The following is a 288,358-nucleotide window of genomic DNA, read 5'->3' on the forward strand; positions in this document are numbered from 1 at the left end:
ACAAAGATCAAAATGGAAATACCTTATCATTGTTTTTCTTAAAATATTGTAAATATCTTAGTGAAGGAAGGTCAGAATTTTATAGGATTTTATTATTTGAGAGTAAAACAACTTGATTAACCACTTCCCTAAGAATGAATATACAAATATTTCATTTTTGTTGTTTTGTTTTGGTTTTGATATTTGTCCTTATAAACAGTACTGTGATTAACAGCCTGGTATGTATAATTTTGCATTTTCATCTGATTGTTTTAAATGGCAGTACTTGTTTCAATAAAACAAAATTGGTAGTTCCATTTCTTTGTTTACTTATTTATTCTTCATCCTGAACATTTAATTTTGGTGACTGGCTGTATCAGCATATTCAACTTACTGGGACATTGACAATCTGGAAGTAAATCAGAAAGTTGCTAAGCTGTATTTATTTTTCCAGGAGATTTTGAAGACTTAAGTGAGTTTTTATATGATAAAAAAGACTTAAGTGAGATTTTAAAGACTTTTATAAGATTTTGAAGACTTAAGTGAGTTTTTAAGTAAATCAAATATTCTGTTCAACATTCCTATCATTGAAAATTGTAGGAAAATATAATCTTATTATTGGATAATAACATATATAATTAACATTTATTGTGTACAAGGCCTTCTCTACATGCAAATGACTTAAAAAATAAGAGATTTTCTGGATGTCAAGGAGGACAGAAAGGAAACAATATGGTAAGAAAATAAAATTGTCTCTTCTACAAAAGACATTTTTAAAAAATTTTCTTTTACAATACAACTTAATTTGAAAGCTTAAAAATGCCATTTTAGTAGAAGTTCTTTTTTTTAGAGTTCTTATATAACTTACAGATAAGCTTGATTATTTTATTTTTTTCTCTCTGAAAAAAAAATCCAGAGTTTTAGAACTTTTTCTTATACAACTACCTCTCCTTGATATATCATAAAGGTAAGTTTCTTCATTTAGTTGTTAAATAGTTACATAATACATACACTGAGCATTCTCAAGGAACTTTCACTTATCTGGGACTTTAAAACTTGAAAGTTATTTTAGATATGAGAATTTTAGTTTGGACTTAGATCGGAGTCTTCCATGGAGACTCTGATTTTAACTTTTCCTGTTCATTCCATCATGAACTCAGTGTTTCCTTGTCTCTCATAATTCAGAGGGAGCAATCACTTATGAGTCCTCTATTAATTCACTGGTTTTGTTCACTGTATTTACCTTAAGACCTTGATGAGAAAGAATGTTCAACAAAGTAAATAAATATAGAGAACTTTTTCTTTAGATAGACTTTTATATTTAAGAAATATAAATTGGAAAATTTAATTTAATATTTGATGCAAACTTAATTTTCTGCTTAAAATTTTCAACAATATTGGCTCAAAGACAAATTCAGTACTATATTTTTAGCATCTTATACCATATATTAAAAAATGAAGTTTAACACAAAAAGATATTGAATACTTTCAACTCAAGGTTACTAGTAATTCACTACACTCAATAATACTTTATGAATATGTCTATGTGTCTGATTGAAAAGTCACTTTCTTAGAGGTCTTACCTATTAACAGATTACATCTATATCCTGGGCATCTCTCCTTGTACTTAAAAAATCTTATTTACTTCAGTTATTTTAAGCACATCAACTGTTATGGTTTAGTTTGGAGGTATTCCCCTAAAACCTCATGTGTGAAAAAATGCAAGGAAGTTTAGAGGCAAAATGATTGGGCTGTGAGAGCCTTGGCCTAATCACTTGAATGGATTAATTGGGTGGTAATTTTAGGCAGGTAGGGTGTAGCTGGAGAAGGTAGATCACTGTGGGATGCCTTTATGGTAAAAATTTTTAACCCAGGTGAGAACAGCTGTCTCTACTTCCTGATAGCCATGTCCACCAAGCACATCCCCCATGATGTTCTGACTCACCTGGGTGCCCAGAGCCATGGAGTCGGCCATGTATTGACACCTCTGAAACCATGAGCACCAAATAAACTTTTCCTCCCCTATGTTGTTTTTGTCTGTTTTTGTTTTTGTTGTTGTTGTTGTTGTTGTTCACAATGATGGAAAAAGTTGGATAAAACACCAACTTTAAAGGGATTTCATTTCCAGATAGATATATACATAATGAAAATGGATTTCTAATAGTGAGGAAAGAATTTCCTCTTGTGTGGTCAAAGGGCTCACTTTTTCACTTTGTCTAGTATCCAGTAATATAGATTACTTGTAAAAGGTCAGCTTCCTTGGCCCTACTTCTGCACTGTTTTCTGAATTATTGGTCACATCCTGGGTGAGTGTGATGTTCACTGCAATTGAAGAACCAGTACTTTGTGGGATGAGTTCATTTTTGCCTCCTACTTGCCAAGTAATATGATGCCTAATCAGAAGGGAAGATGTCATTTTCTTACTTCATACCTGCCTGTTGCTTGACTCTGCGGACACCTATTTGTCAGTGGTAGCCAAGTCTCAGCTACAATAGAATAACAATATCTCTATGTTATTATCTACAAGAGAATAACAATATCTCTAGGATATTATAAGGCTTTATTGGCATGCAGGGAGCTGTCAGAAGAAAATCACCTCCCAAAATGTTTGTTCCCACATTTTTCCTTATTTGGATTGTGCTTCCTCCTAGGACCCGGTGCTGAGGCAGTTCAGAGGGTCTAAGATACTTCACAGAGCTTTGGCTCTAAGTCAAAAGAATGAAAAGAGCTATTGTTGTCTGTATTTATACTTAAATATTCAGGGAGTCATGTAGTTAGTGTAAAACTTAACCATTTCTTGAAATGTGGGTGAGTCAAAAAAGAATATTAAGTCTAAGAGACTTGTGATGGAAAGAGAATTTTTAAAAATTTAGTTTACTCTCAATATATCCCTATACTTATTAGTATACAAATTTTCAAGGTAATATTTTAGTAAGCATTTGCTATGATCAGTTTTTCTACATGTTTTCTGAAATAAAGACTATTCTATTACTATTTCCTCTCTTTGAGCAATGTGAATGTATATTTTTTTCTAATTTATGTGTAGTTATCTGCTTTCTAAAGCAATCACCTCTAAGAATTCTTTGTATGACTCAACTCATTAATTTTTTCACTGTATCATTCTTAATATTGTAAATTGAGTAATTATTATCTTATACATTTGAATAATATGTTCTAAAATAGCCCAAATACTCAAATCGTTTCAATTAAAAAACAACATGAATTTGTAAAAATATCTTTGAGTATATTTTTTTATTCACCTCACATTTATATTAATTAAATTGGTAGTATTCCAAATTTTCTTGGATATGTTGCTATCAATATTTTATTATTCTTTAAAAGAAAGCAAATCACACTTCACCAGTAAATGCCAATTCATCTGCTTTTTAAATTTAAATGCAAATTTTTTCCACCCCTTACCTTTACTAAGAGAAAAGTCAAAGTAGAAATTGCTTGTGTTATGTATTACTTTGTACAGGCTTCAATATCAAAATTATTTTTTTCACTGTTCTCTGAAAACTTACTTTAGACCCACATCAAAGAATCCAATTTTATCCTATTTTTACATTAAATTTTAATATAACAATAGACCTTTCTTATTTAAAAAAATAAACAGCAATGGGATTTTATTATAATGCCTAGAAATTGTAATTTCCTTTTTTTATTTTTCTTTGGGGGAAAGATACTAGGGATTGTACCTAGAGGCACTTCACTACTGAATTACATGCCTGACTCTTTTTATTTTTTTGAGATAGGGTGCCACTAAATTGCTTAAAGCCTTGCTATTTTTTCTGAGGCTGGCCTTCAACTTGCAATTCTCCTATCTTAGCTTTTGAGCCGCTGGGCTTATAGGCATGTGCCACCACACCCAGCCACTATGTCATTTCCAATAGATTGCTATATGGGGGGAAAAAAAGTAAGGGCAGTTGTGACATACATACTTCAAATGGGACTTCTTGTGTTTCTCCTAAGAAAAAAATAATTTTTTTTCTTTATATTATTCAACCACTGGTATAATAACCAGTAATAACCAGGAGGATGTCCTTTCAAACTTACCCTGGATAATATCCTATACCTAGTATAATAAAGATTTAGGAATCAAAGTTTGGAAATTCCCTTCATTACACACAAAGTCTTTGGACCTTTGGTATCACCAATAAAGAAAGTCCAGTCAACATTTTCTGTAATCATGACTCAGGAGTCCTTGCTGAACAGAAATATAAGATGTCCATGCTGCTCTTTCTAATTGTTCACAGTTCCCCAGGCCCTCAACCAGTTACTGGTATTACCTGTACTGTAGTGGTCAGACCTGAGTTTCAGGAGGAATAAGGAGATGTGGAAGTGAACCCAAACAAGCCTTCTTGTATCCTAATGTGTGCTCCTTAAGTGTTTAGCAGTGGAGATTCTCTTGGTGATTATAATTTCTAACTATATCAGAAATGGGTAGGGCTTACTTGATTTATGACTCAGCATTTAATATACTTTGATTTAATTTGAATACTCAAATAACATCTCTCAAATGTAACTGTTTTTATAGCCACTATACCTGTGTCTAGTAGAACACTCTATACTTATCTTTTTTATTCTAACCTATGAAATGATAATTTGTTTTAGTATATAATCACACTGATGGATAACAACTTACAACAAGAATTTAAAAAAAAATTACTTTCAACGTGTTGTCCACAGACTCCTGAAATCCTGTAGTCACCATCAGAAGAGTCTCATAACACCAAGATGCTTTTTGATCTTTTTACTATGTTGACATTTGCATTGATGCAGAAAGCCCAAGATGGGTAGCACCAAACTATTGGCATGTGTTCATGTTAAGAGAAAGAGAAGGGAGGTCAGGAAGAGGCAGCTCTACTTAGGAACATCCTTGATGAAGCAGTAAAAATTACTAATTATATTAAATCTTATCCCTTGAGTGTGGTCTTTTTGATATGCTAAGTAATGAAATAGAAGCAGAAGTGACGCACACCCAGGTACAAAAGCGGTCTTGAGGAAAAAAAACTCTTGTGGATTGTTGAGTTGATAGCTGAACTAGACACTTTAGAGTACAATATGTTTACTAGAAAGAGTGACTTGGCTGACTATTGATATTCGTACTTGTGCATTTTACAGACATTATCTTTAAAATGAACAAAATGAACCTTCACATTAAGGGAAACAATTGATGATATTTGTTTCCAATGACAAAATTCAAGATTTCACGTAGTTTTGGAAAACTTGTATATACCACTGTTAGTGTGACAACTGACCAATATGTAAAAACTCTTCTGATGAGATAATTGGTGATATTTGTGAATAAACTTTTGGATAATGAAATGTATCAACATTTGGAAGGTCTTCAGTACTAAGTACAGTATCTTCCAAATGACCAGTGCATAATTAAAATTCATGCTTTGTAAAAGATTCATTCAAAAAATAAGCTGGGCAGGGTGGTGCATGCCTGTAATCCCATTGGCTCAGGAGGCTAAGGCAGGAGAATTGAGAGTTCAAAGCCAACCTTAGCAAAAGCGAGGTGCTAAGCAACTCAGTGAGACACTGTCTCTAATAAAATATAAAATAGGGCTGGGGATGTGGTTCAGTGGTTGGGTGCTCCTGAGTTCAATCCCTGGAACAACAAAAAAAAGAACCAAATTGAAATTCAATGTAATACTTTTTAATGCAATGTAATAAAGCACATTGATATGGTTTAATATTCATATCACAGCTAACCTTTAAGAAACTTTACTTGCCAAGTTTTGTTATAGTATTAAAAAAATGTCCATGATTATCTGGAAATCCTACTAATTTACTCTTTCTTTTCCTAACTACGAATCTGTATGTAGTCTGATTTTTTTAATAAGTGCCACCCTAAACAATATATTGCAACAGATTTGATAAAGAAACATTTAAGAGAACCCATCTGTACTGTATTAAGACAGACATTAAAGATATTTAAAAATATATATAGGTAGATATATTGCAGTTTTTTATTTTGAAAGCATAGTTATTTTTATAACAATGTTACATGTTAACATGTAATGAATGAGTTATCACTATTTTAAATAAGTCAATATATTTTTAAAATAATCTCACTTTAAATCTCTCATATGGTTAAGAGTAATAGATATTACCTGAGACTGAGGGTATAGCTCAGTGGTAGAAGTATATATTTAGTATTCATGAAGCCCTGTTTCAATTTCTAGCACCATCATCATCACCACCATCATTACCACCACCATCATGATCACCACCATCAACATCATCATCATCATCATAATATAATAGATATAGCCAATAGAAACAATTTTTGAGACAAAAAATTTGAGAATTTATGATATAAATCATTAGGTTGGGTGTGGGGAAAGCTATTCAAATCTAAAATAAAGCTACTTTAGCCACTAGAGGGAGCTTTTATTTTATATAATTATAATTTGAAAGTATTAAAATTTACATGAAAAATAAATGTAAGAATCCTAAAATCACAGTTCATAAGATATACAACACAAAGCCTTTTGAGAATCCTACTGCTTTATTTATTGAATATCCCTATAGACAAAAGGGAAAGACATTTCCTATAGTCATATTTTTGTCTAGGCATAATAGGGCTTAAGAAAATTATGTTTACATTAAAGTAGACAATTAGGAAAACAACAAAAATTCTTGATATATGGTGCTTTATATAAATAAGTTGTTATATTTTCCCTCTAACTGCTTCCTTTTAAATTACAGAGGTTCTTTCTTTTGCCTGACCTTTGAGTGATCACTAATTGCATGTAGGTCAGTCAAAAATACTTCTGACATCTTGCATTTCTCCTAGAGACATTTGTATCAGTAACAGGGAGATTACTCTGCATGTAGAAGCAATGGCTATGTCCTGTATGATTTATTTCTTCTCTTCTCTGAAGTGTACGTAGAAGCACATCACTGCTGAATCCAATCATTCCTGTGGTGTTATGAATTGTCCTCCAGTGATATCAATATTTTATAATAAAATTTGTCTTTCTTTTTTCTTCCTGAAGTCTTGATATGGAAAAACCACATAGTGATTCTTAAGAGATGGGCACAGTCTCCATAGTTAAAACTCGCAGTAAACTTCTGTAGACATTTTAGAAAAAAATATATATATGTGTGTGTCATTATGTACATTTCATAGACAATCTCAGGTAAAATTTAAGCTAAGCACATCCAAATTAGCAGCATACAGGTTATCCAAATCCTTTAGGATGCTTGTCTCCCTGATTAGATATATTATTCCCTGATAAGACCAAGGTAAGGAAATCTTCTGCAAATTAAAACATTTTTCTTGACTACCTTCTTCTCTTTGCAGACAGTCTTATATCCCATCAAGCCAGTGGTTCTTAGCACATTGAAGTTAAAAAATAGTTAAAATCAGATGGGAACCATAGTTACTCTGCTCAGAGAAAGGTATAAACACAATATACTAAACTTGACACACAATTTTAAAGGTTTGGGGTGCATCCTGAAGTCCTCAAAGATCTTAGGTTAAGAATCTAGGCTTTAAATCAATACAAAATCAGTGAAGAGAGGATATTTTGGGGAAAGGACAAGCAAAGGATTAGTAACTGCTACTAACATGTATCAATCATCTTATTTGTGTTAAAATCACTAACAATATCTTTAGAAATCCTAAAATACTTTTAGTAAGGCATTCAAAATCCATTCCTTTTAAAATATTTATAAAGCCTGGAGCTGAAAGCTTTGGTAGAATTGAGGCCAGACTCAGTAAACTTGGTAATTCCCCAATACAGAAAGTCCATTCAACCTGCCAACTTTTTTTCCCATGAATTTAAGAAAGTGATATATTTAGAAAAGCAGTATTGAGTCAGTCTTGTTTTACACAAATTAAACTTTTTGAATGATTTAGAGCATTGAATTTCCAGGAGCCAAATAATTAAAACTCCCCAGGAATCGCTACACAGTTGAAGTTATATAGAACAAGTCAAGAACATTTTAAATACTGGCAAACCCAACTCATAATTCCAACATTAAAGTCGTTTATTGATATTGAGTTTGTAGGATTTTCACTCTTACCTGAGAAAGAAGTGACATAATATTTAAACTGCAAATAATGAAGACAAATGATTTTACTGAGAGATGATTGATTAGAAGACCAAAGTCATGCCCTAAGGATCTTATAAGAAGGAAGAATATAATAAGGAGAGTGAAAAGATAATCGTTTGTTCACTAATTTTTGGCAGACCCTAATAGTTGAAGCTTACTCAGAAAATGGAAAAAAAATTCTTTTTTTTCCCAGGATGTTACACCCCAAAATATTTGGTCTCTGAAAATTTTGCCAGGAATTTTCATTATTCAACAGTGCTTTTCAGTATTTTAACTTCTTTAACCTCACTCTATGTATCTGAATTATGGTCCTAACTTTGACTTAAGTGGTAAGTGGTTGATGATTGATAGTTTAATTTTGCTTATGTACTTGCATATAGCCATGGTGAATAAATAAGACTAGGTAAACTCTATCATTAATAAACTTAAGCATGACCTTCCCTTGGCATTTCACATGTGCTGCCATATCCCACTGATCATGAAATTATTATCTGTAGTTTTCAGCAGGCCTAGGTTACTGTTACCTTGAATCTATTTTTGAGGATTATGCTGATTGAAAGGAGTGACTTTTCTGTCTCTCTCATGACCTGGTTAAGCCCCTCAAATACATTTAAGTGTATCCAGGGTCATAACAAATAAAATGAATGTGTGCCTGAAGTATAGCTTCCAGGCTGCCACTTTGGCAAGAATAATTCAGCACCTTTCTGGTAACTTCAAATATTTGCCAGTCTTGGAGAGAAGAACAGCATACAGTATGATCTGCAGCTTGGAGAGCAAACTTAGTGAGTCATCAATGTTGTTGAAAGCCAACAAAGAACTAATGAATATGTGCTGTGCTTTTAATACTGGAAATCAGCATTCAGTTTTCCATGAAGCTATTTTTTCCTCTTTCAAGTCCTTTAGGAGACTTTTCTAAGTCCTTGTTTGTCCTTCCATTCTTCTAAATCTGGCAGGCATACTTAAGTGGTGATGATGGGCAGCTAGTGGCACGTGGCAAGGCTGTGTCATGGTCCTGGGAGACCTATCCCATTGTGAAGAGAACCCCATGAAGCAGCTGAGGACCATATGTTCAGCTCCTTTGGGATAGGGCTGACAAAAAGAATGTCAGTGTCCCTGCCACTGAGTTCTGGTCAAGGTTTCAATCCTAGGTGCAGAAATAAAGGAACCTAAGGTTTCCCATATTTGAGATAGAGTGCTGGGTGGGAAGCTCTGATGCCTAGAATAAGGAAAATAGTATGGTTTATTTCAGATGTAGATGCCTTAAGTGTATAACAGTACCAGTACCTAGGATTCCAAGGCTATATGTAGACCTTACTTGCTGCTGGAAATGGAACTTTTTAAATTACATAATCCTTGTTCAATATTGAGTCAGGTGAGCTAAGATTGTAGGGTTTTTTTGGTTTCGGGTTTCTGGGTTCATTATTTTCTTTTGATACCAGGGATTGAACCAGAAGCTTAACCACTGAGTCTGCATCCCCAGCCCTATTTATTTTATATTTAGAGGGAGGGTCTCACTAAGTTGCTTAGGGCCTTGCTAAGTTGCTGAGACTGGCTTTGAACTTTCTGCCTCAGCCTACCAAGTTGCTGCGATTACAGGTGTTCATTACCTCACCTGGCCAGACTGCGAGGTTTTGACAGTGGGTCTGCAGCTGAGAAAATGAAAACTGAAGGCATCTCTTCCCCAGTACAACACATTTAGTGTTTTAGTGGGTTTTGTTGTTATTATTTTGTTGTTTTGTTTTGTTTTGTTTTGTTTTGTTTTGTTTCAGTACTGGGAATTGAGCCCAGAGGTGCTCTACCACTTAGCTATATCCTCAGCCTTCTTTAAAAATTTGTATTTTAAAACAGTCTCACTAAGTTGCCTAGTTTGGGCTCAAACACATGCTTCTGGTGTCATATCTAAGAGAACACAACCTGAAGTCTGCCTAAAGCACTATTGCAATATTAAGCCACTTTAAATTTTGACCCTTAGTTTTTTAGACTTTTATAATTTTTCCTTTTGCTGCATCATTGTACTGTCTTCACCAGCAGGTGAGAATGATTTATTTGGTGTCAGAGCACAGGAAGGAAGCGATGTTCAGGAAGTCTGTTTTCAATGATAGGTCATCAGCACTGAATCTGAGAAGGAGCAGGCAAGGGCACCACATTTCGCTGCCTTCTTTACCTCACGCAGAATATTCACTAAGCTGGAATATATTTCTAATTATTTTATATGTATTTAAACTAGTGTCCATACTTTAAATGCTCCCAAAGGCAATTATCACTAGAAAATTCAGGCTTCTCTTGCCCCAAATCAAAGTGGATGTTGTTATTAATAGAGGACAACAGTGCATGCTCGGAGATCAAAGGCCTGACTCTAAACCTTATTAGCTGTGTGAATATGGGCAGGTTTTATCATATGCTTTGTGTTTGAATTCTTATCTATAACACAGGAATTGATGGCAGCACCCACCTTGTAGAGTTGTGAGAACTAAATGAGATATGATAGGTAAGTTAATTAGAACATTGACCTATAACAAGCATCTGACCTATAACAAGTGTGAGATGACAATAGTGTAGTTAGTTCTAGAATTTGGTTCTGATAAACTGGTCAGTACAGATCCTGATGGATCTTTTTCAAGGCTGTTTATTTCAGACAATATGAAAAGGAACTTAGAATATGTGTAGCACCAGATATGCATATCTGAAACAGGAAACATCAAGATCACTCAGATATTTCTATCTTATGAAGATATTTTTTCTCTTAAAATATAAGTCATACCTTCTAAGAGTGAGAAAATTGTCTCTGTCAATCTTTTTTGTTTAATTTATTTGAATTCTAAGCATCAAAATAATACCTATTAATCAAAGTTTTCATGATTACTTTTGCCTGCTACAATTGACTTCTTTTTTTAAAATTTTATTTTTAGTTGTCAATGGACCTTTATTTTATTTATTGTTACATGGAGCTGAGAATCAAACCTGGTGCCTCACACATGCTAGGCAGGCGCTCTGCCACTGAGCCACAACCCAAGCCCTGCAACTGACTTTTTAAAACAATTATAGTACCTCTTTTTAAGACAGTAATTTATAGAAAAAAAATTAACGTTGAGATTCATAAAAACATGTTCCACTTACTGTTTCTAAAATAATGTGTGATGAATACTGTTCATCCTATTGTATTCACTCTGTGTTACTCATTCTGGCACTGTTTTGCGAGTCTTACATACAGGACTATCTTATTCCATCCACACATTAGTATAGATGCCTTATCCACCTGATAGACTGTCACTTCTTGAAGGAAGGAACTAGCCCATTCTGGAGTCCTCACATCTCGCATAGTGCTTCATCCATAGAAAGCACTCGGTGGGTTCCTATAGAACCATAACAAATTTTAGAACTATAAGAGAAAGGCCTTCATTAGAAATAAATGCGAATATAATGTCAGAAAATTGATCTGACACTTTTCTTATGAGCCCTGCTTCCTTTCTTCCTTCTGTGGTATTCAAACATGATGCCTTCTCCTCTCACTCATGTTATAGCCTGCAGATCCCAAGGACACCCCAGGTTGGGGTTGGGTGTTCCTGCAGTATGTCCCCACAGTACCTTGGACTTCCTCAATAGTACAGATTCTCTCACTTTTGTCACCGCTGCTGTAATTGCTTGTCTCTCCTCTAAGCTGGAACCTTGTGAGCATGGAAACTGTGTTTGTCATGTGTTGTTCTCCTTCTGCCCAGTGCACAGGTGCCTGATGTGCAGCCTTTACTCACTTATTACCTATAACAGCTGAAATAATGCCCAGCTCTGCTACTAATTAGTGCTGTTATCCTGGGGAAGTCATTAGCCTCTCGGGGCCTCTGTCTGTGAGATGATGATGATGGACTTGATCAGGGTTTGAAATTCCGTGTTCCAATTCCTGATTTTGACATAGCGTTTTTATTTGGGGGTTTTGACCTGTGTTTTTCAGAGAATCATGCACTCCCATTTTTCTGCAGACACCATTTCTACTGTCACTTTTTTGTTCATGTGATCTTATCAGCTCCTGGAACCAACTGAAGTTGCCACCATGCCCTAAGGATGACCTCATGTTCCTTTTCAGTTAGTTCTAAAGTTTTGAATCTCTGTGTTTGTTGTTTTTTTTTTAATACGTGAATTTGTGCCACAGCTTCCATTTACATATAACGAGGAGCCTTGGTTTTCATCCATCTATCTTCTTGAAGATGTTTGGTTTTGGTTCTTTCTATCTGGTAAAGCTTATGAATTCCCAAGCCTACAAATTCATGGTCTTGACTCTGCCCTATATTTTAACAGAGGTGATTGTATGTGTTTGTGTCTCCTCTCCAGATATTTTTATTAGCACCTTCAATAGTGCTAATTCTTAACACTATGATAAAGATAAAGTTAATCTTTTAAAAACGTTATCTTAAATATATCTTTAAGATGTATGTATGATTTTTAGAAATTCCTTGTGATTAATTTGAAATTATTTTCTTTCTGTGGATTATACTCATGTCGGTTTGTTATAGAGATGCCTGAACACATTTTAATTCTGAAATAATAAGAAATATTCATAAATATGTGCACATATGTACTCATGTATTATAGACACATTAATAACTACATGTCATTAGTTATATCCTAGGACTTTTTTCTTTGTGGCAAAAAGAAATACAGAAACTTAGTAGGATCCCCAATGAATCTTTTGCCTGAAGTCTGATTATCTGAAACCATGAGGTGTAATTCTGTAAATATTGCTGCTTAGTAGATGAAAATACAGTTGACGTGGGCCAATATTTACTTACAGTTGAGTGGAATAGAACATGCTGCCTGTGCTGGGTAAAAATGTTAATGCAGTAGTTTCTGAATGAGATGAATTACTGTTCATTTTGTATCAAAAAAATAAAAAATAAAACCTGTAAATTTTGTGAGCACGTTTATCTGTACTGACAGAGCAGCTGCCATTATATCTAGAAATGTGCCCGTTTGGCCCACTGTTGCTACCTATCTCATGGTACTCTGTATGCTTAGCTAATGGAAGCACAGACATACAATGAAAGCAACTTTCCAGTCTAATAGAATCTGTGGGACGAACACATGGAACTGTTCAAATAAGTGAGCTCCCTTCCACTTAAGACTGTCTTATTTGCCACTTGGTGCAGCAGGCCTGAAGATTGTGCAAGCTGTGAAGAAGCCACTTTGAAATGGTCTGGCAGTCCCTAAGCAATTGTTTTAGTTTCTGTCACAGTAGACCTGGTTTATAGAGCACTAAGGAACACTGTCCTTAAGAATATTAAGCAGTTATGACTCCTACATGGGTTCTGAGTAGTTCTTTCCCTTCCATATATTTTCCATGTTCTTAGACTGTTGTTATCTCAGGCATCAGAGTATTTGTGGTCACAGGCTAACAAGGACCTTATTATGTAGCAATTTGATAACTGAAGCAGCAGTAGCTAGATATGTCAGCTTCTTGGATATGGCCTTGAATGAGTGTTTCTCTTTGGGGGAAATTCTTTCTGCCCAATGTGTCTGTGGCAGAGTTAACGATTGTGATAGTCAGTATACTTATTCTCCATCTTTGGTTTTATTTCCCACTTAATTCTTTATTGAGAGAAGGGACTATAAATTTATGAAGGAATTATTTATGAGCCTGACACTATTTTTTATCAAAGTTTACCAATCATTTAAGAACCATTTATTATTATTTTATAGATATAACTTATTTATTGTGAAAATATTTGATCTGAATTAAAGGGCAGTAGAAAAGATAGTTATGATTCAAAATAGTTTTTTTCAACTCCTCTTTGATCTAATGTATTTCTCTTATTGTATTAATGTGTGTGTGTGTGTGTGTGTATTTTTCATGTGTGCATGCACATGAAAAGAAAGAAAAGGAAAGAATGAGAAAATTTGAGTAAGCACAATCTCTTTCAAAATTAAAAACCTTGCTTTTGGGTATAATTCAGTTCTGATGCAAGGCACTTGGTTTGAAGAAAGTTTTCTAATGCTTAATATTTTTCCATCATTAGTATATAAAAAATTATTTGAGGTTATGCATCTCCATCCAACAAGAAAACCGTATTCTGTGAGTACACAAACATTCTCATTTTCAGGTATGAATTCAAAATTGAGGGAAAAAGAAACAAATTAATAGAAGAATTAGGCATTTGATATTTGTAGGAATTTTCAAAGGTTTCTTCATCCATTTCAGACAACATTAGTGAAACATCCTCAGTTTAGACCACTTTAGAAAGATACATTTCAGGAATTCAAAGAACATACAAAAAGTCATCTAATTCAACTTTTTATCCAAAGCTAGAATCCTGCTAAGTATCCTTCTCAATTGGTTGTCCAGACTCTGCCTGATCATTTCAGGTAAGTCCATATTTCAAGTGAAGGAGAAGCATTGGGTTGCTGGTGAGGTTTAATTCTATAACTTTTTTTTTGTTTGTTTTCTATACTGAGCTGAGTTTGCTTTCATATATCAGCTCTCACTTCCTTAGTGCATATCCTGAAGATAAGCAAAATTTATCACATCCTGAATTATCTGAAATAGTACAAACTTTGTGATGTTGCTTCTTCTTTAGGTATTTCTCTATGGCATGTTATTGACAGCCATTGCAGACCAGGTCCTCTTTCTGAATGAATATTCACACCTAGCTTTTCCCAACTATTTAAAATCTCTCCCAGGTTTTGTGTCATGCTTCTAAGAGATGTCTTTCCTTTCTGGTCATGCTTTCTCATTTCTAATTCACTCAAGAAAGCCCCACAGTCTGCCATCTCCTTTGATCTAAATTCTACTAAAACACGCTTCTATGGGATTAGTAATGATCTGGGCATGGAGTCCTGAATATGCTTAGTCTTTCTGCATCATTTGACCTGTTGGCTTGTTGAGGCCCTTTTCTCTTTGAAGGTCATAAAAATTCTTCCTCTTTCTTTCCTCCTGACTCTGAGCTGCTTCCTTCAGGCTTCTTTGCATGTTGACCATTTTAAGGCTACAGTTCATGTTTTTCAAGATAACATCCATCAGCTTTTCAGATAATACACATACTTACTGAGTGGTCATATAGTTGTTATGTGTTACCATCCATATTCTTGAAGTTCACAGATACATATCACCATTTCAGGTCATTCTCCAAACTTTCAGAATTCAGTTGTCCCATAAACCACCTTAGCTTAGCTCCTCATCCTTTCCTGCCTGTTTTACTAAAATGATTCCCTGGATGGTCTTTATGGACAATACATGTCTTCTCTGTGGCTAGAGTAAGATTTCTCAAACAAAATTCAATTGTTCTCTGAGAAAGAGCGTTCAGTGACTCCCTTTGACCTACTGAATATTTTTCAAACTCTTTGGTTTGTAAGAATATGTGATTCTTCAGGACTTTTTCCAGGTTACATCTCTTATCTCATGGAAAACCACTTTCTATCTTAAATCTCTCATCTGTAGATAGAAAACTGGCTTCTATGTTAAAACTTGATAGTCTTTCTTGCCTTTGAATCCTATCCAGTGTCTTCTTCTAGAAATTCCTATTGTTCCCTCGCTCCATCAATCTACTTCCTATGTACATCAAAGATGACACTCTACCTCTCTTATGCAGAACTTAACTAAGTGCCTCTTCTGAGGGCTCTGAGAGTCTCCATACACTGTGTGCCTATCTTAGCTGTGTTGTGATTGTTCTCGTATGCGTCTCTTTCCCACAAAACCATGAACAACTTGAGGGAACTTCATTCTCAAATGAGCAATGGTGTTAGGAGATGGAGCCCTTTGGGAGATATTTGGATCATGTAGTCTCCTCCCTCTTAAATAGATTAATGCCTATATAAAAGGGTTTGCAAAAGTGGGTTCTCCCTCTTTTGCTTCCCTGCTATATGAGAATACAATACCACCTTCTGCCATGTGAGGAACAGAGCAAAGGCCCATGCCAGATGCTGGTGACTTGATCTTGAACTTCCCAGGCCCAAGAACTGTAAGAGTGAAAAAGGGACTAAGACAGCATTATCTGTCAAGGTCTTTAATAGATTTGCTGAAAAACAAGAAAAAACACACTGGTCCTCATGAAACTTAAAAAATAACTAAACAACCACTCTTTGTTTCAAATGCTGTTTACTACATTCCTCATTCCAATATGTATGATCATTTTAAACTCTCATCTTGCTACAGACCATGTTAGCTAACTTTACTGTCTATACCCCATGCAGAGTTGTTCTTTAGAACACACCATGGATGTACTTAGTGCTAGGCATGTCCTTAGTGCTAACGTTTATCTTCTTTCAACCTCAGAGTAGCTATAACAGTACTGGTATTCTCTCATCACATGTGAGAAGATAGAAACATAGAGAAGTTAAACCTTGGGCTTGTGTCAAGCAGAATTTCAGACTCAAAACAGAAGAGTTTTCAACTAGATCAAGAGGCTCTTTTCAAAGATTTCACTTAATGTGCTGATGACAAAGGTGGGATAAGAGCTGAACTCCAAGCCCCAAGGGCTGGCATAAAGGATACCCTTCCTGGTGACACTATCCATTTATCAGACACTCCAATCAATCTCCCTAGCTTACCTCTCTTCATCCTATCCAAAAGGACATTACAAGGAGCTCCCTAATGCCTTGAAGAAATCAGTTTCCACCATATCCATGGTGTTGCCTTTTTTTTCCTCTATAAATTGAGTACTCTATAAAATGGGGAAGTAGACTACACCTGAGGTTCAGTGCTTTCCCAATAGCAGGCCTTAAAATGTTTGTCAAATTATGATTGGCTAGACTTTCTTCCCTGTTCTTTCAATTAAATCCACTAATTACTTGCATAATGCATAAATGCTCAGTGTAGTTACTTTTCACATTCTGAAGCTTGATGCCTTAGTGCCAGATGAATACAAAACAAAAACTCTCTTCAGAGACTGGCTGGCTACCTTGCATAAAATGCACATGGTTATAAGGCTGTTTTCATCAGCCTGCTGCTTGCTCCAAAGCAGCTATCTCTGAAATCACACGTTCTTCAACTAGTAGTTGCACTGCGGTTCTGAGCGGCAGAACAGGTGGACTGAACCCAGCTATGTTGAACTTCTTTTATCTCCGAAGAAAACTTGTTAGCCTCAGTGAGGGCTTGAGGATGAGAGCCCCTGTGACAGAAGATATTTGGGAATTTTCCTAGAAAGAAACTGAGCAGGGTTAACACCCTAGGATTGGGCACCGTTAGATCCACAGCCCATTTCCAATATTTTTCCTTGATAGTGTAATCAGTAGAGTTTCTTTTTCTTATATAATAGATTACTTACAGCATGTATTTTCCAGTTTTCATCCATGAGGGTTGATGGTTTCTGGATTTAAAAAAAAAAAAAAGTCACACTGTTACACTTAAAACTATCTCCTTTTTTTTGTTTTTTTTTGAATTTTTAGGCAGATGTGACAGTACTAACACAAATGTTACCTAGTAATTGTTAGGTTATAATTTTAGAAATAAAAAGTGCATTCCCAATGAGCCTATGTTTCAAAAGAAAAATTTAGTAGCCACTGTGATAGACCATCTGGTATTCAAATCACTTTGAAAAAAAAAGCATTCGTAGTAGTGTGAATTCTCCTAGGACAAGGCTGGTGAGAAACAGGAGACTGAATTGAACAACCTTGAAGGAAATGAAATCCCTTTTGGCATTATCTCTTTCTGTGTGATCTCCTGTCAGTAGTCCAGTTTTAGTCTGATCTTGATCAGAAGGGCATAATTAATAGAAAAGATTTCAGAATGGGACTTCATCTTCTTAGGGTTTTTTTTTCCCCCATGATATATTTAAAGAAGGTCTGAATTCTCCACTTAAATCTGGCCAACTACTGATTATTCTGAAGATCCAAAAAAAAAAAAAACAAAAAAAACAAAAACCATAGATCGAATCCTTTGTCTTCTTTCTGCACTCCTGAGAGCAATAGCCAATGCATTTATTATTAAAGTGTACACTTGTAAAGAAGCTGATTCATGATGTATTTAATATCTTTCAAAACACGGCTTTTAGCTTGTTAACTAGATTCTTAAAATGTAATTACAATAATTATGATAGAAATTTTTAAAACCTCATAGCATAATATCTTTATATTTATTAATCATTTTGAAATAGTACACAAGTATGAAACTTACAAAAAATGTTATTCATAACTATGCTGTTTTTCAGTGACTATTGAGGAAAGAATTATTACATAATAACTTGAGATAGCCTTTTTGACTTCTCATAACTTATTATAATCATTATTATAAAATAAACATCACTTTTCATTTTCATGAGAGGTACATACTCACTGTTATGTTACACATTCCACATTTTGTTCTTAATTAAGAACTGTGGTCAAAGAGTATCAGGACCCAAAATGTTGAACTTGGATTACAAAGCTCCTAGAAAGATAGTTTGTAAAATTTACCTTGTTTAAATTTTCTGATTTCAATTCTGTCTATCACTTTAGTAATGACTACAAAGTATGAAATTTGTACGTGTAGAACATGTTTCAATGAAAAATTCAAAGTGTGAGTGGTTCTGGAAAGCACTGTTTTTCACAGTCTTCTGAGGAAGACACCTAAGAAGTATTATTACAGTCTTCAGCTGAAACAAACTGCAATGCAGTGTGATGGGATCAACCATTCACATCTTCAGGTTTATAAGACCACCGCCACTTGGAATGGTTTCTCTGCCACCTTCCCAGATGGGAACAAGGTGCTAAAAATAGGTAAAAATATTTGGTAAATTACCTCCAAAGTCAGGACATTTTAAAGTAATAATATGAGGAAGATAATTGTTAGAATGTCTTTAAATTTTGTATCTTCAAATTAAAAGCAAATATCCAGGCTGGGCACCGTTGTGCAAGCCTGTAATCCCAGCCATTTGGGAGACAGAGACAGGAGGATCAAGAGTTCAAAGCCAGCCTCAGCAAAAGCAAGGCACTAAGCAACTCAGTGAGACCCTACCTCTAAATAAAATACAAAATAGGGGTGTGGATGTGGCTCAGTGGTTGAGTGCCCCTGAGTTCAATCCTCAGTAACCCCCCCCCAAAAAAAGCCCAAATATCCAGAGTTATTTGCCTTCGTAGGCCATATAATATCTCATGTTTCTTGGATTATTGGCTGTACGTGTTGTTGATTTGGAAACAGCTGCAACATCTCTGTTCTTACCAAGGAAAAATTTATATATAGTACTGATCAGTATCCAATGTGCATTAATTTTTAAAGCAGTGACTGAATTGTCTTTGACAGGTGTATATTTGGTGTAAAAACTACAATGTGGTATCATATCTCTTGTGTCATAGATTTAAAAATTTATATATTCCAGATTGCAACATATAATATTGCTTAGAAACACAGTCACTGATTAAATGTATTTGTTAATTCTTTCAAATATTTCACCAGCCAGCATTTATTGACATCCTACTGTGTATCAGGCACTCTTCCAGAAAGAATGGCTTGGATGTCTTTCCTGTTGCAGTAATTGTGTGAGGCATTCAGAATGCAAAGTTCATAAAGCAGTCTGCTTTCTTAGGGACCTAGGGATCTTTGCTATGGGGCAATTAGAGACACTTAGTACCTGATTATATCAAGTAAAACAAAATTTAAAAATGCCGAGATTATGAAGCAATGGTCCCATCATTGTTGAACTGACTTACCTTTATTCAGTTCCTTGGGCTGACTACATCTTGCATCCTGGTCATTTGGGAGACAAAAAATGACAGGAGATTCTGGAAGGAGTCGGAACAGACATAGTATAAATGCTTTCTCCATGAAACTGTTAGTGATCTGCCCAGATAATCAATCACTCAAACTCACAAAGCTTATGGCTCTTGTAACTTATATTTTTGTATCTGTGTCAGTGTATCTGTCTGTCTGTCCTCTGTCTCTGCATGGCAGCTCTGGGCTCTAAGAGCAAGGGTAACAGAAAATAGGAAGTGAAAAGTATGAGTCATTTATGTTCCTTTGCCCTTTTTATTAATAAGGATAAGATTTCAGAGAATTTTTAGGAGCCCTCTAAAATGTTGGTGTCTGCCTGGCTACCATGCCAACGTACTAGTGATATTTTTAGACCCATACTCAATTCCAAATATAATACAATATACCAGTGATTGGTGGAACTTTCAGTATATATATGAAACAGAGTAAAATGTGTCATTGTATTGATTTTCTGATTTATACTGTATAGAAACACACCTAGTGAATTTGGCCATTCAATAATTGCCCTTTGGTTACTTCTCCTGAAGAGCACATTTAATAATACACTGTTAGGGGAAGAAAGGATTGCTTTATCAAATAGTGTTTACCTGTCTGTTTTATTGCTACTTAACATACTTGACAGAATTATTGCATAATTCTAATGGATTAATTATGTCTGTATATTCTATGTATTCTGTATTTATAGAGATATCTATAATAATTCCTGACTTTCTAAAGTTACTAGAACTTATTTCTTTACATTTATATAGTACATCATGTGAGTATGTGTTGTGTGTGTGTGTGTGTGTGTGTGTGTGTTAAGATAACATTTTCACACATTACTAGTTTCAGTATGATAAGATTTCAAGGACTGTTCCTTCTGAAGCTTTTAGGTGGGAGTCGATGAGACTTTGGGCAAAGGGGAAAATTTTCATCTTACTGCAGTGTAGCACACAATTAGGTGCTTTATGAGGGGTTTTATGTCTTCTGCTAAAATAGCCAACATTGAACATTTTCAGAAATAGGATACTGGATTGATCAGATCATTGGTCAGTTCTGCCATGGTAATTTCTGTTGTCTAAAGAGAGTGATGTTTGCTTGATTAGAATACATGTCTGGAAGTAGAGAGAATTTTTTGTGTAGGCTTCCTGAATCATGTTGTTAGCAACAGCCATCCTATAAGATTTCTGATTTATCAAAATTCTTCTTGAAATTTCAAGTGTGTGGCAGGAAATTACTTAATGACATGAGAAGGGGTTCCTAGGACCTTACATGGCTTTGCAAAGGTTATAAATGGTATATCAATTACTCCCAATTATACCCACAGAGGAAGCTCTTTTGGAATAGGTTTGTGGTTACATTACCAGCACAGTCTCTGACTTAGTTCAGAGGCCCAAATTCAAACCCCAGCCTCTCAACTTACTCACTATGTGAGGCCTGACCCTGAGCAAGTTACTAAACATCTCTGTGTGTTCATTTCTTCATTTTCAAAATGGAGACAGTATGAGGATTTGTACACTAATGATTAAGTATACACAAAGGATTAAGAGCAAAGACAGGTATAGAGTCAATGCTCAGTTATGTTAAAAATTTTATATTATATTTTTTATAATTTTCCATTAATACATAATGCTAATAATGTTTATCTCTGGATAATAAGCTTAAAATTGTTTTCTGTTTTCCTCTTTATTTTTTAAATTATCTAAAACACACATGAATAAAAGTTAAATGTTATTTAAATGAGAGAAGGAAGCTAATAACTCTAATTTATAACCAAAACCTTCAAGCACAGCTCCAGTCATCCAGAAGATGCACAGAAATTGCTGTGTTTCACTTCATTTTTCTTTCTTTCTTTCTTTCTTTTTTACTTTTCTTCTTAAAGCATTAATGTTGGAATGTTACTAAGTTACTGAGATCACAACAGTTCCACAAAAGTAAGCAACATCTAATTTTGCAAACAAAAATTAGAGTAGCTTTTATCCTTAAAAATTTATTATTTAGAATAAATATTAAGACAGACTTGGGGCTGGGGTTGTGGCTCATTGGTAGAATGCTTGCCTAGCATGTATGAAGCACTGGGTTCGATCCTCAGCACCACATAAATGTAAAAATAAAGATATTGTGTCTACATGAAATTTAAAAAAAATTTTAAAAAAGACAGACTTAAAATGTGTTGTATTTTTTTGGATTCTTTCATAAATTTAATTAGTGTTTATATAAATTAAAATAAATCAAAAGAAAATGTAAAAGGCAAAATTGTATACTAGAGGAAAAAAGAATTTAGGAAGTCATTCTTTGTTAATTCAAGGTTGGTCCATAAGAGGGAAGAATGGAAGTTGAAAAATATTTCATATATTTACTTGGGAAGAAAATTAAACTTCTTCATGGTAGAACATAAGCGTGCTATTTTAGTCAGCTTTTGTGTTGTTGTTAACAAAATACCTGACAAGAACAATGTAGAGGAGGATACGTTTATTTGGGGCTCCTTGTTTCAAAGGTCTCAGTCCATAGATGGCTGAGTCCATTGCTCTGGGTGTGGTGGAGAAAACCTGCTCATTTCATGGTGGGGTCAGAAAGTGGGGGTGGGGCACAGGGCAGATGCATCCTTCCAGGGCATGTTCCCAGTGACCCACCTTCTCCAGCCATACTCCACCTGCCTATAGTTACCACCCAATTCTTTCAACCCTCAGATGGACTAATTATGTCACAGCTCTAATAATCTAATCATTTACCTATGAATATATCTGCATCAATATTCCATAGGAGCTCTGGGGAATACCTCATATCCAAATCATAACACTTGCCTATTTTATTAAACCAAATTTATCAATATAATATGATATATTTGGCTAATAACAATTCGAATCTTTTAACATATTAACACATTAAATCTATTTTTTTTCAAAGAATTTTGTAGTGCATAGTACATATTGTAGATTAAAGTAAAATGTACATCAGATCTCTAAAGTGATTTATCTTATTTGAGTGAAACTATGCCTATCAATTAGTAACAATCTATTTCCTTCACTCCCTAGCTCCTGTTAACCATCTTTCCACTTTTATTCTAGAAATTTGACTATTTTAGATACATTAGTGAAATTGTGGTATTTATCTTTCTATGATTGATTTATTTCACTTAGCATAATGTCCTCAAGGTTCATGCATGTTGTCACACATCATAGAATGTCCTTCTTTTTAAAGGCTGAATAGTATTTCACTGTATAGATGATTATACTACATTATATTTACCCAATCACCTGTTAGGTGGTTTCTGCATATTGCCTATCATGAATAGTGCTGCAGTTAATAATGGAGTGCTAATATCTATTTGAGATTTTAATATCAATTCATTTGGGTAAATACTTAAAAGTGTGATCTAAAATTCAAATATTTCAAAGTCAATCTTTGAAAACTATTTGCGTGAAAACATTTTGTGTATGTAATAGTGCTTTAGAGAACTGATCATATTAAATAAGAATGATCTTAAGAACAATTTGGATTTTAGTTTGGGTATTTTCTCTTTTTCCTCCTAATTTAATTTTATTAAATTTAGTAATCTCCTTTTTTAAATTTGAAGCTATATACTCAGAGCATATAACTATACATACAGATATCTACTCTGAGCTATATACCTTGAACTGTATATACACATGTAAATACTATCATAGTGTCACTTGATGACAGATATACATTCTGAGAAGTGCATCGTGAGACTAATTTGTCAATGTGTAAACATTATGGAGTGTACTACACCTACCTGTATTAGGTCAGTCGCTCCTCATCACCCTCTTAATGCAGACAAGAAACACAGCAAGCACAAGACCTTTGAGGCTGCTGCTGGTATAACATGGCACATGGTTTTGTAGTAAAAGGAAGCCTACATTCTGAAATGATTAAAATTACAGTATGGTAAATACATACATCAACACTATAGTTGTTATCATTATCTAGTATTATGTACTGTATATAATTTTAGGTGCTATACTTTTATAGCACCTTATTGCAATGCCTAACTGCAATAAGCTTGTTTATACTGGCATCACTACAAAAATGTGAATGATATGTTGCACTCCACCATTATGATAGTCACAGTGTCACCAGGTGATAGTAATTTCCAGCTCCATTATAGTCTTAGGGGACCACCATCATACATGTAGCCATAATTAAGGGAAACAACATTATGTGGTGCATGACTATACATATGTGAATGTTGTTTACCTCAGAAAGAGAAGTTTGGAAATTTACTCTTTACCTCTATAAGTCTATTCTGGTTGAATACTCTTATGTTGCAATTTTATTTTCCATAAACTTTTGTGGAAAACATAAATATTTGCAATATTCATATTAAATGAGGGTTTTGCTCTTCTTTTCCATGTGTTCTGTAGTTATAGGCCCAAATTTTTAGGGTCTAGAAGATTCCACACCCTTTGGATTGTTCTGGAAGTGATGCACAGCAGAGAGCAAGTGCAGGGCTGTCTGGTGCCAAGTTGTGACTAAGACTAGTTCTCCCGGCTGGGACTTGCTTCTCAATTTTCAACACGATTATTTGAGAAAGAAAGCCCTCACAACTGGTTTCTTTAAAAAAAAAAAAAAAGAAGAAGAAGAAGGAAGAGGAGGAGGAAGAGGAAGAGAAGGAGGAAAGAAAGAAGGAAAAGAAAATACACTAAAAGGAAAAAAAAACATTTTAAAAAAGAGATAATTTTTAAATAAGCACTGAAAATAGACTCTATGTAAAACAATGGTTTAGTGTGGTTGAAAGTCTTCAGGTCCGTACATTATGAGTGGGTTTTTCAATGAAGAATGGATTGCTCAATTTGGAAAAATGAAGCCAATATAGGTTAATATTAAGCTTTGTAATACTTCAAAATGAGTTTTAAGTTTCTTCTGTAAAGTAGCTGAACATTTTCTAACTAATGGTGTATGACCACACATTTATTGTCACCTTTAAAGGAGAGTTTAGAAGTTTTCTCTTTTTTTTTTTTTTTCTGCTTTCTTTTTCCTTGATGCTTGATGTTTAAGACTAGATTCCTGGTCAATAACAAATCAGAGCTGTAATTAACATCCAGTGATTAGACCTGCAACCTACGTAGAGGCAGGCTTGGCTGAGTCCATCAATTTTTCACCCAGAGATATATGCAGTATTATTATAAATAAGTTCTTCCTGTCTGTATTTTTGGCCTGAATAACCCACCTACTTCTGGGAAAGTTTCACAGGGTTCTTTTTGCAGATATATCACTTTTTGATATCCAGAGACAGTTTCTTATAGCATTTCTCATCACAAACAATAACATTCACAAATGCTCTGGCTTGTTAACTAGGGAATTTATACATCTCTTTAGGAATTTTCCAGGAATATATTTTTCTTCTTTTTCTTTCTCTTAAAAGAACAAATTCAATTTGTAGGAAAGAAAAAGAATTCCATTCTCTGCATTATAAATTCACTATTTCCAAAACTTTTTATTCAACTGAGTAAATTCAAGTATTAACTAAAGATAGTGTTTATTTTATGACATGCAAAATGATAGCAAAATATTTTAATTTCTATTGATAATCTTGAAAAAATTATTAAATATACTCCTATTTGATTTTCACAATCTTTTGATACTGTTTGTACTGTTACTCCTATTTTATATGTAAGAATTAAGCCTCTGAAAGGCTTTGCAGATGATAAATGACAAACCAAGCCCAGAAACAATGGCGACTCTTACCCACTAATGCCATATTATCTTTTTTTTTTTTTATCTCTAGAATAAAATTATTTATTATAAAGTTATCATAATCAATGTCAAAAGATTGCTAATAGTGTTCAATATTTTTTAAAGTTTTTTTTTTCCATATTATCTTGACACTGATTTTCTTTACACAGAAATCACAATGACAGCTAAAAATGTAGACTAGAAATTGGAATAAAGGAGAACTAAAATTGATATATTAAACAAATGCCTAAGGAACTAACAAAGACTGAACTCTAGAATTTGCTATTTAAATGACATTCAATTTAGAAATGATAAAAGTCATTTTTAAAGCCAGTATTCAAACGTATATTTTTTAGCTCTTTGTAACTGAAGTAGGAAAGATCAAGTTTTCGCCTATCGATTTTATTTTAGAAAGAAAATCATATTTGTAGTTTAGATTTAGAGGAAACATATTTAAAAGTCCTAGACTGCTTACCAAAGTATTATAAATGATATCACCTCTTATGGAAAGAGTTGAGGGAAAAGAGGTTTATACTTGAAGAACTTTAGTTGAGAGATTACTTTGCATAGATTTTACATAATTTCTATCAGAAATGAGCTGTACTAAAATCCATGAATCTCTCTGTGTTAAATGTTCTTTGGTTCCTGTTTTTAATAGCAGAACAAAAGACAAATGGAAAGGATAAGGAAAAAAGGAGAGAGAGAGAGAGAGGGAAAAAAAATAAAATCTGTTGAAAGAAAATAGTTCCAAATGCACCTCAGTGGGCCAAACAGAGCGTTCAGTGTGGTATATTAACATGGGCTTGAATAATTCAGATTTTCAAACCACAGGAAGAGGCTTTCCAGTGGGAGAAAAAGTCACCATAATTAAAGCTTCCCTGGCACATGGAGGCAGCTGTATCCTCTGATAGACCCAGAAAATTGGACGTGGCCTAATAGCCTAGAGAACAAGGATGCTGTGGTATAGCATTGTTTGAGAAGTGTTAGGTTTATTTTGGTGTTCTCCAATTATAAAGTCAATTCTCTGGATACCAGCTTCTTTTACATATTAATGCCCTAACCCCTGGCATATGGCAGGAATGCAGGATTCAACTCAGAGATTGCTGAGAAAGGAACAGTGGGTTCGAAAATGCCAGTGGCTGCAGATCACAATTTTGAAAGTTAGCCTTCAAAATGAACAAGGAGATGAGATGTCTTAAAAAATATGTAACTGACTTTAGAAAGAATTATTTCTTCACATATCAAACTTATGGGTTTCAAAACATTGAGATATATTATATCTATATCTATAGATATAGATATAATATATCTCACATTTATACACATTTGCTAAATATGTTGCTTAAGTTTTTACAATAAAGATTATATCATACCAAATCTAAACTCCTATCTAAAATCACTCTTTTAAAGTGTTCAAAAATCCCATTTGGTATTAATTTCCCAACAGCCAAGACTCATCAGCACCTTGCTTTTTTTTTTTTTTTTTTTTTGGTGAAAGGTGTTCTAATTTCCTGCCATCTCCCAATGTCTTCAGCAAGGATGCTAATTGTCATGCTTATTTCCTGGGGGTTGGAAGCAGCAAAGGGCCTATATGAAATAAACAATTCAGTGTTTTCCCAGAGGCCTTGCCAGACTGAGAGAAACTAAAACATACTGTGGTGTTCCCTGGGGGACTTCACACTAGGCCATGGATAAGGAAAGTGGAAGAAAGAAGGTAGTGACAGTATTTTTTCCTTCTTCTTCTTTTTTTTTTTTTTTTTTTTTACTACAGAGTTGAAAGCTTACCTCCCATGACTTTGATTTTCCACTCCCCTTCCATTCCTAACAGCGGTGAGATTTTCTGGCAGCGGTGAGATTTTTCCAAGTGGCCACAGGAGATTAGAAAATAGAAATGGAAAACAAGGAATCTGATGTTTACTGCTCCAGGGAGAAAAGAATTTTATTGTTGTCAAGCTATTTAAAAGCTGACCAGAAAGCTTCTGGGGCCTTTCAAAGGAACTCTTCATTTCTTTTAGGGCAACTTTTCAAATTTTCTTGGTAGACCTCTGTTAGACAGGACTATTATTCCAAGAAATAGTTCTACCAATTTAGGACTACACTGATACACTTCACAAAGTATAACCTATTTTAAATTAGTTATTTTAATTAAGGGACTATAAGACATATCACTGCGCCAGTCGTGCAACTCACTAAAGGATGCAGTAAAATAAAATGAAACACTGAGATACTTTCAATGAGACCACTGGGACAAAGATGTAATAGGTTATTTGAGGAAACGATTGTCCATAAACAAAAATATTTTTCTGACTCTGAATTCAAAAATTAAATAATATCTCAACTCTGATTTTCATGCTGAAAATTTACTGTTACTAAGGACTTTGCCAAGCTTAGGAGGCTACTTTCTTACTTAACAAAACAAAAATGCATGGCCTCCTTGGGTCCCACCAGCCCATTGACCTGAAACCCATATTTACAGATTGCACTGTTAGTCTAATGATAATTCAAGGTTTTATGATTTTATTACTTCTCAGTTTTTATAGTTCCTAAAGGCTCTGTCTACCGCTAAAGGCGCCCTACTTTAGTTTTAATGCTGAATTGTGAATAAGCAGGTCAGATTATCTTCAAAGGCATACAAATTGAAATCAGATCTCTGAAGGCTCATTCAAAAGGGAAGAGAGAGAATGTAATATTTCCTGCCTTCAAAAATATCATACTTTAGAACTTTTTTGAAAATAATTGTACTGAATAAACTTTAAATATTCCATTTACCATATGGAAGGCAGGAGAATATCGTCAGAAATAATTGAATAGTTCAACTCTCAGAAGACTCAGTAACAATCAGCTGTGCAACCAGCACAAGTCTGATCCTGAGATATTTTATTAAGTGGATCTGGATGACCTCTTAAGGCCTGTATTCTTCTTCCCCGGAAGATGTCTGGGTCCTCTTACCTCTGGTTGGTGAAGGGAGTCTACCTCCTGAATCAGCCTTGATTCAAAGCCCTCTCTTATCTGTGAAAGGTTCTGTGATGCTGGCCCATTGCTGTCCAGGTTTTGCTGGCAACATCCCAGCTAAGCCTTTCTTAACATCCTTAGCTGCCAACAGCTGACCTGTATCAGCACCGGGGTCCTGCAGCGTAGTATTCCATCACCCTCAGGAACAAGTGAAGCAGGCTTCACCTGGCCAAGTATAGCCCTTCCTAAGCGGGCCTCTGTTTCTGTCGCCTCATCTCTCCACGTCCCACCACACATCACTCGCCTTGTATAACTCCCTCCTTCCCACACCTTTCTTTCCATGTTTTCTTTCCCTCTTTCTGAAATACTTTAACAACGCCCCCCCCCTTCCACCCGTAAACACACACACACACCTCTATCCTACCCAACTCCCACTCTTCTCAGGTCTCAGATCACACTTCTCTGGGCAGCCCTCCCAGGCTGGCTTGGCCTCCTTCCTATATTCTTGCCTAGTTCCAATACCATATACTTCTGCTTTGATCCTTTTTATTATTCTTCATTTAAATCTCTTGCCTTTCCTCTTTTGTGTAGGAACCCTTCCTAGCTGCTCCTAAGCTATCTGAGGCGAGGGATCAGGGCTCACTCTGATGTTATAAGTCCTGCCCTACTGTCTCTACATAATAATTTCTCAGTAAACACTCATTGAAGGAATCAGCAAACAGCTTGGAGCCAGCTCATCCAAACTCTCCCAACTCTCGAAAGACTGCCCTCTCCCTTCCATCAGGCCACTGCAAGAAACATGTCTACTATTCCCATTCTACCCCAACCCTTCAAGGTAAATCCTGTCATACTGAGTTATGTCCCAACCCTAATGAGGAGGTTTTCAGAAAGCAATAAAATGAGGACAGGCTTCAGGAACTAATAGGTGCAAGCTGTCCAGAATAGAGAACATCCTTATTTAGTGTTTTATCATTTAGATCTCACTGCAATTGCAACAAAAATCTGGGACAGCTTTGTAATACACCCTCACCACATAGTCTACATTTAGAAACTTGTATAACACATAAAGCACAGATTCCACCTATTTTCTCCTAAATAGAAAGAACAGGTTATACAGTTAATGTTGAAATTATGCTTCCATTGCAGAAACCCAGGGTACAATTTGCTGCTCTTTATTTCTCTTGTACCATGTTAAGAACAAGCATAAATTATAGGGTATTTTCTGAAGGTGTAGTTTCACATTTAAATATTATTACATTTACATTCTTGCTTTCCATTGTGCAAACAGAAATGCATTGTTCCTTTCAAGTCAATGCAGATAAATACAAACAGATACATTAAATATTGACTTAGGTGCTGATTTTTCTTTTAAAGAAATAGAATAAAACTTCGGAATAATCCTGAAGTTTTACCTTTCTTAAATAGCTCGAGATTTCTTTGTCTAATAGTCAATTAAAGAGAGAGATTATTTCTTGCCATCAAAGTTTGTCTGATATTGATTACCAATCCTATAGGAACTACCTGTTTTTCTATGTGGAATAGATGTAGTAGAGTAGAAACAGAATGGAAAAAAAATAGAAATTATTCTTCTTGGAGTGGTTAATAGGAATTTTCCTGAATGGGGACTTACTGATAAACTGAGCTAGTTAGCTACATTCAGTCTTGTGCTGTGGAGAACACATTTCCATCTGGTTTTCAAAATGAATCTTTTGAGAACTGCATGTGTGCATGAAATTTTATGCAAAGGGAAAAAAAAAGTATGCTCCCCTAGACATCGTCTTTTTAAATGTAAATAACTCAGACATTCTTATCATTGCCTGTCTGTTTAATCGCTACCTCAACTCTGTGCTTTCTCCCACCCCGCCTGTCATCAGCCCCCAGCTTGCCCCTTGAAATTGGTATGCAGTGATTTGAATATAGCTGACCAACAATTAAAACCTTGGAGATTTGTTATAAGAGTTTGTGTTCCCTCACTGATTTTTAAAAGAACATGAAAATATCCACATCTTAAGTGAATATTTTTTAAAAAGCCTTGTATTGATTGCTCCAAATTTTCTAAATTCCCCTTGACGTTTATTTTATTTTGCTGTATTTTACTGTTTATTTGAGGGGAATTGGGGGGTTTATTTTTTTTACTTGAATTTGTAAGACTTAAATTTGCAGGTAAAATTATACAGAAAATCTAACCCTTAATATAGATAAAGTAGTAATAGTAATAAGAAAAAGAATAATGCTTTAAATTGCTTACATTCAAATTCAAGAAGAAGAAAAATGGAACAGCAAGAATTTCTATTGATTTTGACATTTTTTTTATTACAGCATGGTGTTCATTTATGGAGCTATATAAATCTCATAAGAATACTAGAAGAGCCCATGTAAACCTGCTTCTTTGCCCCTTTTAGGTCTCCTTTCCTCATAATTTAACCCAAATGTCAAGAAGCAGCTGTCAGTCATGGGTGGCTGTGTTTAATCATCTATTGTTTTTCCCATTGACCTGTCCTCCTCAAATCCCATCCCAGGTGACTTCCCCAAAGGTAAGAAATACTCTCATCAATGATAATTAGGGTGACCTTTTCATGTTTGGAGAATTTTTAAATAAATTTTAAAAGAGCAGAGTAAAAAAAAATGGTCATCTTTTTGTTCCTTTGTAATTACAACTATAACCTAGCATAGGCAACCTTTAATGGGAGCATTTTTGCCCAAGAAGAGATATGAGAATAAACCTCTGGAACTAACCTTCTAAAACATCCTTGAATAATATCTGCATATGACTTTTCCTGAAGTCAATGAAATTTCCACAAGTGTACTCAAGCATGGGGCAGTTTAGAATGAATTCCCTTATCAGGAACTGTTCACCACCTTTCTTTGCCTAGGAAATGTTTTGTGTAACAAGATCATAACCCAGGAATGTATCTATTTATTCAGCAGATAGAAATGATAAAGTTGCAACACCTAAAAGAAAAAAAAAACTTGAGATTTGCATTTATATAAACTTTTTATTGTTATAATTACTATTGCTATTTGTATAACTGCTTTTAAAAGCAGCAGTGTATTTCATATTGCAAAGACGTAAAAGAAACAGGATTCATTTTATCCTTTTTCTAGTCCTGTTTATTTCTTATCCATCACTGACAGTCAATGCTCTATGGAAATATCTGTCTATTCTGGGCATTTCTTATAAATACAGTCATACAGTATGTGGTCTTTTTTATTTTTAATGTGTCTTCTTTCACTGGTCGTCACGTGAGTGTTAGTGACTTGGGAGTTTCTTTTTGAGGTGATGAAAATTTTCTTAAATTGGTATGGCATTGGTTGTACAACTGTATGAATATATAAAAAAAACATTTAATTGTACACTTTAAATGGTTGAATTGAAAGGTACATGAATTGTATCTCAATAAAGCTGTTTTAAAAATGCTCTATTAATACTATAAGCCAGAGGAGCCATCCATAAGTTACAGAATTTTGAAAAAGGGTTAAATCAAGAATTAAAAGAAAAAAAACTTAGATAATATATCATCTTTATTTTGGCTGGAAATTATTTTGCAAATAATTGAGACCTTCAGCTGTATAACTACAATTGTATTTCATTATATCTTTCAGCGTGGTTTTTAAAACAGCACAAATAACACCCCAAACACTCTGAATATAGGCTTCCCATTGATGTAAAGGAAAGTCAAACTGGGGAAAGGGCAAAACCAAAAAGTCACATTGACGTTCATTCTTTGCCAAATGCACCAATCGCCTCATATTGCGGCTCTGTAACTGGAGATTTGTCCTAATGCAGCCAGAAGATCATGATGCCCCCCAACAGTGTCTAGGCTCATCTTATGCTGAGCAGCATCCCGTTTCACTATTTCCTTACACAAGCAGAATACAGGGAAAAAGGAAGACTTCATCCAAAGGGAGTTATGTGGTTCAAGTAGGAACAAATGCATGTGCTTGGAAAAAAACGCTTATTTGTGTCCATTAGATCCAAGAGATAGTCTTATTTTATAAAGTGCAAGCTTGAAAAAAGAAACTTGAAAATGTTGTACTGAGGTAATCTAGTGTATTTCACCTGGGAACTTTTCACTGAAACCTGATTTTTTTTTCTGTCTATCCTCACAGCTTTTGGAGACTTAGCTGCCTATAGCAGAACATGGGTTAATTTACCTAAATGGAATATGTACTCATACAAAAAGAGGCTTTTGTCCCCTTTAATGGCTAGTCAGAAGGTTACCCTTATCTTAAAGTACAGCATGAGTTACCTGTAGATTATAATCATACAGAATACTTATTATCATGCCATGCCAATAAGCTAGTGTTAGTTAATTTGTTCTGACAAATCCCAAACAAGAAGCATAACAGCAAGAATGATTTTCATCTTGAGTTTTCATCGACATTGAAAACTGAGGCCACAGCCATGATCACAAAGACTTTTCCTGTCATAGAAGTCAGCCAACTACAACCTCTGGGCCAGCTCCCTGCCACTAGTTTTATCTGACCCATGACTGAAAATGATTTTTATTCTTTCAAATGGTTGAAAAATTTTAGAAAGGAACAGTATACTTTGACATGTAAAAACTATATGAAATCCAAATTAAATATCCTTAAAGTTTGATAACAGCCACACTAGTTTATGTATTGTATGTGGATAATTTCACACTATAATAAAAGAATGGAGAAATTGCAACATAGTCCAAATGGCAAAAAATCCTAAAATATTTGCTAAATGGCCTTTTACAGAAGTTTACTGGTCCTTACCCCATGCTATAACCTTAACTTGTTTCTGTTGGAAGACACACCCACCAACTAAATCCACCATGAATCACTTAAGCCATCCTCATTTCATGGTTTCTGTATATTTAGTTCAAGTATAAATAATCTACAAGATAGATGTTTTTAGTGACCTTGAAAGAGCCATCCCAGGAGAGTAGTGACTAATGCAAAAAATATTGATATTATATGAACTGATAGGGAGAATTCTTAGAACAAAGACAATGTTACTTACCACTGTTGTTATTATTATTTACATAATTATGTACATGTTTATTTAATAACATGAATAAAATATACATGTTCATTTAATAAACATATTGTTCTCTTATTTCGGAGAGTCACATAGTCAGAGTACTATTAGATACCAAAGAGCATGAAGGTAACTCTGACACCTTCACAGAGGTCAAGACACTTATTCTCCAAAACATACCTCAGCAATAATACATGCAAAGTAGAATATAGAGTCATAAAGAAGTGTGGAGAAAGTTATTTTAAAACTCAAAAAGCAAGAAGGGAGGAGAGATGAAATCAAGGAATGCCTTTACAGAAGGAATTTTTTTTCACCTTTCTACACTACTCTTAAGGTTGTCATATAAATCTTAACATTACCAATAGCTGTAGCCCCTTCAAACTCCCAGTTTCAAGTATTGCATCTTCAGCTGTCACTTGTCTTTCTATCCTGCACCAGTCCTAGAAATTCACGGGGACTGGCAATACATCCATCACTCCACCTTCTCACTGACCCTCTATTTTCTCATATCTTTGCTTCCCTCCTACCAGCTTAAGTGTGTGCTCCTTCATTGAAATTATTCCCTTGCTTACAGTCTCGCCTCCATCAATAACTCAGCCCAATTCTCAGTTGATGCTAGCCAAGCCTGCTTCTTTGTAGCCCCACGTTTCCAGAGAAAAACACAACCATGCTGATGGTTCTTTGAATTTGTGATTTCGAACCTCAAGTGGTCCTTAGTGCTGCTATTTCCCTAGTACATCACCACCCTCTCTTCTCAAACCTTCACTTATCTCCCTACTGCCTTCCTAAGCTTATCATCTTACTTCTTGTTTCATTAAAAATAAAGGAAAAGGTGTCCAGAGTACACCAACTGAGCCATGTGGCCCCAACCCTTTAGGCCACATTTTCTGCACCTCCCCCTTATTCCATATGAACCACCTGTGCTCTTATCAAAGGCCACCATGTGGTCACTAGACCCTTTTTCCCCCAGCTTTCTCCTGGAGGATTTAAACAGACATTAGGAGTCAAGCTCCAGTTCCTCTTTTCAGCTTTCTCTTTCAAGGTCACCAGTAGTCTCACTTGGTGCCTATATGGCCAATTCTCTTCCCTCATCCAATTTGACCTATTGGCATTTGACCCAATTACTTCATTTTTCCTGAAACTCTCTTGGTTTGCACTGGCTTTCAGGGGACCAACCCTGAAACTTTCCACCTTCCTCACTTCCTCACTAGTATTCCTCTCATATCCTTAGCCACTTGATTTAAGTACCATAAATCTCAGACCCTGGGTCTTTTCTCTTTTCTATTTTACTCCTTTTACAATTTAATCCAGTCTTCCAACTTTAAACACCATCAATGAGCCAATAATTCTTACCTGAACTTTACCCTGGAGATCCAGACTCAAATACAACATATCACATCACTTAGATTTAATAAGCATCATAGATGTAAAGACCCCCAACGAATTCCAATTTTCCACTTAATTCTTTTCCTGCACTTTGTCCCATGTCAGTAGATGACAAGGCTACCCTTCCAACTGCTCAGGATAGAAAGTTCCTCCTCTCATACTCCACATCTAATCCATAAAGATTACTTGTTGGCTCAATCTTAAAAAACCTCTGACCACTTCCCATCTTCCCTGACATTCATAACTGTTTCATTCAGCTTTTTCACTGTTGTGACTAAAAGACCTAACAAGAACAATTAGAGGAGGAAAAGCGTATTTGAGGGGCTCACGGTTTCAGAGATCTAAGTCCAGAGACAGCCGACCCATTCCTCGGGAGCAACATGAGGCAGAACCTCATGCCAGCAGGGTGTGATGAAAGGAAGTATCTCTGGACATCACATCACTGCTTTCAGGAAGCAGAAAGAGAAAGAGAGCTTGGCTCATGAAGAACAAAATGTATACCCCAAGAAATGCCTCCAGTCACCCACCTTCTTCAGCTACACCTTACCTGCCTTCAGTTACTACTCAGTCCCTATCAGGGGATTAATTCACTGATTGGGTTAAGGCTTTCATAGCCCAATCATTTCATCTCTAGATCTTATTTCATTGTCTCACACATGAGCTTTGAAGGACACCTAGTATTTAAACCCTAATAAAGCCCTGTTCATGCCACAGCAATCTGTCAACTGCTTTATTTTTTATATCTTTCTCATTGTCTCCTTTCCCCTGCTCTTGTTCCCCTAGAGTTAATTTTCAACACAGCAGTCAGAATGATCCTTTTAAATTTTGAATTTCATCATATCACTCCTCGCAATCCTCCAATGACTGGCCATTTTGTTCAGAGTAAAAGCCCAATCCTTGCCGTGATCTGCATAACGGTTCTTAGTCTCTACACCTGCACCAATATGTCCCTGAATGCATCTTCTGTTATGCTTAGTTCACTTCAATCTAGTTATACATTGGCTACATTGCAGCTTCTCAAATTCACCAGACATTTTTGTACTTTAAGGTCTTTGTACTTACGGTTTCCTGGAAACTTCATTCTGCTGATACTTACATAGCTTACTCCATTACCTCATTGGTCAGATGTTATCTCAGTAATTGTACTTCCTCAATGTACAGCAACATAGGAGAAAGTTTGCAGAGGGAGCCTCAGAGGTCTTGGTGAGAGTCCATCTGAAATTGTGGCTCAGGAATGGACTCAGGGAGAAGTCCCTAAGGCTTACCTATAAGCTATTCTTATGATGTTGAGAATTGAATGGAAGTGCTGGAAAATTTGATGTTCCATCCTAGCCAGTTAGCACCTTTTTCTCTCCTTCTTCTTACTCTCAATACTGATACAATTGTAAAAAGTTGGTGCCTTCCATTTAGGACCATGCCCTTCTCTACAAAAGTTTAAAAACAGGTGTGAAAATATTTACAGAGAGATAACATTTCAAAGTTAAGTTTTCTCCAGTTAAAGGGGTTTGAGAAACACCTATGAGTGTTTCACTCATCTTCCCTACACAAATGTTAAGGTGATCATTCAGCAATTACCTACGTACAAGAATAAAATCAACACTCCTCAGAGGGAGAAAACAAACTCCAATAATATATATCATCTACCAAATCTAGTGTTAATCCAAAATTATTATGCACTTAGAAGAATAGGAAGGTGTATCCCATAGTAACAACAACAAGAGAGAGAGAGAGAGAGAGAGAGAGAGAGAGAGAGAGAGAGAGAATAGAAAGGGATTGTTGGATGATTCAAATGTAGGATTTAACAGACTTCAAAGAACCTGTAATAAGCCAAGCATGGTGGCACACGCTTATAAATTCCAGCTACTCTGGAGGCTGAGAGAGGAAGATCACAAGTTTAAGGTCAGCCTGGTCTATTTAGCAAGACCCAGTCTAAATCAATCAATCTGTGATAAATACATTCAAAAAATTAAATAAAAAATTTTCAAAGACTAAAATACACTTGATTCAATGGTTCTCCAATGTCACCCATTATCCATCTAATACTCTGTCATTTTTCTGTTTTGTTAATATATTGAGAACATATTTATAGGCTGCCAGGAAAGATGGAAGATTTGAGAGAAAGAAGGAGGACTTAGTGGACCAATGTCCTGCAGGCAGGTGGGAGAGTAATTAAGTGTAGGATTCCTTTCCTTCAAAAGATGGGAAAGAATTCTTCCTCTCAGGTAGGAAAGATGGAGAAAATGAATCTAAGCTTATCTTAAGATAAATATTCAGCTTAAGGCAGAAAGATTAATTAGAACTCCATATTAGATGTATTCAATCATACAGCAAGCAAGATTACAGACAATTATGGAGTAAAATTTAATGAAACTGGAAAAAAATAGGATGCAACTATAGGGGAAGAGATTATGAGTCAGCAATAAGTAAACCAGAGTTTCACTTTAACTCAAGGTATATTTGGCTTGTTAAGTATAGAATACATATGTGCTAAAGTTAAACCTCTCCAAGCCTAGATTAATTAATTTATAATTTATATTATCTGTTCATGAATGGCTAGGAGATTACATTTCTTAAGATCTACTTTATTTCTCTTCAATAGCTTTTTACCAGTTTGTCAATTCATTTATTCTTGTTATACATGATTTTAATTATTTTGTCTCAGAAGCTCCAAAATTTTTAGATGGTAATTGAGAAATGGCAAGGACTAGTAAGAATAGGGAGAAGAACAAAGGGACTAGGCATCATGAGATGGAAAACTTTGGACTTCAGGGTCAATTCAGAATGCACAACAGAACTGAGTTGAATGGAAAACTAAAGGTAACTGGGAGCCAGATTTTAATTACTATAAAGAACTCTCTAACAATGAGACCTGTCCAAGTAGACTTTCTCATATCACTAGTTAATAGAAATATTCAAGCAACAGATAAATATCATGTCTTTGTAAACTTTAGAGGAAAATTGTATTGCAAATGGTATCCAGTGAGAGCCTCTAAGAATCCCTCTGATTCCAAGATTATAATATGTCTACTTGAAATATACCTCTAAATCTGTAGAATCACAACCAAAATACAAATACATTGTTTTAATTTTTTAATCTCTTTCTTTGTGACCATTGTTAATTCTTTACAATATTTCTTGGTCATCTAGCTTAAATGTCCCTGGTATAGTTAACTTTTATTTTTAGAAGCATAAGCTTCTTGATTTCAAAGTGAATATTATGCCAGTATCACACTTATAATTTTAGAGTTAGAGCAAGCCTTAAAAAGTCACATAGACAGATTTCAAGACTTTGCAGGAATCAAAACTAAGGCCCCAAAAGGACAAGGTCCCCACAGGCAACCTGCATAGAACTTTCTGGATACCCTTCCAGAGCAGCTTCTAGTATACATGTTGCCACATGCCCCTTTAAGTCATTTTAAATGAAACTTTCTGCAATGTTTTTATTTCAGATATGTAATTTATTTCAGTAATTTAGGACTGTGCCATATGACCAGGAGTATGAATCAAATTGTACCAAGATAAAATGCAGTCTAAAAATGCAATTTATTTTAGTACTTCCCTCTTATACAAAGTCTGAAGATTTAAAAATGAACTTTTTAAAAAATATTTCTTTTTATATTTTCACTGCAATGGAAATCAATAGAATCATAATGCTTTCAAATAGTGTGGATGGAATGTTTTCATTTGCAAGAGACTAATTAAATTACTGATTTTATCATTATGACTTGGCTGATATTAGTACAATTGGCAAATTCTGCCTCATTAAGCTGCATTTGAGAAGGGCATATTTTTTTCTGGTTTACTAATTCAGAATACAGGAATTCTCAGCATCATGTCAACATTTCCTAACATTGTCCACAGACCATTCTGGTGCCAGACAGCTGTGGTGCCACCATAGCTAATCTGATTAGAGCTCAAATGCTAAATAGTGTCTGGTTCTGCTGGATCAATACAAGAACTGGAAGGGTCGATCTGAGCATGAGTTCAATGTTTTCTCTCTCCAATGCCTGACCATGGAGGCACCGATGATGGCCCAAAGTGACTGACTGATGGGTAAATATAAAATCCATCATCAAGTCATGAAAGATTATGTGGCAGTATGTGAGTCACTTTGGCCCTCTGGGTCTTGGTTTTGTCATCTATAAACTGAGGGGATTGGACAATATGATCCCCAAGGATCTTCCAGTCTAAAATTATATTAATGTGCCTACAACAGCCCCTTGGGTATGCTGATAGCCAGAAATTATGTGGGCAGCCGCCAAACAGCACACATAGCTAAATGGACCTTTGTATATTTCATTATTATTTAATCTCCTTCTTCTTTCTAAGGTTTCCACTCTTCCTCCAATCATTGGAGAAAATTGAGCATGTTGGGAATAAGCTTAGGATACCATATGGTGGAACTGAAGAGGAAGATGGCTGTTATTTTCTTAATACACTGAGTGCAGTGTCTTCAAATTTTATATGTTAACCCTTTGAGAATATGATGAAAATTATAGACTGTTCCTTCACAGAAGAACATATAAACACCAAAAATTCTGTTTTAATTTCAGAGCGATCATGAGCCTGTCTAGAGCTGTATTTCCCTTCAACTATGTCTAATATGATGGGTGGTTTTATAATCTGGGCTTTTCATAATGGCACCATGAAGCAATAGAAGGAATGTCAGCTTTGAAATCAGACCTTCAAGCTTGTAATAGAGCTGTGAAATATTAGAAAAGATGGTGAATCACTGAATTAATTTTCTCACCCTTAAAATAGAACACTAACTCTTCATAGGACTGTGGGGTTGTGAGAGATGAAATACATACATTGCCTAACACCATATTTGATGCATACTAGTCATGCAACAAATCTGTTTTCTACTTCCTTTCTAATAATGAGACTACTTTACATTTCAGGCAAAGTTTTGAAAAGCAACTAATGAAATTTTAGAATCATATTGTGTTGAAAGTTACTAGCCCATAAAATTGGTAACCCTTATACCATAACCCCTGCAACTTGAGATATGAAGAGCTGGCAGGTCTTCAGAACCGTGGGCAAGTCTGTCCAGTCCGGGGCTCTGTCCTGATCAGGAACTGTCCCTGGAACCAGCCTCTTGTTCTTTCTCATCAAAACCCATCTATCTTGTGTTTTCATCTCTCAATGTCTTGCTCCTTTCTAAGTTCTCCTCAACTACTTTGAACTCAATTAACCATGAGGGATAAAATATTCCTTACTATATGCCTTTACTACAACTTTTTAACTGCTGTCTTCAGCACTTGTTACCCAAATAAGTGACTAATAGAAGGAAATGAAATTGAGTGATTCACTTCTGAATCATTGCTTGTCAAGCAAGTAGCTTTGAGTATTCGTTAGTTTTGCTTTGGGAAAAGGAGACTGCTAGTTGACCAGAGTAGGGCACAAATTGCATCAGATAAGCCACTTATTGTTTTGGTAAAATAAAAATTCAAAAGAAAACTTCCTATACAATATCTGGCACGTGCTTAAGGAATGTGTACTGTTTCTAGAAAAGCAGCAATGGCAGAGAGACAATGAAGTAGATCAGAGTGGCTTTCCTCTTTTTTTGTATTAGTACTTCTTTTTTTTTCTTTTTTTTTAGAGAGAGAGAGAGAGAGAGAGAGAGAGAGACAGAGAGAGACAGAGAGAGAGATAATTTTTTAATATTTACTTTTCAGTTTTCGGTGGACAGAACATCTTTATTTTGTTTTTATGTGGTGCTGAGGATCGAACCCAACGCCCCGCGCATGCCAGGCAAGCACTTTACTGCTTGAGCCACATCCCCAGCCCCATGTATTAGTACTTCTTACTCCAAAAGTAGCAAAAATCTCTTCTCAGAGATTTGAGTGAACCCACAGACCTGATGCATTTACTCTGGGTTGAGGAGTAATGCAAATGTGCACATTCAGTGACATTGAAAGCTGCACAAGTATTTGGAGTATGGTATGAGTGACTGAGCCACAGACAGAGCCATGAAACTGAGAAGCTAGAGAGGGAGATTTCTCACCCCAATCACAGTGGCTATGCTGAAGAAAGTAGATGTTCATGATTGATTATCTCACAGAAGTTGAAGACCTATAGACAGTATGGACACAAGGTTATATGTCTATACACAGCTAGGGATGGTAAAATTTGCAAGTAGGTAATTATTTCCTACTCATGAATCATGTCCATAGAACCTTGTATTATAAGACCTAAAAGATAGGTGGGTGGTAACCAAAGTTTTTCTAGGAAAAAATGTCCAAGAAATACACATTTTCTAAAACCAAAGACATAGAACTCATGAAAAAGTATACTGACATAGTTAATATACTATGAATGAATGAATGAATGAATGAATGCTTTTTCAGTCTGGCTTCTGTATCTCATTACTCTATCTCTCCCAGGCCCTCTAGAATTCTAAGGACCAATGGTAGCATGGCCTACCTGGTTTTCAGTTGGTCCTGCTTTCTAAATCCAACAGTTGTTTTTTGCTCCAACCTTTGACTTATAAAATTAGATACATCAGAAGATACGCCAGTTTCAGAAACTGAAATTACACCTGCTGCCATGATCATAGGGTTGCTGTGCTTTTTCCTCTCTTTATCTGAATCTCTGCTCAGTCCTCTGCAATCTGTTGTCACCCTCAAGACCCTCTAATTCCAGTGTACTGGGACATTCTATTTTCAGTATCCTGCATAATGGTGGGAAAGGGTAGGTGGTAGGTGAAAGATACAAGTTATTTATAGCTGTACATTAGTAATTTTTCTTTGTTGCTGCCTTTCATGGAAAGTATAACTAACCCTGATCAAAGATTTTAACCTTTCTATTAAAAAGTCCAGCTTAAATGCAAATTGATTTCCTAAAAATAATGCTTTTCTTATTGAAGTAGATAACTGTATTATTGCAAAAACAATTTCATCACACTTCCTCATTTTGATCACTTTCATTCTTATTATTAAATTATGCAACAATGAATCTTTAATTATTTGGTTTTTTTCATGGTTTTTGATTGACCAATTTATTCTGTGTCACATTTGCCATGTCTGAGCTTCCACATCAAAACACAAGTGACTGTGTTTTGGTTAATGGCCAATATTTTTGTACAGAGACAAGACAATGAAGATGCAATAAAATGTGAGAGCCATTATTCTCTGTGGACATGAGAACAATAGGTAACCAATAGTGCATTTAGCAGGCAACTAGAAGTACTCTTTGCAATTGAAACTGAATTTTCTTTCATGTATATTTGAATTCAAACTAATATTTATATATTGAGAATGGTCCAAAAGTTTAGCTTTGCCAGCCACTTTAATTTAAATCCAGATGTTTTGTATACTGTTTTAGTACCTTTTAATCAATAAAAGTTGGAATGAATATTTTTGTTTAAAAGAATTGGTGGTACATGTTACCTAACATATCTTGGTAATATGTCTATGATGTGGAAAAATACTGACATGAATACTAGTAAACTAATGTTCTCAAGCCTGCATGATAATTATTAATGTTATTTTTTTGTTCTTCATAAATTGATGCACTCTAGAATTTTGGGGAAAGAAATCTACAAATTACATTTTAAAATAAAAAAATGATAATTGGTAATTGGTTTTCTTGATTCTCTCATGAAAAGACTATACACACACACACACACACAGAGTTAGCTAATATCTCTTCATTTAGATTTAATATCTCTTCATTTGGTCCTGCTTTCTAAATCCAACAGTTGTTTTTTGCTCCAATATTTGACTTATAAAATTAGATACATCAGAAGATATGCCAGTTTCAATTAAAGGATAATATCAATTTCAAAGCAAAAAGAGAAATTTTTACTCTACTTGTATTTGAAAACTAACTTTTTAAAGCTTTTATAAGTTCAAATTTTTGCTAAATGTGCCCTAATTCTTAAATTCTATCTTTGAATTTAAACATTTCCCTTCAAACAAATTTAGGGGACCAACAATCCTGAGAAAAGGGATACTTCAGACTAGTAAACTCCCTAATACTTGAGAAATCAAACTTCTTGATTTTCCCACAAATACATTGACCTTGCCTCTGGGCAGGCTTTCTGCATTTGAGACTGACAACCTGAGCAACAAGGCAGAGCTCAGAGCTCCAGTATAATTGATCTCACCTATAATCCATTCTCAGAGTAAGTGCCAGAGAGTTTCCAGGGCATTTTAGAAGGTACTAGAGGATAACATTCATTTTTAATTTTGCTATGAATTAAAGGATAATATGAATAAAATTTCCTTCCACCACTGGTCCCAATATGATCTCAGCATTAACTATCCTACTATGCTTTCCTACACAACTTTCTTTTAATTCTCTGTAACAATTCTCAAACCTATACTCCTCTCTAGCCATCACGTTCCAATTCTATTCCTCAAATCCACCTAAATGATGAATGATGTTCATCTTTGGTTCTTCCTTTAAAAACACAATCAAATTTTCATTATTTTCACCTTTTTCTCTTTCATGATACCTTCAAGCCAGCAACAAAATATGGCTAAGCTTTGCGTGTGAATGGTGGAAGCAGATATTGTTAGGGTTTCTGAATATGGCATCTAGTAGTTGACAGTGTCATTAACTAAAATAACATAAAAATAACAACTGAATCTTGAGAGAAAGAGAGAAATTAATTCAGTTTTAGGTTCTTGTGGGAAATTCAAGTAAAAATATCTATTAAAGCATTGTATATAATATATATTTGCATACATTAGAACTAGAATTTAACCTGGGTGCCAATGACATATAAATGACAATTTATACATTGAGAAAAAAGGTCACCTAGGGAGAACCTATACTGAGAAGAAAAATGAAGAAAGAAAATGGAATCTTGAAATTCAAGAATGGATGGGCAGGGAAGAGATGTCCCCAAAACACTCAAAAAGAATGAAAGAAGAACAGAAAAGAGAGGTGTCATAGAAGACAAGAAGTAGAGAGTATAATGATCAGTTGTTTTAGCTGTATTTAGTAAAATGAGAATTGAAATGTTCATTAGATTTGGCATGAAGGCCCTTGGTGATGACCCTGACCACAGATTTTCATAGGGGTCAATTCTTTTACTAGAATGCATTGCCTCTTGGTTTTCTTAACTTACCTCCTTAGGGAAACCATCATACTCTTGCAACTTAGCCTATCCTCTATTGAATCATTTCCATCAAAGTGAACTGGAATTTTTAAACTTGACACAGAATCTTCCTCCAATAATGACTCAGTGTTTATGCTCTATTCTTGCATCTAAGTTACTTGAAAGAAATATTTGTTTATGTTATCTCTGCCATTTGGAATGCTGTTTACTCACTAACTCATTGCAGGTCAACTTTTGCACCATTGTCTTCTGCAGCTTTCTACCAATAACCTCCTGACAACTAAACCCAACAGACCTCTCAGGAGGATTGCATATCATCCGCCATCTTGATAACATTCTTTTCTATTTTCATGACACCATACATTTTTGGCAAAATTTCTATTTTATTAACAATTCTTGTTTTTAGTCTTTGCTGAGTTCTTTTCTTCTTCCCCACTATTGAATGTCATGGTTTTCCTGATTTTGTCCTATACTCTCTCCTCTTTATTTTCTAAGCTTTCTTCATGAGTCATCACATCCATTACTGGGCTTTCCATACCTCCCATATGTTCCAATTCTCAGTTTTCCATCTCCAGCCCAAGTTTTTCACTGGACATTTGATACACACATATGTATAGAATGGAATGAACTTGGAAAATGTTGACAAGTCTGTGTCAAAAGACGGGGAGAGAGAGAGAGAGAGAGAGAGAGAGAGAGAGAGAGAGAGAGCACTTGCTTTAGGAAACTGAGAGGATAGGAAAATAGTGAAGAAGTGGATGAAAATATTTTCAACTTTGCTAGTAATCAAAAATCAAGTTAAAACTAAATTCTACTAAGCAAGATGAGGATGAATTATAATATCATAATTAGTAATGTTGAAGAAATGGACATTTCTATATAACATTGGAAGAATTTCTTGACACATTTAGAACTACAGTTTGTAAATACATATTAAACAGCAGCTTATAAACATTCTTTGACACATTACCACTTCCAGAAATGCATTCTGAAATAATTCCACAAATGCTCGGTATTTAGGTGCTGTTTTCATCAGATTTTTCTTAATAGCAAAAGTCTGGAAACCATCTAAATATTCAATAAAGAATGAGAAAAATAAATTATGTATCATCTGCATATGAGTATATCATGTGTATAATAATGTGGCTCTGTATTTGTTTTTAGAAACAAGAGCAATATTATGCTAAAATTTTCAAAAAGAATGCATTATGGGGGCTGGGTATGTGGCTCAAGCGGTAGCACGCTTGCCTGGCATGCATGCGGCCCGGGTTCGATCCTCAGCACCACATACAAACAAAGATGTTGTGTCCACCAAATACTAAAAAAAAAATATTAAAATTCTCTCTCTCTCTCTCCCTCTCTCTCCCTCTCTCTCACTCTCTCTTTAAAAAAAAAAAGAATGCATTATGGTTCTTAAAAAAAAAAAGGTGTTTGTTAGGGCTGAAGGTATAACTAAATGGGATGACACTCATGCCTAGCATACCTGAGGCCCTGGGTTCAATCCGTAGCACATTAAAAGCAATTAAATAATAAACATTTGTCTAGGCTTGCCCAGAAAAAGTCTGAAAATCATCAAAACACAAAGTTGATATTGAATATTTTGTGAGGATGCTTTATGTACTTTATATATTTCAGATTCTTTCACCATGACCATGTTATTTGCTTTTACCCTATTGATTAGAGTGTCAAACAAAGTTTTGACACTGTGAACAAAATATCTGATAAGAATGATTTAAAGGAGGAAAAGGTAATTTAGATTCTTGGTTTCAATCCATGGTCAACAGATTCCATTGCACCAGGACCAAGGTGAGGCAGAATATCATGGTAGACAGGGATGGTGGAAGAAATCTCAGTTCACGGTAAACAGGAAGCAAAGAGAGAGAACATGAGAAACCAGGAACAAGATATAATTCCCAAGGGCATGGCCCCAGTGACTTACTTCCTCTAGCCTTACCCCATCTGCCTCTAGTTGCCACTCATTAGTTCATTCAAATTATTATTCCCTCAAGTGGTTTAATCCACTGATCATGTTACTTCTCTCATAATCTAATCCCTTCATCTCTCAACATTCCTGCATTGCCTAATACATGAGCTTTCCAGGGGACCCCTCATATCCAAACTTTAACATTATAAAAAGCTACATTCCTGCAAATGAATATGGGTGTCATGTTTTGGTTCTTAACTGACATTTATCCTTGACAACTTTGGGGTAGGGGGAGATTTGTCCCCATAATACATCTCCCCTAGGCACCAACACCAATTTGAAAGAAGATATGTAGATATGTAATGCTGTGTCAGCCATTCCTCAGTCTTTCCCAAGAGTGGTTAGGGTTCTACTGAGTATGTATTTTGTGGTCCACAAGGGAACACCTTCACACTACTTCATCTAGAAACTGATTACCAGCAAGCTTTCGATTTTGCTTTCAAGTCAGAAATCAGTAATAGAAACTTTAAAAGAAATGCACCTCCATCTAAAACTTGGTTGGCAGGGAACTACCTGAAAATAACTAATTTCAAGGCTTGGAAGATTAGGAGATACGTTAGAAGTTCAAATAGCTTTTTTCTTATCTAGAGAATTGAATGATTCGCTGCTAACTAGCTAACGAGATTGTTTTTTTTTTAATTTAACTAGACTCAAAGAGAAAAGATAATATATAAAATAATAGTGCAAAGCACAGAGAAGATCTTTGTTTTCCAAGCTTTTTTTCTGTTTTTGAATAATAAGATGAATGTCATAATTGCCTAAATGCAAGTGATTAATAAATTGATAAAGATCTTGAAGCATTTTACTAAAAAGTATGTATGATAGTCCCAAGTCCAGAAAGAAAATGACAATTTAGATAGTTACTAAATTCTTATCTGTGGAAAATAAAATAGTTTAATTATTTCAAGACTTATTTTTTTCAAATCTTAGTCTCTTAGAGTCCAATAGAGGTATTTATGCCCCTAACCTCTTATTTCCAGACTTACATTAAGAATAATTGAAAGGAAACAAACTTAAATAAAAAATTTACTGAAAACAATAGAAACTTGATACCACTATATGTTCATTTTAATTTCCTATACAGTCCATATTTTCAAGTATACTGCTAATAATACTCTGATTATTTTCATAAGGATAATAAAATCCTTAATTATCAGAGAGATTAATTTGAAGACAAGTGTTTTTGAAGTAACATTTCTCCAACACAAACTTATTAAACAAAAGATTTCTGGATCACTATCAGTTAATCAGGAATATAACAATTCAGTCTCTCATGCATGCATGCCAAATAATTGAGTTCTGAAGTTCCTTTGACTTTTATCTTTATTGTTAAATAATATTTCTGTTTTGCTATTTCATTAGTTTCTTTTTAAAGTATATATGTGTGTGTGTGTGTGTGTGTGTATGTGTACACAAATATATATGTATATATTTATATATTATATATATATAATGTAGAAAGTAACTGTAATATACTAAAACCTTTCCATTTCATTTTAAAGCAAGAGGAAGTATGTTGATACAACTTTATCAATAATATGGGTTTTTTAGATATTTTTAAAAGATGATAATAGTCTTATCCAGAGACAAGACAGTGTTGACAGGTCTTAGAATAGATTTGCACAGTTTGATTCATTGATCACATCTTATTAGTCTAATTATACAGAGAAATAGTCTGTGAAATAGGACAATGCAAAATAGAGAAATTCCAGTGTTTTGCCATATTATATGAGGCAATAATGCATGAAACCCACTTAATGGGGGTTCATGGAAAAGAATACTAATTTTCCATTAAGAGTAGAGAAACTGTGTGAGGAGAGGGCCTGCTGAATAGGAGGATCCAGTGGACAGTGAGTCTTATAAGGGCAGAAACTGTCTTTCTCATTTTAGCGTCATGTCTGTACCATGTGTTCAGTGAATTGGTGAGAAAGCAGATACCCTCTCTTACAGGCCTTTGACATGGAGGGGCATGCTGGGAATGGGGCTGGCAAGGGGGAGTTCTTTCTGTTTAAGTGTTCCCAAAAAGCAAAAATGTTGGAAGGCGTATGTAATGCAAGAACATTAATCAGTAACTAAGACTTTATATTAATGATTTAATAACAGAATATACTATAAATGAATTTGGGAAAAAATGTTAAGTAAGGCATATATTTATTTCCTCCATGCTGTGTTCATATTAAAAATAAAGAGAGAAATCAAATCTTGATTCTCCTGTCCCTTTGATAAACAATATGAAGGTTGACTTTTTTGTTCCTGTTTATAATGACTGATTATTGCCACACTCTCATTAATACTGAGACTTTACATTCAGAGAAAACAGAAACTGTCAGGTGTATACTCAGCCATCTGAAGTGACCTTCTTGCCTTCCCCTTAAAGGAGAATTGCTTGGTCTCCTGCCATGGTTAACTCCTCTAGTTGTGTGATTGTACCCAGCCCCTCAACTTCCCATGACAGCATCTCATTGGTTAATACTCCCCTCTTCTCCATTCGTTTTTGTGCTTTCACAAGGTTGTCCTTTCTCTTATCCCGCAGTGGAAATTTTCCCATCCTAAAGAATGACAAAATGACCTGTCTTGATATTTTTGACTATTGCCCTGCTTGCCTCAGTTCCTTTACCATCCTGCTGCACACTTCTCAGGCATCACTTAAGCTGCTGAGCCCTAGCTTCTGTCCCAGTACACAAGTGAGCTGCTGGGGTAGCTGCCTTCCTCTCTGTCTGGACCTTTTGCCATCCTGATCCCAGTCAAAGGAACCACTTTTGGTTTCTTGAACAGATCATGCTCTTTCAACTCTGGACTGTTACATGTGCTGGTCCTGTTTTTAGAACACCTATCTTCCCCAGGCCATTGGAGCCTTTAAAAGTTGAGATTGATGGAAAGGTAACAATATCATGGTTAAGAGCAGTTTTTTAGTCTTTTAGATTAAGAAAATGTAGAATCTGTTCACTTATATTATCCTAAATTCAGGAAATGACACCAGTGGCTATGGCTGTCAAAGGTCATAGATCCTATGACCTTTTCTCTACATTTCCCAAAGGAAACTATACACTCTAGTTATAATACACTGGTTTTTCGCCTAAAAATCTATTAATACCTTTTGATATCTGATTACAGATGTCACATCTTCAAGTTAGTATATTAATAATAAAGAGCAACTTGAATCGAGAAAAATTCTTGAAATTATAATTAAGCATATTTTTATAGATAAATATGACAAAAAAATTTAGTGATTTCATAATTTTAACAGTAAACATTGTATTTATCTCTGGAGAAAATGTGTGTTGAAGATTAGTTTCAACAGATTTAAAACATTTCTAAAGATTTTATTACTTTGATTATGTTTATTGAAGTTATATATGGTCTTATATATTATAATGGATGATATTTTAGAATAGATGATGGCAAAATAATGCTCAGTTTTGCTGTTTCCTATTTCTTTAGTGAGAAAAACATGATATTGAAATTATTAAGGTTCTTAGTATAAATACACAATTCAAGAAATGTTAACTTGTTTTGTGACACAAATTGTCATCACTAACCTAGATGTGACACCTTAAACTATTAATTAGCCTATGTCCTTTTTATAATGAACATATACACATAGTAAAGTGTAATAAACAACTGAACTTATTTTTGGAAATTTTATCATGAAATATTGCTAGCATAAGTGATATATCAAAATAAGAAGTCAAATTTTGAAAAAATTAAAACCATTTATTAAAAGAATTTTTATTGCCATTGGTGCTTTTCATTAAATTGATGATAGCTTTCTGTTTGAGATGTTTATAGAAGGCTATGCATTGTGGATTAATGTTCTAAATCCTTCATATATATATAAATGACTATAGCTACATCTGTTCAATATCTTTGCATTTAAGGATTCCATCAACAAGGTCTAGAAATCATAGTGATATCCTTTCTAATAAGTAAAACACATATCAAGGTATCACACTGGGTTTTTAACTTGAATGTTTAACAGCTTAACCACTTGAATATTATCTCTATTAAAAAAAAAAAACTATAGTGCCTAGTTTTAAAAACCGATAAATTTTATCCTGTGTATGGCACACATGTTCTCTAGTTACTTAAAAGAGATCCATCAATGGCTGTGGATGTAGCTTAGTAGTCGGGCACTTGCTACACTGTGTGAGGTTCTGGGCTCAATCCCTAGCACCACAAAGAAAAAGAAATAGGAAGACATTAACTTAGTTGCTACCATATGTAGAATATGGAGATGTGTGGAGACACAAAGCACCAAGAGAGACAGTCCTGTGTCCTTTATATAAGTGTAGGAAGAAAAGCAAGATGTATATTTATGAAAGTCCAACTTTCAATGATGCCACATAACTATGAAAAGAATTATATAAATGGTAACTAATATATGGAAGTTGAGATTGATGAAAAGACAACAATATCATTTTGTGAAAATAATGTCACAAAAATTCAGAAATCTTATGTGGAATTATTAATTGCTCATGTTCTTTTTTTTTTATTTTGCCATAGTATTTTATTCTTGCCATAAATGCACTAACAATACAGATGCATCTCTTTTCCATTCCACAGAGTTCGTTTCTTTTTTTTACTTTGATCTGTTATATATAACAGAATGCATTACAATTCATATTACACATATAGAGCACAGTTTTTCATATCTCTGGTTGTACACAAAGTAGAATCACATCCTTCATATCTTCTTACAAGGACTTAAGGGTAATGATGACCTTCACATTCCATCATCTTTCCTACCTCTGTGCCCCCTCCCTTCTCCTCCTTCCCCTTTTCCCCTTTGCCCTTTCTAGAGTTCATTTAATTCTCCTCTCACCACAAACACAGCATATTATGGATCAGCATCCTTAAATCAGAGAAATCATTCAGCATTTGTTTTTTTGGGGATTGGCTAATTTCACTTATATTATATTCTTCAGCTTCATCCATTTATCTGTAAATGCCATGATTTTATTCTCTTTTAATGCTGAATAATATTCCATTGTGTATATACAGGACATTTTATTTATCCATTCATCTACTGAAGGGTATCTAGGTTGGTTCCACAGTTTAAATTGCTCATGTTTTTACCGACTACCTAGAACTGATTTCTAATTAGTCAATAATATTTAATAGTTCACATTCTTTAAAGGGCATTGAGGAGACTGGAGAAAGGGAAGGTAATCTGAAGGTTCAAATCTATAACAATAACAGCAACAATACTAGTAGCTAGATTTAACCCCCTACTGAGGCCAGATACTGTGGTGTGACACATGTATGGATTATACAATGAGAAACTTTTTCCAGCTGAGAATCTGAGCCACAGTGATAAAGTTCTTTGCCCAAAGCCTTGCTTCAAATATTTTTCTGCGTCATCTGCACTTCAACCTCATCTTTATTTGCTTTATTGTTTCTATGATGTTAAATAACCTGGACTTGGTAATTCAGTTGGAAACAAAAATTCTTATTAAATAGAAAACAACATGAGAACAGAACAGAGCTGAGAAGATCAAAACCAGGGGCTCTGGGTCATTAGAACTCAGGAAGAGGTCAGAATGGACCACAGTTTTTAAGTTGGGAGAAAATTGCCTGCCAGCAAGGATCAAGAGACAGGGCAAAAAGAGATTCACTTACAAGCGCAGGGGCACTGCTGAGGCATGCCCTGCCCCAGCATGCCCACTGATGCAGAAGCCTGAGGACAAGCCCATGAAGCTTACCCCACACCATGGTCACAGCAGCAAACACCTTCCTCATCTGCCTTTCCTGCCTTTAGCTCCTCCTACCCACAATCTATTCAGAGACTTTGGGCTAGCCCTGCTGTGTTTGTCACCACCCAGCTGTTTGTCACTAATATGCTGCTGCTGCTGCTGCTGTGGGGTTGGTATTTTCAATGGAGACTTTTCTTTTTTTCAGAATTCAGATTTATGTGAGAACTGGTAGGGACACAGAATCCCAGCAGGGAAATCCTGAGGCTTCAAGAATCTGAAACAGGAGAGGAACCTTCATGCGCTCCCCTTAGGTCAGATCAGTGCTCCAAAGGAGGGCACATGTAGACGAAGGCAAACACTCACATGCCATCACCAGCTTTTATTTTGAATCAGGAAAGTCAGTTGGGAGCCTCTGCATTTAGTAATTCGGTTGCTAAATTTACAGGAAGACAGACTCAAGAACATTTATATTTGAAGTCCATAATCACTTATTTAAAAGAGATTCATCTATAATACATATACAAATAAAAGGATAAAGACAAACATGGAGTATGAACAAATGTTATTGAATACCCTTGACCTACATAACAAAAATTCAGGGTTGCATGAACCAGGGCATTCTTATAGGTTTCCTGTTAATGTTTTGTTATTGTGTTTCTTTTTTCTTTCTTTTTTCTAGTGCTGGAGATTAAACCCAGGGGGGCTTTGCCACAGAGCTACACCCAAGCCTTTTTCATTCTTAATTTTGATACATTGTCTTATTAACTTTGTAGGCTAACCTCAAACTTGTGATCTTCCTGCCTCAGGCTTCCAAGTAGCTGGGGTTACACATGTGCACCACCATCCTGGCTTCTGTGAGTTTGAATCAGTCTCTTAGATGGGTTTAGCTTATTATCTGACAGGAATAGAGATCTTTGAGCTAGATGAAGGACTCATCCAGTTTGGGTTCAAAATCATCCTAGCTCTGCTCTTCACAAGCAAGAGTTTGGATAAATTACCATGCCTCTCTGAACCTTGATGTTCTTTTATCTATAAAAATAGGGATGAAAATAATTGTACCCCTGTGTTGGGTTCTTGTATGGACTGAGTGAGTTATTTGTCAAGAGCTAAGAACAGTACCCAGTATTTGGTTAAGTGTCTTGTAATTTTTCTTCTCTTTCCTCAGCCCAATCCTATCTTTGAAAAATTCCTGCCAGTTCTACCCCCCTCAGCAGAACTTGACACCATCTCCTCTTTTGGGAAGGGCTGGCAAGACTTAACCACTCTTCCTTGACTTCCAGTATCCTCTTCAGTGGACTCTGTAACCTCATTCTATCACCCCTGCTGGAAGGAATCAAAATTCACAAACTTGGGTTTCTAAGCAGAGATCATACTTTTTCCAGAGCCTGAACAATTGATTATTTTGAATCCATGTTGAACCTGTTAGGATGGGCAGAAATTTGAAAATATTCATTTGGAAAATTCAGGGTCTCCCACAGTGTCAAATCATTAGGTGGGACAGAAAAAAAAAGGGGGGGCCAACTGATCTGTTATCCACACTGGCAGCCAGGAGGCATCCACCATTGCAATGCATGTGGTTCTGCCAGCTCCGCTTCATCCACCACAATTTGGCACTAAAGTCTATTTGGAACTGCATATGGTCTTATCTACCTTTTTGTAGCAGGAAATCCTTTTCTTCTTGGGATGTTCCCTCTCCTTCAGAGAACTGTTCAAAGGGGAACTCTTCTTCAGGAAGCAGAGCTCTGAGATCCTGTGCGCTGTAACTTCTTCATCTTCTCTCTGGCCTCTCCTCTCCCTGCCTGAAGGATTGCCTTTCTTGCTTTGCATTTCTGTCCAAAACATTTTCCCTACTCTTCCACATTCTCTTCCCATTCCTTATCTCACACAATTTCTAAAAGGCCCTAAGGCAATTTTGGATCAAAAGAGCTCAAAGGACATTTCTATTTTTCACCTTGCCATATTCCTTTCCTGAGGCATTGAGCAGAGGCTCTGTCCTCTGCTTAAATGCAGAAAGAATGACAGAACAAACAGATTAATATCTGAAAGAGCCTCTCACCACACATTCAGTGCACAAAAGCCAAGTTCCCTGCTATGAGATCTAAAACGCTAATTGAATCTCACCACTCCCATGTGTGAATATTTGTGGGCTCCTAATTGTGCTCAGTGACATATGAAAACGTCTGGACCTGGTTTACAAGCTTAGGCAAGTTCCTGTTAAGCTCACAGCCTCCTCCACTCTTGTTTCCTGTCATTCCCTCTGTCCTCCCCAGTGTCAGACCATATTAAATTTTATTCCTAGGGAGAAGAGATATTCTGGCTCTTCAGATATGAGCTATAGCCTTTGATAGTATCTACATTTAAAAGACTCCAAACAAAGTGAAACAAAAACCCCAGAGGATGCAACTATTCTCTGGATCTTTGTTGACCTGCAGAGTACATGTCGCTATTAAACATTTGGAATATACTTCAATTTCAGATTTTCAAGCTTAAAGCTGAAAAAGATATCAAATAGCTCATCAATATTTTTCTCTATTTATTTATTTACTTTAGTAGTGCTAGGGTTTGAACCCATGGCCTTGCACATGCTGAGCAAGTACTACACTACTGAGCTATAGCCCCAGTCCTCATTAATATTTTTATAATGTTTACATGATAATATTCTTATTACGATAGACTAAATAAAATAGAAGATTATTTTTAAATTTTCACCTATTTCTTGAAACCTTTAAAAATGAGCCATCAGAGTATAAAATTCTGTATGTGGCTCACATACATATATTTCTGTCAGACAGCCCTGCTCTAGATTCTGATGACAAAAGAAAACAACCTTGACCATTGAAATGTGTAAAAGAAAGGCAGAGTTTCTGCTCCCATCTTGTCCTCAAGGTCAAAGATGATGGTGCTTTGACAGCCTCAGACTGGGTCAGCCTTAAATTATATCAGTTCTATAGGTAGATCTTATTTTTTCCAAAAGCAGTATTTTCCTCTTTTTTTGTACTTTTTTTTCTTTCTTTTAAATTTTTATTTATTTATTTGTTTCTTTATTTATTTGTGTTTTCAGTACCGTGGTTGAACCCACGAACACTCTACCACTAAACTATAACCCATCCCTTTTTATTTTATTTTGAGGCAGGGCCTTGATAAGTTTCTGAGGTTTGCCTGCCTCATCCTTCAGGTCCCTGAGATTACAGGTGTGTTCTACCACAACCCTTATTCCTTTACATTTTAAAACACATTCTTCTCAGAGTTTCATTAACATCCTGAAATTTTGACTCAAGAGTTCTAGGTACTCCCTAGAAAACAATTTTCTCTTGCACCCATCTAGGTGTTCAGGAAACTGTTAAATAGTGACAAGCCCACTTTATCTTCCACGAATCATTCATTCCCAGTGCTTCTCGTTCTTCAGTCTCGTCTGTCACTGTAATTTTATACTCAGGCCATCAGCTAAGGGAGGAATGGTGCTGCCTTAACCCTGGGCCAATGGCAAATTCTCATTGTGTACAGAATTCCTGTGTGTCAATCAACTCTCAAATTTCTGCATGTGGGCTGAGATGCAAACACATGAACGATAATCTGCACAAAAGCATGGAGAGATTTACTGTGTTAGACTAGGGATGGAGTTTGGAAATGAATCTGAGAAACTTTTGTTTTACAAATAAAGAAAATAAGAGTTGCCTTTTGGGCCAAATTTAAAATTAGAACCAGTACTCCCTACCTCTTGGTCATTGGGTACTGAGCTACCCCTTATGTGCTGGGTACTCTTCCTCAATTCTAGTTCCATTCTTGTAAGCCTCTTCCCTTATTGTCACAATATAATAATCAGAAGCTCCTGGGGTTATGTGTTTTCAGAGACAAATCTAGCACAGAAGAGAGTTCGCAAACACCTTGGAATTGATTCTTGCAGCTCTGACCTGCAAGTTGAGTCCTGTGTTCAACCCTGAACCAATTAGAGTGAGCTGGAGATGAGATTTGCTCTCTGGCTTAAGCCAATCAGAGCTACTCCCAGGGATAAAAAGGGAGTCAATTCCACCAAAATCGTGTGCTAGGAATTTGGAGATACTGTTAGGAATGGAAGGGGGGAAATAAATGTGAAAGAAAAAAACAAAAAATACATATAACGCATGTCCTCAAGTGCTCACTGTTGAGAATTTTTAGTACTTCATTTGATTTTTAAACTTTTTACCACGGAGGCCCAGAAGTTCTTTAGGGATATCTCAAGGTCTGAGGGGCTAGAAAACATTAGTTACCCGCAATTCATATCTCCAACATTAAAGAGCTAGTCCTTTTGTCTGACTCATCATCAGGATTCGGTATAACGTTTCATCAGCAGGGAGTGCTTTGTTTCCAAAAACGCAGTTTTAAAACCACTCTCGTATGTAATGTGATTGCAAAGCCAAAATTATTTACATTAGTTTTTATATATCACTTTTTCTTTATTCAGTAATTTATCCCATTTTTCAAGGTGCCTCTTCCAGTACTAATTGGAATGTCAGAAAGTTGTGGAGATATTTCTCTGAATGTAGGTCTGAATGCTGAAAATTCCATTTCGTGGCCTCTTTTTTTCTTGTTTCTGATATTTTGCTGATGGTAGTCATTTGATAGACATTCCTCCAATTCCCTGCTCAATGTATTCACTCAAAATATTTAAGAACAGTTATTTTTCCTCTGTAAGACTTCTAAATACCTAACTTAGAGGCTATGACTTAGCAGTCAAAGTGCTGAACAAAGGAATAAATCTGCCAGTGGGTTTCCTTAGTGAGGATGCTAAGCAAGCTTCATGCATCTCTCCTTCCAATAATCTTGCAGCTTACCTCCAGTGGAGCTGTCATGGAATTTGAAAATTAACACTAAAATCAACAGAAAGCCAAACTGACCCAAAAGGAAGCCAAAACATCTCTTTCTTCATGTCAACTTTGGCCATGCTTATTATAGTCACATATTTGGTAATTCTCTTTCTTTATCCATGTTTTTAATCTCCTTTATATAATAATAAATGAAACCATAAAATTTTCAAGGTGCCTTTGTTAACTCAAAGAATTCAAGTCTGTATTTGTATTCCATTTACTTTTATCCCATTTCATTATAATGATATACTTGGTCAACAAAAAAATCTCCCTAAAAATATTTTAAAAGATATTTATTTGGGAAATTCAAAACATTTCTTAAAATTTAGTCTTGAGCAGTGAGTAATACTCATTTCATAACTTTATGTAGAGGATCTTTATTTTATAACTAATAGTATTTCTTTACTCAAAAATTATGTGATTAAAAAGAATGAAAATAGGATATACGAATGTGTCAGATTCATAATGATTTATTTTAACATTAACTATCTTTGTCTTTAACTCCTGGAATATTCAACAGTTCCCTGGAAAACAGATTCCTTGGAAATATGTGTGCATGGAATTTTGCTCAATGTTGGGAACAACAAATGTAAAGAAACCAGGGAAGCAAGATTGGATAGAGAGGGAGCTTACAAAAACATGGTGGCAATGGAACCTCCAGGTTATTACGGGAGCCTTCCATCTAGATGGCTCCTCAGAGGTGTCCCAAATTGAGGAAAGAGGCCTGGTCTTCATGTCTCACATTGACTAATCTACTGGATACAGAACACCACTGGAGAAGAGGTGGGACTGGGGATAGGCAGTTCCCTTCAGCCCAGGGCAATGCCGGGAGCCTGTGAAGCTCTGAGCTGCCTACAGCCAACATGGCTAGCAGTTGGGGAATATTTCAGATCTGAGCAAAATGTCCACTACAGCACAGTGTCCCAGCCTCATCCCCAGAGTAGAGGTGGTTTGACAGGTGTGTATTTGAAGAGTGACAAGGACTACTTAATGTTCTGTCTCACAACTCATTTGTCAGTCACGCAAATTATTTCTAGTAATTTGGTACATGGTTGAATAAAGTAAAGAACGTTTGTTGATACAATGAAAGTAAAAGTAATGAATGTTGAAAGAATAAGAAAAACATGTAAGAGGTTTCCCTAAACCAAAAAGAGTAATTATTAATCAGTATGTGTAAAGCTTAATAAAAGAAGCATAGATATAGGCAGTTAATTTTTAGATTTTTTACAATTTTAGGTATACAATACATTTCTTTATTTCATTTTTGATATCGGGGATTAAACCCAAGGGAAAGTAATTATTGAGCCACACCCTCAGCCCCTTTTTATTTTGCTGAGTTGCTGAGACTGGCTTTGAACTTGTGTTCCTCCTGCCTCAGCTTCCCAAACTGCCGGATTACAAGCACACCTGGCAATACATTTCTTAAGCAGGGAGAAAAAAGAGGAAGTCATAGGAAATTACTTTGTTTTTCTTTTCTTTTTTCTTTTTCTTTTTCTTTTTTTTTTTTTTTTTTTTTGAGAGAGAGAGAGTTTTATTTATTTTTTTATTTATTTTTCGGTTTCCGGTGGACACAACATCTTTATTTTTTTTATTTTATTTTATGTGGTGCTGAGGATCCAACCTAGCGCCCCGCACATGCCAGGTGAGCACGTTACCGCTTGAGCCACATCCCCAGCCCAAAATTACTTTGTTTTTCACTGTTGACCTACCAAAATTTTCAAAAGTTGGATAGCATCCTTTCTCATTAGCAAGAACCACCCAACTATAGAACATGCCTTCAAAAGCATACTCACAGAAGAAATATTAAAAAAAAAAGAAAGAAAGAAAAGAACAGACAAAAGATTTAAAAAAAAAAAAAAACCCAATATACAGAGCCTAAAGATTCTGCTATTGGACTTAAATGGCAAATGTTGTACCACAGACACTTCTTGCTTTGCACAATGCCATGTCAAACAAAACTAATACACATTGGAACCGTGGAAGATAAATAATGTCATATCCAATTTTTATTTCAAATATTGCAAATTTGATTTTCCCCCAAATTTTCCCCTATGTTGAAAATTATTGAACTGTTTTAATCATTAGACTTTAAGCTCCATGATTTTATGTGTTAATTTTAACCCTAGGGCCTAACACAGTGCCTGGCCCTATAGCAGACATTCAATAAATATTTGATTTGTGTATAGGTAAACCACCATCCAAATAAAGAAATGTACAACAATCTAGTGACCATGCACTTTTCTCCCAGACTACTGGATAAATGTCTTAATTATTTACAGGGTGAATCTCAAAAAGCTACAGAACTTTCTGTAGTAAATTGCTAGTGTGTGCTTCTTATATGGAGAAGCAAAATTTTTATAGAATCCTTTATAATCTTGTACTCTAAACAAAGATATTAGTTACTCTCCTATTTTTAACAATTCTCCATAGGTCCAGCTCCAAAAATGATTGTCATCTATGTGTATGTGCCAATAGTGAATTCAGTTTATTTATTAATAAAGCAAATGTAGGCTTTTAAATTCAGCCAGAGAAATAATTTGTCTGTAAACGTGAAAACAAAGAAGTTTCTAACTGTGCTCAGCATTATCCTTGCTTACCAAGTATTTGGAACTGGGGGAGAAAAAGATACTAAGAATGGGAATTCTGAGATGTAACGAGGTTCAAGGGCACCAGAAGACTGAACAATGACTGGAAAACAAAGTACTGAATGAACCCCAGGGAGTTTCTCAAGTTTGTTTTTAACTAGAAGCTTTTTAAAGGTGAGACAGTAACTCCTTTACATTTATGAAAACTATGCCCTACTACTTTGGAATTGCCACATCTGCAAATTGCATGCTGATTACAGAAGCTCTGGTGTTTTCTTCCAAGTCACATTTCTGCCAAAAAACTGTTTTTTGGACTAGACTCAATCCTCAAATCCACTCATTTTCTACTCTGTTGAAGTTTATCGATCCTTCTTTCTTTTTCTCCTTACATTTCTCATGAAGATACAGAGTTATGGGATTTTATCACAAAGGTACAAATAAAAAAAAACGGCCTAATATGTTGGTAGCCACATGGTTAACTCACTGCTTGAGTGGCTGGTATCCAGGATCCAATCTGACATCTCTGCAAAGTTCCAGAGCTCTCACCATGTGGTCCCTAGTGTTAAATTCATAAAAGCTGAAGAACTTCTTGCTGAATCAAGAGTAATGGCAGAAAGGGCTTAAGCTGAACATAGAAGGCTATTCCAAGAGATGAGAAACAAACATGCAGTCTGGTGAACCATCATTCCACTGTGATGACAAAAGAAGCAAAATTAAGGAACGTACAAAAAACAACTTCCTTAGGGGTAGGAACTTTGTTTAAAAAGAAAATAAAATTAGAAAAGAGGAAATTGTTTTAGTGTATCCTTACTACTCTTTTTTTTCCCCCATTATCAGAATAAATGAAACTAGACTGTGGTGGAAGAGTGAAGTTAATTTTGTCATTTAAAGTAGTGATGGAGTTACTTTTCTGTATTGTTTTATCTGTAAAAATAAAGTGACAATTTAACCACAAGGGAAATCTTTTTCTGAAGGAGCTCCTCTGATATGGTAGAGCACTCCCAAACAAAATTCTTTTCAGTGACTACAAGTTGTTAAACAATGCCAGTCATTAGTTCAGTAGTCGTGTAAGGTCTAAACAAACTAGCCAACATAAAACTCAATTTTGAGTGGGAAGATGGCTTTCCTAGGACTATTAGGAAGACAAGAAGAAGAGGAGAGATTTTGTCCCTTTGCTTTGGAAATGCTGCCTAACCTATTATTAAAGCTGCTTTTTTATTTGCCTTAGCTGAGAGACTGGCAAACTACATTATTATCTTTTAAAGCTGAAATGAATAGAAGATTCAGTTGTAACTCTACTTTGAACATGGCTGTCGAAGCCCTCTTGATTATACTTTCAGGCTTGCAGTGTGTGGATGGTGCTGTATGCTTTAAAAATTACATCTATGTCTTTTACCAATTTCAATCCTCACAAAAACAGTGTAACTTAAACAGAGATGATAGCTGACAAATCACAAAACTCATATATGGCTCAGCCGAGCCTGCCTGTTTTCAGTAATACCCCCTGGTAATTTCTTTCATGGAATATGGCTCTGTGACATGTTTCCCTGTGCTAGTAATCATGGAAATAATTAACGCTAGATAAGCACTCTTCTTACAAAGTTATAGCTAAATGTTTTATTAACAGAGAATATAATACAGCTCATAGATCAAACATTACATACATGTAGACTGCCAAACACCGGGTTATAGTTTTATATTGCTGAGAATTTGTAGGCTAGGTAAGTTTGTAAAAAGTCTTACTGAATTTGTCTGCATAAAACCTGAAGACCCATACTGCTCCATCATGTGAGCTTCAGTTTCTATGGGGTCAGGAGACGTGACTGAATTTTTTTTTTCTGGGCCCTTTCCATAAAAACTTGCATCTTTGTATCAATATAAAGCACAGTGTTTTCCTGGATATTTGGCTCTAGTGGAATTAATCTGCATGGACAACACAGATGCAGCTTTTCTTTCCCACCTATGTTTGTAACGATTGTTTTGCTTGTTGGAAGCATCTGCTGGTGTTGTCGGAGCCTGGCACTCTGGGAATCTGCTCTTCACATCAGGTTTGATTCATATTTTGCCTTGAAAATGAGGTCGCTCCTCCTGATCGCTACGTGTCAGATCCATCTATCAGGCTTTTTTGCTTCCCAGCAGTCTACTGCTCTCCACAGTGTCCGTCAAAATTGTGGTTCGGTGTCCTTGCAGGACTCTATCTGTCCTCACAGCTTGTGGCTGTCCCTACATTAGCTCACCAAACCACATCTGCTCAGTTGTCCTGTTGTCATCTATTCTTCTCACCTGTGGAACTCCAGTGTGACAATCTAGGCTGGCAGGCTGGCTGCATACCAAGACTTTATTGTTGATGATGATCCTGACTTGACATTTAATGTTAAGCATTATTCACAAACACACGGGAAGAATCAGGTAGGCTTTTCTAATGCATCTCTGTCTCATATCTATGGATGAGGATGCACATTATATATCTCTACACCTTATTTTATGTAGGAAGAAGGGTGCTGTCTTGGTGTTTCCAATTTTTTTTTTAAAGTATCCTGTTTGTCTTTTAATCTAATTTTCTCCTTGTATTCATTCTGGTCAACCTTAGACAAAGTGCTACTTATGTAACATTAGCTATAAATTTTGCATAGTGATTTCAAACCTCATATGAAATTACTAATGCTTTTTCTATCTAGCTCTTCTGTGCTGAATAGTATCTAAGACCTAACTGCCACCTTGTGATTCACTAGTTGTATTTCTATAATCCTGTCAGGCCATAGTCAATACCCATGCAAAAACACCATATGTTTTCACATTTCACTACTGAAAGAGATGTGTGAAAAGGAATTAAAATGATATTCCAATCATGGGGAGACCTGTGTTGTCTTCCCTTTGAAAGAAACACAGGATAATGATGGAACCACATATAAATTTTTGGAGTTTTAATTTAATTTAAAAGTCCCCATATGTGGTGACTGTCTTTGTTGAGTTTCCCAGCATTTGCATCCTCTTGACATTGAGAAGCTGCTTATCAATTATGACTGATAGAGTTTCTTTGGCCTTCTACAAACGTAACTGTACAAGAAAAAGCTCTCTCATTTGACTGCTGCTTAAGCAGTAAGCTGCAGTTACAAACTTGAGCACAACTTGAGGGCACAGGTCAACCTTTAAAGTGATTATAGGCTAAACCTTTATTTTTCATACAGAAAGTTCTGTGCTCTAATATTTCAATTAATATTTATGTCTAAGCAATGTGCTAAATATTTTTGTATTTACTGTCTTCTCTAATTCTGAGAATAATATATGAACTTTATTATTTTCTCCATTATATAAATCAAGAAATTGAGTCTTACAATGGTTTAGTTAACTGGGTGGTTATACATCTAGTAAGTATTATGGAAAATTAATAACTTTGGAAGGTCCATGTTCCCTCTATTCATGATGCTGTGTTTCCATATTAAACTTTTTGTTTAAAAAATCATTATAATTGCTCCCCTCACCTTCAGGAGATACAGTCAGGGCTCCCAGTGGATGTCTAAAACCACAGATAGTACTAAATGCTCAATAAACTGTATTTTTTTCCTATACGCTCTGCAGCCACATGGTACCACATTAATATGCCCTTCATGTTATATGTCCTGGTGCCTCCTACTCCTATAATTTGTGGCCACTACTTAGTGAAATAAGGGTTACCTGAACATTAAGTACTATATTTTTGTGACAGTCAATCTCATAACCAAAACAACTACTAAGTGACCTAAGGGTCACTGCATGGATGTGCCTAACTAAGGAATGGTTCACATCCTGGGTAGGACAGTATGAGAAGGTATGAGACTCTGATACTACGCAGAACAGCATGCATTTTAAAGCATGAGTTATTTATTTCTAGAATTATCCATTTAATATTTCTGCACCACAATTGACTCTGGGTAATTGAGACCTCAGAAAGCAAAACCAAGGATGGGGTGGGGGACTACTGAACTGCAAAACTGTGCTTGACAGAGACCAGACTCAGGTGGAATTGTTTAAAAAGTAATATAAATTGAAGTAACTCACTTTTCCATCTGAAGTTTTCAAATCTTATAAACACTTCTGGAGTGTTTGGTAAAATCCTCCTTTCCTCTTCTCACTATGGCTCCTACAAACTCACTTTCTCTGGGTCTCTCACTTAGAAACTCCATGAGGAATCCCTACTCCTTTCCAGACTAGAGCTTTGGGGTCTTATTCAAAAGGACACTATTCTACTACTCTTGTCCTTCTACTTCTCTAGCCATACTTCCAGTTTTTTCTCATTCTCGCTATTGTACAGCATCACAAAAGCCCATGGAATCAATAGACAGCAGAACACCTTCCCAGGAGGGTGTTGGGGACAAAGTAGGAGATAGCCCAAGTGAGTGAAAGCCAGTACCTTCTTCAAAATTCAGCATAAGAGGAAGCTGGAAGTAGGCAAGTCATATTAATTATTTTTATAATTAAATTAATAAATCACATTAATAATTGTCCCCCAAAACAAAAAAATTTCTAGAAATATTTCTATAAATAAGGAATTTTTAACAAATCAGCACTTGCCTGGAAAAATAATTATGTTATGCACTTCCATCCCACTTATATTTTACCATCCCCATTGATGGTTGTTTAACCCACCAATACTTGATGGGCTGGGGTGTAGCTCAGTGGTGGAGCACTCAGAGAGAATGTTTAAGCCCCTGGATTTAATCCTCAGCATCCCCAAAACTAAATAAAACATGGTATCTATGTGATGTACCTCTGGGATAAATTTGTCTAGCTCCTGGTAGAATATCTTTCCTATTTCTCATATTTTTCATCTTGGTCAAAAATAGTTTATCAGATAGGGAAATTTTTAAGTATGACTACAAAGTCCCCAATGTTAATTGTCACACTAAGGAATGAAAGCTCAGTTCTGAAGATTTCACTTCCACATCAGAGATGTATTTTGAATGAAGACCAAATAACAAACAACCACAAAATCTCTGCAGCATATAATAATGAGCATTTATCTAGCTCATGGGTCTGTGGGTCACTTGGGGTCGGCTGGTCTCAGCTGGTTTGCTTCTGTAGATGGGGATAAGCTGGAGATTAGGCAGCTGGCTCCACAGCAGTTTAATTTTATTCTATATGTCGCTCATCCTACTCCTTGGATAAGCCGGTAAACCTGGGCAAGTTGTCACAACCATAGTAAAAGTGATAGAGAGGAAATTCAGTGGTGTGAACACTGTTCAAACCTTTCATTGCATGATGTTCACGAATGTCTCATTGATCAAATAAGTCATGTGGTCAGACCATACAACCCTCATTAAAAAAAAAAAAAATAGAAGGATGGGGGGAAACTTTCTATCTCCTTATTGTGACAAACTACAAAGCCACATAGCAATGGGCATGGATAGTGGAGAATTAATGGATAGTGGAGAAGAATTGGGGACATCAATAAAGTCTACTACAATTGATGACCTATTTTTCTTGATTATCACCACACCAGAAGTTAGTCAGTGTTCCTTTTCGTTATGGTTTGAATATGAGGTGTCCGCCAAAAGCTCACGGGTGAGGCAATGCAAGAAGGTTCAGAGGAGAAATGATTGGGTGTAAGGGTCTTAACCTAATCAGTGAATTTACCCTCTGATAAGGATTAACTGAGTGGTAACTTAAGTGGTAGAGGGTGGCTGGACGAGGTGGGGCACTTGTGGCAGGGTTTGAGGTATATATTTGTATCTGTCAAGTGGAGACCTCTTGCTTTCTAATCATCATGTGAGCTACTTCCCTCTACCATATCTTCTACCATGTTGTTCTGCCTCACCTCAAGCCCCAGGGAATGGAGCCTGCTGTCTATGGATGGAGACCCCTGAAACCATGAACCCCTGAGTAAACCTTTCCTCCTATACAGTTGTTCTGGTCAGATCTTTCAGTCTCTGTAGAGAAAAAAAGCTGAATAAAACACATTTGATAGTGTCAGCTCTAAATGCTGGACCATCCATCCATCCATCCATCCAGCTATCCATTCATTTGTTAATCTTTTAACATAATACTTAGTTCCTAGACAAGTGCAATTTAGTAGAAATATATTGTGAATGACATGGAATTTTAAATTTTCTAGTAGCTGCATTTTGAAAAGGTAAAAGAGGTAAAATTAAATATAATAATATATTTTATTTAACCAAGTCTAAAATACTATCATTTCAAGGTGTAATCAATGTAAATGTCATTAAGACATTTTACTTTTTTTTATACTAATTCTTAAAAATCTAGTGAGATCGAGAATAACTCAGTTTGGACCATTTGTCTTTCAAGTACAAAAAACACACAGGTAACTAGAAGTTGTTATATTAGTGAAATTTTCGATTGTATACTGAAGTTGATGCTGAGGATACAAAACACCTGCCTTTATGGTTCTTATACTCTAGTGATAAAGATAGGAAAAGAAAACCCAAAGCAATAAATAATTGTAACTGATGCTATAACAGAACCAGGTAGAATGGTTAAAATGGAAAATGATAAGAGCATCAATTTAAATAGTACAGTCATTATAAATCTGAGTCCTCATTTTAAACTGACTCTTTTGGGGGGATATTTTGTGTCTATACATCTCAGATCTTGTCAGGGAACTGTGCAGCAGCTCCTCTCCTTATTCTAATAGCTCTCTCTTACATACCCAACATGAAACTCATCAGATTCCCCAATCTCTCATCATGATTTAGTTAGAAACATTTTAACATGCCTTTTCAAAATCTCTTATAGAAAGCCGTCAGGGTGCTCCTGTCGGCCAACAAAGATGCACTTGGTTGCAAAACCAATATAGTAAGGGGATATTACATGAGATCTTATTACCAGGTGGATGAATTTCCACATTATGACTTTACCTGATAAGAACCTAACTTTTCATGATAGGAAAGTTGAATGGTAAAGTTGTTTTTCTTGGTGCTTATCTGCTTTAAAAAAAATGTAGATGGTTATAGAAAGAATGCATAATGAAAGTAGATAAAAGGGAGAATATTGCTTCAGAGGTAGTAAAAGGAATAACAAAAACAGAGAATGGAGAAGGTAAGAAAAAAAGAAACATTAACAGTGTTTATCTATTCTTAACCTGATTAAGCTTGAAACCCTTCAAAAAAAAGTTCAACTTTTCCACACTAAACTCTCCAAGCAAGGTTGATCCAAGAGGGTAATTTTTAAAAAGCAATTATTGTCTATTGAAGTTGCAGATAAAGTACACTGGCAAGAATAGGGAGATAAGGTATTTTCTTTGTAGTCTAAAAAAAAAATTCTGATGTTTCTTTAAATATATAGACGTAGCTTAAAGAACCGAAAGCACTTTTCTTTAAAAGCTATGAATCACCTTGAGATTTCTTTTTCTTTTAAAATTCTGTTTTGCTTACTGCATGCCTTTTCAGTGGTGATTCATTGCTTTGATTGTTTAGCCCACTGATATCAAAACTACTTTGAGCAAATGCACTCAAGTGTCATTGTTCCTTGGGCGGCAGGGCGTACCCCAGGAAAGGCTCTTGGAATAACATTCTCAGTCAACCCAGAGCACCCCTGATTTTTCATCTCTGATATAATCAATATTTGCCTCTGAATAGTAAGCAATTGAAGTGGCTTGGGGGTCTACAGTATAGAGAGCGTACTAGATTTTAAAAATCTGAGATGCTGTTTTCCCAAGAAATTACTGAAAACTACAGTTGTAACTCTGTGTTTTCATACTAGACACTTTAGAAAATGACTATAATTATATGGAGAAGAGAGTCCAGATTACATGGTGGGCTTTTTTACACTTTAATTACAAAAATATATTTGTGCATCTACTCCAGTTTTTCGTGAAGGATTTAAATTAGAACAGCAACACTGGTCTTGTGTTTAGCAACAAAGGATAGTTCAGAGTCAACCATTGTCAATAACATTTTTTTGTTGTTGTTGTTACCAGAAAATGCAGAACAGATACCTCTCTCCCCCACCCCCAGCATTTGGCATTCTGGATTTTAACACTGAAATATTTGGGGTCATCTCATTTCATTGAGATGTTTCCAGAAGGGGATTAAAAAAATTGAGAAGGGTGAAGCCACAGTAAAACTAATGATAGATTAGTGCTTTCTAAATTGGTGTTTTTGAATGAAATAAAAACTGTGATAAGGCAAAAATATCAGGAGGTAGGGAGCCACCTCTTTCTCCTGGGATCAGGAAATATGCAGGGAACTTTGATTATGATATAATAGAAAGTTTGGCATTAGAAATATCATCATATACTCAAGGACAGGAATTGGCCCTGTGAACAGGGAGTGCCTCTGCTGATCAAGTTGCTTAGTGAAGAATGAGCAGAATAACTGGCAAAATAAATAGTAAGGGTGTGTGAAACCTTGGGTGTAAAACCTTGAGAAGTGACTTAAAGGAGTTTAAGCTGAAGTCATTAAATAAATCATTGCTAAAAAAAATAAGAATTTTATATCACCATCACTTAGGGAAAGGAAAGCATAATCCTAATAAGTTATACTCTGTATATGTATAAATATGTCAAAATACACTGTATTGTCATGTATATCTAAAAAAGAACAAATTAAAACACACACACAAAGAAAGGAAGGCACATCATAAATAATCACTGGTGAACAAATGAAGGGATGTTATTTAATTAAACAAATTTTACTATGAGTTCACCTACTTCTGGATATATATAAAAAAAAGGGATGTTCTAAGAATCAGTCCTTCAAATACAACTATCTGTGCCCTACCTGTATGAGGTTACTTCTGTTCCTGCTGCTGGGTCTCATAACTCAGATGCAGCTAAAGCCAATGGCAGGAAAGTGACAAGAGCTAAATATAGGCAGCCAAATAGGAGCACAGTTCTCACATTCTAGTTTTGAACTAGAACTCCAGCCTTTTAACTGTGGCCTGACAGAGAAGTACAAGAAAAAGAGAGTTTTAATTCTAATATGCTTACGTGAACAGACTGCAGAGCAGCAGGGCTATTTCAATACATCTTGTTAACTGAAAATTAATGACAACAGAATCTAAATCAAGGAGTTTTTTTTTCCACATGTTCATTGAGAGCATGAATACTTTGCAAAAGGAAATCACCCAAGAGAGGAAAAAAACTCAGATTTAAAGATTATCATTGAAAGCTCACCTATGACTTCTTTTTATAATCTTAATTCTGATTGCCTTTGACATTTCTGAATTTCCAGTATATATAAAGTATTACAAAAAGAAAGGCATGTTATATGTCTTTGAAGAACTCTCAAGCCTAATAATGGAACAAGTTAAACATATTTTCAAATAAATGCACATTTGAAACAGACATCCAACCTAGATTTTATTTATTTATTCAGCAAAGCAGTGATACAGAGGAGCACTAGCAGAAGTTAGAGTTGAAAAAAGATGTTACATAGAATAATCTATTTATAAATATGGAGAGAGAAAACTTGGACTTTGCCTTTTCTTGAGAATATAGATCATCTAGACAAAAAAAAAATACAAAAGTACAACAGCACTCTTCTCATGGTTTCTTTAAGCTCATTTATATTTTTTAAAATTCTTTTTAATTTATTGCATAGTGAAAGAGTGGTCATCCAGCTAAATGAGAAAACTATGCCAAGGCCAATCCTATATGCAGATGTTCTTTCCTTTGGTCAAATTATCAGAAGCTCTGCCAGCCTGAGTATGTGTGGTCCACAGAAACCCTGTTAAGCAAATTCTGGACCAAGCTCTAGTAAAGCAATAGCTACCAATATGTTTCTAGGAAACTTCTGTCCCAATAATCAGATCAATGTAAGATCTACATTCAGACATGGGAAAGTTTTACTCATTCAATAAATAACTAAGCAATTTCTTCATCAAAATATATTTTTGCCTCCTTTAATTAGACCAACCCTCAATATTTCTATAGTAGTTAACTTTATTTCCACTCATGATTATCATTTATTATCAGTAATGATTATCACTATTTCCACTAATGATTATCATCAAGTTTTTGTATTTTTACATTAAAAGTAGAGTTTTTATAAGCTTAGAATTCTAAAGTGTTTTATATAAGTAAACAGTCAACATTTTTATTAAAAACTGATAGGCTACTACAATATTGCTTTTAGAAAGTTTATATTCTCACAATGTCTTTATGTATTTCTTTGCTTCTCTGTATCTTGTCTGTTAATTAATACTTTATTTGATTGACAGCAGGGTGCCAGGGATTTTTTTTTAGTTGAAAACAGTTCTCACTTGTGTAGAAAACTGCTATCAGAGTAGAAATGAGAGTGCATATTAATAATAAACTTTGCCTTGGGTGTATGTGCATGCACACACAAATTGCACAAAGAGGGACTTTACCTAGAATTCCAGAATCATATACTCTTAGACATTAAAGGTTCTGGGAAAACATAGGGTCAGTGAATCTCAACCAGGATGAAGATTAAAACCACCTGTGCAACTTCTGGGGCTCGGTTTCTCTACCTCATATAAATTCAACTAGATCTTTGAGTATGGGACCCAAGTATTGGAGGGGTATTTGATTTGTTTTGTTTTGTTTTAAACCCAGATACATTCTCAAGTTAAAAGGTCTAAAAACTTCTGTTTCAGTCCAAGATATTTTCATATGGATGTATAATATAAGAATCCTTCACGAAAAGAATTTATTTCAGGCCAATAGGAGAGCCTGGATTGGTAGCCACATCACCTGGGCCCAGTCAGAGCTATTTTAATAACAATCTAATACTCATATACTTTTTTTTTTCATTTATAAGAACTTTCCATTGATGAAATAATTAACAGAGAGAACCATGCATTTTTATTATAAATTTGACTGTGAACTAGAGAATTGCTGTCATGCAGTAAGTATATAAAGTAATGTATGAATTTCCTGCACTTTCTAGGATGGTTTACCTCCTTGCCTTCCACTGTAAATAAACAAGTCTTTGATTATTGTGAAGGACTTTTGAGACATATTTATAACCTGGATTTTATATAAAACAAGTAGATATCTTAAGTCAGTTTACCATATGTAAACCCACTTTTTTTTTAAAGATAGAGTGAGAGAGGAGAGAGAGAGAGAATTTTTAATATTTATTTTTTAGTTCTCGGCGGACACAACATCTTTGTTTGTATGTGGTGCTGAGGATCGAACCTGGGCCGCACGCATGCCAGGTGAGCGCGCTACCGCTTGAGCCACATCCCCAGCCCCTGTAAACCCACTTTTAAAGACATCCTATAAACTATGTGTAACTCACTTTCTGAGAAACATTCTGAGAAGGCAGCACCAATAACGTGGGCCCTGAGCCAGCAGAACTGAAGATATAGTTAAACATTTTCCTGTTCTTTGACATCTATCTTTTATGTGTATGTGAATCTGTTGAGCCCATCAAAGTCTAAAATATTTCAATTCAGCATAAAATTGCTGTACCAATTGTTATATGGCATATGTTTTATCTTGTGGAGAGATGGAAAAGCGTATCTAAATGCATCGTGTCTAGGCTTAGAAGTAATGCAAATCTTCTGTCTTGCCTATGCCAGAAATAAATGAAAATGATAGCAGATAAAGGCTAGGAACATTTTTCTCTTTTGCACTCATGCAAAATGTTGTGTGAAGTGATCATCATCATGCATTCAGCATCCACTGTAAGCCAAACATTCTGTCATGGGCAGAGCATGCAGAAGGCATAGTCCTTGTACTCAGAAGACTCCCACAAAAATACAGAAAAATTCAACCATTATTCATCAAAATCAAATAAACAAATATACTTCAGAATAGTTAGGAGTAAAGAATAGACATTAATTTTTTAAAAAAACTCATAAGAATAGTCTATGAATTATTAATAGAGCTATGTACATTCACATTCAACCAATTATAAGAATTCAATAAAGAATAATTTATCTAATTGCACAGTGTCTTCTCCCCAGAGAGTCTCTTTCTGGCCTACCAGTCACTGTTGAGTAAACACGGATGTTGTGAGGGATACACCAACCAAAGAGAAATCTTTGGAATCATCTGAATAAGTGACTTCTGCAATCACTAGGAGGATGTAGTATCCTAATCAACACAAATGACTTCTGACTCCAAGATTTCCTCTTCGTTCTCAAAGCTCATATTGGTCAAACCATGTTCTGCAGGTCTCTAGGTTTTCTGTAAGAAATGGTTTGTGGGAGACGGATCCTCAGAGAAATGCACATAGGTGAGAAATCATACTACTACTCACATCTATCCATCCCCTCCCCTGCAAATTTAGTTTCTATAGTTATATTCCAGTCCTGTCTCCTTGTAATGACCTTATTTTTGGATCTTCTTAATGGAATATTGAGATTTTCCAAGCTCCTCAGTCTCTCACTGGTGGAGAAAATCACAGAAGGCTGATCATCTAAGGGTAATTATAGATGTGAATTTTTCACTTGTTCAGTTCTTATCCTATAATATTTCTTGTCTCCTTGGGGAATTTTCAAACTTCAAGGTAAAGTTTACTTTTTATCAATAAGAATCGTCATAGCTGTTCAACATCTGTTAATTAGACTTAGCCAAAGGGGAAAAAATTCTTTTCCATTGCTGAGGATGGAAGCCAGGGCCTTGAGCCTCTAGTCAAGCCCTCTGCCACTGACCTATATCCCCCAGCTGAGCCAAAAGGAAAAAACAAAGCTTAGATTTTTAATCAATATTGAGAGGTATACCTACACAAAATAGAACTAAATGAGCAATCTCATACTCTTAACAAAAGAAACCACTAAATAAAATACCACCAAAAGAAATACCAAAGATTTATACTATAACTATAGAATATATATCAATTTTTGTGCAAAAGGACAAACCCAATTCTGTCAATATATTCAGAAGTTAATAACTTTTTAAAAAGTGTTTACCAAGTGAAATACCCTACACATGAATATCAGTTATTCCCCTACATGAAAGATGCTTGCATAAAGAAGTGAGAATCTGTTCTTTCATTATCTAGTTAACTATCCCCCCCCCTCTCTCTCTCAGAATATGAGCAAATAAATAGTGCCTCTTCAGCCTACCTTTCAGAATTTAAGTTATGGGTAAAATGAACTTATGACTAACATCCTGGTGGATTTTCTTATTTTGCTTGAAAATCAATTGAGTATTAAATCATGATTCACTGGCTTCCTAAAATATCTGTTAGTACTCTGGGGGGAAAAGTGTAAAATAGCCTGCTCTCTGCTTTTTTAAGAGAAGTATTTTTAGTCACTTTCAAAATGTATTTCACAGAGGATGGTTCCTTTTTATCTTTTATTCCTTCTTTTTTTTTAATTTTACAAACTCCTCAACAGATTCAATACCCTGAGAAAACTGGAAAGTATTTATAACCGAACAGCAGTCTATGGAAACCCAAAGGCAATTATTTTATGTATAAATGTGTCTCAGGCAAATTTCAACTTGTTTTTAAGAACCAGAAGATGAAGCTTGCTCAAGAATTTTATACAAGTATAACATTTGCATTCTTTTATTTCCTGGTTTCTCAATTTCTGGATCTCTGCTATCCTAATCATGTTTACCTTTTTCCAGTTTGGAAGCCATTGTCTAGCCACAACTAACATGGAAGCCCTGGAGAACCATGTATGCCTGGTCTTCCTGTGTAGCATAGCACACTCCCACCCCTCTGTCAGCTTGTCTGTAGGCTCCCTTTGCTATTAGACTCCCTTAGGAAATATTCCTCCTATTTTGAAGGTCTAATATCTAGAAATTAATTTGTATTGGGTGTAACTATTTTCCAAAAATAATTGATCCCTACTCAGAAAGGCTTTAGCTGTTAGCTGTTACACCTACTGAATTTTTGCTTCTATTTTGAATATAAATCACTTTTAAAGAGAAATGTAAAATATTTGAAAATATGACAGTGACAATAACAAATGTCATGCATGAGTATTTTTTCATCTAACAGCCCTGTGTATGAGGGTTTTCCATATCATGCAGAACAGCTCCTTTATAATTAATCTGTGCAAATTATGTAGAATTGTGATCAGATACCTAGATCCTATTTCCCACCGTTTTGACATCAATAATATATCTCCTTTTTTTCATTTCTAATCTTATAGAAAAATTGTATCCTAGCCATTGTAAAAGAAAACGAACTTCAACTTTTTAAAAAGGAATAGGAAATGAATTATCAGTATCAGTAAAGTCAGATACCCCTGAACCTCAGTTACTTGCTATAGGATATATAAGACATTTCTTGCCTTCAATATGCTTATAAGTAATTCAAAAAACAAAATATGAAGGGAAAATTAATAACATGAGCCAGTTCTTGGGTTATTGAAAGACAATAGTTCATTCATTCAACAAATATTTATTGAGTGCCTAGTATGTATTAAGCATGTTGTTAAATGCTGTGTATATAAAAATGAGTTAAATAAAACTGTTTTTGTCATATAGATCAATAAGGCTGAAAAATAATGAAAGGTTTGGATGGTGTCAGACCACTGCATCCTGAGACCAGTGGGAAAGCATTGAAGTTTTTTTAAACAATTTAATTGACAGTGATTAAATTTGTGTTTTTAAAAGATCACTGTAGATGCCATGAGTAAAATATAATGTAGAGGAAAAATCTATAATAGGAGACTGAAAGAAATCCTACAGTATTCTGGAAATTAGACATAGTCTTAGAGGTCGTGGTATAAAAGGAAGAAGGAAGAGAGGATGGAGAGAAAAGGATCGAAGTAGAGATTTAAAAATTATTCAGGAAGTAAAATCAAAAGGATTTGAAACTAGATACTGAGCCTCAGGGAGAAAAGAAGGTCAGATCTATTCTGATTCATTATTAAAAGTTTGAAGCCAGCTTGGTTGTTGACTTTTCCAACTGACAGCTGATGGTTCTATTTACATGAACATGGAACATTGGAGGGAAGGTGTGTTTAAGGGGAAGGATTTATGGGCTCTATTATGGACAAACTCAGTTTAAAGAATCCTCAAAACATCCAACTTAAGATGTCATCTAGATGTCATCTAGTTAGAAATGACTGGAGACGAGGAAAAATATTAAGCTAAGAATAAAATTCAAGAGTCATCAAATGATAGTATTATAGACCTTGATGAGTTCTCTTATTAGCATATACAGTAGATAACATAGTGGTTTCCTTAGTATCATCTCATTATGAATTATAAGAATCTCAAAATGTTTCCTGAGAGGAGTGCTGAGTCATACTAAATAAATAAATGGAAAAAGATGAAATATGGATAAGAAAGCAGATGATTATTAAAGAATGAAATGTTATTACTGTTGTTTTGTTTGTTTGGAATTTTTGGTTGTTGTTTTTGTGCTGGGAATTGAACCCAGGGCCTTACCCATGCTCAGCTCTACCACTGAACTACGTACATCCCCAAACATTTTAAATTTTCTTTTAAAACTGGGTCTAAGTTGCCCAGGCTGGCCTAGAACTGCCAACCTCCAAGTAGCTGGGAATACATGTGTGTGTATACATAGCACCCAGCAGCTCTTGTGTTTTAAACAGAAGTAGGATCCAGTGAAATATGTATTAAGGAGTCATGAAGCAATTACAGGACATTTTGCAGTGTTTAGAAAAGTAGGAAATCTGTTAAGGAGTCTATAACAATAGACGAGGAAAAAGATAGTGAGAGCCTGGGGTACAACTGAAGAAGAAATGTTAATGAAAGGGAGATAGTGAAGCAACAAGTGAGAAAAGCATTTTATAGAAAAGAATCCAGGACACAGCAAGATAATAACAAAGAACTCTGGAGTGCTCCAATCTTTTCTACTGAGATTTCAAGTAATGTGAAAGTTTGGCACCAAGGTAAAGATGAGATCCTGCTTCTCTCCTTTCTTAACACTGGACCCTCTTTCTTCAAAACTACCCTGACCTTGGCTTTTCACTCCATTTTGTTCTAACTTAGTTACTAACACCTCGTGTCTCATTATTCTTCATTTGCACAACTTTTGGGGGAGTCAAAATAAGGCAGATTCCCACCTCTGTCACATAAAGGCTGTCCTTGACTCTACAGAATGAGAACTTTCCGTATTGCAGATTATATGCCAAGGAGTTAAAAGATGCCACAATAATCTTTGCAGTGACACTTGCTTTTTAGCAATTTTGGGGGGTGTTTTGTCAACCAGAAAAATCTTCTCTCAAAAAAAAAAAAAAAAAAAAAAGAAAACTAAGTGGTTTAATTCCAGTAGAGTTCCCAAGTAACTGGTGTTGGTTTAGCTGCTTATCAATAACCTAGGGCTGTAGCCTTATTTCTCTGGATATTTATTTACATCATGATGAAAAGACAATAGTTCTACCTATGGAAGAGAAGGGAGAAGGAAGCATCTTTCTGTTTATCTAAAAGCAATATTCTGTCAGGATTTCTTCCCAGCATATTTCACATAATTTATGGGCCAGAATATGACCACTTTGATGTCTGTTTGTGAAACACAGCGAGGAAGAAGGTTAGGAATGGTTTTATGATGGTCAGGAAATAGGTCTTACATGAGAACTACTGTCATACAATGTATTCTGTGCTTGTGTGTGTAGTACATTCTTGTCACTTTATATCTGACATTTTTATTTATTTCTATGTTTTGCTTTCTTCCTACTCTTCAGGAAAATAATTACATGATCGAATACCAATTTTTAAAATAGAAATGTTTTATTCTCTTTTTCTATTAACCACTAACAAATTTCAGCTCAACTCATTCAACAAAGATGCTAGAACTTCAATTTTCCTGAGTAGGCAACACATCTTGGGTAGAAAAAAAATATTATTCTTGTTTATGCCTAATTATCTTGGCAAGTGTTACCCATGTGAAAGACAATATAGCAAAACTACCAGATGATTCCACTGGGATTTAGTATAGTATCCTATTTTATCATTTACAGGGTATAATAGTTTCATATGAAGATGTATTTCCAAGAGACCTCATCAACCTTAACTTAGAGAGAAATTCAGCACCAAAATACAGCACCTGCACATCAAAAATAAGTAATCATATCACTTGATGCAATGTTTAGAAAAAAATCGTCAATTAAAGCAATAGGATTTCTACCAGTATTCTCTGCAGGCAGTATCATCATGAAATTCTGACTTCATAATGACATGAAATTTTAAATGACAACTGTGCTAAATCAGGGAGCAGCAAGCCCAGGCCAAGTTTAAATTTAGTAACAGTGCTAGTTTACTGAAAATAACCTTCTCCATGGATGATTCTCTGTGAATTACAGGTGACCTACTGTTGGTTTTTCTGTTCTGTTTAGAGATAATCAGTTATCTACTGGCTTAAGCATTGGTGGCTTCTCTTCTCATCGGCATTTCTGGTGTCCACCTGAGGAGTCTCCTTGGCCAATCTTAAAACCCTTGGAAATTGAAGAATCCACCACATATATTCTTCTTGATTGTCTCTATCGTATGTTCAAAACTTTCTGGATGAGCACAAGGATTTGAAGGTAAGTGAATTTTGGAGGTAACTCACATACCTATGTAACTTTACATCAAAAGTGAAAAACATTTTTTTAAAAAAAACATATGAAAGTTAAAAGCAGTTGTTAAAGGTCAGAAATAGAGCTGCCATTGTGCAGTTCTACAGAAAAAAAAAGAGAAAATAAATGAAATATAATGTTTAAATTGTTGAATGTCATGAATACATAAGAAAGGCACAGTGGAAATCATGGAAATCCAATAATCATTCACACAAAGAAGCATGACATACAGTGGTTCTTGGACTTTAATATGCCTAACAGTCACATAAAGGTAAGAGAAAGGTCTTTAAAATGCTGATTCCTGGATATAATTCATGGAAACTTTAATTCACTAGGGCTGAATAATGGTCCAGGAATCTGTATTTTTACAGTTACTTAGCCCGAAGTGATCTTGGTGCATTTGGGTCTAGGACCTTGAAGAAACAATGAAATTGGAATTCAGAGTAACATATTTTTCATTTTTAAACCTTTATGTTAAATTGGGCTTTTATAGTATTTGTTTCCTTTAGTCAAGAGAATGAATAAGGAAGGAATAATTTTAGCACAGAGGTACTAAATTAATGCTCCCTTTTAGCCCTCCAATTTGAAATATTAATTCTCTTTAATATTTCCTCTTTTCTTAGATTTTAGAACCAGTTTAACTTTTTTTATTTTAAAATTCATTTTTATTGGTGCCTTATAATTATACATAATACAGGAATTCATTATACCATATTCACGTATGCACATAGCATATTTTGATCTATCTCATTTCCTGTACCTTGCCTTTCCCTTTTCTCTTCCCTCCCTAATTTGCTTGGTCTACTCTGCTGATCTCTCTCCTATTATTATGATTATTTTAATTAGTGCAATATATCATATATTTAATAGGACTCATTGTGGTATATTTATACATGGACCTAGCTTAGTTTGGTAGATTTAATTCCCCAGTACTTCCTCATGCCCACCCTCATTCCTCCCTCTACTCTACTGATGTCCCTTATATTTTCATGAGATCCTTTCTTTAAAAAAAATTTAATATTCTCTTTTACAATTCAACATGATGAGCTCATTCCCAATTGCCCCTGTCTTTCTTTCATAGTGATAACCCTGATATTGTTCTCCTTAGATATCACTCTGTCCTGTGTAATGTTTTGATTTATTTAGATGCTTAGGGTTATTGAATGTAATTACACGAAATGTCTAGAAGATAAAATATAATGAGTTAGTGCTGGGTTGGCCAAATATTCTTATATTTTGAGGGTTGCATTTTTTTCTCTTCAATTTGAAAACTCAGGACTAGACTGAAAAAGAACAGATCTGCTTAACACATTTATCATTACTTTTAGTTGTTTGTAGACAAGAACTTAGAAATCATGTTACCACATGAAGGTAACATGACCAGTTACAAGTGCATTTAGTGAATATCACTTTCTTGTATTTCTACTTCCTATCTCAGTTAGCAAACTTTTCATCATTGGTGTTTTAAGTTTTTAAAAGTTTTAATTATAATCTACATTCAGATTTTAAACTGTGATTATTCCTTAAAGGTTCAATATGATATTATTTTAGAGTAAAAAATGAAATTTTTAATCCTTTTATTGAATTTCAGGCTTAATGACATTTTTCTCTAACAGTCTTTGAATGCAGTTCTTCACATTGTGTCAAATTGCTTGGCCATAAACTATGAAAGGCAAAAACAAATCCCTTCATCAGAAGGAAGTGTATCCTTATAGTGTTAATTAAGCTACACATGTTAGCTATTACTATTAAACATAAAAAATTGATTACAGTCATCTGCATAAAATAAAAGAGTTTTTGTCAAGTAATAAAAATTAAAGATTTACAAACTTGGATTAACAATAATAATAGTTTCACATGCATTTGTTATCAAAATTGTTCTGAATTACATGATAATTACATCTGAACATAAAATGCTAAAATTTATAGTACAAACATCATAAAAAATCCTACAGAGCATAAGTTATGATTGAATAAGTTCCTCAAAGCTTTTAGTGCAAATCTTCTGTAATACTTTAATTTCAGAAAAACAAAGAAACTATTTTTTCTATTTCCTGTCTCTCCATATTTCTCTCACACATGTTCTCTGTCTCTCTTTTTTTCTTTCTCTCTTTTTATTACCTTTTATTCTTTTTTTCTTTTTTCTTTGCAGAGGAGCAGGTGGACAGAGAGTAGAATTGTGTCCTCAAGCAAGTCATGTTCATTATCACTGGTGTACTTACCAGTGTGTTTTTAAATTGTGGTTCCCTAAAGACACTTTACAACACAGTTTCAGGAATCTTGAGTGAGGCAGTCTAAATATGCAGCACATAAAGTCTACAACATATTACAGAAACTTTATAGAATCATAGAAGCATAAAGTTTTAGATTCACTGAGGATAATTGAGTTCTTGTAGTCTGATCCCCTCATGTATGATAGCATTCTTTTCTCCTTCAAACTTGTCATAAAAAAGTCTCACACAAAGAACAGTAAACAATCTGGTCAGATATAACTGAGCAAGGATCCTAAGTGAGTATTTTTCAATAATGTTTTCTTGGGTAAGAATGGTAGGAGAAAATTTTCCTCCACGACGAAAGTTAAAGACATGAAGAAAATACATAAGTACTTATAAATGTAATTGAATTTAAAATTCTTAGTTATTTTCCTTGTCACTGTGTAATCTGTAATGTCATTAATCTAGAAATAGAAATAGCCAATTTAGCTTTAATTCAGGCTTGGTCAACTTTATCTGAAAATCTGATATTGAAAGTGAAAAAGGACCTAAAGTAAGACACTGCTTTAGAACAGAAGAATTATCTGGGACCATCAGCATAAGAGAAAGTAGACTTAAATATCTAAAAAGCTCTTGGGAGCATTGTGAAATTGAATAACAATAAAAATCTGTGGATTATACAAACAGATTAGAATTTGTTTATTATTTTCAATTTAAGTTGAAAAGCTATCAAAATTTATATAGTAAAAGTATAATTTATTACTAACACTGAAAAATAGTCATATTTTATATAAATAAATACAAGAAGCTACAAAAGCACATTATGGTATTGCCCCATTTTCATTTAAAATATTAGAAATGAAAAGAGAGAAAATCTAAAGGAATAAAATACTATTTAATCACAATATTGATAGTTATCCTCAATTGATAAAATTATGGGTGACTTTTTAATCTCCTCTTGGGATTTGTAAAACTTGTTTTCCTAAAGCATGATGGATCCTTTTTTTTTTTTTTTTTTTTTTTTTTTTGGTACCAGGAATTGAATCCAAGGTTGCTTAACCACTGAGCCACATCCCCCTTTTATTTTTTATTTTTTTATTTATTTTGAGACAGGATCTCACTAAGTTGCTGAGGCTGGCTTTGAATTTGAGATCTTTCAACCTCAGCTTCCTGAGCTACTGGGATTACAGGTATGCAGCACCGTGCCTGGCTTAAAACATGTATTCTTAAAATAACTTTAAAATGTTTCTGAACACGTGGAACAATTCTCATTTATCTGGAAATTTTACTTCTTAGCACTATAAGGAAATCCTACTAGTGGTTGTTTAAAATAACACAGCAAGGCTCTCCTGCATCTTATATTAATCTTATTTGAATATAAGAATAGTACTTCTAGTTAGAGCAAAATAATTTTTAGATATAATGTTTTATTTGTAGACTATTGCAGTAGAAAAAAAAGTTTTCTGTTTCCCTCTTCATTAAACACTGATAATATAGCAATTCATTCCTTGGAAATAATCTTTAGTTCGTGGATCTGATAATTCCAATGTGCTTCCGAGAATTTTCTAACCATGGTAGCTTGTTTCATTTGGAAGATAATTTTATGTGTTTGGTTATGTCAGTGTTAATATGTCTTTGTTCTTCAAATCTCTAGTGTAACATACGGTTAGTCTCACCATTATTACTACCAGCTGTGGTTGGCCTATGATTTCGTTCATTCTGTCTGATTCCAAAGTAATTAGCTCTTTAGTTTAATGACAATATTTGTTAATTGGCTTTTAGGGCCAAATTCTGCTGTTAGAGAGTGGGTGGTGTATTTCAAGATAGAATCTGGCTCTTATGTTTTAAGCATAAACTGTCTATTTTTATCTCAAAATAATGGTTGAAATTATTGAGGAAAGAAAGCTAAGTCTGCATTTTCTGAAGTTTCTCCTTTTCAAGAAATAGAAAATAAAAGTGACAATTTATGTATTTAACAGCAAACCTACTGAAAGTTCTTTGATTCAGCTATCCCAAGTGTGTCATTCCACAGTTGGAATATGGAATGAAATGATAATTATCAGACTCTAGGTACTTTTTTTTTTTTTGTACTGAAGATTGAACCTAGGGATGCTCAACCACTGAGCCACATCCCCCAGCCCTTTTTATATTTGTTTAGAGACAGGGTCTCACTGAGTTGCTAACTGCCTCACTAAATTGCTGAGGCTGGCTTTGAACTTGCATCCTCCTCTCTCAGCTTCCTGAGCCACAGGGATTACAGCCATGTGCCACTGCACCCGGCAAAGTACCTTTTTAAATGTGGGGCATAAACTGAGTCCTTTATGTGCAGAGAAACATTTTTGATCTTTGTGTTTTTGGAAGTCCTAGTGAAGTGGAAAGTCCTTGCCTGGAAGTCATTGGTGTTCTCAGTCTGACTCACCTTCCTGATGGTGGCCTGACCTTGAGGAAATCTCTTTAAGTTTCTCTCTGCACCTCAGTTTCTTCAAACTCATTTGAGGCCCTTGCATCAGGTGATCCCAGGGGTCCTCTCTAGCCATGATATGATCCCTCCAGGGTGCTATGTGGGATGTGCAGGGATGGTAAGGAGACCACAATGATTTGTATTAACTGAAAGAACCAAACTTTAACAAAACATTAAGTCTACTGGTAGGTACTTTGGAAATATTTTGTCTTTCTTCTTCAATGACTTGTTTAAACATTTTTTTCAATGACTTGTTATTTTATCCTGGAAAACAAAAATATTTGAAACATTTTATATAGGAAAGACCACAGGCTACTTGGAAGTTTTCAAGGAGGCACATTTTATCAACTTAAAAAGAAGAGACATCCAACAAAGAATTGGGTGCCATGGTAGATAATAAATTTGCCATCATTATGGAAAAAAAAGCATCAATGGCTGTGCTTCAGGTATAAAGGATAGAGGCAAATACTCTGCATGTACAAGAATTCAGAAAGTATTCTCCTGAGCTCCTTTCGGAAATGGCTATTAGCAGACAAACTTGGTCCAACCAAGAAATGACTGTAGAAACTACTACAAAAGAACTGTTCATGAGTGTTAAGTGCATTTAACTCTAGAACTAAACATAAAATAAATATGGAGATGAGGGTGACAGACCAGAATGTAAAAGCAGAATATCCTGACAATGAAGAACAAGAACAACTAACAAAAATCAGTAGGACACAATAGGAAGAAGTTTCTATAAGGAGAACATTAGCTGATTGCTTTTCAGTATCTGTGACTCACTAGATTTCACTTAAACTTGACAAATCAAATTACAGAAACGTTAAGTGTGCCTAAGAATATGAAAGAAGGTTCCTGGGAAGGTATAATTGCCCAATATTCGCTGGTAAAGAATGGGAGGGAGGGAGAGGAAAATGTGTTACTTTTCCTATTTACTAGTAGGAAAATAATAAATATTCTAAAGATATAAAAGATCAGAGTTATTATGTAAAGGTATAAATTTCCCACTTACTAAATGTTTCTAAAATCTACAAATGTTGAGAAATAAAACAGACCATATAATGAAGTACTTTTTCAAAACCTTTTACAGAAAGCCTAAAATTTTATGAGAGAATATCTTTGTCACCTTCCATATTGATAAATGTGAAGAAATACATTTATTTATTTAAATGTAAGTATTTTCAAACTAGATCACAGTATAAAACCCAATTTTAAATGTATACAAGAATACAACTAAGCCCAGTTATTTAAATTTTTTTAATGAAAAGATAGGTAAAGATGTACTCAAAAAAATGCAACCTCAAAATATTAGAAGTAAGAATCCTAATATCCAAAAAGGTGAAATTCAGAGCCAAAAAGTATTAACTAAGACTAAAGAGGGACTCTAAAATCAATGCCTGTACATAATGAGGACATATCATAATTTTGTTGGTTACCGTAACAATTTATTCAACAAATAAATGTTACTCCTTAAAACAACCCAAGAAATAGACCATTTTTAAGGTAGTGTACTAAATCAAAATGTTATCTTCTGTATTAAAGCAAAGTATACTGAAATTTTATCTTCAAGACAAAGTATTTCTATATCAAAAACAATTAAAACTGCTTACTAACAAAAATTTCTTGCCTAGTCACTTCTTTTTAAAATTATCTGCAAAAAGGGGTTACAAGTCCCTTCTCTTTTTGAAAAGAAAGATAGCAGTCTTGCACTACTGCTGGAAATGGATACATAAAATTTATTTGATTTGAAGGCAAGTGAAATGTTCAGAATCCCCCACACCCAAACAGGTATTCTTAACAGCAGGATATAATTTCAGAGTTTTTGCAGTCAAGAGGTTTCTGCTGAGCAAAAATTCTCATTCAATTTAGGAATGCAGATTATAATAATTTTCCTATCCTTCTCACAGCAGGTTTCCTGCCTTCATTTTGAAGACTCCTAAGTTCAGTAAGAAACAACTAGGGAACTTCAGGTCCAAGTAGCACATCCTTTACACACAGTCTATTAACTCAACTTACTTACAATGCAAAGCTGCTTGGCTTCACTAGTGAAATGGAATACAGTCAAATTGCTTTGCTAATGTAATACCTATTTGTAATAAATGCAAATTGGTTTATGATGGCAAACTTTGTAGAGCATGAAAAATTATGAAGGAAAAACCTTATTTTTTTCTGACCTAAAACTATGAAGAAATGTCATGTATGTTGGCATGTGACACTTCTATTAAAAGGAAAGGAAAATATATTCAAAAATGAAACCTTAATACATTGACCTTCACAATATATTACTTCAGAAAAAAAAATTTAATGAACCTATTATATTTTATCATAGCATTTTTCCTAGATAGCATATTTTTTCTAACTTATATAAATTTTCTCCAGTTTAATTTCTTTCTTTCTATTAGATCTCAATCATGTGGATCAAAATTTCCTTACAGTATTTGAGAAAGTAAAGATAGTTCAAATATCATCTTTTTTTGCTATTAGAATATTCATAGTTGTATAAATGCAATTGAATTTACATAAAATACACAGTACTCTGGCATAGGTCACTAAGACATTGGTCTTATCCTTTGGATAAGTAAATTCAAGATGGCTATTTATTCAAGTTGGCCAAAGTCAAATGGATAATATGATGTCAGAGCCAACATTTTACAACCATAAACTGTTCTCTCCATGACCTTGCTGAGGTCGTTCACTTTGCTCTTCCATCATTCTCTCTTCCTCATGAGTACATCCACATTGTGTCACGACAGCTATGTGTTCACTGTGTCTAACCAACATGGCCAAATGTAATAATTTATTTTTATAGCAGAAAAAAATGAATGTCTACCCAAGTTCAATAGGAACTTTATGAACTATACTGACCTGACTGTGTGTGTGTGTGTTCTTGTGCAAAGAGTTGTACATATGGTATGCATTGTACAGAGACTTCAGCTAAGAATCAAAGCCCACAGCTGGATACATTATAATTCAATACATACTTCATTTCTTCATTCATTCAGCAAATGGAACACAAATAGTTAATAACTGGTATGTGCCAGACTGTTCTATAACTTGAGATTCATCATTGAACAAAACAGCCAAAAACATATCTGTTTTCATGGCATTCTGTTGAGGTTTGGCAGATAGTAAAAGATCATCATAACAAGTAAGTGAGTTGTAGAATATCATAAGGTATAAAATATAAATAAGAGATAAATAGATAAGGAACAGCACGACAGGATGTGGGAAATGGGATTGACCCAACACGTTTGCACTAATTCTTCTAGCAAATGATTTTCTGTGTTCAGACTGGTTGTCTTAAAATAAGAATATGTGGATTCAATTTAGAGGGCAGAGTCATTACTAAATGACTATTGCACAAATTTTATTTTAGTGATAATCTTGATGTTTATATTTGAAATTGTTACTTTATAATTTCCCCAAGTTAAATCAGTTAACCACATGCATTTTCTAATGTTAATCTTTGTGTTTATTCATTTTTTAAATAAGTGGGCTATGAAGAATTATTCTCTAAGAAATTCTTTGGGACTTCCAAAGGGATCAGACAATGAAGAAATCATAAATTAATACTTCTTTCTTTTTTCTTATAGTCTATAACTCATGGAGTCATTTTAAATTACCATAGTGTCAGTAAAACTACAGTCCTTGTCAGTAATGTTAAGCTAAGCCCAATTAGTTCAAAATGACCCAAATGGCAGGTAAGAGTATGTTATCTTATAGGATTAACTTGGATCTGCAGAAGTGGAACTATTGAATAAAACTCTCAAAAGTGAGGACCAATCTTTAAATTCGAAAACATAGCTTTAAAAAATAATTCCTAAGTTATTTCATTTTATGGTGCCACTTTAGGAAATATTTTCATGCTTGAGCAGGAATTCTAGTTCGATTCTACCTTTATCTTCCAGATGTGAAAACTGAGTCCCAGGGAGGATTATTCTGTGAAGGTTCAGTGATGTATGCAGGTACAAGAAGCCAATTAATAGAACTGGGACAGAAACTTGTTTTTATAAATCTCATTCTCGTCTGTTTTTCATCAGACGAGTGCATCATCTGAACCTGAGATTTTCCATGTCCTGTTATCAAAATAACGACTTCCTGAGAAGTAGTAGGAATGGTTGACAATTTCTTTGAATTTCACAAAGTGATCTGCTTAGTGAATGTGCCTAAGCTCCAAGAAATGGCTTCATAGATTTAAAGACCTCTTTTGCACTACTGGAATGTTACTTTTTCTTTTTTAATAAGAATGATCTTTTGAGATTTTTTTTCTCTGAAAAATAAATGAAATTTTTAATAAGCCATGAAATGACTTACCCATTAATCAATATATATGGCACACAAATGAAATACAACTATATTATTTTTCAATGAATGATGGGAGGAGAAAATTGTTAGTAAACTGCTGAGTTTAGGAAACAACTAAAATACCATCTGTGCCCTGGATTCCTCAGAGTTCTTAGGAAATGATACAGAGTCATGTGAAAACTCTCTGAACCCTCATAAGGGAAAATTACATAACTCACTGGAAAATAATTTCGGTAGATTTAATAGACCAGAGGGGTAATATATTCAAAACACAAACACTGTCTGCTAAGCCTAGGGAATTTCATACACAACAAAATTAAACAATTAAAGCAATATCAATTTATTTTCAAAGATGAATTCTAGCTTAAGCATTAAAATACATCTTAAAACATTGTACACTTTCTTATAAATTCTTACAAACAGGTTCTAAATTCTCTTGTAATGAAGGATATAGACATCGCATTATCTAATGAAATGCTGGAGGTTTCTCCCTGCACAGAATATAATTTTCATATGTATTTCCAGCCCTACCATTTATTACACCAATAGAATTTAACTTTTAAGTAAATTTAAAAGTATGTATAACGTTAGACACAGGGCTCCGTATGATTGATGAGGATGATTATAGAAAGCGACAATGAACACCTAGGGTCCAGAAGACTTAATGAGCACTTTGTGAACTTTTCAAGGTTTTGATCGTTTTGTCCGATAGTGAGAAACAGAAAAATAATCCATCCAGCTTTTACTCCTGTTATTGTAAATCCTATAAGACAGTAAGACTAGAAGCTGAAAACCAGCTCTTCTATCTATTCCTATATCCACAATGCTCATTATTTAAAATTTTTTTATTGATGGGTAAAGTCAATTGAAATTTGTAATTTTAAGCTAGAGCTGGTTCTTATTAATGCTGTGGCTATTAGCATTTTAGCATTAGGAATGTTAGACAAAATATTTCTTATTTTCGATAACCAAAAATAAGCTAATATATTTCAGATTACAATGCAAGAAAAGCTATGAAAATAACTAATTTATGCTTATTTTTGATTGATTGAGTTCATTTTGTCTAAAGCCCTTAGTGATATCCTTGGAAATTTCTATTCTTCCTTTCTTTCTCCCTCTTCCCCTATGAATATAGATGTGATTTAGAAGGCAACAGCATTTTTTGCATATTTCTCCCCAAAGGAACATTGTTTTCCTATTTTTAGTCCCCTCATAGATGAATTGTCCTCTAATCAGCAAGGGGATTAGTGGGCCACTTGTCCTACTCTATCTAAACCTTTGGGGTCCAAGAGTGTTGTAATTTCCTCTTGGGAAGAGTAAAATTGAACACACCTTTGCATTTCACTGTCTTTTCACACATTATGTAAATTGCAAAGAATAAAAATAATGTGATTGGAAGTATGGTTTGACAGACAATATAATACAATATAACATCAAAATACTTATGAGGTAGAAATAGTGCCTTGGGGCACCACATTTATTGTGAATGACTGCTTGCATTTACACCTTTTTGTGTAGAGTTTATACTTGCATAATAAATCATGCACTATGGAGAATAGAATTGTTTTTAAAACTGTCTACTTATCACTTTATGGGTAACAAAGACATGTCAAATGCAGCTTCAATCTTTTTGGAGAAATAATACACAGAAGCGTTAGAAGTCAGATTGCACAGGAATTAATAATAACAGAAATTTCTATATAGTGTGACATACCATTATGAATTCTCTTACCTTTTATATGTAAATAAATTCAGTGCATTCAGAAGCTTAAGCAAAAAAGAAAAAAGAGAATGAAAAATAGTACCAAAAAAAAGTCTTATTCATGTTTTGACAACAAGAATATATTTCCTAATGATTTGACTTTGGACACTGGAAAGTGAGGTGTTTGATTCTCATCAGTGATCAAATAATACAACCCTTATAGACTTAATAAGGACATTGCATTTCCCATTTCTTCAGGCTGTTGAAATCTCAGCTTACCCTCAGCTTATCAGGAAACCGCATCTTTCCTCCAAAACTTCACCTACTGATGGGCTTAAGCATCCTTTCAACCAAGTTGTCCCCTTTTCCGAAAGAAAAACAATTTTCAATGTTGAGGTTTTGAATATTTTTTTAGTTTCTGAAAAAAATTGTTCATACTGATGTATGTTTGAATAAATATCAAACACATTTGTCACTGAAACAAGAACTAATTAGGTAATGAAATTAAAATATTCTTTTTAATTTCATTTTGTACTTTGACATCAAGAACTTCCACTTATAGGAAGTATAACATTTAAATATGTAGCTTAATGCTTGTTAGAAACCTACAGAAAGATAATTTGAATGTTAGACTAACCCTAAACTCATTTTAATGCAAAGGGATCAGGAAGTCCCATTTTTTTCTAGGTTGGTGGTACACCAATCCATGGTTGGATTTCCTGGTAACACGAAAGGTGGTATAGGATAGTAATTAAGGATGTAAGCTTTGATATCAGAATGCCTAAATTGAAATCCCCAATTTTGCTCTTTACTGTGTGACCTTTGGAACCCTCAATTTGCTAAGTCTAAATTTCTTCATATGGAAAATGCAGATGATAATATGCCAATATCATAGGACTATTGGAATTAGAGATGGTTCATGTAAAGTCCTTTGTAAGGCTCAATAGGTCTATACTGCCTTCATTTTTACCACTCTACATGGCCTCTCTTATTTTCACAAAAATGAAGTCATATCATATAGCACTGTAAATCTAATTTGTTTCTTTATTTAAAATTGTTTCCATTACTTGAAAATGAAGTCACATAAATATATAACTTTATAAAATGACACATATATATAGTCTATATGTAGACATAGCATACAGATAGTGAAAATATTCAAATGATTTTATTTAATAGAATACTTTCACTGTGCAGATAATGGTTGCTTTACACCTGCAGCTTTGGAATATAATTTAAGTGGCAACCTAATGGTTTTGTCATCATAACCACATAAAAGGTCTGGCAAGAGGCGTAAATTTGCACATATGGGCATTTTTGGCAAGGCCTTCCAGTTGAAATTGAATCCACCCAACAAGTTGTTTCATCAAAACATTGCCTGGAAATGGCTGGGTCTTATTGCATAGTGGCTGGCTTTCCAGCTAAACCCACTAGTTTGTGGAGAATGTGGCCAGGCAGAATAGTGTACAGCAGGAGACTCTCTCCCTCCAGATTGTTGAACAGCTGGAGTGAGTGACTCATGCCTTAACTGACACTGGACAGCTGTCCATCAGCTTGTAATCATGAAAAGGCTCTGGGAAGCAGTAGCTGGCTTTGGTACCAGAGCTCCACCAGAGAAAGACCATGCCTCTCTCCACCCTCCAGTGCTCTAAGAATGTTTACTGCTTCTAGGTAACTAGGAAGCCTCTCTCCAACTAAAACCATGCAGACTTCCAAGGCCACAATAGTACTTAATACTACTGTTCTTTGGTTGTGTTTTTCAAGGGAGGATGATTCCTTTTTTTTTCTTTTTTCTTTCTTTTTTTACTCACAAAGTTTTTCTGCATCTATCTAATGCATTCATCAGAAGTTCCTTTAGTTAAATAAACCATGGTAACTAAATAAACTAGCCTGCCTGCATATACTAACATTCTATAGATCATTTTTGACAAATTCCTATAGATAATAAGACAAAGGACATGAGCTGACAGGATATAAGTGTGTTTGTGTGTGTGTGGAAATCTTTTAGCAAAGATTAAATCTATCATTGGAATGTCTCTGGATCAGCATTGGTGAAGGTTTGTTTATTGGTTTGGATCCAGAGAGTGTTAAAAAATTTGACAGTCTGTATCATAACTGAAGGCACATGCATTTATGATATGCTGGTTTTATTTGTGTGCATTGTTGCATTGGGCTTTGCCCAATTGCTGCGAAGAGACTGCTGCAAGTTAACAAGTCACATGGCTACATGTATGATTTGATTTACTTCAAGGTCTAGCCAGTGCATTCAGCTTTATTTGTTAACCTAGCAGAACATTATTTATTAATGAGTTATTCATGCTTTATTAAGCCTAATGTCAAAACACCTCTGTGGGACCCTAGTTGGCATGTTTTCTCTTTGTGGCAAGGCCTTCCAAAGAAGATGAAAAATTATGCAGCAGTGCTCCCATTAAAACACAGCAGATACCAGTTCAAGTGCTCTTGATCCTGTCAGAAGGTATTTCTGAATTTTTGTAAAAGCCCTAAATCTGGTGCAGTGTGTAGCTGAAATTATAGAATATCATCTTTCTGATTCCAGTAATTAGATCCCTCCAAAACAAAGCAAAGCTGCTGTGGCCTCAGAAGACAGGTGTCTTGTTCAGAAGGTCAAAACTAACAAGTTCAGAGAAGGGAAGAGCACAGATGCAGCCTGTATTGCAGTCTGGACTTCAGCAGAATCACTGTGATTTGAGACTCAGAATAAAATAAGGAAGGACAGCTGAGTTGTGAGGGGAAAGGCCACAGTGCTGAAAAGTGCTGGGATGCTGGAGTGGGGGCTGTGGGAAAGGAGAGGAAGTCTCAGTGACGCAACAGAATAAGAGTGGGTGGCAACCCACAAAATGCATGGACTTGCCAGCTAAGTCTTTTCCTGCTTCTCAGGGGGAGTGTGGGCTTCAGTAGTGATGGAAGGGTCAGGACCAAGGGGACACCCAGGCGACAGAAAACAACATGGGTACAAGAGTGTTGGCATCATGGTTTAAAGCATCATGACACAGTCATCAGTCACTTGTAAGCGGAACCAGAAATTGAACCAACTGGGGTTCAGGATTCCAGCCAAGACCAGAGTGCTCTGTTCTGAGTTTTCAATAGAAAGCTATGTTTCAAGGTGTGACATAGATAGGGATGATTACTGTAGCCCAGTGGTTCGTTGTGAATGAGCAGGATCCATCCCTTTCACGGGATGCCTGAAGTTTGTTGGTAGTGAGCTCTAACAATTCAGGCCAGTTGCTGAGACTGAGGCTGCCCTTCCTCCATGCACCATGATTAGCTCACATGAGCATTATGATCTCTGTTCTGGAGATCTAGGGAAAACCTGTCTCAGATCTGCAAAGAGAGTTTTCTGTCTCACAACTTCTCAGTCTTGCTCTCTAATTTTTGTAACAACTTCAAGACTCTAATAACCCACAACTCGGCATTTAATTATGTAGATTTTCTTACTATCCTTTCTAATTGTTTCTGACATGTAGTTAAGTAGTAATTATTGAGCTTCTATCATTTGCTAGACACTTTGGGGAATAAAAACGTGTTGCAATGACAAATCTTACAAGAGACCTAGAGCAAAATGAGAGGAAATAGACGTAGAAATGAAGTGATATTATAAGGTAAAAAGTCTTCAAGGTCACGAAGGAGGAGAAAAGATAGAGCAATCATGGCAGTTTAGGAGAAGCTAAGGAGACAATTAGATGCAATGTGGGATCTTAAAAGTGGGTCCTGGAATAGAGAGAGTACATTACTGGAAAAACCAGTGAGATCCAATAAACTTGAGTTTAGTTTAAAGTATTGCACAGAATTTAATTGCTTAAATTTAAACACTGTGTTGTAGTTAAGCATGATATTAACATTAGAAAGGGTACAATAAGAACGCTGTAACTTTTCTGTAATTCTAAATTTATTTCAAAATGAAAGAAGTGATAAATGCTATAGGAAGGTATGGATAAATATCTTTAAGTGTTCTGAAAAAGAAAAAATTCCTTCAGTTGGTGAGATAAAGCTTCACAAAGAGGCAGTTAGATATTCAAGAATAAGATAGGAGGAAAGGAGGCAAGCATGATAACAAGAAAATAGAGGACTTTCCCAGGAAAGAAAAACACACTGTGATCCCAGAAAGGACTTGGGATGCAATTCATAAGCAAAGAGGAGGGCAGAAAGACATAGGGACATATAAGAAGATCAGCAAGCTATTTGATTTACTAGAGTTTACAGTACGTAAACTGAGGCTGCTGTTGGGGGACAAAGGTGTATTACAGTATTAGAGAGGTAAAATAAAAGATTTTGAATGACAAGTAAGTAGTTTGAGGTGTCTCTCCTAAGAAGTGAGGTAGCCCTGTATACATTTTGTCTTGTTTCCCAGGAGCCTATGAGAACTTAAAAGTTAGGATTATAACTCATGTTGAGATATCTGGGGACAGGTATACAGGACAAGATACACCAAATGTTCTGAAAAGGCAGGAAGCTGCAGAAAATGTTTTAATATGAGAGTCAGAAGACAAATACCTGGGACAGAGACCAAAAAGGCACAAACTGGAATGAAAGCTACTAACCTACTGCCATGAGCAACTTACTGTGTTGTAAACACAGGCACCTTTAAACACAGAGTCTCATTTAAAATTTTGGGTAGATATAAAGGGGAGAGAGATAGATTAAATTGCAGAAGTAAACAAATCTAAGAAGACTTAAGATGCTAAATCATATAAAGAATTCTTTAAATAAGAAGGCATTTGTCATCAATTAGTGCACTTATTAGGAAGAAATAATTAACTACTTCTCACATTTTGTTTTCTTTATCGGGATTTGTAGAATATAAAGGCTTGTCTCCTAGTTTTAGGGTACAAAATGAGGAATAAGAAGACAAAGGGATTCTTACTACTTTGAAGCAGCAAGTGAGAAAACACCAACAAAACATCAGCATCACCATGTTCTCCCACATCTCTTAACTATATGACAGGAGCTCCCTATGGAGAAAATACATCAGGAGTTTGGAATGTCCACCATCACCACAGGTACCATATTGCACAAGGCCCAATCAGCTCTCTGTATTTCCTAGAGGGGACACTCCTACTAGCTCCCAGTTGATGTCTACTAAGGAGCAGATTGCATGTAAACAGCTTATCTGCTAGCAAGCAGGAGAGACCATGAACAAAACCTCCAGTCTGGGGTCGTGAGACACAGTTACAGACCACACCCATAGCCATGCTTGAAATACTGTACTCTGACTGCCGATTCTCATATAATCACTCCTAATGACAATATGCCTTTCTATCATATTTCTTGTAAGGCTGCAAAACAGTGTGGAGCACATGTCACTTTAGGATCCTTTTTCACATTCATTATGTTCTAGTCATTAGCTATTACCTTATATGATCTTTCAACAATTCCAAAGCTTCTTAGTATTCAGAGTCTATTTTGAATTCTATTTGATTCTTCTAGCAGAGTCTGTTATGCCAAATATTTTCTTCTAACTATAGTGTCATAAATAGAAACAGTTTTCAGTCCTACTGTGTAAGATCCAGGAATCTATTAATGAAAGCTGATTTTAACACATTTTTTTCTGATATAAAGTTAAACACATCTTAGTAAATTAAGTCCTTATTTTAATGGAATATGGAATAACTTTAAGTAGTATATTCATGAGACTCATAAAAATTTTCTGAAGTTACTAGAAATAAAACTCATTTATAGAGTCATTGTATTTCTATCTTTAATTTTATTACAAAATGATTTTTGTTTTTAAATTATAGAATTGTTTCTAGAATGAGTCCTAGAAACCAGTGACTCCCGGAAATCAAACTTGCAGATGTCATACTACTGCAAATTAGCTCACATCAAGGAAGCTAGGATCAAGACTCAGAAACATCTACATGAACTATAACATTGGGCCAAATATGGGGAAATAATTGTAAGGTTTTATTCACCTGTCAAAACCAAACATCCATTCAAAAAAGGTGCATTGGGAAGAACTTGAGAAAAACCACACGTGAAAGATTCTGGGTGTTCATTTAATTATTAACTCATTGTGAGTTAGAGATGTTATATAATTTCCAAAACACAAATGTTATATAATTGATCATGATGTTAGTTTATATTTGTAACAAAAACATGTCTAGAACAAAGAGAATGACTGCTTGTCTTACTCTAGGTTGTTGTACCTGCAACCATACCTAAAACAGACATCTCTCTTTAAGTGGCACTTAACCAAAGCAGATGCAATGTTCAGGGTAGCGCACCTAAGACCAGAAAAAGGGCAAAGGGGTATATCAAAGGAAGTAAGAATTTTTACTGAATAAGGTAGGATATAGAAGAGGATCGAAAACTGCCCTCATTGTTGAAGTCTATCTTGAGGAAGAGAGAATTTAGACTTAGAGTAGAGCACAGAGAACAGAGTGGAAGATACAGGTATGTAAATCTTGTCTCAATTAAAGTAGGATTTTATATTGACTGTAGATAAGATGTCGAACTGTTACAGGTTGTCCCTGAATTGAGCAAAAACCAATCACTGCTCATTGTGAATACTGAGAGAGCTCTAGCAAAATATTGATCTCATCCTAGCTACTACCTAAACCTGGATCTCAGTAAAACAGAAGTGACTTAAGTCTTAACTAAGTACATACATATTCTTATGAATTTCATATGTTCTCTGGAAATGCAATGAAACATGTGTCTAGCTTTTACAGTGACTCATTTAATACAGCCCCTAATAATCCAGTTCTTGTCTTATTAGTTGATATTCACATTGCCACTGCTTAAGCTGGAGAAGTGCTAATAGTTTCCTTGTCCATCTTTTTTTTTTTTTCAGAAACAAGAGCAGCTGCTACAACAGCTAAAATAAGTTAAAATCCCTTAAGACATGAATTGTGATCACGATTCTTTTAACAGCATTGTTTGGTTCACATAATTGAAGTCCAAGACTACAACAGTTTTTTGCTTTCAAATTATGCAATGAAAATGTGGAATATACCTAGAGGGGCACACAGATGAATGGAGACACAAAATCACTTCTGCTCATATGGAATTTTTATTTTCTAATTTCAGTTTGTAATTACTACTAGTAATGAATATTTTATTCAAGCATTGTAGCAACCTTTCTATTTTATTCCATCCAGTCTATTCACAGTACAATATTTATGTTTTTGCCTTGTATGCTTTATCAAATTTGCCACCTTGGCTTTTGACAGAAATGTCAAAAGGCCATGAACAATCTGTGAATGATACCAAATTGTATTAAAATCATAAACTTCATGAATTAAAAAACACATACACATACACACAAGGGTACCTTAAAGTTCATCTTATACTAATGCCTGAGAAGTCTCTCTCTACATTACCTTGAGAGGGAAACAAACTTTAACTTGATGCCACTGTTGACCAACATTGACATTGATTTGTGTTTCTTTTCCCCATCTCTTCCTCCTTCATCTCTTGTTCTCTACTTTCATTCATTTACCCAGGATACTCAGTTATATTGTTCAACTAATATAGACAAATTCATTTCTACCCTACTTAAATTCATTCTTACAGGCCAATTCATTGTCTAAGGGGTTTCAAAATAAAAATAGAAACAGGAACCAGCAATTTTCCTTTTCTGCTTAACAACTTTCTTCTTATTAAAATGAGTATTCAGAATTTGAATACCAAGTTGTTTATTCTAGGACCACTTAGTGAGTTGGTAAAAGAAAAACAATACTCTTCAATAGAAGAGCTGAAAGAATACAGGAAAGGAAAATGTAGGAAGAGAAAACTTTAGAAAGGAGAAAATTAGGTCAGAGAAATAAATCTTGAAAATTATGCTGAGGGAAGTTTTTTTTAAAGTTATAAAAGAGAAGATAATTCTGCAGTAATGAAAAAGGAAACTAGAAATGAATATTTTTAAAAAGATTTAAAAATATATAATTAGTAATTCAAACTAGTGCCAAAATATAGCATGTGCTTAATGAAACTGCTTGATCAAATTGAATTCACCACAGAGAATGTTTGGTTTCACTGACAACACAAATGCATTTCAGTGTGGTAATAATGAAGTGATTCTGAAAATCTCTATGGCCCAGATGCCCCTCCTATCCCTAATTACAATTTACTGTTACTGAGCTAAAGTCTATAATTTCCATGCCAGTAATTTATGTAGATTTTAACACCTATCCTCCCAATTTGGCTTTAGCTGGACTCTGCATTCGTTGCCCAGGAATATGTAATGAAGTTTATGGTATATTCCTGGAACAATTATATTTGAGGATGAATCCCCAATTCAAGGCAATTCCTGATCTTTAAACACTAATAATATTATTAATCATACTTTTGTTTTGTGATTTACATTTTGCAAAAAACCTTGCATGAAATTATATAAAGACATTAAAATAGGCATAGTTTTCCTCTTCTCAAAACTGGACAACAGTAGCTCACAGGTAGAGCCTGTGCTTAGAATTTGCAAAGACCTGGATTTTATTCTCAGCTTTAAAAAGCCAAAGCTCAGAAAAAGACAAAAAAAAAAAAAGTCATCTGGGTTATAAATAAGAGAGGCCAGTTGATCTCCAACATTCCATGCTTAAGAAATTTGAATCTGTAGCTTGTATTAGAATGTGGATTTGTGGACTTGTCAGACTCAGTCAATGAGGACATTGGAGAGGATAGGATCCCCTGGTTGGACACACCATAAGCTTATCCTTTTTGGAATTCTTATAAGCAGTGTGCTCTTGACACTATCTCTCCTTACTTGGAAGAATTTGGCCTTGGTTTTCTTTTAGTTTTGCTTTATGTGTGTGTGTGTGTGCGCGCACACACACACACACACACACACACACACACTGAGAATTGAACCCAGGGACACTTTAATACTGAACTCCTTTTTACAATATGTTAAGACAGGGTCTTCCTATGTTGCTGAGGCTGGACTTGAACTTTTAATCCTCCTGCCTCAGCCTCCTGAATTGCTGGGATTACAGGCATGCATCAATCTGCCTGGTTTATCCCTGGTCGTCTTGATGGTCACAGAGATTAAGTGACATATTAGCATTTACTACTGGGGTGCAAAGGAAGAATATTTGTCTAGAAGAGTGGCTTGCGCCCAAAATAAAGAGTTCTCCATCCTCTAACATAGGCAATGCCCTGTTGAAAAGCACTTTGGGGATCAATTACTAGGAATGGGCAGTAAATATTTTTTATTCAGCACTCCTAACCTACAGTTGATGAGTCTTAACATTTACCAAGAACTTGACTAAGAACTTAACCACTGGGCAATGAGCATTCAGATGCTTCCTATAAACCTATACACAATTGTGGAATTTTCCAGTGTCCATAAAGAGCATGTTATCAGTCAAACCACAATATAGTATTTAGTTGGTCAGAGTTTTAATTGCTACAAGGACTGTTTTACTTTACTGTTTATTTTAGTTTATGTTCATCTACTTAGTTTATTATTGAAGTAATTAATGATACCTACATTCATGAACTTTATTTCTGGCCCATAAATCATACTAACTGTGTATTAAGATGTACTGTATATTGTGGTTCAAAGATGGACCACTCATACCTCTATCACTAAAATAGATATTTGCATAAGCTCCCCCTCAGGAATATATAGTATAGCACAGGATAGTACAGTGCAGTGCAGTAAATACACTATAGACTATACTATAATTAGCATATTGTCCTTTAGTAATACTACAGAACAGTACAATATACTAGAGTGACAGTGTAACATTATATAACATAATATGATATGATATTATCAACAAGATTTTTGGCCTATTTGAAAAGTGAAAACAGATGACATAAACAAATGGTGGGTTCTTTTTTCCTACCAAAGCACTGTCTCAGAAAGCCACTGAGTTATAGCGTAACATACCTTGAGCAGTTTGGAGTCTGGACTTTTAAGGATGTGCGGCTTTAGCAGGGGAGTGGATTATCTCCACTCATACTGTCCTTCAGGGAACCTGCTCGGCTGCTCTAATGCAGCTCTTTATGCTTCTCTATTTCTAATGAAGAGCACTGAGACCCTGTAGCAGAGATAGTACTACTTTTATATATTTTTTCTGCTTTAATACAAACTAATATCTTCTGTCTACAAGGAAATACACTTTTTCTATAATATTTATCACTTTGTCTTTGGCTTTATTGTTGAAAACTACTTGACTTGTACTTTTTTGACTTTCTTTTTTATTAAGAAAATATCAGGAAGAAAACGAAACTAAATTGCAGAATTACAAAGGGAAGCCAGTACTGCTAAGTTCTAAGGGACTCTGAAGGAAGGAAAAATAAAGCCACAGATGCTGGATAAGAAAAATGTGTGATAATGGAAGTATGCAGTGTGATTTACTTGGCTGGCTACTATGTAGGAGAATAAATTCTATAATCTTGCCAAAACCTGAGGGAAATGTGAATTGAATAGCATTAAATAACCTTATTGGAAAGAGTTGAATGTGATATACTGTATCCTTCAGACTTTATTCAGGAAATTCTCCCAGTGATTACAGCATTAGACCCAAGTGGAATGAATATGTGGTCATTTTTAATGTACTTCACAAGGTCCTTTCTGCTCCTGTGCCACAGCCTTCTCAAACTTGAGTTGTAAGTTCTGGTTGAGATATGAACATTTTCCGACTCACTCAAGAGTAAATAAAATCTATAACTAATGTTGTTCTCTATGCTTTTTCAATAATATTCTTTTGCAGTTCAGAAGCCACTCTTATATGCTTATGAATATTGTATATTTAATAACATCTTAATTATTCCTATTTGATAAATGTTTAAAGCTATAAGCACTTACATACATTATCTAACATTACAACATTGCTGTGTGATAAATGAGGATATAACTTTTCCTGTGTGTTATGGTTGAGAACATTCTAGCTTAGGGTGTTATAGACTCACATGATTTTACATAACAAGTAAGTGGCCAATCTGGGGTTATATACCAAAATTTAGTTAATAAGAATTTTTTAATGTGAATTATCATAATTTACTATGATATTTTTATTTCTTCTGAAATACCTACTTATATCATATTTTTTATTACTGAGCAATGTTATAGACCAATAAAACTCAATTTTCACACTTCATTTCAGGTAATCACTCATTTATTAAAAATATCTTAAGTATCATTTTGATGCATCAGGAATGGAAAAGAAAAGCAAATAGAGAAACTGTCCTGGAGAAGTTTAAAATCTAGAAGGGAAGGTAGATAAATATGTTAACTAAAATATCATGATTTGTGTTATAATATTTACTTGTTTTTTGTCCCCCCACCACACAAAGCTACTAAAACCATTGGATTTTGCTGAGTGGCAGAAGTAACTGTTCTCTGCTAATGACTCCTGGGGACTGAGGGAAGGAGGGGCTTGGAAAAGCCAATCATGTGATCAGGGGGTTCAAACTTTAGCACCACCACTGATGTCTCAGGAGGGGACAGGGGCTAAAGGTTAAGTAAAGCTAATGGCCAATAGTTTAGTCAGTCGTGTCTGTTTAATGAAACTTAAATTTAAAATTGAAACAATGAATCTAAAAGCTTCTGATCAGTGAATATGTTAATATGCTGGAAGGGGGGCCCCCCTGAAGAGGATTCTGCCTTCCCCACCCCATAACTTGCTCTATGTGATTTCCATTTGGATACTCCTGTGGTGCAGTCTTTATAATAAAATGGTAATCATAAGTATAGCATTGGGACTGTGGGTGTAGCTCAGTGTTAGAGCAACTCATCTAGCATGTACAAGGTGCTTGCTTTAATCAATAATAATAATAATAATAATAATAATAATAATAATAATAGCATTTTCCTGAGTTCTGAGTTGTTCTAGTGAATTATGGAACCTGAGGAATAGGTTATGGGAACCCCTGAATTTGTAACCAAGTCAAACATAAGTGCAGGTATCCAGGGCACATAGGACCTGAGATTGGCATCTAAAGTTATGGAAAGTCTTGCAAGCCTGAAACATTAACTTGTGTGGTATGTGATAGTTCTGGAAAATTAGTATCAAAATTGAGTTGTTAGACATCCAGCTGGTGTAAAAGAATGAGAGAATTGGTTATTATTTGGAAAAAATAAATACCCATTATCCAGTACTTCCCAAGGGCCCCACCTCTTAACACTCCTGCAAAGGGGACCAAGCCTTCAATACATAAGCTTTTGGGGAACATTCCAGATCCAAACAATAACACCTATAAATAAGCCTGACAACCAACCTATTTTTTTAAGGTTTAATGCATTAAACCTTAAAAAAAAAATCTTAATCTCACCTGAAGCTGTTATCAGAGACCATTTTTTAATTTGTTCAAATATTCATAGACTACCTTCTATCTGCCCCATAATTCTCTAGGCACCTGGAATACAAAGATCCTTACTTTCATGGTACTTATACTGTAGAAATGGGAAAAGGAGAGACATAAACTAACAATAAACATAATAGAAAAATTATCTAGTATATTTGAAGAAGATAAGTACCATGGAGGGAAAAACTGTAAGATGTGGGTGCTCAGAGCACCAAGATCTTGGGAATGATTTGCATTTATGAATAAGGTGGGCCATGTAGCCTCACTGAGATGCTGATATTTGGGCAAAGGGTTGAAGAAAGTGAGGAGGATGGCTACATGAGAGGATATTCTAGAGAGAGGGCAAGGAATGCTTTGACTCTAAGATTAGAAGAGTTAGGCACATTTGAACACTAAGAAGGATGAGGTCAGAGATACAACTGTTGAAAGTACCCTAACAGTTACCCTACTAAGGATGACTAGGTAGGACAGTGGAGGGAATGATAACGGCAAAAGCAGAGAGTCTACTAGAATAACCAGGCAAGAGATGACAATAACTCACTTTTGAGTGATATCAGTGGAGGGGGTAAGAAGTGGCCAGAGCTGGACATATTTAGATGGTAGAGCCAATGTATTTTCCTTTTTATAGGTGGAAGAGAGAGGTCAGGAATGTTTAAGGTGTTTTTGACCTGACAGCTACAACAGAGTGGCTATCAACTGAGAGAGAAGAGACATTTTGAGGATCCTGTTTATAAGAAAAAATCTAACATAGTACTGGACATATTGAGTTGAGATTTTTATTAAACATATGAAAGGAAATGTCAAGTCACAATCGCATTTGTAAGTCTAATCTTAGGAAGAAGAATCAGCAGATATATTGCTCTTTTCTTAGAGGAGACAGAGATCTGCTATTCTCTGTCTCAACGGGAGTTTTATGACAGAACTAACCTTTAATGGCTTAAAGCATCTCTTCCATGGAATAAAGTTCTCCCCTATTAAATAGAGTGGTATTCCTTAGAGAGCATCCTTGAGAAAATTAAGAAATAACTTTTGGTGTTTTGTGGTTCATCAAAGGATGACCAAAGAAGAAAGAAAGACTACTTGGATGGAAAAAAAAAAAAACTTTTTGGTCTCTTTTTCAGGCATTTTTTAAAATTCCTAATTTTAAAGTTATTGGAATCCTAAGATATGTGGAGTCATTTTATAAAACTTTAAATGACACATTATAAACCAGTCTTTTCCAAAATATGCACAATTTGAATTTGTTTTCCAAAAAAGGGAGAGATCTCTGGTCTTAGGGATATATAGTTGAAATAATTTTTCCCCAGTCCAGAAATCATTTCCTCAAGCCAATCAAAGCACTTTTTTTATTGAAGAAGCATTAATCCCAAAGGTGATGCACACCATAGGTAATCTGCTAAGAAACAACGCAGACAGAAATCTCCCCTTTAATATATTCTTGCTTATACAAACCCTTGCATACCTGTTTTCAAGATAAATAATAACTGGTCATCAAGTACAGGAATTGACACCACCTTTTGTCTCACATAGTGGTAGTTGCAGTGACCGTATGTATTCATTTACTTGTTTTATCCAGAAGAAAAACAAACTTTATTATCTTTATAGCAGTAGGCTTTGCACATTGGAAGAAGATTCTCTCTGAAATTAGGCCCTGACCTTCTCAGAAGAACTGAAATACAGGGGCACAAATCTTTTATGACCTTTGTCTTTCAAAAAGATGGCACCCAAGACCTTGAAGAAGACATTCTTGGATCATAAATCTGACAAAGGGTCTATCTATTTTTCAAAAGGATTAATATATTTTTTTAAAAAAAGAGAAATTATGTACAATTGTGTGTTTTCTCAAGTAAATGCCAAAAAGGAAGTCTATTCCACTATTTTCAATAGGGAGAATTAGCCTCTCATTTTTAATTTTTACTTATTCTTACAATGGTTAACTCTGGATGTAAAATAATAGTAAAAATTCCTTTACTATTGGACCTCTCAGAGCTTCTAATTTGCTTGTGTTCATTATCAGTTTGCAAGGGAGAAATGTTTTCCAACATTTGCAAACTTGTTTGACCATAATTTTTTTAAGAAGCATGTCATAGGGCCAATATTCCACAAATTCACATACTAGAAAATGCCACACTGATCTAATACGTGTCTGACTAACTCCAGAAAGAGTGAGGACATTTATTTTGTTCCAATATATTATCCTATGCCTGCATTCTTTATGTCATTGTCACAAAAATTCCTCATTTTTGTACTTGAACTTTTAGTTTATTACTTCCATGTATTTATTTTAGTGTATGACATACCATTTTATGTTTCTATTTGGGTTTTGTTAAAATATAAACATTCCATATTCCTATTTTATCACTTTGATAATAATGGCATCAATAATTTGTGATTTTAATATTTTTACTTCTACCATTATTCCCTCAGTTCCACTTTTGGACAGTTTCCCTATGTCCTAGAAGCACCTTGGTATCTATTTTAAATCACATACAATAAATGACTCTTTATAGTCCAACTCACAGTTAAGCATTGAGTCTGTAGGTAGCTGCATTTGGGGAATGGAAGCATGAGTGTGTATATCACAGATTTGTGGGTTTGATTTTCCTAAGGCAGCAGCCACCATGAGAATTGGGTATACAACTTAAAATTATCTCATCAATGCATTGATTATTTTAAAAAATAACTTGGACTAAGTAGAAAAATTTTCATTGGTCTCTAATTTCTACTAATAACAGTGTGATTTACAATGTACAGCAAAGTCCATGATGAGTAGAGAAAGATTCCTAGGTCAGTTCAACTGTTTAATTTACATAGTTACACATTGAACTTTGTGCACTTACAGAGTTGTCCTAGGATTTCTTCACACAACGTGGCTTGTCACTTCCCATATTAGCTCTGCTGCTGTGCAGGAAAAAGGTGCTAATTTATCCTTAAGCCCAGCTCCTACTTTTCCTACTAACTGAATGGAGAGGTCACTTTTCAATTCAACTAAAAATGGTTAATTTGGGCCAGCTGGTTGGAGCCCTAGGAACTCAGGATGTCTCTGTCCTAAAGCTAAAATTATCTTTTTTCAAGATAGCAACCTCCAAAAAAAAATTAAAAACAAAAAACTTTGCATCTTTACTTTTTTTCACTTCAAAAGAACTTTTCTCTCAATTAGCACTCCACCCTTCTCCTATTTAATGATTCTTTTTTTATGTACAAATTTGTGAAGACTTTAGTTTCTCTTTACTAATGACATCAAATTCCTCTTTTAAAAAAAGTCAAGGGCTTGGGGATGTGGCTCAAGCGGTAGCACACTCGCCTGGCATGCTTGCGGCCCGGGTTCGATTCTCAGCACCACATACAAACAAAGATGTTGTGTCCGCTGATAACTAAAAAATAAATATTAAAATTCTCTCTCTCTTTTTCTCTCTCTCCCTCTCTCACTCTCTCTTTAAAAAAAAATAATAAAAAAGTCAAAACTCCATTAAACAAATTAGTAATTCAAAAAGTAATCATATAGTAGTTTATCATCATACATACTAAATTCCACACCAAGTGACTGTCACTGTATAGATTTAGATTCAACTCCTGCAGAATTCTTGGTCTCTTTTTGTGGTGTCCCAGACTGGATGTAAAGTGCTTGGAATGATGCTAATATGGATAGTTGAGTTTGGGGACCATAAGGGAGGAGACTTCCCAAGGGCAATTCTTGGCATTATCATTAGAATTCGGGCAATGTATCTTTTATTCACCATTTCAATGTAGAGTAAACATGAGAAAATAAAATAAGCAAAAGGAAGTCACTTAAAAGATTCAATGTCTCATTCTCCCATATAAGCCCCACTCAGTGGATAAACAGGTTGGAAAAATCTTTATATTCCTTTGTTCATCTTGTTCTACTCCCAGCTCATAGGTAAAAGAGGAGACCCTAAGAATAAACTGGCTGAAGTAGAAATTGTGGGTCCTGATGTTAAATTCATGTTAAATTTTGTAATTTAACATGAATCTCACCAATTAAACTTCACGCTTATCCTAGTTGAGGATATACAACTATAAATGCTATCCCTTCAGTTTTTCTATTCTGTTTCATGGAATATTAACAAATGATCTAACCAGTTTGGCCCCACAGTGTGGTTTCTACTCTTAATTGGCCAAAGACCACAAACCTACAGAACCATGAAACAGAATACTGATCCTGCACACAAGTATGTTGAGTTTGACTCATACAGTGCTTTACTTCCTTTTTTTTTTAGTTTGCATCTTTGATTGGATCAACACTCCAAGCCTGACCACATCACTCTCCATTGACTTTCAGCAGCTGAAATCATACACAACCCACTTTGTGATATGGGCAGTGGGCTTGTTTGTCTGTACCCCTCAGTTTGGCTCCTACTTGTAAAGAAAAACAAAAAAGAGACAGAAGCAAGGTGCAGGGGCAAAGTAAAGAGTGCTGCTCTTCTGAGCTGCCAGCTTTAGTTATATCCATAGATTACATTAGGTCATTGGCATCATTAGAATATATTGCTAATTGTATAAAGTTACTTTTATGTGGACAGGTTTAGGTGCAGTAACACATTGGTGTTGTCAAAGAGAGTTCCTTTATTTCCAGAAGTTGAGTGTCTGAGGTCAATGTCGAGGCTGATAAGACTCTAGCATAGAGCCTTCTCATAAAGGACATTACCCTAGCTGCTAGGCATTGAACATGTATTAGTCATCTTACTAGTTCCAGGGAGAAACTGCAGAATATTCCAAGTGTAGAAAACAGGGTGGCCTGTTACCCTCCAGAGTTTGTTCACCAGAAGAACACTGCCTTGTACATTTCCACAGCCATAATCCTTATACCAACTTATCTTCAACCCAATTTTCCCTAATATACAGAGTTTCTTTGCCTTTGACTGCTACCTCCACCAAAAGGATCCTTTCTCCCTTTCTTGTATGACCTGGCCTAGGAAACTAGAAAAGATCTCTTAACTATGGAATTCGGTCTGGTATGTTGAATTTCAGCTTTGGAGAAATAAGTCTGTCTAACCCTTGCTGAGGTCACCCAAGTAGCAGATCTTCAGTGTCTCTCTGGACTTCACCATGACTTTAAACTCTGACAAGGAAGGAAAGTAGTAGGAGATGGAATCTAGTGTAAAGATTATGCATTTGCCAACTTCTGTTGTATTTTTAAAGGGTGTATAGTGAAAGTATTATAATTGTTTAATATTTAGCTAAAGTAAATCAGCTTTTAAAAATCAATTCCTTTGGGTCTTACATATTTGGTTCATATAAAGATAAGATGACTGAGTATATTTAATTAAAATTAGAAGATCCAGTTCTGAGTCATCCAGTCCAAATGAGAACTTGTTTCTCTCAGTATGATTTCCCCCAAAAGACAAATCTCAAATAAGTTGATACAGTCCATCTCCTAAAGAATGTGCATACGGTATCTAGTAACACTATGAATCTCTTGTACTTATTTATCTTCGTAATTTAGGAGATCAGAATGCTCAGATGGGCTATGAACCAGCTGTTCAGATATCACGCAGAGTATCTGGGGTGGGAAGCAGCTTTCCAGAATTAGATTTCCGATTTACAGAAGAGAGTAGCTGTGCAAAGGAATCTGGAAACATAATCTAATATAGCACACTGTTAGCATGAAGTAACATGGGGGGGGGAATTTCACTCTTTTCTTTTTTCCTTTTATTTTGTAGATAGACACAATACATTTATTTTATTTATTTTTATGTGGTGCTGAGGATTGAACTCAGTGCCTCACATGGGCTAGGCAAGCGCTCTACCACTGAGCTACAACCCCAGCCCCTGGAAATTTCACTCTTAGTAGTCATATTGCTTACCTAAAAATTAGTTGTCTCTTTGGGGTAATAATTGCATTTATTGAGGGCTTTTTATTGCCATTTACAATCTTATGCTTAGGGCTTTATAATGCTATTTCACTTAACCCTTAAAAACCTTATAGTTTACTGTTATTTTCTCTATTGTATAGAAAGGGAAATTAAGGCTTAAAGAAGTAATAGGAAATCATCCAAGGTCAGTGCCAGGATTCTAACCAGGCAGAATGATGCTAGAGTCAACCATCTAAACTGCCAATCGACCCTGCTTCACTCACATGATTATCCTGCAGCCATTGCCATACCCCAAACACACCAAGCTCTTTATGTTCCATGAGGATTTTTCTTTATCAACACCTCCACTCACCAGGTACATCCTGTGACTTGCTATTTATCCTTCAAAATATGATTCACATATCACCTCCCTGATTTTTCCCATCAGAATTATAGTTATATTTCTAGGCTCCCATAGCACTGCTTGTGTGCATGTCTCTGTGCTGTGTGTATCTGTTTGTTGCTCATTTGTTTGTCCCTAATACACGAGGACAGAATTAAGTCAAGGAGCAGAATGAGGTAGCTTTGATCTCTGGCACATTAGTGACTGAAAGGAGCTTGCTGATTTAATGTGTTCCATGAATGAGCAAACAAGGCATTAACCACTTATTCTTGTTCAAGAAAGACTATTGTGCTAGTAACATGACAGAATCTAAAACAAAACAAAACAAACAAACAACAAAAAAAAACCCAGACACACATCCATGCTATTATACTATTACATTTTTTTAATGAAAGGAATAAAATAAAAAGACTTGAAGTATGATAAACTTTTATTTATTTTTTCAATTAAACTTTTATAGAAACCATGGAAATAGAAGTTGGAGAAAAATAATACATCATATTCTGTGGCATAGAGGCTCCTGATATGATGTCTTTAAGAGAAATTGTGAGAAGCTATATTTTTCACTGATGTTGGTGTGCTTTATCTTATTTATTTATAAATATTTTTGTATACAGATTTTACTTTATATATATATATGTATATGTGTGTGTATATATGAGTTATATATATATATATATATATATATATGTGTGTATATATGAGTTATATATATATATATATATATATATATGTGTGTGTATATGTGTATGTACATACTTTTTTAACTTTATAACCCAATGGTAAAAGCTATGACCCTTGGCCCAATTTTCCCAGAATTTTAAAGTTCTGGGGTGTCCATCTGAATAATCTCTGGCCTTCCCTCTGAATCTATAGGCAATCTCCTAAATTTTCAAAGTGGAATGTCTTCCTTGCTCTGGGTTTTGTGTTATAATTACCACTTCAGAATTAAAAAGAAAAAAAAAAAAAACAGGAGTTTAGGTTTAAATGTATCACTATGCAAATTCTTCCCAAAATCCTATGTGGAAGAATTAAAAAAAAAAAGCAGGCCAAAAAAAGGAATGCATCTTAAATAAGTGCACCCTTGTGTCCTTGACACTTAATGTCAGTGTGATATTGGGCAAGATGCTAGCATCCTTAGGAATCAGCTCCCCCATCTGTAAAATGGGATGAAAATAGATGTCCACCTCTTACCATTACCTGGAGGATTTGGTGAGTTCACGAATATCAAGTGCTCACTATAGTGTCTGGCACATAATAAGGACCTTATGAGTGTTTACAATCAACATTAAATTACTTAGAAATCTAAAGGCATACATTCTAACTCAACCAGTATTTCAAAATTGTTACCATTGAAGATGGTGGGAAAATAACCATGAAAAACATTTATCCAGGTTGTTAAACCTTTGTCTGAAATAATATTTATTACGTTACTTAATATTTAGTGTGTTTTTTTTTATTTTTAAGAGCTGCATAATAAATTCAATTTTGAAGTTAGTACCAGAAAATATTTTCTATCTGGAAGAATAGGTAATTGTTTCCATAAGATATGAAAAAATCAGAAACCATTTTTCTCAATGGGGAAGAAATTACCAACAGAGTTCAAGATCACAACCTTTGGAAGAACCTGAATTGGAACAACAAGTGCCTATTTTGACAAGGTACATGCGTTTTTATGATCAATCAGATGAAAATAGAGCTAAATTTTGCTCGTAGATATTAAGGAGTCAGGTAAGGAAACAAAGTTAGTTACAGGAGCCTAAGTAGGGAGATGAAGGCAGGGGGCCATGGTGGGCAGAGCCAAACTTTTCCTTAGAAAACAATGCTTTCCACACACATCCCAGAAAAACTGTGTAGCCCCATCTCTTGACATAGCAAGGCACCAAGTGAGGGGGCATTTGATGGTGCCTGGGGATTGGCTTCACCTAACTTAGTGCTGCCAGTAAAATGGAGACCAAGTCTCTACCTCTTAGACAGCATTCATTCAAGCCTGGACATTACCTGTTTCAACATTTATTCTCATAGAGTTTGATTCTCATGTTATTTCCCTTTGCCCCCAATTTGACATTATTTCAAGTTGGAGTTACCTGTTCAAGTATTTCTCCAATGCAGTAAAGACCCTGCTTCATATATTCTCTCTTTAAGAAGATTAAAAGATCTACTTGTATAGCATTATGTTTTAGTAGAAAATAAGGCAGTATTGAGTGACAATATTTATCAGTTTTAGGTATATTTTCATAGTAATTATTACTTTGTGATTGAAAATAACATAAGGAGAGAGAGAAGAGAGAATGCACAGGTGCATGGATGCACATTTTGAAGTATTTCACAGAACAGGAAGAACTTTCAGGATACATGCCGTGAAACCCTTTTGTGAGTACATGTTTTCCCTTGTCCCTTATTTTCTATATTTAATGTTATTAGGCCACCATTAAGTCTGGACCAAGGGCATTTGTCAACAATTGAAGTCATTTTCTCTTTAGCCACAGCTGCAGTTCGAGGTTATTCATGATGACCCCATAGTTAAAGGGCTGCAATAAAGTGACCTTCACCATCCAAGAATCTATTCAAACAACTAATATACATGTTAAGTGGAAACCAGGACAGATGGCAATATCAGCCACAGAAAAGCCTTTTTTCATTATCAGAGACTGGTATTCTGTTCTAGTCTAGATGGTGCATTTGTACCAAGATATTTTCACAATACCTAAGCTTGAAGATACTGAAGAGCTCCCTGCATGGCTTTAAATTAAGATGGCAAAGAACATTTAATTTTATAAAACCTTATAATATTAAAAATATTATAATATTAATATCTTGTAATATTTTCATAGAATCAATACAGCGACTTTGCTTAACTGGAAGATAGTTATTTGTATGAGGGAGATGAAAAGAATTGTCAGTGTGACGATTCCTTCCCTCAGTTAATAGGTACTTACTAGAGACCCTCTAAGTACAGGGCACTGCATAACCTGCTGAGGATGCTGGTGAGCAAGTAGTTGTGGTATAGTAACCTACAAAACCACCAGTGAAATGACCAAAAAACAACAATTTTCTAAAAAAAAGAGGCACACACCTTTAAGGTGAAAAAGCATAGGATAGAAGACAATAATAACAAGTTATTTAAGCTGGAAGGTGGATGGAATCATGGAAACCAACTTAACAAACCTCAAGATACGGAATTCTAAACCAACAGTGGGTAAAGCCAGAAGCAATCCAGATTCCACAAAAACTTCCCAAAGGCACAGGAAATAGCCTTATGGAGTCTCTCTGGAATTACAAAATACAGGTAAGCTAAGTAACAGGAAAAAAAAAATTGATTACGAGCAACTGGACACCTGCCAGACACCCTCACTCATTCATACAGTTAGGAAACTGAAGTTTTATTTATGACTAGGGAAAACAGAGGCCATGGACTTGGGAACACCAGGCAGAAGAGATAACAGGGACACCACACTGAAAATAATAAATTTAGCTAAGCATTTATCTACAGAGTGTTAAGAATCACAGCTGTCTTCTCCACTGGACTCAGAGAATCCTGCAATCTATTTCCTCCAGGAAGATTACTCAAAGAGTCATTTTAGGGACTATACCCAGACCAAAGTGAAAAACCTGAGAACAGTGAGACCAGAGATTATCTGAAGAAATAGTCTGGCTAGATCACCCTAGAAAGAGGGCACCGTTGATTCTTTTTTTATACTCACACAAGCTCTTGGTTCAGAAATGAGTAGACAATAATGGATTCACAACATGTTTCAGAAAGGCATCTAATTTAACAGACACAGAAACAGTAACACCCTGTAGGAAAGAGAGACTAGGTAAAGAGAAAAGATGGAAGAAGAATATACTAAAAGTCAGGCACACTTAGAAAAGAAAAAAAAGATATGTCTGGAAATTAAAATTGTAACGTAGAAATGAAATTCAAAATAAAAGTGTAAATAAAGGTAAAATCGATGCATTGTCTCAGCAAATACCCCCAAAATGATAAAGAGATAGAAAATAGGAGAGATTTTAAAAAGTAGTCCAAGAATCTTACTTCTGAATAGTAAGTATCCCCCAGTATGAGAAAAATTTTACAAGTGGAAGGGAAATCCATCAAAGGAATATTCTTGGAATTACAGAGCATGAATTATCTAACTCAGGGTACTATGGAGAGACCAACAAAATGAATAAAAATAGACTATATTTATGAAGAAATTTTATATTACTAGGACCAAAGAAAAATCTTAAAGAACTCCAAAGTGAAAATATAGATTTCATAGTGGATATCTTTATTCAATAATTAAATAAAAATTGCCAAAAATAATTAATTTTTACACTTGAATTTTACATTATTGTCTAGATGTAGTGCTTGACAGCTGTTTAAAATGACCCATCTCTTTTTGGGGGAGGCATAGGGGAAATACTGGGGAATTAAGTTAGGGTTGCTTAACCACTGAACCATATCCCCAGCCTATTTTATTTTTTGAGACAGTGTCTCATTAAGTTACTTAAGGTCTTGCTAAGTTGCTGAGGCTGGCCTCAAACTTGAGATTCTCCTGTCTCAGCTTCCCAAGTCACTGGGATTGCAGACATGTGCCACCACACCCTTCTTGCCAATCTCTTCTTTTTAATATAAATAATTCATGTTATACTCCTAATTATATGAAAATCCAAAAATGATAACTTATTATAATATTTCCAAGAAATTTCCATTAATAGTGTGATGCATATTACTCCTGCATATTCTCAACTTGTTTTAAATAATAGTTTTGCATTTACTGTGGATATTTACATTTTAGCAATTTTAATCTTATGTAAAATAAAATTCATTATTGCTTCTTAAAATTGAAAGCAGATTAAAAATATAGATAAATATTTCTCCTCAAGAGGAACTTTGAAATTTAAGATAGCATGTATACACACACACACATGCGTACAAACACACACACACACATACCCAAATAATCAGACTTCCTTACGTTCCCTGAAGAAGGATTGATCATGAATCAGAAAGTTTATATTTGCCCCAAAAAAGAAAGCTGTCTTTTAAAATTTTCACATTGTGGTACCAGGACTCTTTGACATTTTAGTCATGTCTACAGTTACCAAATTCACATTTTGAAATGTTGGTACAGGCCATGCTGCCACGTTCTCTACCTTTCTACAAGGTTTACCACCATATCACTAGCAGCTTAATGCAAGTTTAGAGAACAAAGCCATTGTTACTAAAGAAATACTGTTCTGGGTTTCCTTTTCTTTTCCCGTGGCAAGAAAGCTTTGTAATAACTAGGTCAGAATATATTTCTGATTCTAAGATTCAACTGAAACATTTCAAGAAAAACTTATGATATCCCAAGGAATACTTTTAGAGTTATGCTAACTCTGTGGTCCATTGTCTGTTCAGATCAGGGATTCTCAAAGTTACATGTAAGTAACAGCATGTAGATGTGATAATCATTACAAACTATATCAGGCTACATGGTACCTATGAAATTTCCCTTTGGGAAGTAACAGGTATCTATTATTTGGCAGACTCAGGAAAACAATAATTCTAAAATATATATTTTATGAATTTCACAATGTTCTCCAGATCACAAAAGTACAAAGAAATATAAGCTTCAAATCCATGACCCTAGTTCTGCAATGCTAACTCCAATCATGGAGTGCCGGAATGAAGGTTTTGAAAAGATCAAGCACCATCTGAAGGATTATTATTGTATTCCACCATACAATGGCAGAACAACCTAGCTATTGAGAGAGTTTTAATAGTTCTTCAAATCTAATACACATTTGTCCTAGGTATGCATACTTAACCTCTAAATTACCGAGGTCCAAACACTGCACAAAATCAAAAGGTAAAAAGTTATTCTGGCATGTGTGACAATGACATGTGATTAAAGCAGATAAGTGGAATATATTTGTTACTTCCTAGACAAGTTAGCTCAGAAGGACACTTACTATTGACTGAATATTGTCCCCCACTGTCAAATCCTATGTTGAAACCCTAGCTCCCCAACTATATCTGACTGTATTTGGAAATAGGGATTTCAAGAGGCTATTAAGGTTACATTAAAACATATTGATGCAGTTCTAACCTGATAAATTAGTGACCTTATAAGAAGAGGAAGAGAGACATAGTATTTGTTAGCACATACCAGGGTTAGGCCCCATGAGTACACATGAGTAGATAGCTGTCTACAAGCCAGGAAAAGAATGTGCACCAGAACCCGGTCATCTGACACTCTGATCTTAGACTTCCAAACCTCCAAAACCATGAAAAAAAAATAATAATATCTGTTCTTTCAGCTACCAAGTCTATGGTATTTTGTTAAAGCAAACTAAGATATCATCAGAAAGATGTCCTGGGGAGACTAAAAAGAGTTAAAGCAGAACTTGCATAGTATGCAGTACAGGACCTCCAAGTCCAGAGTTAGACTAGGGTTTAAATAAAAATGTCAGAATCCAAGATGGTTCTGAGATGATGAATGGAGCAGGGTTACTGATTAACCAGGATCAAACCAGTGTTTAGCATAGTAAGAGTTAGGCTTTGGAATTAAACATGGTTACTAGTTACCTTTTACAAGTTCTAAGACTTTATGCACATTACTGACCTCCCTAATGCTATCTTGGATAATATTACTAATAAAATTGAGATACTAATGACTTTATCACATAGATTTTTGAGTATTAATTGATTAATATTAAGTGATTAGCATTTGGCACATACTAACATCTCAGTCAATAACTACAAAGAATTGCCAAAAGTAAAGAACTTGGGGTCTGCACTGCATTTGTTTATTCTTACTCCAAATATTCATTGCACACTTACTAGTGCTAGGCAGGATTTTATGTGCTAAAGAGAGCAGTGAGCAAAACAGGGAAACAAACAAAAAACAAAAAATCTACTTTCATGGAGCTTACATTCTGGAGTATGAGGCTAACCAGGAAATGGCAGGCTCCCAGCCATGTCCCACATCCAAAGAGTTCTGTCCTGGACAACATATCCATCTCCTGGCTGGGAATATGTGGTGGGAAAAAAGAGATAAAATGCATATTTGTCAAATATCAGATTATCATATATGTGGTAAATATTATTTCTGTTTCCAAAAAAAATACATGAAGGACTCTTCTTTGACTACCTTTTGACCAACTTGGTTTTTATAAAATCCTTTCTTCTTCCTCATCTTTAAAAATACAAGCTTTTCATAAAGACAACAGTCTTAGCTTGAAGGAATTTTTCTTTTTTTAAATTTAATTTTATTTTTTTTTATTAGCTACACATGACATTACAATGATCTTGGCAATTCATACATTTAAATCATTGGGGTATAATTTCTCATTTTTCTAATTGTACAGATTGCAGAATCACACTGGTCATAGGGTTATATATATATATATATATATATATATATATATATATATATACAGCAATCATAAGGTCTATTGGAATTTTTCTTTGATTTATTATTGTCTTGTAATAATTTATTTGCTTTTATGAACTTTGTCTCTAAAAATTTTCATTCTGTTCAAAAATAAAAGAAGAAGAAGAAGAAGAAGATTCTAAATCACATGGAGCAATTACAGCTTCACAGTGATTCACTTCTGAATAAGGCCCTGTTCCATTGCCTGCTCTCTTCCTTAATGTTTGTGGAAGCATGAGTAGGGCAGTTCTGGGAACCTTCTAGTGGTGTGTGTGTGTGTGTGTGTGTGTGTGTGTGTGTGTGTGTTTGTCTCTTTCTTTTCATCATTCCTGTTTTCCTTCTGTATGAGAAAGCAAATTGAAATACTAGGTCCTTTCTACATAAATAATTGGAGAGATTTTACTTTGGTTCATGGCCATTCACCATGTGTGTGAGTGTGTGTGTGTGTGTGTGTGTGTGTGTGTTTGTGTGTGTGTTATTTATTGCTGTTTTGTTAACACATGCAAAGCTAATTGATAAATGCATTTGGTTATGATTAATCATTTTTCACATCTAAATTATCCATTTCTTAGGAAATGTCCATACTGATTATGTGGTAAAACGGGTTGTTCTTTCATTGCTTTAGAAATATACTTTATATTCCTTTACTATTATCAGGCAGCTTATGTTCATGTATATAAAATCTTAAATTAAAACATCTAAGGGAAGCACTGGTATCAGTTGCCTATAGTTGTATGCTTAAACAAAAGAAATAAAAAGTGTTTTTCTTTTTAAACATCAATAAATAAGTAATTTGGTAAATAAATAAATAACCACTACAAACAATGTTGAAAGCAAATAGGGTTTATTCCAATTTTTTTTCATGTTCTAACAAAGGTTTGGATGTCTTTCTGTCTTCCCACATAAATGTATAAATGCACCACCTTTGGCCAGTACAGAAAAGCATTCTTATTTCAGTAAGTTTCCTTCTTTGGGGTTTACCCTCCTGCTCATGGAAAAAGTAAGATTTCACAGATCTAATGCACATTTACAAACTTAAAGTGTTAAATAAATACACCTTTTAAAATAGAAAACTTACAAAAATAAATTTTTCTTTTGTAACTAGAACACCTCTCAGAGGACTAAGTTTTTTGTAGTAAAATAAATTCTAGAAATGGATTTCAGAGTAAGGACCTCAGTGTTTGTTTTTATTCTTTTGAAACCAATAAAGTGCTGATAAAGTACACCACCAGGTGCCACAGTAGTTTAGACATAAAGTACATTTAAGAATGTTCTTTATTGTTCTTTGAAGCTTGGATATTGCTAACCTTAGCCATACTATCATAGAATATAATGCTTTACATTAGTAGCAGCAGGGTAGTTGGATCCATTTGAGCCATACTTGAATACTGCACACACTTATAAAAAACCTTTAGGAATACCTGAATGATCATAATGCTGTGTCATTATGTTAACTTATGTTTAAGTCTGAAATAGAAGGAATTCAAAGGGATGCCTGGAGATGAGAGGATACATTTTTCCTTCACTAGCTATTTTCAGTAGTAGTCTTGTAAATAATAATCTGAGCCTTATTTTGATACATACTTGTTTCCTTAAACCTGAATGTTAAAATGTCTGATACTTCCATTCAAACTACAATAAGATTGCATTACAGCTCTAAGGAGAGGAGATGGAAATGGAATAGGGAAATTCAGCATAAGTTTTGATCCAGAGAAAGCACCAAGGTTATGAGGGAAATGAGGCGGTGCCAAGAACAGAATGGAAAATGGGTAGGAGGTGATCACTAAATCATGGTGCAGAAGAAGGTTTTAGAGCAGAATTATCAACTCTGGCAGCACAGTAGAATCACCTGGGAAGCCTACCATTTCTTGGGTGTGACTAGCATATAAGTTAAGACCACATAAAAGAATTGGTATATAGGATATAAAAATAGATTTATAACCCAGAGCCTTTCTCCATGCTTTAAAATATATATATATATATACATGTTCAAAAATTATACTTGTTCTTGTTGGGGGGAGCTGGCATGGGGTGAGGGGATGAATGCTTTTCATCATTTACCTTGAGTAACATTCAATGAATGCTTTGCTGCCAATCCAACTCCATTTCAAACCTCAGCTCTGTGAAGTTTAGTTGAATGATGTCTATACCTGTGAGTAGGCGTGCATGTACAAATCACTCTCTGTGTGAATGAAAAACAAGATTAGTTCTTTCCAAAATGTTCTCTTGGTTCTGATTAAAGATAAAAATAAAAACTGTAAGTTTCTGCAAATGATACGACTGACTTTTTTCTTACAAGACATATATTTATATTTTTGACAGCATTTGTTTGTCTTGGAAAAGTCCTTCATTCAAGGACCACATTGCAAACATGGATCGTTTATGTATGATTTGGTAGATGATAGACATTTGAAATTATTGCGACAGGTGTCTTCACATTGTTTCTGCTGATCTGATAAAAAGCATATTGCAGAAAAGACTGTGAAGAACTCACATTCCTCAAAATCAGTGTGAAGCACTCTTTTGAAATGAGAATTTCGATAAAGAAGTATTCTGGACAGGTGTAGGGGATGGGGAGAACTGTTTTTAACACAGAAATACAGTTCCATAAGACAAATGCCTTTCTTCAATGGAGACAATGTACTCTATGCTGTAATTTATTCATCATTATGATTGTCCTTGAAATTGTTTTCTGCTACCATCCACATGATTGCCCCCAGGAAGCCTAGAAGAGAGCCGGTGCAAACAACTCCGTGTGTATTCCTGGTGAAGTATTTAAATATATTATGAAATAAGAGCTCTTTTAAGAGACAAAGAAATACTGAAAGCTAGAGACTGAAAAATACCAAGAACGAATCTCTTTTATAGAGAATGGCCCATCCGTGCCAGCACTAATCTGGAAAACGAGGAGCAGCTGTGTTAAGTAATTTATATGGGAATAAAAAATCGTTTTTTATATTACTTTTGCTGTGGAGAATAGCATTCTGTAAGCTCATCGTATTTTTAATCTTGACTTAAGAAAAGTACTGCTGAGGCAATTTTTAAAATAAGAGTTCTACTTATCTCCTTGCAAGGAGCTTCTTCCCTTTCTCCCTCCTTCCCCCTCACATACCCTCCCCTTCCTGGCTCCATCCAACCTCCTCCTTAGCCAGAGGCACTCATGAAATATGGAAGCAGTTATGTCATGATGTTATTTTGGGTAGTCTTAATAAATGCCTCCTGTATTTCAAAGGTGGTCTGAGGGGGAGCTGATGTAATTTCATTTTGATTACTTATTTGAATTTTGGATGCAAAGAACTCTCAACCAATTCCCTGAATTTGTCATAGCTGTAATTTAGTTATGCACAGCCGCTTCATTAGATTTAAGGCCCTTTCAAGAGTATATTGATTATTACAGCCCTTCATTATGTAATAAAAAATATTCATAGGATGGTCTATTCTCCAGCTCCAGTTCTCTGGCCCACTAATGGGTACTGATTTCAAATTTTCTCCTTTTCCAGTCACAGCCTTCACCTAAAATTTCTCCAGCCATAATGTCATGGAAAGGCTTCAGTGACATCAGGTGGTATGCACTGGTCTCCATAAATCTTTTCTGCTCCTGTTCATCCTTGACACCATTGGAATTCTATGTCTCAAATTCAAATCCAAGCATGGCATTCCAGAACTTTACATCCTTCTATGCCCAATGTTTATATTGTCTACCTTGAGCTGTTCTTTGTAGACAGAGTTAGTCTGAGAAAACTAATTTATGAAACTTGTTGTTCCAGTTAAATGAAATAGTCAAATGGGAGCATTAGCACATGTCAACTCAAATTATTTTTAAATGTGGTTAAATTTAACAGTTTTTATTATCACCAAAAGGGAAAAAAGTAAAGGCTTCTATCATATATGAACTTTTCACCCAAGTGATTCATTTATGTATCTCTCTCTCCCTCTCCCCCCTCATTGTGTGTGTGTGTGTGTGTGTGTGTGTGTGTGTGTGTACGCACATGCACATGCTGGGGATGGAACCCAGAGCCTCATGAATGCTGGACAAGTGTTCTACCACTGAGCTGTTCACCAGTCCTCATTAATCATTTTTTAACAAAGTGAGAGCATCTCAAGTAGTCCAATTACTGGTCTAAGCAGTAGAGATTTAACAATAAACAAGAAATACATGGCTGAGCCCTGAAGAGCTGGTAGTCCGTCCAGGCAAGTAAATATGCAATCACATCAAGATGGGACAGGGACTTTGATTGGCAAGAACAGTGTACTAAGGATCTAGAGAAAGGACCCAGAGACAAAATTGTCGGAGGAATCTTTCTGACGATAAGACATCCAAGTGAAACCAAGACAAAGAGGAGAAATTAGTCTGACTGAGTGGGTCAGTAATCTGGACCAACAAGAAGTAGCTTGAATGTTGAAGGAATGAGACAAGGTTCTGGATGAATGAATGAACAAGGGCAGAGTAGAGAGTGGGCAGAAGAAACTCAAGAGCAACCTTCATTCTATAGCATTGCAATACGGGGGACACATGAGGACTGGCAATTTGGGGTAGCGGGAGAGGTTTTATAAGTGTTGTCTTGAAGTGCCTATGGAAATCCAAGTGGGATTTCCAGTAGAGAGACACTGCATTGCCTGTAAACAGAGGATTTTATTTTGAAATTTGTAATTTAGTAGATAAATCTAAGTAAGAGGTGGCTGAATTTTTGAGATTCCTTGGGTAGTTGATTAGAAATTTCTTTGCCTTATTTCCTGTTCCTCATTTATGACTTTCACTTAGGACTGTATCTGTAGTTCTCTTTCCCAGTAAATTTCAGAATTATATGTTTAAAAGTATTTTATGCTGGGGTTGTAGCTCAGTGGTAGAATGCTTGCCTGGCACATGTCAGGCACTGGGTTCAATCCTCAGCACCACATAAAAATAAATAAAAGTTTTTTATTGATGAGTTGACTTTTCCTGTTCTAATTATTCTTCAATTTTTTTTCAACCACAATTTGGCATAATTGAAAAGGTCATGAAATGGTACAGAATAGAAAGTATAAGACAGACTACAGCATTACATGGAAAGAGTCAGTTCTATGGAAGTTTAAGCATCCCCATGCTTGTCAAAAGTTGTTCAAACACGACTTGTCTTTTTTTGAATATAAAATGTAGGCAGACATGTACTAATATATCAAAAACTGACACTTTGTCAAAGAGGGCTTTCATGGGAGAATGTTCTGAATAAAATGTTTTCTTTTAAAAAGAACCCAACCTGTTTAACATTCCAAAGGAAACAAAAAAGAACGCAAAATGCCTGAACTTCCTGCCAGTCACAACAGACAGTTTTTTATACCCTTTACTCCCCTTTTTTTTTATTTTCCAAAAATCATTTTCCCACAAGAATTATCAGTTTTATTCCATGATAACCCTGGTTTGAAGTAAAATAAAAGTAGCCCCGACTCTCCTCGAAATGGTTTCTTTTCAGACTTCCTGACACTTCTAATAGTGTGACGATGAGATGGTTGGCTATGTCCACCGTCAGACTCAATGTAATTATATGTGAAGCGACAATTCCCTTATCTATTAGGAACACTTGCTGCGGCTAACTGCATTTCAGTGTCTGGCAGATGAAATACAGAATTAAAATCTCAAACTAGTTTCTCAAGAAGTTTTTTACACCCCCATGCCCGACCCCAAATAATTTTTAAAGCTTTTAGCCTAAGGGATGATGTTAGCCAGAGAAGAATGGGAAGACAGGTGGCATTTAAAGACCTTAGCAAGATTAACAAACCAGATGTGCCTCTTCTTGTTCCTCAAATGGCCTCTCCTCATTTTGATTGTTCTATGATAGTTCACATCTTTTGGACCTTCTGGGGCTATCCAGAATTAATATGACAGTGGATTCTTCAAATTGTAAAGTAAAAATTAATAGATAATTAGCTTTGTCATAATGTTGTCTTATCTAAAGAGAAGGGATATTTGTATTGGCTACCCACATTCTTTACAGAGACTCACTTAGGTCTAGCTCTTGAATGGGAACCAAAGAGAATGTTTGGAAGAAACAGAAACAGATGGCAGTAGAGAAGATTGAGATACAGTATGACTTAGAGACATCCAGGAGTGTTATAGATTAGTACTGGCGTGAAAATGAGAGAAGTATTCCACACCACTTTACTTATGGAAGCTGATTTTACAGTCTGATCTCCATTAAAATACCTTATTGTGGGCTGGGGTGTAGCTCAGTGATAGAACGCTTGCCTAGCATGTATGAGGCACTGGGTTTGATCCTTTGCATCACATATAATTAATTAATAATTAATTAATTAAAGGTATTGTGTCCATCTACAACTAAAAAAAAGTTAAAAATTTAAAAACTACCTAATTGCATATTGGGGGGATGTAAAAAGGTTTGAGCTAATGTCAGAGAATGAGGGGAACAAGTTCCTCCAACCTTTAAGGTTCTTGGGAGACTACAAAGCCCAGGTTTTAACACAATATTAGAAATTCTGCACATACTGGTATGAAAGGAAACATTGAAGCAAAAGAATTTAATTACTAGTGGTCAAATCAAATACGTTGCCTTTGCCTTTCAGTTAACTCACAATATTACTGCATGGAAGAACACTGTGCTGTTGATGTGCTGACAGTGGGGAGGAGGAAGTGGGTGTATATAAACAACTCACAACAGAGAACGCCTTCCCCAGCCCTTTGGGATGGGAGCTAGGAACACTGAGGTGCAGAGCTGGGACTGAGGGTTTGTATCCTTCCTCCATCACTTATGAATTATGTGAGACTGGAAAAGTACCTCAACTGCTACAAGCTTCCCTTCATTCATGTGTAACATAGGCCTAATTCCACCTCATTAGGCATTCATCTCAGGACCAAGTAGTATTCAGTACCTGAACTATGATACCAATCATCATAAGTAGAGAAATGTTCAAAGCTAAGAAACTTTGCCCACTATGCCCACTAAGGATTATACTTCAGCACACCAGGAAACTCTCTCTGAAAGGCTACTGGAATAGCCTCAGATTTTATAGACTAGGAAAAGTTGTGCCTCACAACCCACCCTCTTTTTAGGTTCCTTGTATATAGACTATGCTGTGTTTTTAAGTAGAAGTTAAAAGTCATAACTTGTTCTTGAAAACACTTTCAGGTTCACTTATTTGTCTAACTCACAAGAAATTATATTACACTGATTGTTGCATGTTTATGAATCATTGACTAAAACCAGCAGCTACTCTTAAATGTACTAAAGTCAAAATTAATTCCTACAACTTAGATCTCTTTAAAATTCAACAATCATATTCTTAGCAATAGACTTAGCAATATTACCTGGAATGTCAAAGTATACATTGTAAATGCAAAGGAACTGTCAAGGACATATCAATATTTGAGTCTATTATATATTAGCCATGCCAGAGACCCTGTAGTGATACCTAATGTGAACAACTCACTCTGAGTCACCACTGAATCTAATAAAAGGTGCAAATAATCCTGATATGTTGTGATATTAATTTTATAGCACTTTTGAACTATTTTTATGAATTGATTTTATAAATAAATAAATTTCAAAATGGATGAAGCAATAACATTGAACTTTAGGTAATTATGTTTAAATATAAGCATTTAAAATAACCATTTTAATTAAGTACAGGGCTCAGGCAACAAATCATTAAAAGTGGAATTGGTAACTTGAGATTTCTCATTCTGAAACCACTTGTACCATTTTCTAATGAGTTCTTTTCTCTACTTAACTGAAAGACTAAATATATCTTCCTGAAGTGGCAGCTGGTAAGAGATAACCTTTTCTCAGGTCATGGTTATCAATTTGATATTGAATCAGAGCAAAGAAATCTGTTTTACTATAGTCTTTTAGATCCAAAACTGTGTTTAGTGTTTTAGATCTACTTCCAATTTAGCATGTGATTTAGTCTATAAGCACTTAAGATAAACTTCAACAACTGAAACACCATTTAGTATTTTAGTTATAGTTTGTAAAAATAAAAAGCTATGTACTTTATAAAGAAGGCTCTGAGCAAGAAAAGTCTAAATAATTTTGCAATTCAATTAAAAAAATACAACTATAGAATAATGAAGAATAACTCCAAAAATCTTTTCTTTCATGAAATGTGGATACATGTACCCCAAACTATATAGATTTTTTTAAATCTTCCAGTTCTTACAGTGCAATGTTAACACTTAGCATAAACTCTGACTCTTAAGAAATATTTTAAGTTAAGTGAAGAGCACGTTGATAAAATTTTACAAAATATATTAAAAAGGGCTTTCTTTTAAATCATTTACTGCTATAGCCTACTTCCTAGTTCAAACTACTCAATTAGAATACCTGATAAAGCTAAAGTACATCAACCCACAGCTTTGAAGGAAGTGTATTTTTCCATTATCTGTTGTTTTCTTATATTCTGGAGTTAGTACCAATGTTAAAAAGAGAGCAGAAGCCCTGCTTCGGAAAGAAGGCAACTTGAAAGCAAGTTAGCTTATTTTGTTAATTGAACTAAATATCTGCGATTACTAATTGTCACCTTTATCTTCTGCTGTAAATGCTGAACTAATTGAAGGTACTACTACCTTTGGGGGTTCGAGCTCTATGTGTAACGAATTGTTGAGTGCCCTCTTGAGTATAGCATTTTAATTACTTACAATTACAATATTTCCATTTATATAGGGTCTTTGAAAACCATTCTACTTTATCCAACAGATTGAGGGGCAGAAAAGTAGGGGCTTGTTTGGTGTAATTTTACATTGAAGTCAGCTAGGCTGTGAGTGTACCAGTGATCCATCCACAAGCAATGGATCCAGTTTTCTTGGCTAATAATTGGGCAAAGTTGACTTGTGTTTTGTCCTGAAATGATTGGATACGGTATTTTTCTCTCTGGAACCCCAGGTAATATTCGGTTTTGAGATAAAGAATGGACAGGGACTAAAGTGAAAGAATTGTAAATAATTTATGCAAATATATTAATCAGAGAACAGAAACAATAGATCCAGTTGCTGAGTATTAGCCAAGCACACAATTTTTTTTAGGTCTTTTCTGTTTCTTGAAAAAGTGTGTGTATGTGTATGCATTTCTGCACCACAAACGTGTTTGCATCCAATGAACTTAAGCAAAAGATGGATTTTTTTGACTATTTTAGAACAGAAAAATCTTTGTGTCTACTTTTGTTGAATATATATTAGTGATAATGATGTATTAGGTTTCTATAATCTACTTATGTGTCATATATACTCTTAATAGTAGTCTGAAATAGTTTTTAAATATTACTTTTCAAAAAAGAGCTTGGCATTGCAATCTGTTCCATTTTTTCCCATATCCTTCTTGTTTTCTGTCCCTCGAATACAGCACTTCAGTTTTAGATTCAAACATGAACTCTGCAGCCAGAGAATGACTCAGGTCTTCTGAATGTTCTGTATATAACTTAGAAAGAATTAGCAATTGCTTAATATATTCAAATAGTATCCAACATAAGATGATTGATCATAAGATGACCATCTACATTTGTTAGTTAGTCTGAAGATATGTAATACATAACATTTTAAAGAACACATTTAACCACTCTCACCTAAAAACCTCAGCAGTCAAATATGAAATGAAGTTCTGCACTGAGAATATTCTCTGAAAGTACCTGTGCATAGTTCCCAATTTACAAGCTCATTCTTGATTAAGAGAATTAACAATTACATATTCTAGGGTTAAGCTCCAGTGTGATCTGTGTTCTTTGTCAACAATTGTCTAATAAAGGGACTGGAAGTACCATAAAAAAATGTTCTTATCATCTATAATAGGCTTCTTTCCACAACAAACATTTAACTGCAGGTACTAAGGGAAAACAAAAAGGCTAATTTGGAAAATCACTTTGCTTTCAGGTGCTAACAGACAGGGAGCAAACTGAAAAGACAGCCAGGAAGTGAGGAGAGGCCATGGAACATCCACCAACCAGATAATCGCTGCTGGAATAATGAGAAGTGTCTGAAAGTAGGTATGTGTATGGGAGATTTTCACACACTTCAGCAGTTCATTATCTAATTCCCCAACTTCCACTCAGCTCTTGCACCTGCTGTCTCATCAGCCCTTGGAAGTGCTGGTTGGCAGGAGTGAGCACGCACGCACACACACACACACACACACACACACACACACACGTGCATACGACATGCTGATAACAATGAAATTTATTCTCCAGTGGGCTTCCAGCAGGAGGTCTTCCATCCTTTTGGACTTTTAAACATTCTACAAAATGGTTTTAAACCTTTTCCTCCCACTCTCGAGTCTCAATGCTCCCATATGGAAATTTTCCCCCATCACTGAAACTGATTCTTACTTCCTGGATGCAGATATCTCTTGTCTATGCTGTTCCCATTATCTAAAACGACTTTCCCAATTTCTCTTTGCTAATTTTAGTTCTGTTTACCCTTGAAGGCCAAAGTCAAGTTCCATGTTCTAGAATCTTGCTGATTTCCCTCACCCCCATAATTTCCCTTCTTCCAAACTTCTATGTACCTTGTGTTATTACTCTCTTCCAGCACTGACAACTTCTATTATGTATTGTTTTTTTTTATTCTGCATGCGTGCATCCTATATCCTCAGTGTAACAACTGTTTACTTCCATTTCCAAGGGAAGAGGACACAGGCATGGACTAATCTCTGATGATGGAGAGAGGCAACATAGGTGAGAGGTTCAGACAGAGCACACTCTGGAGCCAGCCTGCCTGAGCTTGAGCTCCCCGCTCAGCCAATTACCAGTTGGGTGACCATGACAAAGATTTTTGTTAAAACTTTCTATGCCATAATCTTCTGATCTCCAAAATGAGGATAATAATATTATCTATCTCATTGGGTTATTGTGAAAGACTGAGTTGATAGATAAGAACACTTAAAAAACAATTATGGTAATCTCAATTTTCTCAATATATGCTAGACAGTAGATGGCATGATCTCCATTCTCAAGACAGGAACACAGCGGCCCTGCAATGTCAGGTCACTGCCTAAAAGCACCATAGGAGGCAGAATTAAGACCATGTTATCTGACTTTAAACTTTAGGCTGTGTCATTCTGAACATTGCCTCACATGCAGGTGTGCAATAATTAGTTGTTACTGATAATGATGAAATTTATTATCCTTTGTTCAGAGTTTTTATATATTTTTATTTATATGACAGCAGAATGCATTACAATTCTTATTACACATATAAGCGTTTTAAAGTAAATTATGCTGATATTTCACTAGATTTGACCTCTTACAGGACACTTTAAATATGAAATATTTTTAGTTGACTATAGGTAACTTTTTTTTAATGAGTTAGTCCGAATGGGGTAGAATAGTAATTACTTTGTAGGGGTGGTGATTTAGAGGCTAAAATTGTACTCAAGTATTTCTTTTCTGAGGCTCTGAAGAGAGAAGAAAATGCTGATGGCTGTTTCTACCCTGGGTTATTTTGTAATCTATGTGATTATAAAATAAGCAATGGAAACAGTAGAAGTACTTACAGGTACCCCTCATTCTTAAGTTCAATGTAAGATTGATCCTTCACCTTCCCTCTCTCACCCCATGTAATAGTTCAGGCTGGATAAAATGCCATTGCCTACAAAAATCGTATCTGGGAATTTTGTGGATTGTGTTATTTAAAAATAAACTAAAATTGATATGAAGTAGATTTAAAATTGCTTTATTCTCTTTGACATAGTTTTGGAGAATTTGCTAGGGGCTCTGTGAAAAAGGCAGATTGGCCCCTCTTGGAATCTCTTCATTGTCTAGAAAGTCATCAGGTTTTATTGTCACCTGCATCATTCCTTGGCTTCTACTTCTTTGTTTGTGTATCTGCAGCACTTGGATATATGCTGGGATATAGTAGATACTTGACAAATCCTTGATTAATTTGGCTTCCCTACTGGCACATTAGGCATACTGTGACTTCCCTACCTGCTACAGAATTCCAGGGTAATTTCTAAGATTCTCTGTTGACCTAACAGGACCACCCGTAGGCAAAGAATTGCCAAGGATGGGAACTGGAGATTCTAACATTTTGAACACTTAATCATTTTAGATTTTTTTACTTTACATACATCATTTCATTAATCCTTAAAATATCTCTATGAATTTAGTATTGGTATCCCTATTTACCAATAATGATGCTAGAACTCAGAGTTTTTAACATATTTAAAAATCAGACAGCTGGTGAAAAAGGATTCCTAGCACAAACCTAATCAAAGACCAAGCAGATGATATAGTTATGATGATTATGAGGGCAAAGAAAGCTTTGATCCAGAGTCATGAAGCAGGTATTATATTTAGCATGAACTTCAAGTGACCTCAGGCATGTCAGATAACCACCTCAATTTCCTCATCTTGCATGACATTACAATGAAGATCAAAATATTTTATTGTTAAAATGGCTTTGAAATGATCAGAGATACCATAAATATAAATTGTAATTATGAGTCTAGTAAATAGAAATACTGGAATAGTTAAGAAGTTTGTAAATGGTTTGAAATTCCTAGAAGGTGATGGTAAAAAGATGAAAGCAATAAAGGAAGACCAAATAGGTAGAAAAGTCATGCCTCTGTAAGGGATTCTGGGAACAGATTTAGAAAAAGTTGCCCCAATGGTCTAGGACCAATGCTATTCCATTCTCAGTTACCAAGTGGCATTCTATGTTTTAAAATCTAGCTACAATGACCATAATCACTAAACCAACCCTATATAGAATGATCATTGGGAATTAGGACTATTGCACTTGTGTAAGGAATGGTTGTATAGCCAGTGGCTCATTAGGAACACTAAGAGTAACACCACCTTTAAATATATGCTTTAAAATTACATGTGTGCTCCCCCAGAGTCCCTGAGACACCCTGGGTGCCTGAGTAGGACCCAGCCTGATGCTTCTTGATAGTCTCTTGAACAGTTTTTCAAAAAGATCAATGGCACTTTAAGTTGTGGCTGATGTCTGGCTTTGACCTTGTAGATGTTGAAGGGAAGTAAATGTATTAGATGAGTTATTAAGCACATGCTTCAGTTATTATCATAGTAAAAACAGCTCAGTCTCATGAAACTGTGAGGTGCTTTCTGTTTCTTAGCACTTAATTGCTTTCCTACTGAGTTTAGATAACAAGTCATTAATCTCACCATATCTCAGTGCATTGATTTAGATTTAAGAAAGTTACCCATGTTTCTTCATAAGCTTTTGTTTATGTGATAAATTTGAGACACCACCTACCAGATTTTTTTAAGCTGACTTTTAGCCTGAATGAGAACAGGAAAATTTGAACAGTATTCTAGGAATCAAAGAGAAATTAAGAAACCACTTTTGTGTGTCTTTTGTCAAAGCCAACCCAGAGGAGGCCTCTGTTTCCAAGATCTACTGCTGAGATGGAGAATCCATGATCAATTGTTCAATTTCATCTGGCCAATTTCAACTGTCAAGTATTTCTAAAAATATAGGCCTATGATAATAATACATTTGAGTTTTTAATAGCTTCCTTAGAATTTGCAGTTTATCATTATTGTTAATTATTAAGCATCTTGATGGTAGAGTGGGATGCAAGGATAATGGCTGTAGGATTAGAGCCACCAATGGCTAAGATGGAACATATTTGGACATCTGGTTCTCGGTTATAAAGGTATTTTGTATTTTGTAACTGCAAGTCACTATACAAATACCATTTACAAGAACCATTTTTATAATATTAAATTAATTTTTTCTGAAGGGTTGTGAAACTTAATATAGAAAAAATTCCTACCTCTTTTACTTAAAATGTATTTATAAGCATGTGTTTACAACAATAGCAGGGTTGTATCTTTCTAATAAAATAGTCAGGAATTATAATATCTGCTATTGATGGAGTGCTTGTTCTATGCTAGATCAGTTATAACAGATCTGTCTTAAGTCTTTAAAGCATTTCTGCAATGACATTTTGTTATTTTCCCATACAGTTGAGGAAACTGAAGCTTGAATATGTTAATAAATAGATTAGTAAGTTAGTAAATGGTAGAGCCACAATTAACATCCAGATCTATTTAGACTCTGATGCTCATACCCTTAACTTTTAGGGAAGCCAGAAGGTAATGAGTAAAAAGAAACATTCTCAAAACCAAAACAGTAATAATAGCTGCCATTTATTAATGTGCCAGGTACTGGGCTAGGTGCCCTCAGGGATTTAAATCCATCATCCTAATAAACAGCTCAAAAAGGTTCATTCATCTCAGGTTTTTCAAATGAATTAGATATTAATACTATTCCCATTTGCCTTATGAGGAAATTTAAAGTTCAAAGATATTGAGTTCCTGATGCAAGCTATCAAACCTGGTAAGAAGCAGAACTAAGTTGTCTGCTCTGGTCTTACTGAGTTCCAAAGCCCATATTCTTTCTATTATAGGGCAATATAAGCTAAAATATGTGTCTGAGTTATAAAATAAAGATTGTAGGCTATATCATTCTCTTAAATTATTCTTGGAATGATTTTAGTTTTATTTAGAAATTAATGAGATTTATGGTAGTAAGGAACTTTCAGAAAGTAAGTATTAGTTTAATTAATGTGCACTAGTTTGTTTATTCTACTACTGCCCATGTTTGCCTCAGTCAGATTTAACATTATAAATCCCATGTTCTCAGATCATATATCATATTCCAGAATTTCACTAAGAACCAAATAGTGAAAGCAAAGCTATTAAACTCGGGAAACTGCATCACAGATCTAAATGGCTGCTCTAAAATACTGCAGGTTACAAACACAACTGAATAGTTTTCATCATCATCTTTCAAAAAGCCTAGAGTGGCACTTTGCCTTCATTCATTAAACAAGTGTCAATTGAGTGCCAAGAGCTTTCATGGCTCTGTGATAGGGACATTGGCAATTAATAAGAACTCAAACCCCTGCCCTCCAAAAGCTTAATGGATTAATTAGGAAGGAAAAAGTAGCCACTGAACAACAAAAACCAAAATTATGTAACATCACAATAGCAAAATAAATTCTGTTTAGTAACAAACAACAAAAAAAGAGGCCCCCAGCTTCCTGATTGGAAGTGCTATGTGCAGAAATGGTCAAAAAAAAGGCCCCACAGAAAGAAGAAAGCTCCTGGATGAGCAAAGATGGAGAGCACTGGCCAGGTCAGCACTTGTAGTGGAGGCTGTGAGGCAACAAATACATTTATTGTCCTGAAGGTTGGAGCAGGAAACTGGAGAAGACTAGGAAAGGAGGTGAGGGGGCCAAAGCCTTTCATTCTAGTTAAAGACTCTGGCCTTTGGCCTCCAAGTGATGGGCAGTCATTGAAAAATTTTGAGCGGAGGAGTGGCATAATTAAAATAGTGCTTTAAAAAAGATTAATTTGGCAGGACTAGGCAGGATGGATTGGTGGAAAGAGAACAGAGCAAAGAAAGTGCTGCAATAAGTCAGGTATAAAGTGATGAGGTTCTGGACAGAAGTGACAATGGGAACAGGAAGCAAGAAATGAAAGTAAGAAATGGCATAAAGACAGGGGAGAAGGCGATGGCTCGATATGGGAGAGGAAAACAAAAAAACATGCTAATTTTAAATTCCATAATAGGAACCTTTTCTACTTAATGATACAGAGTCCATGAAACATTATATATCATATTCATAGTCAGCCAATGGATTCACAAAAGATCTTGCTTTTTTATTCAATGCATCATTTCTCTTGACAAAATCTACAGTATGCACCTGTATTTAAAAAGAAAGTAAATGCTATTATAAAATTGAGACAAGAATTTTAGCTTTATGTAGCCATAATGATAATAATAAACTAGTAATCATAACTATAGTTACAGGATGGCAGCACAATAAAATGAGTAAAGAAAAGTCACTCGACAATGATGCTTCATTCACCACTGAATTTCTAATTTCTTAGTTTAGCTGTTATATTTTCTACCAAATTGACTTTTTAAAAACTGTGAATTGATTAAGTGCAGATTGTTTTTATAAATGTAATTGTATGATTCCCTAGTAATCTGGGTTTTGTAATACCTTCCTCCCAAGATTAATTTAATTGTCTTCAAAATGTCTTTGTGTGATTATTTTACTTGTATAGATGGAAAAAACAGAGCCTTAGAGAAAATGAATTAGTGATTTATCCAAGGTAGTGTGAGATTTCAAGAATCTATCTTCTTTCTGTAAGCTCAGGGGACTTTACAGATAAAATAAGATTAAATAGCAAGCATTATTATTTTTAGTTGTCTATGTTTACTAAAAATATTGATTTCCAGGCAAATACAACCTTCTTCTCTACACACACACACACACACACACACACACACACACACACGATTGCATTAGTATATGACATATACTGTCAGCTACTTCAGAAAACAAGTGACATTTTAGTACTACTTAGATGCTGGTTTTAATGCATCAGGTAAAACATATTGTGGCTTCTAATATTAATTCATTCCCTACTTTGCATTGTTCAAAATATTTATGATCTAATATAGAGCAAAACATATTGTTATCCATTTTCCCCAGCTTTGATATAAAAGCATTCTTCAGCTGTTTTCTAGGGAGGGATGTTGTCAAAGTTTGATGGTAATTTATGTTGTCAGTCCATTAAGTTGATTTTATGGCAGCCAACACAACTATTGTCCATTTATGAGAAACCTGAGGACCACTCTAGGTCTCCACGAAGGCTCTTTGATACCTGCCCTCTCATATGGCTGACCTTGAGGGTAGTTGAGTTTGGTAATTTATGGCAAACACCATCTAGGAAGACCCATTTGCAAGATTCGCTGTCATTTAGTGCTAAATGATCATTGCTGAGTCCCGAGACAATCTGAGCTCCTGACAGAGCAATCCCATAAAAAATATTGCCTACCCACCCAGGTGTCCTTTCCAATTATCTGGAGTAGAAATTAATACTTTTAAAAGCTGCTAGTTTTTGAAAGGTTATTACAATTTATTCCAGCAGTTTCTTTTGCACATTATGATGAATTAGTTTATTACACCATTATTTTCCATGTCAGCTTTTTAGAAGATTGAACCATAATGTTGAAACATTAGTGTGAATGGCAAACATACTATTTTACAGCTGAGTAATATATTTCTTTGAGAAAAATGTGCTCAGTTTTTAATAACAGGTAATTTTATGTTTATGTTCTCTAATGCTGTTGTCAGGTATTATTTATTTCTGTTTGGTAAGAACTAGAGAACTTTCTTTTAAAATGTTAATGGTGGTTTAGACACATTTTAGAGTCATAGTAAGAATATATTACTTAAAAGTAGAAAATGTGAATTGGAAGTGTTTTCCCCTAAAAGCTAATATTTTCTAAGGTTTTTCCTGACGCTGATTTAAAATATAGTTACTGCCAGAGGGAATAATATTTCTGTTTTAATATTTTCTATAAATGTAGTGGGGGAAGGGATATCTTTAATTCATTTTCTGTCTTTTGAATTTTTTAAAAAATGAAACACCATTTTCTTAAATGATTTGGTACCTCATAAGTCACTTAAGTATTCAATAATGTTATAAAATAATACTAATTAGAATTAAAGTATTCTTTGATCATTATTCTTTATTGTATGTCTATTATGATAGTAAGAAAGCATAATTTTCTACTTAACCAGGTATAAAAAAATTCAATGTACTTCCATATGACAAAGATTGATAGACAAACCCTTAAAAGTTCTAAACATTATATTCACTTATATAGCAGATTTTTAGTGGTGTTGTTATTGGTACCAGAGATTGAACCCAAGGGCACTTAACCACTGAGCCCATTTTTTTGTTGTTGTTTTATTTTGAGTCTGTGCCTCACTAAGTTGCTGAGGGTGGTTTGGAACTTTCAATCCTCCTGCCTCAGTCTCCTGAGTCACTGGAATTGTAGCCATGTACCACCATACCCAGCTGAGCAGATGTGTTTTGAAAGCTGATTACATGCCAGACATTATAGAACTATGTGGAGTTGAGGTGTATCCATTACAATACTTTTTATAAATTTGCCTTTTTATTTCTGTTATTTTTAAATTTTTTAAAAAAATATTTTATTTTTTAGTTATAGTTTGACACAATACATTTATTTTATTTATTTATTTTCATGTGGTGCTGAATATCTAACCTAGGGCCTTGCATGTGCTTGGCGAGCGCACTCTAACACTGAGCCACAACTCCAGCCCCTATCCCTTCGGTTTTTAAAAAAGTCATATAACTCTACCAAATTCTGCCTCATGTGCAAACTGAGCTCAGAAGCAAAATCAGTAACATTGAAGATGCTTTACATGTGCCATTTCCAATCTAGTAAATGCTTGCCAAAGAAAAAATTATTTTGTTTTCTCATCAAACACATTTGTTTCTTGAGCAAACATTTTCAATATTGAAATATTTATTTTTGCTGATACGATTGGAACAAATGTTAGTTTTAGTAAAATTAAGATTCAAAACATTCCACAAATTTTTCCCATTGTGCCAGACACTCTCTTGATGATGTATTAAGCTGATAATATTAGAGCCAAAGTTTCTTGTGTGTAGAGGGAAAGGATAAAAATTTTACTGAAATATACCATACAGAATAATGTACACATCAGAAGTGTTGAAGCCCACTTGACTTTCACAAAGTGCTCACACCTGTGAGATCAGCCCCTGGATCACAAAACAAATCGTAAATATCTCAGAAGACACACTTGTCCCCTTCCAGTTGTTACTCCAGTCCCCCATAACCACACTCCCAATTTATGACAACATAGGTTATGTTTGGCTATACTTTGGAATTTATATAAATAAAACATGACTTCTTTTGCTCAGCACAGTATTTTTGAGATTCACCTACACAGTTGTATGTTGTATTCGTTTGTTCTCAACAATGCATCATATACTCCATCACTTAAATACATATTTTATGTACCCAGTCCACTGTTGATGATCAATGGGTTGATCCCAGTATGGGGTCATTGCAAAATTAATATCTCTATGAGCATCATACATATGTTTTGGTGAATGTAAAGCATTTCTATTGGGTCTATTCCTAGAAGTGCCAGGGCTGGGTCATAGGATCCATACAGATTCAACTTTCATAGATACATCCAGCCAATTTTTATAAGACTTGGTAATTCTTTATAGTTGTTAGTTATTTTTATTTAGACTCCAAGATTAAGAATAACTGGGAAGAACTGAATAATTTTTAGGTTTCTCTTGGGCCTAGAATTCTGTAATTCAGTACTTGTTTACAGTAAAGAACATTGGCAGATTTCAACAAAAAGCAAATGATAAGGATCTGCTGTTTGATTTTCTATCACATTTCTCTATTTGCATTTGAATCTGGATTTGACTATTAATGAGCATGAGCATTCACATTTTATGCCAAATAATGAAATTACAGTATCTGATGCAGAAGAGCTGGAAAATTTTTTGCTTTGTCCAATCATAAGCTTTCGTGTAATTCAGAACATTTATTTACCATGCTGGTAGAAATAACTAGCCAAATGCAAAATGGGCCCTTTCTTTAATGTTCTGGTTATCTTTACTGGAGTAGAATAGAGACTGTGAATATACATTCTTCAATAGGTTTTCATTGAACATATTTATCCAGTTTGATAATTTTTTTTATAGATTTGGAGGATTGCACAGAATCCTGGTTCTACCAAACTATTCATCTCCCTTAGCCATATTTTCTAAAAATAATAGACTCCGCCTTACAGTTCACTGTGAGAATGAAATAGCATGTGAAGCACTTTGCATGCTAATAACAAATAAATAAGGTGCATGTGATAAGTGATTAACAAACCTTCAGCGATGTTATTTTTGTTTTTCAATTTTAAGTTGACTGTTCTTCCAATTTCAGTCTAAAGACAGTAAAGGCTCTGCTACTTATAATTACTTAATGGATAGACAGATATTCTTTAAAGTCAATTTGAACTTTGCAAATATATTTTATTCTTTCTTTTACTTATGTTTCCAGAAAATATTTATTTGATACCTACTACCTACTAAGCACCAGGCAAGTCACAGAGATTCCACCACAAATAACCCAGATGCTGTCCATGGGCCCATGAAGCTGTTGAGGCTTCCAGGTTTCACAGGCAGGTGGGACCAGACATGGAGGGAGGGTTCAGTTGCTATGGGTTAGCACAGGAGAAGCACCTCACTTCAGGAAGGCTTCCTGGAGGAATTGACAGCTCAACTGACAGATGCAAAGGATTAAACCAGGTAAGAGAGGAGGAAGGAAAGTACAGGGACAAGAGGACCTAACTGAGGAAAAGCAAAGGAAATGTATCAAGAAGTCTTGCTGGAAAGACAGAGACCAGTCCATTGAGGCTTTATAGACTGGACTTTGCTCTTTATGGCCAGGATAATTAGAAGTTGTCTAATGGTTTTTAATTTAATTAGTTGGCAAAAATTGTGTATACTTGTGGTTCACATGTATGTATTATGAAATGATCAAACCAAGTTAATCAACATCTCTATCACCTCATATTTGTTTTGTTGTGAGAAGAGTTAAGATCTTCTTTTTTAGCAGTTTTCAAGTATGTAACATATGATTATTAACCATCATCGCCCTGCTGTTACTATGAATCTCCTGAACTTATTCCTTCTACCTGAAACTTTGTACTCTTTGAGTAACATCTTCCATTCCTCCACCACCATTCCTAAACCCTGGCAACTACCATTCTGCACTGGGAAGCCACTAAATGATTTTAAACTTGAGTATTTTAATCTAATTTGTGTATTAGAAGGACCAGTGTTGGTACAAGGTGAAAGATTGATTAGATGGAAATAAGACAGGGGGAAAGAAGGGAAGTTAGGCTGATGTTGAAATCTAGGATGAATGTAACAGCAAGCTGAATTCAGGTTTCATAATGGGAATAGGGAGAAGACAGATAGATGGCATTACCCTTGGAGACCTTGATCATATCTGTAATCCTGACTTGGAAAATGGGGTGGACACTCACCATGGTCACTGAAGGAAAGGATGCAGAAGAAAGAGGCCAGAAGTGGGAAACATGCATTCCAATGAGGCAGGTGAAATATTGAGGCACCCTTTTTATCTAAATACAGAAAACCTTATATATTACCTGAGCAGCTCCAAGTTTAGTAGAGCAATCTTAGCTGAAGATACAAGTAACAGTATTTGGAGCAGCAATGGACATAGGCAAGTTACTTAAGCAGAGCTTAAAGTGGGAAAAGATAGAGCTAGAGCAGAGGAAATTCCTTTATAAGGTAGAGGGTGAAGAAGAGGAATGTCAAAGGGCATTGAGAAGGAAAAGCCACAGTACGAAAATGTGAAGAGCATTGTTATCGAGATGACTAGTGGAATAACATGTTTTAAAAGAAAGAAATGAATAGTCAGTAGTGCCACATGCTGCCAAGACACAAAATAATATGAGTATTGAGAGTGTAACCACCAGATTTGGAAACAAGGTCTGTGGAAACTTTTCTAAGACGGGGTTAACTTTGAGCAAGCCAGGATACAAGAAATAAGTGGAAACACAAATATAAGTTAATGTAATTCCAGGTAAATGTGATTACTCAATAGCCATTACATGACCATATTATTAAGGTAGTTGTACTATTTATTATCCATTAAAATGCACTTTTGCAACTTAACACAGCTACAAAATACATTCTACTTTTGACCATAATAGATTTTTTATCACTAGACATTTTTTACCTTTAAATGTTCTTTAAAATAATATGAGTAGCTGGGCATGGTGGCGCACATCTATAATCCCAGTGCTTCAGGAGGCTGAGACAGGAGGAACACAAATTGGAGGCCAAATGCAGCAACTTAGTAAAATCCTGTCTCAAAAAATATATATATTTAAGAAGGACTGGGTTAAAACTCAGTGACAGAGTGCCCCTGGGTTTGGTCCCTTCTACTGCAAATAATAATAATAATAATAATAATAATAATAATTCATTTAATTTTAAAAAAATATGAATATATTCTATGAATACATTCTAATCCAGTTGTTGGAAACTTGACTTTTGGTGCACCTCAGTTGAGAATTCTGAGAAAACAGGAACAGAGTGGGAAAGAAGATCTCTTTAGAGTAATTTTTTTAAAAGACTTTTTTTTTAATATTGGAAAGAACAGGATGCTGATGCATAGCATAGAGGAATTTCAGCAAGAGAAGGATTCCTGTCCTTGCATATACTTATATGCAGAGTCAAACCCAGGGAATAAACTCTATACAAGAAAAGTCAGTGATTCATTATTGTGAGTTAAGACGGGACATGTTATAAATCACAAGCAGGAGAAGCCCAGTCCTGTTTTCCCTCTCCATTCCACTGAAAATTAATTTTCTTCAGGATTTTTTTCTTGGTAGCTGTTATTTACAGTATCGTCCTCCCAGACTAGCTCATTCATTTCTAAAAGCAGTTCCTGTTGGAACACCAGGGCAAAAACATAGCAAATTAGGGGAACTCTATGAAAGCTTTACCTCCACCTCGTCTATAAATGTTGGGTGTGTTTGTCATCCCATCTCACACCAAGCCTGAGCCCCATTTAACACATGACATTTGTATTTAGAAGAGATTTGAAAGGGACAGTGTTTAGGGAATTTTCCTTTAAAAAATATAGAAGGTCACTTGAGTGGATGGTAGAATGGGTCCTTTCATGAACTCTGCATCTTCACATAGTGGTTTGTTGCTTCAAGGGCAGACCTAAAAAGCAAGTGGTGTGGACTGTGGCTGAGCTGTACACAGCACCCCTTGCCCTGCTTTCAACCTCCCACAGCAGTGCCCCTCCATTCCGGATTGAGCTGAGGACCTACTTGCACACTGTGTTCTCATCTGATCTGCATCAGAGACATGAGGTCAACACTCTGATGATATCCATTTGACAAACATGCAAAGTCAGAATCTGAGAAATTAGGTAATTTCCCTTATTATACATCTAGGAAGACTTGTATTTAAACTCAGATTTTTCTCCAGTGGCCTGGTGGAACTAAAGAATAATGTGCTTGTATTTACTCTTTCTTTTCTTTCCTCCCCTCCCCCCCAAGGTTTGACTAGAGTCCACTGGTTTGATGAACAAAAGAATCATGTTTTTGTCGTATAATTCTACCACAAGCTTCACTTTACTAGCTTATTTTTTTCCTTTTTATTTATATCCTATTATTTATATCACTGCACACCACTTAAAATTGGGGGAGGGGTTGAAGAAAAGGCACTTAATATTTAGTCACGAGATAAAGTAGTCATTATCAAAATTTAGTATCATGATAAAATACGATATATAATAAACACATCAGTGTTAAACGTAAGAGATATCGTGCTACAAAATAATTAACATAAATTTGTTCCTCAAGGGAAAGGACAAGGCAAAGTCAAGAGGATAGACAGTGCCAAGGGCCTGGGAAGAGAGAGAGGAGCTGCGTTCTTTACAGCAGTCATGGGAGATTTTTCTTGTGAGCTGACATTCAACAGAGGTTGCAGGAAGCAAAGCCCACCTACCCCCAGCCAAAGTGCATCTCAGAAAAAGGAAACAGGACCATCAAATACGTGAGACAGGAACTTGCTATGTTTCTTCCTCAAGTGAGGAGACCAGATGGAGTAGATGAGGGAAAAGCAGAATGGCAAGAGACTAGTTCAGAGATTGTGACCTCGGGTTGTCTGAGTTGTAGGACCCTGTAAGCTGCCCAAAGGCTTTAGTCAAAGGTAGTAAGCAAGTCACATTTACAATTGATATTGCTTTAATACATGCAGTCCAAGTTTTGCCAGTTTTTGTCTCTTTTATAAGCCCTTTTACTTATAAAAAGTGCCAACTGAATAATTTGACCTGAAACAAAGGTGAAAAGTATCCGAAAATAAGCATGCTTCTACTCCCCCGTCCTCTCCACCACCTCCCAGGGCAGGCAGCAACAATTGATCATAGATATCTCTAGTCACATGGTAGTAGAGTTGGCCAAGAGATGAACAACTCCAAACATGGCCTGTAATACACAGATAGCTCCATCTTCTTATACTCCATCATTCCTTAATAGACTACCACTCAAAAGCCAAACCTCTGACATCTGAATTTGCCTTTGCTCCTGTCCACTTGCCCAGGAACTAAAACTCCCTGGCATCAACACTCATGATCCTGCTCCCTACTGAACCCCCATGACCCTCTTGCTTCCCCATTCCCCTAGGTAATTCCTCCCTGCTCATTTTTTTTGCCCATGTGGAAGGGCCTGAACACCCAAGAACACCAAAATAATCTTGATCTTTCCAGATCCTAGAGTCCAAATCTGCAAAATGAGTCTAACTTGACTCAAATTGCAGGATTATCTTAAGTACTGATAATAAAATGTCTATGGCTCATATTATATGAGTTCTTAATCTGATAGAATTAAAAAAAGAGGAAAAGAGGGATCAGGAACTTGAAATAGAAGAACACAGGTGGAAATTACTTACATTTGGAACTAGTCTCATAGTTTTGCCATAGTGACACCTCTGTCATACCTGCCTAAGCATGGAAGAGTAAACTAGATTAAAATGAAAGATAATGATGGACCAGAGCAAAAATGTGATCTCTCTACCAATATGGTGTGATGGGAATCTGCCTTGTTAACATGAAAATGAAGGTAAGTATCAGGCAGATTTTACTCTGCAGAGGGGACAGAATTTTTCAATAGGTGAGTCAGACAGAAAAGTATATCAATGAAAATATACACACAGACAACATTTAAGATATTTGGGAGTATAATGGAATTCCAATAGAATGTCAACATTTCAACATATGGTTATTTAAAGGGGATTACTGAAGATTATTCAGCTACCTGTATTGAAGTAGGAGGACTCAGACCAGGAACTGGCACTTCCCTACCAGCATGGAGCATACAGGAGGATATCTACCAGCTACTAGTATTCTAAGAAAGTCTAAACCAGAAGATGGAGCCAGTATCTGAATGGCAGCAATGAAAACGTTCTCACTACCAAGGTTATCAGGGTAATAAAGGGATATATGAATAAACAAGTAAAATAGAGCAACTGGTAATATTCAAGCAGATGTGGAGGGTTCCAACCATGGCTGGGGTCAGAGACAAGATTTCAGTTCCTGGTAGAATCACAAGAGAGGAAAGAGATTGGAGAGACTGGGTTTAGGTGAGCTGGGATTCAATCGCTATGACAGCTAGTATTAGGCAAACCAGAGAGCATGCATGTCATTAGGCAGATCTCCAAACAGATTCAGTTAACACAATTGGAAACCAATAAATCAACACTATGCAAAAGGTTTGCTATCACAATTCAAAGCACAGGCTGAAGCTCCTTGCAGTGAAGGCTCCATGAGGCTTAATTTTTACCTCCCTCCCAAACGGAAGGAACTGACTGGCTAAGGGTGCACTCAAGATTGCACCTACACTGGGAGAGTGGACTACAGGAAGAGAAAGTGTGTGGGTGCAGAGAACAGAGTTGGCACTGCTGACCCTCCAGCCTGACAAACTCTCAGCAAATCCATTATAGTCTCTGGATTTCCCTGGGCTACAAGATGTGATTCTGAGAAGAAAGATGAGAAAAGTAAATTTGTAAGTTGCCTGGGGATCCAAACTCTTCCTTCTTTATAAAAACCAGTTTGTGCTTAGTTCGGGCAGCAACAGAAATATTCCTAATCACCTAAAATTTTATCTGTGGCTAAATGTCCATGTAGAATGGTGTCCTCAAACTTTTAAAATTGTGTAGTCCTGCTAGGTCGCATGCCTGTAATCCTAACAATTCAGGAGGCTGAGGCAGGAGGATCACAAGTTTGAGACCAGCATTAGTAACTTAGCAAGCCCCTGCTAAGTTAAGTGCCCCTGGGTTGAGTCTGCAGTATTAGAAAGAAAGAAGGAAGAAAGAAAGGAAGGAAGAAAAGAAGGGAGGGAGGAAGGAAGGTAGAAGTAAATTGTGGAGTCAAAGTAAAAAAGAATAAATATGTGTTAATAGTAGTGCATTCTTAGAGAAGTGTATGTACAGGTACATTAAAAGACACAAGTTTCCACCATCTTCCAGTGAGATTCAAATCCTCATAAATCTTTATTCCCTTAAAAAAAAAAAAAGAAAGAACACAAGCATGCACTAGTAAAGAAAATTGCACACTAGTGTTGAGAATTGAAACTGAAATTTTATCTTGAATAAGTCAAGGAAAGTAAATTTAGAATTGTCAGCATACAATTAACCCAACCAAACAGAATAGGATAGAAGAATATTGGCTGAATGTGTTGAATCGAAAAAGAATGACCTTATAAATACTGGCACAAGAACTTATGTTTTTCTATTTTAATTTACAGTTTGCAAAGTGTTGATATAATTTTCTACATATTACATCATTTGATTGTGCCTTCTTTCGAAGGGGTTTTGACTATATTGGAATTTATAGGGCAAATGCTTATTCAGAAACAAATTGTTTATCTACTTACTACTGGCTTCCAGAGAGAGAGGTCGTGCAGTCCATTAGGCAACTGGAATCCAGTCCACCAGAAAGCTAATCAACAAGATGGCTAGTTACATTTATGAGTATTTCTTTTAGAGGCGTTTAGTTTCAATCCCACAGATGGTAGCTGCAGTCCATTAGTTTCTGAGCCAAGCTTTTCCATGTCCTATTGTACTTAGCAAGATTGCTATTGCAGCAACACAATTATTCCAAATTCAGCCCGTCAGAGCACCTAAAACAAAGCTGTGTCCTAACAATTTAATCCCAGCTCACCTTCCCCTTTATTGGGTAAACAATCAAACACCTGCTGAATTCTGTTCCACATAATGAGAACATCTGAGCAACAAAGATCAAAGAACACTGACATTTGATCTTAAAGCCAATATTGTAGAGCCCCATGACAGAAAAGATTTTTATTACAAGGTTTCGGATAGCTCTCCTGCAGGTCAAATCATGCCGCTCCAAATAAACAACACCAGAAAATTCTGACCTGACATGGTCAACTTGTAAGGCTCACGCCAGTCCTTTGCCCGGTCATCAACATTTTTTGATACTTAGCTCTATCAAAATCAGCCTTCTTTTGAATGACTTGAAAAATGGTCCTTTGAAATACACAGGGGCAAGAGAATATGTGCCTTCTGGTCTTTTTATTTATACTTTGAACAAGCTGTAAAAGTGTACAGTGAAAGGAAGTTCAGGATGTTTATCTTCCTAGTTAGACTGGCATGCCCACTTTCAAGAACAAGCAGAATATTTTGAGCTTTGAAAATGTCTGAGACACAATTTTCCAATGTAACTCACATAAGACACACCGACTGTCCCTACTGGGCTGTTTATCCTCTGCATTTATAATGAAATAAATGGGACCACACATGACAATGTGGCAATGCTTTCTTTCAGGGTTCTATTGTAATTACTGAATATGCCTCCTACACTATGCTATTACTCCTCTGAGCTTTTTATTTTAACATTGTTACACTATAGAGTGCAAATCTCCTTTCTTCTGTCCGATCACATCCAAACTGCTCATGAACCCCCCTATTCTTCACTACACTATGAGAAATAAAAATGAAGTAGGATGTTCCACTTCAGTCTTATCGAGGCCCAGTGGTAATAACAGTCCCCAGGATCTCTCTAAAAAGGGAACATCTACAATTTCTTATTATATGGAGTAAATACTTGTTTGGATATACTTAGTCAAAGGGAAAGGTAGGTCTCTAGTAGTTTATCAGATTGCTTTTTTGGAAAACTTTAAGAAGTCAAACACTGAACACCAGTGCTTTTGTGTTGTGTACAACTGGTGCCTGATGGAGTTTAATGGTGTTTTTTATAATGAAACTCTGTTGACAGAGTCTATGTGTCATCTAGCTCTGGATGAAGACCACAGTGTACATGATAGCAGCACAAGTTAAAACACACCCCTTGGCATTATGTAAAAATGTGGATGTGTAATTGATATGATTCTGCAATCTGTATTTGGGGTAAAAATGGGAGTTCATAACCCACTTGAATCTAATGTACGAAATATGTCAAGAGCTTTGTAATGTTTTGAACAACCAATAAAAAAAAGAAAAAAAAAACACTCCTTGGGACATCCAAAGTAATTAATTTTATTGGGACCATTGTTAAATTCTTTCTCTTTGTGAAAATATTGAGCAAAAGACTAGTTTTTAGTAAGAATATTTGATGATAGCCATGAAAATATAGTTAGCCACCCCCACTCCTTATAGAATACAAATCCTTTTAACTAAAAGTAACACTAACCAAGGTACCAGAGCATCCTTCTAACACTAATCAACTCATTTCCCTTTGAGCTAAGGTGTTAATCTAATCAAAAGGAAACTGTATTTTAAGACTGTCACTTTTTAATACTGAAGGATGTAAATTTGCTACAATTTTGGACAGTGTTTTAATTCATTCAAGGCTACTTTTGATTTAGTGATAAAAATTAGACTTTCATATGTATATATTGTGCTTTTATATGTGTGATTTTTTTAGGTGTGGTAATAGAACCCAGATTTAAAACTCCTGCTGACCTAAGAATGTATAATGTTTAGAAATGTGACTTTAGGCTACTTAGCACTGAAATTTCAAATTCAAATTATTCTATAGGTAATATCATATTTATCCTTGTATCAAAGAATAATCATGCTTCCATGCATTGGGATAAAGGAGAATGTATTTGCTATAACAAAGGAACCCAAAGTAACAGAAGCTTAAATAGAGGTAGAGTAGCCTCTACTATCTGAAATGCTTGAGACCAGAAGTGTTTTTGATTTTAGGTGTTTGGGGATTTTTAAATATTTGCATGTATTGAGTAAGATATCTTCGAAATGGAACCCAAGTCTAAGCATGAAATCCATTTATATTTCATATATAACTTAGACAAGAATAACAGATAATCACATAATAGTTTTTATAATTTTGTGCATGACACAAAAAGTTTTGTAGCATCAACTTTTCCACTTGTGGCAGCATGTGGCATCTGAAACTCAGAAAGTTTCGGATTTTGGAGCATTTTGAATTTTAGATTGTCAGGTTAGGGTGCTCAACCTATAGAAGTTTATTTCTCACTGACCTAACAATTAGGAGAAGCAGAAGTCCAGGTTGGTAGCATAACTGCTATCATTTCAAGAGCCAGAATCTTTCTATGATATTTTCAACCATCTTCATCTTCATGGTTCAAGCTAGGTCACTGCCATACCAGTTCCTGCCCATGGAGAAACAGAGACGAAAGGAAAGCAACATTCTTTTCTTTTTATTATTATTTTAATTACATATATTTAACGGTACATAATCATAATTCAATAAATGCATATAATGTGTAATGATCAAATCAGGGTAGTTATATTTCCATTGCCTTAAATATTTTTATTAACATGTATTAATTATACATATTCATGAGGTACAGTGTTAAGTGATGTGTAAGTTGCACACACCACTTCAGCTCACATTCTGTTAGTGAGAATTCAGTTATTTGGCTATGACTTGCTGCAAGTAGGGTCTGGAAAGGAATTTGTGCCAATTCCCATCTAAGTCTGTGCTTCTGGATAGTAAAATAACTATGTGCTGTCAAAGTCCTACCCAGTCTTTGAATCCTGCAAAAAGGCTCAAACGAGCTTTTCCATCAATGCAGAGATTGTCCTGTGTGCTGGTGACATAAAAGCAGTCGGGTTGTCTGGCTCTAACCGTGTAGACCCGGTGTATACTGTTACTGTGGGAATAGAATAACTGCTAAAATCTCCCATTCAGAAAAGAAAGATGGGAAACACATAGCAGTCCCTGATCTACACCAGTCATGACACCCTGTTGCTCAGGAACTTTAAAAACTCCTGCCCTTTCCTATGGTTCCTCTGCTTAGATCTTGAAGGACCTCCTTGGCCATCGGCCTCAATGGCCTCTAACATTACCATCCGGGATATTCTTCCTTGCCTATTATTCTCCTCAGCTGCATGTGAGGTGTGATAGAATATTCTCCTGTGAGGCCTAACACCGGAGCTGAACAATCACAACTTTTATGGACCAGACTTTTGCTTCCTTTAAAAACATTCTGTCAGCTTAGGCCAGCCAGCAGTCTCTCTGTAAGGGGCAAAGTTAGTTAATTATCTTATTTTCTTTGTAAAGGAATTACTATTCAACAATATTCTGATTTCCATATTAGATATCCTACTTAACTGTCTTTGTGATTGATCAGTAGGATAGAGCTCTCTACTGTCAAAGACTGCTTCTTGTAAACCATGGTTTAAAGAGAAGAGGCACATTAGGTGGAATCCCACCAGCCAAGCCCACACGGACCCTTGGGCCGAGCACGGGTTCTCAAAAGGGGAAGGAAGCGGTACAGTCCCATCCCCCACAGCGGACACTCCGCCGAGGCATTCAGCGGCCACCATCCGGGAAAGCTGAAGGATACACCGCCACTCTCCTTCAGAGTGCGACATCAAAACAGGTCGGTGTCATTCAGCTCACCCCCCAGACAGCGGGAATTCGCATAAAATCTCTCCTAGGCTTGCCGGGAGAGGGAGTATCAAGCTGAGCCTCCATACAGGCTAGTGGAAACCAGAGACACCTGACCTCCAACCCCTCCTCCCAGTAGCAGCCAAAAGGAAACCTGGCTAGCCAGCGCTGGGGGAGGGGCAAGCAGAAAAAATCAAAGTGATAGAGTGCCAGGGATCCCAGCAGCCTGCAGCAGGGCCCGGAGAGCCAGGCCAACTGATTCGCGTGGCCTGCCCTGCGGCTACAGAAGGCGTGGCGCCTCAGTGAAGCCATTAATTGGCAAGCAGGGAGGTTAGGGAAGGCCATTAGGTGGAATCCCACCAGCCAAGCCCACACGGACCCTTGGGCCGAGCACGGGTTCTCAGAAGGGGAAGGAAGCGGTACAGTCCCATCCCCCACAGCGGACACTCCGCCGAGGCATTCAGCGGCCACCATCCGGGAAAGCTGAAGGATACACCGCCACTCTCCTTCAGAGTGCGACATCAAAACAGGTCGGTGTCATTCAGCTCACCCCCCAGACAGCGGGAATTCGCATAAAATCTCTCCTAGGCTTGCCGGGAGAGGGAGTATCAAGCTGAGCCTCCATACAGGCTAGTGGAAACCAGAGACACCTGACCTCCAACCCCTCCTCCCAGTAGCAGCCAAAAGGAAACCTGGCTAGCCAGCGCTGGGGGAGGGGCAAGCAGAAAAAATCAAAGTGATAGAGTGCCAGGGATCCCAGCAGCCTGCAGCAGGGCCCGGAGAGCCAGGCCAACTGATTCGCGTGGCCTGCCCTGCGGCTACAGAAGGCGTGGCGCCTCAGTGAAGCCATTAATTGGCAAGCAGGGAGGTTAGGGAAGGCCATCAGGTGGAATCCCACCAGCCAAGCCCACACGGACCCTTGGGCCGAGCACGGGTTCTCAGAAGGGGAAGGAAGCGGTACAGTCCCATCCCCCACAGCGGACACTCCGCCGAGGCATTCAGCGGCCACCATCCGGGAAAGCTGAAGGATACACCGCCACTCTCCTTCAGAGTGCGACATCAAAACAGGTCGGTGTCATTCAGCTCACCCCCCAGACAGCGGGAATTCGCATAAAATCTCTCCTAGGCTTGCCGGGAGAGGGAGTATCAAGCTGAGCCTCCATACAGGCTAGTGGAAACCAGAGACACCTGACCTCCAACCCCTCCTCCCAGTAGCAGCCAAAAGGAAACCTGGCTAGCCAGCGCTGGGGGAGGGGCAAGCAGAAAAAATCAAAGTGATAGAGTGCCAGGGATCCCAGCAGCCTGCAGCAGGGCCCGGAGAGCCAGGCCAACTGATTCGCGTGGCCTGCCCTGCGGCTACAGAAGGCGTGGCGCCTCAGTGAAGCCATTAATTGGCAAGCAGGGAGGTTAGGGAAGGCCATTAGGTGGAATCCCACCAGCCAAGCCCACACGGACCCTTGGGCCGAGCACGGGTTCTCAGAAGGGGAAGGAAGCGGTACAGTCCCATCCCCCACAGCGGACACTCCGCCGAGGCATTCAGCGGCCACCATCCGGGAAAGCTGAAGGATACACCGCCACTCTCCTTCAGAGTGCGACATCAAAACAGGTCGGTGTCATTCAGCTCACCCCCCAGACAGCGGGAATTCGCATAAAATCTCTCCTAGGCTTGCCGGGAGAGGGAGTATCAAGCTGAGCCTCCATACAGGCTAGTGGAAACCAGAGACACCTGACCTCCAACCCCTCCTCCCAGTAGCAGCCAAAAGGAAACCTGGCTAGCCAGCGCTGGGGGAGGGGCAAGCAGAAAAAATCAAAGTGATAGAGTGCCAGGGATCCCAGCAGCCTGCAGCAGGGCCCGGAGAGCCAGGCCAACTGATTCGCGTGGCCTGCCCTGCGGCTACAGAAGGCGTGGCGCCTCAGTGAAGCCATTAATTGGCAAGCAGGGAGGTTAGGGAAGGCCATTAGGTGGAATCCCACCAGCCAAGCCCACACGGACCCTTGGGCCGAGCACGGGTTCTCAGAAGGGGAAGGAAGCGGTACAGTCCCATCCCCCACAGCGGACACTCCGCCGAGGCATTCAGCGGCCACCATCCGGGAAAGCTGAAGGATACACCGCCACTCTCCTTCAGAGTGCGACATCAAAACAGGTCGGTGTCATTCAGCTCACCCCCCAGACAGCGGGAATTCGCATAAAATCTCTCCCAGGCTTGCCGGGAGAGGGAGTATCAAGCTGAGCCTCCATACAGGCTAGTGGAAACCAGAGACACCTGACCTCCAACCCCTCCTCCCAGTAGCAGCCAAAAGGAAACCTGGCTAGCCAGCGCTGGGGGAGGGGCAAGCAGAAAAAATCAAAGTGATAGAGTGCCAGGGATCCCAGCAGCCTGCAGCAGGGCCCGGAGAGCCAGGCCAACTGATTCGCGTGGCCTGCCCTGCGGCTACAGAAGGCGTGGCGCCTCAGTGAAGCCATTAATTGGCAAGCAGGGAGGTTAGGGAAGGCCATTAGGTGGAATCCCACCAGCCAAGCCCACACGGACCCTTGGGCCGAGCACGGGTTCTCAGAAGGGGAAGGAAGCGGTACAGTCCCATCCCCCACAGCGGACACTCCGCCGAGGCAGTCAGCGGCCACCATCCGGGAAAGCTGAAGGATACATCGCCACTCTCCTTCAGAGTGCAACATCAAAACAGCGGACACTCCATCCAGGCAGTCAGTGGCCACCATCCGGGAAAGCTGAAGAATACACCACCACTCTCCAACAGCTTTCAACATTAAAACAGCCAGCAGCAGGACCCCGGAGATCCAGGCCAACTGATTCGCACGGCCTGCCCCGCAGCTACAGAAGGCGTAGCGCCTCTGAGAAGCCATTAATTAGCAAGCAGGGAGGTTAGGGACTGCCATTAGGTGGAATCCCGCCAGCCAAGCCCACCGCCCACGCCCGGAACAGGCCCAGCGATCTGCCAGCATTGTAGTCACGACACCCCAATTGGAATAGGGACAGAGCAGAGCCGCCTTCCACTCCCGGAACAGGCCCAGAGAGCCGCCAGCGTGGTAGATACGTCACCCCAATTGGAGTAGGGGCACAGCCGCCGCCCGCACCTGCAAGGGAGACTTTTCAAGTATACAAGAGCAACATAAATAAATAGGGGGTAAATTTCAAAACACAACAGTTGCACCAAGCAGAAAGAAACGCGGGCAGTATGAAAAGACAAGGAAAGAAAGGACCACAAGCAATGCAGGTCAACTCAACTTTAGAAGAGGTAATAGCTGCAACAGATGGAATATCAGACAAAGAGTTCAGGATATATATGCTTCAGATGATCTGGAGTCTCAAGGAAGACATGAGACAGCAAAATCAGACAATGAAAGATCACATTGACAAACAAATCCAGGAAGTAAAAGATCAATTTCACAGGGAGATAGAGGTAATAAAAAACAAACAAATTGAAATTCTAGAAATGCAGGAAACAATAAACCAACTTAAAAACTCAATTGAGAATACTACCAGCAGAGTAGATCATTTAGAAGAGAGAACATCAGACAATGAAGACAAAGTATTTCAACTGGAAAAGAACATAGACAGCTCAGCAAGTCTCCTAAGAAACCATGAGCAGAACATCCAAGAATTATGGGACAATATCAAAAGACCAAATTTAAGAGTCATTGGGATACAGGAAGGCACGGAGCTCCATTCCAAAGGAATAAACAGTCTATTCAGTGAAATAATAAGAGAAAACTTCCCAGAATTGAAGATTGAGACAGAATCCCAAATCCTAGAAGCCTACAGGACGCCGAATGTGCAAAATCATAAGAGATCCACACCTAGACACATTATAATGAAGATGTCCAACATACAGAATAAGGAGAGAATTTTAAAAGCTGCAAGAGAAAGAAAGCAGATTACATTTAGGGGTAAACCAATCAGGATAACAGCTGATCTCTCAACACAGACTCTGAAAGCTAGAAGATCCTGGAATAACATATTTCAAACACTGAAAGACAATGGGCTCCAACCAAGAATCGTGTATCCGGCGAAATTAAGCTTCAGGTTAGAAGATGAAATTAAAACCTTCCACAATAAACAAAAGTTAAAAGAATTCGCAGCTAGAAAACCATCTCTTCAAAAAATCCTTGGCAAAACATTACAGGAAGAGGAAATGGAAAACAACATTGAAAACCAACAATGGGAGGTAGGACAGTAAAGGGGGGAAAGTAGTCAAAGAGGATAACAAATCAGGTTTAGTAACATCAATAAACAAATATGGATAGAAGAACAAACCATATCTCAATAATAACCCTAAATGTTAATGGCTTAAACTCACCAATTAAGAGACACAGGCTAGTAGAATGGATCAAAAAACAAGACCCAACAATATGCTGTCTACAGGAGACGCATTTGATAGGAAAAGATATACATAGACTGAAGGTGAAAGGTTGGGAAAAATCATATCACTCATATGGACCGCGGAAACAAGCAGGAGTGTCCATACTCATATCTAATAAAATAGATTTCAAGCCAAAGCTAATCAAAAGGGATATAGAAGGACACTTCATACTGCTCAAGGGAACCATACACCAACAAGACATAACAATCATAAATATATATGCCCCAAATAATGGTGCAGCTGTATTCATCAAGCAAACTCTTCTCAAGTTCAAGAGTCTAATAGACCAACATACAATAATCATGGGAGACTTCAACACACCTCTCTCACCACTGGACAGATCTTCCAAACAAAAGTTAAATAAGGAAACTATAGAACTCAATAACACAATTAACAACCTAGACTTAATTGACATATATAGACTATACCATCCAACATCAAGTAGCTACACTTTTTTCTCAGCAGCACATGGAACCTTCTCAAAAATAGACCATATACTATGTCACAGGGCAACTCTTAGACAATACAAAGGGGTAGAGATAATACCATGCATCTTATCTGATCATAATGGAATGAAACTGAAAATCAATGATAAAAGAAGAAAGGAAAAAGCAAGCATCACCTGGAGAATGAACAATAGGTTGCTGAGTGATCAATGGGTTTTAGAAGACATCAAGGAGGAAATTAAAAAATTCCTAGAGTTAAATGAAAACACAGACACAACATATCGGAATCTATGGGACACATTGAAAGCAGTTCTAAGAGGAAAATTCATTGCTTGGAGTTCATTCCTCAAAAAAAGAAAAAACCAACAAATAAATGATCTCATACTTCATCTCAAAATCCTAGAAAAAGAAGAGCAAAACAACAGCAAAAGAAGTAGAAGGCAAGAAATAATTAAAATCAGAGCTGAAATTAATGAAATTGAAACAAAAGAAACAATTGAAAAAATTGACAAAACTAAAAGCTGGTTCTTTGAAAAAATAAATAAAATTGACAGACCCTTAGCCATGCTAACGAAGAGAAGAAGAGAGAGAACCCAAATTACTAGCATACGGGATGAAAAAGGCAATATCACAACAGACACTTCAGAAATACAGAAGATAATCAGAAATTACTTTGAATCCTTATACTCCAATAAAATAGAAGATAGTGAAGGCATAGATAAATTCCTTGAGTCCTATGATCTGCCCAGATTGAGCCAGGAGGATATAGACAACCTAAACAGACCAATAACAATAGAGGAAATAGAAGAAACCATCAAAAGACTACCAACTAAGAAAAGCCCAGGACCGGATGGGTATACAGCAGAGTTTTACAAAACCTTTAAAGAGGAACTAACACCAATACTTTTCAAGCTATTTCAGGAAATAGAAAAAGAAGGAGAACTTCCAAATTCATTCTACGAGGCCAACATCACCCTGATTCCGAAACCAGACAAAGACACATCAAAGAAGGAAAACTACAGACCAATATCTCTATTGAACCTTGACGCAAAAATCCTCAATAAAATTCTGGCGAATCGGATTCAAATACATATCAAAAAAATTATACATCATGATCAAGTAGGATTCATCCCTGGGATGCAAGGCTGGTTTAATATACGGAAATCAATAAATGTTATTCACCACATCAATAGACTTAAAAATAAGAACCATATGATCATCTCAATAGATGCAGAAAAAGCATTCGACAAAGTACAGCATCCCTTTATGTTCAAAACGCTAGAAAAATTAGGGATAACAGGATCATACCTCAACATTGTAAAAGCAATCTATGATAAGCCACAGGCCAGCATCATTCTGAATGGAGAAAAATTGAAGGCATTCCCTCTAAGATCTGGTACAAGACAGGGATGCCCTCTCTCACCACTTCTGTTCAACATAGTCCTCGAAACACTGGCCAGAGCAATTAGACAGTCAAAAGAAATTAAAGGCATAAAAATAGGAAAAGAAGAACTTAAATTATCACTATTTGCAGATGATATGATTCTATACCTAGCAGACCCAAAAGCGTCTACAAAGAAGCTATTAGAGCTAATAAATGAATTCAGCAAAGTGGCAGGATATAAGATCAACACGCATAAATCAAAGGCGTTCCTGTATATGAGCGACAAATCCTCTGAAACGGAAATGAGGACAACTACTCCATTCACAATATCCCCCCAAAAAATAAAATACTTGGGAATCAACCTAACAAAAGAGGTGAAAGATTTATACAATGAAAATTACAGAACCCTAAAGAAAGACATAGAAGAAGACCTTAGAAGATGGAAAAACATACCCTGCTCATGGATAGGCAGAACTAACATCATCAAAATGGCGATATTACCAAAAGTTCTCTATAAGTTCAATGCAATGCCAATCAAAATCCCAACAGCATATCTTGTAGAAATAGATAAAAGAATCATGAAATTCATATGGAATAATAAAAGACCCAGAATAGCAAAAACAATACTAAGCAGGAAGTGTGAATCAGGCGGTATAGCGATACCAGACTTCAAGCTATACTACAGAGCAATAGTAACAAAAACAGCATGGTACTGGTACCAAAACAGGCGGGTGGACCAATGGTACAGAATAGAGGACACAGTAACCAACCCACAAAACTACAACTATCTTATTTTTGATAAAGGGGCTAAAAGCATGCAATGGAGGAAGGATAGCATCTTCAACAAATGGTGCTGGGAAAACTGGAAATCCATTTGCACCAAAATGAATCAGAATCCCTATCTCTCGCCGTGCACAAAAGTTAACTCAAAATGGATCAAGGAGCTTGATATTAAATCAGAGACACGGCATCTGATAGAAGAAAAAGTTGGTTATGATCTACATGCTGTGGGATCGGGCTCCAAATTCCTCAATAGGACACCCATAGCGCTAGAGTTAACAAATAGAATCAACAAATGGGACTTACTCAAACTAAAAAGTTTTTTCTCAGCAAAAGAAACAATAAGAGAGATAAATAGGGAGCCTACATCCTGGGAACAAATCTTTACTCCACACACTTCAGATAGAGCCCTAATAACCAGAATATACAAAGAACTCAAAAAATTAGACAATAAGATAACAAATAACCCAATCAATAAATGGGCCAAGGACCTGAACAGACACTTCTCAGAGGAGGACATACAATCAATCAACAAGTACATGAAAAAATGCTCACCATCGCTAGCAGTCAGAGAAATGCAAATCAAAACTACCCTAAGATACCATCTCACTCCAGTAAGACTGGCAGCCATTAGGAAGTCAAACAACAATAAGTGCTGGAGAGGATGCGGGGAAAAGGGCACTCTTGTTCATTGCTGGTGGGACTGCAAATTGGTGCAGCCAATTTGGAAAGCAGTATGGAGATTTCTCGGAAAGCTGGGAATGGAACCACCATTTGACCCAGCTATTCCCCTTCTCGGTCTATTCCCTAAAGCCCTAACAAGAGCATGCTACAGGGACACTGCTACATCGATGTTCATAGCAGCTCAATTCACGATAGCAAGACTGTGGAACCAGCCTAGATGCCCGTCAATAGATGAATGGATAAAAAAAATGTGGCATTTATACACTATGGAGTATTACTCTGCATTAAAAAATGACAAAATTATAGAATTTGGAGGGAAATGGATGGCATTAGAGCAGATTATGCTAAGTGAAGCTAGTCAATCTTTAAAAAACAAATACCAAATGACTCCTTTGATATAAGGGGTGTAAACAAGGACAGGGTAGGGACGAAGAGCTTGAGAAGAATATTTACAGTAAACAGGGATGAGAGGTGGGAGGGAAAGGGAGTGAGAAGGGAAATTGCATGGAAATGGAAGGCAATCCTCAGGGTTATGCAAAATGTCATGTAAGAGGTAAGGAGGGGTAAGTCAAGAGAATACAAATGGAAGACATGATTTACAGTAGAAGGGGTAGAGAGAGAAAAGGGGAGGGGAGGGGAGGGGAGGGGAGGGGGGATAGTAGACAATAGGACAGACAGCAGAATACATCAGACACTAGAAAGGCAATATGTCAATTAATGGAAGGGTAACTGATGTGATACAGCAATTTGTATACGGGGTAAAAGCGGGAGTTCATAATCCACTTGAATCAAACCGTGTAATATGATGTATTAAGAACTATGTAATGTTATGAACGACCAATAAAAAAAAAAAAAAAAAATAAAGAGAAGAGGCATAAAGAGAGGCAAGTGAATTCATTTTTTTTTTCAATTTTATGGAAATGCTGAAATCAATCTTATTTCCAAATCAGACTAATTATTTCCCCCCAAAACAGTGAGGCTTTGCACTCAACTCAGTTACCCAGCCTCTAATGACAATCCACCTCAATGCACCATAGGAGGGCATCTCTTTCTTTCAGGTGGTTTAAAGATAAGGAGGCAAAAGGTTTCTTTCCACAAATTGTTTTAAATTCAGCTGAGGTAGGTACAACACAATAGTCAGAAATGACCACCCTGGAACAAAAGTATATACCTTGATTGCAGACAGCCTTATCCTGGCTGTGTGCGCCTTTCTATGGCACAGCCCACACAATCACTTCCTCTAATATGCAGTTCCCCAAACGCCTACAGTTTGGACTCTCACTTCTTAGTTTGTTTTGGTGTCCTTGTCTCTGTATGGTCCACCTAGTCAGCTCTTCCCGTTTAACCTTTTCTTCGCATCTCTCATTTCTGATCCATATAAACTACCTTGACGGAAGTAGAACAGAAGAGACTGGACACCTGAGGAATTTTTAGGAAGCAGGTTTATTGACTGCAGGGTTCAAAGGTGGCTCCCACCTAAGAATTCTTCCTCTGAACAAAGATTTTGGAGATCATTTGAATTTTATACCCAGTGAGGGCGGCTGTGGGACGCTTGGAGGTTCACATGACAAGTGCTCTCTGTTCCATCCTCTAGACCAGACACAGACCAAGAAAACAGAGATAATATCTTTGTGCACAAGAAGCTTGTAGAATAACTCACACCTTTATTGTGTGCAAACCTGGCATTTACAAAAAAGAGGAAGCTACCAACCACAATAACCTCTGCAGACATCCTGCAGATCTGACAAGAGGAGACGCTTAATTATGGCAAGGGTCTTTCAGGTGGGGTATCTGGTCTGCTTCATTGTATGGTCCACCTACTCAGTTCTTCCCATGTAACCTTTCTTTAGCACCTCACATTTCCTACCCATATAAACCACCATCACCACTCTTTCCAGGTTCCCTCCTTCTACACCAGAAGCTCTGTGTCCCCACCATGAGCATTCCCATCACTGCTGTACTCTTCTTTGGGGATCTAACTTTCCAAACCCAACACTATCATTTTGTTCCAGCCTCTCCTTAATACAGGGCCCAGATAACCCAGGCATACCACTAGAATCATTAGAACATCACATGAGATGAAGCTGGAAGCACTAAGCCATTTTGAGAAAGAATCTTCCATAATAAAGAAATTATTCTTGAAAAAATGATCAAGAATCATTATGAGTTGTTTATTTTTGTTTCAATGAGGCAGCCTTTGAGCCAAATATGAGATAGAACAGGAATGTGCTATTACAACTATTCTTTTTTTTAACTTGGATTTCTTTGTTTTTATTTAATTTTATTTTTATTTAATTTAATTTTTTATTTATATATGACAACAGAATGCATTACAATTCTTATTACACATATAGAGCACAATGTTTCATATCTCTGTATACAAAGTATATTCATACCAATTTGTGTCTTCATACATGTCCTTTGGATAATAATGTTCATCACATTCCACCATCATTTCTAACCCCCTGCCCTCTCCTTTTTCCTCCCAACCTTCTGCCCTATCTAGAGTTCATCTATTCCTCCCCTGCTCCCTCTCCCTACTATGAATCAGCCTCCTTATATCAGAGAAAACATTCAGCATTTGGTTTTTGGGGATTGGCTAACTTCACTTAACATTATCTTCTCTAACTCTACCCATTTACCTGAAAATGCCATGATTTTATTCTCTTTTATTGCTGAGTAATATTCCATTGTGTATATATGCCACATTTTTTAATCCATTCATCTATTGAAGGGCATCTAGGTTGTTTCCACAGTTTAGCTATTGTGAATTGTGCTGCTATAAACATTGATGTGGCTGTGTCCCTGTAGTATGCTGTTTTTAAGTCCTTTGAGTATAGACCCAGGAGAGGGATAGCTGAGTCAAATAGGGTTCCATTCCCAATTTTCCAAGAAATCTCCATACTGCTTTCCATATTGGCTGCAACAATTTGCAGTCCCACCAGCAGTGTATGAGTGTACCTTTCCCCCCACATCCTCACCTACACTTATTGTTGTTTGTATTCTCAATAGCTGCCATTCTGACTGGAGTGAGATGAAATCTTAGATTAGTTTTGATTTACATTTCTCTAATTGCTAGAGATAATGAACATTTTTTCATGTATTTGTTGACTGATTGTATATTATCTTCTGAGAAGTGTCTGTTCAGGTCCTTGGCCTATTTATTTATTTATTTATTTAATGTTTTAATTGGTTGCTCAAAACATTACAATGATCTTGACATATCATATATCATACTTTGATTCAAATGGGGTATGAATTCTTATTTCCCCACGTGTACAGATTGCAGGATCACATTGGTTACATATCCACGTTTATACATACTGCCATACTAGTGTCTGTTGTATTCTGCTGCCCTTCTATCCCCTTCCTATCTCCCCTCCTCTTCCCTCCCCTCCCATCATCTCTCTCTACCCCATCTACTGTAACTCATTTCTCTCTTTTTCCCCCTTTCCCCTCACATCCTCTTATATGTAATTTTATATAACAATGAGGGTCTCCTTCCATCTTCCATGCAATTAATTCCCCTTCTCTCTCCCATTCCCTCCCACCTCTTGTCCCTGCTTAATGGTAATCTTCTTCTCATGCTCTTCCTCCCTGCTCTGTTTTGAGTCGCCCTCCTTATATCAAAGAAGACATTCAGCATTTGTTTTTTAGGGATTGCCTAACTTCACTTAGCATAATCTGCTCTAATGGCATCCATTTCCCTGCAAATGCCATGATTTTGTTATTTTTTAGTGCTGAGTAATATTCCATTGTGTATAAATGCCACATATTTTTTATCCATTCATCTATTGATGGGCATCTAGGTCGGTTCCACAGTCTAGCTATTGTGAATTGTGCTGCTATGAACATTGATGTAGCTGTATCCCTGTAGTATGCTCTTTTTAGATCTTTAGGGAATAGTCCGAGAAGGGGAATAGCTGGGTCGAATGGTGGTTCCATTCCCAGCTTTCCAAGGAATCTCCATACTGCTTTCCAAATTGGCTGCACCAATTTGCAGTCCCATCAGCAATGTACAAGTGTACCCTTTTCCCCACATCCTCGCCAGCACTCATTGTTGTTTGACTTCATAATGGCTGCCAATCTTACTGGAGTGAGATGGTATCTTAGGGTGGTTTTGATTTGCATTTCTCTGACTGCTAGAGATGGTGAGCATTTTTTCATGTACTTGTTGATTGATTGTATGTCCTCCTCTGAGAAGTGTCTGTTCAGGTCCTTGGCCCATTTGTTGATTGGGTTATTCGTTTTCTTATTGTTTAATTTTTTGAGTTCTTTGTATACTCTGGATATTAGGGCTCTATCTGAAGTGTGAGGGGTAAAAAATTGTTCCCAGGATGTACGCTCCCTATTTACCTCTCTTATTGTTTCTCTTGCTGAGAAAAAAACTTTTTAGTTTGAGTATGTCCCATTTGTTGATTCTTGATTTTAACTCTTGTGCTATGGGTGTCCTATTGAGGAATTTGGAGACTGACCCCACAAGATGGAGATTAGAGCCAACTTTTTCTTCTATCAGACGCAGAGTTTCTGATTTGATCCCTAGCTCCTTGATCCATTTTGAGTTAACTTTTGTGCATGGTGAGAGAAAGGGATTCAGTTTCATTTTGTTACATATGGATTTCCAGTTCTCCCAGCACCATTTGTTGAAGATGCTATCCTTTCTCCAGTGCATGCTTTTAGCACCTTTGTCTAATATAAGGTAGTTGTAATTTTGTGGATTGGCCTCTGTGTCCTCTATTCTGTACCATTGGTCTACCTGCCTGTTTTGGTACAGTACCATGCTATTTTTTGTTACTATTGCTCTGTAGTATAGTTTAAAGTCTGGTAACGCTATACCGCCTGATTCACTCTTCCTGCTTAGAATTGCTATTGCTATTCTGGGTCTTTTATTTTTCCAGATGAATTTAATGATTGCTTTTTCTATTTCTGTGAGAAATGCTGTTGGAATTTTGATTGGCATTGCATTAAACCTATAGAGTACTTTTGGTAATATTGCCATTTCAATGATGTTAGTTCTGCCTATCCATAAACAGGGTATATCCTTCCATCTTCTAAGGTCTTCTTCTATTTCTCTCTTTAGGGTTCTGTAGTTTTCATTGTATAGGACTTTCACCTCTTTTGTTAGGTTGATTCCCAAGTATTTTTTTTGAGGATATTGTGAATGGGGTGGTTGTCCTCATTTCCATTTCAGAGGATTTGTCACTGATATATAGGAATGCCTTTGATTTATGCGTGTTGATTTTATATCCTGCCACTTTGCTGAATTCATTTACTAGCTCTAAAAGTTTCTTGGTAGAACCTTTTGGGTCTGCTAGGTATAGGATCATGTCAACCACAAATAGTGATAATTTAAGTTCTTCTTTTCCTATCTTAATGCCTTTAATTTCTTTCATCTGTCTAATTGTTCTGTTGGCCCATTTATTGATTGGGTTGTTTGTTTTATGGGTGCTTAGCTCTTTGAATTTTTTAAATACCCTAGAAATTAGTACTCTATCTGATGTGTGAGGGGTAAAGGTGTGCTCCCAAGATGTAGGCTTTCTATTCACCTCACAGATTGTTTCTTTTACTGAGAAGAAACATTTTTAGTTTGAATCCATTACGTTTTTGATTCTTTATTTTAATTTTTGTGCTATAGGTGTCTTATTAAGGAAGTTGGGGCCTAATCCCACATGATGAAGATTAGGGCCTACTTTTTCTTCTATTAGATGCAGGGTCTCTTGTTGTATTCCTAGGTCCTTGATCCATTTTGAGTTGAGTTTTGGGCATGGTGAGACATAGGGATTTAATCTCATTTTGTTGCACATGGATTTCCAGTTTTCCCAGCATCATTTGTTGAAGAGGCTATCTTTTCTCCACTGCATGTTTTTGGCACCTTTGTCTAATATAAGATAATTGTAATTTTGTAGGTTAATCTCTGTTTCCTCTATTCTGTGTCATTGGTCTACCAGTCTGTTTTAGTGCCAATACCATGCTATTTTGTTACTATTGTTCTGTAGAATAGTTTAAGTTCTGATATAGTGATGCCACCTGCTTCACCCTTAAGGATTGCTTTAACTATTCTGGGTCTCTTATTTTTTCCAGATGAATTTCATGGCTGATTTTTCTATTTCTCTGAGGAATGTCATTGGGGTTTTGATCAGAATTGCACTAAATCTGTATAGTGCTTTTGGAAGTATGGTCATTTTGATAATATTAATTCTGCCTATCCAAGAGTACTGTAGATTTTTCCATCTTCTAATGTCTTCTTTGATTTCTTTCTTTAGGATTCTGTGGTTTCTAGTATATAAATCTTTCATCTCTTTCATTAAGCTGCTTCCCAGGTCTTTGTTTTGTTTGGTTTTAGTTTTGGTTTTGGTTTGTTTTTTTCTTTTGAAAATGGGATAGTTTTCCTCATTTCCTTTTCTGAGGATTTGTCACTTATATACGGAAATGGATTTGATTTATGGGTGTTGATTTTATATTCTGCTACTTTGCTGAATTCGATTAGTGGTTCTAGAAATTTTCTGGTCAAACTTTTTGGGTTTTCTTGGTATAGAATCATATCATCAGCAAATAGTGCCAATTTGAGTTCTTCTTTTCCTATGAGTATCCCCTTAATTTCTTTCATCTGTCTAATTGCTTGGGCCAGTGTTTCAAGAACTATGTTAAATAGAATTGCCAAAAGAAAGTTCCAGTTTTTAGAGGGAATGCCTTCAATTTTTCTCCATGTAGATTGATGTTGGCCTGAAGCTTAGCATAGATAGCCTTTATGATGTTGAGATATGTTCCTGTTATCCCTAATTTTTCTAGTGTTTTGAACACGAACCATTCTTAAAGTGCAGAGCCAAACACTGGGCTCAGGGATGTGAACATAATACAAAACCTAGTTTATATAAGTGGTAAGATTCAGTTCAAAGTTAAAACTTGTAGGGTAAACAATGGGAGCTGTCGACAAGGGAGGATCAGATCAGGGACCAAAAAACAACAAAGAAGCTGGGTAAAAAAGAGGTGGGCAGGTGAGATTCATTTCTATGAGCATCGGTAATCTCCACCAGCATGCTGGGAATTAACTTTGCCTGGTAAAGGCTCCAAACATTCAGATCCTGACTAAGGGTAGAGCAGAGCCAGGCAGACACAAATATTTTCTGAGTAGTTTTCATATGTCAGGAACTGTCACAAGGATACACAAAGATTGCTCATTTAATGCTAACAACTCCACTTTGAAATAAGTACCAATTGTTAGCATTTTACAGACGAGGAAACGAAAATGTGGTTCCAGTAAATAAATATTAAAGTGAAGATGTGTACCCAGTTCTACCTGACACCCAAATCTTTGCCTTTTTATCTACAGGGGTTTGATATGTTTAAAATTATCCATGGATTTTTCTGGGATTGCCACCTCCCATTTCCATTTATCAGATTATGGGTTGTAAATCTATTTACTTGAGGATTAATCTTTGAATAGAGATTTCTCTCATCTTTCAATAACCATGTTTGGTCACAGAGTACAAAATTTTGGAGAGTTTAATTTTACATCCTTGTATGAGACCATCTGCAGCTTATCAAAGACACTCCCATGACTGAAACAGATTTTTTTTTCTTAGCGCAATAAACAAGAAGGCCTTCATCAGAGTTTGATTTCATCTGTGCCATTTAGATCTTTGAACAGTGACTGGTGGGAAATCCAGTTAGTAATGTGATCATGTCATTAAATATATTGGTCATAGGTCATCCCAAGTAGTGAGACTGTCAGTGTCTGAGAGCGCTGCATGCTGCCTTTGGCTAGCTGAGAACAAAAAGTCTTTCAGTCCACAAATACTGGAGAGTTCTCCTGATGCTCAAGTCATCAATCTCATAAGGAGCAGTTTTGTGCCAGTCTGCTCAGGCTACAGAGCAGAGGGTGGTAAACACAGCTGCCATGGCGAACTACTGGCGTACATGTACATTGCCTGCTGGTTGTACTTTTCTCTTAATAACCTTATGCCCTAAACTTTAGTGTTGGAATAGCAACTATCCAACATATCCGATTGTCTCATATTCTGCAATGGAAATGGACTAGTTCCTAAGAGAAACACAATCCAAAAGAAAAAATTCATCTATGGTTCTATACAGTGATCTCCCACCCAATGTGACATGGATGTTTATAATGGTAATAATTATTATTACATCAGGCATTTGTAGACTGCTTAGTAGGTACCAGGCATTGTTCTATATGCTTCAAGGATGTTAACTCATTTAACTTCTCTAATAATCTTATTAAGTAATTATGATGATTATTCCACTGTTATAGATGAGAAAATGAGGCATAGACCAGTTAAGTAACTTGCCCAAGGCCACATATCTGATGAGAAGCAACCACTGAAATTATTCCCCCTGCTCGAAGGAGCTGCTGATGAAACATTCGAATGACAAGCACTCTACCTGGGAGTCAGTATTCATTTTTACACACACTTTTCAGGTTGGGTTCCATTTAAATTCTCTTTAGCTCACAAGTTTAGCATCCTGCTCCCTTCCCCTCACAGTTTCTGCACCCTCCTCCCTGCCCGCTGTCCTCACTCCCATGACTGGTGTGCCTGCCTCATGACCACATTGAGAGTTGCCACATGAAATGGAGGGTGAATAAAGACAGAGCAAATTGATGGCCTTCCTTTTGAATGTTCCTACATTCTGCTCATTCCTTTCATGGCTTTGCCCATCCTAAACTTAGACCTCATTTGACCCAGGCCTTTTCCAGTTTTGTTTTGTTTTTAACCTTAATTATAATGGCACAGCTCCTATAAGTGACTTAAGAATTATATATGAGAATGAAAGGTTGTCACCCCTGAAATAACAAGTGATGCTTCAATAATAAATGCTTGGAAAATAAGGATGACAGAGAAATAGAAGCAGTATGACTTAACAATTAATTAAGAAGGTTTTAATTTGTGAGAACAGGAAAAGAGAAAGATTATTATACACAATCAGCTATAAGAAATGAAGAAGAAAACGTGGGATGGAAAATAAAGTAGGAAAGCATCCATTTTCATCAAATAACATAAGCATCTGAGTCACTTAAATATTCTGGCCATCATTGGCATGCATGGATCTTGTGTGCAAAGAACTACCTGACCCATCATCTTAAGTGGAGCACAGGGATGGCAAAGTGGCAAGATACTGGGAATACTGGACATCCCTGACTGGGGTCCACAGGACAGGAGCCAATAGGCAGGAAGGGGAATCTCACCTTCCTAGCCTCATCTCACCATATCCTCTGCTGCTTTATCATCTTCCTACTGAGTTTCATGCATTTGGAATTGTACATATGGTTAAAATGAAAATTAAAGCTGTCATCCTTGGGTGGCTCAGCCACATTTATAATTTATCACCTTCCTTTATGGTTAGAAAGAACAACCAGGGAAAGGCAGCTTAGCTCTCACTCACAAACTCTCAGCACTGCATAAAGCATGCTTGAGCCTCATAGGACAGATATACTGCACACATTTAGCATATTTATTTCTCTCCTTATGGAACTTTTTCTTATCCCTGGTATGCGTAGCTTTAAATATATTCAGAGGCTATAAATATTACATGGAATTTTGAGATCTGAAAAATAACTTCTTCATCTCTGATTTACTGATATACTGAAGAACAAATTTAGTGTCTTTCTGTACATGATAAAAATTGTCAATTAATACTGGACTGTTTCTAGCCATCTATGGCAGTACTATGATTACAGTTCAATTCTTGAGTGACCAGGAGATGAAGAAGCAACTTAAAATGAACCCAGGTTTTTGTCCATAGTTTCTGGTAAATGGAGATTAACTGAGGTTGGGGAGGCAGGGAGAGACAGTTTTCCAGTGATAAAGTTGCTAAGTGCATTTTAATGAGGTAGTGAATCCAGATGTGTTCATTTGATTTGGAATTGTGTGTGGTGCATTCCTTTGAAAAATGCCATTATGTTTCCATGTGAATAAGAGCTACTGTTTATTGAGAAGCACTTGGTTTATTCCAGACATTGTTGCTCACCCAATCTTATTTAATCCATATAACAACCTTGTGGATTTACAGATGAGGAAATTAAAACAGAGAAATTTTAAAACTTACTAAAAAAAAAAAATCACACAACTAGTGAATGCAAAGAGTTTCCTAACTCGAAAACCCTTGACTTTGCTTCTGCCCTATACTGCTTCCCAGTTGGAAAGCAAGATCTAGCCATGTCCTTTCAGAAAAGCCCTTTTTCTTTTTAGTGACCCAAACCCAAAGTAACCCCCATCCACATCCCTCGTTGTGCTCTGCATTCCAAGATGCCCTTTGAGCTGATCCAAACATGATATAAACACTCTATGTTGGATTCACAGCCAAGACCATGGTTCAAAATGTTGCTGACATTATAACAAGCGAGGATGGGTGAACCTCAGAGGTTTTCTAGTTCATCTCGAACATCTAGTGCATCTCAATTTCCAGCCTGTCACACACCAACTTCATAATTTCAACCAGATCTACCCACCACCAACAATTATACATCATTTAAATAAACTTTTTCTGTAAATTCATGTATTACGAAAGGATTTTTTACATCACCATTATAGGTGAAAAATCTTTCTGTGGATTCAATGTAGCCTTAAAAAATAAAGATCAAGCAGAGTAATGTTATTAAATTCCAGTCTAATGTTATCAGAACTCTTTGAAGTTGAAAGCCACATCTTGCTTGTTGTACATATAAAAAAATGTTTGAGAAGTGTTAAAGACATGCAACACCTCATGGAGACAACCCCCCTTATTAAGTAAATAGAATTAAAAAGACGTTTTTCCTAAGGTAGTTTAGTGTGACTTGATGTCATGTCTGTGCACGTATAGTTTCCAGTAGTTTGCATCTCAGGGTGACTCCAGTCTTGTCTATTCCTCTCTATTACCTAAAGAAAAATACCCAGTGTTTTGTTAGCACTGGAACATGGAACTTAGCCACATGAGGGATCATATCTTCTTTCCTTAACATCCACTCTGATTTTTAGAGCATCATAAATGGAGGAGTTTTAAATGATCACCCGAGAAAAGTTTTATTTTCTGCCACTATTTTGTATGGCTAACAATATTTACTCTATCAATGTAGCAGATACTGTATTTATGGAGCAACACCAAGTCCAAAACCCAGTACCTGGCACTCTAGCAATAGGATATTTGATATTTAATACTTAGTGCTACAGATATTATCTCTGTGACATTCATAGGTGTGTATTTCTCTTTTCACTTTAACAAAAGTGGTTTTCTTCCATGCTATGGTTGTTTCCCAGTACCCAAGAGTTTAAGTCAGCATCCTGTCAGTCTTGTACTTTGAAACCGTAAATGGAATATTTGGGAGTGGGGGAAAAGTAGATATTATTTTTATTAGTTTGAAGTAAAAAAATATTTTCCAGATCATCTATTCAAGAAGAGATAATTCTCAGGTTTCTACTTTGAATACTGCCATTATTTAGAAAGCCACTGAAATAAGATTGTATGATGCATTTTATATTGTCATATTCACATATCCATTTAGGAAAAAAATACCTTGGTTATAGTTCCTCAGCAGAATTGTATTCTCAGAATGAATAAGAAGTATCAGAGAATAATATTCTCTCCAAAAGTAACTTTTCATAAAAATATCAGGACTTTTGGCACTCCATAAATATCATTTTTGTAGCAATTACAATTCAAAAAATCAAAAAAGCACATCATAAAGCTGTTGAGCCCAGTATAAAAAAAAAATGTCTCTATGCCTTACTCCATGAAAACGTCCAGAATAGTTCTAAGTATTTGGATTATGCAAATGAAATGAGCAATAGTCTACAGTGACCTCCTCTTGAACTAAACAAAGCTTTTAAATTACCATAAATTCCTTGAATTATATTCTAAAGTGAGTCAGTGCTGAAAGCATAAAGCAAGGCAGCACACATCATAGTAGCCAAAGATGAAACAAAAAAAGAAAGAAAGAAAAAACAGGTTCTTAAGAAGAAGCTGAAGGATTTCAGGTTAATGCCCAATTCACTTCAATACAATGAAAACTTGTTAACTTTTCAGATGGTGTGAGAGACACAAGGGAGACACAGCACAGTGCCTGTTTGCAGAGCTTTATAATATGATAAGCTACACAGACAAGTACTCTACTAATCATAAGGCAAGACGAGATTCATTATTCCTTCAGCCACTATGCACTGAGCACCTGCTATGTGTTGGTCTCTATCCCAGGTGCTGGAGATAAAGCAGAGAACAAAATTCTCTGTCTTCCTGGTGTGGGATTCTGGTATATGGGATTGTAAAATGATGCAGAATGACATGGAGAAAAACAAAGCACAGAAGGGAGATGCAGTGCTGGCTCCAGTGATAAATCAGGTGTCCAGGGGAGTCCTCACTGAGAGGGTGGCATTTGAATAAAGATGAAGGAATAAGTTATTAGGATATCTGGAAAGAACTTTCCAGGCAGTGGAAGAGGAAGGTCAAAGTAAAGAGTGTGTCTGGTGTGTGCAGGAAAAAGCAATAAATACGTGTTCCAAAGATGAAGAAACTCATTTTGATGGTGGAATAGGAGAAAACATCAAAATAAAATGGCATCTGACCTAAACTCTGAAGCCATGTTATGGGTAGAGAGAGGGAGGAGGCTGGGCATGCCAAGCCAGAGCCACATGAGAACTGGAGAGCAGCTTCAGCATGTCATCCCTGCCTGCCTGCCCGTGCCAGCTCAGATTCCAGTGGATTCTTGGTGTTCATTACTTAAGCAACAGCTTCCTGTTGTTTCTTTCTGCCATTCGCATTGTTGTTGATTTCATCTTGAATTTTCTCTACCTGGAGAGTGCCGTGGGACTTCCCAGACAGATAAATGCCTTGGCACTATCCCTGTACCAGATAACCCATGTTTTCTCACCTGACTTTTTTTTTTTTGATGTTTAAAAAATAAATTAAATGAACAAAAAAGATTTTCTCTTGGGTGTTCCGTATTAGAATATGAACATGATCAAGTCTAGAATCTATATTGCTGTGAAATATGGAAAGAATGGCTGCAATATAGGACACAGTTACCAGGATTCTACAGGAAGCACAGCTGGAAATGGATAGGCCACTGCAGGCTGTACACTTCTTCAGGAGCTCTGAAGAAAGAGCTCATGGTGTCCTTACAATCTTTGACTTTCCATCAGTGTAGGCTTCCTTTTTGTTCATGTCTCTCCCACCCTGGTTTCCCAATATTATGGTGAAAAGTAGTACCAATTTCACACATGTCTGTCCCCAACTGCCTCCTGAGGTTTCTGAGCTCCTCATGCTGGACAGCCCTTGAACCTCTACACCTGGATGCCTGGGTGGTTTGCCTGAGATTAAGCATGGTGTCAGAGTTGTAAGCAAGGTCTGGCCATGATATGTGCTTAAGGTCACACAAATGTGCACAAAAATCCAAGACTGGAGGAAAAGAAAGAGATTGATGGGGGTCAAGAAGAAAAAGGAACATATGTAATACAGAGACCTCATACCCCAGCAGTCCCAGCAAAGAAGCAGCTAGAGCAATGGTTTCCAATAGCCCTGTCTACTCACCAGAATCATATGAGGCACTTTTTGAAAGCTAATGCTCTGACCCAATTAACTCGGAATCTCTGAGTGAGGTCCAGGTAAATGTTTCCTTGGCGATTTCATGTACAGCCTGGGATGAGAAATACTGAGTTAGAATTAAAGCTGCTTTCTTCCCATTGTGGATCCTTCCCTTCTGGGTTCAACTCCCTCCATGGCTTCCCTACTGGGCTTCCCAAATGGAACTCCAACCAGATGCCACTTTCCATAAGAAGAAAGGAGGTGACTAAGTGATAACAATGTTCATGTGAGAACCTTGGTCAAATCTTGGGTCAGATCAGCAGTGCAAGATTATGTAACTCCTGGCCTCAGTTACTTCACGTGCAAATAGATGGCACTAACACCCATGGCACAGTGTTGTGATGATTGCACGATATTATATACACAGAGCTTGCCTAGCTGGCCTGCAGCAGAAGGCTGTCCTCACTGTCAGTGTTGCATGTCAGCCTGGCTTGTGTAAGATCTTACCCAGCCCTGTAGCCTTACAATTTGTCAGTTTCTTGACTCAAGGCATTCTCAAATATGAGCTGTTTTCAATTGCTCTTTCCTCCTTTTCTTTTCCTCTCTCATGGTCCAACATACACACATTCTTGATGTCTCTCACATCCATTTCTTGTTCCTTTGCCTCACCTGTCCTCTTTATGCTAGCTTCAGTCAATAGGGACTCCTATACCCACTTGAGAGTCATTTTTAATCATTTTCCCTCGCAACTTTCTCTGAGGACCCCCCCAACCCTGCTCCAAGCAGAATGATTCCCTCTGTGCTATTGAAATATTTATTTATTTATTTACATGTATGTGTTATAGATTACATATAATTATATATACAATATGTAATATAGATAATATATATGTGTATATATAATATATAGTGTTATATCTGTCCTATTGTATTTTAACTGTGTATGCACCTCTTGCCTCCACTAGAATTTAGTCCTTAAAATGCATTATATTGCATCTTTGATGCCTAAAGCAGTGACCAATAGACAATAAGTACTCAATAAATATTAACTGAGTGAGTGAATGTTCTAAAATATCTTTCCTAGTGGCCTAATAAGACATATACCCTTCTGCTCTGCTTAAAATTTCTTCCATTGGAGTCATTTCTTGGGACAGAGTCTTTACAGCAATAACAGTTCAAATTCAACTGTGCTTACACTTACACTTGCACATACACACACACACACACACACATACATATAATGCATACACACGCATACAAACAAATTAATAGGACTGAAGGGCAGGTCTGGATATAGGAAACCAGAGAGGGTGTGAGAAACAGGGCTGGTAAGAGGGTGGGGTATCTCCCACCCAGAGTAAGCATGGTGAGTGGATTTGAAGGAGATAGATGAAATAAGAGGGTTGGTTGAAGCTTACAGTGACGACAAAAAAAAAAAAAACAGCCCATGGATAAAAGAGCAAAAAGGACAGAATAGTTGAAAATGTCATATAAGGAAGGCATGGGCATGGTCTGCTTAGCCCAGAAAATGTCCTGGAAGAAAGTCAAGCCCAACTCTGAATTCAGATTGGCTTGGAAGAGTACCTGGGCTTCTGGGGGGTGAGTGGGATGGGAGCCCAAAGGTGTAGCATTAACCTGTCTTTCAGAACTACCAGAACTAGCCTTCCTTCACAGAAGATCACATTGTGCCTGAGTGCAGGCCTTATTTAATATTTACAGAGCCTGTACCTATTCAGAAATCTGCCTTCTTCCCTAGGACATGGCCAAAACTCTTCCTTAAACTAGGCTGGACCATCTCCATTGCTCTGGGTCCTAACATTACTCTGTGTACTGTTGGTTTTAAATTTTAGGAGGACAGCATGGAAAATGCTCCATTTGTGACCACAAGCACATTCCTGGAAAATGCTTACCCTGCTGGGTGTTTGGCTGGATTTTGAATAGCTGTCTTTCTAACTACCTTGGCTCACCAGCTACTGTACAAACAAGAGGGTGGTTGTTTCCCTTTCCAGCACCTCTAGGCCGTAATGAGATGCAACGAGCATCACGGTGAACACTATTCTCAGTTGGTATCAAAAATTGATATATTGAGTACAAAATCACTTTTGCCAATAAATTTCAACTCATTGTAAGAGCGAGAGAGAAAATGAAGGGTTTGTTTTTGTTTTGTTTTTGGTTTTTGGTTGGCAAAGTTTTACTGGGAATTAATAAAATCATTAAAGTATATTGGTTACAAGTCATCTTTCTATACTATACCACCCACATGTGTGATCATTGCATAATCCTTATTTTCTTATTTTGTTACTTTTAGTACCTGTTCATAGATGGTTATTTGAGAACTTCTTCACAAGGACATAAGTCATAAGAATATTAGAAAGTGATTTATTAATATGCAAGAAGATATCGAGGCATAGAGTACAAATAAGATAAAAATCCAAAATATTTATGAGACAAAATATTTAAAAAATTAAACCTAAGGAGAAAATACTCTAAATGTTAATAGGACAGGAATCGCTATATGGAAACCATATTACAGTTACTCCCTTGGCATCAGTGAAAGGGCACATTGGAATATTAAATGCACACATGATTATGGCCAAGGCTTATGTTGACCACTGATAATGACTTTTACTAATCAGAAAAAGAAATATAGAGGGAAACCTAGAAAGGAGTAATTTTGAAAATGTGCAATTCATAGATTTGATTTTTAACATGAAAAGAGAGAATATCAGCTCAAGATATTTGGTAGCTAAGACCCATGAGCAAACCATAAAATAAAATATTTGAGATTTTTCAAAAGTCAACTTCCAGAAAGTATTTAAAAATTTTTTAACCTCAAATTGCCCCCTTCCAGTTTTTAATCATCAGATACATACCATATTCTGGGAAAAGTTGAAGAATATTTGTTTCTCCATGTTATATACTCTTTTAAAACATCTCTTAAGATCTAATATATTGTGTATTTTTACACACTGAAAATTATTATCAAGAGGAAAAATTATTTGCAATATTTTTACTTCTTATCAAAAAAGTCACTTTTTTAAAGTTTACTTTTGCAACATTTTAATAAAACCTACACTCCCTACTTTGTTTCCTGTTTTACAAATTCATCCTCAAATATGACCTACTTAAATTTTATTTGCTTCCTTGTTCTTCCTTTTGATAATCTATGTAGTAGATATTTGCATTTGATTATTCCTGAAATGTAGGACAACTGGAACATGAAAGTTGTTTTCATTCACATTTCTAAAATTACACACACAACTTTGATGCATCTTTAAAACTATAAATTCTATGATAACATACGCCAGTTTTTTCTGTGAAATGTTTGTGTGCTGACTTAGATTTTTCTATACGCTAGCAATTACATGGGAAAATTTAGAAGTGCATTTGAGAAACCCGGTCACAAAGTTAAATAAGTTTTTCTTTATTCATTGTGAACTGTTTTTAATATCAACTGAAAGCTACTTTTCTCTCACTGCATAAGTTAACAATACAATTCAACAGAATGTTGTAGGGTGAGAATGTTCTATGTGTGTACTGTTTGGTGAAGGAGCTATCTGCTAATCACATTGAGCACTTGCAATGTAGTTATTTCAAAGAATGGGGTTTCCAATTTTATTTAATTGCAATCCTTTTAAATTTGAATTTTTCCTAGTGGCCACCATACTGGACAGTATAGAACAAACAGGTGTGGACTGTTACCTATGTCCCCTGTTTCATTAAGACAGATTCAGTTTGTATTCTCACTTATGCTTTGTGCACCTCAGTTTTCTTATTTAGAATGAGAGTGTAAAGTATGTGATTTCTAATGTTCTCGGCAACTCAAAGTTGTCTGACTCTCCATCTCAAAATGTCAACCTCTTTACAAACAGCTTTATTTCTATCAAAGGCCTAAACAGAAAATCTAATCCTATGAGCCTTTAATTATATCTATGAGAATAATCCTATGCATTTGAGTTTTATACAAATTTTTGATGAGTAATGACTACTTTCACATAAATGAATGGAAAAAAAGATTTTTTTTTTTTTTTTTTTGCTCTGAAACCGCCTGTGTACAATGGCAGTTAACGTTGAAAATACCAGCCAAGCCTCCTCCTTAAAGGTTTGTCTGACATTCCTCCCTCCCTTCTCTCCACCCTTTTTAGTGATGCTGCTCAGCCCTTTTTCATAGCAGGAATCATGCATCATTCCTTTGGCATCTCTCCCTCGGCTAGATGTTACGATTCTTGCTGCAGTGGCCTGTCTCAATTGTCTTTGTGTCTCTATTTCCTGGAGGAATGACTGGCCAATGCCAAGACCAATATTCCAATGATGCTGGTTAACATTTCCTGAGAATTTATTATGCACAGGGCATCATGCTAAGGGATTTATATTCTCATTTTCCCCTCACAAATCCTAAGAGGTAGATACTCTTAAATGGCCCCTGTGTAATAAACATAGGATAAATGGGCAAAGAAACAAGTCAGAGACTTGGCTTCTCCTTCCCTGGAGTTGGTCTTACACATTACAGACAAAAAGGATTTATCAACAGCTTTTTCTATAATGACAAGGACTTAGCCGCAATTTTTCTTCCCTGGAAAACACATGTGACTGCCTGATATTTGTAACAACCAAGGGTTGAGAGAGCAGGGTTGGGAAGCTGTAAAGGGCCCACATTCAGTGGTTGGCACCCTGCTGGACTAGAGCTAATTGCTTGCTCTATTTTCCGTTATTTTTTTACCCTCAGCAGTTATCTCGCTCAACCAACACGCTGCTAAACTTTGGTTCAGCACTCTCAGTTAAACTGTGGGATAAAAATACAAATTAAGCTGTACAGGTTGTTTTGGTTTGTTTTGCTACTTTTATTCTACTGGCCAGAGTCCTTTGAAAAGCTTTTATTTTTTTAATGAAAACCTGTTTTCAAGGTTTGCACATCATTGGCTTTTCTCTGAGGCCCTCCTACTAGAGTATAGGCTTCCTGGGGCAGGGATTATTTCTGGTTGGTCATCTCTTCACATGTCCTCAGATCTTAGAACAGTGCCTGATTTATAGGCATATAACCAACCTTTGTTACATCAACAGCTGTGACCAGAGTTCTCAACACTCATTTGATTGAACTTTGTTTCTCTGCCCCACTAATTTTTTGGCATGATTTTGCCTCATTTATAAAATATTCTTGTATTTATACAAAATACCTAGAAAATATAGCGAAAAGGTATGCACACAAAATTTGAAGTGTTTAAAAACCATTTTTTCTTTTCTTTTTTTCCCCCTTTGTACTGAGGATTGGCCCAAAGGGAGCTTTACCACTGATCCACATCCCCAGAACTTTTTTTTTTTAGACAGAGTCTCACTAAGTTGCTTAGGACCTTGATAGATTGCTGAGGCTGGCTTTGAGCATGTGACCATCATGCCCCAGCCTCTCAAGTTGCTGAGATTACAGGCATGTACCACCATGGCCAGTTCTTAATAATCTTAAATTTTTTTAACTGGTTCAAGATGTTATTACAGAACCTTTTCTAGTTCTAGAGGTCTGCATCAAAATTATCTGGAAGAGCTTTTTAAAACTACACAAGCTAAGTCTTACCTTTAGAGATTCTGATTCCATAAGCCTAGAGTGTGTTCTAAGAATCTAGAGTTTCATAGAGAATCTCAGGTATCTTTCCTTACTCTTTCCTTTATCAATCAACTTTATGGCTATATTAGTTAGGATATTCAGAGAAATAGAACTCTAATAAGAGGTACCCATGTGTATGTGTGTGCGCATGTGCACACACCTGTGCAAAGAGAAAGAGATTTTAAGGAATTGGCTTATGCAATTGTGGGGCCTGACAAGTCTTAAATTGGAAGGGCAGACCATCAAGTTGCAAATTCCAGCAAAAGTTGCCATTGCATCTTGATGCCAAAGGCAAGATTTCTGCCTCTTGAGGAAACCTATTCTTTCCTTTTAAGACCTTCAACTGATTACATGAGCAAATTTACCATTTGTTTTATAGAGGGCATATAAGTCAGGGTTCCTAGAAAAATAGAACCAATAGGATGTATGGGGGGGGGTTTTATATATATATATATATATATATATATATATATATATATATATATATATATATTTGTATATTAGGGGGGTGGGTGTGAATGAAGATTGATTTTAAAGATTGGATTATGCAGTTTGGGACCTGAGAAGTTTCAATAAGCTGGAGACCAAGAGTAGCTGATCTGAAGTTCCAGTCCAAGTCCAAAGGTCTGAGAATCAGGAGAGCCAATGATGTAAGTTCCAGTGTGAAAGCTGGTCCACTTAAGACCCAACAAAACTCAAGTGCACAGTCCAAATGCCAAGGCTACCAAAGCCTACACAGTCTCATTCATTCAGGGAGAAGGGTTTTCCTCTTCTCAGCCTTCTGTCCTATTCAAGTTTGCAGGTGATTAGAAAAGTCCCACCCACATTAGGGAGGACAATCTGCTTGACTAATCTACTAATTCAAATGTCCTTCTCACCCAGAAAGCACCCTCACTGAAACACTCCAAATAATGTTTGGCCAAATGTCTGGATTCTTCAAAGCCTGGTGAAGTTGACATAAAAAATTAACCATCACAGAGGTAATCCACTTTGCTCAAAGTATACTGATTTAAAAGTGGACCACAACTAAAAAGTGTCTTTGCAGTTACATCTAGACTGGTGTTTAACCAACTGTGCACTGTAGTCCATAGACAAGTTGTCACAAAATTAACCATCACAAGCAAGTATAATGTATATACAATAAAATACACCCATGTTGAGTATACAGTTAGATGAGTTTTTAAAAGTGCTTCAAGATATAAGAAATGTTTCAATATGTAGAATTTTTTTTAACCTCAGAAAGTTTTCTTTTGGTCCTTTTCAAGAACTGATTTACTTTCTATGACTGTTTTTCTGCTAGAACTTTCCACAAACTGAGTCTTTACTGGGCCTAACTCTTTTGTTTTTGTTGTGATAAAATAAGCGTAACATAAAGTTTGCCACTTTAACTATTTTTAAGCATGCACTTACATGATTTGAGGCACATCCATACAACCATCCTCACTGTTCTTCTTCAGAACATTTATTCCCCTAACTGAAACTCTGTACCCATTGAACACTAATCTGTATTCTTCCCTCCTCTCAGCCCCTGACAAGTACCATTCTACTTTCTGTCTTTATGAATCTAACTACTCTAGGTATCTATAATAATATTTGTCCATTCTATCTGACTTATTTCTCTTAGCGTGATGTCCTCAAGGTCAACTCGTGTTGTAATGTGTGTCAGAATTCCCTTCCTTTTTTAAGGTTGAATGATATTCCATTGCATTTATGTAACACAATTTGTTTATCTGTTAATGTGTTGGACATTCATAAGCCTGTGTTCTTTCACTTGGCACAGTGCTTTTGAGATTCACCCGTTTTATCTCATGTATTTTCCCAGAGAATTCTGATGATTTTCAAAGTTTGCTAACCAAATGAATGCTGAAATACCCGATCAAAATTGTTTTGTGTTCTATTGTGTATGTATTTTTTTCTTTCTTTTTCTGACTTATTATTGGCCAAGTGAATTATTATTTGTTTCTCAATGCTAAAAAATTTCTATGACTCTTGGAGCATGTTTCATGGCAATGGCAAAGAATAGATTATAGCAATAATTTATAGTTGTACAGCACTGACCATTGACAGAACCCATTTTCATGCCTTGTATCATGTAATCCTCTTAATAATTCTTTGATATATCATTGCCCCACTTCAATAAGAAAGCCTGGACAATGAAGGATTAAGTAGTGATGTGCCGGAGGTAAGTAACACAGTTGGCAAGTGGCAAAACCATCATTTGAACCTAATTCTTCTGGTGCAGGTTCAGTGCTCACAGCTTCCTGTACATTTATTTGAAAGGCACAAAGAATTCTCCCATGACAAATAACTTACCCACTAGCCTATCAGGATTTCTGAAATACCAGAAATAAATTGACTTCCTTGAGTCCTGAGAGTTCTTCAGTCCTCTAGAAACCCCTTTTGAAATGAAAGCACTCTAGGGATGAGTTACTGTTACGGCCAGTTTACCCAAGGGAATCAGTTTATAGCAAGAAAAAAAACTGCCATTCATTGAATCCAGGACACACCCAGGGTGTGGTTCTTGACCTCTACCTACACTGGATACCTCACATCATTTTCAGAAAGGTCTTAGTTGATATTATCACCATATTACAGATTAATAATGTGGGTCAGAGAGTCCTCCACAGTTATACAACAATCAATTAAGGAGCCTGTTTTCTAATCCCAATGTTCCTGGCTGTGTAGACAGTGCTCTTTATTGCTGTATTACACTGCCGCTTGCAGACCCTCTGCCAAGAAGACACTGGACAGAGAGGATGAGAGGTAGGGACCCCCCCCCCCAAGACAAATGACTGGAGAAAGAATCAAGTTGTACTTCTTACCTAAGTTTTCCAAGGCCAACTTGAGTTAAAATTTATGAATGCCTTGCTATGAAGGACATATGAAGGCCTCTCTGTGTTTTATTTTTACTCATTTTTTTTAAACATATCTCCCTCAACACTAAATGCTTGTGCAGAATGTTTATTTGGCACTTTTTGCTTGGTCTATCCAGGGAATGTCTTTGAAATGTTGTTCCTTAGGAGTGCCCTAAGGAACTGATGTTATTAATTGTGGTGAAGAAAGAACAAGACTATAAGATTCATGCTGCTCTTTGATTAAAGCTTCTTAGATAGAATTTTACCTCAAGAGCTTTGTTGTTTTAATGGCCTCCTATAGGTATTTTTCTGAGCAGTCTCAGAGGGTTTTCTTTCCTAGTTCCTTGTAATACTGCTGTCAGCTTCCAGGCTGTGTGTGTTTTACTTCAAAAGAGAGCTTGGGTAATTTGCCTATTTCTGCATTTTAAGGCAGAGTCAAACAATGCCAAGCAGGCTATCGTGTGTTGACAGGAGTCAGCGGGAAAGGCTATTCAGGTAATCATCAGATTGATAGATTTGAGATGCTGTGCAGTGATTTCACCTTTGCATCAACTAAGTACTCTCACTGCACTGTGTGAATCGATTAATCAGGAGGAGTTCCATTTAGGGTCCCGGTTATGCCGTTCATTGTGTTAGTGCTGTAAATAGGAATATGTGATATAAAGCTCTATTATTGGAATAAAATTCCACCTAATTACTAATTTCTAAAGAATTGCTTTAATGCCAATGATGCTGGAAATAGAGTGCCCTTTGATCTTGGTGAATACTTAACCTTCGTGAAAAGGTAAAAATTCAGAAAACTGGTTTTCTTGATTTCAGTGAATCTTTTGCTGATGCAAAAATCAAGTTATGTATATTTAAAATCATTTATGATATATTGCCCTAAACTTTGCAGCTCAATTTCTCAGGATATGCAAATACATCTTTAGAATTTCCCGTGTTGGTAAAGGAAATACTACTGAAAAACATTAAGTTTCCAAATGTATGTTCTTTTCCCAGTTGAAAGAGATATGTTATATTTCTCTTGATATGTGATGTTAGAAAGCTAAAATAGTAATTCTTTCAAAGACATTTCAACTTCAGAAATGTTTGCACTTTAAAAAATAAAATAAAATCATATAATTTATTGACTGTATTTCCTATTATATATTTCAATTGAATATCTCATCTTTAAGAGAAAAAGATTACATTGTATATAATGGTGATTTGACATATATAAACTTGTATCTTGGCTCATTGATCAAAATTTGGAGCAAAAGTAGCCATGACAGGAAATCACTTATGCCACACAACTAGACTCACCACATGGTCCAGACTGTGAAATAGTCCAACTTGCTCATTTTGTAAAACATTTTCTGTATTACCAATAAGTGATTTTCTGGAGAATAATGTGCCAGGAGGCCCAAGGCAATATAAATATGAAAATTGATAACTGATTATTAATCATATTACCTTCAAAAAAGAGAGATAGTTCAGTTACATTGTCTCAAATATACCAAGAAAGAAGGATAATGAAGTGAAATCCTTTGTGTGATTTTTCCCCCCTATATCAGGATTTATTTTCATCAGCACATATCATTTTTAAAAGTCTGCTCTTGGACAGGTTTGCTCACCAGACAACTGAACCATCATAGTGAAAACATGATCTCGAATATTTTCAGAGCTTATTTATCTTATTTTCAGAGCTTATTTATCAGTCAGTTGTAGGCAAAAACAAAAATGAAACAAAACACCTTGGTATTATTTTAGTCCCAGGGAATTAGATCACCAGGGAATGAGTACAGTGAGCTGAAGTGCCTATTGAATAACGACCTATGGAGTTAGAGAAATGAAAGATGCTATCAATCCAGCCCCAGCAGATTTAGTCTGGCCAAAATATATTCTTGGTACCACCTGCCTTCCTGAGTTTCCCATTTCCTCCAGGTGGAGGGGCGGTCTGAGCTGGGTTGGGTCTCAGGATCTGGGATTATAAGGTGTAGTCAGTCCAGTAATAGGAAATGCATCAGGAAGGACTGGGTCCTTAAATAAGAGGTCCACAGTGGACAAGACAATCACAGCAAGAATGAAAAGATTGGGACAGCAATAGGAAAAATCAAAGGACTTCAGAAAGCATTCCAGGGGAAATATGAAGCCATAGGGAAAAGCTCTTTATGGCGGGCTATCTCATTTGGTGGGAAGAAGTTGCTAAGGGCACTTCCAAAACTTTGATCTCAACTTTAGAGAATGAATGTGACGGTGACCATGGTAAAGATACGGGAAGCAGCTGGCATCCTCATATAATGCTTGAAAAAAGAAATACGGAAAGCAGTATCAACTTCTCCCTGGTGCATCCTTGCAAGTTCATTAACTTGCATTAACATATGCAAACAGTTAACTAACCTTCCAAAGTAAGGTTTTGTACTTGTAAACGAATTTACATCCCTTACAGAGTACATGTGAACCAATGATGCAGAGCCAAGAATATACTCATTTATCTGTAGAAAATTGGGGCTGGATTTCTGAGTTAGGTCTGAAGGAGATCAAGCCTTGAGTTAGCAGACTGAATGGTATGATGTATCTACATACTCAGAGCAAAATGTTAATTGTGCTAAAATTTCATTTGGCTGTAAAGAGACAGGGTGATAAGTAGAAAAAAGAGAGAAAGAAAGGAAGGAAGGAACAAAGGAAGGGAGGGAGGGATGGAGGGAGGGAGGGAACCTTGAATTTCAGGCAAAAGAATTTGGTCTTTATTTAGCTGAACAAAACTATTAATTTTCATTTTCATTTTCTTGACACTCTTTGAAGAATATTTCTGTTGGATATAGATTTTCTGTTCATGTTTTAGTCAAACAGACTCTGAATTGCTTTTTAGATGAACAAAATCTAAAATGAAGGAGCCTTAGACCATTTAACCTTGACTCAGTTTTCTCATTTCTACAATGAATATTATGAGATAGAAGACTTCCGAGAAGGCCTGGGTTGTATAAATACAATGCTACAATGCTGTCCATCCACACTTGACATTGATGTAGAAATGGGAACAGTTGTTTTCATTGCTTAACGACTTGGTACCTAAAAATACGTATCACTGCCGATTGGGAGTTCAGTGCATCAAATGTTACAATCTTGTGTAAATAATGGTAATATTATGACGCTGGTGTCATCCCCATGCTTTTTGCTTCTGTGCCTCCCGCTTGGCCTTTGACACACACTCACCCACATTTAGGAATATGGGCATAGGAGTGGTTTGGTTGCTTCTTCATATTGTAATATTTGTAACATATGTGAACAGAGGTTCAGTTTCAACAGCCTAGGTGATTTATGTTCTTCCAATCTTGAGTTAGTAAGGATCTTCACACATTTTAAAGTAGCACATAGGACTAAAGACATAAGACATACCTAAACACCAGAACATTCTAATCAGCCACTTGTTGAAAGGAAATCCAGACAAGGTTCTCCAGAGGTCTGCAATAAACGCCTTCTCACCTGGAATTGCCCAGTGGTTCTGAAATATAGACCTGCTCCATGAAGACAGAGATGGTGTTATGGAAAAATTGTATCTCCTGACACACAAGAAATCTAAAGAATAGGACTGTATCATGTGATGAGAGAAGAAATAAATGTGCAAATGTGAAATGTTCTCATTTCATTTGAAGCACATCCCCAAACATCAGCCACAGAGGATGGCATGGCTTCTGATGAGCAGCTCCTGAGGGCTCCCAAGTTAAGGGATGAGGCCTCCTTTCTAGAAACTGTCATTAGAGAAGCTGGTGAGAAAAATGACAGGGGAACGTGGAAATTTTTTTCACCATTACAAAAGCCAGGCTCATCCCCAAGAAGAACAGGGATTGGTACCTAGAGTGGACAGGGAGAAGCCCCAGTCTCAATAAGGAGAGAAGCCAGGGTGCAGAAGGTAGTAAGCCCTGGCATCTGGCCCTGGGCAGCCAGGCTGCCAGCAGGTGGACACAGCCATACTGTCAGTACTGAGATCTATACTGACTCACTCATCACCCACCTCCAAAAGGGTATTATTTTTAAAAAAATATATTTTTTAGTTGTTGATAGACCTTTATTTTATTCATTTACTTATACATGGTGCTGAGAATCGAACCCAGTACCTCATACATATCAGGCAAGTGCTCTACCACTGAGCCACAATCCCAACCCCCAAATGGGTATTTTTAACAATAAACAAGCAAACAGAAAAACAGATAATAACTTTGAAATTTCATTTATTTTTAACACAAAAATATTGTGGGATGCCTTGTGATGTTTAATATATGTACACATTGTATAATGAATAACTTTTTAAAAATACATAGTTACTTTCCAAAGATCAAGTCAAATATTTTTGAGGAATGATGTTATAGTAGCTAAATTAGGGATGACTCAAATATTTAAATGCAATAACTGATTTAAAAACTGTGAGATAGTCATGCATTAAAACTACATGGCTATTTTAACTGACTTGTAAATATTCTTGTAATATGTTAATAAGTGAAAAAATAAGGTAGTACATCAAAAGTATTTTTTTTTCTAAAAAGAAAATTTATAAATTTATTTATCTACAAAGAAAAAGGTTTAGAATGTATAAACCAAGACCTTACCACTGCTTTTGGTTAGGTAATTATATTGTTTATATTTATTATATTTTATTATATATTATATTATTATATTTAATATATATTTTATTATTTTCATTACATTATTTATGTTTTGGGAAATTTTAATTTTTTGTAGTGCAAAAAAATTGAATTAACAAGCAATAAACTTTTCCTTGAAGCACTGGTAGTCAGAGAAAATTCTCTGAGTGGAATGGGAAGAAACACTTGACTCTCTCATGCGCACTTGAGTGAGCATTGTCTCAGAAAACTCCCGCCTGGACATTTGATTGTATCTGAAGAGCACCTGCATTGTATGTTACCGGTATGTAAACTGTGGGTCAGAGCAGTAATACAAAAATAACAAGAGTTGTTTTGCTTCAAGAAATCCAACTTATTTTAAAGTGACTGAATTCCAATTTATAAGCCTGAGTACATTAGAGTTTGAACAATTTTTGTTTCTTTTTAAATCTACATTAATATTTGGCTCAGTGCTCACAGGGAAGCAATTCAGAAACAAAGTGCAATTTCTCTTCCAATGCTAAAATCAATTTAGGTCTTTAGCTTATAGTAAGTAGTAAGTTATATTCTCAGATGCCAAAATTCCTCCAATTTTAGGTGTATAATACTTGGATTTCCAGGAAAAAAAATATGTAATACCTCTCTTAATTCTTGGAATTCAAGTCCTAAAGAAGAAGAACAAGATGTTCTTTTTTAAAATTTTTTTTGGTAATTTAATTAGTTATACATGACAGTAGAATGCATTTATGCACTTTGATATACACAGATGGGTTATAATTTCATTTTTGTGAGGGTGAATGTTGCAGAATTATATTGGTTATGTAGTCACATATATACATAAAGTAATAATGTCTGTTTCATTCTACTATCTTTCCTATCACCACATCTTCTCCCCTCCCTCCTATCACTTCCCTCTACCTAATCTAAGGTAATGCTATTCTTCCTTAGTGCCCCCTGCCTTAATGTGAATTAGCATCCACATATTAGAGAAAAAAATTGGCTTTTGGTTTTGTGGAATTAACTTATTTCAGCTTACCATGATATTCTCCAACTCCAACCATTTAATGGAAAATGCCATAATTTCACTCTTCTTTAAAGCTGAGTAATATTCCATTGAGTATATATACTACATTTTCTTTATCCATTCATCTATTGAGGGACACCTAGGTTGGTTCCATAGTCTAGCTATTGTGAATTGAGCTGCTATAAACATTGATGTGGCTGCATCACACAAGATGTTCTTAAAATCAGAAAATTTCTACCCTCCACTATAAATTTGTAAAATTTCATCATTGCTTATATTTTTAGAGAAGAGTTTGTCATTTTCTGAGTATCCTTTTTTCTGTACTAAATGAACATTTCTAAACTCTTTACTAAAAGCAAATTTACATGTTGCAAATAACTTATAGAACTCTTTAAGATGTGGCTTATAAATCGTTAACATCAGTAACTTTCTAAAACCAACCTTTAACTAAACTAAAAAAATTATCAAATTATAATCACATAAAGAGGTAATTTTTCCCATGAGATACAACCATTATCCATGTAAACACACACACACACACACACATACACACACACATACAAACATACACAAACACATGCACAAAATTAACATTTCAAAAATGTAAAAAATATATCACATATCTCAGAGTCAGATATTAAAGGCATCAAAGTATAGATAAAAGAATACAAATGTTGAAATCATACAAAATTGATTTCATCTCCTACTTTGGTCTTTGGTGTGAATATAGGGCCATATATTTTTATTTCTCTGGGTCTCACAGTCTCCTATTCACAATAAGGACAATTATCCTTACATAGTTGTTGTGTAATATGGGGGGGGGGGAATTATGTAAAGGCCCTGTTATAATCACTAACACTCAATATATAATAAATGCTAGCTAGAGGTCTTTTTCTTATTGTTTACTTGTTTGTTTGACTCAATATATTGTAAGCTCCATGAGTTGGTCAAGAGATATATCCTGTTTACCCTGAACGTTTATGTACAATTCCTAACTCTCACTAGTAACTCAACAAATATTTGTTGAGAGAATGAATGAAGAGATATATAGTTTTCTGCAAGGACTAAGGGTTCTCTGAGTTATTTTTGACTTTATGATAATATACTATACTCTGTCTTCCCATCCTACCAGAGTTCCAGACTCTTACATTTTATAATTATGGTATAAAATATCTTTTGTATTCACTTCTCTAAAATTCAGAATACATTTTTATGTCCAGTGTTTCCTATTTTGGTTGCTTTTTAATCTCCCATGTTCTCCACGATGTTCTTGACATTAAACAGTTCTTCTTTACTGAGCCAATTGAATTCTGATTTGCAGTGACCCCCCTGCCTCCCCAGTTTCTGAAAGACCACATTGTCACTTTTGAAAGAAAGATCACATTATTTGAGGAAAAAATTTGTCATATTCTGCCATTTTATCAGGAAAAAAAAAACCTTTTGACATTCATCAGATGGACAGTCTCCCAATAGTGGTCTATCATAGCAGTTTTGCCACCTGTGTTAGGAAGGCATTTGTCTGATACACTCCAATGCAACCACTTCTCTATGGTCTCATTTCTCTTTTCTCAGACATTTTATATTTTACTTTTCCCTTTAGGTTTGTGGGCATCCATTCAATATGTACTTCTTCATATGTTTTGTCATTCTCTTCCTTAATGAATCTGTTTTTTTCTGAATGAGGAGATAAAATTCAAATTAATTCTTTTTATGTTTGAATCGTTTTAGTTGGTACAGCATATGTTATTCTTTGATTATAAACAAACCTCAAGTCAAAGTGGTTTAAAGTATAATTTTTTTCTATTTCAAGCTACGTGTCCATAATAGATTGGCTGCTTTCTCTGTTCCACTTAGCTTCTGTCCAGGACAAGGCAAACAGAACAGCCACATTAGACGCTATGGGAGAGGGAAAGGGATCCTTTACACATTTTGCACTAGTTCTTAAAACTTCCACCTGAAAGTGACATGTGTCATTTCTGCTCATATTTCATTGACCAGAGAATGTCATATTCTATTCCTGTCTTTAAAGGGGATGGGGAAGAACCCTCCTACCATCTTTTTAAAAAAAGAACCAGATATATCTGAGGAAAAGATCAATGCCTGAGACATAGATTTCTACCAATTTGTTCTAGTCATGAGTCTTCTTCCACCCAGAGGAGCTTATATGTATTTCATGATTCAAGTTTACTCACTTTATTAACCATACACTTTAGAGTAGAAAAATGGTAACCAGTGGTCAAGGTAATTGTAAAACCATGTTAATAACCCCTGTATAATTATTTGCTTGTATATAGATTGTTATTAATGCAGTTAACTTTCATTCCTAACAAACACAGAAACTGTATATTATATCCATGTATGAAATGTCTCAATGTCACAATGACACCCAATATTTTCTATAATTAATATCTACTGCTAATTATAATAAACACATCCATACACACAAAAAAATTCAGAAACTCTTGGAAAAATCATTAATCTATTAGAGAGAACATGAAACTTATACAGCAAAACACAGATTTGCCCTCCTGTCTCTTCTTTGTATTTCCTGCCTGACTAGATGAGCTATACATCACTTTTTCCACTGAAAATTATGCCTCAAGGTCACTGGCCTTGAAGACTTGTTAATATAGTCATAATCTGGACAACCCATAGCTGAAGGAATAAAGGAGTTCTTGCTACACAGAGAAGACCTTCTGAATGTTAAAGGCATCATTAATTCCTTCTGTGACCTGAGGCAAATCACTTAATTGCTAGCTGTCTTTCTTTTCCTATCCAAGGATAATATTAACATCCTTCTCTAGGTCCTTGTGAGGCAACATATGCAGAATCGACTGCAGAGACATTTTCAGAATATGAGACACTGTAGAGACATGTGATGTACTCCAAATTCAGTGCTGTTCTTTGTGGTGGATGTCTGAGTAGAGAGAAATGTATGAGCCAGCGGATGGTTCTGTAGCACAGAAACATATAGTCCTAAATTCCCAACTAGCTGGAGTCATTTTTTCCAGGTGTGGATTACATCTGGCCTGGGCTACTTGATGCACAGATCTTCCTCTTTTCTTTAGGCATTTTTCTGGTTTCTATCCTATCCACTTTCCAGAGAAGATAAAATTTAAATTAATTTTTTTATTCTTGATATAGTAGCTTTTGGAAAAATTTAGATTACGGAGCCATTATAAATAATGCTAACACTTTTGGTTTAGAGTTAGAGTAAATGTTTGTTTAACATTTTGCTGTTTCAAAGTACTTTCACATCACATACCACCTTATTTGAGCATTATCATTCTTTTGTATGTAGAGTATTATCCTAATTTGTGGAAGACTGAGGCCCAAAAGATAGTATGCTGCCCAAAACTGCCACACTAAGAAACCCATATTTTCTTATTCTTCTTGGAGTAATATTTCATTCCATTATTCTTGGTTGCCTCTGTGTTTTCTGTAGAGATAGGTGACACTTATCTATAAACCATGATCATATGACACTAAGATGGCAGAGGAAAGGGAAAAAAATGATTGAAAAAACAAACATAAAAAAATTTATCATTTGAAATAAAATTCAAGATTCTTTTGCTTAAGCAGCAAAAGAAACTATTCTTTCAAAATTAATTTCAGTATTCTAATGAATTAAAATTGATTCAGTTAATTAATCAGTTATTCTCCACCAGAGCATTCAGAAGAGGTATTTTTAATTCCCAGTAAAGGTGAGGACTTGATTTTTTGATGATGGTACTGGCCAACCACTCAACTCCATCTTCCCTTCACCCAAAATAATGGGAACACCCAAAATAATGAGAGTTGATTTTCATTCATTCACTATGCAGTCATTCACTACCACCGACAAGAAGCTTTAGTCTAATGGGTAGAAGGGAGAGAACAGAGAAGTAAACCGATGGTTATAATACAATACATGTTCAGATATAACAAAAAAAGGGTATCAAACCCAGAAGGAAAGGCAGCCATGAAGGTAAAGTAAACCATTACTTGGACTCCATAAGTAAGATTTAGGTGCTTGGTGAGGGAAACTGAGTTCTGGCAAGTAAGCAGAAATAGAAAGAGATAAGCAAGGTAAGAGGTAAGCAAGGACTAGACTCTGAAAAACCTCTAGGTCTTCAGAAAATAAGAAAGCTTTATTTTTGCTGCTGTTGGAGCTGGTGACATAACTGACCAAATTAGAAAGGTCCATGAGGCAGATAGATTTGAGGAGGTGCTAGATCTGTCAGCTGACTCAGAAACATTTGAGAAGGTTGTTTGTGAAATCCAAGCAAGAAAAGATCAGGTAAGGAGAAGTCATGGTCTTTGCTGCACACCATTTAGCTCATAGTTGGGCAAACTAGAATGCAATCTCCTAGATCCTTGGCTGGCAATGCTTTATTTCCACCCCCCCCACACACACAGTGTCTTCCTGTTTCTTTGGCCTTTTCTTTAGAGAATTTTATTACTTTTGGAATGTGTGCTGAGATGTTAAAACATTTCTTAAGATAATTTTATTCTCCACAAGAACAAATATTTATCATGGTGATGTTAGTGTGAAGACATTCCTCACTAGCAGATCCGTCCATGTGATCTCATTAGGTTTTCTGCTGAGAATGCTAACGTTCTTTTTCCTCCTATGGGCAAAAATAAGGATGTCCTAAATTTCTCTAGTTAAATACGTTAACAATCAAAGTTTGACTTTTCTTTGTGTTACAGTTTGGAGAATAAAGCGCTTGTTCTATTCTTTCGTATCAAAAGATAACGACTCATTTTAAATGAGAATTGTGGCAGCAGTTCCAGTGCAGTGATAAGTTCAGAGCATAAAAGATCATATATCAACATGACCTCACTAACCTTCCCTGTACTAAATGACAAACCGCTAGAAATAGCCTTTGGATCAGGTCACAGAGACACTAAAATACACACCCTTTGCTGCAGACTCTATTGAACCCTATCTATCATTTACCACCTTCAATCACAGAGGTTTGCTTCAATGCTTAACAGATTTTCAAACAAAAAAAAAAAAAAAAGGAGAGAGAACTTCCTTCTAATAGTTCAACTTCCGGTTTTATTTAACTTTTCTTTGGACATTTGAAATCAGGTGGGGAGAGATGGCACATGTTGTGCTTCGTTCCCTGAATGTGTAGGAGGACTGTGGTTTAAGGGGAAATGCAGGGCTTTGGAGCCACTGATTTCCAGCTGGTTCTGTGCCTCTCTTTCCCCATCCATAAAAGGTTAACATCAGATCATTACTATCATGATGGGACAGATATAGGGAATTCTCTTTTATTTACAACAGAATTAGACTAAGAAATAGTTGCTTAGCTTTTTAAGATTCAGAGAATACCAGGATAGAGCCAAGGGGTTCTACAACCAGTTTCGTGTTACACATACTTGCTTCCAACACTAATTCCAAAACTTCAAGTAAGTGACATTGTTCTTGGTTTTGAATGTGTATGTGAGAGACTTTTCTGCTTAGAAAGTGAGGATTTAAAAAAAAATACCTTTAGAGAAATAAGTACACCCTTCACTGACATAAAACACATTAACACTCAGGTTATTTTCATGTCTTTTTCAGGTGAGAGAGAAATATTTGGGAGAGCATAAAAATTAATAAATCCTTGTATGTATGTTATCAAACTTCTTGTTTGCAATTTGATTATCATTGAGATTTCACATTGTACATAGTATATATGCATTTGGCTTTGGGAAAGGCACAGTGACTTACTTGTTATAGAAACAAAATAAAGCTATAAAGACACTCTCCTTGCATTTATAAATCTTTACAAGGATAATAGCAAAAATAATTTGCAGAATGAATGAATGGCCTGCATCTTCACATATCCTTTTAACAAAAAAGTAGTGTGTTTTCCTATGGCTACAACTGAATTACAACAAAATGATTTTATCAATAAGGTCTTTAAGGGGCTGGGGCTCAGTACTTACTGAGCTGTAGCTCAGTAGTAGTGTGCTTGCCTAGAGTGTGCAAGGCAAGTTGCTATTTTAACTGTAGCTTTTTGTTTAAATTTTTTGTCATCTCAATATTCTCTATCAATTCATTTGCATAGTCTACTATGACTAATTTGTCAAGAAAAGAAAAATCACAACATGAAAATTGTTTCAATTAGAAAAACAGATGTGATAATAAAATGGACCTATTGCTTGCATGCAAACAGATTTTAAAAGAGCAGCTTTCTAGGTATGACAACGCATGCGGTTAATGCCAGTGACATACTGCAGCCTCATGGCATTCCTCACAGCAGCCCATGCTGTGGGCCATCACTTCATTATGTGGTCCCATTGGATCTTCAACAGCTAAGTCTCTGTTGAAAAGCTCTTATAGTTTATGCCATTACCATCAAAGAAACTTCAGTAACATCCTGCTCTGTAAATCAGAAATGGCAATGATTATTCCCCTGTTCACTGCTAACACTTCAAAGTCACAATGTGATGGATAAGGTAGAAGGCGGGTGTGTGGATAGGCATGGAGGAAAAGAAGCCCCAATAAGGCAAGAAATATTCATGACCATAGAAAATCCATCAGTGAATCAGACTATTCATACAGAACCTGCCACATGCTTGGAGTGATGGTGATTTAAAGAACTATAAATTGTTTCCACCATCAAGACATTCAATTTTAGTCTGAGAAACCAAATGAATGCATGTACAACAAACACAGAGAAAGCCCAACAGCCTGTCACTGTAATGGCAGGACAAAAGTTAAAATACAGGTGCTCTCAGTTAGGTATACACTGTTTATTTGCGGTACATATTACTGTCATTAGTCCTGTCACAGAATCAGTGTAGAAACAAAACAAAAGTGGGTGCTGCTGATGTCCAGCTCAGCCTGATTTCTAGCAATGTCTACTTTGAACAGAACTGGCAGGAATCACAAGGATCCTATTTTCATACTGCTTCCAAGGACAAGTAAATGATCACTTAAAAACAAAAAAGCTTTAGCAGCTATCTTTCTCAAATTTTGCTTCAACAAAGCTGACTCTGGAGAATTAACTTAGTGACCGAAAGAAGAGTTAGCCTTAAAAATGAATTGAAAGCGTATATTCCATATATGCAGTATTTGGGGGACAAACAGACAATAAAAGGATGGATGGATGGATGGATGGATGGATGGATGAATAAGAAATGAGAATTTGATCACTGATAAATGCTATGAAGAAGGTTTTTTTATAGGTAATGTAACCACTTCAGGCTTATATAGCTACCATCAAAAAAGCCTTCTTAGAGGAGAAGACATTTGAATTAAAACATCAGTAAAGAGAGAAACACCCATACATTGATGTGGAGGAAGATCATTCCAAGCAGAAGGAACAGCAAATGCATGGTCTTGAGTTATCTAATGTGTAGGACAGAAAGACAGCCAGCATGGATAGAATAAATGAAGGGAAGAGTTATAGAAGGCGAGGATAAACTAGACACGGTTCTGACTATGTAGATTTTTATAGTCCATATTAGAGACTAGATTTTTTGCTGTTTGCAGCGGACAGATTCCAATATTATAGATGAGAGAATGTTTAAATCTTATCTTCACTTTAGGAAGAAAAATCACTAATGCTATAGAATAGTGGGGAGTAATGATCGGAAGTTTATTCCATCATCCAAGTGAGAAATAAAGGAGAACTAAACTAAATTCTAGCAACCTTTTCTCTGCAGGATAGAAGTAATTGGATTCAAGGCATATTTTGGTGTAAAGACAATAGGAGTTACTGGTGCATTTAGATGTGGCATGTAGCACTAATGCAAAAGTGAAATTAAGACTTCCAGGCATTTTGTCTGAGCTACTGAGTTACTGCCATTAGGAAGCCCCTGAGGTATCAGTCAAGATCCAGGACTCCATGGAAGGGAATGGCTTTCAAATGGTTCATAGGCAGTACATTCATTGTAATATGGGGAAGGCAGGGCACATATATAACAATGGAAGTCAACTAGAGAAATAGTAAGAACATGTGGCATTTCCCAACTATTTGTAATTCTTTTCTAAGGTAATAAGCATAAATTCAGAGCAAATTAAGGAAAGTCAATGAAGGAGATTTGAAAAAAGAGAATTTGTGAAATAATCATCTTGAAGAGAAAGAAGCTGACCATTGGGAGTATGTCAAGATTACCTGAAAATGTCAAAAACCAATTTTTATATGAACTCCTCTTTGAAGTGAGGCCAATTTGCATGATTGTATGGTTTCTCCAATGAGAATCTCTGTGGGTGCTGGCATAGCATAAGTTGATAGTTGTGTTATGGGTATTAATGCTATGGGCATTCGTTTCTTATACTTCTAAAACATACCCCAAATTAAGTAGCATTAAACAACACAAATCTATTATTTTACACTGCTGGAGATCAGAAGTTCAAAGTGAATATCACTGTGCTAAACTCAGGATGTCGGCAGGGGTACATTCCTTTAGGAAGCCCTAAATAAGAATCTGTTTCTTTGCCTTTTCCAGTTTCTAGAGCTCATTTGCTTGCCTGTTTCTCCCTCTGATTTTCAAAGCTAGCAAAGGTTGCCATATACCTCTACTTCTTCTGCCTCCCATGTTAGTACTCTAGGGCCAGCTGGATAATACAAGATAATCTCTCCATCTCAAGGCCAACTGATAGGTACCATTAATTCCATGCACATCTTTTATTCCTCTTCACCATAAAACCAACGAATTCGTATAAGGATTGATTGCAGACATCTTTGGAGAACTTTCGTTCTGCCTATTGCATCACACTTGGAGTTTTGCTTTTTGCCAGTGAGGTAGAATAGAGAGAATGAAGAACAGTGAGGAAGTTAAGAGTGTATTCAAGGAATGGTTATGAAGCTGAACCATACACTTCAAGCAATGAGATGAGGGTATGAGAAGAATGATTAGGAGGGAGCACACTGGCAATGTCAAGGAGTGATAGGTCTCCATGGAAATTTCTTGAGTGGGAATATTGCAATTAGTGAGCTGAAAGAATAGGAGGTGAAGGTCAGAGGATAGATTTAAAACTGAGATTTCAGAGGTTTGCCAATTATTGGAGATGGCAAGGTTTATGACTTTTAAAATTTAAAGACTCAAAGAAATGATTAATACATTATTTTACCCTAAAATAATTCAGGAACCCAGAATTGGCTCCAAACTTTTAGTAAGGTAATTTTTTTTCCAGGGTACTTACATTTTTAAGACAGTAAATGCAGATTATCAGTTTCAGAAAGTATACTGAGTTCTTCTGTTTCTTGCCCCTGGCAGTCTTGGGAGGAAGCCCTCCTCCAGCCTGAGCCCTGTGGAGCTGAGCTACATCAGTGCATGAAGGGAGCTCTGTCACCCAGGGAAGCAGAAGCCAGCAGGGCTGGTCAAGCCATCTGATGATCTTGTGAGGAGGACAAACCATTCTATTTACAGTCTAGTAAATGGCTTAGAAAATTATGTGTAAATGATTGTACTAAAGTGTGGAAGAGTGATCTTGGATGTCTTTATAGTACCCAAGGAACATTTTGTATATGATTTGCTAAAGATGTTTCTATTTTGAATTTAAAACTATTTCATGCTTTATTTTGCAATACAAATATGGGTCATCTCATTGCACTGTTCATTGAAAGATCTCTCTTTAGTGTACTATGCCCAGAAAGCATTGAATTTGTTCTGCTCTATTGAAACCAATACAGAATTGCCTGAAAAGTGCATAGTTTCTATGCGACATTATTAAAATGTCATAATTTTCTTCCAAGTTCATGCATATACTTTGTTTTCAAGGCAGTAGAAAATGACAGTTTACTGAAAATGAGAAGCCAAGTTTCCATGTTCTCCATAACATAGGGGTTGCATATGAGCCAGATGAGAAATTTGCTGAGTAAAACCAGAAAAATAAACAAAAAATGACAAATTACATGTTTCAAGGTCATTAATTGATTCAATGTAATTACTGAAATGATAGTGTCAGAAAATAAGGATTAGCCTTGTGCCTTTTGAAGAGAATTTAGCAATAATGCTCACACCTTGTAAACATATATCTTTTAAATATTTTATGAAAATAATGGAAGCTGCAACATTGTAGAATATGCAAATTAAAGTGGCAGTTTTAAAAAGATTATATTACTTCCTGAAATTTTGAATAGTTTTATATGTCCCTGCCACATCATGCCCTTTAGTCACAATCTCATATCCACTTCCCAAATTCCTTCTTTCTTTCAACTTGTCAATTTTCTAAACAACCTGTGAAAGCCAATAGAGATTTCATTAACCATGAGACTCACATATTTCATTTCTTACTTCATTTTTGCCTTGAGATTAGTACTACTGTTCCAAAGCCAAATGGTTTCTTTTGGCCAGTTTAAACAGTTAAAAGTTCAAGGTCTAGAAGGACAAATGAAATTCTTACATCTCTACAGAACCAGCCTGGTGTTGGACAGAGAGACATGTTCAAAAACACATTTTATGGATCAGTTGAATGGACAATTGATGCATGCCTCAACTCAACCACCCCGCCTCTGTCGACCCCAGCCATAGACAAAATAATGACCAAATGAATCACTCTGCTTCCTCCCCAAAATTTCTTTGTACTTCTCTGTGCCAGTTATTGATTCAATCTCTTCATTCTTTTTGTCTGCTCCATGAAACTGGACCTGGGCCCTTAAATATTTTTCCTTTGTATCATGTTCGACTTTCTCAGTAGAGGTGCTGGAGAGATATTACCAGAGGAAAGGGTTTTGCTTCTGGGTTTCTGTGTATGAACTGGACGGGTACTCTCAGCTTATCTTGCTTTCCCAGTTCCAGGCTCCAGCAGCTTCAGGTGGCCAGAGGCATTTTCACAGATGAGTGCATCTGGGGGAACTCTTCCTAAAGTCAGCTCCCTCATAGCCCTGGGGGTGGGATTTTAGGCAATTTGTAGCAGTGCTGTACCACAGTAACATCCTTTACTGTCCAGCAAGCCAAGGCCGTGCCCTCTCCAACAAGGTCTATATTTCAGCTTCATTGGATATAAGGGACAGAGACAATGAGGCTTTTCCTCAGGTGATCTTTCTCAACTTTCAAGGTAATAGCTGTTTTTTATAACTGCTATTCCTGTAGACTTCTCCTTACCTCTTATTAACCAATTCCTGGTTACTGCAGCCCACTATTGTAGTTAGTAATTCTTTATATTAAAAATTTTCTCTGTTTAAGTTACTGTGATTTTTCTCTGTCTTGATTGGACCTAGACTATGAATCTATACTCTCTCTTATATCTAAATCTATATACACATATAAGTATGACACAGAGAGAGATACAAGCATATTTCCATATACCTACATATCTACATACCTTCCCACGTCTTCTTGCTCCTCTTCTCTCCCATCTTTCAAACTAGCATTGATCTGATTTCCCCTCACTATAGATTAGAATGCGTTTTCTATAAAGAGAAAATTTCTTCTATGTTTTTTTCTACAGGTTTAGAACTTAAGGTTGTGCATTTGGTCTATGATCCATTTTGAGATAATATTTGCATATGGACAAGCTACAATGCACATTTCTGTTTGTTTTTGCATATCGATATCCAAGTTGTTCCATCACTACCTGATGAAAAGACAATCATTTCTACACCATACTACCTTTGTATTTTTGTCAAAAAGCAATTGCCCATCTAGATGTGTGTTTATTTCTGGACTCTTCTGCTCCATCAATCTATTTGCCCATAAAGATGCCACACTCTTACAGCTTTATAATACATCTTGAAGTCAAGTAGTTTAATTCTCCAACTTCATTCTTTTTTTAAAAAATGCTTTGGTTATTTCAGGTCCTATGATTTTTCTTATGAATTTTAGAATCCCCTTCTCAATTTCCACCAAAAAAGAAAAAAAAAAGCCTGCTGAGAGTTTAATTGGGATTACATTGAATCTTTGAATGAAATTAAGTACAGATGAAAGCTGAACAATATTCAGTTTTCCAACACACAGACAAGGTATATTACTTCATTTATTATTGGGTCTTCTTAAATTTGACTCAACACTGTTTTGTGATATTCGGTATACAAGTTTTCCATGTGATTTGTCAAATTTATCTCCTAAATATTCCATACTTATGCTATTATAAAGGCATGAACTTCATATTGATCATTGCTAGTATTGCATATAGAATTACAGCTGAGTTTCAGGTATTGAACTTGGATTCTGCAACATTATTAAAGTCTTATTCTAACAGCACTTTTATAGATTCCATCAGTCTTTCTGTATAGATAATCACATCATCTGCAAATAACGATAATTTTACTTCTACCTTTCCAATCCATCCTTTCTCTTTCTTGCCTATTACACTGGTTAGAACTTCCAGCACAAGTGCTGCTATGTAGATATGCCAAGAACAGACAATTTTGTCTTGTTCCTAATTTTAGGAGATAAGCATTAAGTCTTTAATCCATATGTGTAATGTTAACTGCAGGCTTTTAGGATATGAACTTTATCAGGTCAAAAAAAAATTCCTTAATTTCTCATTTGTTTAGTTTCCAATGAAATCAATGCTAGATTTTGTCAAATTCTTTCTTAGTGTCTATTGAAGTGATCATTTGGTTTCTCTCTTTTAGCGTTACTCTGGTGGTGTGGTTTGTATTTGGACTGTTCTCAAAAAACTCATGTTCCCCATTGCAGCAATGTTCAGAAGGAAGACTTTGGGGAATTAACTGAATCATGAGGGTTCCAACCTCATCACTGGATTATTCCATTGACAGCTGACTGGACTATTGTAAGTTGGTACAAGCCATAAGCAGGTGGAGAACTGTTAGAAGAAATACGTCACAGGGGCATGACCTTGGAGACTATATCTTGTCTTTGGCCCCTTTCTCATCACCCTGCCCTCCCTTTCTCTGCCTCCTGGCTGCCATGAGCTGAGCAGCTTTCTTCTACCATATCTCTCCATCATGATATTGTGACTTTGAGGCCCAAATCAACGAAGCCAGCCAACCATGGACTAAAACCTCTAAAACCATGAGCCAAAATAAATCTTAAGTTGTTTCTATCAGGTATTTTGGTCACAGTGACAAAAAGATGACTCACAAATCTGGTAAGTTTCATTATTTGATTTTAAAATGTGAAAACATCCTTGGGATAAACCTCTTCTGCTCATGGTGTATTATTTTTAAGTGTCTTCCCATTTTTCTGTTTCAAAAAGCAGAAATCGAAACTCAGTAGAAGAAAAAACAGCCAGAAAAATATGACAATGCTTCCCTTAATTCCTTCTTTAATAAGTAATTTGGGCTTTGGGGAAGAATAAAACCTATGTTTGTTTCCCATTACTTCTCAGTATCATTTCCAACAAGTCTTTTGGGCAATTTCTGAGATGGATTTAATGGAATTTTTTTTTAATATGCCATCTGTTGGTCTTCTGATTTTAGTAGCAGTAAAAAATGCTGGATTTGGTAAAGTGCATAACAACCTTATAGAATTTATATGTTACATGTTAACTTTTCTCCAGATGGAAATAATGTTTAAGTATTTTTTTATTAATCATTTTCTAGGAATATATTATTATGTACTTTCTCAGAACTTTGTCTTGGTTTTAACTTTTGCATTGTTCCTGAAACTTTATAATGACCACGAACAAGTGATTTCAGTAGTGGTATTATCGTTAACTCTCAAACTGTAAGGGATTTTTCAAAATGAAAAGTTTTAATTCCATCCTAAATGTTCGTCCATGTTCTTAAGACACTAGCTTCTGGATAGCCATTTTACTATACTGCCACAAATTGGTACATCATTTTTTACATACTGAATAAAAGAGATAGTTGTAGACATATATGGCTTATGTGCCCATTACATATAGTTCCTTTTTTTAAGAATAATTTTTTAATTTATATATGACAGCAGAATGCATTACAATTCTTACTACACATTCACAGCACAATTTTTCATGTCTCTGGTTGTATACAAAGTATATTTACACCAATTTGTGTATTCATACCTGTACTTTGGATAACAATGATCCTCACATTCCACCATCATTAATAACCTCCTCCTTTCCCCTCCAACCCCTCTGCCTTATCTAGAGTTCATCTGTTCCTCCCATGTTCCCTCTTCCTATCCCACTATGAATCAGTCTCCTTATATCAAAGAAAACATTTGGTATTTGTTTTTTTGGGGATTGGTTAACTTTACTTAGCATCATCTTCTCTAACTCCATCTATTAACCTGCAAATGCGTGATTTTATTCTTTTATTGCTTAGTAATACTCCTTTGTGTATATATGCCACATTTTTTTTATCCATTCATCTATTGAAGAGCAACCAGGTTGGTTCCACAGTTTAGCTATTGTTTCTATTCTGTACTGTTAATTACAGAAATGTGTAAATAGAGGATATTATGAGTGGAGAAGGAGATTTTTTTTTATGCTGGTCTTTTTTATTCATTCAGTTCAAGGAAAGTTTATGGAAAGCCAAGTCTACATAGGGTTTTTTTGTTGTTGTTGTTAATAGTATCTCTTAATTTGTTATCTTTCTTCTAAATGATGGTATTTTATCATTTCATTTGATAGGCCTATTTTAACAAGGAGATGGCTACTCTTCAATTAGTCATATGATAAATGATAATGTAATTTATTTCATTCAAGTAGGGACAGTTCTTGCATTTCTGGGAATCCCATTATCCTGAAAACTTTGCCCTATTCTCTTCTTTTCACGAAATTACCTCCTTAGCTTAATTACAACTGTAGTGTTTTCCCACAGGCAATATAATATCTACTTACCCTAAATACCTCAAAGTCAAGAAAACTTAGAGTGTTAAGTAAAATTGATTTGTTCAGACCAGATCGAAAACAACATTACAGCTTACTGGTTAATCAATGTAAATTTCGCTAATGCCATAAGGAGTCAAATCCTTTGTAAAAGAACATGTGGGCAACCTATTTCATAAATCTGTATCTTCCCTGCAATGATAATTTGCTTTCATGAAGATAGTTTTGTGAGATAAAAATAGTATTTTCTCATATATTCTATTTAATTGCTTTACATGAGTTAAGTTCCAGGAAATGTATACAAAATTATAAAGAAAAATTTGTTGATATAGAAAATCACAAGGCCTATTTGTAAATTTCAAACCTGATCGGCTAGTTATGCTAGCTAATTTATAGCTGCATTCATTTTCCTAAAGAAAGTCTATTCAATAGTAATTACAAGAATAAAAAGTTCTTAGTTTTCGTCAAATTTCGTTCTTGAAAATTTGTTCTAAGGTGACAACAATATTTCTGAATCAGGGGAAAATGTTATTTATGATTACATTTCTTGATCAAGTGACTATTCAGTATCAAATAAGTAAAAAAACATAATCAATATTCTATCATGTTAACAAAGATGTGATAAATATAAACTTTTCTGATGAGTTAAAATAGTAAAATTATGCTGTCAATCTTATAAAACTGCACAAATAGACTGATTACTTATTCTTAATTACTTATACACATAACCATACCACTTTGCTAGTGGTCACCTAAGGTAACATATTACGTAAAACATACTTTGGTTAAAGTCTTACTGATGTTTCCATGGCTTAGATTTTAGGAGGAATTTTGAGGGATTATCGTGCTTTTCAGCTCTCCTGAAGCTGTTCATATATATTTGAGCTGTTTCCTTCTGTTTCCTAGTGTATTCCCCGCACCCCTAGCAAGCAAAATCTTTCACTCATAATTATTCTGTTGACCTTAAAATCGCCTCAAAATAATGTAGCCCCTGGTTCCTGGATGGTTCTGTTGACAGCTATGAGAGTAGTTCACACTTCACTGGGAAACCATTCCAAAAAAATCAGCAGGTCATTATCGCAAACTCTTTTTTTTCTTGTTCTATGGAGCTTTGAAAGTGCTCTTGGGAATTGGTAAGATGAGTGTATCCCAGAGTACTTACTCCAAAATCTGTCAAAGTTTTAAGTGAATGAATAAAAGGTGGCAAAAGCTGAGGTTTGGGTATAAACTAAGCCTGAATTGAGGAAGATAATATCCAAAGCTACAAAAGTGAGTCTTGTGACATAATCCTGAATCTATGGGTAACTTAAACCAAAAGTATGCGCTCTCTCTCTCTCTCACTCTCTCTCTCTCTCTCTCTCTCTCTCTCTCTCTCTCTCTCTCTCTATTTAGTCCCATATCTCAATCTTCAAAACTTTTTAAGTAAATAAGTATAAGCACTCAGGATGACTTTTAGAGAAGCTACATTAACTTTCAAGACCACACCTGCGTATTTCACACCTAACATGTAGCTGAACAAAATCCAGTACAGTGTTAACGTAGAAATCAGCCCTGTCCAGGAGTGGCTATTGAGATGAGGTTAAAGTGTAGGATTTTGCAGGACCCAGGAAATTGGGGCCAATCCTAGGAAACCCCAAAGCTCAAAAGATTTGAGAAACTATCAAGAAGACAATGACGGTGGGGAGCCTGGACTTAAGGTAACAAGCTCCACTGATATAAAATATACTGATGCTCAGTGAAGGAGAAGGGTGGATTTGTATACTTCTAACATTAGCCTGCACAACTCCTTTTCACCACAGGTAAAAGGTAAGGTATGTCTGTTTGCCAGATACCTGAATGTGCACAATTCTCTAGCTGTTAGTATTTTTAACAAACACACCACTCAGAGTAGGGGTCAGAGGAATTGAGTTCAATTGCAGATCCTGTCACTTGCTTGTCATATGATTTTTATAATTTATAAAAATCTCTCAACTTTAAACATTTTTAAAAACAAAAAAATCAAATATTCCTCCTTTTAGATAATATCATTGTTCATATATCAAAAAGAATATAGTACTTTGGGATGCTTTGGAAATAACAACCCCAGATATTAAGGATATAGTCAATCAATAAGAAATGAATCGTTGTATTCTCCAAAATCACCAAACTGTGATTTTCAACTGTTAAGTCAACTGCTCTCAGTTTTCAAGAGCTTTTCCATATCTTCTTATCATCTCTGTACCATTTAGTTTATATTTTTTCTTTAAATCAACTTTTCTTTTCAATATTCAAAAAACCAGAGATTAGTATGTGCATTATATAATTTCTTTCTTTCTTTTTTTTTTTGATACCAGGGATTGAATCCAAGGGGGCTTAACCACTGAGCTACATCCCCAGACCTTTTTAATTTTTTATTTAGAGACAGGTTCTCACTAAGTTTCTTGGGGCCTCGCTGAGTTGCTGAGGCTTGCTTTGAATTCATGATCCTCCTGCTTCAGCCTCCTGAGCCTCTGGGATTACAGGCCTGTGCCACTGCATATGGCTTGTAAAATTTAAATACAAATTAAAATGAATTTATATTTATGAAAAGTTTTAAAAGTTCTCTACCTCATTCAGTACACACAGAGAAGAAGGAAGCCTTAAAATATAGGTAAGCGGTTGAAACAGAATGGGACAAGAAATGAAAGCATTCAAAAGTTTTGGCAAACATTTTGATTCTTTTTCAAATACATCACACTTCCTATAAAGTGCAGTATTGTTACTTAATGTGAATTAGAAATTCATTTTGAAAACTCTTCACAATAACAAGTCATCTTGAAGTGTACAGTCCCAAGAAAAAATTTTATGTGGGACTTAAAAATATCTATCTAGTCCAGTAACTAGTGTTTTCCAGAGGAAAGAGACACTGGCACATTCTGCAGTTCATCCTTTTTTTTCTGAAATGTCTATTTAGGAAGCCAGATTTTAAATTTATACACAACCCTAGGTGTGGCTCATCATGTTGGATCATGATGTAATTTCAATGACTCAGTTTAAATAAGAGTATATTGTGTATTTGGGGGCACAAGCATCCAATTCAATCAAGTGTTCTAAAAGGGAAAACAAAGACCACCTTCTGATTCCTGGAGTATAGTTATTATGGCTAATGTTTATTACCTTGAGACACCCTGGTCTGTACCCCCTTCCATCAAGGCAAAATTCTTCCTAGGCATCAAGTTATAAGGGCTCTATCACGTTCATGTCCAAAATCTCTGTAACACCAGATCACATGCTCTGAAGTGGAGGAGATAGACAAATATAGCAGCAGACCCTTCCTCATTTATTCCTCATGCTATTTCAGTGCTGAATGTCAAACCCAGCTTATATTCTGGGAATATCCAAAACCTGAGGCAGCATGCAACTATTCCTAAACTGATAGTGCAATAACATGTACTAGAATGGGTAGGCAGTGGAAGAAACACTACAGTGAATCCAATTTTCTTTACTAAAGGTATTTTGAGACTTTGGTACAAGCCTGCAAATCTCAAAGAGGAGCTCTTTGAATACATCATTCCTCAGACTTTTTTATCCATACAGTATTTTTGCAAGGTACATCCGAGCAGATTGGCATCCCAGGGGAGCACGACTCTAAAAAGATATTATTACTGTTAAGGAATAATATAAATATGATGCAATAAAATATAGAAGGTTGCATTTTCATATATTTTTAAAACATTTACTTTTGTGCTTTGTAATTGCCCTAGATAAATGTGTTGTATATCTTTCCTAGTCTCTGCTTATTTGGCTTAATAACTCCTTTGTGACTTTTGAATAATGTAAGAATTTGATTCATTATTTAGAAATCTGGGTTGCTACAGTAATGAACTAGATGATACATTTAATTGAGACTGCCAATACTGCAGAGGTTGTCAGTCTCAGCATCAGAACTAACTGAATTTCCATGCCAACTTAAAAATCAAAAGAAGGAGAAAGAATTTATTTGCAAAAGTTAGAGAAAACACTTTGGCATTTACTAGTGACCCTTGATGTGATTTTTAGTTTATCGAAAGGAACAGACTATTTTTAAACCAAATGCTGTGATTCTTGGCTAGCACTGTCATTTTAAGCAACCTTGTTTTCCATCATCTGTGACTTCTTACCTACAAGTGATAAGGCTCCTAATGGCTTCATAGCATAGAGTCAACTTCAGAAGTCATATACTATATATGTTTAAGAACTAAATATTTATTTTCCCATTGACTCTTGACCCCCTTAGAATAACTGTCACCTTCTGCAAATGCTTTCACTAAGTAAAAAGTCAATTGGTTGTAAGTGGTGATGAGGAAAATGTCATGTGATTAATGCTATAGTTTAGGCTGTTGTGATTAGTCACAGGAAAAACAGTTAAACTTCCTCCCTAAGAAACATGGTATGTTAACGGCAAATGGCCTGCCTGGAGCCCAGTAGGAAGAAATAGTTGGGCAGTGTTAAAAGCTGCCTATTGATTTGTGCCCCGACTGAAAGCCATGTGCTGATGTAAATGAAAATGTGTCAAGAGTTGATATCGATTTTTTTTTAAATCAGGCCATCTCTGGGGAAATACTGCTAGCCATACTACTGCTCTTGTCTTATGAGCGAAATAAGTTTCCTTTCCACAAGACTACACATGTCCAGACATCAAATTTTTCTCTTTAAGTGAGGTGTGGTAGGATGCCAGTCCATCGTCTACAATCTCTACCTGAAGAAAATGGCCAAGAGTACCTATTTCCAGGAATAAAATAAGAAAGAGAATGTAAAGTTTGTGTTTAAGAAGAATGTGTATGTATGTTTGAGAGAGTATGGGTCCACGCCCGCTGACCTATATATTGACCTGCTGGTACCCGGCTCATAGTACACATGTAGTCCTAAGCTCAGAATTTTCATCCCATGTTTTCCAAAATAAGACATTCTAGAAAGATAACTTTATTTTTAAAAATTCTATCAAAGACAACTATAATACAGGATAAAAAGTGACATATTAGGATCTGAACCATGAAGTTGGGGCCCTTCTTCTCCTTAGAAAAATTACCATGTTTTCCTCCTCTCTCAGGACTATTTTCCAGAATGGTGCTTTATTCATAGACCACAGTGCTTGTAAATATTGACTAACAATATAAGAAAAGGCCAAGATTCATAATAATCATGCAGCTTTGGGTCAAATCTGTGGGGATTTCAATGCCTAGGTAAGGCTGCATTTTATGATTCAGCTGGGGTAAGTCCTGGACTCTAATATAAGGCAATCAGAATAGAAAATTAATGTGGAAGCAGAGAGAGGTCACCATCTGCCCATATAGGTGGATTATTTGGAATCAACTATTGTGATTAGAGAAAACCCTAATAAACTGATAAGGAAGTGAATCATTCCCTCCTTGATAGTTTAGAGACCTAAATCCACTTGGTTTTATTCATTGGCCTTAGCCACAAAAACATGATAAAAACTTCACTTTGCAAATTGCTTAATTCTTTGGTTGATTACTCAACTATGTTTGTTATACTCCAGATTTTATTACATGTATACCTTGTACTTAAATCTAAAGAAAAACCAATGAAAATAGAACTTCAGGGAGTGGGAACTATTATGATGCAGTAACTCTATACTGCATGTCCTGCATTAAAATTTTGGAATATACAGCAGAAACTTCCAGAAGATTATTCATCACTCATAATTGGCAAGAAAAATGAGGTAACAAACAATCTATGTAGATGGAACTTTTCAATTAGGGCCACTGCCTTAAAATACTTACAATTCGTCTACAACTCTTAAAATGGGAGTAGCTTGCTGACCCTGTAGCTTGACTAGGAAGCCAAGGTTTATGGATGATCCTCTAGGGTATCCCAGAGGCCAAACAAGAGCAGCCCTTCCTGCAGCCCAGAAAAACCAGGACAGACCAAGAGACCTTGATTGCTCTGCTTCCTGTCATCCTTATAAGTTGTCCCATGTTGTTATTTAACTTTGAATATATATTGATTAAGCATTTCCAAAGGACAGTAAGCTAAAACTTAATAAATGCTCAAGGAAAAAAATATACAAATATACCTATACCCGTATATATGTACATGTGTGTGTGTATGCAAGTAGGGATGTGTGTGTTGTGTGTGTGTGTGTATACAAAATGAGCTAACCTCTCTATGACATCAAATTATTTAGTCTCTTTTCAGGCTGAAATACATACCAATGGCCTTACACAGTTATGCTTTCTAGGACAAGCTCCAATTAACTCAAAAAATATCTTACAGAATAAGAGTAAATGATCTTCCTTTTTACTTATGGTTTGTACAGATGCATAATATATCTATTCATCAACTAATTCTTAGTTACTCTTCTCTCATACTCAGGCATATAAATATCATGTTCATATGGGTGTGTATATACACATATACTTGAAACAATGAGAGAAAATCATTTGAGAAAGGACATAAAATCTGAAAACATAGACAATATTAACTTACCATCTATATGTAATATATTACTAAATCATTTGTTAAACATTTGCCTGTGCCTCCAGATTTAGTGGCCATCTAGTTTTTGAAAGATATTATCTAAAAGGCATGCATTTAGCAAACTCACCGATCTTCTGATTTTGATTTGAGTTACCAAAATGAAGGCTTCTATTTGGTTGGAGTTTTAGCTTATTGGCTTTAAATAAAAATAAAATAAAAATTTCAACAAAGGAATTGTAACAAAAGTTCTAGTTTAAATTAAAGATTATAACAACTTCATCATGCTGACTACTTACTTGAATGTTTAACAGGTTCTTCACTTGCTTGGTAAAAAGTCTGAAAAGTATTGATTACAACTTAATTCCTAGCCTTTTCTTCCAGAACTACCTTTATTTTGTAAAATACCAGAGAAAGAGGCAGACAAGAAAACGACTGTACATGAGTCATTCATTGGCTTTTGTGTGTAAGGAAGAAGCAGAAGAAAAAAAAACATACACATATATAAGCCTAAAAATATGAATGAATTATTTGCCAGCCCATGGAATTTGTCTGTACTCTTCTATGTCCATTGGATATAAATTCTCAATTTTAGTTGAGAATTAATAGTCTGAGAAAAGCATGAGAATGTAGGCTATACTCTGATTTTTTTAAAAAATGGAGAAAGAAAAGAAAAAAATACGAAAGAAAGCAATGGAAAATTCCATTTGCTTTCTCATATCCCATTCCCAAAATAATTCTGATTACTACAATTCAAAGATTCATATTTTTCAGAGAACAAAATATACTTCAAATATAGCTCTATGTAGAATTTTCAAGCATTTATGCCACAACGTTTGATAAGAATAGAAACAAACAAGAAATATGAAATACAGTACTCTTTATAGTTTGAGCCTGCGTTTGTGAGAATGAACATAGATCACAATATACAATATAAAGGATGCTAAATATCCAATATTTCCTTCCCTAGTAATAATGCTTTTGTTGTAGGGCAAAAGTTTTCAAACAAGTTTTTCATTTTATATGTCTTAGAACAATAAATGAAAATCATCCTAATAACATGTTATTTCTATTAGGACTGAACTTTTCATGAATATATTAATAATCACAATTTAAAATTGTAACTCCATATATACTGCTGAAAAGAAATAAACAATCTAACATCCAATTATATATATATATATATTTATATGTATCTAAATATAGATGCATTTCTTATACATAAATAATGTTTCTTTGATATAATAGAATAATTCATGTTGTAAAAAATTTAATCTTTTTGCTTTGTGTTTCTCAGGAAGAAAAGTAATCAAGAAACTATATGAAGTTTTTTTTCCCCCCTCTTTTATTACACTAAAGAAATTGAGTGCAATGAAGCACATTACGCCTTTCTCTATCAGGTGCTTATTTACATTTGCATTGCTAAATTATTTACCACAAATACATTTTTAACTCTAGCAAACCTTAAAATAATAAAGTTTCATTTCAGGCTTTATACAAATATGCAAATTTTAATGTGAATAAGGCATACTTTATATTACAGAGCATTTTTATTCATTATTCTCTTACCCCTGTGGTGTTACTCGGGTCTCTCAACAATTGTGGAATATTAGGGAGACCTCTAGTGGCACTTACATTCCCAGTAAATTAACAAAATAAAGAATAGGTGGTTCCTTTTCCCTACTATTTGGACAAGTTTTGATACCTAAACATATTTTATTTGACATTTTTTCTATTTTTTCATCCAAAGTTTCCTTCCTCGCATATCCCCCATATCTTATGCAATTTGGGCACATCGAATATGTAATAATAAAATCTCCAGTTATTCAAATGCTCAGTTACTAAACTCTTCATTCTTATGATGTTTTCAGTCGTCTCAGAAACCATTTTAAAATTCACTATAAAAACCATTTCATGGGAAATGGAGTTACTATATTAAATTTAAAAAACCATATACCTAAATAGATATTAATTGTAATAGTATTACAGTAAAGGAGCATATTTTATTATGCTTTCATCTAGCAAAAGAATGTATATATAAATAATGACTTACTGAAGCATCTCTGTAACATTTAGAACTTTCTAATTTAGAATTAGTTATGGTCAATATTTGAAGACAAGTCTAAGAGAGATGCGCCCCTAGATTAAATGTGCAATTTATCACAGTTCTGACCCTTTTCCAACTGGATCCTCACAAACTCTGTGCCTCAACCTGGAACTTTCCTCCTTAATTGGTGAGTGAAGACTTCATGGGGATTGTAATACATCAATTGAATCATAAAGGATGTAGTATAGTTATTCTAAGAAATGGTAAACAACATTCCTCACAGGGTGAACAGCTTCAGCAAGAGTATAGATGAAAATAGCATGAATTTGCCCTGGAAAATATACAACAAACTCTGAGTCTTATTGAAATAGAGTGGTAAGCAAGTTCACAGAATGGATGTATCCAGAGATATATCAAAAGGGCAAGCCAGACTATGCAAGGCTTTGGAAGGATTTTAATTTATCCTGAACCCAAATGGAAAATGTGAGATCAGTCAGATTTGTGTTTTAGGAATCAGTCTGGGAACAGGGTAGAGGATAAATTTGACAGGAAATAAGATCCAAGCCTGAGTGAACATTTAGTTTAGGCAGGAAATGATGAGAGCAGGCATAGAAAGTTATAAAAACTTCCTCTACTATAAAGTGAGGTCATTTATGTGCCCCTGCTGCCCTGAGCAGCAGTGGAATTAACTATAGTCTAAAAAAAGGCCCTGGCACTGCCCTACCTCAGCTCAGCATCCCATCAGGTTATGATGTTCTTTGGGTATTTGACCCTTGCCCTTGGCAATACCACTTCCTTTCTTCCCAGTCCCTAAGAGTGACCTCATGAAAGCATGTAGCCTTCAGCCCTATAGAAAGGCCTGGGTTGTAGAGTCTGAATTTCACTTCTTTGGAAGATATAAAACATGTAAAGGAAGGGGTGGGTAAGAAGTATGATCTTGGAATATGCTGAGTGCTTAGATGATAGCTGTTGGTCATAAGGGACAGGGATTAGCCCAGAATTACCCAGGCTAATTAATCTGTTTATAGAGCCAATAAAAGAAGAGGAGCAGAGGCGAGCTGTATTAGTTTTCTATGCCCACAACAAATTCCTACAAATTTAGCAGCTTAAAACAACACACATTTATGATCTCATCATTCCTATGGGTCACAAGTCTGGGGATCGTTTAGCTGGATTCTCCGCTTTGGGGTCTCACAAAGCTGTCGTCAAGGTATCAGCCAGCACATAGTTTTCATCTGGAAGCCCAACTAAGGGAAAGGCTTGCTTCTCTGCTCAGGGAGTTTTGACAGCATTCAGTTTCTAGCAGCTGAGGATTCATGTCAGTTTTCTTCTTCAAAGCCAGCAAGAGTGAAAAATACTCTAGAGCAAGTCTACTATAAAGACAATTTATATAATAGAATAAAATGACAAGCGTGGCATACAGTCACTTTTGCCATATTCTATTGACTAGTTACAAATCACAGATCTTGCCCATGATCAAAGGAAGGATATCACACAAAAGCATGAACATCAGTGGTCAAGGATCATGAGAGCCATTATAACTGTCCATGGGTCTTTCTACAATGTTTACAAAATGTTCAACTTCTGACTGTCTTTATCACCATCTCAAGGAAATTCCATTATACTATAACTTGAACCATTATTGCATCCATATACAGTTATTAGAATAAGAATACATATCTTAAAAAATATATATATACCATATACTGAGGGGAAAAGGAGTAATTCCCTCCTTTGTAATCTTCAACATCTGTTCAGAAAGGATCGTATTGTATATTTTTAATAAATTTTTTTCTTCAGCATATCATATGCCTCTGAGAAATATTAGCTCATGGTTTGAAAACTATAAAGAGCAAAATACAAAAATATATAATCCTAAATAGCATTATCATCACATTGTATTGTTGCTGGTTACTTTCTTATCCATTTTGTGTTTTGACAAAGGCAGAGAGCATCTTTGCTCTCTAGTAAGTCCATGTTAGGAAGAAAGCAAAGATGCTCTCTGCCTTTTTGCTGGAGAGAAGAAGATGATGGTTTCCCCCAATGGACATCATAGTGCAATGCTTAGCACATTCAAAAGGACACATCTAAGCATTTGTGTATAAAGCTGCATTTGTCAATAATATGAGATTGACATCAGAAGGCTCACTGGCTTGAATCAAACTGTTTGTTCAACACTCTTCAGTACTTGATCCACAAACTTATTTCAAGATCAGCATGCCAAGGTGAAGATAAACACCTCTAATTCAGTGGAGCTAATGAGACATGACTTATTAATCCTACATGAAAATCCTAATTAGACATTGGAGCATTGCTTGTTTCATTGTTAAAACTACCCAATCCCTGAAGAATTGGAAAATGAATAGGGACTGAAATAGAAAGTGGTGTTATAATTAGGCCCCCTGAAATGAAAGCAATAATTTTTCCCCTGCATGGAAAGTATTTGTTACTTCCCCCCCCCAAATAACTAAGTATTAGCATTTTTAATAAAAGTTTGGTACAAACATTCTAGAAATAGTTGGTCATGTGGGCAGGAGAGAAATAGAACATTATGATTCACCAAAAGATAATTTTATTGTTGAATTGCAGTTATAGCAATGTTAGTCATGGCACAAGTTAATTAGGCAGATGACTTCATTCTTTAGTACTGATTCACTTAGTAGGTTCGTTTTATAAAGATACACTCATTTTCAGAACTAAGATTTCATGTTGGTAGTCCAACTATTTTGGGCAATCATCAAGAATACAAGTAATTGCGGGATGCAGTGGTGCACGCCTGTAATCTCAGTGACTCAGGAGGCTGAGGCAGGAGATTAAAAGCTCAAAGCCAGCCTCAGCAACTTAGTGAGACCCTGTCTCTAAATAAAATGTTAAAAATGGCTGGGAAAATTGCTCAGCGGTTGAGCACCCCCTGGGTTCAATCTCCAGTACCAAAAAAAAAAAAAAAGAAAGAAAAGAAAAGAAAACAAGTAATAATAAATGGTAGCAAAGATATAGGGGGAAAAGAACACTTTTGGTGGGATTGTAAAGTAGTAAAACCATAATAGAAATCAGTATGGTGATTCCTCAGAAGACTAAGACTGGAATTACCATATGATCCATCTGTACCACTCTTTGATATTTATTCAAAAGACTTAAAATCAGCATACTTCAGTGAAATGTGCATACCCATGTTTATACAACATAATTCACAATAATCAAGTTATGAAACCAGCCTAGATATCTGTCAACAGATGAATGGATAAGGAAAATGTGTTATTTATACACAATAGATTTTTATTCAGCCATAAATAAAAATAAAATTGTGTCATTTGCAGGAAAATTGATGGAACTGGAGAACATGTTAAGTAAAATAAGCCAGACTCAGAAAGTCAAGGGTGATGTGTTCTCTCTCATATGCAGAAGCTAGATAGGCAAAAATTTAAAAAAAAAAAAGGTGGGGGGCATGTCATGAAAATACAAAGGAGACCAATAAAGGTGAGGAAAGGGATTTAGGGAGGAGGTGGTGGGGAATTAAATTGATCAAATTGTTTTGTGCGTGTATAAATATGTCACAATGAATCACACTGTTACATATAACCATAGTACACCAATATAAAATCCAAATCATTTGGAAGTCCCTTATTTTATCTCCTTGGCATATTTTTTTTAATCTGCCCATTATACCCAAAAAGAAAATGAGGAAAGAAGGAACAAAGCTACAGAACAAAGAAAAGTAGACATTTCCTCAAGCTTTCTAACTAAAAGGTAGAATATAGCATTCCCATGGTAATATGCATTATCAACAATTTTTCCAACAATATTTGATGTTCTAAACTTTGTTTTCATTAGTGAGTTAAAGATAGGTGTAGAAGAAAGGAAGAAGGGAGGGAAGGAGACAATCTTTGTGACATTTGTTTTAATATTTCAGAGTAAGTCCCCTTGCTAAGATACAGCTGGGAAAATATTGTTAGCATTTTACATATAATTAGTTACCAAGTGTACTAATAAACCAGATTGTCAAATTATGTTAATCACATATAAATAACACAAAAATGGCCTTGTACAGATGGAAAATGTGTAAGATAAATAGATCTCCCATGTAAGCAACCTCAACTAAGTCTTATTGATTAATTTTGTCCTACTTATTTATTCTGTTTAAAGCATAGACTGCTTTTCTTTCACTTCGTTTTTTTTTAAGAAAAATCATTAAAGCCTAAACCTCATGTTTCAAAATCATGAAGATTTTGAAAGTCTCTTAATCTTTGACAGAGAGGGAATTCCATGTGTACAGAGTTCCCAAAGAAATACCAGTGAGTTACTACTTCAGTTACTACTCAGTTAATTGCTATCAGGGAATTCACCCCCCTGGAATTTCATAAATGTATCAAGTATACCCCTGAAATAAAGTTTTAGGGACTCAATACAGCAGTTATTATAGTTATTATTATATTGGATAAAATTATTAAGTGAAAGGTTGTTTTTTACCATACATACTGAACCTCAAAATTGTGTTTAAAGAGACTATTAAGAGGAATAAGGGAATTAACTGGTGAAATTAGGATTGTACCATCCACCAATGGCTTCCCTCTCTTCAGTGGCCACATTATACTCATTGCCTGAGTTAACAAATGTGCATTCTTATTCACAGTCATGATTGGAAATAATAGAGGCAACAATGCAAATATTTGGAAATGATGAAGAAGACACCTACAGCTCCAATACTTCTTAGCTATTTGATATTGGATAAGTTAACTTCTTTGAATTCTTTTATTTCATAATTCAAAGTAAGGGAGCTAATATATCCAATATGTTTGCTTTGAAAATGTGATAATTTATGTAGGAGTAGTGCTCTACAAAAGATCAGGCAACAAATAAATATATGAAAGGGACCAGAAAATGAAAGAATGGGGGAACTAATGAAAATTCATTGTTGCTGTGAAGAAGATGACTAAAAGCACATACATACTTTGTTCTGCATAAATTAAGGGTAGCAAGATAAGCACTATCCAACTTGGAAAGGACCATCGGAATAGGAAATAAAAGTAAAATTTGTTCTTTATATCCATATAGGCCTAGATTCTATTGCTAGAAAAATGTTAAATGACTAATTTAATGGTTGGTCATTATTTAAAATGCAGTTTTAAATATGCTACTAATTTTTCCCAACTCTCTTTCCCCTCTTTTTGAGGTAAATAGAAAATATCATTATTGCAGCAACCAGGAGATAAGTGATCTAGTTTTAGTTTACTATGTGTGCTTATTTTTTCATTGTTCATTCATTCATACATACATTCAGCCAATGGTTATTGACTTCTTAAGTGTCGTTAAGTTAAGCACGGGATATAGGCAGCACACTCTTATGGGATTTCCCACCTAGCAGGGTCACTGAACTTCTCCAGCCTTGCCTCCATCATCTGTAAAAACAGAGAAAAGCATATAATATTCTCTACAGTCTCTTCCTGTTGCAATATTCTAGGTCTTTTTCCTCTCTGAAGATTTTCATTTTTTTTCTCTTGTAGAATCTTGCTGAGTCTTTCATTAAGTCATAAACTATTTATGTGAGACTTTCTATATCTATATATGTATATTTACATACTTGAACATGATGTTTTAGTCAGCTTTCTCACTGCTGTGACTAAAGTATCTGACCAGAACAACTATAGAGGAGGAAAAGTTTATTTGCGGGCTCATGGTTTCAGAGATCTAAGTCCATAGAAGGCTGGCTCTAATTCTCAGGACTGGAGGTGAGGCTGAACATCATGGCAGGAGATGGTGCAGAGGGAAGCAGCTAACATGACGATCAAGAGGCAGAGAGACACTTGCCAGATATGAATATATACCCAAAGTCACACCTCAATTCCCACCTCCTTCAGCCACACCCTACCACTTCAGTTACTACTCAGTTAATCGCTTTCAGGGAATTAAATCACTGATTGAGTTAAGATTATAACCCAATCATTTCTCCTCCAAACTTTCTTGCATTGTCTCACATGTGAGCTTTTGGGGGTCACCTCACATCCAAACCATAATGTATCTCCTAAATTAAGCTTATGCATTATTATTTCTAAGAGTCATTGAAAGAAGTCACTTTGCTATTTATAGAGGTACATACAGATGGACATATTAAACAGACTCTGGCCTCTAAATACTTAGAATGCAACAGAAGAGACAAAATATATTCACAAATAAGTATACATTAGAATTCTTTGTTTAGAAGAAATAAACTCCTTTCAATTGATGAAATCAAAAAAGTTTCTTACAGGCAGTGGAGCTCTCATGTCCCTAGAAGAAGGGACAAGATTTTGGTAAACAAAATGAAAAGAGAAAAGATCATCTAGCAAATAGTATGGATGGAAGACAAGAAAAAGAATGCACTGCTTTCTGAGAAAATACTGGCCATTGTGGACATGGTATATGGGACATGAAAGCAGGGGCTAGTGGAGGAGATTATAGTGAGATATGGATCACAGTACCAAATTCAGGTGCTGGACTTTATGCTTTAGGCTAGCACAACCCAACAGATTATAGTGCCAGCCACACATGCAAATCACTTATGTAGCTTAAAAGTTAGGAGCCTCAATAAGAAAAAGGAAAAAGAAACAGATGAAATTAATTTTAGTAATATATTTCTTTTATCCAGTATGGAAAAATTCTATTCCAACATAAAATCAATATATTTGGCATCCTTCACTTTTCTCCAGTGTCTTTGAAATCCAGTGGGTATTTAACACTGTTGGCACATCTTGACTTGTGCTAATGGGTAGTAGCTAGTGACTACCATATTGGACTATGCAGCTCTATGTTATGGAGAAATAGTGCCAGGTTGTAGGTGGACAGTGACTCATAAAAAGCAATTGTTAAGCAGCTGAATGAGGCCTTGGTAGTAAGATGTGTATCAGATTGTGAGGATGTTATGGACATAAGACAGAGATGATCCTTTTGAAATAACCTGGATTTGAAATAATGGGAAGTGAACAATGGTGGTTGAAACAAATCATAAAAACTTAGGAGAAACCCTGAAACTATCTAACCCAATTGAAGGAAAAATTAAGGAGCAATATACTGACTTGTACTGTATAGTACAAGTACTGTATTGTTGCATCATTCTTTTGTATCCCCAGTTATCTTGCTTATTTCACTGGGTCTGGGCTACAGTAGGTTCACCCAATTCCACAAACATGGATCAAACATCTACTAATGAACTGTTGCCAGGCTTTGGAGCTTTTCTAAGTATGGATAGTTGGTCTTAATAACAATGCCATTGTCTTTACACAACAGAAGGCAAAAAGCTGCTTTTGAAGGCTTTAGAAACACAAAAGAGGAAATACCCAATTTATCCTGGAAGAAAGGATTCTTGGGTCAAGTGGCAAGATCTGCATATTGAAGGATAAATACAGTTTCTACAAGTGGAAATTAAAAAATTGGTATCATGAATAGAAAGAATTGAATGGAAATTAGGAAAGTATCTGGCATATTTGGGAAACTGAAAATTTGCCGAATTTAGAGTTTATGTGGACCTATCTTAAGAAATGAAACTGGAAAGGCAATTAAGGAAAAATTGAAGGTGAAGGGAGATAAACACTTACTTATTAGATGCACAGTAACTCCACTTAACTGCAAAGGCCTAGGAGAGAGGCACTTTCAGAGCACTGGAGAACGTGGTTTGGCTGAAGAAAAGATGAAGGAGTCAAGTTCTGAGACAGTAATAAGGACAATGGCCTGCAGATGATAATGCAGGGTGCTGACTTGGTGTCAGATGTAATGATCTGCCTTTCCACTGAAAAGTATTTGACATTTCACTGAATTGACCTTTGCCTGCCAATAGCACAGTCAATTGCATTATCTTCTCTGTTCAAAGTTTAAGCAGAAGAGCTAGTATTGTTATGGGTACAATGTAGTCTTGAAGGTGAGCTTTTGTTATTGGGCACTTATTATTTGTGAACAAAAAGCTTCAGGGGAAAAAAAATCACCTGCATTCATTTTCTACTGATACATAAATGATTACAAACATCACAACTTAAAGCAGCACCCAAGATTCTGCAGTTCATGGTTCTGTAGGTCAGAAATCCAGGCAGGCTGCACTGGATTCTCTGCTGAGGGTCCTACTAGGCTGACATCCAGCTGTTGGGTGGACTGGGCTCTTTCTTTGCTGGAGAAACTAGAGAAGAATCTGCTTCCAAGTTCATTCTTACAGTTGGCAGAATCCAGTTCCTTGTGGTTGTAGCAGTGAGGTTTTCTTGTTGGCTGTTGGCCAGGGATCACTGTCAATTCCTAGAGGCTGCTCTCCAAACCTTTGCATCTTCATGCTAGCAGTAGTATGTCTTGCTTGAAATCTCTCAAACACACTTCTGATGCCAGCTAGAGAAAACACTTTGCCATTAAAGGGCTCATCTGATCAGATTAGGCCCCCTGGATGATCTCACTGCCTTAAGGTCACTGGTTAGTAATCTTAATTGCAATTTGCAAAATCCTTTTGTCAAGTGACATAATATAATCAGTAATAATACCAATAGTAACATTTAATATATCAGAATTATTTCAAATAGAATCGTTTAATTTTTCCTGGTAAATCAAAAGAAGTTGTTGCTGCTCTATTAACTGCAACAAAGATCAACAGAATTTTTTGAATGTCCATAAAAGCACAAATTCTCTCCTGGCTAAGAAGCTGATTAAATATGGGGATAGGTGAGGGGAGAAATTTATATCAACTTAAGAGGAAAGGAATAATATAAAAGAAACTCTTTTCTGGCTCTATGGTAAATAGTTAGTTGCCATACATCACTCTCATTGTTGAAATAACTAAAATGTTTGGTGAATTAACTTAAATGTATCTATGTATCTATAAATACATAACTATATGTATAAAGATGTTTGAAAATAAAGAAATAACATAGCCCCCAAATGAAATCAAATTATGAAACTCAGTAAGCCAATTCCAAAGTAGGTATTGCTCTGAGAATTTCTGACAAATCCTAGAATCATTTGTTTCTGGGTAGGCCAACCTGTCAGATAAAGCCTCAGCTCTGGCTAATGCAAGGAATCTAATAGGAAACCTTCATAAAACCAATCTAGAAGGCTATACCATTGATGCAAGAATAAATTAGAAATAAACCCTGATATTTCAATTATATATGATGGTACACACCTTAATCCCAGTGACCCGGGAGACCGAAGCAGAAGGATCACAAGTTTGAGGCCAGCCTCAGCAATTTAGCAAAACTCTATTTCAGAATAAAAATAAAAAGGGCTGGTGATGTGGCTTGGTGGTAGAGCACCCCTGGGTTCAATCCGCAGTACTGAGGTGGGGAGAAAAAACACTAACAAATTAACCATGATATTCCATAAGGCAATCAATTTTAGTACAGAATGACTGGACAAAATTCTTAGAGGATCTCTAATGATAAATTGATTCTCACTTGAGTTTGAGATTCTAATTCATGCCACAACCGTGATCCAAAAATTTCAAACATGATCCCCTAAGACCATGTCCTAAGGCAACTGGCAGAAGACAATGTATAGCTCCTTTGGAAGAATTCATCTTCAGCCCAGGCCTCAAGGAAGACCAACAAAGAAAGTTTATTACAAAATGAACTGTCCCAAGTGGTGGATCACAAACAAACAATAAAGCAGCTAATATGAATAGAATAACAGACAACAAAACACACACATAACAACAATTTTTTTAAAAAATTCAGAACACAAAACTTTCAACTACAGAATTTTTAAAATATAAAATAGCTATGTTTAAACAAATTTTTAAAAGCTTGAAAATATGAAGAGGGATCATGAAACCATAAAAAATGACCAAGTATATTAGCACAATGTTAAGTGTCATTAAATATTATATGTGTATGTATGTAAAGTAAAATGCAATGATATAAAACATTGTGCTAATATACTATTAATATAGCATAGTAGTATAATGAAGATAGTAAATTGTAGGAAAACATTCCTACAAAACAAATTGGAATATAATCCATATAGACAATAGATAAAGAACATAAAACTTAGTTAAGCATTGTAGAGAATGATATAAGAGTCAGAATGTCAGCAGGAGATAGTAGAGAGAATGGAGAAGAGGAACACTCAACTAGGTAATGAGAGTATCCCCCAATTGTCAAAAGATAATAATCCTGAGAACCAGGGAAACTAGTGAATCACAAGCAAAATAAATGAAAAGATGCACACCAAGACTAATTACAGAAAAGCTATAACACCAAAGTGAGAGACAAGATCTTAAAAGCAGAATGATGGAAAGAAATTCCTTCAAAGGACCAATAGTTAGCTCATCAACTTCTGATCAGCAACAATGGAAGCCAGAAGACTGTGTTGTCACATATTTAATAGAACATGATGAAAGAAAAAATAAAACCCACTTTCTTTGAATTCCATACCCAGACTATTAAATGAGTATGAAAAAAGAAATTCACTCAAAGATTTTAGTAAAAGATATTCTATTCTAAATGAGAGATAAAAGATCCAAACACTTAAATAATAGTAATACTACTATCTAATCAGTAGAGAAAAAGTTTAGGCTAAAGTGAAAATCTGGCCAAAACTAAACAGGCCATAACATAACTGCTAAGAGCCTGGGTTTTGAAATAATAAGATCCTAACTCTTCCACCTATAGTTTTATAGACTTGGGTGTGTTTCCTCATGACTGGTGAGTATGGCAATAACTAAACTAAATAAGTTATTAAGTGGGATCATATAAGTTAAGCCCTTAATACAAAAACTGTAAATGCCCAATAAATGATATCTGCCACTATTACTTTTAGCACTGTCTACGATAATTTTGGAAACTGTCAGGATTTGCTGGTCAACAAATGCACCTGGGGTTTACAACAATGCAGGGAGCAATACCCATTAACTACTCCCTGTTAACCATGACAGTGACTCTCCTTGACCCAACTCTAGTCAGGCTCTAAGGAGGCCTTGACTACAAATTCTGAGCACAAACGTTTCATCCAACAGCCCAAAACACACACTAAGAGATTGGAACAAATTCTAACAATGTTTGCAGAAGGGGTAGACAAAGCCCATGTCCCTAAATGAATGTAGTCCTGCTTAAAATGCCCGCTTGAGGCAGCAAAGTACTGCCAAATGAGTTGCTCTATGTTCCAGTCAAACGCCCACTATAGATTCCTAAACCTTGTCTTAGACCAGTTACTTTAAGAAACTTGCAATTATTTTAATTCTTTCTCTGCATTTCTGAAATGTACATCTTCTGTGACCCAAAACTGTGTCCTTCTGGATATGGAACTGTGTGGTGCCTTCTGAACCTGGAACTGTATCTTTGAACTGCAGGAACTTCAGGGAGGAAGTCTCTCCCTCCCTGCCCCAAGTGGGCTGATGAGCCCCGCTCCTCTCATACTTTCACTGCCTCTCCTGCCTTCCTGTACCTGTGGAAGGGTAATGATTGCCATAGGTGCCTTGTTCCAATTTGCAAAGCTTCTTTCTATCCTGAAGATAACTTGTTTACCCTCCAGATAAGTCCCAGTTAGTATAATAAGTTAGCCTTATTGCACTTTTTGACTGCTAGGGGATCCATTTGGTTCCATAGTATCTCCTTTATTTTCTCTTCAAAACATCTATACACAATAGGAGCAGAGCCCCATTCTATATCAAAGTCCCTCTCTCCCCTACTCTAGTTGTACTACTTGATAAAATATATCCTTACCACTTTTAACTAGTGTTCAGCTTTGTTTTTCTTCAACACCACTCAATAAATGAGAGCTCTATGATGACAAATCAACACATTTCACTGGTCCCGGTGACACTGTTTTGCCTCCTGGATACTGTTCCTCTTTACAAACTCTTGTTCTTAGAGTTGTTTGCTAGCTTAAGAAATTTTTACTGAACACTAAGCATCTTAAAAGCAATTGAAGAAACAGAGTGAGACTAATTTTCTGAGGAGGAAATTTTAGTAACCTTTTTCATTTGAAACAGGTTTCAACTCACTACTGGTCTCAAAAGCTAACAAAACCTTCATGAATTAGATCATATATTGGAGAAAACAGCTCAAAGAAGCCCTACAATTTTTTTTTCTTCAGGAAAAAGAAGAAATACTTGGTTTGAAATGTTAGAACTTTGGTTTGCTGAGTGGGAAACGGACGGACTGAGACAGAAACTTTTGGCAGGGGGAAAGCGGAAGGACTGAGCTATAAGAAAGAATAGTGAGACAGAGAAAAGATTTGAGGTAGCCTGGGACTGAGAGAGCAGGATGGAAAAATGGGGTTAGACTGCTAACAGGTACTGCATTAGTTTTGTAATGAAAATGTTCAGAAACTGATTATGGTGATGGTTGCATAATTCCATGAATATATTAATCTATTGAATTGTACATTTTAAATGGGTGAGTTCCCTGTAAATTGTACTTCAATAAAGCTGATATCAATAAAAAGGGATAGTGAAGAATATTGATAAAAGTGCAAAAATCTAAACAAGCAATTATTGTGTAAAATAATAACAATAATGTCTAATTTATGGGAGTTTAGAAAATGAGTCTCGAATGAAAATGCTGATCAACATTTGTACATATTAATTGGGAGAGGATATTAGAGTTAATGTTCTGACTTCACAACTGTCATAACAATTGCTGTTCTCAGAAATTATTCAATTAACTGGTTTGTTTCCTCTTTTGCTACCCTTGATGAGTCTATTATAATCCTTGTCATCCTACCAGGATATTTTTCTGAGAGAAACTGATGATCCAGCCAGAGAGAGCAGGAAAATATTAACACTTGTTAATTCCAAATTATTTTATACCTCTTTTGTCTCTTCCATGTTCCATACTTTAACAAAAATTAATTTAGCATTCTTTCAAAGCCTATACTACCCAAGATTAGATATGTACTAATGAATATGTATCAAGTCCAATAACTAAAAATAATACCAAATCTTCATAGAAGGAGAATGGATTTTTCTGGCACAAATACAGAGGGCAAAAATATCCAGATTGCATTTTGAACTCTGTGGTTATTATCTGTGTAGACTTGGGTACCATAACCAGACCAAGTCTTATCTGCCCCATCTAAGGGATGGAGAGTCAAATAGGTTGGTCACATCTTTACTGTGAAAGTTCAGTAAAATGTTTAAATTGGAGCTTTAAAACTGTGAATTGCCACACAAATGGCATACTATTATAAAATGTGTTTCCAGAATTAAGTGGCCAAAAAAAAATATCTTTCTTTACAGTTTTCATGAAGTTGTACCTATTACAAATTTGCTTGAATTTTATATTTTCACATCAAACTTTCTGGGTCTAATTTGATCATTTAAACATGATATCTTTTTGTGTAGTCAATTTACTAGTGGTTTAATTCTTCACTTAAAATGTTTAACATCTAACTCTGCATTCATCTTCAGTCATTATTAAAATATATATAGCATAGTGTTATGGACATTAAATGAGAGGAAAAAAGTCACCGCTGAGAATGAATATTGAGAACCACAATAAAATAATTTAACAAAAAAATTAATTAATGATAAAACACCACCCTACTTTTAATCCATTTGCAGTATTGGGATATTTTTATATACATTGTTTCTTTCATGCTCACCAAAAAAAAAAAAAAAAAACAAATTTGTAAAATAGGAAATAAGATTTGTAAGCTGACTTTCTTCCTGGTACTTAATACCATAATTGATTTTAAAATATGTGGATACATTTTTACTGGATGTGGCAAGTAGAATTTATATTACTATAAAATTGACTTTAGAGTAAATTTGTACAGAACAGACAACTGAGCTGCTGCAGTTTTCTTGACCTCTTTATCTGCATGAGCCTGAGTGAATGAACTGTTGGCTCATGTTTATTAAGTTAATTACCTGTATAATTGTTATGGTTTCCTATATAAACACAAGACTAGGGTAGGAAAAATTCTGCTTCTGAATCTACCAGCAGGACAAGTCTACTAAACTCCAACAACTATTTAATGAAGTGAAAAAGAAATCTTGAATAGGGATGGGAGGAACACCCTTCGATAACATCAGTCACATATACCAGTGAGATACTGAAATGAAGAGTAATTGGGATTCCAGGCCAAGACGAAATTCCGTCCCTGTATCTTTCCTTGAGACATCATTCTACTAAATGAGACCCCTGAACAGAAGCAGAATTAACTGGCTTCTTTTAAGTTTGGTAATTACAAATGCAAAATGAGTATGTTCCTGCAGATAGAGCCAGCGGACTACTCAAGCTAACGCAATAATGGAAGCTGTGATAAATAATGTATGCACGATATCAAAAGCTGAATGGCAGGGAAGAAATGGAGAACCATTTGAAAATTTGGAATTCGCTCAAAGCCGTTCCTGCAATAACTCCCAGGAGGATAAGGCACAGAGCAGTACTCAATTCTGAAGTTCTGTATAATTTATCAACCCTTTTCTTTTCATTTCTAACATTGACCCTTCATGGTTAACTGAAGAAACAAAGAGCTAAATAGCTTCGTTAGCCATTTGATAGAGCAATTATGAGCATCCTCACTGATGCATTTTCTGCTTAATCTTCTAACAAATGGTGTCTATTTTCCTCTTCTTCTGGGTCCCATCTCCGCATGTGTCCAACACTCCTGTTCATGCCTGCTCTTATGCTCCTCTGCATTTGTTTCTTTCTCGTTACAGCTTTCTTATGCGATCATAGAACAGAAGAAAAGCGAATTCCTTATGACAATTTTCCTCAGCTGCCCTTGGTTAATTTCTTCAAAATGTGATTCCAATGGGCTCCCTGACAGCAGGGCAGATTGAAAGCTAATCAGTAGAATCTTTTTCAAGTGTCTTTTTTGAAGAAATTTCCTGTCTCAGGAGGAGAGGACTGTTTTTCACAGTAATAGGCAGTATGATGTGGTACAGCCATCTTTAAAGAGGTCAGATCTGTTTAAAACTGGGGGATAATAAGATATTAAATATTAAAATCGACCTCAGGCACTAATTTCTTCCCCAATGCAGTTGTCTTTACGTCCTCGTGGATTGATCTCTCATTATAGGAACATTTATTTCACACTGATCTGGTAGAATCCCTTAGAATAAGAGAAAATTTTAGGTCCAGAAGCCAACTTACTCCTTCTAAGGCCTTTATTTGTTGAGTGAAAAACCAAGTGATTTACTTGGTCACACAGCAGTTGAAGAACATATTCTGAGCTTTATGTTTGGTTTTGCCTTAAAGGGAACAGGAAGTGGGGAGGTGGAGTGTTTTGTTCCACAGTAGGAAAACATACTTGTTGTCCTTGGTCTCTGCAGTTTCTTATGTTTGTTAGAGATGCTTCTCTCTTTACTACCCAGTATCCCTTTCCCCACCACTAATCTATCACAGCAAATCTCCTGCTGTCCTGTGTGTCTGGCAGCACTAACCTGTGTGACATATGCTGTACTATGGTTATGTACTTAGGACTCTGAGGCTTTGAGGATAGCCATTGTGTTCCTGACGGTAGGCACCATTCTCCTGGTGGGTACCCAGAAAAGAGATGGGACTCAGAAGAGACTGCAGAAGGAAAAGGGAAAAGTAAACGGGAGTGGGGTTCCCAGTTCTATAAAAGGACGTGTGCTCCTTTGTGTTGGGGGTAGGGCAGTATCTGTCTCTTAAAGTGTCTAGAAAAGGAAGGGACTACCACTGTGAAGAGCCACAACCCGCAATGAGTAATCCATTCTCAGAAGGCAGGACCTTCTGGCTGCAGGACTGTACCTAATTTGTGGAGCCTGGAGCAAAATGAAAATGTAGAGGCCCTTGTTCTGAAACTCTTTAAGAAATTCAAAACAGTGCCTACTAAGCATTAAGCCAACTCTAGGGTTTTCTGAGTACAGAACCCCCCTGTGAAGGCACAGGTCACCAGCCAAGATCTAGCCACTATGCTGAACATCTGTCTAAAAATCTTCACATGGTGGGGGGTAGGGGGCTGAAGAAAAAAGTCTTGTTGAAGGAATAGTGCCTTTTGGAAAATGGCTTGATTGTGTCTACTTAGGTACTAGTATTGTAGGGGACAGATGAGGCAAGGCACGGAAGACAGCAGGAAACAGTTTTATTTGGCTGCAGCTAGGTTCACAGAGCACAGCTTTTACTGTAATCAATTAATCCCCTGAACCCCAAGTTCAGGTAGTTTCAGAACTTTATACCCAGCAAGTAAGAGGAGGGGCTTAGAAGTTCACAGTCTGCAGAAGTTCACATAAAAGCAGCTTTTTCTTTCACTGTTTTGAGCAAGTAAATCCTTCAAGGACAGTGCCTGGGAAGGGGAGAGTTTCTTCTCCCCTTTCTTTCCTCCCCCCGCCAGCTGTTACCATGGAGCCCAATTGGTGACTTCTCTTATCTTAGAAATGTAGACATTTCTGTGAAGCTCCAGCTCAAGGCTAGAGGCCTTGTTAAAGGATCTGTCTTTTTTTTTAAATCATATTTTGCATTTGCAAATGCACTTTTACAAACTACTATACTGGATGTTTGTGAAAAAATAGTAAAGGGGCATTCAGCACCTGGACTGCTGATTTCTTCCAGGCCAGTGACCAAATAAGATAGAGTAACAGGAAAATAGGAAGTTTATCTACAGTGAATTATTCTGGAGAGACTCTTTTGCTGATAGTCCTAGAATCAATTATGGTAAAGATTTCTAGAGAAGCTTAGTTAAGATTTTTCTGTGGAGGAGGGAGCGCCACTACAGGAGGACTGTGTATTTGGGCCAGAGGGCAAGACTCTGAGGTCCAACAGACCCTACCCATGTGGAGCCTCTTTCTGTTCTGACAAAATAAGAGGGTCAGGGCTCTTTGTACAGCAGAAGATACTGTTTCTTCACACATCTCTCAAGAGTTGACCTTGAAATGTAGAAGATACAAAAATTATGGGGTAGAATCTGGATCTCTTGTTCTCCATATTATTTCTCACATCTGCAATGCATGTCCTCTGACATGTGAGAGGAACTCAGTAATAGTACTGGGTGACATGAGGCTCAAAATTTGGAGAAACCCTTCTGGCCCCCAAAAGATCAGAGATTCAGAGAAGAAAGTGGTCTCTGGTAACAAAAACAGAAAACTTCTGAAGCATGTTAACAAAACTAATTTTAAAACTATAGTTTAAGAAAATGTTAGCCTACCTTTGCAAGAACTGAAGATTTTTAGCATCATTTTGCATACCAATTAATTATTAACTACCTTATAGATTTTTTTAAATACTTACAAGCTTTTCTAAGATACTTAGCTGCACTTTTGTTATCAGGGTTACTTAAGAACAGTAGCTCTGCATTCTTATCTTTTTAAGCTCTTTTGTTTAGGAAAATTAATTAGTAGCAGATTGTAGGAAAAACTGGAGAGAGGCAAAAAAAAAAAAAAACTGGGAAGAAAGGGACCTAGAAAAGTCAAAACTGAAAGACAGAAAAGGATCACAGGAACCTCAGAAATGAAAATGAGGCTCTGTGAAAAGTCAGGAGAATGGGAGAGGAAACTAAAAGGAGAAGGAAATGTGAAGGGTAAGCCCATCCTCATTTTTATAGAAACACATGGCACCACCTTGCAAACTTGGTGGGCACTTGGAAAGACCTAGTTAGTGAATGTACAAAAGATAGTTTAACAAGGCGTAATCAGTGGCATGCTGGAGAATGCTTAGCAGATTTTGGTGAGGAAGGAGAATGGTTTATAACATCGGTTTATTGCACAATGTAATAAGCATTTTCTGGCCACTTTTAAGCTACCAACATGAATTGGCTGAATGTTAAGCTACCCAGATGAATTCACTGCATTAGGAATTGGAAGAGATGTGTATTATCTCCACAGTACACAGTACAGATACATTAGACTTGATAACCTCAAGAGCATAAATAATAGTAAAATATGGTAAGATAATTAAGAAATCATGGGTTTTTAATATTTATTGCCTTTGTTTTAATTTATTTAATTATAAATGTATCTAATTGAATTATTAATAATAACTGGATCGCAAAATAGGAGACAATTCTAACCCTCTGGATTGTATCATTCATGCCCCCATCATTCATGTTAGAATGTAGAGGTTTTCCAATTTTCTTTCTTTAAAGGAATTAAGAAAATAAAGTGGGAGACAAGAAATCTCATAAAACTATTTCCTCCTTCACAATTTTGCTAAAGGTTTGGTTTTCTGTTTTATTGATACTCAGCTCATCCAAATTTACGAGTTGGAAGTTTAAGAAAAGGTAAGGTATACATCTATTTCTACCAATAAAATTCATAGCATCTGCAACTTTATGTGAACTTAAGAGAAAGGCAGGGGAGTACAATGTAGAAAGTCTAAAACTAGTACTCTACAATTCCAGATTTACTGATTTGAAGCTTTGAGCAGGTCATTTCATCTCCCAAATCCCATGGAGCAAAAATGCCACATTCTCCACTCATGTCACAGGCTGTGTGGGCTTCAGCTGGGGGCCTTGTAGGATACTGGGGGCCTTGTAGGATACTGGGGGCCTTGTAGGATGCTGATATCTGCCACTTATTTTCAAATGACTTGGTAAAAATAATATGTGTTTATATAGGGATAAATAGATACCTATAAAGAGATAAAGCAAATATGGCGAAACATCAATCTAGGTGAAGGATATATGAATATTCAACTTTTAAAAAAAAGATGGAACCATGAGGCTGCTTATAGACATATAGCACATGGTAAACCTGCAAAGTACTACGCAATGGTAAAGTACTACTACTTAGTTAAAGACAGGTGGTGTCCAGATGTTATAGCCATTCCATCTAATTGATTTTTCTATTCAGCAGTTATTTGGTGAACATCTGTGACTCTAAATGCTTGTGATAATTCAATAAGGAAAACACATATTCCTTAATCTCATGGAAGTTATAGTTTAATTAGAGGAACACACAAGTAAGCAGAAAATTGCATTTTGGTTTAAGAGAATTAAATAGAAGATGCTGGGGTGATACAGAAGAGGAACATGTGAGCCAGCCCTAGATGATCAAGAAAGGCCTTCCCAAGGAACCAAAGATGAGACCCTAGAATGTACCAAGATAAGATAAATCAAGGCCTGGGAGAAGGAGAAAGGAAAGATTAGTGGATATGGCTAGCTACTTAAGTCAGCTTTGCATTGCTGTGAACTGCCAAGAATGACATAGAGGAGGACAAGTTTATTTTGACTCATAGTTTCAGAGATTTCAAGCCACAGACAGCCAACTCCATAGCTCTTGGCCCAAGGTGAGGCAGAGCATCATGGTGGAAGGGCATGGGGGAGTAAAGCAGCTCAGGACATGAAAATAGGAAGCAAAGATAGAGCTCTGCTCACCAGAACAAAATATAAACCCCAAAGGCACACCCCTGGTGATCTACTTTTTCCAGCCACGGTCTACTTCCCAACAATTACTGCTCAGTTAATTAATGTCATCAGATTAATGCACTGCTTAGGTTAAGGTTCTCATAACCCAACATTTCATCTCTAAACTTTCTTGCATTTTCTCAAACATGAGCTTTCAGAAGATACATAACATATAAACTGTAACATTTCATCCCTGGCCCCCAAAAGCTCTTGCCAATCTCACAATTCAAAATACATTTAGTCCATTTCTATATAAGTCCCTATAGTCTTAAGAGTCCAAGCATTACCAAAAGTCCAACCCAAAATCTTTTCTGAGACTCAAGACAAACTCATGTATGATTTCCCCCTGTAAATATCAAAAGCAAGTTACATAAATCAAATATGTAATGCACAGAGTAAACATTTCCATTTCCCCTATGTCTTCATATATAGAAGACATGTATAGAAAGAAGGGACATGACCAAAGCAAGACCAGGATTCAGCTGGGCAAACAAATCCTATAGCTCCTTGTTTAGCATCTGGAGCACATGACATGATGACATTCTTTTCAAAGTACTTACGTAGCTTTGCCCCTATGACCTTGCTGATTGCAGCTCACATGGCTTCTCCCTTGGCTAGTTTCTGCTCAATTCTTGCAAGTTCCCTCACCAGACATTCCACATTACTGACAATTCTTAATCTTGGGAGTCTCCAACACAGCTTCTGTTTCCTTCTCACATCTTCACGCGTCAATTTCTTGGTGCAGCCTGTAGGGATTCTTTTTGTTTTGGAAGGGTATGGTGGGGGTACTGGAGATTGAACTCAGGGGCACTCACCCACTAAGACACATCCCTCATCCTATTTTGTATCTTTTATTTAGAGACAGGGTCTCACTGAGTAGCTTAGCACCTTACATTTTTGCTGAGGCTGGCTTCAAACTCGAGATCCTCCTGCTTCTGCCTCCCTATCGGCTGAGATTACATGCATTTGCCACGATGCCTGGCACAGTCTTTAGAGATTTTCACTTCACTGCACTTTTCCTGGCTTCCCAGATCTTCCTTTAAAATCTTGGTGGAAGCCTCTATGATTACCTAACTCCTGCATCCTACATTCCTCCAGAACCAGCACCACGTAGTTGATGCAAAAATCTACCACCATCTCAAACAGTAGTCAAGTCTCTTAGAATCATGACTATAGCAGCCTCTGAGTATCTGAAAGGCTGAGCATGGTGTAACAATTTACTAGACACTCCTCTGCAGGCAAAGCACTCCAATATTCTCTTAAATTTTACTTTTAACACCCTTGAGCCTGGAATGGATGTGGTCTTGCTAATTCCTGAGATGCCCTCAATCCATCTTTCTTATTGCTTCTGGGTAAAGTATTTAGCATTTTTTAATGGCTGTAATCTCTTTAATTCCTTCCTTATCCCCAATTTTACTCACTTTTCTAGCCAAACTTCAAGTTTTCAAAATATTTCTACTTTGCTTTCTGCTCCTGATTATCACAGTAAACTTTGCTAAAAGCCACCAGAAATATCCACACCACTACTTGAATGTTGTGCTGCCTTGAATTTTCCTTCACCAGATTAATTAGTCCATCACCTTTAAATTCCCTGTCACAAAAATAAAGTCTCAGAACATGGGCAAAATATGGACAACTTCTTTGCCAGAGTATAACATGAATAGCCTCAAATAGAGTCCTTCTCTTCTGCAATCTCATGAGCCCAGTCTTACTGTCTGCAGTCCTATTGATTTCTGAGCTCACACCAGAAATGCCCATTAATCTCTGCTTAAAACATAGTGATGCTTTTCCAGCTTTCATATCTAAACTTTACAAAATTTCATACCCATATTCCAAAAAATTCCAAAAGCTTCTGAACCACATGGTTAGGTTAGTCACAGCAATGACCCCACTTCTGGTACCAATTTCTGTTTTAGTCAGCTTTGTGTCATTATAATGAAAAGGCCGGACAATTACAATATAGAGGAGGAAAAGTTTATTTTGGCTCATGGTTTCAGAGGTCTCAGTCCATAAACAGCTGATGCAATAGCTCTGGGTCCAAAGTGAGGTAGAACATCATGGCAGAAGGTGATGGCAGGGTAAAACATTAGTTCAAGACATAGCAACAGAAAAAAGAGAGAGTGATTCTCACTAGAGACAAAATATAAACCCTAAAGTAATGTCCCCAATGACCTACTTCCAGCTAAACTCTATGTACTTGCAATTACCTTCTGTTAATCAATATCAGTGGATTAATGTACTGATTATATTAAGGTTATCATAACTCAATAATTTCATATATTATAAACTTCCCTGCATTGGCTTACATATGAGATTTTTGGAGACACCTCCTATCTAAATGATAACACTAACATTTATTGAGCATTATTATGTGCTTAACAGTACATGTTCATTTATTCCTCTTTATAGCACTACGGGGCAGGCTGTCGGTCTCATTTTACAGACCTTATTTATCAATGAGGCACAGAGTTAGTATTTTGATACTATAAGATCCTTATGAAGAAAAACCTTGAAGCAAAACTGACCATAGCTCTTCAAAAGAACTTCAAATTGTTTTGCATACTGAAGTTTGTTTATATAGATATTGAGGGGTATGTGGAATGGCAATGGAAAGGGACAATTGGTGTTTTAAAACCATGTGGCTGAATGGGACTCATTAAAGAATATTAAACCTGGAGAAAATATGATCAAATTTTCATTTGGAAATAATATGTTATTGTAATGAAGAATAAATTAAGGTTTGAACAAAACTTAACAGTTGAGAGACCACTTAGAAGCCCATAAACATTAAGAGAAACAGTGATTTGCACCTAGATAGTCACAAATGACAGTGCAGAGAAATGGGTGGATTCTAACAGAACTTTGCAGGCGGAGTCTCACTAGCTGTTTGGACATGGGGTGGGAGATGAGGGAAAGTGGAATCAAGAATGATGAATCCAAGGTTCCTGGATAGGGCAAGTGGATGGTTGGATGGGGAGCCATTTACCAAGATACTGAGGGGAAAAGCTTAGGGGAGGAGAGGAAATGATAATAAAAAGGCAATATATAGTTTTAACAAAGAACTTATGGAGAACAGCTCATAATAACTTAAGTGAGTGACAGGTGGCAATCAAAATCAGTGTTATTTTGATCATCTACTATAAAATCTTTCAAAGGGAAAGTAGTTATTGAACTATGGGTAAAAGAAATGAGGTTATCATGATTCTGATCAGTTCTAAGATTAAATGGTATAGTGAATACAAAAAAATCACTTTGTCAACTATGAAAACGTTACGTTTCATGGTTATTATTACCATTACTTTTTAATATTTCCCCTATTCCCCACCCCTTTATTAGACTGAACCCATTCAAATTTTTCCTTTTGCCTGTCCTTCCATGAATGTTTTTTCCTCTTATTTTTTTGCACCTCCCCATTCTCTATCTCAAGGTTCAATGACAGGTTATTTGGGTGGAGTTAAGTGGGTTTTGTTTGCTCTTATCAATCAAACAAGTATTTGTTAAGAGTCTCTTAAGTGAGCATCCAAAGCTCTACGAATATCGTTGTGATCAAGGGTCGATCAAGGAACCATATCCTTTGGGGTCAGATAGTTTTGAATTTAAATCTTCCTCTGCATTTACTAGCCACATGTTCATCTTTCTGTTCCTTAGTTTCCATCAGAAAAAATATATATATAATAGATAATAAAAGTCAGTTTATTATATCAACTAGTAAATGTGAAGGAACAGACATTAGTATGTAGTTTCTGTCCATCTCATAAGGCTATTGTCTGGGATAAGTGAGCTAATTCTCATAAGAAGGTTACAATTTTCTGGAATAATTCTGCTGTACAAGTTCAGTCATTTTTAATAAATTTTGTAGCTATTGTTCCTGCTGCTGTTTTTACTGGTACCGGGGGCTTGCAGTAATAGTGTCTACAAGCCTGTGAGCAGCACTTGAACATATCTTTATTATTATTTTTTAATCCCTTTATTTCTTTGTTTCAGCTTGGGAATCATTTCTTTTGTTTGCTTAGTGCTGTTTCACTGAAATAGCCAGATGTCTCCACACATTGTCGTTTCTGCCCATGTACTCTGTTTTCTTCGGCTAAGATAGCATGTCTGTTAAAGCTTTACCAGTCTGGAGAAACTGTAATTGTGCTGTTCTTGGCACATGCCATGAAAGACACTGGAAGATTAAAAACCAGAGAACTGGAGGTGAGGGAGGGCTTAAATGTCACTGTAGGTCTTTAACCTTTTTATATCTAAAAATAAATTACAGACTTTTTAAAAACTATATCTAAATTCCTATTACCCATATGACTGTTCTAATGAAAGATTATTAAAATATCCATTAAAGTTGGCACAGCTGAAGGGAAGGGACTCTGGGGTTGAAGAGGCAGTTAACCTTCTAACCAATTTGACTGCACTGTGCCTGAGGATTGAATCCCGTGCTTCTTTCTTGGACATGCCCAGAACAAAAGTGAGAACTTCCAACTTTTGAGGTTACATCCTGGCAAGCTCTTAAACACTTTATGATGCTATAGAAAAAAAAAAGAGTCATCTTGAATCTTACTTAACCCATTACCTTTGGTTTTCTCTGAGGAGGGTTTATGCAGAAGCTGCTCTGGTCTTGTATCTTAGCATATAGTTAGAGACTGTACAAAGCAGAATGATATTTCACTTCCTGTCTCAAAGGAGCCTCATTAGAAACTGCTGGCATGTCCTCCTCATTTCTCAAAAGTTCCAAGAGATTTCAGCTCAAAAAGAGAAGCATTGCATCTGTGTGCGCATGCACACACATGCATGCACCTGCCTAGCATCTTGCTTTGAACAGAAATTATGGTGTTAGTATTTTATTGTTTAACAAGAGTTTCCATTAAAAATGATTTATACTTAAAAATGGACTCCTATTTTTTTCACAATCCAATTACATTATTCATGAGAATTGCACTTATTTTATTCTTTACCTCTTTAAAATGCATTGCATGAATTAATTCATCTGCCTCCTAAAGATATTAATTACACTTCATTTTTGTAAAGTACTCAGATCTTCATGAAGTTCTATCCTGCAGTGATAAGTCATGTTCATGTCATGACAACCCTGTGAGATAGGCACTGTTATCTTTACTTTACAGATGAGGAACAAAATTCAGATGGTCTCCATAACAAGACTAAACCAAAATGTGACATGAGTTCTTTTGACTCCTTGTAGAGTAGTCTTGGCACTTCACCATGGGCAACTTACTAATATTAATTTAATTCTCCTCAGCACCACAGTAGACATGAAGGTACATCGGAGGGTGCAATGAGAATCAGCCAGACTTAGCATAAGAGGAAGCAATGGTAGGAGCTAGGTCAACTCTACGAATAAAAGGCTAGATAAATTAGGTTTCCAAAGAAAGAAAACCCCAGTGAGCATATTTAAGATATCTCCAGCACAGGGCAGCTGAACCCGTAGTAGCAGCTTATCCCACAGAGCAAAACCTCTATGGGAATAGCTGAGCTAATCAGAAAGAGTCTATAAGGACAATATTGGGGTATTGGAGTCTAAAAATTCTCAGTGGCAATAGAAAAAATTACAACCTCATATTCAGCCCAGTTTAATAGCCAACTGTATACGGATGATGTGAGCATTGAAATAGGAGGCTGATAGTATTATCATGATAGACCCCTAAATCTTGGACACTTCCGCAATCTTCACACTATCACTTTTCCTTCCTCACTCTGCCGCTAAGCAGAGTACAACCATGAGGACACTTCATCACTTTACTCACTCATTCCTAGGTTGCAATTTTCTTCCAAACTTTATTTCCAGGCCCACCGTTTGGCCTTGTAATTATCTACATGGCAGACCTGATCCATTTCTAGCTACCAATCTGAAGTATATTGGGCATGTTTTCCCTCAAATTCCACATCCAGCAGAATCACCCTTCCTAGGAAGATATCAGTAGGATCTGGGAGCACTGAAGGAGGGGGACATAGGAGAAAGACTGTCTAGGCCAGAGAGGAAGCTGAGAAAAGCATGGAGATGAAACTGAAGGCATTAGGAGGAGTGGTAAAGAGGTTGAGCTGACAGGCACAGATGCCAGTGTGGCTGACTCTAAGAGGGAGAGAAGCTGACTACCATGCTGGGACCATGGAAGGAAGGGCCTGTGCTCTCAAGGGGAAGGAACTGGACTTGGTCCAGTGAACAACTAAAACAGACAAGGGACAAAATAACTCACATTAAAAAGATTAATCCAACTATACAGACCTATAGGAAACCAACATAGAGAACATATCCAAATATTAAGAAATAAGGGAGGCACTAAGTGCCAGACAGAACAAGACAAAAAGAAATTAACAGATAGTTTACTGGCATGGGTGACCAAAGAGAAAAATAATGGTAGAACATGATATTACATATTTTGACTTTCTTCTAGTATTACAAGATTAATGCAGACCTATTGAATTAGAATCTCTGAGGATGGTATGAAAGCCTACCATAAAGAACCACAGACCTTTGCATCACGACAGACAGGTTGTGGGCTCAGTGCCTTCGGGTTGCTTTCTAATACTTCTGAACCAGCCAGCAGGCTTAGCCCATTGCCAGGAGGTGGTAGTAACAGATACAGAAGGCAGCAACAAGCCCAGATGTGGTGCTGGCTGATGGGAACAAGAGTTTAATGGAGGTAGGCAGGACTGATGACCAGAGCACCAGATGGAGAACACTTAATGAAGGAACTTGGATGTAGCCTAGACCTTGAAGGATGAGTGGTCTCTAACTAAAGATAGATGGGTGGACCAATGAGCTGATGAAGTGGATAGAAAACTGTAGCACAGTTTTAAGCAGGAGGGTATGAGCCCTGGGTTTCAGTAGCTGAGAAAGCCAAATGACTTGTCTCCAACTTGGCCCTCTGTATGAGGCTGGTGATTTTTGTCAAACCCACATTTTACCTTTGTCTTTACCCATCACCCCCAATTCCATTGCCTTTCCTCAGCCATAGAAGACCTTTATTCTCTCATGCCATTTGTCTGTAAATGCACATTAAATTCATTCACATAATCCTTTAGTCTGGAAAACTATAAAGCTCTGTAGAGTGATGTTACCTGTAGAACCGTATTTCATTCTGACAGCATTTCAACAGGGATCAAAGCCCCATGCTAAAAGCATGTGGTCCTAACTGAGGACCTTGGACATCAACCTAGAGAAAGGAGAATGATTCTCCATGAAGCTTCAATCACATTCCAGAGGTTTCTGACTTTGCCTTCACCTTACCTGCCAGTTGTGTGACCACAGGCAAGTGAGAAAATTGTGAGCTTCACTTTACCCGTCGACAAAATGGAAATAACACTTTCTACTTCACAGACGTTTTTGAGAATTTCCTGAAATACCACCTGAATAATGTGCTTACCACATAGTGGACCTCAATATGCCTCACTCTCTCTCTCTCTTCTTTCTGCCCCCTTTTACTGCCCCTAGGGAAAACCCTGCTAAGTTGAAAACACGGGCTCACCCAGACCCCTTACTACTTGCTCTTTGCTTTTACTCTTCACCTTTTTTCTTTCCCCCTTAGTCCCTATGTATAAATGCACCTGTCATATTAGGCAAAAGTTATCCCTCCTCAGTCTCTTTGTGCATCATCATGCACCACTGCCTAAATCCACTGTGTCCTACTCCTGCCTCCTGCTTTTCCTCCAAGTATGAGCCCTGGGGTCACTTCTTCAGGGAGAACTGAGGTGGACTCCCAGTTATTCTTTCTCTTATGTAATCATCCCCTGTTACGTTTCATACCATTTGTAAGTGTACATGTTAATCCTCTATATATAATACACTGGCTCATACTTGTTACAATGTGTCACTTATTAATCCTATACAGGTTTTCTGGCTTCATGTCGGTCTTTTATATTAGATTGTGGATTCCCATGGGGCAAGAACCATGTCTGTTTACTTGACGGAGGAAAACTAGTGGAGAGATTTCAAGTTATAGCCTAAGGAAGTTTAAATTAAAAGACACTTAAAGTCTCTGAAGCAACCAATATAGAATCCAGCTCATAGGACATGTTCCATAAATGTTTTCTGACTATGTGTTGGATTAATATTGCTCTTGTATCCCCTTCTTCAGATACCCTCCTATATTCCACAATCAACAACACCACCAAGGAATTCTCCAGGAGCCTGTGTTCTTTGATCTTTTCCATAATTTTCTTCCCCCACATTTATTCACACACTATTGCCAATTGGATTTTGTTCTTTTGCACAAAGAAAATCTTCACATAACAAATATGGAGATACACTGCAGCAAAACAATTTCTAACCACGTCTCTCAGCTTCCTTATTCTTAGCTTACTATTTTGAGCTTCAATAAGAAGCAAACAATCTTATCTTGAAAGGGAGATTGGATTTATTTTTAATAAAAAAGACTGAATTCGGAGCTTGCATTTTTTTCCTCAAGTTTAATATCAGCACAAGAAAAGCCCTTCTCTCTTCCACTGGCCTTATTTCAGATACAAGAGAACAAAGCTTCCAGGTAAACTTCTTTTGTGATGTAAGAGCAAGACTGATATCACCAAAAACTGTTCCAATTCACTGAGTGTCAGAGGAGGTCACATATTAGGAGCCCCTAGTCAGAGCATGTTTTCAGAATCCAGGACCTAGAAGAGGACATAAAGAGAAACAGCAGGTTCCTCAGAGCCACTATTCCAAATATGCAAAGTCCTGAAAGTTATCACTGATAACCTCAGCAGGTAAAGAAACCACTTTTGCCTTCACTCCCTTCCTCCATTCACAACTAAAACAAAAGATGTGTAAATGTTATACATCATTTCATATGCCCAAAATTATGGTTTACTGAACTGGAATTTCAACATTTCACTCTGGTGAACCTGCCATTACCAGTAAACCTCATGTTGCTCATTTTTTCAAAATTCTTTGAATTATTTAGATATGCATATGATATGTTATAATCTATGCATATTAATTTGTTGTGGCAATTGTCTGGCAGGCACTATCTAGTAAATATCTTCCTCTTAAACCTAGTAGATGATTTTTTAGCACCAGCCAGGTTGAAAAAAAAAAAAGGTAAGTTTGGCTAAATACCTGTTGCACCTCAAAAATTGACAAGGTTGCTATAGGCATTGTTCTGCATACAACATCTCTTTGTCCCCTGTCCCCTCTGGTTGACTTGGTAAAACTCAACAGAGCCTGTAAGCAACAACCACTAATGAATGACTTCTCTCCCCTCTCTCAGGCTGCAGCAGTTCTGAAGGTTGATGGAGGGCCATGCTATTCAAACAGCAGGCGTGGCTGAGACAGAAGCTCCTGGTGCTGGGAAGCCTTGCTGTTGGGAGTCTCTTGTATCTAGTTGCCAGAGTTGGGAGCTTGGATAGGTGGGTGATTAAACATATGCATATGCCCATATGACTTTAGGTGTCTTTTAATTTAAATTCCTTAGGATATAACTTTAAGTCTCTCTATTAGTTTTCCTCCTTCAAAATTCCCAAGAAAATACTTTTCTGCATCAATTTTGATTTATTAAAACTTTAAAAGGAGGCGATCCAAGTTGCTCAAACCAAGGTATTCTGTCAAGATCCATTTGTATTCTGTGTGCACTGACACTTGTTTTCAGAGAAGGGATAAAGCTGTGTACAGTAAAAAAAATAAATAAATAAAAATGTCATTTACTAAGTAGAGCACACTCTGGTCTATGAGTATCTGGTGTTGACCCCTAGCTATAGCAAACAGTGATGATATAGTTAGGCCTCTTCATTTTGAAATTTATGAGTGGACAATTAATGTGTTATCAGGAGCATTAAAATTATGTATGAGCCTGTAAAGGATCTCATCAAGTTTGCAATCCATTGCCCTGGAAAGATGGCTGCAGGCATAGATTTTTAACTATGTTAATTAGCTCTGGTTTTCAGGAGCTGAACAGACCAGACAAGGAGGCTGTCACTCAGAGTAATTGCCCAGAAGGCAATGGAAAATCCATGGAGAGGAAATTACACAACTAGTGTTTGGCTCCAAATAGGCAAACAGTTAAGAGGTACTGGACCTTCAGAAGTCCCAGAATATCAGCTGACTAAACAATAAATGCTTCTGGACAGGTCTACATCCAGGATGATTGGCAAGTACAGAGGAGTTGATTTCTGAAATGTGAAACTTCTTTTTTTGCCCTTTAAAATTAATTCTTATAATGGGAAGAGTGAAATACTTTCTGAGTTCAATTCACATTGCAAATGCAGCCACACTTAAAAATAAAAATACCTTCTTTTGAGTTCTATTTCCAAAATTTAAGCTTATCAGTAGAACTTATTATCATTTGGTGGCCCTTGTTTTTCTTTGGCTAGTTTTATTTATTTTTTTTTTTGGAGGGGGGGTGGGTACCAGGGATTGAACTCAGGGGCGCTCAATCACTGAGCCACATCCCAGCCCTACTTTTCATTTCATTTAGAGACAGGGTCTCACTAAGTTGCTTAGCATCTTGCTTTTGCTGAGGCTGGCTTTGAACTTGAGATCCTTCTGCCTCGGCCTCCTAAGCCACTTGGATTACAAGCATGTGCAACCACACCTTGCAGCTAGTATCATTTTTGACTGATAAAAACACATCCCTTTGAGGATTTTCAATTCAAAATTCCTGAGTAAACTTTTTACTCACTAGTCATTACCTATGAAAAAAGTGCAATTAAGAGCTTATCACTTAAAGGTCAGCACTTCAAGGTAGTTTACTTGGTTATTGGTGAAAATCCTTGAGGTGGTACCATTTTCCCATGTCCATATTAGAACTTTTGTAACAAGTTTTTCCTAGCACCTTTAATTAACTTCTAATCATTTTTTAATTGAGTAACCAGATACTAGAACATTCATTATTTGGTTGATGGTTTTATCATTTTTAACCTGTTCTTTAGTCTCTAATGGGATATCTTTTATAAGGAATTGGATGTTTTAGTAGGCTTTCTCAAAACCCCTCACTTGAAAGTTTGAACAAATTTTGTCTGAAACTGATATGACTTACTTAGGCTTCTGCTTTACTAACCTAAGACCCTGCTATCTGGAAAAGAGACTGAAGTGACTGGTTACTGTTCCTTCCAGTCTTAGAATTCTATCTTTTTTGGTCAGAACCCATGATCAGAATCTGCTCTTCAAGAAGTGGAAAAAAGCGTAATATGTTCTTGTATCTTTACATATTCTCTTGAGTTGGAGTGTCCTAAAAGTAATTGTTTCGAAAAGTATGATGTCCCAGGTGAGAAAGTAGAAAGAAAGGAAGTAAAGGAGGAAAATGGCCCTTTCTAAAGGTAGGGAAATTTTATTCTAGTTCAGTCAAGGCAAAGATACTTATGTCATCCTCTTAGCCAGATTTCTGTGAGAGAATTAAATACCACAGAAAAAGACAGGATGACTATCCTCATCCCAAGTACAGAGTGTCATTCTAAACGATCAAGAGAGAAGTCCACCAATGGATATGGTGAATTAGGGCTTAATTCTTAACTAGAATCAAAGAAGAACCAAAACATGAAATTATTATATCTCAATCAATGTCACAATTAAAAATATCTCTACATATCTCTTAATAATTCTATTTCTTCCATTAGAACACTAGTATATTAATCCCATTAACAAATTTATAAAAATAAAATTCATGTTTTTGTAAAACATTAACTATGGTAAATCCTGTGTTTCTAATGGTTTTCTTTTTTGTTGTTCTAAATTAGTTATACATGACAGTAGAATGCAATGTGATACATCATACATAAATGGAGTATAACTTCTCATTCTTCTGGTTGTACATAGCATAGGATCAATCATGTATGGTATTATTGTCCAATTGATTCTACTATCCTTCCTACCCCTCTAATTATTTTCTATATTTTCATACTTTCAATAAGCATGGACTGTTTTAAAGATAATAAAAAACAAATACTATGAAAAAATAACATATGTTTAAATTGTTCCTTAGGCATTATGATAGAAAACTGTTAGAGCACTCACCAAGATCATTCCCCTCAGTATCACAGAGCAAACTGGCATGACTCTGAGATGTAACAGGGTATTTTGGGAAAAGCAAGTGATATCTCATTGCCAGAGAGAGAGAGATGGATTCCAGATTACTGGGATAACCAAAATTTTTCAGTTGGAGGAATTGGTTTGACAGCCATTTTAGCCACTATCTGCCCTTTTCTCAAGTAGGCATCCTTCCCCAACCAGCTTAAGAAAATTATAATCAATTTCGGTTAAGTTTCAGTCTATATGTACAAGGAAACTGTATTTGTTAATCACATATATTGACCATGCCAAATTAAACAGCCATTCCTGTCTAATATTATCGTGACTATTGCCACATATTTCTATCTGAGAAAAATAGAAGTGCTTACTCATTATTCAGGGTAATATTAAAGTGGAAATCCTCCTTTCTGGCTCTGTCCATTGCATTCCTTCCCTCATGAACTCCTTTCTTTTACTTAAATGTACTTGGCAGTGAGGAGCTGAGGTTTCTGGCCCCATCAAGGTCTTGTTGATTTCTGGTCACAGTTGTGGTAGATGATATACAGCACTCTCGGATGGTAGGTAATTGGGTTTGTTCCCACATTCAGCAAAGTGAAAACATACTCCTGACCTCTTTAAATAGAAAGAGAAAGAGAGGCAGAAGAAATATAGTACTCTTCTGGCTATCACCAAGGCCAAGGGCAGAAATTCTCATAGAATGAAAAGCTCAGCAAGTACCAAGACTGGAATTTTGCAGGTTGATGATGCAGACAGCCAAGGATAGAGAGTGGGACTTCTCTTCAGATTCTATCTCAAAGATTTTTAAGAGCCATGTAAGTGTTGCTGAGCTGCAAGAAAATAACACCATGTGAAACCAGAAACAAATGGCCTCCTCTCTGCCCTTCAGCCTCCCAACTGAAGATTATAATCTTCTCCCTTTCACATTTTCTAAATGATTTTAACTGGTGAGCTGTTGAAAAGCTATTAGTATGGCTGGTGTCACTTATCTGTCCTGTACTATGAGCATAAGTACATGCTAGAGTCAATTAAGTGCATGGCGAATAAAAATTTTAAGGAGTGCTAATAAAAAATCCCATCAATTATATATGCTCCATTTAATACAGGGTTATTTAAAATAAAATTTTCCAAACATATGTTCATTATGGATTGCAGCAGGCTGGGCACCAGTGATTTTATTTATGCACTGAAAGTCTTAGTCTGACTGGTGAAGTAGAAAAATGAGAAGTTAGTTACAATGAGCTTCTTACAGTGTGTCTCTGTTGCTTGCAGGCTACAACCTCTTTGCCCCGTTGAAGGCCGATTTGGTGGAGCCCGCAGTCAGGTTGAATTGCCACTCCGCGCCCTACAGTTTAAGCGTGGCCTGCTCCATGAGTTCCGAAAGGGCAACACTTCCAAGGAGCAGGTTCGCCTCCATGACCTGGTCCAGCAGCTCCCGAAGGCCATTATCATTGGGGTGAGGAAAGGGGGCACAAGGGCCCTGCTAGAGATGCTGAACCTCCATCCAGCAGTGGTCAAAGCCTCTCAAGAAATCCACTTTTTTGACAATGATGAGAACTATGCCAAGGGCATTGAGTGGTATAGGAAAAAGATGCCTTTTTCCTACCCTCAGCAGATCACAATTGAAAAAAGCCCAGCCTATTTTATCACGGAGGAGGTTCCAGAAAGGATTTACAAAATGAACTCATCCATCAAGTTGTTGATCATTGTCAGGGAGCCAACCACAAGAGCTATTTCTGATTACACTCAGGTGCTAGAAGGGAAGGAGAGGAAGAACAAAACCTATTACAAGTTTGAGAAGCTGGCCATAGACCCTAATACCTGTGAAGTGAACACAAAATATAAGGCAGTAAGAACCAGCATCTACACCAAACATCTAGAAAGGTGGTTGAAATATTTTCCAATTGAGCAATTTCACATTGTGGATGGAGACCGCCTCATCACGGAACCTCTGCCAGAACTTCAGCTCGTGGAGAAGTTCCTAAATCTTCCTCCAAGGATAAGCCAATACAACTTGTATTTCAATGCTACCAGAGGGTTTTACTGCTTACGGTTTAACATTATCTTTAATAAGTGCCTGGCGGGCAGCAAGGGGCGCATTCATCCAGAGGTGGACCCCTCTGTCATTACCAAATTGCGCAAATTCTTTCACCCTTTTAATCAAAAATTTTACCAGATCACTGGGAGGACATTGAACTGGCCCTAAAACAATACCCTACAACACTGTGTGTTGTTCCTGGGGACACACAATGTCTCCTCTAGATTAAAATATGCACTTTTCTTAGACACAACTATCCAAGTCATTTTTCCATGTATACTTGTACATAATACAGTGTGTGACCAAATATGATATCAGTTTTTTTCTACTGAAAATTTACAAAAATAAATAAGTAAGTTGATGTCTGCAAAGTTGCATCTTTTAAACTATTTTACAAAAAAAAAAAAAAGAAGAGGTGGTGGTAAAGGAAAAAGTGACTTCAGCTATTCTCAAAGAGTTAGTCTTCCTTTGATTCAGAATTTGTCACCTGCCATTTTCATAGATTAAGCCAAAAGATGAATGTGTGAAAATGTACCAATAGCTGTGAAGCTTCAGGAAGTAGAGGATTCAGTTATGCATTCTTTTTCCTAAGGGAAAGCCGGCTTTATTCAGACACTGAATTGGTGCCATGAAAACAAAACAAAACAAAAATGCTATTTTCTTATTATTTAAAAAAAATGTCTTATCTCATAAAATTGACATTGTTCCAAAGTTCTTGTGGTGATTTTGCACTATTGTTTTCTTGTATGGGCCATGGTGTCACTTGTAGCATGTCAATCACACATTGGAAACTCAAGTCCTTTACTTCCATGTTGTATGTCAAGAAAGAGAAATGTCATGTATATAGTGTATAATGCTGTAAATACCAGTTTCACACTAAGTAATTCTATTTTGTAAACTGAATATGGCTATTTAATTTATTGTGAAAATTAAATTTATTGTGGTATTTAAAAATGGAATGGATTAAAATTACTCTATGTGCACATTTTTTAAAACTCATTTTGTCTTATGTGCCCCCTGCTGGCTTCCAGAATGGAAGCTATTTATGTGCATCCAGGGCACTTGGAAAGGATGCTTCTCTATTGGATTTCTATACCCTTGTGAAAAGATATTACCAAGTGAGGCTGAGTATATATTTTTAAAAGTCTCAGCAGTCTGAAAATCAAGTAATAATAGCCACCTCAAAGAACCCTAATGCTGCTATGCTACAACTTTGTAACAGTTAATCTACTTGCAGTTACTGTCTTGCCAGAGAGAGATGAGGAATATATTAACAGAACTGAGGCACAGAAGAATCACAATTTTACCTGAGACTCAAATCAGAATCAAAAAGGTAGAGAAATGAAATAAAATAAGATTAGAAAACTTGTGTGGCCTCTATACTGAAAAGCTGCAGGTGCTCCAAAATGAATATGAGTTCTCAGAATTTTCTTGGAGATGAAAATATATCAGTCTGCTCAGAAATGATCGAATTGCCTAATGTCACTATGACTAACATAAACATATGGCTCCTATTTCCACCCAGAGAAATTAATGCTAAATTAGGTGTCTCCCTAATATCAGATACACTATTATTATGCTTAGATGTAATTCAGAGAAATGTAGAAAGAAGTGTAACAGGCACAACAAAATGATTGGTTTTTCACCATCGTATTTGCTTATCCAATGGAAAACATCTGGGAGGGCTTTGTTCAAAACCATTTAGAGAGTGCTAGAGAAATCAGCCAATTATAATGGATCCCTCTTTGTTGTAAGAAGTGTTGATTTTCTCTATCAGTTGCTTCTCTTGTCCAGTGATTTGAAGGTGGACTTTTCTAAATAAATAGCCCTTTCCCCTCCAGTGTCGGTGTATTTTGCTTCTCAAACCACAGCCTTGGTAATTATCTCTTCTGTTTGAGTTAGCAATGATACTGTGCTCTCAGCATGATACAGGCATGACACCAACAGGCACTGGCAGGTGGCTGCTCATTCAGTGCAGTGACTCCAGAGGGGGAGCCTTAGGTCTAAGGATCAGTCGCTTTTTTCCTAAGCCAAGAATGATGTCAACAGGAGCCTGGTTCCTCATTTCCCTCATCTCTCAGATAACCATCAGAGTACTCTTTGAATACTACATTTCATGACATAAACACAGTCCTATCATTAACTTCATAAAAATATTTCTAGAGCTCTGCACAGCTCACACAGTTTCCTAACAGTGACTGTCAAAGTATGGCCCATTGGAATTCTGATGCTTCAAAAATTCAACCAAGTTAATGAATTGAAACTTCTCAGTCATTTTTATATTCCAAATTTTTATTTTTTTATTTCCAAGTTTTATATAGTTGATTATATTTATGAAGTAATTTTATAATTTTATAATATAAAGTATAAATGAAGCTCATTAATGTATCTATCACCTCAAACATTTAATATTTTGTGATCAAAACCTTAGAGATTTTCTTTGTGATATTGAAATGTATGGTACTCAATTATCAGCTTAGGTCAGCAAACATCCTTGATAAAAAAAAAAAAAAGCAGACTGATTTCTCCTACCTAATGAAGGCTTTGTACTGTTATGAACAATGCATATTAGAGTTTATTCCAAGATTTTATTTAACTATGCCAACAACTATAATTTGTTATTTTCAGTTCAATAAGCCAGTATTTCCTCATCATATCCAGGAAAACAGAAAGTATTGTGATTTCCAGGTGTTCTCTTTCCTAAATAAGTTTGAGAATTGTTTCAAATCTTGAAACCTCTGCACAGAAACCCAAAACAAGAGACCTCATGTGGGAGAATTTGGGGTGGCATGTTTTATTTCAATGGAAAAACAGTCACCACCACCGCTGATTAAGCCAGATAGGGGGAAATAAAAATCCTACAGTTTAATAGCACACCTCCACTGTAGATTGTAAACCTCCTGGTTTAGAAAAATGTTTCCTGTTGTCATCAGACAGGCAACAGGCCTCTGGAGAAATCTTCAGCTCATTACAAGTGCTCCACTGGGGATCCCTTTAATAAGTTTACTCCTTCTACATCATGAACCCCTTGCTTTCCTTCCAGGGCCTTGACAGCACCATACAGTTTTGTCAAGCAATTTCAACTGCAAAAAGAAAAACTGTTTAAGCAGTGGTGACATTTCTGAGGAATGATAAAGCTGAAACAACACCATCTTGGTAGTCAAGAAATTCAAACTGTGCTTGTATAAACCGCTCAAGTTAGAGAGAGAGACTAGGAAATAGAGAGAAAAGGGACAAACCTATACAGATGAACATCCTCAAACTCCAAATCCATCATGTACCCAACCTGAAACCACCATATATACATAAACCGTAAATTAATTAAGGTACTGACTTTTTCCACTAATTATAACATGGCATAGGTGAAGTCTAAGATATTTTGTTCCGTTGTTAATACATGATAAGTCAAAGGCTTTTAATCTTGTCTGATCTTAGATTTGGCACATTTTGTGTTGATGGGCTACCAAAAATAGCCATCTGTCTACCCAGGTCCTACTGACAAAGCTGAGGTAGCCTTGTGAGAGCTTGTGCACCTGGCACAAGGGCCTTCCTGGAGGACAATCTCAAGGACCCAAGGAGAGGATTACCTGGGACACTGAAGACATATTGCTGCTAAGAGAATGTGGGAACAAGTGCAGTCCAAATCCAGGCTTGCTGATAAGCTTTTGCTTTGTTCAATTAGCTGTTTGCTAAATCCGATTGCTTTCATAAGCCTAATTTGAGAATTTTGCAGAGATGGAGAATTTCAAATGATCCAGCATCTAAAATTTATGCTGAAATCTTTTGTACTGTTTTCGCACACTCAGCAGCCATTTTCCACTAAGGAGAACAGTCTACAGTTTAAGGAAACAGAAAACTTTGCAGAACGGTTATTCCTCCTAAAATGACTAAGTACAGCAAAATCCTCAATTTGAGCTAACAAGGTGGAAATATAGAACATTTTAAAGCAAATCTATTGCAATTATTGCCGAGTAGACAAAGTGATAAACAATAGTAACAATATAATAAAAAGCAAATACTCAGTTGCACCTCTTTCACTAAATAAACACCTATTAATTGGCATGTTGGATTTCTTTTCCAAGTTGGTATTTATCAAGTATTTCACAATAATGTCTTTTTAAGTTGGTTATTCAAGCTCCCTAGCATCTGCTTATTAATTTGTGTAGTAAACTATTATAGCTAATGAAAGAATAAAATCTAGGCCAAAATATCATTGTTGGGTAAAGTTCCAATTACAGCACTTTACTACACATCTTACAAAAACAATTTCCCCACATTTTAAGTTCCTTTCCAAGTAAATTTTATTGCCCCTTTTATGAGTAAGAATGTTATGGCATAACAATTAGAAGTGGATTTGGGGAGTTGAAAGGCAGAATCAAACTGATAGCAATATGCATTTCCAATAGAAATCATCTGATTGATATTCGAAGAGCAAGTGTCGCTTATTTAAAGGCAGCTCAGTTGAAAGGCAAGTCTCATCCAGACATATCAAGTAGGCAGGAGCATGCTTGGTACCTTATCAGGCAGGTTCTATCATGAATTTGTGAACCATATCAGTCTGCTAGATTTGGGGAAGCTCTTGGTGAAAAGATTTATTATTTCTAAACATATGTGTCATCCCCCTTCAAAAAACAATCTGTCAACAAGCTCGTGAGTCACTCCCCATAGACTTGAACCATTTCAGAGAACTAGCTTACCTTGTGCATTCCTAAATGCACACACCTCTGCTTTGTATTTCCTTTCTCCTAAAGAGAAAGAGAACCATCTTTAAGACCAACTGCAAAACTGCTCATTTCTTTGGGAAGAACAAATAAAATTCACCTAAAGATTTATACATACAGTATCAAGGGACTTAGGATTGCTGCATGTCAGGTAAGCTAACAACACTAGGTCCTAAAATTAACTTTAATTCAACTGTTTAAAAGTGAAACTTTCTGCAACCCAAGATGACAGTGTGGCCAAACCAAGCAGAATTAGTAGTGTGAGAAGGTAAGTCGAAGTTCAGAAGTTGCAAAGGAAAACAAACTGGTCAGCCTGGAGATGGGAAGGAAGGCTTCAGTGGGGCGGGAAGCTCACAGCTTCTCTCCAGTGTCTGGAAAAGCAAGCTTCTCACCAAGCAGGAAAAGTACACTTGGAAGATAAGGGAAACAACAGAGGAAAAGCATAGGTGTGAGAAGGACTGGCAAATCAAGGGAAGCTGGAAGGCAGGTCATATGTAAGAGAAGGTAGAGGACAAGATAGAAGATGGTGCTAGAGGTCCCCAGGACCTAGGGAGTCCAGGTACCACATCCTTGAAGGGATCCTGCCAGGAACCCTGAGCATCCTGCCTCCTGGGATCTGTGCCCAGCTGATCCTCAGAAACTAAGGACTTAACAATGGAAAAATTTGTCTCCAAAGTTTTCTTTAGAAGAGAAAATGATCAAATAATCAGTGTACCATAGAATAACTATTTTCCTTTCCACCTTTCTTTAATTTGGTTCTCTCACTTGTCATCACAGACAGTAGCTTGGTTGAAGTTGATGGTACCTCCATATCTGACTCATTTCCCCTCCAGGACTGAGGAAAAGTGTCTTTTCAAAGTCAACTCTAGGTGTATTGACCATGGGAGGGCCATATTTTCTTCTTACCACCGAGCCTCTTTCTATAGCTCTACCCACTTTGAGATTCAATTCAGGAAACACAGGAATGAAAAGAAAACTAAAGATTCTTCTGCAAGGGAGTTAAAATCGTGTTTTCAAAACTCATCAGGAAATTTATTTTTTTCATTAAAAACAAAGCAAATATAAGCTAAATTTCTGGGTGAATTTAACAAGCTAATTTGTCTCCCATTTAATGGGAGGATTAGACTGGGACATTTAAGTTCTTTCATACAACATTGGGCCACTCCATGAAAGTGATTACTGGAGCATTACTTGTGACCCTGAACATCCAGAATCAGGGAGATGAAAGTAGAGGGGAAAGGAGGTGTTGACTCCAGGAACTTTACCACCCTTGTGCACACAAGTTCTCCAAAAAGCTATATGTCTGAATTCTGTCTTTGAGAGATATTATTTATTGTCATTCCCTTACAACTGAATTTCCTTCAACTCAAACTTACTCTCAACTTTGCCTTTCATTTTTCCTCTCCCTTCCTGCATTAATCAACTTTTGCACAAGGACAAACCACCCTCAAAACTATTGCTCAGCAGGACAATTCTGTTCTGACCCAGCTTAACTCCTCTCTGCTGGCCTCGTGCTTACCTGTGGTTTGTCATCAGTTAGTGACCAGATGATCAAAAATGATATCTCTTAAATATCTGGTATCTTGAGCTTCTTGATCGGTGCTGTGTTCCAGTGCTGGCTATTGGTTTGGTGACAAAGGTTCCTGGGCTGTTGTGTTTCTTATCCCAGAGCAGACTCACTCACCTGGGCTTCTTCTCATGATACTCGGAATGAATGAGAACAGCAACAGAGGGAAAGTCCCAATGCACAAGCTCTTTTTAAGAATCTATTTCTGGGCTGGGGATGTGGCTCAAGCGGTAGCGCGCTTGCCTGGCATGCTTGCGGCCGGGGTTCGATCCTCAGCACCACATACAAACAAGGATGTTGTGTCTGCCAAAAACTGAAAAATAAATATTAAAAAAATTCTCTCTCTTGTCTCTCACTCTCTTTTTTTTTTTAAAGAATCTATTTCCATCATGTTTGCAATTGTCCCATTGGCCAAAGTATGTTACAGGACCAAGTCCAAAGTTGGCATGAAAGGAGATTCTATAAAGGTATGAATATGGAAAAGGAATTAATCTCTTTAAAATAATATACCACATCACTCAACCTTGACTTTATCTTGATGAAAATTGTAGTAATTTTAGTTATGATTTACTGAACTTCATTTGTATTAATTCCTAAAGAAACATATAATGGATATAAGAAGAGTGGCAGAATGATACCCTTGTTTTAGTCAGTTTTTCCATCACTGTGACCAAAAGACCTGACAGGAACAATTTTAGAAGAGAAAAAGTTTATTTGGTACTCAAAATTTCAGAGGTCTCTGTTCATAGATGGCCAACTCCATTGCTCTGTGCCTGAGCTGAGTCAGAACATCATGGCAGAAAGGTGTAAAGTAGGAAAGTAGCTCAAAACATGGGTTCAAGAAGCAGAGAGATACTGCTCCTCTCACCAGGACAAAATATAAACCCCAAAGGAAAGCCCTAGTGACCCACCTACTCCAGCCACACCCTGCCTTTCTGCAGTTATTACCCAATCCTATCAGGGGATTAATGCACTGATTAGGTTAAGACTCTGATAACCCAATCTTTTCACCTCTAAATCTTCTTATATTAGCTCATACAAGAGCTTTTGGGTGACACCTAATGTCTAAAATATAACACCCTCTTCCAAATATATATTTCAGGCACATATAAATATATTACTACACATTCTGGAAGGCTGAAGAGCCTCATGAATGCAGACAGTGAAAAACAGACAAAGCCGCAGTGATAAAAACTCAAAGCAAGCCTTTTTTCTTCTGAACATCTCCATTGAAGCTCAAAGTATTTTTAAAAAATAGCTTTAATGATAAGTTATAGATAGGTGTATGGCAAAGTATAGATTATATGACATTTCAAAATGTCTCTAACATATGATTTTTATGCTGAAAAAAAAAAATCCTGACTTCTTTCAAGACCATAGAATCTAGCTTTTTTATTCGTTACTTTGTTTGTTTTGCTTTTGGAACTAAGGATTGAACCCAGGAATGCTTTACCACTGAGCTATAACCAGTTCACTTTTATTTAATTATTTATTTTGAGTCAGAGTCTTGCTAAATTACTGAGGATGCCCTCCTGCCGCGTCCGGCTAACGGAAACCGAGTCCGGCGAGAGACGTCGAGGTTAAAAAATAAAATAAAAAAAATCACAGGACACCAAGGTTCTTCATCCAGGAGGAGGCATGTGTGCCATTTTTTATTCAAGTTTTTTCCCCTTATATACTTTCTATAACTGTAGTATAACTGTAGTGGAAATTTAGCCAAAACAGAGGAGGAATAACACCTGCTACTCCTGGGTTACCGTGACTGTCCCTTATCAGAAAGCTCCGAGAAGGCCAAGATGTTCCCAAAAAGGCACATATGTCTGAGGCAGATAAACATGAAACCGCAAGCCTGCTTCACGACCCTGTGAGCTGGCCACTTTGACATGCAGAACAAGAAACTCGGGGCTGAGCCCCAGGGGCCAGGGAAGGCCTGCCACCAGCACCCTCCAACTTGAGATCTTCCTGCCTCAGCCTCCCAAGTCACTGAGATGACAGGCATGCAACACCACACTGTCTAGAATCTAGTTTTGATTTAGAAAATCTGAAGTCCCCAAGAGTCTCTGTTTTGTCTCAGATTTGTCTCAGGTTCTCCTTCAAAGGCCTCAAATACCTTTCTTCATGAAAACAAAGACTTGAAATTCTTTTTTCTAGGCTTGAAGGAATTCCAAGGCACCTATTGATCATCTAATATGTTCCTAGCTCCTAAAGGATCTATAAAACAATTACTAAAGGTCACTAGGAAAGCCAGAGTTGAGGATATGAACCGAATACAGCTCTCCAGAATCCCAGCCCAAGGCCACTTGTCAAGAAAAGCCTCTAAATGGTTCTATTTATTATTTATATCTGCCTACTTACTAAAAGGGTTTGAGGCAGCCATTTTCTAATTAAAATTGGTTTCTAATCTCTTTCTAATCTTGTTTTATTGGATTCATTTCAACCTCTTGAATTTAATCAACCTTGAATAGTAACATGTATTGAGTTTGTATAAAAATGTGAATTAGCATTATAATTAAAATATGCATACATTTAATACACATGTAATATATATTGACATATGTATTTGTGTTTCTAATCCTGTTGAAAGAAGCTAATGATAATGGTTCATTATGGGTCTAATCCAAAGCATTCTTTTACTAGTGATTATCTGCCAAATTTGCACAGCTGCCCTTTAAAAATTACATTCTAAAGCTGTCACAGTCCTGCCAAAAAAAAGTGAGCACATACAGAAAGAAAAAGAAAAAACTCAACAAGTTAATATTTTGAAACCACAGTAACCAATCAAGAAGCAAATATTTTGATAAGGGAACACAGCCTGCCTACAGTTTCACTCCATATGGTACAAGAAATTTCAATAGTAAAAGGATATGTGTCTTCTAATCCAAGGATATTGAATTGAAGCCACTTTTATATGAACATGCAACCACTGTGTACATATACATGTGGATGCATGTTCTTCTGTTGTCCATGTGGTGATTCTCAGCAATCCCATAATGGTGGCTCGCCACCTTGTGATGGTCACATCTTCTTTCATTTTGGCCATCACTAGGAGTCTTCCACCTTGGAAGGTATCAGGTTTCTCTGAAAACACAATTAAATTTAAAGATAAGTTTAAGAACAAAGTGTTCACCTGGCATAATTATCATCATCTATTGTGTTTGAGATCTCCCTCTTTCAATAATGAAAAATAGTGTTAAAATAATAACAAAATAATAAGTACACAAACCCAAATCTAAAATTCCAAAAGGATGGAACTGATCATTCTTTTCTGGGATACTGAAATGGCTTTAGGAACTATAACCATTACTGAAAACACAAGGTGTTTGAAGTGAGCATTAAGAATCATAGTGACAGAAGATTCCCAACACAGACACCCACTGAACATTAGCCATGTCTATACCCACAGACTAACCTGATAATTCAATCACACAAATTACTTTTTTTGTGGAGTTTGTTGAAGTTTGTCCAAGCATTGATTACTATGTGAGTGTGATTGTCCTCCAAAAATTATTTGAATCTTTCCAATTTCTCCTTCAAACAATGTCTTTAAAACATTCGGAGAAAGAATTGAAAATTCTTTATTTTAAATTAATTCTTTTTCAGTCTCTTCTGCTGGCTCATACCCCCACATAAGCCCAGTCCCTGAAGCATGTTCCCAAGGCATTAGCAAAAGTTCTCAGAGCTTCTTAGCTCTGCTGACACCCAAGCCTCCAATTCCCAGGGGCTGGTAGTTGTGTTCACACACGTGGAGGACAGCCAGAAATCACTTCTCTCCTTGTGTTATGCTCTATTTTGGAAAGCACCAAAGCCATCTAAAGAAAAAAAAAGCATTTTTTTAGAGCTTCATTTTTCTTATTTGTTCTTTTTAATTATACATGACAGTAGAATCTATTTTTGATATATTTATACAAACATGGGATATATATATAGTTGCCAAGACTACATTGAATTTGCTATCCTGCTTAGCCTCCCAAGTCTCTAGGATTATAGATGTTTGCCACACAGGCAATCTTTAGGAAAGTATTTGGATGCATGTGTGGTTTTGGGATATTCACTGAAGAAGAATTAGCTGCTGTGATTAGATGAAAAATTCTTGGCCTCAAGATCCACCTAAACCAACGGAACTACATGTATTAAGACATGATGGATAATAAGGTTAACATCTACTCACTGAAACATTTATTTCAATATTTCAGAGGTAATTCTTGAAGAAACTCAAAACAAATGTTTATGTCAGTTCCTTCCTCTCATACAACAGTGGAGAAAACTTGAGATTCCCAGAGGCTCAACAATGTGCCTGTGTACCCACAAAAGAAAACAGTGGAGTTAGAGCCAGATCTCAGAATTTGGATCCCCACCACTCCTGGAACCCAGCTCTTCTTATTGTGTTTAGCTCATTGTTGGGATAATACTCAGGAAGGGCTGCTTCATGGCAGCTTACAGTGAAGAAAGAGAGAGAGCAGGAAGGAGGGCCATCTTCATAACCCAGAAGGACTAAGTAGAATACACCAAAGTCTGGGTTCACAAAGGCAAGGATCAGGACTTCTCATGCTTTTTAATATCAATAACACACATATAAAATGATAGCATTTGTTTGGTATCCTGGAGTGCATATCAAAACTCTTATTACTGGCCCTGAGACTCATTGTCTGCCTGACACTGCCCAGTGGCTCCAAGGGCATTGATTTATCTTCTGAGGAAAATAATTTATCTTGGTAAGTCGCTAACCCATTTACAACTCATCCGGGGGGGCACTTTGGCCAATAGATGGGACAGTCTACTCTTTTGTAAGTTTCCTTTTTAGTTATTGAAATTGAATGTGAAAATCGAAATTACCATAGCTTTTTCACTTAATGTCCTTTAGTGTAAAGGTAAAAAGTAAAGAGAAAAAATACAGATGCTAAAAATATAAGGGTGTATTTGATTTACACAGAATTAGGAAATGAGAGCTTTAAGTTGCTCAAGGGTAAATCTTTTTTCTTCCAACCCATGCCAGTTAAAATTGTTCTAAAACTCAGGCAACACGTGAAAATCACCTGTGGAGTATTGAAAAATTGATGCCTCAATTTCATTTCCAGAGGCCCTGATTTAATTATCTAGGGAGTAGTCTAGATATTTGGATTTTTATTTTTTTAAAGTTCCTACGATGATTCTGATATGAAGTCTGGGCTGAGATACACTACTCTAAAATTAAGGTGCTCACATTATTGCTTTGGTAAATGTAGTATAGTTAAGAGAATGATATCTTTGACATTTCTTCTGTATAGCAAGCAACTTAAGAAAAATATGTTATCTATACCTTCCTATTCCTTGAAACCTCTAGTTGCATACTTCACATCATAGAAAATTATTAAAAAACTGCAAATGAAAAAATTTATTTATTAAATATCAAGAACCTCTAAAGTTCATTATTTACTAAAAAAATAACTTCTGATGTACAATAACACTCACAGACCACCAATTATGAATGATCTTGTATATGCATTTAGTGCAGGGCCCACCATAATGAGGACCATTTGCTCCAAGCATCACATTGACAAAGAGGCCAAACTTAGACTACTGACATTACCTCCAAGTGGGATTAGATTGCTGTCCCCAAAACATATCACACATCTTGACATCTTATTTTTTGTAACACACAGAACCTCAGAAAATAGTCATTGGCCCCATGCTCTCTGAGAATCAACAATCTCACGTCTGGTCCAAAGCTCACTCAGAACAGGATTGCTAGGTTGGGGGGGGGGTCCCCTTTAGTGTATTTACTTTGTCCATCCTTGTCAATTCTATTGAAAAACAAGTATGGGATCCCCAGGTCTGCAGGAGAATTCACTTTTGAACAGAGCAATTGCAAGCAAGAGAAAAAGCTCAGGAACACTAATCCATATTCCCATGGAGATGCTCTAGTTTCAATATTCCTTTTGAAAAATGTAGCTTCTCTAGTAAGTTGGTCACACTCCAAGAGGAATTAAGCTTGAAAGATAACAGAACTTCAAAAGTCAAATTGAAAAGACCAGACCTGAGGCTGCAAAGGGCATTCAGAAGAGAGAAGGGTTTTAACTAAGCTTTCAAAGCATGTTCTCCATTCTCTTTGAAAGTTTCTGACATGTTGGGGGTTGCTGAAGATTTTCCCACCTGCAACATCTTTCATCAGAAAACCATGAAATAACAAAAATCTCTCTCCGGGTAGAATAGGGAGAAAAATGTAAAATAACTTCAAGTAAGGTGCTTCTGTACCACTTCTTCCTGAGCCTATGAAGTCATCTTTGAGAAAGTTGCTTGAACCTTATCTCACTGTAAATTAACACGAAATACATTCTCCTGGAAGGCAACTTGAGGTCCTACAATGGTTTGGATGAAATCTATCCCCCAAATGTTTCTATATTAAGGCTCAGTCCTCAATGTAGTGATGCTAGGAGGTGGTGAATCTTTAAGAGCTGCAGCCAAGTGGGAGGTCTCCTTAGGTCATGAGGGCATCAATCACAATGATTGCAGCTGTAACTGGCATATTAAACACAGTGACTTCAAACACCCCAAACCAGTGCCACTAATGACAACACAGATCTGTGTGACAGTGGACCAGATTACTAAATTTCTGCTCAAAAATCTCAATGAAGTTTTAGGAAAGCATTTTCTTTGCTAATATTCTATTTAGTACATTCACATCATTGTTCATAAGTGATCTTGGTCTGTGATATTCTTCCTTTGTGCTATCCTTATCTGGCTTCAATATCAGTTTTATACTTGTTCCATAAAAGGAGTTAGAAAGTTTTCCTTCCTTTTCAGTGCTCCAGAACAGGTGAAATTACATTTTTTTTTCTGTAATGGACCAGAGGGTAATTATTTCAGTCTTTGTGGGCCACATGATCTCTGTTGCAATGATTCAACTTGGTCTGAAAGCAGTTATAGTCAATGAAGTATGGCTGTGTTCCAACTAAACTTAATGAAAAAAAAAAAACTGGTGGTTGGAGCTGAACTATAATATGGTTTAGTTTGCTAACACCTGCTCTGGAATAATTTGTATTGCATGTGGGCTGAGTGGTCTTTGAAGAGTTGAAAAGTGCTAGAGACTACGTGTATAGGTTCACCACAAATTCATCTACTGAAACCTAATCCCCAAGGTGATTGTGTTAGAAGAGTTAGCCTCTGGAAGATGATTAAGGATTAGAATCTGTATAAGTGACACCCCAAAGAGCTCCTTGCTGCATCTGCAAGGTAAGGGTGCAGAACTGTATAGAGCCAGGAAGTGGATTTCTCACCACACACCTAATATACTAGGATATTGATCTTGAACTTATCAGCCTCCAGAACTGTGACAAAGAGATTTGTATTGTTCGTAAGCCACCCAGTGAGGAATTCTATTGTAGAAGACTGAATGCATGCCTGGTCTTGATGGAGAAGCCTCTGGTATTTCAACATTAAGACCATAATATATGCTGGGTGTGATGGTACACGCCTGTAATCCCAGCAGTTCAGGAGGCTGAAGCAGGAGGACTGAAAATTCAAAGTCAGCCTCAGCAATTTAGAAAGGCCCTAAATAAATCAGTGAGATCCCATCTCTAAATAAAATACCAAAACAAAAAGGGGCTGGAGATGTGGCTCAGTCCTTGAGTGCCCCTGAGTTCAATCCCTAGGACCAAAACAAAACAAAACAAAACAAAACCATAATACATGATAATTTTAGCTTGTGTTTTTCCTGCCCCAGTCCTGGAATGAGCCTTATCTCCTAGAAGTCAGTACCACACAATTTTACTTATAGAGGCTTTGTAGTAGGTTTTAATGACTGGTGGAGGTATTACCACCTTGTACTTTCACTTTTGTGGCGGGATCTTCCTTGATTGAGCCATTCATCCAAGGACAGAGAAGACCAAGATGATGCATGACTGAGAACCTACAGTAAGACTTGCTCAGAGGGACAGAGGATGAGAGAAAAAAGCCCAATTCATCAGGCCACATGTGGGAGCTAGTAGCTGAGTGTGACATTATTGTACCCATGAGTCCTGGCATGTCTTCAATTCAGCCTTAGAAACTGAGACATGACATATGGATTTAGCATACATCACTGGTGTTAGAATTCAGCTGCAAGGGAAGTTCTGAGATTCACTCATGCTAGATGGCAGCTGGTAGCAATTATCTTTACAGAAGAAGGTTGACCTAGTAAGATCTAGGCAAAACCCTAACTGTAGAGGCTCAGGCTCCGGAGACAGCAGTCCCAGGAGAAGAAACAAGTGAGAGCCCTTCAGCATACTTACCAGGTATCTGAGGAGACTACAATGCCAGAATAAGGATCAAGATGAGTTACCAGAGCTGGAGTACAGAGCAGAGGTGAACATGAACCATGGAGGATCGAAACTGAACTCCAAATCTTACGCTAGAGCTCCTAAATCCTCCTGGTTAATGTTCCAATTACTCCCAAAGCCTAAGAAGTGATTACTCTGGCTTTGAAGAAAAGAAGGAGAGTGATCTTGAAAACATCAAGGTCAGAAACTAGACTTTGAGTTTGGGGGTTGTTATTAATTAGCCAAAATGATCTTGGGCAGGCTACTTTACCTCTCTGGGCCATTGAAGGAATTGAATCTAAGGCTTCTTCCACTCTTAAGAGTCTAAGGAACTCATCAAAGAACAAGAGGATCTTATATCTAACCAGCATATTCTTTACCAGATACTTTGCATACATTAAAAGGAAGGAAACTGGTTTTGTTACCAGTAACATGATGGTAAATGTCGAAAAACCAGCTGACTTGGTGGAGAGATTTGATTTGCAACTTTTGCTGGCATCAATGGTGTAAATACTTCCACCATAGTTTCAAGTTACCACCATGTAGTCAGTGAATGGAGTTGGGATGAAATGTACAATGAAACAGCATTACTTCTGTCACACAGACAACAGACATAAGCAACCTCAGAGTGTAGCTAATAGTAAAATGTGTTAAAATTATTAAAAAGTGACAAACTTTTGGTCTTTATTTTATTTTAATAATTTACTTAATTATAAGTATGTACAATTTAATTTTTAATAATGGTTAAATTTAACAACTGCTCACAGAATTTCTCATTTGTTAGCCAGTTCTTGTGAGCTTATACTGGGAAAAACACACCATTGATTCTTATCTATTGTCTCCCAGGTGCCATGATTAACGTGTTAGACGTATTCATATAGTGATCCTCACTATGCCCTTTTGAAAGTTATTATTTTTCAGATAAATAAAAAGGATCTCAGAAAGGTTAAATAACTTGCTTGGAATCACAAAGCTAAACTATGGTCTATACCCTAAGTCCCTTTATTCTACTATACCACAGTCATGCATAACAGAAATTTGATTTTAAATTGTTTAATTCTCTAAGAGAGCTGATTATGTTCCATATAAGCTGAGAAACTCTGAATTCATTGAGCTTATGAACAATGATGTGTCTTTGCATTTGCTGACATTGAGTTTGGTTATAGAAAATACCATTAATCTGGATAAGATGCCAACACTAGGCAGGACAGAAGTTTTCAACTAATTTATAATATTTGTCATTGTTGTAAATTTTATGGTTCGGGATTATTATTTCCTTTTACATCATAAATTTATATTGTTTTCTTTATAATAAGCAGCATCACTGCAAAATTAGAATTGAAATCACTAGGAACAAAATATTTTTAAATTAATAATATATTTTTCATGTAATAGAAAGAGCTTACAGAATAAATTTGTATAAACATGTACGTATTTGAACATATATTATAATTGAAGTATTTGGTGTATATGTAAAAGGTAATATTTAAGTCTTGAGTTCAAGAGTTCAAGGGAAATTGTTTTGCAATCATGAAAGATCAGTCTTATCAATACTAAGATTGGTTACTGTCATCTACTTTGAACAACAGCACATTTAAAAAAATATATTGGTGCTGCTATGAAAAATCATTTTCTCTATCACTGGTTGGTTAAATTATTCTCATATGCCTTTACTATAAAGTCATTTTAGATTTGGGAAAAGAATGTAACATATTACTTTTAATTATGGCATCAATTCAGAATGCAATTTTTCCCTTTGTGTTTGCTTCAGGAACCACACAGCAAGTACCACAGAACTATGTGCAGCTTGAAAACCTGATTTAATATTGAATGTGCTTCCTCTTATCTTCCTATTTCTGTTACTCTGTTTGGTACCTTCAGTTATACCCTTCTTTTATTTTCTCATGGATTCTCTCATTTCCTCCCTGGTCTTCTCCTTTTTTTTCCTGGCATTCAGTAAGTCAATAGATGGGATACCAGAAAGGAAATTGGTTATGTGTCTGATCTCAGTCAGCCCAGAGCCTTGACAGTGCCTAACAGATCATAGGATGAGTGACTGAAGAAACAGAAAGGATATGTTGAGTAGCAGCCAGAGATCCCTTATTCTGTACTCATGTCTTTCAAGATGCACTTTTATATACAAGGTGTTGTTGTTGTTCTTGCTATATTAAAATAAAGGAAATAATGGTGGCATAGAGTAAGGAAAAATATAAAATACAGTAACAGAACCAGTTGGGGTGAGAGTATCTAAACACACTGTTTTCTTCCCTTTTGTTTTCAGCTCCAAACCAAAATTTTAATAGTTTGGGTGTAATCAGGCAAAACGATTTTCTGTTGGTGTCACTGATACTACTAAAAATGGAGTAAGATTTACTAAGCTAAGTCATAACCCAGGACAAAAAGGGAATGCTGGATAATGAGAAAGGATCTTCCATTTTATTGATGTATTTATTTTCTTTAAAATATCCATAAAGAAGTATTTATCAATTTGGAAATAATTTTCCTGTATCCTGCTATGGGTATTGGATGCCTTTCAGCATCTTCATAATATTCTTTCCTACTCAGTAATACTACTACTAATAACAGTCATTTAAAATAATAATCATTAACATTGATTGAGTACTTATGTGACAAAACTGTTTTAAGACTTTACATGCATTCACTAATCAATCAATTTATCAATAAGAACTATTGATTTCTCAATAGAAACTTTATGCAATAAGAACAAGTGTTATCCTAACTTTATAATAAACTGAAATAAAGGGGGAAAATAATATTTCTAATAGCTACATATTATTCTAAAGATAAATTCCCATTTCCTTAGATTTTCGATACAGGTTCAATGATCTGGCTCCAAGTACCTTTTCAAAATCAAATCCCATGTCAATTTTAAGTTAGTACAACCAAAATGGAAATAAGTAAGGAGGTTCGTAAAATACTAGGCATGGAACCACCATATAAATAAGCTATATGACTCCTCAGTATTTATCCTAAAGAATTAAAGTCATCTTACTACAGTGATACATGCATACCCATGTTTATAGCAGCACAATTCAGGATACCAAACTATGGAACTAGCCTAGGTGTTCACCAACAAATGAACGAATAAGAAAATGTGGTATATATACACAATGGAGTTTTATTCAGTCATAAAGAAAAACAAAATTATGCTATTTGCAGAAAAATATATGGAACTTGAGAGCATTATGTTAAGCAAAATAAGCCAAATTCAGAAGGTCAAGTGTCATCTGTTTTCTCTCATATGTAGAAGCTATGGAGGAAAAAGGAAAAGAAAGATGGGGTAGATCTCATGAAAAATCAAAGGGAGATCAGCAGAAGAGAAAGACAAAGAGGTATGAGGAGAGAAGGGAGGGGAAAGTACTAGGGAGTGATATTGGCCAAATTATATTGTTATACTGTGTGCATGTAACAACAAATTCCATCATTATGTACAAAAATAAAAAATGTGGAAACAGGAAAAAAAAAAAAAAAACTTCATTCCCACCACTGTTTCCACCCAACATGGCTTCTTCCTTGTCCATTGATGACTTGGTCTTCTTCATCATTCAAAACTGCTATATTTCAAGTCTTTCGCAAAGACAGCTCTGACAATTCTCACCCAATGACTCCATTCACTCCTCTGAATTCACAACCACTCTTTCTAATACTATCTAGTAACTTCTCTTGTTTCACATTGTTTAAATATCTATATTGTAGTCTTGTTTCCCCAACTAGAATGTTAACTTTGTATAAATCATTTTTCAAGGTTGCATCCACGGCGCCTAGCACATTTCTAAGTACATAGTTACCTTCAATGCCCCTTTTGTTAAATCAGTACATTCAGTGGTTTATGCAGAGATTATTGGTATCAGTGGAACGCAATCTGCTCTTGGAGCCATACCATCCCCGCCCCGACACACCCCTTCAGCCTGAAAAATATTCATGTGATCAAAGATTACATTCATTTCAGTAAAAAGAATTGATGAGATTTTATCTATTAATCGGAATATTTGTTGCCCCAAACCCAGAATTTTTAGTGAATTCTCATATTCTCCAAAAAACAAGAATACTAAAAAATATTTGACAATTTAAGAAAACTAGTTAAAATGTCATTGAAAAAATTCACAGCGAAGGCAAAAAATAGGAAATTAGGTAATTTTTCTTTTAACAACATAGACAACCAAAGGTCAGGCAGTATAAGAAAAGTAGAGTGCCACACTCTACTGGAATTATTTTTAATAGCTTTAAAGATCCTCAAAGATGGGAAAGTAACATTTCAATAAGGAAAAACAGAATTTGTAAAATGACAGGTGAGTTTTTAAAGTGGCAGGAAGTTTGGGAAAGTTTCAAGACATAGTTCACAGCTCTCTGAATGGAGAAACTGACAGATCTAAATTGACAGATCTAAATTGTTTTGGAAAACTTGACGAATGAAGACAAGGAGCAGATGGGTGGATTATGCCAGTGAACACATCACATACTACTTAATTCCAGTTTGGGGATGGACCATTAGGCTAAAGATATGAAAGAAAAAGAAACATTTAACTCAAAATGAAGAAATAAACAAGTTAGCTGCTTTCCATGTACTCTGCCGAATTTTATTTCCAACTGCTCCTTAGGAATCAGAAGTACATCAGTTTCTACAAGAGGGCTGTGAAAACCATCTTTTTGTCCTTCAGAAGGCTCATTTTCTCATAAAACAAGAGAATGAACAAGGCTACAGGGTCGACGTTTACTGGTCACATTATCAAATTTTAAAAATGTTGTCATTTTTAAAAGTCCTGATTGGATAAATTTTTAGCACAACATTTAAGAACCTAGGTGATTTAATTGAAGTAACCTCGGTCAAGAATTCAGGAAAATTCTTGAGGCATTGAAATTAGATAACAATGATAAAGGACAGGGATGCTCTAGATTCAGAATATTGTAGAGTGGCTGGTTTATCTTCCTGCCTAAAGTATTAAGTTTTATTTTTGGAACCCATTTGGGAATACTAATGGACAAAGTTTCCCTTCATTACAGGGAACTAGCCTGGTTGCAGGAAGAATGTGGTTGTTCTCACTAACAGAGGTAATAAGAGATGTCATTTTACAATATTAGAGCTGAGGCACACAGAAAGGAAAAGTCAACATCATAATTAGGTTTCCACCAGGAGTATGAGAACATTTCACACTCTGAGTAAAAAAAAATATAAGGGGTGAATTCAGAGAAATGCTGCTAATGGCACTCCATGCACTCAGTGTTAACACCGGCAGGATAGAAAGATGCTATAACCTTGGAATCTTAGGAGGTTAGAATGGCTCTACCCTAAGTGTGAAGCTATTATGTACTAAGAAACAGTTTTATTAAATATAAATAATAGATTGCAACTTGCCTCAAAAATATGTTCCAGTATAATAGACAACATGATATTGAGAACCTCGACTGAGGAAGGAAAATTCAATCCAATGCAAAACTTGGTAAGTTAGGGCTGTTTCTTATCCATATACTTTATGAAGTTGTAGAAATGCTCCCAGGGAGTTGTATGAACAAACTTTTTAATGAATCGATTCTCCATCTTGGTGCTATGGGATTATTCAAGGGCTTAAGTGACTTCTTAAGAAAGCAGTTTATTTGATGAGCATGGTAACTCCTTTTTTCCCCCTAGACTTTAAAGCAATATATACTACTCTATATTTTTCACCATCACCAAACATTTATTGAGACAAAGCAAACACCCTTAAAAATATGCATTAAAATAAGCAAGTGGCATGAACTACATGTCAAATGGATCCTAAGGACAACAAATACCAAAGAAAGAGGTAAGAGCAGTCTGGAGAGGTCAAGGGAATTTACAAAGGAGGCAGACATGAAGTGAGTTTGAAAGTATTAGAAGAATTGGATGAAAGAAATGAGGAAATAGCTATCCAGGCTAAGGAAAACTTATCACAAAGACCCAAAGATGGAAGTCACCTGTTTTGTCTAATTTGCAGGATTACTGTAACATACGTAATGAAAAATAAAGGTGAGAAGATCATTAAGATCAAAGTGAGGTCATTTCTTGAATATTAGGCTTAGCAATTTCTATTTTATTCGACCTACAAATAGGCTGATGGTTTAGAAAGATAAAGGAGAGGACTGTGACCCAGATGGGTCCCAGGAATGAAGATGCAGAAACTAGCAAGGAGACTATTCCAATAATCCAAACCAATCATGTCAAATGCACTCACTGGTGGCCCCTGGGCCCAAGCTAGCCCACAGCAAGTTTTATTTGACCTACATACATAAATTTCCAGCATTTAACATGGCCATGTTTTACACTAAAATCAGAATTTTCATTTCTGTAGCAGGGCTGTCTCAAGAACTTCATTGTCCATGGGGTCCACAGACTGGGTCAGAAGGCTCCATCCCACTTTCTATCAAACTAATTAACATGAACACAAATCCCATATCAAATGTGATTGATATAGAGCTCTATAGAACTTGATTTGTATTTGATCAGTTAACATCATTGTAGATATTCAGATTAAATTAAAACGTTTGTTTATTTTAACTTGCACTTTTGCTTTTAAGAAAGAAGACTTTCCCTTTAGATTAGACATAATTTGTCAGCTTTTGAAAAGCTTTAGACTGCAGTCACCATGTCTATAGTGCCTAACAAATAAAACAATGTTATTTACTTGAAAAATTCAAAGGCGACAGCACTGGGCCCAGATTCCTACATGGGTAATATCCTTGTAAGGTAGGACTTTTGTTTTACGATTGCTGATTGCTACTGACACCACTAGACTGCTTCACTCGTTTATATTACTTTCAGGACACTGAGCATTTCCATCTGGGGCCTCTGCCTTAGATTCACTGCTACTAACGTGTGGTCTGTGCACCTGCAAAATTCCCAGCATCTGGGAGCTGGACAGAGATGTAAAATCCTAGACCCTGCCATTAACCTGCAATTGAACATGCCATAGAACATTTTAATATATATGAACATTAAAGTGTGACAAGCACTCTTAATTAACATGGGATCCCCAACCAACATCATCAGCATCACCGGCATCACCTAGGGAATATAAATTCTTGAATCTTGCCCAACAAATATCAAATTAGAAACTCCGAGAATGAGGGTCAAGCAACCCATGTATTAAAAAGTCCTCTAGGCAATATTGATGAACAGAGCTACTGTTTTAGATAATGGTTTCCTAAGCAAGGGTAGCAGTGGTGGGAAAGAAGATCTAGACTTAAATACATAAATAGCTTCAAAGGAGAGATTAACATAATTTGTGACTTCTTGGAGCTGAAAAGCAGAGAAAGAAAATTCAAGGATGACAAAAAAATTTTTGAACCCATGTGTTTTCAGTTGTGCACAAGATGTAAAATTTTATTTGCTAGAACATCTCTGAAAGTACTTGTCATTAGTAAAATGGCAGAGATATTTCTCAGAAGTCGGGAGAAGTTCTAGGCTTCAAAATTAAATGGGAATGTGGGGTGTAGAGAGAATTGCCTAGAGAAAGAGTAAATAAGGGGAAGGAAAATTTCTTCTGTGCATCCATGAGGTCAATTTTTAGCCCATGTAGAATTATGCTAAATAATTTGGCAATTTCAGTATCAAGATCATTCATTCTAAAAGAATTCCATGTTTGCCTTCTTCTCAGTTCTATGCTAAATCTTAATACAAAGAGCAACATTATATGAACCTCAGACAACTCACAGCCACTTAAAAGGGAATACATGTGAAAACAAGTGTGTATAGATGTTTGAAGGTGAATGGATAGAATCCATAAGGATATTGAGGATACAATTGCATATGAGAAAGGAGATTGCTGGTAGTCTAGAATAAAAGAAAAATCCAGTGAAACTAGCTTAAAAAAAGTAATTTTGTATGGGTAGCTAATAAATCCCTAATTTACTGATAATGATGGATTTTAAGGACAGGAACAAGAAAGGTGGGCAGGAGTTGAGGCCAGAATCTCATTATACAATACAAATGTTAAAATCCTACTGCTGAAAGAAAAAACTTCATTGAAAAAAAAATGATTCTTAAAACTAGTCACAAGAAGAAAGAATTGCCCTGCAGATGAGTTGCAAAAAGGGCCTTCTGTGCAAGGAAGTCACATGAGCAAACAGGGAGGCCTGTGTCAGCTTGGAGTATGTTAAGGTCACAACAACAAGCAGTTTGGCAGGAACTGAGGTCAGCCAGGGAAGCAGTCAGTTGTTTGTTTGTTTGTTTGTTTTTTAATATTTATTTTTTACTTGTACTTGGACACAATACCTTTATTTATTTATTTTTATGTGGTACTAAGAATCAGACCCAGGGCCTCGAATGTGCTAGGCAAACACTCTACTGCTGAGCCATAATCCCAGCCCAAGGGGTTAGTTTTGAAGAACAGAAATAAAGAAACTGGCAATGTAGGCAAGAGGTGGATTAAAGAGCTAGTGCAGGTGGGAGTACTGAAGAGTTTCAGGCATGGAAATACCTTCATTAGATATTCCTTTTATAAAGCTGACTCTGGCAATAGTCTGGAGAAGAGATTTAAGTAGGACAAGCAGCAAGCAAAATGTTGGAAGGACACTATTATATTCATTTCACTAATGGTGTCCAAGAAGAGTGTAACTTAGGAGAGGAGCAAGCTGACCAATCATGGTATGTAAAAGAAGTATTAGAAATTGTGTTAATATGTATTAGTTATCATAAAAAATAAAGTTTACTAGCATCTAATACACACATTAATTCCATAGCCTTCACCTTCTCTATGTGCCCAAGGGCCACATGCTACTGATCCCAGTGGAACAATGGAGAGGGGTCTACGTGGTGAAACTGGTGAGTGACACTCCTATTCCATGTACTTTGGAATGTATAGTTCAGTTAGATGTACCCAGTTAAGGGGGGTTGTGGTTTGTATTACCTAACTAATTCTTTTAAAAGAACCCTCCCAAAATGAACACATGATTTTTTTAAAGATTTCCTGCAAAGAGACATTAGGTTGTAAAAATAATATAAATAAGTCAAGCACAAGGAAATGACTGAGTGAATCTCCTCCATCTCCCAGCCCAAACTTCCTCAACCATGCTGTAAGTTTAGGCAATGGTCACATCCATCCAACAAGAAAATGGCCAAAGCAGTAAGTCTCTTCAAAATATTGCTTTACGTCTGTGAAGATAAGTCTTAGCCATACTATACACTTTGTTTACAGATGTTAGCTATTGGCAGTAAAAAAATCATCAAAATTAGTAAAATATTTGAGCAATGAAAAGATGCATATATTGCTTCTCCCAAAATAGGAATGTATCTCAAAACCTTCACATTGAGCAAGAGGCCAGGTTCAAGAAGGATTTGCTATTTGTATTTAAAAAAAAAAAAGACTCATCTATGAGGTCAGAGGTCAAGCTAGTAGTTACCCTTGGTGAGGGGTAGTGACTGGGAATGGGCATGAAGTAGCCTCTGTGTACTGGTGATATTCTATTTCCTGGTCCTAGTTTAAATTACATATCTACTTTGTTATAATTCATCAAGCTGAACACAACTTGCTGTCTTTTGTATATATACTATCATTGAATAAAACTTCATTTTACAATACTTTTGGGGGGCGCGGGGGGGAGTTTAGCCTTGCACATGCAAAGCACTCAGCAATACTCCCAGTCCACAGGCTTTTAAAAACATAATATATGAAACTATTTTAGGTACCACATATAAGTAGAATCATACAGTATTTGTCTTTCTGTAATTAGACTGCTTTATTTAGCCTAACGACCTCCAGGTTCATCCATGTTGTTGAAAGAGTCCCTTCTTCATTTTTCAAATTGAATTTTATATTTTTATTTATGTTTTCCCTAAGGCAAATATTATTTTTGGAATAGTAGGCATGAAGGAGCAGTGCAAGTATCTTATTCTCTATATGTAAATAATAGTAAATTGTGGCCATGTGCTCTAGTCTAAATGTTTGCATCTCCCCCAAATTCATTTTGAAACCTCAGCACCCATGTGATAGTATTAGAAGGTGAGGACCTGGGGAAACTGATTAGTTCAAAAGGAAAGAGACCTCATGAATGAATTTGATGCCCTTATAAAACATTGCCATTCCAGAGGGAGTTCATTCATCCCTACTATTATTTGGTGATGCAGCAAAAAGTCACCTCTATGAACCAGAAAATGAGTCCCCCATAGGTACTGACACGGCTGGCACTTTGATCTTGGATTTCCTAGCATACAGATCTATGAGAAATAAACTTTTGTTTATAAGCTAACCAGTTTATTATATTTTGTCACAGCAGCTAGAAAGGATGAAAACTCCATCATAAGTCAGTAATATCACATGGAAGAGTCCCTTCGTTTTAAAGGTTGAATAATATTTCACTAAATATATTTACCAGTTTTTCTTTGTCCATTTATCTGTCAGTGAACATTTGGATTATCTTCATAACTTAGCTACTGAATCCTAAAGTCATCAAATTCACAGAAGCAGGAAATAGATAGTGGCTAACAGAGGACAATAGAGGGGAAATGGAAAGTTTTGTTCTATGACTATAAAGTTATAGTCTTATAAGATGAAATATAGGGAAATGCTATACAACATAGTGCCTATAGTCAATAATAATCATTTACTTAAAACTTGGGGGTTAGGGATAGCTTTCAAGTGTCCTTACCACCAAACACACATTCACACACACACACACACACACACACACACACACACACACACACAGAGAAAGACTCAAGGAAACTTATGGAAGTGAAGCATATTTCTATTATCTTGAGACAGGTGATGGTTTCATAGGTATAGGCAAATGTCCAAACTTAAAATGTACACATTAAATTTGTGCAGTTTTGGGGTATCACTTATACCTCAGGAAGGCTGTTTTTTTAAAAAATGAAAATTTCAAAAATAGCCAGGTGCAGTGACTCACACCTCTAATCCCAACAACTCAAGAGACTGAGGCAGGAGAATTGCAAATTCAAAGTCAGCTTCTGCAATTTAGCAAGGATCTAAGCAACTTAGTGAGACCCTGTCTCAAAACTAATTTTTTTTTAAAAAAGTCTGAGCATGTGGCTCAGTGGTTAAATGCCTGTGGGTTCATTCCCCAGTACCAAAAATAAACATAAAAATAAAGTAAAAAATTAAATTTTTTTTTACCTTATTAAAAAATAATATCCTTACTACTAAAGTATTCCATATATTGATCAATTTCTATAATTTGTGAGAAAATTATATTTGTACTATTAGTAAAAACAATTTTTTAAAAAAATATTGGTTTGTTCATCTTCATCTCAACTTCTGAAAATGTATAATGTATAAAATGTTAAGCAAATAATACATTATTTAATTTCATTGAATGTAAAAACAATATATTAACGAACTAGAGCTCATCAGTTTGCTAAAGGGGAGGTGCCATAAAAAAGAAATTACCACTTGACCAAGTAAGTGTTAGTAAGAGTCTGAACTATATCTGTCAAAGTACTGGAGATGAGAAGAACGGATGCACAGAAGAGATGACAAGAAGAAAGAATTCACAGGACCTGATAACTGATGTGTGGATGAGTAATATGGAAGAAAAGGCCCTGGTAGTTCCCAGGTTTCCATGTGTGCTCTGAGAGGCTGGTGATGCCCTTCACCAAAAGAGGAAAGCTGGGAAGGCAATGGTGTGAAGAAGATGGAGGCATTTAGAATTTGGAAACCACACCTTCTTGTTTTCAATCCTTATAATTGAAAAAAAAAATATATATATATATATATACTTAAAAATGAATAATTTTGTCCTAAAGCCACACAAAGAAGTGTCAATTCTTAGAGAAAATCCATTAAAAAAATGCATGCCATTTTTTATACTATAAGTGTAAGGCATACCTAGCAATGAAACACATTTTTAAAAAAATATTATAATGTCTAGGAAAAGATATTCTAAAATTGAGTACTCTAATTATTTTTGTAAGTATAGAAAAAAGTACAGTGTTTCATTATCAGGTCTAGTGAAAAAGGGCAGTGTAATTAATCACCAATTATATTCTTAAAATTAGGCTTCTTTTAAAATGTAAAAGTCAAAGAAATACATTTACTTTTAATTGAGGCACTAAGAAATTTTTTTAAATTAGCATCATGAAAATGTTATTAGGACAAAAATCATTTGCAGTGCACACAAAAGACCCCATTTTCAGTAATGTGCATTAAGTGTATCGACTCTAATAAGATTTTGTGCTTGGTTGGCTTTTTTTTTTCACCTAGAAAGCTTTAATTTCTTTACAAATATTTATCCAACTTCCATGTGCCTCCTGAGGACAATCCCTGGGAAATTATACCACGAATAGATGCTTGCCCTTTTCCCCAAGTGCCATTGGGATGGAGTGATGGGCTCAGGCATGAGAGGAGAACCCAGGCGAGACTTCTTGACAATCCATCCATGTTGCTCTCTTTGACTCCAGTAAAAATGAAATTCAGATGGGAGCTCCTAAAATGTGTTAACAGATGAAAAAAACACCCCAAAGAAGAAAGGAACATATTAGAGGAAGAAAGAGCAACTCCAACATTTAAAAGACCACTCTGCCAGCATCTCTCACTCTTGTTTAAAGTGTTTCCTTCTGTTGCATTTATTCTGTGTAACAGACAGAAGTTTCCCTTCCTTTCTTTTCTCTTCCTTTTTCTTTCCTTCTTTCTTACATTCTCAACCTTCCTTTCCTCATTAGTTTTTTGTTGCTTTCTGGCTGTTGATTGACGTTGGGTTTGGCATCAGGGAAGCCAACATGACTGGGACATGATCCCACTGTTAGGAGCTCAGACTGAGTGAGGAACTTAAGATTTAGTTAGGGAAAGCCACGCCTTTTATATATTTTTAAATAATTTTAGTTTTTAAATCTATAAGTAAAATTATATGCATTTTGATAGATATCATGATATCTTGAAGTATATATACATTGTAGAATGACTAAATTCAGCAAATAACATGATATAAAATACTCTGCTCAATATTCTTTCAAGAATATAATATATTATTATTAATGATAGTCATCAAGTTGTACAATGTATCTCTTGAACTTATTCCTTGTGTATAACTGGAATTTTGTATCCTTTGACTGACATTTCCCCAATTCTCCACCCTCAGCTGTTCCAGTTTCCCAGGAACCACTATTATGCCCTCAGTCTCTATCAGATCAACTCTTTCAACTTCTACATGTGAGTAAGATCTTGCAGTTTTTGTATTTCTGCACCTGGTTTATTCTGTTTAACATAATGGCCTCCAGGTGGATACATGTTGTTGTAAATAACAGGATTTCCTTCTTTTTCTTTTTTTGACTGAATAGTATTCCATTGTATATATGCATTACATTTTCTTTACCCATTCATGCTGATGGATGCTTAGATTAATCCTGTATCTAGGTTATGATGAATAATGCTGCTGCAATAAATATGGATTGCAGTTATATAGCCAGTAGTAGTTCTTGATCTGCTGAGAGCCATTGCCAAGTAGGACTGACGCATGGCATGACCCAGGTCATTTGCAGTGACATTGCATGAAAGGTGACCTTGCTCAAGGACCAGGGCGGATCCAGGTTTAGGGTGTAATTCACCTCATAAATAGAGTTAAGAATGTTATACTGATACTGAGACCCTCAAATAACTCTCAGACCACACATTGACATTCCAATTAAGCCTTTATTGCTGGCCAGTGGCAAACACTCTACTCTCTAAAAACGAAATGATCAGAGTGATGTGTCCGCCTTCAGTCGGCCTCATATTTAAGCCAAACACACACACACACACACACACACACACACACACACACACACACGACATTTGGGAGTTTATCCAATGTAAGCAAGCAAATACAGAAGCTGAATTTGGCAGTTAATGAAACAATGCAATGGGTACATTGGTATTTCTCACAAGACTTTCCAGGTTGGCATAGTGTAAGGGACCGGTGACGACAGAGGAAGAGACCACCAAGAGACCGACTCATGCAACAGCAAAAGGGGGTTTATTGCAGATCCAGCACGCTGGGGCTCCGAGCTCACTCAAGAAGGGAGAGCAGCCAAGAGCCCCGAGCAGGGGTTAAGCAGTGCTTAAGTACACTTTTTGGGGAGGGCGGGGGCTTTGCATACATCAGAGCAAATCATCATGAGGTGCGGGAAAATCAAACAACAACTCTCAAACATGATTAGCACATTCATTGGCGGGAACAGGTCGGGCGGGGGTGATAGGTCAGTCCTAAAGCGGGGTATACATTCAAACTGATTGGTTTAGGCCCTGAGGTGCCTACTTGCTGAGCTGCTCGGGGGTCCGGGTTATTAAGCAACTAGGTAGTCAAGGGGGGATTCTGACACACATCTAATGGGCAGTTCCGGGAATTGTCTCAACTGCCACAGGAATTTCAGGCTTTGAGTGTAGCTTAGAAACTTTACGATACCTGGTCCTTTACATTTTAACCTTAGTTTCTTTTATCCTTTCAATAGCAGCAAGCAAGCAGAAAGGAAGTGGGTCAAAATGACCCTACTTAAGTACAAGTTAGAGAATGGTTACTAACATCTAGACAATTAATCTCTGACAAGGTACATTGCCCAAGAAATATGGAAAGCAAAGAAGAATTTTACATTGTATAAGAATTGCTAGGGAACTATTAATGGGTACAGAGGTGGGGCTTTCCCACAGGGAAGCATTTCTTACATGATGTGGAGTCTCAGGGTAAAATGGAGTCTTTTTGGTTATTGCCTAACAAGAACAAAAATCACATGATTATTTCAAAACAGATGCAGAAAGGGCACTTAATAAAGTCCACCATCCATTCATGTTTAAAACACTGGAGAAACTAGATAGAAGGAACTTCTCTCAACATTGTAAAGTATAAGAGAAATCCAAGGCCAACATCCTAGTGAATGGAGAAAAACTTAAAGCATTTCCTCTAAAAACAGGAACAAGGCAAGAATGTCCTCTCTTCACCACTTCTATTCAACATAGTCCTTGAAACCCTAATCAATTCTATGATGTAGAATTCATATAATTGAAATGGCCATACTACCAAAATACAAATTCAATGCAATTTCCAACAAAATACCAATGACATTCATCAGAGAACTAGAAAAAAAAAACAGCTTTACATTCATTTGGAAGATTAGGAGACCCAAAATAGCCAAAGCAATACTGACCAAGAAGAGCAATGCTGGAAGCATCACAATAGCAGATCTCAAACTATTCTTCAGAGATATAGGAAGAAAAACAGCACTGTATTGGCATCAAAACAGGTATGAAGGCCAATAGAATAGAAGACACAGGGACACACCCACATAGATACAATTCTCTGATATACTTTGAAATCTTAAACTACAGGTAAATTTTCATCTTAAGAAAAGACTGATCTTTTATTTCATAAATTCCTTTAGTAAAGGTCTATAGGGCAAAGAAAGTTTATTTTACCTGTGGGTGATGCTGTCCATGGCTGGAAGCGACTTTTGAGTATAAATTTTTTAGTGATACTGATGTAAAGTATAAATATTTCAGAGTGCCATCCCAGGCTCATAAGATTATAGATTAAAACCCCTAGTTATTCTTCTCCTCCCATTTTTTTTCCTTTTGTCATTTAAGACTAATTCAGATAACAAATAAGATGTACATCACACATGCTTTCCTTCCCACAGGCACTACAGTGTTCCTGGATTACAGTTTACCCCCTTATTCTTCAGCTTCCTATTAAGGTTGAAAGATAGGGGCTTTTCCCATAAGGATGAGGTGTTTCCTAGAGATTTCCTTCAGGATCTGGAGTCTGTAACTGCTGCTTTCTTACTGCAGTGACCACCCTGTTGTTTGTGGACCTGCAGCTGACGTCGGATGTGATAAAATAGAACACAAGCCAGTGCACACAAGAGCCCTCCCTTGGGTCTCTGTGGTGTTCAAAGTGCTGCTGTGGCTGGCAGAATGGGGCACCCTTGGGGTTGCTTCTGCTCCCAGCAGTCTTCCAGAAAACACAGTCAAATGAAAAGTAACCACATTCATTGTGCAGATAGAGCAGATTTTTTGCCTAGTGACCTGCTATCAATTGTAATCAGAGCTCTCCTTTAATGGGCTGAAAATCCAAACCAATTAGAAAACTGTCTGACCCAACCTGTAGTTCAGTTCAGACTATGAGGAAGGCTATTGTTTATAATGTACTTCACCTTTCCCCCGAAACAAGCCCTGTTGCTTTTGAAAAGGTTAAAATTATGTCCATGCAGCAAAACTATAAATGGTCTGCCTTAAAATGATATCCTGAATCCTTAAACCTTGGCAGGATGAAGCAGCAGACACTGGAGAAGCATGGCAGCTGTATTTTGAGGTGAAATATCTGGAGAAGTTATGAAAGAGAAACTTGAATAAATTGATATTTATTAAAATCACAATGAAAGGATATTTAGATGCTATTGGTTTCCTTATTCAGAAGGACAGCACAAACCTCTGTTTGTCCATGCATAGAGGAAAGGATTTTACTTCCCCATAGGAGATGCATAAATATAATGTGAATATTCATGAATTCAGATTCAAGGGCTGTAAGATTAAACTGAAGGTCCATGTATGTGAACCATAGGGATAACAGTACAATTGTTCTTTCAAATACATGATAAGACTAAGAAGCAATTAATTTCAAAGAGAGAGACAGACAGACAAACAAAGAAGCAAACATTTCTTTCTTCAGCTTAATCATCCACCATTCCATCTGGTTCCATGAAAATCTTGAGCAGAAGAGCAAATTAAATTAAGATATTGCTTTAAGACTTCATTCAGGAGAGTGGCTGGAGTACAGTATATGAGGGTGAGAATTCTAGGGAACAAGGTTACTCCTGATAGCAGGAAACACAGTTGTGAAACATGGAAACCACACGCTCAGACAAGCTCCCTTACTGGTGACTATAACAGCTGCATTTGGGGACCATAAGCTCCTAATAGAGAGAAGTCCTTGGAGCTGAAACATAGGCTATTCACTCTGGTGCTTCTAGCACCTATCACAGTGCCTAGCACAAAGAAAATGCTGAGTGAGTGATGAACAAATTATTTACTCTAATTACACTCACGAGACTGCTATGAGAGGTCAGGACATGAAGTTATTAATTTATAACATGTGATACACCTCTCTAATGTACTAATTATGCCAATGGGCTCTACAGGGCACTTCCTATCAGATATCAAGGTAGTTAGGTAGCCTACTAAATCAAAAGAAAACTGCTTAATAAATGTGGAATAAGGTCAAAGAAATCTGGGTAACCATTTTACTTTTAATTTTTTTATTAATTTTAACTAGTTATACATGACAGTGGAATGAATTTTGATTCTTTGTATACAGACCATGACTTTTTATTTCTCTGGTTTTACATCTTGTAGAGTCACAACATCCAATTTGCAATCATACATATGCCTCGGGTAATGGTGTCGGTCTCATTCCACCACCTTTCTTACCCCCTGCCTCATCCCCTCCCCACACTTCCCTTTGCCTTATCTAAAGTTCCTCAATTATTCCCATGCCCCCAATCCCCATTATGGATCAGCATCCACTTATCAGAGAAAAAATTTGGCCTTTGGTCTGGGTAATCTTAAGGGATGTTACTCTCCATCCTCCATTCCTGGCCATATACTTTTTCAGATCGGAAGACGTACCAGGTCAGTAAATCACATCAAAGCAGGACATAGAACACTCAGAGAAGAAGTTCACTGGTTGTCTGTTCAAGACTGCATCCCCTCTCCCTATCCTGTGATTGCTGACTGATAAATTTCAGGGGGTTACTTGCTTCAGTGGATGTTGAGACCTGCTTCATCCCCAGGTGGAGGATCACAATTGATCTGATCTAATCACCAATAATCCCATTCCCCCATAGGAATGCTGAGGCAAAATCATGTGACACAATTTTGGTAATAAAACATGTGAGGAGGCCTATTGGGGGTGGGGGACTTCTGAGGTTTTTTTTTTTCATTCCTACACATGAGAAGCTGTTTATTCTGCTTAATGCAGTCATGTGTCAAAGTAATGCTTGAACCTGGTATAGCTTTCTTCCATGCACAGAAAAATCCAAGGTTAAAAAGTCAATCAGCTATGGACAGTGGAGCAGAAAAATGGGAAAAAAAGGCTAGATCCTTGTTTACATTATCAAGCTATTAATTAATGAACCCTTGAAATGTTCTCTCAATGTTATATGATAAATTGCTTATTTTTTAAGCAATTTTGTTCAGATCTCATATTAGTCTGCTTGGGTTGCATAACAAAATATCATAGACTCCCTGGCTTAAATAATAGGAATTTATTTTATTACATTTCTGGCAACTAAAAATCCAAGGTTTGCTTTCTAGTAAGGCCTCTCTCCCTATCTTACAGAGGGTTTTTTACTTTGTTCTCCACCTGGCCTTTTCTCTGCATGCAGGAAACCCTAGGGTCTCTATCTCTTTTTATAAGGACACCAGTTCTATTGACTTAATATCTCATCCTTACGGCCTCATTTAACCTTAATTACCTCCTTAAAAGCCCTATATCCAAATTATTCAAATACCAAACTATCTCCTATCTACATAAAAGCCCTATCATATTAAGGGTTAGAAATTCAGCATATGAACTCAGAGGGACACAATTCAGTCAATAACACGTTGCCTTATATATAATATACCATTTATTTGGTCATTCTGACAGAATTTCAGGATATCTGAAATTAGACCTGTCACGATATCTTCCAAGAGTGATTATAGGTTGTCCATTAAATTTTCAATTTGCATAGCATAATCAGGTTGGTTAGACTAGATGACCCTATGCTCTCTCCTAACTCTGAGATTTCATGAGTGCATTTTTTATTGCTAATATTTCCAAAATCTTAATTGCTTATGCCATACCATTTGAATTACTTTTAGCTGCAAGAATCAGAAATATCAAGGAAAAAAACTAGCTAAAAGTAACTTAAGTCAGATGTGGACAAAAGAAATTTAGTTAGAGAAGTTCCAGGATTAGTTAATATAGTCACTTAACAAATCATCAAGGTTAAGATTCTTGGCATTTTTTCAGCCTGCCAGTTGTCAATGGCAGCAGTTCCTCAATGGTCACAAAATGACTGCAGTAGCTCCAGGTACATCATTACACAGTACCTCCACAGGCAAGACAAAGGAAAGGTAAAGCACTGCTGTTTACCTCTATTTGTTAAGAACAGAGAAAGTATTCTATAGGTCTCCCCTGTCAGGCTTCTCGTTGGTCAGATTTTTGTTACTTAACATGATTGATTTAAGTTAGCTGATTTCCCTTCATTTCTCATTGCTAGAATTGGGTAACATACACACTAAATCAATAAAAGACAAGGGGAGGGGCACAAGCCAATCCCAAGTCTTCTCTTGCTGTCAGTAAGGGGTCAGTCTACCCTTTACTGTCAATAGATGCCCCCTTGACAAGAAGTGACCAAATTCAGGTTGTGTTAGCAATGAAGAAGGACAGGAAGATCTGTTAGCTGCAGATATAACAATCACACTATCAAAACCCTCAATCAGACTTGGCAGTGAAAATGAGCATTATTGATATCAAGATTGCCCCCCAAAATTCAAAAGTCCACAGAGATGGTGACTACAGTAGTTCCCACTCTATTGTCCCCTAGAAATATCAGAATGCATTTATGGAATTTCTGGGCTATTTTTGATATCTTGAAAACCCTAAGAGAAAAGTGAGCACAACTAATTAATAAATTTATTTGATCTCAACTGAAATTCTAAAATCTATTCCCTCATGCAAATCAGGAGCTCATATTGGCTGTTAAATATATATTGAATTAACAGAATGCCTTCAATAAGTAGATGTATAACTTTATTTGAAAGATGTATTTCAAACATAAAGTACTGTTAACATAAGAAAAACATAGGGAAAATAATTTTTAAAGAGTTATTGGTAGAAAAAAGCAGAAATCATTGATTTTTCAAATCATTTCCTTCTTCAAAAAATGTAAATAATTTCAGCTCCTTGAGATTCAGGAATGCTAATCTCTAACTCTGGTCAGGCAGTGACTATTCACAAACCTTAAACCATTCAATTTCAGTGTTCTGTGTCTGTACTGGTACCTTTTGCACTAACCATACACTAAAACCTCTCTCTTCCATAACATAAACTCATGACCACCAGAATTTCTTGAATAAGTCCAGTAATTAATTTAAGTGGGAGGTAATAAGTACCCCCTTATCTCTTCTCCACCCATGGGAAAAGGATCAATCAATAATGAACATTAAATTCTACCAGCAAAATGTACTTATTTGATGTCATGGACATTTTCATTGTATACACTGCAATTACCATCTACTAATAGTTCTTTAATTGTTGAATAAATAATTCCAAGGAGAGTAAACATCAATGAAAATGGAAAACATTTTAATATGAGCCCTTTCAGTTTTATTTTTCAATAGTGACAAGCATATTTAGTAATTTAAAAAAATAGCATTAATCAAAGCCAGAGAATGATAATGAAAAATGGTCGCATGGTCCTTGAATATTAGAGGGCTAAAGGAAACAGCTAATTTCTAGTAGTGTTTGGAAAGGAGAATAGAATGCAGCATAAATTGTCAGGTCTTTGGAGTAAGTGTTGTGATACCAGTGGGAATGGCAACATAATTGGGTAGGACAAAACAACTGGCTAGAAAGAGAATGCACTAAGATTCCACAAATACTCCCATCACTGTGGGATTTTTATTAGGATAACATCTAATCTTGCTCAGAAGCCAAAAGATGCAATTAGCCTGTTAAAAAGCAAAGCATCTACAAGAGCAAACACTGATCTTGAAGGTTATTGGAAGATATCCTAGGAAGAAATTTTTTGTGTGTGTGTGGATAGGGATGTATTGTTTTGCTTTTAAGCAAATGACTGTAGCTTGCATTCACAACTAGTAAAACAGACACTGAGCAATGAATTTATCTGATATTCCATGCCTAAGGCTAGTAAAGACACTTCTGGGTCTTTTGCTTTCCAGGTACTAAAATCCAAAACTTAATCATGGCAGTATATTGTGAATATACAAGGATGATAGAAAAAATGTCACAACTACAATATACAGAAATAGGAGCCAGGGTAGGATCAAGACTCATGCCTGGGGAAGAGTAAACCAAAGAGTGGTCTCACTCCAAGACTTCTCTGGAAAGCTCAGCGGTGGTATGTCTTTGCTGCAGTGCTTCACAGTTTACAGGGCACCAGCTCTTCTCCACATGCCTTCTGTATCTTTTTTTTTTTTTTTGCCTGTAAACTGGCATTTTCATTTTTTACTCTATTATTCTCTCCTCCATGATAGGTATATGCTTATGTATATAACTCACTCATGACTATAACTCACTCATGACCTGGTCCAATCTATCTCTACCCCACTCTCGTTCTCTCTCCATGCTTAACTTTTTTATTCTCCTGGAACATCATGCTTAAAAAGACCAAGAGAGACCATCTGATTGGTTTAAACCATCTTCCATACTTGGGTTACTAACCAGCTCATATATTGACAGCCCTTGTGTCAGGTGCCCAACCCTATCTGACTAGGTAGGGACACATGGTACCAAATATGATTGCTCAAGGCTTTTCTTCATAGGGCATAAAGAAGATGCCACTTTGTTCAGGAGCATCAGTAGGTCATCCAAGTCGTGTCATTGACTAGCAACTAAATCAAGGGTACTTTGTGGAAAGATGGGCCAGTGGATAGCTTCATTGTCTGGTTTGTAGATATGCAGTGAGTCATTAAATTTGATAATTGTTTCATTTTACATAATGTCTATATACATTTTCCATACTTCTTTTAATTTAAAAGTAAATATTAGTCATTGTAAGAGTCATTTTTCAAGTACACTGGAGTTGCTCTGATGTATTAGCTTCTTGAATCAAAGCAACACCAGTAGGTAGAAACTCACAGAAATGTGCCATCTTCTCTAACTCCCATGAAATCAACTCCCTTTAAAATCCATGAATCATGACTGTCCAGTTCATTGTTAATAGCTTCCATAAGAAACATTTCAAAATAAAGGGCAGTTATTATTTATTGTTTGCAATGAAGACTTCTCAGCCCAGAGGGGCATTATGAGGATCACTGTCAGATTTTGTAAAGTACCTCTGGCTTTTCAATGGAAAGGTACTATATATGATAATAAAAAGAATAGCAATAATATTCTTGCACAACCTTGACACTGAGTTCATCTTTGTCTTAAGAAATAAGTTCATCTTCAGGCCTTGTGGGGATTACTGAATTCAATTTGTCCTGAGAATGCTGAGGCTGATGAAAAAAGATGCTCATTATAAAAGCGCTTTCTTTGTTTTCTGTTCTGTTCAATAAGTGTTGCTTTTAACTTTTGTGTATCTTGAAGACTCTAGTCTCATTTACAAATGTATGAGAGTACTGACTGAAATATAAACTTTATCAAAATTTTAGGATGGCATAGAATTTTTTTTTCTAATGAAACAACAAATATGCTTACTCAGACTCACATGTTCATGCAGTTATATTTACACACATGAGAGAGAAAATCAAGAAAGGACATGTGGAGTGAAACTTGCACTTTTGTCTGTATGATTTCATTTAGTTCTTGCTAGAAAGCTTGGAGCCAGGTGATAAGATGAGGTTTTCTCTGGACACCATAAGATTCAAAGGCAAACTTTCCAGAGAACCATAGGACTGGGGATGAAGGAGCAGGTGGACACAGCTTCATGCTGGACACAATGGGAAAATCATGAGGGAAACCCAGAAAGCCAGTGAGCCTAACACCTGTAATCTCCATCAGGCCCCCATGTTGATTTACAATGGCTTTTCCTAGTCAATGGCTAGGTTAAGGAAGAGGAGGATGCAATGTAAGGTAGGGAGATTTGAAGGAGGTGGATCATTCAGATAATTTCTTTCTAAGCAATTCTTGGGAGCCAGCAGAGAGCAAGGCAGTTAACTCACGCCACAGAACTAAAAGTAAGACCTGAGCATGCCAACAGTGAGGGGTCTTGAGATCTCAGATAAAAGTCCTCTTGTGGTGAGTTCTCAATGACTTTAACTCTGACTCACATAGTTAATGTATAACTAATTCTCTGTAACAAACAGACTGTTTTCCCCAAATCACAGCACAGCCAATGCCCCCAGAGAACGCCGCCCTGGGCTTGTCTCTGCAGGTACCTTTAACAGTTCCTGAATTTTGTGGAATGATCACACTGCTCTAGCTTTTCAGAAATCCCACTTTTCAACATTTTTAGGCTGTTTCAGATGTAGCCGCCTAGCAACTTTCTCCCTACAGAAAATTTCACCTTGTCAGTCTGCCATTTCTAAATCCAATTTAGAATTGCTTTTCTGGTTTTTACAACTCTTCATCGGTTTGCTCCTCCTTCCTCTTCCAAATTCATTTCTCCATATCTTCATCAATCTGTCACCTTCAACTCCGCCCCCTCACTCCAATTCTTGGCTTTCTAGGCAGTTACTGTGTGAATGAGAAAATGAAAAATCTCATTTATCACGTGTGAGAAGTCTCACAGGAACATATTGCAAAGCCTCCCTCATACCCTGGAGAGGGAAAGAGAGAGCAAGCATGACACCTAAAAGTGAATCTCTAAAGAGGGAGTAGCCCGGAAACAGCATCAAAATAAACTGATGCTGCCACTGCCGAGCTGTCTAAAAAAAAAAAAGAACAAAATCCACAATAGAACTTCTCTTTTGTAAATGAGCTATTGTAAGAGTATTCAATACTGGAGAAAAATCCACATATCATTAAATTCCCTTAAAAAAGTAAAACCTGTAATGTTCAAAGCACTGCAACAAGAGACAGTGGAAAAGGCTTCAGAAACAAAACCCCATTCTCACTGGGTACCCACACTGCCCTCGTACATGTTACACCTCCCACAAGACTTGGCAATTCAAACATCTGTTGTAAGTCACACTTCATCATCAGAATTGGTACCTTAAGTCAGACTCCTTCTTTCCACAGGCCTGACAGATGGATGAATTCCTAATGGCTGCAGGTTAGATACAAAAGGTGCTACAATCAGCCCCTCCTTAAGGAATACTTCTTTTCCCTCAGGCAACCCATCTAAGATGATATTGAAGGGGTGCCCTTTAACATAAATTGGGAACCTAGGCTCAAAATCAGACATAATTCCCCCTAGCAGGGTATCTTGATCCTGTTACACATATATATTCTATGAGTGATAAAAGGCCATATAGTCAGATGGAAAGGAAAAAAGAAAGAAATGCCCACCATGTTCTTCCCAGATGGCAGCCAAGTGTTTTGTTTGAGTTACCTTGCAGATTATTGGAGATGAATTGCAAGTTCAGTAGAAAGCTGCCTCTTACAATGTTAGGATCTTTTCTGATCATCACCTAGGGTCCCTTGTTTTCAAAATGCAATGAAACATAACTCCCATAAAGGAAGGTGGTAGAAGCTGAGAAATGCAGACTAGTGCATCAGAGTTGGGTAGCTGGGTATGTTCTGCTAGCAAGGTTCCATTTTACTCTATAACAGGAAAGAAAATAGATGAAATTTCTAGCAAAAAGAAATGAAAGTGGCCACAAATGAATAAAAATTCTACCATCAGGTTAAGTGAACTGCAGTCTCCATTTGCAGATAGTGACTAACACAAACTGTGGATTAAACTGTCTGCAGAAGTGCATCACACATCTCTATAAGTCTTTCTGTGAACTCTATTTGGTCATGTGAACTCATGTTTTTTTTTATTATACTATGATTTTTCCAATTTTGCTATTTGCTGTAAGTTGGCCCAAGATTCAGATTTCTAAGGGTGTCTGATTGTGATTACAGAAATTAATTTCATCCTAATTTATTTTTGTGTGTGAAATGTAATGTAGGGTGAAGTATGTGTATATAATCTGAGTGTGAGGCTAAGAAGAAATGTCTTCTAATGACAAATCTCTATCCTGTAGTTTTGTGGTCTCCGGTATTATAATAGAAGCTAATCCACTTCTATTTTCATTAAAATGGATTAATAGCCTTGACATGACCCCTTTCATAGTGGCCAATATTCATGTCCTATCTACTGTAAAATGAACTTAAACATTTGTTTATTAAAAGATCACTGTTTTAGTAAGATTTTGTTGTTGTTGTTGCTGTTGTTATGACAAAAAGACCTGAAAAAAAGATTAGAAGAGGCAAAGTTTATTTGGGTGCTTATGGTTTCAGAGATCTTAGTCCATAGACTACTGATTTCATTCTTTGGGGTCAAGTGGAGGCTCAGGACATCACATCGGGAAGCAGAGAGCCTCTCCACTCACCTATGTACCCCAATGACCCACCTCCTCCAGCCCCACCCTACCCACCTACATTTACCACCCAGTTAATCCCTATTAGGGGATTAGTGCACTGATTAGGTTAAGGCTTTCACAATCCAGTCATTTCCCCTCTAAGCTTTCTTGAATGTTTCAGAGGTGAGATTTGGGGGGACACCTGAAGACAATTGCATTCTCTTCCATTTATGTGCTGTCTAGTGATTTGTCCTCACTGGCACCTTTTCCTCTCTTTACAATTGCTGATCCACATTTGGCTTTTCATTACATTTTCACAATTCCAATATTCCCATTTGCTTTCTTCCCTCTCTCATTTCTCTGATAATTTTCTGGAGGCAATATTATTGCCTATTTATTATAGATATTCTATTGTTATTGTTATTTTCTTTTCCCTTCTAAACATTGAGAAAATGAAGCTGAAATATTTGGGAAATGACTAGTTTTATAAATATTAAGTAGAGATGATAAGCAGAGGCTAGTCTAAGAACCCTAACTCCTAAGATGTCTATTTTTAAGAGACCACATAAGATACGGGTAGAGACTTGAAATCCAAGGGCTCTTAATATTTTTAATTCTGGTTGTTTTGTTGGCAAATCAGGTTTCTCCATCATAAATTTATCCTGAAGTAATTCTGTTCACAAAGACAAATAAATTGATAAATCAATTTGAGGAATATGTTATTAACTCACTTTTACAATTGAGAAAGAAGCTCTTAATAGATTTCCATAAATGCTACAAAAACAAACTCCAGGAAAAGAAATAGTTTAATATGGTTTAAAAAACCCATAGTTCTCATTTTTTAAACTGAAAAAATAAAATAAAATTGGTACCTCAGCTTAGTGGATGTCACCATGAGAAAGCTCTGTGGCATGGGACCCATCTGTGCCAACCTTTTTGTTGTCTGAAGCAGTAAATGAAAATGTTGAATAAAACCCACTATGGTATAGTATAGTGGTGGATGGTGTTTTTTTCCTTTTTGTTTAAGGCTGAGATTTGAAACAGTTGCTTTGCCTTAAGAAAGGGGGTTTGCTTATAAACTGTGAATGGAAATCAAAACCTGGATCTCAAAGGAGAGGAAGTTGAGCAGAAGGGAGGCCACAGCTCCTCTCCCCACTGTGTTTCAGGACAGTACAGAGAAAGCAGGCAGTCAGGCAGGAAGTCAGCGCTTAGAAGTAGCAGGCCAAGGGTGACCTCGGCTGGGAGAAAGGGGAAGAGCCTCTGAGTGGAGAGCTGTGATGGGAATCATAAACACAATGTCGCTTTTTCTGAATGGGCAGAGAGAAGGGGTCCTCAAAGGTCAGTAGAGGGACCAATCAGGTAAGCTGCTTAAAAGTGAAAATCCCATCCCACTCCCAGAGTGCATCTCAGAAATCTTTGTTTTAAACCATCATCTCTGGTGATTCTGATGCAGCTCTTCCAGAAACCACTTTAAAATCCCAGGACTGAGCAACAGCATCTGTAACTGTAAACACAAAGATCCGTGACAATTATGCTGGTGATGGGACTACAGATTTCCACTTTGGGATTTAGCTTCAGTTCAATCCTTTCTAAAAACCTTGCTTATCCATGATACTAAATTACACAGGGCTGTATAATGAAGACATATCCGTATTCAGGTATTCAGATTGCTTTGTGAGGTGACATAATCCTATTAGGGGTGTTCTAAATATGATCCTCATTTTAGAAGAAAGTATGCTGTCTGCCCTTGCAGCTACTGTTTATATTTGTTGATTTCATTCTTCAGAAATAAAACCCACACAGAGATGTCCAATTCCTGTTTCTTTCAGTTACCTACCTAGAAGTAAAATAATCCTAAATATAATTGAGCCCAAGCTGTGCTGAGTCTCCCTGGCAGGCACTGTCTAAAATGCCTGCACCAGGCCTAGAAGGAATTGATTGTTCTTTAAAGGACCAACTGTGCATAATGCCATTTCCCACATGGCTTATGCACTTGGTAATGTTGTATCCTAGTGGAGATATAAATATATATGTATCAGTGTACTTGCTGTGAAGAGGAGGGTCATTGGGGAAGGGAGACATCACTGATGCTTCCAAGGGAAGCCACATGGTCAGCGGGACCTTTTCCTATCCTAGCGCAAATGGCACTAGAAGAGCCAAGAAGCTGCTCTCAAGTTCCCCCGAGGGACCCCTGTGGGAACTCAGCTGACTCTTAATAATAGAAACAAAGTCAATTTTGACCATTTTGATCTTAAAACACCTAGCAAAAACAGTTAAACCAAAACACAGCCATTCCTGGGCATTAAAAAGAAGAAGAAGAAAAAAAAGAAACAGTAGTTAAATGTAGATTAAGGTATATACCTTGTGTTAGCCCCCAAGAATAAGTAAAACGGGAGGCTACAAAAGAGAGATTCTTAGGCAGGAATGCCTGAAAAGTATCAAGAGAAACTGCCAGAGTCAGAAGATTTTAGTTAGTTTAAGGCCTACAGATCTTCCTAACCTATACAGATAGGCTTAATATTCACTAGTATGATTATCTAGCCCTATGTAACAGAAATAAAGGGATCTCTACTAGACTCAGATTATATCAATAAAAAGATATTTTATAAAATTAGATGACATTAAATAGCTTAACTACATCTTATGGGGATGGACATCTGTGACATTAAAAGTTAAATGTTGTACTTACATCCCTGATAACTCTGGCAATGTTAAAGATTTAGTTTCCCAAATAAAGTCCTTGTCCTCTCCAGCCTTGTTATGGGGATAACTTCTCAGCCCTGAAACCTCCTGGTGAGAGATTATTGGCTTCTATCATCTTCATGATATTCACTGACATGTTACAGATGCTGCAACATTTATTTTAGACTCATGCCTTTTTGTTTATCTCATAGAAGTAACCATCCCCAGATGACTTTACAACCTATTCTTCCCCAACTAGACTTCAATCTGACCCAACTTCTAAAAGGGAACTCTAAATTGCTTACCCCACCTCATGTCGCCCCCTCTCAGCTCAAAGGAGTCAGAATGATCAGATGTGTGTGTGTATACATATAATATATATGTTACATATATATTATATGTATATATAATAAATATGTGAGTATATGTATATATGCATATATTATATGTGTGTGTATATATATATATACATATATATTATGTTTTTACTGGAGTCCTTTTTCTCTGTTGCTTCACTATGTATGCAGAGTGTCAGTCTGATAATGAGTTTCACCACAGCTCAAAAATATTATCCTGAGTTGTACATTTTTGTGATCAGATGGAGGATTTGAATATCATAGGATACAATAACCCCTAGAGGCAAATGCAGTAAACCTAACAAGAGAAAGTGAAAAAGAAAGGAGGAAGGAAAAGGAAAGGAATAAGAGTGGTAGGGAAGTTACTTTAACCACCTGTGTTGGTTTAGCACCTTTTCTTAGAGTTGTTTCTGGTAGAAATCACAGACTTTGCTCCAGAAAGACAGTTCTACCACCTTCCAAAAAAATCATGTTCTGCTATTTTTGTCTGCAGGTCAAGGTTACAGTCAGCTTTGAAAGAATCAGCTGAAAATCTAATAAGTGGCAAAGAAACTTTGAAGGCTTTATGGAAAAAAGGAGGCTCTTTTCAGACAGCCTGCAAAAATGTGCTGACTTTAGATCATAAATTACATTGCAATATTTGAGATATTCAAGATAATTAAATTTTAAGACTGTTTTCAGAAATAAAAAATCAAAAGTGCTTTTTTTTGCAAAGTTCTAAAGTAAATCATCAGTAAATTATCATATAATTTCTTAAAGGTGTAACAAACTGGAGCATTGCACTTTGGGTATAGGTAAGCATTAGAAATTCTTTTGGGATCTCATTTAGCTTTTGGTTTTTCTGTGATGTGTTTTGTAGCACTGATGTCTTCTGCTGAATCTCCCTTACCTACCAGCACATTCTGCAAGAATGAGATAAATGCAGCAATTGGTGGGTGGAGAAAGGCATAGTGAGACAATAAGAGGTATCAGACTGGGAAAGAATTAGTGTTTTCCTTCATGGTGTAGAGAACTGAATGTACACAGAACTTAATACATTTCTTATGGTGGCCATAGATACTAACTGGATGTTGAAATTCCCCTTCATCCTCAAAATCTGTCCAAAAGCACAGGCAGACAAAATAATAATGTCAATGCCAGCTGGGCAAGATAAAGCATACCTGTAATCCTATCAGTTCTGGAGGCTGAGGCAGGAGGATCACAAGTTCAAAGTCAGCCTTCACAACTTAGAGAGGCCCTAAACCACTTAGTGAAAACCTGTCTCAAAAAAATATATATTAAAAAAGGGCTGGGAATGTGGCTCAGTGGTTAAGTGCTCCTGTGTTCAACCCTTGGTTCGATCGATCGATTGATCGATCAATAGATAGATAGATAGATAGATAGATAGATAGATAGATAGATAACATCAGTGCCAAAGCTGTGCACTGAGTAGTGGCTAAGAAAAGTTGGATGGTATTAATTGCAAAGCTGATGTGGTCTAAAAGATGCAATGAGGAGTTAAGAAATGTCAATACCATCTCCCAGTGCCACGGAGTCTGGGCTGTCATGGAAGAAGAAGCAGCCTATTATCCAGAGGCCAGAGGAGAACTGGACCGCAGCAAGAAATTTAAAGCAAGAAGTCCAAGGAGGTTTTTAAACAATAATAAAAAAAATCTATTAGGAATCATGGAAATGCTAGACAAATGCTGTAACCCCAAAATTTTAGTGGCTTTCCTCCCACCCAGCTTAGTGGTCTCTTGCAGGTATTCTTTGTGGGATGTAGCTTTTCTCCATGGCATAACTACCATCCCCTTAAGCTACAGAAACCTTTCCATTTAGACAGGGTAAGAGAACAGGGTAAACACAGAAGCTTTTTTAAAACTCCACCTGATATGTGACGTCAATCTCTTCCTCATTCCATTGATAAGAACTAGTCACATGTGGATGCAGGAAGGGCTGGAGAGTGCAGTCTTTGGGTGACCAGCCATCCCCCAGTGATTTTTCTACCTTATGAAAGGGGACCAAATTTTGTGGAGCAGCTGATCATAAAGATTTGTGAGGGCAAGAATGAGTAGGACCAGGAAGGAAACCATCAACAGAAGAAGCAGAGAATTTTATGGGACTGGACAAGATACAAGATAGTTTACTAAAAAAATTGGATTTGCCTGGTGACCTTGCATGATAAAAATAAACTGCATGATTGAATTAATTATCACTGATGTTTAGAGGTAAAGCAGACTAAAAATTCAAGTATAATGAGGCTAGGCGGCCTTGCTCAGTGTTCAAATGGGATTTAATTAAGCACTAGTTCTGGGGGTCTCCAGAGAAATTCTTTCCAGATTATTAGAGGAAAGGTTTAAATTCTTTCTTGTAGCAAAGAAACTTGTTGTTTCCATAGTTGGAATGCTTGTGGTTTTCTCTGATAGTACCAAAAATGTCTAAAATCTAGATAAGAACCATTCAACAATTTTGCAATGATGGAAATGTTCTGCACTGCCCGATGCAGCCACCAATAGCCATGTGTGACTATGGAGCACTTGAAATGAGGCTAACACAGCCAGGGAACTCAATATTTTATTTTATTTTATTTTATTTTAAGAAGTTCACGTTTACAATTTAAAAACCACATGTGGCCTGGGTTTACCTACCATATTAGGCAATGCAGCTCTAGAGAGATATAATGGGCAGCTCTTATACTCTTTGCCAGAACTCCTCTTTCTCTGTAAATTGCCCCTCTACAAGTTTCCTTAGGTAACTGTACACAGCCAGGCTCATATTATTTTTCCTCTTCACTGACCATGGTTGCTTAACCCTGAACTGAACCCAAATTAGTGAGTCTTTTCACATACACTGGAGGAATGACAGAGAAGTCTGATTCTCTGTAGGTGGATCCAGGAGCTGTTAGTAGCCATGTTTTCTCCATAGGACTGAAGGAGAAGAAGCCAGTCTGCAAAGAGAGATGAATCAAGTGGATGGGAAAAGAAGAATTTGGTGAGAGAGAACTCCAAAAGGCTGGCTCTTAGTCCAGTCATTGATTCCAAGGTATTCCTAAGACAGGGCTGCAGCTTGCCCTAGGTTCTATGACTGCAAATCTTTTTTCTTTTTTTTTAGAGAGGGGGGGGGGAGAGAGAGAGAGAATTTTTTAATATTTATTTTTCAGTTTTTGGTGGACACAACATCTTTATTTCATTTATATGTGGTGCTGAGGATGGAACCCAAAGCCCCGAACATGCCAGGCTTTACCACTTGAGCCACATCCCCAGCCCACTCCAAATTCTTTCCATAATAATTTATTAAAATAAACTCTCTTTTGCATAATCTCCTGTTACTTCAGTAAATAAGCTCTAGCTATTAAAAAGGACTTGGGGGAAATATTCTTTGACCAAAATTAATCAGATGAGAAGGGGATGGGTTGGGATGCTTGTCCTGATGGGCTTGCAGCAGACTCCCATGAGAATAAGACACAGAAGGCTCACAGCTAGTCCCTGAGGTTCCCATAAATACTCTATCTGACTCAGCCTCACAGGGGAGATTTTTGCCCTTTATAGCTCATCCAGAGGTGGTCAGGCTTCGAGATGAGTATAATCTTCCAAATTCATAATGACTGTTTGATGAGCAAGAATGCCAATTCATGCCAATTTATTATTTGACTAGTAAGAACAATGATGTTCAAAGATAGTGATGACCTGATTCTAATTCTTAAAAAAATTATCTTCCGATTTTAATACAGCCTCTTCCACACATGACACACATTTTTTATTAAACATACGTGACATAAATTATTTTCCCTTTATCATTTTCTTTGCTTCTGCCATTAACATTAAAACATACAAATCCTTAAAGCTATAATTCTTGAGGATTTAACCCAGAGCATGCTAGGACCTCATTGGAGGCTGGTGAGAAAGTTTGGCAAGGGGACTCCTATGGCAGTGAGCAGAGGAGCCAAGCAATAGGGACTTTATCATTCTGGCAGTATTAAGTGGATTGACAAGTGCTAATGGTTTGTTAAAGAGTTGACACTTCATGTAGTAACATCCTAAATTCCTTGATGAACTATTCTTGCGTTGATGTTTCTAACACTATTTGCCTAAGTAAAGAATCACTTTTCTTAGTTAAAAAAAAAATGGATTGATTTAGGTGAAAGGAGAATTGCAGAGGTATTTCTGGGCAGGCCCAATAGCTGGTCACTTGGCTAACCACTTTGTGGTTCAAAGCCCATGACCAATAGGGTATAAGAAATTAACTCTAAGCTTGGGACACCTGAGAAAAGTTGGTTGAAGGCAGGATGGGCCGTTTTTGGCCGAGGAGACACGTAAGTCAGGTAAGTCATATAGGAGAACCCTGTTCAGAGACAGACAGACCCAGGTTCTTCTCCTGGCTTTACCATTTGACAAGTGTGAAACTTGGCACAAGTCACTTTGCTTCACCTTATCATCTTATCTATAAAGTAAAGGCAAATATCTTGTTTTTTGAAGAACTGTTATGAGATTCCCTGAGCGGGGAGATATACACCCACCTAGCTCACAGTAGACATTACATATATATTAATTTCCATCAGAAGCAAGGGCTTAGCACTAGGGCATATTTCTCTAAGCCCAGGCTGGATTTCAAGCAGAACCATTCATATTAGAGGTCCCAGAGGCCTGTAAGAATCATAGACAGTCAGGTTTGAAGTCTAAAGCAGCAGAAGTTATAAGCCCAGATAGAAAACTTAGGGTAATGGGTGAATGGAGATTCCCACCAGCTATTCAACTGAATCATAAACACAGCTCCAGTGGAGACTTCTCAGCACCTTGGATATGTAATTGTTCTGTAGCATCTAACATTGTCAATCTTGCTAACCTCTGTTGGTTTCCTAGCTCCTCTGGCACACGCTGCCTCATGGCCTTCTCTTTCTCCACCACTCCAGCACAGTCCTTTCTCAGTGTGCTTCTTCACCTCCTCTGATAAAACTTTGGTGCTCCAGTTCTGTCAACAGTTCTTCTCTTTTCACTTCAAACATTCTTATCCAGTGATCTCATCCATATGGTTTCAATTTGTTTTCAACTATTGCTACTGACTCCCAGTTCATCATCCTTTCTAATCGCTCACAACTCAAAGTCCTTAAAAGTTACCTTGGAACCTTCAGATTAATTTGCATTTACCCTTCTGCCAGTTGCTTCCTTGTTTTTCCTGAAACTGGAAGCTTTGGTCAGAAAATGATATTGCTTTGGTGTGAATGTAAAGTCCTAATGTATGGGATTCCTGACTTCATAAAAGAAGCCCCAGAGAGAATCTCACCCCTTCACCATGTGAAGACACTACAAGAATCAGAAACCGGATCTCACCAGTCACCAAATATGCTAATACCTTGATCTTAGACTTCCCAGCCTCCAGAATTGCAAGAAATAAATTTCTGTTTATAAGCTACCCAATTTATGGTGAATACCATATAGCAGCCCAAACAGACCAAGACAACTATTGAGCATATAATGTTATCACTGTAATCAATTCTATTATATTACCAGAGTGTTTAAAATGGATTACAACCCATTATTTGAACTACAATTAATATTGTGATTCACAACTAGATATTTAAATATAGAACATAGAATAGAATGGAATGGAATAGAAATAGCACAATAGTTGCTTCCATAGTAAGAATAATATTGTTCTAAGATTTTTTTTATTTTCAGTATATATGCATTAGATTATTTTATTAAGTTTACTTTACTGTGACTCAAAAAGTTTAACAGCTATTGGATTAAACCACTACCTTTTCCAGAGTATCCTGAAAGAAACTGTAAGAAGTAGGATTTGGAAATAAAATTATCTAGGTTTGATCACAGGAAAGCACTGATGATTATTTGTGCCCTGTGGTTCATAACACCAATTACTAAAGTTGCATGTAATACCTTATATTTCATAGTACAATATAATTCTGTGCATTATAGTGTTGAAAATCTATAAAAGAGAACAAGACACTGAATCATGTTCAATGTTTTGGACCAAATCACAGTTTGGGGGCTTAATATCTGTGTTTTCTTAGGTTAATGAAGATCAGAGAAGAACCTAAAATCTCAAATATAAACATTTCTTTTCCATTTCTCAATTTTCTCATGTGTAAAATGGATATTAAAAATAGCACTTCTTCATGGTCCTATTGTGAAGAGTAAAACAATGAATATAGTTACTGCCTGACATAAATGAGTGCTTTCTAGATATTATCTACATTTAAACAACAAAATATATTCATGTTCTATTAAAGATATTAAAATCATTGAAGTACATGAGACATTCATGTAAATCTAGACTGTGCATAATAGGAAGAGAAAATTCATTAGAATGCTTTACCTAAAACTTAATCCTACTTTGACAGACTGCACTTATTCAGTGTCCTTTCTCGGGTTTGAAGTCTTCATCATTTTAAGAAATTTTCAACCCATTCTTTTTAAGTGATTTGACTGAATTTTTACATGTCTAAGAAATGATTATCAGATTTGGATTTTATTTACATGTGGTGGATGCTGAGTTCTCCTATCCATCATCCACATTCCCTTCTTCCTTACTACCTTGATTTTAGTAAGAGGCACAAATGGAGCAATCTCTATTTAGAGGCAATCTCCATTTCTTCCTTTGCTGTACACAGCCCCCTGTTGCTGCGAAGCCACTGTATCCCTTACCTGGAGGGTCTGGTGGTTCTGATTATTCTAAGCTGCTCAGGGTTTTTTCTTGATGTGACAAATACAGAAAACCACAAATAGAACTTTGCAGTAAAAGAAGAAGGTCACTCTAGGTATAGATGACTAGCTAGATGCAATAGTGGCTTCTGGGCAGGAACAAATGACAAGTCCAAGTCTTGAAGGGATCAATAATCCTAAACTTGTAACCCATTTTCAGCATAAGGTGGAGTATAGTCTACTCTAAACCAAAGAGTGTCTAACTTTTCCATGGCCACAGTTACCACTTCAGACTGCACCTGTGATCCAGGCTGGCCAGGAGACCGATGAGAAATCTTAGACCCATTGTGTCTATATCTCCCCTACTAGACATAAGTTGATACAAGCCTTAGAATGGGGCTGACTCTGGGTCATAGAAAAAGTTATCTGAGGAACCTGGTCTCTGATAAAATTGCTGAGGTAATGAATTAACCAACACTGAGGCCTACTTACCCTCTAAATCCCTCTTAGAAATATACTAAATATCTTTACTAAGCAATTTTGAGTAATGATTTGAGTTTCATTCAGCCCAAAAAACCCTACCGGAGTCAGAATCTTGCTCAGTTTTACAGATTTTCCAACACCGTAATTCACAGAATTATTCTGCACTATAAAATGCAAAGTATTACACACAACTTTAGTAGTCAGTGTCATAAATCACAAAACACAGATAATCACAAATATTTACATTTAGGGTTTTATGTCTTCTCAGATCCTTATTGCCCTTCCATTGCAAAGTTTGCCTCTAAATAGAGATTGCTCCATTTGTACCTTATCTATATTTCTCTGCTTTTTGGTGAAATCAAAAAAGGTAATTTCGGTAGAAGCCAAATACTACCCTTCCATGTAATTACCTTTCTAAAAAGTGGGAGCATGTGGGGAATTCTGAATAGAAATTCTATGCTTGCTATAAAAAGATTTAAGTTCATGGAACTAGCTATGTGGACACATAATTTTGCTACCCACAAAATGGCCCATGACCAATTGTGCTGACTTTGATGATGTGATCATTCTGAAAGTGTTAAAACTATGTAGCTACTGCAGATGAGGAAAAGCCAAGGGCAGTCACCATGATAGCATTGTTGTAAGATGGCCATTATTACTCTCTTGGCTTTTCTACTGCCTATCTAGCATCATCCTCCAAATGTATCTGTGGAAATCAAAGATGCAGCCATGGCAGAGGCAGCCTGGGAATTCATGAAAATTCCTTTTATCGCCACCATTCAAAGGGTGGGCAATGGGTTCCAGGTCTTGCATATGCATCAGCAAGCCCAAGGAAGGACAGACTCCATTTACACAAAGCCATAAACAGTGGTTGGAACAGTTAACAAAGCAGTTTTGAAGATCCCAGTCACACAGCAGAATTTGCATATTCCCAACATTCTTAGGCACTTTTTAATGAGAAAGCGGGAAAACATATCTTTAGCCCTATAACAGCTTGGAAGAAACTCTGATTCTTCTCTGCCACCTGAATTCATCTAAAAGCAGCATGCCTGGGCAAGAGTAAATTTACTGGATTAACTAGCTTATTCTGATCAACTCCCTGTATTGCTTTGTTTGGTTCAATATTAGAAACATTAAGGAGCTGAAGAGCTTTGCTGCTGACCCCTGGACTTCCCTTATGCATTAATTGTCCTCCATGCCTAACTCAGCTGCTTAAATTCCTCATTCACAGTGACTTCCCCTGGGAAAGGAGGACTGGGTTGGGGGAGGCACTGGGGAATCTTCATGGACTTGTGGGGTTCTAATTACTTAAAGATACAGAGTCCAATCTTGTACCCATCCCCAAAATAATTCCAAATTCCCATCCCTGGAGTCTATGATGTTTCTTTGAGGAAAACTAACATTATTTTTTCCAACCATGGAATTACCTTTTGTACAGTTAGTGGCAGTTTCATTCCCTAGAAATGAAGACATTACTATATTTAGATGATGCCCTTCATTTTGAAATATGTAATGGAATTATTTATAAAAAGAAAATTAGTAACCATACATTGTTCTCAGAGATTAATTTGAGGTCATCTTAAATGTGTGCTAGAATGTACAACCTAAGATTCTAAGGACAATGGAGAACAATATACATTTATTAAACATAGTTCTCCCCACAACAATCACAATAAAAGATAAGTGTGTTTATTTGTTTGTTTTGGTACTGGGCATTTAACCTGGGGTGCTTAACCATTTAGCCACGTCCCCAGCTCTTTTTGTTTTTTTTTTATTCTGAGACAGGGTCTCACTAAGTTGCTTAGGCCTTGTTAAGTTGCTGAGGCTGGCTTTGAACTTGCTATCTTCCTGCCTCAGCTTCTCAAGCCACTAGGATTACAAGTATGCACCACTGCACCTGACAAGATAAGGTTTTTAATAGAAAGAAATTTAGGTGGTGACCCTCTTATGGGAATATTTCATATTGAAAAATCTAAACTTGAGAATTATACTATAATTCACCAGCATTGCTCTTCTAGGTATGCTTGGCTATTTATATGGAGCAAATAATCTGTGTGGAGTTAAGGGAAATAGACTGTGTGTATGTTTGGATGTAAACTGAAATAAGTCACATGCTATGTTCTGGGCATAGCATGTGACTGATGCCAGAACCTCTTGAAGGGCCACTGATGGAAACAGCAGAGACAGCAGCAGGCGGCCTCAGTGGACAACCTGGTTTCCTGAAAATGGTAACTGTGGCCCTTTGGGACAAAGAACCCCCAGTATTTTCAAGTTTATCCCCATTGAATCCTGAAGGGACCAAAGATTAAATGGAATGGACTCTCTTAAAAAAGTAATATGATCTCATTTTTATCCCCCAATTTGTGAATTGAAATCTTCCTATTATAAGCGTGTATAATAGATATCTATGTTAGACTACACAGTAGTCTTAATTTTCCGTTTATTTGAGGAATAACTCAAGTACAGCAAACTGCACATATTTAAAGTATACAATTGATAAGTTTTGACCTATGTACACACTTATAAAATCATCACAATCAAGATAATGAACATATCCATAACTTCCAAGTTTCCTTTTGGCCAATTGTAATGCTTCCCTCCCTTCAGCATCTCTCCACTGTTCCTCCCATCTCTAGGCAACAAATGATTTGCATTCTGTCCTTATACTTTGCATTTTCTAGGGTTTCACATAAATGGAGTCATACAGTATGCCTAGCAATACATTCATGTTTTTTCAACTTATCAACTGTTCATTATTTTTTAAGTAGGATGATATTGCATTGTATAGACATATCACAATGTTTTTTTTCCATTCATCCATTAATAAATGTTAGTGAGCATTTCAAATTTTTGGCTATTATAAATTAAGCCCCTATGACCATTCATGTACAGATCTTTTTATGTTTATATGTTCTCATTTCCCTTAGATAAATATTTAGGTGTGGAATGGCTTAATTATAAGACAAATGTATGTAAATTTCAATGAAACTGTCAAATAATTTTCCATAGTAGCTTTACCATTTTACATTTCCACCAATTGTGTATGAGAGTTCTAATTGCTGACACTTGAGATGGTCAGTCTTTTTAATCCTGGCTATTCTAATAGGTGTGTATGGGAATCTTATTGTGGTTTAGATGTGCATTTCCCTAATGACTGGGTTGGTCATATTTTTAAATGCTTACTTAACATCTGAATATATTCTTTGATGAGGTATCTGTTCAAATATTTTGTCCTTTTTTATGTATGTGTACATATAATATTCTCCCATAAAATTATGATTTTTTTAGCTAACTCATACTAGATGAATATGTTGAGGCAGATTACTATATCCACAAACCCCTAATTCCCACAGCTGCTAAATATACCTAACAAGTAGAAAATTTGAAGCATATCAATCCATTCAAGGAGTAGAATAAAAAGTTCTATTCTATGTTTGAAACAGAGTTCCAAAAGTTCCCACCACCTCAGGAATCTTATAGTATAAAATCCAAATTCTCGTTGGGCAATGAGTAGAAGCCAATTATTAGCTGTGCACAGATTCTAGGACCAATATATAAACACAGTAGCTGAAGGGAACTGGAGAACAAAGAGGACAGAAAGTCAACCACTGTTTATAAGTAGTCTCCTCTGAGAGAGAGGACAACATGTGGGTCCTTTTTGCCTATGTTCTCTTCTTTGTCAACATGACTCACAGGAGTGTGGCATC

General features: G+C 36.3%; 1 protein-coding gene and 1 long non-coding RNA gene across 7 annotated transcripts; one reads left to right on the plus strand and one right to left on the minus strand.

Moving 5' to 3' along the window:
* Positions 1-6,500: 6,500 nt before the first annotated feature.
* On the minus strand, positions 6,501-139,406 carry LOC113187325 (uncharacterized). Its single transcript, XR_013344172.1, has 5 exons — positions 139,189-139,406; positions 23,457-23,583; positions 19,660-19,731; positions 17,301-17,342; positions 6,501-7,065 (listed from the first exon to the last, which is right to left on the minus strand). It is a non-coding gene; the product is annotated as an uncharacterized LOC113187325 (long non-coding RNA).
* Positions 76,047-235,237, plus strand: Hs3st5 (heparan sulfate-glucosamine 3-sulfotransferase 5). Of its 6 annotated transcripts, none has more exons than XM_077801960.1 (5): positions 76,047-76,279; positions 79,639-79,715; positions 122,739-122,851; positions 230,008-230,146; positions 234,030-235,237. In XM_077801960.1, the coding sequence occupies exons 4-5, from the start codon at positions 230,040-230,042 to the stop codon at positions 234,961-234,963; spliced, it is 1,041 nt and encodes a 346-aa protein (XP_077658086.1). In that variant the 5' UTR covers positions 76,047-76,279; positions 79,639-79,715; positions 122,739-122,851; positions 230,008-230,039; the 3' UTR covers positions 234,964-235,237. The 6 variants fall into 6 exon arrangements, with proteins under 6 accessions (XP_077658086.1, XP_077658087.1, XP_026250846.2 ...); XM_077801961.1 differs by having other exon boundaries at positions 122,739-122,847; XM_026395061.2 differs by lacking the exon at positions 79,639-79,715.
* Positions 235,238-288,358: the final 53,121 nt, after the last annotated feature.

This window comes from Urocitellus parryii, chromosome 8 (assembly GCF_045843805.1).
Source record: "Urocitellus parryii isolate mUroPar1 chromosome 8, mUroPar1.hap1, whole genome shotgun sequence".
NCBI lineage: Eukaryota > Metazoa > Chordata > Mammalia > Rodentia > Sciuridae > Urocitellus > Urocitellus parryii.

What these genes read in the sequence shown, in the direction of transcription:
- Hs3st5 (XM_077801960.1), top strand. Translation starts at nt 230,040, where the DNA reads ATGCTATTCAAACAGCAGGCGTGGCTGAGACAGAAGCTCCTGGTGCTG. An exon ending in AGAGTTGGGAGCTTGGATAG is followed by an intron (nt 230,147 to 234,029) that starts GTGGGTGATTAA and finishes TGTTGCTTGCAG; the next exon opens with GCTACAACCTCTTTGCCCCG.